Source organism: Oryza glaberrima, chromosome 7, assembly GCF_000147395.1.
Source record: "Oryza glaberrima chromosome 7, OglaRS2, whole genome shotgun sequence".
Lineage (NCBI taxonomy): Eukaryota > Viridiplantae > Streptophyta > Magnoliopsida > Poales > Poaceae > Oryza > Oryza glaberrima.
Window position 1 is genome coordinate 25,370,596 of NC_068332.1, and position 255,147 is coordinate 25,625,742.

The 255,147-nt window shown below is 43.8% G+C and overlaps 31 protein-coding genes and 1 long non-coding RNA gene across 39 annotated transcripts; 19 read left to right on the top strand and 13 right to left on the bottom strand.

The window, feature by feature from the left end:
• The first annotated feature begins 7,225 nt into the window (after positions 1–7,225).
• Positions 7,226–17,784, top strand: LOC127779413 (uncharacterized). The gene is made up of 28 exons (XM_052306178.1): positions 7,226–7,538; positions 7,621–7,780; positions 7,873–8,000; positions 8,571–8,687; positions 8,789–8,920; positions 9,045–9,222; positions 9,577–9,748; positions 10,512–10,633; positions 10,786–10,877; positions 11,391–11,433; positions 11,656–11,716; positions 12,426–12,574; positions 12,717–12,787; positions 12,863–13,033; positions 13,115–13,183; positions 13,486–13,587; positions 13,667–13,756; positions 14,119–14,197; positions 14,297–14,396; positions 14,497–14,572; positions 14,774–14,953; positions 15,489–15,611; positions 15,693–15,776; positions 16,127–16,311; positions 16,398–16,536; positions 16,644–16,703; positions 16,986–17,090; positions 17,392–17,784. Exons 1-28 carry the CDS (start codon positions 7,383–7,385, stop codon positions 17,503–17,505), a joined length of 3,258 nt encoding a protein of 1,085 aa, XP_052162138.1. The 5' UTR covers positions 7,226–7,382; the 3' UTR covers positions 17,506–17,784.
• Positions 17,785–18,488: 704 nt separating this feature from the next.
• LOC127780433 (protein LURP-one-related 3-like) lies at positions 18,489–20,188 on the bottom strand. The gene is made up of 2 exons (XM_052307337.1): positions 19,779–20,188; positions 18,489–19,124 (listed from the first exon to the last, which is right to left on the bottom strand). Exons 1-2 carry the CDS (start codon positions 20,106–20,108, stop codon positions 18,678–18,680), a joined length of 777 nt encoding a protein of 258 aa, XP_052163297.1. The 5' UTR covers positions 20,109–20,188; the 3' UTR covers positions 18,489–18,677.
• Positions 20,189–22,387: 2,199 nt separating this feature from the next.
• LOC127780679 (UDP-glucosyltransferase 29-like) lies at positions 22,388–24,044 on the bottom strand. Its single transcript, XM_052307621.1, has one exon. It carries the CDS (start codon positions 24,027–24,029, stop codon positions 22,605–22,607), a length of 1,425 nt encoding a protein of 474 aa, XP_052163581.1. The 5' UTR covers positions 24,030–24,044; the 3' UTR covers positions 22,388–22,604.
• Positions 24,045–28,504: 4,460 nt separating this feature from the next.
• On the top strand, positions 28,505–30,817 carry LOC127779925 (uncharacterized). Its single transcript, XM_052306859.1, has 7 exons — positions 28,505–29,013; positions 29,165–29,242; positions 29,340–29,482; positions 29,910–29,980; positions 30,072–30,167; positions 30,360–30,452; positions 30,542–30,817. Exons 1-7 carry the CDS (start codon positions 28,591–28,593, stop codon positions 30,622–30,624), a joined length of 987 nt encoding a protein of 328 aa, XP_052162819.1. The 5' UTR covers positions 28,505–28,590; the 3' UTR covers positions 30,625–30,817.
• A 503-nt stretch (positions 30,818–31,320) lies between these two features.
• Positions 31,321–33,838, bottom strand: LOC127779926 (uncharacterized). The gene is made up of 9 exons (XM_052306860.1): positions 33,771–33,838; positions 33,461–33,580; positions 33,294–33,361; positions 32,877–32,982; positions 32,700–32,768; positions 32,553–32,610; positions 32,048–32,283; positions 31,715–31,766; positions 31,321–31,627 (listed from the first exon to the last, which is right to left on the bottom strand). The coding sequence occupies exons 1-9, from the start codon at positions 33,771–33,773 to the stop codon at positions 31,560–31,562; spliced, it is 780 nt and encodes a 259-aa protein (XP_052162820.1). The 5' UTR covers positions 33,774–33,838; the 3' UTR covers positions 31,321–31,559.
• A 1,507-nt stretch (positions 33,839–35,345) lies between these two features.
• LOC127779739 (probable E3 ubiquitin-protein ligase BAH1-like 1) lies at positions 35,346–39,342 on the bottom strand. 2 transcript variants are annotated; one of them, XM_052306631.1, is made up of 7 exons: positions 39,041–39,342; positions 38,521–38,760; positions 37,086–37,330; positions 36,424–36,675; positions 36,068–36,205; positions 35,901–35,959; positions 35,346–35,736 (listed from the first exon to the last, which is right to left on the bottom strand). In XM_052306631.1, exons 2-7 carry the CDS (start codon positions 38,684–38,686, stop codon positions 35,631–35,633), a joined length of 966 nt encoding a protein of 321 aa, XP_052162591.1. In that variant the 5' UTR covers positions 38,687–38,760; positions 39,041–39,342; the 3' UTR covers positions 35,346–35,630. The 2 variants fall into 2 exon arrangements, with proteins under 2 accessions (XP_052162591.1, XP_052162590.1); XM_052306630.1 differs by having other exon boundaries at positions 38,521–39,341.
• A 423-nt stretch (positions 39,343–39,765) lies between these two features.
• Positions 39,766–44,981, bottom strand: LOC127779740 (uncharacterized). Its single transcript, XR_008018730.1, has 3 exons — positions 44,643–44,981; positions 43,525–43,622; positions 39,766–43,065 (listed from the first exon to the last, which is right to left on the bottom strand). It is a non-coding gene; the product is annotated as an uncharacterized LOC127779740 (long non-coding RNA).
• Positions 44,982–46,108: 1,127 nt separating this feature from the next.
• Positions 46,109–47,324, top strand: LOC127779132 (universal stress protein PHOS34-like). Its single transcript, XM_052305831.1, has 3 exons — positions 46,109–46,646; positions 46,716–46,810; positions 46,924–47,324. The coding sequence occupies exons 1-3, from the start codon at positions 46,448–46,450 to the stop codon at positions 47,146–47,148; spliced, it is 519 nt and encodes a 172-aa protein (XP_052161791.1). The 5' UTR covers positions 46,109–46,447; the 3' UTR covers positions 47,149–47,324.
• Positions 47,325–47,535: 211 nt separating this feature from the next.
• Positions 47,536–51,966, bottom strand: LOC127779131 (serine/arginine-rich-splicing factor SR34-like). 4 transcript variants are annotated; one of them, XR_008018624.1, is made up of 15 exons: positions 51,762–51,966; positions 51,348–51,442; positions 51,039–51,104; positions 50,771–50,911; positions 50,603–50,702; positions 50,461–50,507; positions 50,293–50,350; positions 49,725–49,774; positions 49,479–49,535; positions 49,304–49,395; positions 49,124–49,228; positions 48,606–48,696; positions 48,342–48,521; positions 48,113–48,146; positions 47,990–48,046 (listed from the first exon to the last, which is right to left on the bottom strand). XR_008018624.1 is itself a non-coding variant. In XM_052305829.1 (14 exons), the coding sequence occupies exons 1-13, from the start codon at positions 51,949–51,951 to the stop codon at positions 47,978–47,980; spliced, it is 1,038 nt and encodes a 345-aa protein (XP_052161789.1). In that variant the 5' UTR covers positions 51,952–51,966; the 3' UTR covers positions 47,536–47,869; positions 47,941–47,977. The 4 variants fall into 4 exon arrangements, 3 of the variants coding, with proteins under 3 accessions (XP_052161789.1, XP_052161788.1, XP_052161790.1); XM_052305829.1 differs by lacking the exons at positions 48,342–48,521; positions 48,606–48,696 and adding an exon at positions 47,536–47,869 and having other exon boundaries at positions 47,941–48,046; positions 50,771–50,845; XM_052305828.1 differs by lacking the exons at positions 48,342–48,521; positions 48,606–48,696 and adding an exon at positions 47,536–47,869 and having other exon boundaries at positions 47,941–48,046.
• Positions 51,967–52,388: 422 nt separating this feature from the next.
• Positions 52,389–52,976, bottom strand: LOC127779133 (uncharacterized). The gene has a single exon (XM_052305832.1). It carries the CDS (start codon positions 52,887–52,889, stop codon positions 52,536–52,538), a length of 354 nt encoding a protein of 117 aa, XP_052161792.1. The 5' UTR covers positions 52,890–52,976; the 3' UTR covers positions 52,389–52,535.
• Positions 52,977–54,105: 1,129 nt separating this feature from the next.
• LOC127778379 (F-box/kelch-repeat protein SKIP6-like) lies at positions 54,106–57,401 on the top strand. Of its 2 annotated transcripts, none has more exons than XM_052304967.1 (3): positions 54,106–55,394; positions 55,532–55,618; positions 56,939–57,401. In XM_052304967.1, the coding sequence occupies exon 1, from the start codon at positions 54,200–54,202 to the stop codon at positions 55,337–55,339; it is 1,140 nt and encodes a 379-aa protein (XP_052160927.1). In that variant the 5' UTR covers positions 54,106–54,199; the 3' UTR covers positions 55,340–55,394; positions 55,532–55,618; positions 56,939–57,401. The 2 variants fall into 2 exon arrangements, with proteins under 2 accessions (XP_052160927.1, XP_052160928.1); XM_052304968.1 differs by having other exon boundaries at positions 56,944–57,401.
• LOC127778380 (uncharacterized) lies at positions 57,402–58,348 on the bottom strand. Its single transcript, XM_052304969.1, has one exon. It carries the CDS (start codon positions 58,248–58,250, stop codon positions 57,807–57,809), a length of 444 nt encoding a protein of 147 aa, XP_052160929.1. The 5' UTR covers positions 58,251–58,348; the 3' UTR covers positions 57,402–57,806.
• A 3,452-nt stretch (positions 58,349–61,800) lies between these two features.
• Positions 61,801–62,909, top strand: LOC127778804 (uncharacterized). 2 transcript variants are annotated; one of them, XM_052305430.1, is made up of 4 exons: positions 61,801–61,951; positions 62,042–62,172; positions 62,285–62,375; positions 62,508–62,909. In XM_052305430.1, the coding sequence occupies exons 2-4, from the start codon at positions 62,103–62,105 to the stop codon at positions 62,650–62,652; spliced, it is 306 nt and encodes a 101-aa protein (XP_052161390.1). In that variant the 5' UTR covers positions 61,801–61,951; positions 62,042–62,102; the 3' UTR covers positions 62,653–62,909. The 2 variants fall into 2 exon arrangements, with proteins under 2 accessions (XP_052161390.1, XP_052161389.1); XM_052305429.1 differs by lacking the exon at positions 61,801–61,951 and having other exon boundaries at positions 62,003–62,172.
• Positions 62,910–71,522: 8,613 nt separating this feature from the next.
• LOC127780371 (UDP-glucuronic acid decarboxylase 2-like) lies at positions 71,523–74,865 on the top strand. Its single transcript, XM_052307271.1, has 5 exons — positions 71,523–72,380; positions 72,485–72,564; positions 72,835–72,918; positions 73,574–73,648; positions 74,097–74,865. The coding sequence occupies exons 1-5, from the start codon at positions 71,594–71,596 to the stop codon at positions 74,406–74,408; spliced, it is 1,338 nt and encodes a 445-aa protein (XP_052163231.1). The 5' UTR covers positions 71,523–71,593; the 3' UTR covers positions 74,409–74,865.
• A 2,846-nt stretch (positions 74,866–77,711) lies between these two features.
• Positions 77,712–79,191, top strand: LOC127779868 (60S ribosomal protein L22-2-like). The gene is made up of 2 exons (XM_052306791.1): positions 77,712–78,044; positions 78,803–79,191. The coding sequence occupies exons 1-2, from the start codon at positions 77,797–77,799 to the stop codon at positions 78,945–78,947; spliced, it is 393 nt and encodes a 130-aa protein (XP_052162751.1). The 5' UTR covers positions 77,712–77,796; the 3' UTR covers positions 78,948–79,191.
• Positions 79,192–79,414: 223 nt separating this feature from the next.
• LOC127779867 (pentatricopeptide repeat-containing protein At3g18020-like) lies at positions 79,415–82,336 on the bottom strand. The gene has a single exon (XM_052306790.1). The coding sequence runs from the start codon at positions 82,239–82,241 to the stop codon at positions 80,028–80,030; it is 2,214 nt and encodes a 737-aa protein (XP_052162750.1). The 5' UTR covers positions 82,242–82,336; the 3' UTR covers positions 79,415–80,027.
• Positions 82,337–97,378: 15,042 nt separating this feature from the next.
• On the top strand, positions 97,379–98,227 carry LOC127778650 (phylloplanin-like). Its single transcript, XM_052305268.1, has 2 exons — positions 97,379–97,590; positions 97,682–98,227. The coding sequence occupies exons 1-2, from the start codon at positions 97,440–97,442 to the stop codon at positions 97,951–97,953; spliced, it is 423 nt and encodes a 140-aa protein (XP_052161228.1). The 5' UTR covers positions 97,379–97,439; the 3' UTR covers positions 97,954–98,227.
• Positions 98,228–99,704: 1,477 nt separating this feature from the next.
• On the top strand, positions 99,705–100,779 carry LOC127778649 (phylloplanin-like). The gene is made up of 2 exons (XM_052305267.1): positions 99,705–99,939; positions 100,370–100,779. Exons 1-2 carry the CDS (start codon positions 99,768–99,770, stop codon positions 100,633–100,635), a joined length of 438 nt encoding a protein of 145 aa, XP_052161227.1. The 5' UTR covers positions 99,705–99,767; the 3' UTR covers positions 100,636–100,779.
• A 136-nt stretch (positions 100,780–100,915) lies between these two features.
• On the top strand, positions 100,916–102,250 carry LOC127778647 (uncharacterized). Its single transcript, XM_052305266.1, has 2 exons — positions 100,916–101,408; positions 101,498–102,250. Exons 1-2 carry the CDS (start codon positions 101,285–101,287, stop codon positions 101,998–102,000), a joined length of 627 nt encoding a protein of 208 aa, XP_052161226.1. The 5' UTR covers positions 100,916–101,284; the 3' UTR covers positions 102,001–102,250.
• A 729-nt stretch (positions 102,251–102,979) lies between these two features.
• Positions 102,980–105,540, top strand: LOC127780917 (60S ribosomal protein L18-3-like). Of its 2 annotated transcripts, none has more exons than XM_052307907.1 (5): positions 102,980–103,079; positions 103,159–103,248; positions 103,347–103,499; positions 103,577–103,759; positions 105,157–105,540. In XM_052307907.1, exons 1-5 carry the CDS (start codon positions 103,077–103,079, stop codon positions 105,313–105,315), a joined length of 588 nt encoding a protein of 195 aa, XP_052163867.1. In that variant the 5' UTR covers positions 102,980–103,076; the 3' UTR covers positions 105,316–105,540. The 2 variants fall into 2 exon arrangements, with proteins under 2 accessions (XP_052163867.1, XP_052163868.1); XM_052307908.1 differs by having other exon boundaries at positions 103,009–103,079; positions 103,347–103,475.
• Positions 105,541–106,091: 551 nt separating this feature from the next.
• On the bottom strand, positions 106,092–107,234 carry LOC127780916 (ethylene-responsive transcription factor RAP2-3-like). The gene is made up of 2 exons (XM_052307905.1): positions 106,954–107,234; positions 106,092–106,859 (listed from the first exon to the last, which is right to left on the bottom strand). Exons 1-2 carry the CDS (start codon positions 107,120–107,122, stop codon positions 106,378–106,380), a joined length of 651 nt encoding a protein of 216 aa, XP_052163865.1. The 5' UTR covers positions 107,123–107,234; the 3' UTR covers positions 106,092–106,377.
• A 7,235-nt stretch (positions 107,235–114,469) lies between these two features.
• LOC127778981 (probable acyl-CoA dehydrogenase IBR3) lies at positions 114,470–120,894 on the top strand. The gene is made up of 16 exons (XM_052305627.1): positions 114,470–114,862; positions 115,372–115,512; positions 115,985–116,116; positions 116,642–116,830; positions 116,960–117,037; positions 117,724–117,843; positions 117,991–118,089; positions 118,158–118,275; positions 118,471–118,739; positions 118,887–119,081; positions 119,196–119,338; positions 119,555–119,639; positions 119,729–119,938; positions 120,018–120,170; positions 120,321–120,425; positions 120,503–120,894. The coding sequence occupies exons 1-16, from the start codon at positions 114,596–114,598 to the stop codon at positions 120,692–120,694; spliced, it is 2,496 nt and encodes an 831-aa protein (XP_052161587.1). The 5' UTR covers positions 114,470–114,595; the 3' UTR covers positions 120,695–120,894.
• Positions 120,895–120,979: 85 nt separating this feature from the next.
• Positions 120,980–124,869, bottom strand: LOC127778982 (pectinesterase-like). The gene is made up of 2 exons (XM_052305628.1): positions 123,733–124,869; positions 120,980–121,885 (listed from the first exon to the last, which is right to left on the bottom strand). Exons 1-2 carry the CDS (start codon positions 124,775–124,777, stop codon positions 121,191–121,193), a joined length of 1,740 nt encoding a protein of 579 aa, XP_052161588.1. The 5' UTR covers positions 124,778–124,869; the 3' UTR covers positions 120,980–121,190.
• Positions 124,870–128,002: 3,133 nt separating this feature from the next.
• Positions 128,003–128,929, top strand: LOC127778282 (uncharacterized). Its single transcript, XM_052304862.1, has one exon. The coding sequence runs from the start codon at positions 128,045–128,047 to the stop codon at positions 128,792–128,794; it is 750 nt and encodes a 249-aa protein (XP_052160822.1). The 5' UTR covers positions 128,003–128,044; the 3' UTR covers positions 128,795–128,929.
• A 74,341-nt stretch (positions 128,930–203,270) lies between these two features.
• On the bottom strand, positions 203,271–203,705 carry LOC127780347 (RING-H2 finger protein ATL32-like). The gene has a single exon (XM_052307244.1). The coding sequence runs from the start codon at positions 203,703–203,705 to the stop codon at positions 203,271–203,273; it is 435 nt and encodes a 144-aa protein (XP_052163204.1).
• Positions 203,706–209,231: 5,526 nt separating this feature from the next.
• On the top strand, positions 209,232–211,232 carry LOC127778617 (uncharacterized). The gene is made up of 4 exons (XM_052305236.1): positions 209,232–209,440; positions 209,932–210,060; positions 210,180–210,350; positions 210,631–211,232. The coding sequence occupies exons 1-4, from the start codon at positions 209,360–209,362 to the stop codon at positions 210,721–210,723; spliced, it is 474 nt and encodes a 157-aa protein (XP_052161196.1). The 5' UTR covers positions 209,232–209,359; the 3' UTR covers positions 210,724–211,232.
• An 8,583-nt stretch (positions 211,233–219,815) lies between these two features.
• LOC127780348 (uncharacterized) lies at positions 219,816–225,354 on the top strand. The gene is made up of 8 exons (XM_052307245.1): positions 219,816–220,081; positions 220,379–220,570; positions 220,649–221,204; positions 222,600–222,665; positions 223,362–223,762; positions 224,141–224,332; positions 224,435–224,600; positions 224,685–225,354. The coding sequence occupies exons 1-8, from the start codon at positions 219,875–219,877 to the stop codon at positions 225,074–225,076; spliced, it is 2,172 nt and encodes a 723-aa protein (XP_052163205.1). The 5' UTR covers positions 219,816–219,874; the 3' UTR covers positions 225,077–225,354.
• Positions 225,355–227,721: 2,367 nt separating this feature from the next.
• On the top strand, positions 227,722–229,315 carry LOC127779220 (peroxidase 22.3). Its single transcript, XM_052305961.1, has 4 exons — positions 227,722–227,998; positions 228,095–228,271; positions 228,358–228,523; positions 228,638–229,315. Exons 1-4 carry the CDS (start codon positions 227,783–227,785, stop codon positions 229,030–229,032), a joined length of 954 nt encoding a protein of 317 aa, XP_052161921.1. The 5' UTR covers positions 227,722–227,782; the 3' UTR covers positions 229,033–229,315.
• A 3,567-nt stretch (positions 229,316–232,882) lies between these two features.
• LOC127779217 (peroxidase 2) lies at positions 232,883–234,502 on the top strand. The gene is made up of 4 exons (XM_052305957.1): positions 232,883–233,172; positions 233,288–233,464; positions 233,572–233,737; positions 233,825–234,502. Exons 1-4 carry the CDS (start codon positions 232,963–232,965, stop codon positions 234,214–234,216), a joined length of 945 nt encoding a protein of 314 aa, XP_052161917.1. The 5' UTR covers positions 232,883–232,962; the 3' UTR covers positions 234,217–234,502.
• A 4,003-nt stretch (positions 234,503–238,505) lies between these two features.
• LOC127779218 (peroxidase 2-like) lies at positions 238,506–240,408 on the top strand. The gene is made up of 4 exons (XM_052305958.1): positions 238,506–238,906; positions 239,061–239,234; positions 239,336–239,504; positions 239,624–240,408. The coding sequence occupies exons 1-4, from the start codon at positions 238,700–238,702 to the stop codon at positions 240,016–240,018; spliced, it is 945 nt and encodes a 314-aa protein (XP_052161918.1). The 5' UTR covers positions 238,506–238,699; the 3' UTR covers positions 240,019–240,408.
• A 2,530-nt stretch (positions 240,409–242,938) lies between these two features.
• Positions 242,939–244,909, top strand: LOC127779219 (peroxidase 22.3-like). Its single transcript, XM_052305960.1, has 4 exons — positions 242,939–243,206; positions 243,417–243,593; positions 243,702–243,867; positions 244,219–244,909. Exons 1-4 carry the CDS (start codon positions 243,003–243,005, stop codon positions 244,605–244,607), a joined length of 936 nt encoding a protein of 311 aa, XP_052161920.1. The 5' UTR covers positions 242,939–243,002; the 3' UTR covers positions 244,608–244,909.
• A 282-nt stretch (positions 244,910–245,191) lies between these two features.
• LOC127779770 (cationic peroxidase 1-like) lies at positions 245,192–247,189 on the bottom strand. The gene is made up of 3 exons (XM_052306668.1): positions 246,924–247,189; positions 246,628–246,822; positions 245,192–245,942 (listed from the first exon to the last, which is right to left on the bottom strand). The coding sequence occupies exons 1-3, from the start codon at positions 247,128–247,130 to the stop codon at positions 245,379–245,381; spliced, it is 966 nt and encodes a 321-aa protein (XP_052162628.1). The 5' UTR covers positions 247,131–247,189; the 3' UTR covers positions 245,192–245,378.
• Positions 247,190–255,147: the final 7,958 nt, after the last annotated feature.

Below are 255,147 nucleotides of genomic sequence, written 5' to 3' on the forward strand. Positions count from 1 at the left end.
ACAGCTCCCGCCGCCGCAACCCCACCGAGCGCCGCGCCGGCGCCTCAGCAACCCCGCCTCGTGCCGCCTCCGCAGCCCTCATTGAGCATCCACCGCCATCGCCACCGCAGGTCGCGCCGAGCGCCGCCGCCGCCGCCGCCGTCCCGCCGCGTGTCGCCGCCGCCGAAGCCCTCACCGCGCGCCGCCGCCGCAGCCCCCTCCATGCGCCGCCTCCGCCGAACCCTAGCCGCGCCGTTGAGATCTGAGAAGACCTGGGATGAGTGGACGGCACCGGGTGAAAATTTTGGGGATATGATTGATTTTGTACTCTGGGGCATTTTAGTCAGTTTAGAATATAAAATGATTTATTTTCTGTTACGTAAATAAACTTTAACGGTGTAGTGAAAACAGGGTCAGACGGCAGTTCCGATTTTAAAAAGCAGGGTTAAATGGGCAAAGTTAAAAAATTAGGGTCAAATTAGTAGTTAGACTTCAGAATAGAGCCAAATGAGCAATTGTCCTTTTTTTTTTGGGATAAATTTCAGATTGGAAAAAGTACGAATTACCCCCCGAACTATTATGGTAGTACGATTTACCCTCCTAAACTACAATACCAGACATTTGACACCCCAAACACTTAAAACCGGCTAAATTTCCCGCCCTAAGTCGATTCCAAGCGTTTTCAGCTTACGTGGCACACGTGCCACGTGGCGATACAGTGAACAAAAACAAATATAAACAGGTGGGGCCCAGCTGTCAGCACCTTTTTTTCCTCTCCTCTCCCCCCTCTCTCGGTGAACAACTAAACACTGCGAGAGGCGGGCGGGCGAGGAGCCGACGCTGACGGGCGGCCGGCGGCGGGTGAGGAGCTGAGGCTGGAGGTTAACGGGCACGGAGGCGGCGGCGGGCGGCCGCGGAGGCGGCTGCGGACGAGGAGCAGACACCGACGGGCGGCCGACGGCGGGGATGGCTGCGGACAGCGGGCGGGCGAGGAATCGACGCCGACGGGCGGCCGGTGGCGGAGATAGCTGCGGACGGCGGGATAGGAGCCGAGGCTGGAGGCGGGCGGGCGCGGAGGCGGCTGCGGGCAGCGGGCGAGGAGCCGAGGCCGACGGCGGGCTGAGCAGGCTGCGCCGATCCTTCATCCCGCGAGCTGAGCAGGGGGGCGCCGCCGTCGTCTGTCCAGCTGCTTCCGCCGCATCCCGGTGAGCACCCATCCGCCACGCACCCATCTCCACGCAGGCCGGTGGAGGAGTTCGTTGCCGCCGTGGACCTCGCCGGCGAGTGGCGCGGCGAGAGATTCTTGCAGGTGATGTTCACCAACGGGTGCTCCCTGGTGGTCTGCTGGAGATGATGAGGACGGCGAAGGTGATCAGCGGCGGCGGATACGCACACAACGACCCGGTGTTCGGCCGCCACGGCGCGCTGTACATGGTGCCGTACGTCCGCCGCGACATGCTCATCACCGAGAACCACCTGCCTCTCCTCCTCCAGAAGCTCGTCGCCGTCGAGACCGGCAAAGAAGCCCAAAGAAATGGTAATGGACACCATTGATATTGATCGATCTCTCTTCCACCATTGCTAGCTATAAGCTCACCATTAACGGATTACTTGAAAAAGGGTGACATCGAGTATGAAGTGAACAAAATGGTGCTGAGGTTCATCTCGCCTCGTGCAAGATGCCGCCGGCGAAGGAACACCGGGCGCTCCACCCGCTCGACTTGTTCCGCAAGAGTTTGCTCAGTGGCCAGCACCATAGACCACGCGGTGACCGGGGCAGAGGCGGCGGCGGCGCCGCCAGGAGAGATGACCGCCGCCACGACGACGACGAGGAGGAGGCCAACGGCGGCATCATCCGGTCGGCGGCGGAGCTCTACGAGGCGGGCATCCGGTTCAGGCGTCCTCATCATCTGGTCGGCGGTGGAGCTCTACGAGGCGAGAGAAGAGAGAGGAGAGGGAGGAAGATGGGAAGATGAGTATGACATGTGGGACCCATATTTTTTTAATAAATAAGGTGCTGACTGGATTGCCACGCGTATGCTATATAGGACAAAACCGCGTTGGATAGGGTCGAGGGGGGTAATTCGTCCGGTATTGAAAATTCAGGGTGAATAATATCTGGTTTCAAGTTTAGGGAAAATAATTCGGCCAACCATGACATTTAAGGAGCATAATTCGTACTTTTTTCTTTCAGATTCGATGACAAAATAACATACCTATATGAACTTATTCCTCCATTGTATGTAGGCCAGCTTCCAATCCGCCAATTGCAGGCTTGCAAGGTGCAGCGGTTCCTCGACGTTGTTATTGAGCTTCTTGGTTAGCTGGTGATCATGAGGACCAGCGTGGTTGGGACTTGGGGGCGGGGGGAGGCGGTGATGACAGACTGCATGCGAAGAGCGGAATACTACTCTGTCAAAAAAAATAAATTTGTCCAGCCTTTTAGGTTCGTAGGTATGATTAGTTTTTTTTAAGGATGGAGGGGTAGACAAGAGGGATAGGTAAAAGAGTTTGCACGAATTTCAATGCAATTATTGCCGCTAAAATGGTGGCTTGTTATTTTTTCAGTAACCAATAATTATACAGTGTCCTTAGTATTTTGAAAACGGGGGAGCTAGCTACTACTAGCTGGACGATCTGTCCTTAGAAGAACCAAATTATACTTCAGGAAGCGTAGCTTAGCTCTCACAAGCGATACAACTACAAGCGATAAGGGGCTGGACCTCATCGCGCACACTCGCGTGGCGTACGTCGGTCCCCGCTGACGAAACGTGCAGATTGACAAGCCTTTCGACGCCACGCCGCGCAGCGAGTAAATAAATACAGTACTCCCCACCAACCTGCTACTCCACTCTCCTCTCTCTTGACAGCAGTACAGGGATCGATGGAACAACGCCGAACACGTGCGATCTACAGGTGGTGGTGTAGCTAGCTAGCTGGGCTGGTCAAGTCGGCTGGCGTACACCGTCCGCCCCAAATACTGCTACTCCAACGCAACGCTCCGTGATGGGAGACGGCGCGATTTCCCAACACCGAAAAAGCGTTAAAATAGCTGGGTGTTCGGTGGTGGGCTATGTTTGCACACACAACCATGACGCATGTTGCGCTCCACTGTTCCTGTTTCCGCCGCACCTTTCCAATCAGATGATCATGACGCCTCGGCCGACGACCTCTCATCTCCGTGCGTACTGTACTCGCCTAGCTAGGTACGTACTGCTCCCCCGTCCTATAATATAAGGATTTAATTTTTTTACTTGTAATGTTTAACCACTCATCTTATTTAAAATTTTATGAAATTATTAATTATTTTATTTGTGACTTACTTTATTATCTACAGTACTTTAAGCACAAATTTTCGTTTTTATATTTGTAAAAAAATTTGAATAAGATGAGTGGTCAAACGTTACAAGCAAAAACTGAAAATCCCTTATACTGTGGGACTGATGGAGTAGTACTTTAACATACATGCTGTGTTTAGTTCACACTAAAGTTAGAAGTATGAAAAAAAAACTTTAAAACTAAACAGGGCCACAGTAGGTTATGTTTTTATTCATCCTAGTTTCACAGTAGTGTTTTCACTTTAGATTGTGTTCGAGAGTTAAACAAAAACAAGAAAACAACATCATTTTTCACACACACTTTTCAAACTGCTAAACGGTATATCATTTTTTTAAAAAAAAAACTTTCAATAGAAAAATTGTTTTGTGTATCTTTTTAAGAATTCATTTTTTAGGTTTAAAATAATTATTAGTTACACACTAATAACTTATTCCCTCCATACTCGTAAAGGAAGTCGTTTTGGACATCGACATAGTCTCCAAAACACAACTTTGACTTCTTGTTTCTATAAAAATATCTTTTTGAAAAGTTATATATGTATACTTTTATAAAAGTATTTTTCAAGACAAATCTATTCATATAATTTTCACATTTTCAAACTCAACAACTTGAGAGTTATTCATGATTTATATTCCCAAGGTTTGACTTAAACAACTTTCTTTATGAGTACGGAGGGGTACCTCGTTTTGTGTATCTTTTTTATTTCTCTTCTTAAACATGGCCTATCAAGTAGTAAGCTGTGTTTGAAAGTTACACTTTAAACTTGTGGCCCACTGAACAGGTAGGCTAGGGTTAAAAAAAACCAAAGCATGGAAAACCTTCTCTTTTATCTCACAGTCACAGCGGTGTGCATGAGCTCGAGCATGTGGATTGCATGAGCAAAGGGGCTTGGAGTCAAGGTCGAGATTATGGCAAGGTCAAGGTCGAGGTCAAGTCACGGGAAGAGGACGACGATAATGCCAACAGAAGACGAAGCTAGCAGAGAACGAGCCCATGGCTGATCCCACCGGTGCGATGGGGGCGATATAGTGTAGGCAGAGGTCAAGCTCGGGTTCCACCTACTCAGGCTCCGCTGACGTTGACCCTGTGCTCAGGATCCGCCGCCATCTACCCCCTAGATGCACCATCCTAGCTCGAGGTCGAGGTCAACCTCCCCTATTGCTAATTCTGGGTTGCTCAAGCTCTACCTCGTTCTCACCAAGCTCAAGATCCGCCCTAGCGCTTACTCTACTTCGCTCGAGGTCGCTTTTGCATACGCTGTTGGTGGAGACCAAATAGAGATAAAGATGAAAGATAGGCACTGACAGGTGGGCTACTGGTTCAAAGTGCAACCTTTTGGAAACAAATTATAGTTGAAAGTGAAAACATTGGATTAAGTTATCTAGTCTGAAACCATGGTAAAAAATACATAACCCAATATGCAATTTACTCATAAAAAATGTTTATATTTTAATAAATAACTTGGTCAAAAAATACTACGGTAGCAGCAGCCTATCCATAGTTTGAAATGGAAGTTCAGATAACTCGTAGGATCACGTACATTGTCACATGTAACAATTTACTTCTAAACTTAAAGCGCTATCCTAATGCAATGAAAGGTATGGTTTATTATAGGAGTCGAAATCCAACCAACACACTTTTCCGGCCCCTCAAGACGATATACATCATGCGCAATTAAAACCCTTTGGGGAGCAATTTTTTCAGCGTTTTTCGGAACTTTTTCTCTTCTTGGAAAATGCAATGTGAGGTTTGCTTTTTGCAAAAAGCTCCACGTTTATATTTATAATCTCAGATAGATCATCCAACGGACCGACACCTTGTGTTTTTCTCTCACAACAACAGTGGCGTATGATGAAATTTTATATAGGTGATCCAACACATAACTTTTTAAATACTCTAAATATAATCAAGTTAATTAGAAGTATAAATTGATTAAATGTGCATCATAATATATTAATAAAGGAGCTTCTTTTCTTTTTTTTAAGCTTATTTTCACATATGTATATATATATATATGTATTGGGCTAGGATTATTTTGGGTGGTCTTGGGACCACTCCTGGATTCACCTATGAAAAAAAAACTCTCATTCTTGTAAGGAATACAATAGAAGAAGAGAAAATTCCGCTCTACTGTCATGAAATACTTGAAGTGCTGCAGACATGCCAACATGGTGCATCAGCACAAGGTTTTTTCAACACATACGTTTCACGTGATTAATTTCAGCTGCAAGCTGGATTAAATATAGTAGATGTTTCTACCTTTTTTTTAAAAAAGAAGCTACACCAATATAATTTGTATTGTTTAAACTTTTCATAACAAAAATGAAACGTTCAACTAGGGAAAACCAACTTATCTAAGACTATATATATGGCACAAAATAATTTAAGTGTTAAGTAGTATTTGCCAATGTGACGTGCTAGGTGTATAGCTACAGGTTATCAAGAATCTCTTATACGTTTCTTCCTTTCCAACCAGAAAGAAGGCAGATCAACACCATGATATCTTAAAAAATGTCAAAGTTTTAACGTTTCATCACAAATTGAAACTTTAAACCAAGGGAATATTTACTTATAAGACGTGATTCTAGAGTATTGCGAATTTATATTCACGCAAAGTGTAAAGCTACATGTTGTAGGAAAACCCGTAGCCGTTTCTTCCTTTATAGCGAAAAAAGAAGGCGAATATTAACGCCATGATATCTTAATAAATGCCTTGTTTTAGCAATTCATCATAAATTGAAACAGTAAAATAGGTGAACAAAGATGATATACATGACATTTAATACTTCCAAAGTATTGTGGGTCGACAAACGTGATACATCCACAAGGTGCAGTTGTCCTTCGTAGGAAATCCAGTATACGTTTATTGCTTTCCTCCGAAAAAGTGGTACCAATATCTCAACATATATAAAATGTTTTTCTTTGTAGCAGTATATATATACGGCACGTTACTTATTGCATATGAGCTAAGGGATACACTGACGCAAGGTGTTGAATACATGTGAATACGTCCAGAAGCTATCTACCTACCATTTTTAAAATTGAAAATATCACTAAACCGTATCCGTAGCAACATCGCTAGCCACCGAAAACCAAAATAACTCAGCACCGAGTATAGCCACAACGTCACGTTGGTTGAATCGGGGTTAACTCCATAGAGAGCAAGTTTATAATTACGCTTCAGAATAACAATTCTAACTATGCACTTGGACGAATATTAGCCCAGATACATATAGCTAAAAATTGTTATTTTGTAACAGGGGTTAAAAAAACACTTTCTTCACGTTTTAAAGTTTAATATAAGGTGGACCTTCTGAAAAACAAAATGATATTGTCGGCAAAAATTGGCAACTACCCTTGGTAGCATCCGCCGTACTTGGTAAGTCGAGGTCAGGATCGATAAATCGTGAGAAAATCCCATGACGAGGGATATCCATCTTGGCGGGCATTTGTCCAAACGAGACAAACACAGTCTATCAACGAAAAAGATTGGGAAAAAGGAAAAAGAAACGACAGTACAAATTGAACGGCCCGAAAGCAACATCAAACCCAGAACCCATAAGCGTGTGTTTTATCCTAATCCGAATCCTAATCTCGCCCAATTATTAACGCCTCCCTTTGTACACCGCACCTAAACCCCACCACCCGACCGGTCGGACCGGTCAAGCCGGTAGCCGCACGCATCACCCAACGCCGCCGCAACAACAGGTCAACGTCCCCCCGCCTGTGTGTCTCAACGCACCGCACCGCACCGCACCGCACCGCACCACAACCAAGTCGGCAAAATGTCTGCGGCTTTAAAATAAACCGGTTTTTTTTCTCGTCGGGCCGCTTGCCGGTTCGGCGCGGGTCGGGGGCCTATATATAAGCGCGGGCCTCCCTCCTCCCCCGCACCACCTACCTCGCGTTCCTTAAACGGAAAAGAGGGGAGAACCCCAAGCCTCTTCTTCTCTCCGTGGTATCGTCTCGGCTCGGCGCGCGAAATTACGGTTCGGTCCCTCGCGGCGGCCGCCTTCCTTCCTCCTCTTCCCTTTGCGTGCGCGCGTCGCCGATCCGGGGGAGCGATGGTGGATACGCGGCGGAGCGCCGCGGCGAAGCGGCGGGCGTCGTCGGAGGAGGCGGCATCGCCGGCGACGGATGGGGCTGCGGCGGGGGCGGGGGCGGGGGCGGGGGCGGCGGGGAGTTCCACGCCTCGGAGGCGGTCGGGGAAGCGGGCGAAGGTCCGTTGCATGTGTTCACGCGGGGTGGAATTTGAGGGGTTTTATCTGATTTTTTTTGTGTTGGTTTTGGTGTGTACGGTAGGCGGAGGCGACGGTGGGGACTCCCGCGGCGAAGGCGGGGGGAGCAGACGCGACGGCGGCGGCGGCGATAGATGTGATCGATAGCTCGGTGGAAAACCTGCACGGTGTGGCGAGGCCCACGGGCGCCGTACCGGCGTCGTCAACGGTGTCCAACTCTGGAGGTTGGGTTTTCCGGCTTTTGGGGTGTATTAGGATTGATTTAGTTCAGGGGAGATATGTTTCTGATTGATTTGGGCTTGTTTCGATTCTTCAGTGAAGAAGAAAAGGACAAAGTATATAAATGTTCCATCAGCGGAAGAACTCTCACTCTGGAAGGCAAGGCAGGCGGTGGCGAACGGGCGTGCTGAGGCTTGGGGAAGACTGATTTCTCAATCTTCCGAGGTTCGGTGATCAACTTCCAATCGGTTGAAACAATATGTTCTGAAATTTCCTATTGTGTTCACTAAGATCATTCCATTGATAGACAATGAGGTGCTACAATAATAGCAGATTTCAGGAAACAGAGTAATTTTTTGTTTCGAAGGTTTTTTTATAGAACCTGGATTTGTGTTGTGGTCTTTAAGGACTAAGGACTAAATCACGCATTCTGCAGAAAAAAGAAGTACAAACCCCTCAATTCCGAGTGGCATAACTTCTGTCCTTAGTTCTTAGTGGTATACATTTTGTATATTTTATCTGATCTTGGACCAAGACGAAACAAAAGTTAACAAGTTTACATAGGTTGGGGTGAAAATATACAAGAGCATTTGGGAATTGGGATTAGGTTGTGTATGTTCAGCATTCCTTTATTTCAAAGGTTTGAATGGATGCTGATGGAGGGTTATTGGCAAAGGGTGCCTGCCTCTTGAGAAGTTGAGAGAACACCAGCCTCATTTACTTCTATAGTGTTAATTTGCACCATGGAGTCCTTTTGTCTTTGCTCATGATTGTGTTCATCTTTGTCCTTTCCAGTCTCCTTCAGTACCTATTTATACTACTCATTTTACGGTTGGCCATGGTGGAAATTATGATTTGAGGCTGACAGAGTCATTTCCTGGATCACTTATTTGCAAATTGAAGCATGTTAAGGTATAGTTGCACATTCTTTTTTCTAAATTTTGACTTACGTGTTTTCATCTTGCCTTTTTTTTTTTGAGTTTCTTACTCAATTTTTGACCTGTTTGTACCAGAGGGGTGCTGCTCTTGAGATTTACGTATCTAAAGCTGTCCATGTAAATGGGAAGGTATTAGATAAGACTGCTAAGGTCACATTGGTTGGAGGCGATGAAGTTATTTTTAGTTCACTTGGGAGACATGCTTATGTATCCTTTCATCACCAACTACCCTTGCATAAGTGTTGCTTGTACTGGCATCTGTTCCACTAATGTAATTGATTGTTCAGAAAAGTATTAATGTTGTATATGAAGCTCCTTAACATGTTCGCAGATATTTCAGCAACTTCCAGAGGAAAGATCAAGCACATCAACATTTTCGGCCACATGTGCTTTTCAGCAAGGGCAATATCCAGTTACCAAAGGTACATTGGATGTATCATCTAAAGGAGCCAAGCTATCAGTAATGCCCTTTAACTTTGGAAATGGCCGCCCTCCGTTGGTTCCTCATGGTGAGGCTATTTTATAACAGTTTTTGTTCCCCCTCTTAACCCTGTAAACTTTTTGAGGGCTCATAGTATATGTATTCCATCCATTTATTTGTAAGGCATATCTGGACCAGGCACATGGATGTAGGGATTATAAAATCAGAAAAATTGCAGATGGGAACATAATGTTCCTATGTTGATGCTTTGCACATAAGTTCTTAGTCCGTGGCATGATTTTAGTAATAAATGCATATAGAGGGAAGATGAATGAGTTCAATAGTCTGATTACAAGAATTGCATGCACATGTACTTTGAAATGAGCTTGGACTTTTGACAAAAACTACATGCCTCATATTATTTTGTTTTCAACTTCAATAGATACAGAGATAGTCAGCAGTTTATGTAAAACAATGGAGGAACAGAGCCAGCTTGCTTCTGAAGAAAATTTACAGGTTGCTCAACATCAACTGTTGAAAGAGGATCTGAAGAAGGTGGTCGTTAATGCAAGTGATATATCAGATTCATTTGATAGTTTTCCATATTATCTGAGGTATGCGCTAGCTGCTTAACCTACAAAGTTGCAGTAATTTGGTCTGCAAATGAATGCCAATTTGGAACTTAATTTAGAGAAGCTAATGTAAGATAAATGAATGTTGCTCTTTTGATGACACAAAAGGTGCATTTAGTCCCTATAAATCTTGATCCACCAATGTTTTGCTTTTATTATGCAAAGCCTCGGTAAGGTATAGGATAATCTCCTAAGTTCAATATTGTTGGCATTGTGCATTATATTGCCCTTTATTTTTATCTTGTATATGCCACTTTTATCACTGAAAATTCTGAGTGATCTCTATGCGGATAATTTGCCCTAGTTTGTTTAATTGTGTAACATCATAAGGTGTAGCAGGACACCAGATATGGTTGACTTCATTCCATTAGTCTTATCTGGTTATGTCTTCACTATAGCTCTCAATGACATCAAGTACTAGGATAGTGTTATCCATGTATGTTTCTGTTGTTTATTTACTTCACAGTGATGACATTCTCTATCTTGACATTGAATTATATGTGTATTCTTTTGCTATGGACACCGGTTGCACCTCTCTTTTCTGGATTCATTTTTGAGCCAGTAAGTAGACAGGTGATGGCAAGAAGAATGGGTTAACTGGTCATAATGCAATAGCACTGAGTAGTTCTAAGTTCTAATAAGACCTTATAACTGAAGTACTAATCTGCCTGTTTCTTAGTTAATGTTGAGTGCTTAGTCTCATGTGGTTAAGAACTATCTTTTAATGGGACCTAACCTTTTGCAGTGAGAATACCAAAAATGCTCTCCTGTCTTCAGCGTATGTAAACTTATGTTGCAAGGAATCCATCAAATGGACAAAACATATATCTTCTCTTTGCCAACGGGTATTATTGTCTGGTCCAGCTGGTAAGCTTATTGCTGAATGTAAATTAACTGCTCAATTAGTAATTTTTAAGAGAGTCCATTTTTCACTCTAAAAGAAAATTGTTGCTGGCATTTACTAATTTTTTAAAATGCTATGCATGGATTGTTGACTAAAATAATTGGCATTTTTAAAGGATCTGAGATATACCAAGAATCATTAGTGAAGGCTCTTACCAAACACTTTGGTGCTAAGCTGCTCATTATAGATCCTTCGTTGCTGGCGAGTGTAAGCTTCTTAACCATAACCATGGTCTCTTTCTCTAGAGAAAGTGTGTGTACTGTTTAATGTGCACTGATGTTATTCAAATGAGCCATCACAGTTTTCTGACAAGAACACACACCCAAGTCATACTGATGTATTTCCTCTTACATTCTGCTGTAGTATTTTGTGCTACACTGCTTAATTTTTATTCGAATCTTGATTCTTCAGATAATGTCCACAACTTCATAGCAAAATTATCAACCTTGCTACTACCGTATGCAAATACATCCAGAAGTTCTAGCTTTTGCTAATATCGCAATAACTGAATTTCCTTATGGCCTGTCTTTTTAAATGTTGATCTTTTAGATAACTTTTTAAATGTTGATTTGTAAATTGGATTTTGCATATATAATTTTTCTAGTATAATTCTGTGCCTGCTTAAATACTTATAGACAAAATGTTTGCCTAAGCATGTAGGGACATACACTATTGCTTGAATTAATATGGTTCTTGGATATATTTCATTTTTCTTTTCAGGGACAGTCTTCAAAGTCGAAGGAATCTGAGTCGTACAAAAAGGGTAAGACTATGCATGTACTATTAGTTATATGCACAGACTCACTGAGTAGTGACTGCTTTGGTCGCTATGTATGCCTAGTTTAAGTAGAAAATCATTGAATTGAGTATGGTGACCTTAAATTTGTCCGTGCAGTAAAGTTTGCAGGAGATTGTAGTTCCTTTTTTCAGAATATTTATGATGATAATAAAACCACAACGTCAATGCTTCTGATGGTTTTTTCAGGAGATAGGGTGAGATACATTGGTTCAGTACAATCAACAGGGATTATCCTTGAGGGACAAAGGTGAGGCATATTAAGATAGATTATTGGCTTTCTAATGTTCTCTGTTGAAATCGGTGCCTCATTATGGGAAGCAGTTTCCATTTCTGTGTTCACCTAAAGTACATTTTGTCGTGTGACATTACCAAAAGAGTGAGGAGTTTAGATAGACAAGTTACTACTGTAGTGCTAATCTGGAAACATTTTTAAAGGGTGCTACAATAAATGGTTCCCAGTAGGTTATGTCTTGCATAAACATAAGCTTTCTGAAGTATTCAAGCGACGTCACTGTTATTTCAGTTCTTGTGGCAATTTTGTGTTCCAAACGTACCCAGAAAAGCAGATCTTACGTAGTAATCATGACAATAATCTCTAGCTCCATTTTTTTTGTGAACATTGCATGTGATATTATAATGAACTTACTGTATATTCTTAGGTTATATAGTTGGTATTGATATGCCGCAGGCTCTTTTTTTTTAACAAACGACCCTGATTGGTTTTAGTTTCGGATCATCAGTCCGGCATGTGATCAATGATGGTGTGTGAAGGGTTGAACTACGTGTTTTTTTCCCTGAATTATCTGTTATCTCCCTTTGTTTACAAATGCCATCTTAATGTTACCATTTGCATCTTTTACTTGCAATCACCTTGGGGCCTTTTTTCCTGTAAACAATCTTTTGGTGTCATCATCTGCATCCGCTGATCGGTTTATGCCAAATGATACGATCTGCAGAGCTCCAGATTATGGCTCACAAGGTGAAGTTAGGCTTCCTTTTGAGGAAAATGAATCCTCGAAAGTTGGAGTCAGATTTGATATAAAGATTCCTGGTGGCATTGATCTTGGAGGCAATTGCGAGGTTGACCGTGGTTTCTTTTGTCCAGGTGAGCCTGTTTGCTCTGTGCTCCTATGCCTTAAATAATTTATACCTATATCATACATAGATTCTGTAATTTGGCATTTATTACTATATTTGATATAATGTAAATTTGAAATTCACTTGTTTATGTTTCCTTGTATCTCCAGTTGATTCTCTTTGCCTCGATGGCCCAGGATGGGAAGATAGAGCTAAACATCCATTTGATGTAATATACGAGGTGTGTGCAGTCCTTTTTGGCTATGTTTGTTGGTGTTCCAATTCTTCTCTTTTTACTTACTGGTTCTTTCTACAGTTTGCTTCCGAAGAAAGTCAGCATGGTCCTCTGATACTATTTTTGAAGGATGTTGAGAAAATGTGTGGAAACAGTTACTCCTATCATGGCTTAAAGAATAAGATTGAAAGTTTCCCAGCTGGTGTTTTTATTGTTGGGTCCCAGATCCATACTGACAGTCGGAAAGACAAGGTACTGCTGCTTGTAAGAATCATTATAACTAGTATCATTTTACTTGTTTCCATCTAGCTAACAATTTTTTTTTTCATACAGTCAAACAGTGGCTCTCCTTTCCTTTCAAAATTCCCATACAGCCAAGCAATACTCGACCTCACCTTCCAGGTGTGTTTTTCTAGTTTTACTGAAGTATCTTGCAATTGATGTTTGTGTACATTAAGCCAAATCCTGTTCTTCTACAGTTGTGCTCATATTCTTGTGAATTTCTTTGGTTACCCCATGGTTAACTTAGGATATAATAGTTATAACAGTATGCAGAAGATGTCTGATGTTCCTTATTGCAATGGTCACTAGTTACTAGTAACACAGCATTCTCAACTTCCTTTTCATTGTTGAAGTACAGGTTATTTCTTATCTGAATTATTGTGATTGAACTCCACTTGTTACAATCTGATGAATTAATGCAGGATAGCTTTGGTCGGGTGAATGATAAAAACAAAGAGGCTCTGAAAATAGCGAAGCATCTGACTAAACTCTTCCCAAATAAAGTGACAATACAAACACCGCAGGTGTGTCATTTGTGTTATTATAGGGCGACATTTACTTTCAGGCACTGCCTCTTTCAAGTTTTAACTCTGAGAAATACAGGATGAATTGGAACTCTCACAGTGGAAACAGCTATTAGACCGTGATGTTGAAATTCTGAAGGCAAAAGCTAACACGTCAAAGATCCAGTCGGTAAGTATCGATGGTGTAGACAACTTTGTACATATATATGTATATTTAATTAGCTGTCTGTTTAGTTATTGTTATTCTGTTATGTTTATGGCCTTACGGGTCCAGGTGTGTTTAATACTGAAATTATATTTGATCCGTAAAGGCTTTTCAAAAGTGCTACCATGTATGTACCCTTCAATTTCCAGATAATTGTTTGGTTACAAGCCCCCTTGGTTTAAGAATCATGCATGTTGCATATCTATGACAGGAGATTCACTTGATAACTGAAAAAGTGAAAATAATTTCACACCTGCCAACTCCTTATGCTGTTTCTTACTTAATATTTCTGATTCCATTGTATGTATTTCTGCAACTGGATGTAGTTCTTAACCCGCAATGGTCTGGAATGTGCTGACATAGAGACATCAGCATGTGTTAAAGATCGAATCCTTACAAATGAATGTGAGTACAGTCCTACATTTGTAATCCTGCATAATTTTGTTCTGTGGCATAATTGATCTGCTCTTCTTATTTTCTTATTTTGCTCTGTTTTGTTTTCAGGCGTCGATAAAGTCGTTGGTTATGCTTTGAGTCATCAATTTAAACATAGCACAATCCCAACTCGTGAAAATGATGGATTACTTGCCCTTTCTGGTGAAAGGTATGCTCTCTAACCCTGTAATATTTTACATTGTTGTGTAAGAAAGATTAACTTCTGGTCTATCTCATGTCTGCTTTACTGAAAATTTCTATATTTGCAGCCTTAAGCATGGAGTTGAGCTGTTGGATAGCATGCAAAGTGACCCTAAAAAGAAGAGCACAAAAAAATCACTTAAGGTAACTTCTATTCTTTAACCGTTTAGATTGCCAAATATATGTTATGACTAGACTGGCAACTGGCAGCCTGGCCCAACTTCTTGTTTGTATCCTGACTGTTCTAGAGTTTTGCAAGCAAACAGTAATGACATGATTTTTGGGCTTTGGGGCTATTCATGTTAACTGTGCTTACAGCTTACATACACCCACTGTTATTTTTAGGATGTAACGACAGAGAATGAATTCGAAAAACGGCTTCTTGGTGATGTGATCCCTCCAGATGAGATAGGTGTTACCTTTGAGGACATTGGAGCACTAGAAAATGTCAAGGAAACTTTGAAGGAACTAGTGATGCTTCCGTTGCAAAGGCCCGAATTGTTCTCCAAAGGACAACTTATGAAGGTAGCTCAAGCTTCATAACTTTTATTTAGTACCCTTCAGTTCCTCTGCACTCTGTGTGATCTTTCTTCAGTCTTCCGTATCACTTGTAGAAATTTGATGTTCTGATTTTTCTGTTTACCCCTTTCAAGTAAATATCTCCTGCTTCGCTTATATATCCATGCGGGCTTGCTGAGTGGGTACTTAATGTAGAGCAGTGGCCTTCTGTCCAGCTATGCTTTGACCATTAACTCTATTGCCTTGTGATTCTATTGTTTGCCCATTAACTCTACTGTTCTGTGCTTTTGAGATTCAACTATTTTTTCCATTAGCACTAATTTTTATTCCAGCTTTCATGTTGGGAGTATTTTGTATCGTGTAGCCTAGTAGGCTCCCCACGCATCAATTATTGATTCATGTGCCCCCTAACCCTTCAAAAAAAACCCTGCAAACTAAATGTAGCATGCTAATTATCATGGTCTGTTTTTTTTATTTGGTCTCTTGTTTCTTTTTTCCACTTGTTTCACAAACATAGTTCTGATCACCATTTATTCACCAGCCATGTAAGGGAATATTGCTTTTTGGCCCACCTGGTACGGGGAAGACCATGCTTGCTAAAGCTGTTGCAACAGAGGCTGGCGCCAATTTTATCAACATATCAATGTCTAGTATTGCTTCAAAGGTACTCCCTTTATAGAGCTATGCAGAGTTCCAGATTGTTCACATCTTGAATACTCCTTTTGCTGATATCTGATTCTGACAGTGGTTTGGCGAGGGTGAGAAATATGTCAAAGCTGTGTTTTCACTTGCAAGCAAAATTGCTCCTAGTGTCATTTTTGTGGATGAGGTCAGTCAACAAAATTCTTATGGTCATTTTTTTTGGAATGAATTTTCGTTTGGCCCACCTTTTATATTACCAATGTTTCAGTTTGGACCACCATATACCTAATCTTCTCACTTTGGACTGGTAATTTTACATTTGTTGCACTTTTGACCACCCCAACTCTCTTCTCTAACCAAATTGCAACAAAGGCAAAGTTACCTAGTCCAAAGTGAAAAGATTGGTTAAAGGGTTGTCCAAACTCCAAAGTGAAAGCTGTGAATCACTCTTTTTTATATTGCCTATGATTCAGCAGGCTAGCATGATTTTGGTTTATCCTGTTGAGTTTCTTACTTTCTATCCATTCGTTTTTGTAGGTTGATGGCATGCTGGGTAGACGGGAGAACCCAGGGGAACATGAAGCTATGCGCAAGATGAAAAATGAGTTTATGGTAAATTGGGATGGTCTGAGAACAAAAGATAAAGAACGCGTATTAGTACTTGCTGCCACCAATAGACCATTTGATCTTGATGAAGCTGTTGTTAGGAGGCTCCCCAGGAGGTAACTTTTTTTACATCGCTGTGGTATTCCTTTTATTTTTACAATGAAATGCTAATGGTTGCTTGCCTGATCACATATCAATTTAGGTTGATGGTGAATTTGCCAGATGCATCCAATAGAAAAAAGATTCTTAGCGTAATACTGGCCAAAGAAGATTTGGCTGATGATGTAGATCTGGAAGCTCTGGCTAACTTGACCGATGGTTATTCAGGCAGTGATATGAAGGTATTTTTGCTTTATGTGAAGACTCTTTATTCTTATTTGATTTCATTTTGTTGAAATAAAACAATGATTTTATTTTCCTTTTGTTCATGATGGCAACTACTTTTCAGAATCTGTGTGTAACTGCTGCACATTGCCCCATAAGGGAGATCCTTGAAAGAGAGAAGAAGGTTAGTTTGATTTGTCGAGATTGTGCCTTCTCAATTTCTACCAAGTTATTGAAGAAAAAAAAAATCTACTGAGTGAATGTTTCTGGTCTATTTCATCCTAGTGAAAATATAGTCAATACTGTGGAACTGCTCTTTTATCCACTGAAAAACTGTGTATAATATCATTGCATGCCCTGCCTACAGAACATCATCGATATATTAATATGATGAACAATTAGTTGTCGGTTGTTATTGTTACTGTTATACGATGAACTCAGTTCACCATTTTTTGTCTACCTGCAGGAGAGAGCATCAGCAGAAGCAGAAAATAAACCATTACCTCCCCCTCGTTCTAGCAGTGATGTTCGTTCCCTAAGAATGAACGATTTCAAACATGCACATGAGCAGGTAATGTTACTGCCACTTCTTTCCTTTTTCAGGAAAAGAAAATGAGGAAAAGGGAAAAACAAAAAGAGACTCAGGCTACTACAAGATCTGATGTCTCAAAACTCGCAATTTCTAATAAACGTATCGATGGTTTTCATTTCCATCTCAAACATTACGTATAATTGCTGCCTACAGCCCTAGTGGTGTGTCAGGAGAAAAGAAAGAACTCATATGTTCATGTCTACATGGTCATCAGATGTTTTGTAGAGTCTAAATTACTTATATAAAAATATGATGCTAACATAAACTACTTTATGTATAGGTATGTGCAAGTATAACATCTGATTCGAGAAATATGACTGAGCTTATTCAGTGGAACGATCTATATGGAGAAGGCGGGTCCAGGAAGAAGACTTCTCTAAGCTACTTCATGTAGCCTATCGCTAGCCTATGTACATACAACATAAGCATTAGCGTAAAGCGGTCCGGGAGATAGACAAGAAATAGCTCTTCTGTTGTTGTTCATGTATAGGTGATACCCAGTCAAATTAGTCGTTGATCTCTCTATTCATGTCAACTGTAAGTTCGTTAGGCCGAAGTGTAGCGTAGAAAAACCGGTTTGGAACTTGAACTATCAAGCCTGTAAGCCTGACCATCAGATCGGTTGATTTATGTCGACAGCCAGTGCAATTCATTTAATCAATTGATGCTCGTATCTCTGCAGTTCAATTGGTATATACCGTTTATCCATGTTTCTTTTTCTTCATTCCGTGGTACTTGGTTTTCATGGCAGCGTGCAAAATAGTGCATTTGCTTTGTTCAATGAATTAATGCTTCAGTGCTGCAGGTTCAATGGGCCTCCAACTCTATCCGTCCTATATAAAATCAACCTACTTAATGTAACACATCATATTTATTATACAAGAACGTGTCACATCCAGACATTCAATTCTAGATCCAGACATTCAATTATAGATTTGTTTTTTTATTGAAGGGATCAACTCCTAAATGAGAAAATCGGCTGTAACCTGCCAATCTTAAGCGATAAAATAGTGCACGAACTATCTTGTCCGAAGATCAACTCCTAAATGAGAAAATCGTAACCGGCCAATCTTAAGCGATAAAATAGTGCCCGAACTATCTTGTCCGAATTCTTGGCCGATTACTAAAGAAACTTCTGTGCCCGAATATTACTAGAAAAATTTGAATGCAGATCGGTGATGTGCTGTTAGACCGTAAGCCTTCCACAAAAGAAAGAAAATAGGTGATCGATCAAAGAGCGGTGTTCCGACTAAGAAATTACTCAGAGATCAGTCTTCACTTGCTAACAACTTGTCTTGGTTCTATGTCAGTTTGGTTGGGTTGGTTCCCGACTCCCTCAGCCCTCAAACGATCTCCTAAAGAAAGCACCAGCTCAAAAATCCCAAAACTAAACCTGTATTATTAATTTCACCAAAATTTCCTCAACCGAAGTACACATACATGTACACCAGAACAAAAGAGGAAGAAATCCTATCACGCGCGTCTCTCTATGCTTCAATTTTCATTTGCTTCGATCTTCACCGCAGCAATTCATCAAGCTCGATCGATCACATCGCATTCACAATTTCACATGGTGTGGTTCATGAGGCCGTAGACGAGCACCATCCCCATGATGAGCGCGTGGTCGACGTTGGGCTCCACCGTCAGCGTCAGCACGTCGTCTCCCAGCGCCACGCCGCCCGCCGTCGTCTTCCCCTTCACCTCCGCCACCACGGCGCCGGTGGCGCCGTCGACGATCCTGCACCACGCCTGCTGCTTCCCTCCGCCGCCGCCGCCGCCGCCGCTGCAGTCGTCCATCTTGTACCGCATGGCGCGCCCGCCGTCGTCGCCGCCGCCGCCGCCGCTCCGGAACTCGCACGTCGACGACGGCCGGCGCCTCCGCTGGAACAGGATGCTGCTGCACGGCCGCGTCACCGTGAACCACGCCCCTCCTGCTCCTGCACCGGCGGCAGCGTCTCGTTGCCTCTCGCCGCTGCTCCATTTGTACCCTTCCCACTTGCCGAATGCAAGCTTCTGCATGCAATCACAATGTTAACGACACACATGCCCGATCAACAAAACACGAGAAATAGTTGTGGATAGAGTGCAGATTTGTATCCTTTTGTTAGGGTTGGGTTTTGGGTGATCCTAACTATTGTCCCTTTGTTAGCGGCGGTCGGTCAGTGCGCTTTCTCCTAGTAGGATTGTGTGTTGGAGTTGCCAGTGCTTGGGTGGGGTTATTTTTTTCTTCGTTTTCCTGGTTACGACCTTCCAATGTTGTAATCTTGTTTTTTTTTTCTACTCTATCAATATAAACTTCGCACTGTCTTGCGTGAATCATTAAAAAAAGATACTCGGAAGACCATGTGGTTAAACACCTATCAGATCGCAGTAGGGCCGATCAGACATGTACTGTGGTCTGACCGGCCTTTGTTAAAAGGCTCTGAATTTGATAATTTTGAGCTAAATCAAAACTAATGTCAAATTTGATCGTCAAATGTCCAAGTACTTTTTTGTTTTTGATAAAGCGGCATAGATATGATAAGAATTTCGAGATCTTAAGGTTTGATAACATTTAAACAAATTAGGTACATGGAAATCATATGCATATGTAGATTGTAAGATCGAAGAAAAAAAAACATATCAAAAACTGTGTGCTAGCCGTGATGATCATGTGCATATAAATACCTTCTTGAGTATGTTCAGGACGATCTTGCCGCGGAGGTCCATGAGGTAGACATTGTCGCTGCAGCTGGAGCCGTAGTTGTCGACGCGGTAGACGATGCCGCCGGTGGAGTCGTAGACGGTGCAGCCGCGGCCGTTGAGCACCAGCGACTTCATCCACAGCGTGAACACCTTCCTCTGCTCGCTCGTCGTCGACGGCGGCGGCGGCGACGGCGGTGGCGGAGGAAAAGAGGAGTAGACCCTTGCCATGAATTTAATTACCTCTGCCGAATTGTATGTTTGGAAGATGATGATTTGAGGAGGAAGACGATGGTTAGTTTGGTGATATAGCATCTAGGGCTTGGTTTGTGGCTAGTAATATACAGGGGGAAAAGTGAAGAAAGTGCAAGCGTGAGGTATATTGATGCTGACATACTGTTTTATTTGAACCTTTTTGGAGGAGGGCAAGTCATGATGATGTTCTTTTATATGGATACAAACAATCAGCTGTTTTAACATATTTATGAATTATGACAAACAGCTGGAGAAGGCTTTTTTTTTTTTGAACAACTCACCGGAGGGAAGAGATTCCTCAACTGAATTTCATTCAAAAGTGCAATAGTAGAAAGTACATATGAGAGATTACAATTTTACATAGGCAAAGTCGTTTCAATTTCAGGTTAATTTGTATGCTCTAGGCAAAGTCACGTTCGTTCACAGGACGTAATGTAATCTTAACAACCATGTTTGTTGAAAATATTTTACCTTCTCTTAATCCTAATAAAATTGGTCAGGGCACTTCTTCGCCACCGAGCCGGCAAAGAAGAGATGAGATCAATAAAGATAATGCAAAACCCACTAGCTTACATTCTTTGTTCTTGAAAGCCCTAACGTGGCACTATACATTCATTTGGTGCATACAAGATTAATTTGAGTAAGAAAATGTAAGAACTCATAACTTAATTCCTTCTTGCATGTAACCGTCTGAAATTCTGAATCTATCTTTCGCCACTAGGTTCTGCAACATTTCAATGATTCAGTTGCAGAGTTGGTCAAGGAAGAGAATTATTAATAAATTCCACACTGATAAACAACTCGTGTCCAAAATGTCATGTGATATGTCTTGATCGTATCTTTTATTGGCCAGAGTACTAAATACAGTCGTCAGTCGCATTTAACAATGCACAATAATTATGTGCACGAAACGAACAGCTTAATTAATCAAGTTGATCTCTACATGTACGCCGGCCTCTAGCTAGAGCACCATGTATCAATGAGAGTGCCCGGCGGCATAAAAAAGAACTGCATTTGCCGCAATTCCGTTGAGACAAAACAGTGTTCTTGATCGCTCGTCTAAACTGTAGCAGTCCACGTAGAGTTCCATGAGTTGGTAAAGTTCAATCCATCTGTCCAAAATGGATATCATGTAGCAAGCACTGAAACCAACAGGCCAACCATTCTAGAATACTAATAATAATTGAGCTCAAGCTTGTGATCAATTCCCAATTAAAGAATCAGCTGTGCTCATCTCACACCTCTGCTTGTTTAACCAGTTAATAACCTGAACTGAAAGCAAGGCCCGGCGAATTTTTTTTTAAAAAAAGGCCCGGTGAACTGAAAGCAAGGACAGTGACAGGTAGGTCGCCGAGCCTGAAAAGCGTGCATAAATGTATACGCACATTCCAATTAACGCCCCTTCAGATGACCAAAGCAGCAGGATAAGTTCATAGAGGTGGTGCCCTTTTTGGTTTTGGAACTGAAGATGATGACAGTAACAGCAACTTAACTGCACTATTAATCAAGGGAATTAAATAACAAGGTGCCTCGTCAGCTGTAGCAGGCAAGATGCAGCATTCGTGCCCCATCGTCAACAAAGAAAAAAGTGCACACAAGCTTCCAAATTAGAACTGAATAGTTTTTCCATTCAGCTGATCAATGCATGCTTATGGCTGCTGATGGATGGGTGTACTGTACTTAGGAGTAGTTTATAGCCGTACATGATGGTAATCCTGTGAGTTTTCTGCCGAGGTCATCACATCACTTGATGTGAGCTTTCCTCCCAAGTTTCAGATAAGCATAAGAAAATTTCTATTGTTATGGCCTAGTACTCTATTTCCATATGCATCAATTTGAAATTTTTTAATGAAACGTTGCGGCGAAACATGCAGTCGCATGACCTGTTCTTGGTCGAGTTTGTTGTTCTTAAACAAGGTGAATGTTGCAGGGACGATTCAACGCATCTGACACTGTTATCTGTCAGCTGAGCACCTGTCTATTGACAGCAGAAATCAACGAGTGATTGAGTAAAGTTTGGCTTGTCAAAATTGGGATGGCTGTTTAGTTGTTTCCTCAGATCCTTCCTAGGTGGCAAGCTCGTGGATGCCTGCCTCAAGCATATCACGAGGCGGCTCGAGTTAATCTGTTCTTGAACTGATCAACCAAAGGCATGTGCACTGACTGCTCCAATTTATCCATTGCTCTGCTCACCGATGAACCAACAGATCGATGAATTCAAAACCTGGAAGGAAATGAACTGGATTTGTTCTAGCATTTCCTCTAATATATTAACCGGTAGCCATCAGAATTCCATCTTTTTATATACATGAACACTACATTTATTATAACTAGCAGATAGAGAATGACTTGAAACAACATCATATGCAACAAATTCAGAACAACGGGAGATCGATTGTTTAGATGCACAAATTGCAGAACGGATCGTCAGGCTGGATTAAATGGGCTGAAACCGAGGTCTACGAAGAGACCGGTTTCACGGCCCACCCAACCATCCTGTGGCCCATCCCACAGCGCGGCCCACTATGCTGAATCTGGCCCGCAACACGCCCCGATCTAGTGTCCTAGTTGGGCTGCACGGCCTGTGCCTTTGCCGCAGAGGCGGGCCATCCTGTGGAGCAGCGCGCCGATCTGCTCGTCGCACTCCGCGTCGCGCCGCGCCACCACCTCGCGCAGCTCCGTCGCGCGGCGGCGCAGCGCCTCGCCGCCGCGCATCACGGCGCGGACCGCGCGCGCCACCTCCTCGGCCTCGAACTCGCCGAACCGCTCCTGCCGCACGCGCGCCGCGACGCCCAGCTCCGCCGCGAGGTTGGCGCCCACCGGCTGGTCGATGTGCAGCGGCAGCGCCACCATCGGCACCCCCGCCGACATCGACTCCATCACCGAGCTCCACCCGCAGTGCGTCAGGAACGCGCCGCACGAGCGGTGCGACAGGACGCGCCGCTGCGGCGCCCACCCTTCCACCACCAGCCCGCGCGCCGGCGCGAACCCGGGCGGCATCGCGCGCGCCGCCGCCGCGCCATGGTCGTCCTCGTCGCCGTCAGGGCTCTGCTGCGGGAACCGCACCACCCACACGAAGGCGGCGCCACTCAGCTCCAGCCCGCGCGCCATCTCGGCCAGCTGCTTCTCCGTCATGAAGTACTCGCTGCCGAAGGAGACGAGCACCACGGAGCCCGGCTCCTGCCCGTCGAGCCACCGCATGACGCCGTCGGCCTCGGAGCCGGCGCTGACGTCGCCGGAGTCCACGAGCAACGGGCCGCACGGGATGATCTCCTTGCCTACGAGCTTGGACAGGTAGTCCATGTACTTGCTCTCGATCTCCACGCACGTCTTGACGGCGACGAACTCCGACGAGCGCGCGAAGCTCAGCGGCAGGCGCTCGCCCTCGGGGAGCAGGGCGGTGCCATCGTCTCGGCAGGTGAGCATGGTGTACCTGGCGTCCTCCTCCGCGCCGCCGAGGCTAATGGCCTCGAAGGGGAATGCGCCGCGACCGCCGCCGCCGCCGCCGCCGTCGAGGAAGTGTAAAAAGAACGCCGTGGCGGCGGCGCTGCAGGTGCTGAAGTGGACGGCGGGGACGCCGCGCGCCGCGGCCTCGAGCGGCGCCCACGGCTGGATGAAGTCGTAGAGCACGACGTCCGGGGACAGCTCGTCGAGGAGCGCGCCGAACGCCGGCGCGGCGAGGTCGCAGGCGCGCTTGAGGGCCGGCATGAGCCGCGGCGGGAGGTGCTTGGTGGTGTGCAGCGCCGGGGGCAGGCCGGGGAGCTCTGGGAGGTGGAGCTCGACGAGGCTGATCCGGTCGGTCCGGCGGTGCGCGACGGCGGCGAGGTTGACGGGCGTGGAGACGAGGTGGACGACGACGTCGATCTGGGAGGAGGAGGTGGTGGTGAGGCGGGTGGCCAGCTCGAGGTAAGGGTTGATGTGGCCATGCGCGAGCCACGGGAACATGAGCACGCGAAGGCGCTCGCGCTCCGCCTGCGCCATGACGACGACGTCGAACGTTCGATCGTTGGAAATCTTTGCACGTTCGCGGTGCACACGGATCGTTGCAGCGACGGTGTTGCGTGGTGCAGCATTTGTACGGGAGGCGCGCGTGGATAGCTGCGTAACGTGGCCTCTTGCGGCCGTGGCCACGTACGGAGTCGTGACGTACGGCCGCCGAGTGAGAGGGAGAAGCACGCGTATGAGTTTTCTTGCTCAATGTGATGCCTCTCCATTGTTTGTTTACTCCTACCATGTTGGTGCTAGAAGATCTGGACCTCTTTAATGGCTTTTCCATGGTAGAAATCATTCAGGTTTTGATAGAAGCTTTGAGAAAGAGTGATGAGTGATGACAGATTGACAGCCGCAACAAAAAGGAGCGTCGTTTGTAGGAGCTGGGGGATCTAGATGGCGCACGGGTGCACGACGCAGGAATATCTTTGTTTTCATTTTTGCTTCTTCTTTTTTGGGCTGCGTCAAACGGTGGCATAAATGTGGCACGTCTCTGTCTAACTGCTTCCTAATACTTGCTAGTGCTACAAGTACGTGCTTTTCTTGTACCTTCACTACTCTCAGTTAGATGGGTCAAATCATGACCCAATAGTACCCAGTAAGCCCAAGTACGTCAATTCATCAGAGAAGGGAGGAAAAAGTACACCGAAGATCCCTCAACTTGTCATCCAGTTACAAAATCACCTCCAACCACAAAACTAGATACCGAGTTTCCCTCAACTTACAAAACCGTTCACTTTAGGTCCTTTGGTGGTTTGACCCTGGTTTTGTCCGATATGGCGGTTAAGTGAGCATGGCCGTATCAGCCTCCTCTCTCTTTCCCCTCTTCTCTCCCTTCCTCATCTCTCTCTCACTTCTTTGCGAGCCCGGCAGTGCGAGGCGGGAGAGAGGGCATCGGCGACCAGCGATGGGCGACGTAGCGGGGGGAGGAGCGGCGCACAGGCGGCGGGGGAGGGGCGGCGCGCGGGTTCCCTCTCGGCCACTGCCCGCCGCCCGCGCGCCTGTTAACAACCAAATTTGGTAACATCTGTGTCAGGAAAGAAGATTGGATAAAAGCGAAGTCGGAGGCAGAGACCGAGTTCGGAAACAGAGCAGGAATCGGCTGGAGTCCAGATCGGCTACGATTAGGATCGGCTGGGTCTGAGTTGGGCTAGATAAGCCGGTACAGCCGATTCCGACAATACGATCTGTGTACGACGTCGGGTTCAAGTTAATTTACTTCAAGATGGTTGCCACGCACGGATAGAGTCCTGGGAAGGCAATAATATCTATTAATTAGGATATTTTCCTTATAGATAAATGTGGGCAAAAGTCTGCCGCAAAGACTTGTGGTATCTTAGAGTTTGTTAGAGATAATAGTCGTATGGGCATATCTTGTAATTCTCGGGTATAAATAGACCCCGAGCCCTATGTAATTAAACACACACACGTTCAATACAATTTCAGCGCATCGCCACCCTTTTGCTTTAGTTTTGTTTCGACGAGTTCTTGCTTTCGGGTTGAGCTGCATCGGTTTCGATCTTCAACAAGAGGTAAAACTTGTTATGATGACTTATATTCTCGGGATTAGTGCTTCCATCTTTACGACACTCTAATCTTGTTTATGTAATTTATCGAGTTATCATATATCTTACATAACCTCTAGCAATATCGCTATCTAATCTACTATCGGCTAACATATGTTAGCAGAGGGCAACCGATTAGGTTAGATTTTGACGTTGATCTAGATTATATAAGATATCTACCACCCTATGAAACTTCTAGCGGCTTGATTGTCTAGATATCGTTCTTCTTTTCATACTTAATACTGTATCAGTTGAGTTTGATATATTAAGTCGTGTTTAGAATATCGATCTCTAGCCTGCCTTCTAGTTACCGATTAGAGTAACATCGGAGTTTCAGCCGATCTTATCAGATTTAACTATATTTGTTCTATATGCTTCATTGACATGTTAAATCTGCCCTTTATATCAAGATATTGCTGTATCTAAGTATATTAGGCCTTTGTTTGATATATTATACCTGCTTTAATATCCTAATATAGAGTAGTATCGGAGTATTAGCCGATGCATGCTAGATCTATCTGATTGGCTATGCTATAAACATATATAGTCTTGTTAATTGATATATATTTCGATCTAAGTGATTTATACTGTCTCGGCATGGCGACCGATCTATCCCAATCACTTGATTTAAGTATATATCAATATAAGGAGTATATATCATTAATATCTACAGCCGATCGAGTAGATTTAGTTCTTTCTTATTTATTCATGACTACCGATCGATACACAGATGACATCAGCTCAAAGATAAATGATACGTCATCGGCACCTAGCCGATCGGCTATCATTTATAGATTTAACCACGGTTTCTTTGCTTCTATTTCTTGTTGATTATAGGATCAAATCAACTGGCACGCTAACATACCCGAAGGCGAGCTTTGGACCTGCACTGGAGTTAAGCAGATCTCCCAGGCCACGTGTTTTCAGTCAACAGCGCCGCTCCTCCCCCGCCGCCCGCGGGCTGCTCCTCCCCTCGCCGCCTGCGCCCACTACCCGCGGTGCTCCGCTGCCTCCCCTTCTCCTGCTTCGCCCGTCACCGGCCGCTGAAGTCCTCCTCCGGGTCTGCGGCCTCTGCAACCACTGCCTCCCCTTTTCCCGTATTGTCGCCGCCTCCGCGGTGTCGCCAGGACCAGGCGCCGCCGTTGGCAGGAGCTGGAGGGGCGGGAGGCATGGCGCGGGGACGGGGGAGGATGGCAGGAGCGGCGGCTCATTGGAGCCGACGGCCACCGCCGCCCAACTCCTCTCCGTCGGTCGTCGCTCCTCTCTCCCAGCCACCGCTCCTATCTGTTGGCCGCCACCGCTCTCTCCCGGCCACCGTTCCTCTGCCCACTCGTTTTCGCTAGCGAGGGCCTATCGTCAGCTGTGCATCTCCCCAATCATCGGTCGCCAAGAAGAGAGAGGAAGTGATGCGGCCGCGTCATGCTCTGGGGCGGCGCCTGTGGGTCTAAGCCGACGGCCGCCACCGTTGACGCCCAGCTCCTCTCTTCGCAAGCGAGCACCGCCACCGCCGAGAGCAGTCGCGCGTCTCTGGTTTTCCCTGCCCGTCGCCGCCATCGCTCTCGCTCCACTACCAGTCACCAAAGAAGAAAGGTAGAAAGAGAAGGGTAGTGGCTCACTTGTGGGTCCACGCGGGTCCCATGCTGACTCAGCCGCCACATCAGATAAAATCGGGATCAAAACCACCGAAGGATCTAAAGTGAACGGTTTTATAAGTTGAGGGACGCCCGATATCTGGTTTTATGGTTGGGGGACGATTTTGAATCTCGATGACAAGCTGAGGGACCTACTGTGTACTTTTTCCTATAAGGGAAACTGGGGAGGCCCACTCCCCCATCATTTGACGGAGGAACGGGCCATGTTTGGGTTACTGGCCCGCTACGCCGGCGAAAGTCATCTCCTCGATCCGTCCGACGGACGACCAGACCAACGGCTAAAGTGACAGTATTCCAGCGCAGATTTCGCTCAGATATCCAGTGCAAAATATGCTCTTGGATCGGCGCAAAATCTGTTCGGGGAATGGAGTTTGATACTGCTTTGGTTTGTTGTGTGCAGAAGCAGAACACGAAGCTGATCTTGAGTAACGTGGAAGCAAAGATCGTGATGGTACCATTAAGAATTTAGAACAGCATTTTTACTCTTGTTTGCAGCCGGCAGATCTCGTAGCAGATCAGCTTTGTTTCGTCGTAGACGCATAAACAAATGACACGTGCTGCGCAAGCACACCAATTCACCAAAACAAAAAGGGTGAGGTCGAGGACGACGGTGAACCTCGTGGGGTCGTGGATCATGCATAGTAAAAAAAAAATGGGATCGAGCAGGCGGTTGAACCGAAAATAACCGGAACCAGTGACCTTGGTGGCTCGGTTCAACAAAACGACCGCAACTGCAGCAGAACCCGTAAAAAACCGGTGATTCAGGCGGTTTTTGCGAGAACCGGTGAACCGGTAGCGGTTTTTAAGAATCGGACCGATTTTAAATTTGTCCTAACAGTATGACATTACGAATTTACTACGTTACCACACTATTTTTGTTTTTTTATGTTGTGACCATATAATAATAGATATACTAGTTTACTTATGCATATTTTACCAGTTTGTGATGATTCTATATTTAAAATAATGCAAATCAAATATAATATTAATAAATAAAAAACCGGCGAACAGGTGAACCGACGACCAGAGCAGATCGACCTCCGGTCCGGTTTTTTTACTATGGGATCATGCGGACTGCAAATCCACGCAGATTCAATATTAAATCCTGATCCAAATTCAATATTAATCCTGATCCAATACTAATGAGAGAGAAGCAAGTAGCAACATGACAAACAAACAAACTCATCTCATCACACTATATTTTTTTTACAAGTCTGCAATCTTACAATAAGAGCAGAGAGCAAGTAGTGTAGTGTAGAATTGGGCCAAAGTTCGCTTATCTGAAACTGAAAGAAAGCTACGAAGACTTGCAGGTTGCAAACTAAGCAAAGGAGGATGTTTCAGTCATTTTCCGTGTCTCCCATCCTCTCGCTGAAGCTGGCCTTCGCCGTCGCCCTCGCCGTCTCCTTCTCCGTCTCCTGCTGCGCCGCGCCTCCCTCGCCGCGGGCCGTAGCCGCCGACCTCCTCGCCGTGCTCGCCGGCCCGGGCGCCGCGGCGCGCGTGCCGCCGGCCGCGGAGTCGGCGCGCCTGCGCGCCTGCCTCCGGTTCCTCTCCCCGGTCCTCCCCCTCCCCGCCGCCGCAGCGATCTCCGAGGGGAGGGCCGCCAGGAAGGTTCTTGTGGAGCGCGGCGGCGCGGACGAGGCGGATGGGATGGTGATGTGGCCGCCGGCGCCGGTCATGGAGCTCGCGCGCCTCGCCGTCGACTCCGGCGGCGACCCCGGTGCCATCCACCGCGCGCTCGACCCCACCATGCTCCCGGTGAGCTCTCGTTTATCTCGTTCTTCGTAGCTCGTAGCTATATCTATCTCCGAGAAATTGTAAAAATTCTAACTCTGCATAGTTCTGGATGTGTTACGTACAATCCTGAAATTAATTTCCATAACAAAATCTACCGGGGGAATTTCGTTAGGTGCCTGATGTTCAGAGGGCGAAGAGGAACAAATGCCAACTCACAAGAACACCATATGGGAGGCGTTTCGCTAACAAGGTCCAGATTTTTGCCCTAGCTGTTTGCCTGCACTTGAAATTCTTTTTACTTACAAAGGTTGGGCATTGTTCAAGTGACATGTTTGTGTTATCAACAGGACATCAATTCATACCTGGCGTTTTTGTTCGAATTGATTGCGGCACGAGGACCATCAGTGGGGTTAAATGTATCACTTAGTCGATACGATTTCTTCCACGGACACCTCTTCCTTGCTTCTGGGACAGGAAGACTTGGAATTCTGTAAGTGTCATCAGTTACTCTATACAATTTGTGCTCAACACTTTCTAACGATGGCCACTCCGATTTCTTAAGTATCAAGTGAGAAGTTGTATGAAAATGCACGGTTCTGTATGTATGGTAACATTACTAATTTACTATTCACTATCTGTTATATTGACTAGGTACTCCAATCTGAACATACAACCTAGAATTGAATCATATGCAAATTTAAGTTGGATATTAGATTTTTCTTTGGAAAAATTGAGAATTGAATCTAAAACTATCGTGAGTATGCAGGAACAAGCATTTGGTCACAGATATGTGGAATTTTTTTTTTTAGTGCCAACACATAATCTTTAATACAGTACATATGTGCCAGAAACTTGTATAGTATCTTCATCAAATATGTAAATGCAAATGATTAAGGTGTGAGCTATTCTTGAGACAGATTCCATGCTAAAGAATATCCAGCATTTGATAAGGAATTGTTCCCTTACAGTTTGGGATTTTGTCAGGCAGGTATGATTTTAGTCAGATGCATGGGAAGTCTTAATCTGACTTTTTTTTCACCGATTGGATTTTATTAAATTGTTTATTTTCTCTATGACAGGATCTAATGTAGTGTACGATGATTCTATGAATTTACGCAACATCCTTTGGTTAGCACCATTGCCATCTAATGAAACAAAAGCTTGGCTATCACCAGGTATGCTGCCCCTGAGTATTTAACACTGTTCACATTTCTCCATTGTCTCCAAGATTGTTTAGGTTCTGAATTAGGGGCTCATACGCAGTTCATCTCACTTCAACTCCTATTTCTATTTCTCTCGAACAAACAAAAAACAAACTTTTCCTACATATGAACTGACATTCTGCTGGTAACTTTTACATGAAACAGGTGTTTTAGTTGTCCTGGATGCACATCCTGATGGGATTATCTATCAGGATATGATACGTAATTATGTTCGGGATGTACGGACAATATATGAAGGTTTGATTTTATAATTTATCAATCTACTTGGGTGGGTTCACTATGGAGATAGATGGATAACCTAGTTGGTTTTCTGAACACCTCTGCAGATGATTTTGGAGAGGTTGCCGTTGATGTCAACTATCTGAATGTTGCCAACTCTGCTCCTGCGAATAGAGTTTTCATTTGCTGAAATTTAACCAGACAATTAGCTATCTTCCCCGGGTGTGATTTTATCATTGTGGGAAGTAGACACCATGTATCATTCTTCAAGTCATATAGCCAGGAAAGCAATGGTTTGCTTAGCAAATTTGCCTCTTGACGGCATTTGCATCCTCTGTGATGTTTAGGTGTTTATTTGATTTTCTGGAGGATGCTTATTATGAGAGAGAACGAAGCAACTTATATGGGCCGCACGCAGGCCGCAATCCCGTCCAGACCTTCACGCGGGCCAGAATCCCGTTCCGGACAACCTGTTTTGGGCCGTACGGAGGCCGGAATCCCAGTTCATGCCTCGTCGGCTAAACCTGTTTCTGGTTTTGTAGTTTCCGTACCGAGCAGAAGTAACGTGTGTTTGGTTATATACAATAGAAAATATCAAACTTATCCAAGTTAGAAACAACTAGCCACATCTTAACAGGTCTAAAGGAATCGGTTTGCATTTTGCAGGTTAAAGGCAGAATGACGTACCATTAAGGGTGGCATAATGGTTAAAGGTAAAATGGAAGAAAAATGAATGAGTAATGGTTGATAGATAATATGGGATAATCGTTAGATGTAATATAAACACTCTAGAAGTGTTTATATTTCAAATGCTAGATATTTTTGGAACGGGGGAAGTACTAGCAGATACACTGTTAGTACATACATGCAAAAGTCTAGAAGCAAATGAGACCAGACTTGTAGCTCTCATAACAGGTTGTAAAATGTAACTAGTAAAGATCTTTTCTGCACCACGACATACAATGTAAAATGTATTCCAGATATGTTAAAGGCATAGAACAGATGAGCCTTGTGCCCACAGTTTAAAACACGCTACTCTGAATGATCGGTCAAAAAGACCCACTGAACGGGTACATCTGGGGTGAGAGTCGCAACGAGAAGAATGAAGTGTATAGCATTGCGTCCTTACACGAGTAAGACAGCATTGATACAGCCATCATTCTCTGGGTTGTTTGTAACTTGTGCATATTTACCTGCACGACAAGAACGCTGTTTTATGGAACAAGTTCCAGGGAGAAGTTAAAAAGCAAAATAAGCAGAACATTCAACAGATGCCTTACCCCAAACAACTTTTCCAGCAGGGGTTACCAGACCAAGTTCACTAACGTTCACCTGAAAAGATAAAGTCTGTAAGCACCAACAGGTAAAAGCACGATGTCTAAATGAACATGACAAGCATCCAACAATGTTAAAGTGGTTCCAGCAATCTGCTGCCACTAAGAAGTTCACCATATCCCATATATGCCACATCAGTAAAATAATCAAGAGCACAAAAGGAATTTATCTCATAAAAGCTAAAGTTTTCATTATCAATAATTCACTATCAGCTGTAATACTAACGACTTAAATGAGATTACTTTTGTTTTCATATACAGGCAGAATTCTTGACATACCTCAATGATAGTTCCCCTTGTCAAAACACCAAGAGTAGAGTACATTTGACCATTTGGGTTTTTCTTCACAGAAATTATGTCAAGGTTGAAAGTACATTTCAGCTCAGGGTGAGTAACATGGGCCTTTGTGAAACGAAGGCCAGTTGGCCTAATAAACCGTTCATACTTTGGTGGTTTCCTTGTAAACCCAGGTCCAACAAAGGTGGCCTTAGTGACCATTCTCTTCCACTGTTTGGCTGCATAAGCGTCATTCGTTAGCAGAAATCAGATGCCTAATAACACATGGTAGTTTCTCAGATCACTACTAGATGACATGTAAAACTGCTTTGGCAGAAATCAGATGCCTAATAACACATGGTAGTTTCTCAAATCACTACTAGATGACATGTAAAACTGCTTTGGCACCTAGCTACGAGGAAGTACAAATACATGAATGCACCGAGCATAAAAGCCAAATGTCAACTAATATTACAGATTTACACTATTGGCACCTAGGTTCACTTACTTTTTCTCTTGCCAGTTCGTAAAACTTTGAACATTTCTTCTTCAGCCACAGGTCTGACCTGAAAGGAAGAAAATTGTGACAGTGCTTAGTCAAGGTAGGAAAACCATTGATTGCCAGGTACTAGAAACAGTTTGTGTTGAAAATCACCTTTGGCAAAGGAACCTCCCATTTGCCAGCCTTTTCCATCCTCTTTTGCTTAATTGTGTTGCTGAGAACCTATGTTTCACAGCATATGAATGATCAAAACAGTGAAAAGTTGACTTGTGTATCACATCTAGATTATAGAAAGATAGCATTTTAGCAACCCAAAATATGAGTACTTACCTTGGCACGTTGTGTCTGATCACGGTCCAGCAGATATGGAGGAAGAGCACCCTCTTGAACATCCTCAACCTTCTGCCGAGAAGTTGACTCGTCGTGCATTTTCAGGCTGCAAGTGTACATCCGTGAATGAACTTTACAGAAATGCAACCAAACAAGCAAATTTTACACTTGCGAATTATAATGCTCACATCTCACAATCAAAATATCGCTATGCGAAACAAAGCAGTAAATAAACATCAAATCATATCATCTATTCAAAATGCATCAATCTAGTATAAACTATAAATAATGGCAGCAAGCATTCCTGAGCTCACATCCCCTACCAATACAACAAGAAATCAACACTCAACAGAAATATCAGTATATCAAATGGAGCATCAAACATGCAATCTGACAGAACATTCGACAAGTACTTACGTCTTCTTCATCTGTGCCTTCTCGGCATACCGCTTCTTGGCGAACCTCTTACCCTTAGCACCAAGCAACTGCCACAGAACAAACGCGCGCGCATCAGCAACAGAAACGCACCAAAAAAAAATGAACAGAAGAGGGGGGGGGGGGGGGGAATATAAACAGTCTCTCACCTGCCGGGCATCCCTGGATCGCTTGTGCACCTCGCGCGCCGCCCGCTTGCGCTTGCGCTCCTCGTAGTCCAGGCGCCGGCCATGGCGCTTCTGGTGAAGCTCTATGTGATCTCCCTGCGGCTGCAGCCAACTCGTCCAGGGGGGAAAACCATCAGAAAACTCAAAAAAATTAAAAAAAAAAAAGCGAGAACGACGAGGAAACGGAAAGACTCGCGGGTGCTGAGATGATCAGCGGTGAATCCCGGGAGGAACTGGGCACGCAGTGAGGTCAGATTGGAGGCGGCGGCGGGGAGAAGGCGAGGGGACTTACCATGGCGGCGGCGAAACCCTAGCGGGAGCTCGAGTTTTGGGTGGGGGAGGAGGAAAGGAGGAAAAAAGAGGCCTCGCTTCGGGATTTATAAGCTCTCTTGGGCCTCCTGAGTGTTAGGCCATGAGAGCTATATGGGCCTCACCAATGATGTCTTGGGCTTTGCAGGTAGTACCGCTATGTGAGGTGGGCTAAGTTCACATTGTCTCCCTTAGCTAGTGTGCGAATTTGATTCATAATTTCATATCCTTCAACCACAATACCTGATATGTTTAACTCCCCAAGTATTAAAACCGGTGCAATTTAACTCTCTCGATGGTTTTAGAAAGCTATTTGCTGACGTGGCGGTGTTAACCTGGTCTTTGTTCCACGTGATGTTGATGTGACGCTTATGTGGCATTAGAATTAAAAAAAATATGTGGAACCCATTTTCACGCAAAAAATATTGTGGGGTTCATGGGTTAACCCTTTTACACAAAACGATGATGAAAGTGTATAAAGTGTAAATGGAGTGATGCGTGTTAGCGAGTCCGCCATTGAATGGATTGGTTGCACGGTTCCAGAGGGGGGCTGCTACAGATCTGTTTGGGAGAGCTTCTAACTGCTGCAGTTTCTCTCGGAATCAGAATCTCCTTAAACATTCTAGCCTTTGGTCCAGATTCTAAGAATCTGTAGTTGTATAATTCAGAAAATGAACTAGAAAATAAATGCTAAAAGTTGAGCGTTTGCAGATTCTCGTAAGTTGACTATCAACCAGTTACTTCTTATAATCTTAAACTCTCCCAAACAAATGCTTCCCCGAACAGACCTACAATACTTTGCACTCTAAATTCAATCTCGAATGGAGAGCCTTAACATGGTAACATGAAACTAGATCTTTCTTGGTCATTTTTTTTTTATTTTTGCTGGGAGCCTGGGACTATTGGTTTATACATTTAAAAATGGAGTTAACATGTACCTAGTACATTTGGTTTGATGTTATCTAAATCAATACTTAGGAGGCCAACAACAAAGGAGATCACATATTAAGAGCTGATTGAAGAACTGCCCTTTATTGCTTAAACATTCTTTGGCTTTTTGCCCAAGATTCAAGGGCCCATTTAAGTTAGATTGTTCTTTGGATTATTTTACGGATTATCACTTAACTATAGGGATACATTAAATATATTAAGCCCCACATACAACAAGCGGTCTGAACATTACAGTAAAAGAAAGACTCCATAAAACATCAGTTGATACCAAAATTTAAATTTTCAAACTTAATTTTAAAGTTTTAAAATTTTTTATTGAAGTTTATTTTTCAACAGTAATATTTAAGTAGCTAAGAACGTTTATATAAAAATTTTACCTATAAATTATTATTATTTTGTTAATACGCCGAATGACATTATCCACATTTAGCTATACGATGGGTTTTATTATTCCTGGAGAGTTTTAGAAGCCACATTGTTCAGCGCCACAGGAAATGAAATAATATACGTGCATCGACTTAATCACTGCAGAAAATGATCTAGATTTAACACAACATGAAGGCCACGCACACGTTGAAGGGGATGACAGCAACAGGGACCCAAAACATTAACCACAAAGTCAAACCCCCAGATTGAACTGATCAAATACAAATGAATTTACAGTTATGCACTTGAACAATGACTACAAATCTACCCTATTTACATCTAAGTGCACAGCAATGAACAACCCCTGCTGTTTTTGCATTTAGGATGACAAATCCAACTTCTTACACAAAGAGGAGCAACAGAGCAGGATATAAGTGACAACAAATGGCAAATTCCATTTTGTCAAGAAACTATACATCACATATGAAGCCCCTCTAAAGAAAAAAAAAATCCACCAACTTTAGAATCACATGCCCAAGAATGCTCTGCACTGTGACTCCCAGTGTTCCTTAGCCAGACGAACACGTTCAACCCGCTCCATCTGTATTCTCTTCTCCCAGTACTCTGGACAACTGTCAATAGATGATCCATATTAAATTTCAACTTGGTAACAATCCTTGTCCTTTTGCGATAAACGAAATATGGTGATAATCTATGTTCATGACATAAAAAAAAGTGTACATTTGTACGGCCGTGCAGATGACTGATGATATGATCCTGAGCAGTTCAGACTTACCTATAGCTTAGTAGCATGTTCAGCTCATCCAAGTGTACAGCATTAGGAAAGACTCCTGCCTGAAATGAGAAATCAGGTCAGTTGATGGGACATGCACAAGCATATGGTCATCAAATTTGAAGGAATGTTATCTAAAACAAAGATCGAATTGAAGGAATTGTTTATACCTGTCGGCACAGTGGGCACTTTGATTTGCGCTCGGCAGACTTCAGCCCATCAACGATCGTAACGGATGCAGCAGAACAGCTGCACAAGTAGCAATATATGTGACCACAGGAAAGAGCAACTGGATCAAACACGGTATCCTGCAAAAGCAAGTGAATTTCAGAAATTTACAATGCAATAAGGAAGTGCTATGAATTTCGCAGTAACAAGGAACAAAGTTGATACTTGAGCACAGTATAACAAGGAGAATATAACCTAAGTACGAATTCATACTTCATAACATAAAAAATTTAGTGTATTAATGATATCCTTGTTAGGTAAATTAAGATCTTGGTGCAGTCGACAAGTGCAAACTCACCAAGCAAATCGAACATGTCAAGCTAATGTCGACGCGCATAGAGTCAAAGAGGTTGCATGAAATTGTTGGTTTGTCATCATCGAATACGAGAGAACAATCCCCAAAGAGCTCCATAGCACCGTTGTTCTTCTTGCTTCTTCTCAAGTTCATGTAGAAAGCCATCAGCTCACAGAGCCATGGGGATTGAAGTATTTCAATATGCAGACTCTGGGCTTGAGCTTTGAATTCCTGCCCTTGCTTCGAGTAATGTATCTGGAAAAGAGAGGCTTTTAGTTAATAGTCTTACATAATTATTAATATAACCATTTAGGACCGTCTTAAATCCAAAGACAAGAAAAATGATAGATACGTTAATTCTAACAAAAATAATCACTAGAAAGATTAAATATATATATATCCTCGAAGATACCATATGAGTATATGACCCATTGACACCTATATAGACTAGCATTTTGGGCTTCACCAAACTCACATGCTTATAACTAAAAGTGTGTGAAATTTTTGTGTTCCTCTCTCAAATAATGGAATACTTATATAGTTATCTTCCCCCTTCGTTCGGTTTCCAAAAAAAATATTCCCCCTTTGTCCTTAGTAAGCTTTAAATGTTTCTAATGCCTTTAAGAGATAAAGAGAGGTGCAAAGATTAAAGTTTAAGGCCATGCCTTGTCATATTTCTTTAAAATTTTCCTCATGGCCACGGCATTTATAATTGCATAAGTAACCAAGTCTTTGCCTTGCTGTATCAATGCCCCATGGCTCTTGTGACCCTTGCTGGTGAACCACATTGTATATTTCTTGAAACCTGATGCCAGGTGCAACTCGAGAAGCTTCTTGGCCTTTTCATTGAAGCAGCCAACAACGGCTGACATCTCATTGAGAAGAGATGGGAAAAAACTCCCATCACATACTGCATGTTGATAGGAATTTGTCAGATAACCAACCATGAAAGGTAAGGTAGACAAAAATAACCATCATGGCGACTCTAATATTCTTTTCTAGGCAAACCGCAGTAGTTACAATATCAATATGAAAGAACCAGGAATAATCGACTCTTTTAGGACTCTGAAATATTTATATCAAAACCATCCCAAATTATAGTAGACAAGTCGACACTAACTAAAATAATCGAAAGTTATTCGAAAGGACAGATGAATAAGCCCCTGCTAATGAATACAAAATTAAGAGTGGACTTTGTGATGGTTGACATCCCCTTTTCCATGGTTACTACGGCCTATAGTATCTTGGCACTTGAAAAATTACGTGGTTGTCATTGACAAACAATTACCACCTTGACAATGACTTGCACTATTATAATGGGGCAGTCAATGGGCTATCTCTAGTAGTGTTCAATTTGAAGTTATGTTATAAATCTGCCGTCCACACGACAGTAGTATATGCAGATTTTCCAAATACCCGACCGATCAACTTAATTTGTTGGTATTGATGTTTGAAAGCAAACAAAACATTATCGCCATTTTAAAATCCAATCTTAACCATACAAGGGGCGACAGAGAAAATGCTTCGAAAGAATTGTGCTAAGAAGTCAAATTGTTGCTTTCTCTGCAGTAAAGCTTCTCTTCCATGCGAAGCTGTAATTGTTTGACACTATAAATAAAAGAAGTACAGCGAGAACAAGGTAGGATACATATATCTAAAGGATAAATAAGAGAAAATAGGTTGGCATTCCCAGGAAGAGTTCAACTTGCCGAATACCAAAACCGCTGTGTACAGCCTACAGGTTCCTCTGTTCCCGCAGAATTATCAACTAGTTCTTCTCACTTCTCAGCACGATGAAACTAAAAAAACTGAAAAAAAAACTATTGCCACTTGCAAGTTGCAACAAGTCCTAAATTCTAATCCTTTTCTAGGTATGCCATTCTGCCAAGGGTTTGTCCTTTTTTAACCAAAAGAAAAAAAAAGTACCAAAATGCATGAGCCCGCCCATTAATCCTCGTTTTCATTGAAAACAAGAAACCAACAGGTTTCTTTTGAAAAAACAGCATTATTTTCAGTGTAAGAGAATCAAGAATAGTACTACTCCTACGCATCACAGAGACCATATAGGAGGAAATTGAAAGGTATAGTAGCTTTATTCACCAGAGCAATGGCCGGGGCAGCGGCCGGCGGAGGAGCCGTCGTTCTCGTGGGATTGGAGGTCAGAGCGGCATTTCTTGAGCAATTTCTTGAGCCGCTTCAGCCCCACGCCCGGGAGCTCCTCATCCATCCCCTTCATGTACTTCTCGTACTTCTTGGCAAACTTCATGAATCCAAATTTAAGGCAAACTTCTTGGCAAATTTTTGGAGCGCTTGAATGGATAACTTGTACGCCTATGGCGTCTGCAAATTGATGGATTCAAAAGCTTGGGGTATATATATGTTTGTGCGATGTGAGTATGCCTGAATGACTTGAGAAACGATTTACAGGGTGAGCTGGAAACGAACAAAACGAATCCAAATTTGTATAGCTCGCGGACGAATTGGGGGGGCACGGTTCAGAGAAGGAATGCACATGCAACAAGAGACGGCAATCGGAACAATGGCTAAAGAAGGAAATGGAGGAAAACTGATGAAATTAAACCACCAAGAGAAGGCAAAGAAAAAGGGCAGCGAAGCTCACGGAGATGAAGAGGCGGCCAGAAATTCAGTTGAGCTCAGGCGTCTCACGAGAGACAGTAATAAGAACAAAGAAAGAAATTAAGCTTTTAGGATTTTTTTTCCGAGCAGGGTGAAACGAAGGCACCGGCTGCGACGGCATCGCGCCGAATATATACAAGCGAGGAGAGGAGAGGAGAGGGGAAAGGGTGGAGCCATGGTGGATGTCCATGTGGCGCGCTCGCGTCGTGAGGCGGCCGCAACGGCGGGGTCCGCGTGAGAGCGCGAGATGATGATGATGTTCCGTGCGGTGCGGGGCGAGCGTTTCGTTGCGTTTTTCTCTCGTTTTCCCCCGGTTTTGTGGCGCGGGGAGCGTGCGTGCGCGTGTGCGCGGACGCCGTCGGAGCGGACAATTTTTGTGGAAACAGAATTTGATCGGCGGAATTCAGCTAAGCTCCCACGCAAACCTTTGAATTTTGCAGGTTGCAGCCCTTTTTTTTCGCGAACGCGCAAAAACAATTGTACGTCGATATATTAGAAGAAAAGAGTTACAGTTACACAACCGCACTCAGCCAGACTGGCTTTTGCAGCCCTTTTTTCCTTCCGGAAAACTTGTCAAATTGTTTGATTTATATTATTGTCACGTGTTATCTACTTAATTATGAGAATATATTAAAATTTTTAAAGTTCTAGCTAAAATAAGTGGTTAGCAATACAGTAGAGAAAAATTTAGAATAATTGTTTCCTGTCGTGTATAAAATCAAAAAGGGTTTATTGATAAAAACTTGTTCCAAATAAGGTCGTATACGTTTTGTGATTTCATAGGTATGGTCAAGAATAGTGTGGCCTAGGAGAAGACGAGAGGGACCAATTGACGCATGAAGAAATGGAATTCTCACTTTGCAGTTATGCATCTATATCAAACGTGGGCGAATTTGGATAGAGCGACGGCGACGTAAACGAAAAAGAGGCGTGCAGTTAACTAAATTTTAGTTGAATCCTGTGGCTGCCCGTGCTGCTGTGCCTGATAGAAAGGCGCGTAATCGGATAACTGTCGAGGAAAGGGTTGCGTTTCGCTACCTGTTTAGTTTAGCCTAGCTTCCAGGTCTCAATCCTCTGCGTCCGTCAGATATTCTGCGTAACGGTCTACGCCTAAGAGGTAAAATTAGATAACAGTTATTTTGGTCAATTGGACAATTGCATGCAAGTAAAGTTTTCCTTTCTTTTCTACCAAATTTGATACACACACAAATGCAAATGTACATATATCATAGGAGGCAAATGTACATATATCATAGGAGGTAGACTACAGAACGATATACTGTTAGAATGAAATAACTGACATCATCATGGTACAGTTAGACATGATACCTACTAGTATCAGATCTGGTACGTGGGTATCATGCTGAGGTCCGTATGGTATAGTAGGTACCGGATTCCAATACCAAACATAATACCCCCATATCAGATCTATTACCTAGGTATTATGTTGACATTAGTTATTTCGTTCAAACAGTATATCGTTTTATAGTATTTATGATATCATATTTGGACGGGTATATCTCAATATTAACGAAATAACCATATGTCCGAGAGATTGGACGACGTATCTTGAAATTGATAAAATCATCATACGAGCCTTGCTAGTTGGCATATCTCAAAATTGACGAAGTCAACATATGGTTCATTAGCACACATGTCTCATTGGTCGTCATATCTTAGAAGATCGACAAAATCTACATACGTCTTGCTATCGACGGATATGCCATACATCAATAAAATATTTGTAAATATGAGAACCCATGGAAGCACAGAATTTAAACTCTGGTGCAACTTAACTTCGCGCACTGACGTTTTCTACTGCTAATTAGAATCTCAGTTGTAAAGTTTAATACGAGCAGCACCTAACCTGAAATCAAACCTCTTTTTCTTAGTGATCATAATTGCTCACTTTTGACAATGCTACCACTTTCCAAACAACAAAGACAGACCAACAACCTTCGTGGTAAAAGATGAATCAGTGAAAGTAAGCATGCCTAGAGTAGCTGCTATGCATATTGAGTCGTCTGCTTAATTAAACAATTCTCCACTAAATTGTTCCAAAAGCAAAGCAGATCTCAATCTCATCGATTTTTTCCAGTACCGGATACAATCACGAAGGACAAATTTATGTGGCACCTTTTCATCCTCATCTTGGGTCGTCTCAATTCTCAATAGACTTTTCCACGAGAAAAGGATGTCATGATATGTAATTAAAACATGGAACGATAATACTACTGTACCTACCATATGAATATTGTTATTCAAACGACGTGAATTCGGTTTGCATACTTGCAATCACTCCGTTGTCGAACAGGCTAACGAATCCTTGTGCTAATTGCATAAGTAGTTTTCAATTTGGCATAATCTACATGGTCAAATGTGGATGAACATGCAGTTTGAAACTGGATCGACTTCATGACCTGGTAGTAGTATACATACCGTGTCCTTATCGGCAACGTACTCTTACCCGGCACCGATTTCTCGTGCTCGATCACATGAACACACCATGACAACATCCAGTTTCTACCAACAATACCTTAATAGGCTAGTAGCATATATTTATCAGCCTAAACAACTATGTTTATTGTTAGAGAATGCTTCTTCCAGTGTAGCTTCCAGTGTAGCAAACAGTGGTTGGTTTCTTAATGCGCAAATCAAACCATAAAATCGATGTCACCTTGCCCATAAAACTGGCAGCTGCTGTTTGCTTGATGTAAAGCAGCGGCTGCTAAGCTGGTGGCATATATATTCTCCACGACCATTTGCCTGCCACTTGCTTTTATCTGTGAATCAGTGAATCCAAGCAGGGTAAGGCCATGCAAAGAAATTATGAAAGCTTAGCGTAGCGAAGAACCTTACTCTTGCAGTATTGTTCTGACCACTGCATCAATTGTATTTTGTCATTTGGTCATTTTTAAATGATTCAGGGATGAAAATATCAAAATTACTTTGTATCTACGTAAAGTAGGTAGTAATAATCTATTACGCAATATGATATATTTTGCGATATATATGTCTATTTGGAGAAGCTTCAGTTGTAACGTCTTAAAATTTCTAGCTCTCTAAATAGTCCAAATTGTCACGCAGATTCTGGTAATAGTTATATAATCCTTAAAACTGGCTTCCCTAGATTCACACTAGCTCCTCTGGAAAACACTGCCTCCCCCAAATAACACCATAATCTAGTTTGCTAATTGAAAAGGATATAGAGAAGAACGTTCTGGAGCCGTACGGTTTCTGAATCTGTACTATTTTGGCCCGGCCATGGCCCATGGATTCATGGGTTATTTATCCCTCAAAATGGATTCTTGTTTTGGATTCCTGATACACTTCGATCCTCTGCCGCACACAACACGCAGATTTGATTGAGGTCAACGAGTAAAGAGGTTGAGACAACAGACCTTGTCTAGCGATACTGCATTAGTTAGTGGTTGCTTAGCGGTGCCTCTGTTTAGTGGCATGCCATCTTTGATGGTGATATTGAGTAAAGTTTTTTGAGATTTCAGACGCTCCAAAACTACAAATAGCTAGCTGGAATATTGGGCCTCATCGGTTACCCATATTCCCTAATAAGCCCGGCTTATTAAGGAATAATAAATAATTTATAGGTAAATTTTTTATATATTTGTTCGTACCGACTTAAAAGCCAACGCTAAAAAGAAATAATGCTAAAAATATCTTAAAATGAACTCCAAAATCAAATCAAGTTCAGAAATTCAAATTTTAGCTTTTGATTTAGCTTATTAGGTGAACCGATGTGGCTCTTGGTTAGCTAGCTCTGTATTCAGATAGACGTTTACCTTTTTCTGTCGTGGTAGATCAGATGCAATCAGGGATGAATTGATGGACATTTGGACAAAAGTAGCATGGAGATGGATACTAGTTCTTGGACGGAAGAATCAGATTCTCTTCCCTTTTGCAGTGGAGGCTATGGCCTACTTCTTACCTGTCCAACTCCGATCCAATCCAATCCAGGCAAGAACGTTGCTAAACACCGGCTGCTGCGTCCTGGATTAGAGAGCAAAAGGAAGGGAAAATGTATAAGAAAAAAAGGGGGCTGATGAGAATCAAAGCTTCCATCTGAACTGAACTGAAGGGTGAGAGGTTGAGGAAAGAAGAAGAAGAAGCTCAATTTCGGCCCATTAACATCGGCCCAAATTGTTAGAAGATGTGGGCTGCAAGCATATATTGATACATGCATTATAATTATACTCAGAATTCAACAGAACACACTTAACAATATTTTCTTGAAAGACTTAACAGTAATTCTACAATCTAGATACGGTGATTAAATGTTTGAAACATAACTCAGGATGACAGAGAACAACACGCTAATAGATTATAGTCCCTACACTTAACAATATTTTCGTGAAAAGAAGCATATATGTGTCCTTTGTGTTACAAAATTCTGAATACGTTTTCCAACTAGAAAAAATGATTAAAAATCACAGAAATGCAGTGCAGTACCTAGTATAGCATCCTACACTATAGCCTTGCTCCCTCATGATATTGGACAGGAATGCAGCAGTTGAACATTTCCCCTTGGTCCCAGCAATATGAATAGCCTACAATCACATTCATTCAGTTTTGTCCAAATATTAATCACATTTTCTCCATTCAAAGTAAAATCATGACTCATATGCAAGATGGCAGCTGCCTAATACTTGAAAGAAACAAATGTCAATGTGCCATGCACCAGAAAAATCATATATGTTTCCTTCCTTATGATTTTAATAGGCAGTTTCAAGGCAAGTTGTGAGCCTCTGGTGTTAAGGAGAGGGTGAGGTCTCAGTCACTGGGAGTGTGGAGTTCACAAAGGTGGCCGAGGAGGTGCCGAGGTGATGCATGCGGCCAAGGTCGAAGCCATTGTCAGAGTTGGTCCCGGTGCTGTGTGGCACTCCAGAGCAATCCATGTACTCAGAGAAATCCCTGAGATGGACATCCTCGAAGTTCTATTGATAAAGCAGGAAGACCAGCGGAGTGAGATAGCGAAGCGGAGGAGCATACAATGAGGTCGTACTGCCGTCGCACTGGCAACGGCAGAATTTGACGGAGGGAGTGGAGATACCACCATGTCGCTGGAGAGTAGTGGCGGAGCTTGGAATTTTTCGTTGGGTGTGCCTACTTCACACACCAAACTTTTATAACAACACAAACCACATATATATACATGTACAGATTTCCCCTTTTGTTAAATGTGTAATGCAAATATGCGACAATATCTCACAGCATTGCTAATCGACTAAAATCACGAGAAAAAAAGTACAATACAGATAGTTCCAATGTAAACGATCTTACATAAATAGAAGATTACAGTGCTGCTACTTTGCGTGTTCTCTTAGCCTTGAAAGTTTGTAGTACTGTCTTCCTCACTACTATGGAGAAATAAAAATCTAGCTTAACAAATGTGACTAAACAATCATTCAATAATTTGCCACACATGCTGTTTCACAAATTGTTATTCACAGATCACAGGATAGATTCTCTATTTGGATTAACTACATCACTGATCGCGACAATTTCAATCACAAAGTTAAAACCATACTGAGGAAAAAAAAACAGTACAAAATGAGCTAAAGAATTACCTGTCGTCGGCGAATGGCTAAATGCCTAAAATCAGTCCCGGTCAGTCACTCAGCCGGTGGTAGCGGCGGGCGGTGGCCGGCCGGCGGGGGGCCTCCGGCCCGAGAGGATGAGGATGGGGCGGGGCGACTGAGCGACTCGAGATGCGAGGGCGGCCATATGCGGCGGACTTGGCGGAGGCGGAGGAAGATGGCCGCGGCAACGGCAGAGGCTGCCATGGAGGATTTCCAAGCCACGAAGGCGTCGGCGGACGGCGGAGGCTGCTCGGCGTGGAAGCGGCGGCGCTGGGCTGCTCTCTACGGCGGCGTCTGAATTGATCCTCTCCGTCTGATCTGTATGTGTGCAGGGGTAAATCCGTCCACTCAATTGGGGATGGAAAATAAAACTAGAAAAAAAAAGAGAATGGCGTTAAATAAACAATTCTTATTCTCCGTGCAAAATGCTAAAAATCATTTAAATTGATTGGCAACTCTTTGGAGGCTTTGCAAATTGGATGTCACATACTCCATCCATGTGAATCGAACGATACTTTATCCGTTCCAAAATATAGCCATCTTTAAATCTAATAGAGATTAAGGTTGAAAATAGATATTGTCGTTCGGTTAAATTATTTATTAAATTTTGAATTATTTATGATCTCTTTTCAAGCTTTTGATTGATTGAAAATGGTTTGGACTTTTGTACATTAGAATTTGTTTCCTAAAAAAAATTGTGATACGAAATTTAAATTATAAAATTATGTTTTGGAATGGAGTTGTAAGGGATACCTTGCGGTACACTTTCTGCTCCTTAATTTTATCCCTTCTCTAATTTTCTGGTTTTCTCATCTAAGATCCACGCCAAAAGCCAATAACGGATGTAATGGAGCTGGAAAGAAAACGCCTCTTTCTGAGTCAGCTGCCAGCATTTTTTTTCTGAAAATGAGCGATATATATAACCGAAACAACCATCTTGTTTGGAACGTCATCTTTTTCCGAGATCTTAGAACACGGAATCAAAACAACCATGATATTTTCTCAAAAAGAAAATAAAACAATCATGCTATCTACTCAGGAAATTCCTGGATTGCAGCCACAAAACCAGCGGTATCTCTCCAAGTAGGGTGTGTTTAGTTCGCTAAAATTAGAAGTTTAGTTGAAATTGAAACGATGTGACGCAAAAGTTAAAAGTTCATGTGTAGGAAAGTTTTGATATAATAAAAAAGTTGAAAGTTCCTAAAGAACGAAATGCCCAGCTCCAGATGCCTGTCGCAACACTTCTCTCGTGACTAGCAGAAAGCAGCGATTCACGAGTCCAGGTTGAGTGAGTGAGGGAGTCCACTAGTACTCCACGGCACATGACACTCGCAGGTCGCAGCTAGTACATGCCAATATGCCATGCTATGTCCCTCTCGGCCTTATCCTGTCATCCACGGCGCCACGCCCACGCGCAGCTTATCTGAGAACGAAATGCGAGCGAGCGAAACCAACAAACAAACCCGCTCCAACTAAACCCGAAACCAAGGGCCGCGTCCGCGCGAGCCGAGCACCTGGGGACGCGCCGTCTCGTCACGACTCACGAGTGTGTCGCGCTCGGCCGCCACACCAGCCGCAAACCCCCACCCGCGGTTTCGCCCTCCCGCCTGCAGGCTAGATGCAGCAGCTTGCAGCCTCCCTCCTCGTGCTCCTCTCACGCTCGCAACGCCCATAAATACCCAGGTGCTCGCAGCCCACGGATCATCATCAAACGAGACAAGAGTCACAGTTCGAGTCAGAGCTATCTAACCAATCCATCCATCGAGCAATTGTTGATCCGTCTGTGAATTGTGATGGCGGCGGCGGAGGGGGAGCAGGGGAAGACGGTGGTGGTGGTCGGGGTGGACGACAGCGAGCACAGCAACTACGCGCTGGAGTGGACGATGCAGCACCTGGCGAGCGGCATGGCAGGCGGCGGCGGCGGCGCCGAGCTCGTCATCGTCCACGCCAAGCCCTCGCCGTCCTCCGTCGTCGGTTTCGGCGCCGGCCCCGGTACATCACCCGCCTCCTTGAATTGATCTCGATGAAATTTATTCTGAGCTGACTCGTTGATGGCGTCAGGGTCTGGAGAGGTGGTGAGATACGTGGAGGCCGACCTGCGCAAGACGGCGGAGGATGTCGTCGAGAAGGCGCGCCGCCTCTGCATCGCCAACGCGGTAATCGATCGATCAAACTCTCTCACTCTCGCAGATTCTGCAGATTTCCGCACAGGGTTTCTGTGGCTAAACGGGCACCTGATTATTGGCATTATTGATGCATTTGGTTGCAGATGCACGCGTTGATCGAGGTGATCGAAGGGGAGCCCAGGTACGTGCTGTGCAACGCGGTGGAGAAGCACAGCGCGGGGTTGCTCGTCGTCGGCAGCCATGGCTACGGCGCAATCAAGAGGGCCTTCCTGGGGAGCGTCAGCGACTACTGCGCCCACCACGCGCACTGCTCCGTCATGATCGTCAAGCAACCCAAGGCCAAGCGCTCTCGTGCCGAGACCGCGTGAAAAACACCAAATTTCGGGTGTGAGCTGAGCCGAGCAATGTGTGTGTGGTTCGCTTGGGTAGCAGCAGCTTCTTGCGTTCTGTACATGGGATGATTTGTATGTGTTAGTTTCATAGGTTTTATCAGTTTATGTATCGAAATGTTTGTGCGTCAGCCTATGCTTGCAGCCTTGTTATATCTTACAGAGGAAGACGTTCGTGTTTTTCGCTGATAATACACATTTTGGTAGCTGCCAGAGTATTACGCAGCCATGACCTCCCAACCTACTAGGCGCAGAGAAGAGTGTTTCTCCCAATCCTTCTGAGCTAAAAGAAGTAAAAATATCAAACAAAAGCCTCCGATCTTTTGTAACTGACGACAAAATTATCACGTGAGTGGCATGATCCAGTGGATATAAATGTATTTATATCCTGCAACTTGAGCTAGGAAGTGCATTAAGCAAACAAACGACGGAATGACTCTGTTCAACTTTCTTACCAGTACCACAATAATATACCTAAGTCAAGTACCAGTGTCAAAATGAACAAAAGACAAATCCCAAGTTCAAATCTATAAATAGGCGTACAGTATCATCCAGTAATCTGAAAGAGCACTGAACGTATGAAATAGTACTTTGGAAGCGATTCAGAAGTAGTCGAGGGCGACAGATATCAAAACGTTTCAGGACCATGATTCCTCGACACTCCGTCCCCAGAAGCACATCAGCATCATTCGGACTTGGCCTGAAAATGCGAACGGGATTAGTTTAGATTTCCATAAAAGCAAGCATGTAATGGTATAAAGAGCTATATACATCAGGAGATCGGGAACGTGATGGGCTCCTGCTTGGGCTACGTTTCTTGGGGGGGGCTCCTGCTTGGGCTGCGTTTCTTGGGGCTTGCTGCATCACCATTGGCAGGCTAACCAGAAATAGGTCAGGTCAGTCACAAAAACAAATCACACAAAGTACGTTAGCAAAAACTTACAGAGGTATTTGGAGACTCAGATCTTGCTGGTGATCTGCAAAAAGTTCCAGAAATAACACGATTCAATATCCAGATTCCAGAATGCAGCTTTAACAGTTTGCTTCCAAAAAGCCTTCACGCCTCCCAATCATTGGAATGGCCAGATGCAAGCAAAAAGAGCTCATAGAAATTAGAAGAGAACAAATTCCTTAAGTTCAAAACATTCAGAGTGTTTAGTGTCAAATGTTACGTGACATATTCGCTAGAACATTCCTCCAAAGTGATCCCAGCGAGAGAGCAAGCGAGAAACTCATTCCTCATTTACTCAATCCAAGCAAACATAGTCATTGCGCCACCATAATCCATAGCATCAATCCTTAATGCTCTAGCTCCAGTGTCCCAAAGCAATTCTTAGGCCCAGGCTCTGATTCTGATGTAATAAGTCACAGTACATCAGGTCAACAAATATGGATGATTTTTAGCTACCAGAGCAGCACCCAGTTTATTACCATACCTCAGACAACCAATAGAACTGTTGCATATAGAAGAAATCCCAACCTCGATTTCCCATTATGCAATCCCTAGATCTCCGCACAAATCCTCATCTAATGAACAAATCATTGAGGCTTTCAAATATGGGATACTATCCAGTTGAGTTAGGTACGAAATATGTCACACCAGATAAACTTTGTAACAAATATACCAACAGTTTCCCACATAAAGTTACACTAGGACAATCAGTAAGGTTGATTAAATTTGATTCATAAAGCCAAAGAGGTGTAACAGTTGGTTGAGAATATGGGATAGCAAATGAGAATTGGGATGACCCATCTTTAACACAGAAAGATTGCAGAACTAATAAATTGTTCAGACAGTTCAAGGCCAACTAATCAAAAAATATTTGATGGCAAAAATACCACCATAAAATCTATATACATGTTATCTTTCGGGTAGCAGGCAATATTTTCTATATATACTTCACAACATGAAGACCAAGGAATTCAATGTCCAAGAGTGATTCATCAATGTTACCTTGATGGAGAGCGCCCCTTTGACTCTGATCTTGAACGGGAAGAAGCTGATCTCGATCGAGATCTAGATGCTGAACGGCGTGATGACTTTCCCTTGGGAGACTTGCTGCGGGGAATATTAAACTCTGGTCAGTGGCCAATGGTATTATTGAGGTACATTAGAATGTAATCACCACCAGACCTTGGACTCCTGCTTCTGCTGTAGCTGCGACCTCGACTTCGGCTTCGGCTTCGTGAGTATGAACGGCTGCGCTTTCCATCATACTCCTTCACCTAAATATTAGTGAGTTGTATTATTGGTTACTTTTGGGACAAGTTGATCCAAAAAAGTAAAGTAGAAATAAACATGTGTGTACCCTTATATAGGCCTTTGAGAAGGCATTCTTAAATTCAGAATCATCAAGTTTCCTGATCTGCAAGAGATAAGCAGTAAAAAAAAATAAACACAAAGGAAGGAATATGATGCAGACTACAGTACTGAAACTGAAAGACAGTGCTCCAAAATCACATATCTAACAAGATTATACAAGTGTAGTGAAATATGAAATGTAGCTACAAGGCACCATAAGACACCAAAAATAGAGAAGAAAGAGAATACTTACAGCATACTTCATGTCATCATAGTTTGTGTAGTCTACAATTCCTATAGTACCTGTAGCAAACAAAAGTGTGTATCAACTATGGTCACAGCAATAATAGCATTCACTATTTTTTTTTTGCTTAATCAAATTGCTGAAAACTGATAATAATGGTGTCCAGCTGAATAGATTATAGTATCTACTACCTATAAACTAAATGCCTAAAATATAGTATTATCTTTGGTTGACTCTGCATTTTCTTGCTGGGGTATAACATGGAATGAATGTTGCAAAATTAGACGCACAAACTAGAGGACCAAATGTCATTTTTTAAGACAATGGAAATGGTAGGACCAATTGTCAATACTTAGGCATTCATCAACTTATGAGTAACTCATCACACGACATCAATTCGTTTCAAGAATTGCAATCTGACGTAATAAAAAAGTTCATTTATATCTTAAAAATCAACTGGTTTGACAGGGTGGTATATCCAATTGGTCATCCAATCCATAGAGAACTTATGAAGAGCTATGGCAAACACCATTATTACAGTAAGCAAAGAACTACTGTAGGGACCAAACAGACTTACCACCACCCTCACGGTACACTTCAGAGTAACAAACATCACCAGCATTTCGCATATGGTCCTGACACAACATTCATAGGCAAGGTTTAGCTTCAAAGAGAATGAGGGAAATCATGAAAGACAAAAGCAAAGCAGCAGAAAAGTGGATAGAACAAATTGTCTTTAGCAGACCTTTAGGTCTTGCCATGATGCTGAAGAAGGTAGTCCAGTAACCAGAACTGTCAAGATGTACACAAATGATTTCAGATTAGTATATATAAACAGAAAATCGAGCATTTATAAATGGATCTGAAATCAGCATTCAGTATCATACCGCGATACTCTGTATGCCTAGATACACCCCCGCGACGTCCCCCTCCACCAGAATTGTTAAAGGAGGAAGAGTTACCTCTCCCACCATGTGCAAGTTCCACCTGTGCATATCGGAGCATCAGATATGTGAACACAGAAGAGCAAATTACCAACATCTCATAGCACCTACCCTCAAACGGTTCCCATCAAAATTATAGCCATCCCGTCCACGGATTGCATCTTCAGCATCACGGGGATCTTCGAACTTCATGGCAAGGCAACAAATATAGACAGTAAGGATATTCAATAAAATCCAAAAGTAGACAAGTAGCTGCTAGAAGCATACAGTTATCAATTAACATAAGGAGGTCATATTACTTGTTATAACCATCAAGAAATCCAATAGTTCCAATAAATACATTCAAACTTAAAGAACCTAACAGTGCTGCGCAACTTACCTCAACAAAAGCAAAACCAGGCGGCCTTGGGGGGATCTTCAAGTCAATATCAACAATGCGTCCATACTGCAGGAAAAAAAACTGCAGTGTTAGACCCTTACACAAATTAGTGCAAAATCCAAAACTAATGAGGCGAGTGGAAGACAGAAGTCCAATTATTTAATGTGAATGTTACAACCGCAAATGCCAACACGGCAACACCTAGATGTTAGAAGAGTGTCAACAAGGTACTAACTAGTTGACAATTCAAGGCACAAAATCGTTTCCTTCCTGGGGAGCTTAATCGAAGAGATTAACAAAACTACCAACCTTGTAGAACAGATCCTCTACCTCCCTCTCCCTGATGTCGCCCGGGAGGTTCCCGACATAAATTGTCCTGCTCCAGCGCCTACTCATCCTTCCTTCTGCAATCCACATCATCAAATAGAGCAATTATACTATTAGAACTCACACTTTTACAGAACTGATGCATTCAACCAAAACAGGTAACACCAAATTGAAACTTCACACTAAAATTCCCCGCACAAAAAGTTCACTGTTTCAGGTTTTAAGTGCGGAAAAGGAAGGCGGTTAGGCGGGCATGGGGGGTTGAACTGAACCCCAAACTGGACCACAAATTTTAGGGCAAAGAGATAAGGTTCCAGATCTAGAAGAGAAGCTAAAGGTCGAGGCGAAGAGAGAAGGTGCGGGATGAGAGAGAGGGTGTTCGTACAGGTTGCTCACCGGCGAGGACACGGCGGAAGTAGCAGGACGCCGGCGCCGCTGCTCGCGTGGCGGAGATCGGCGGCTGCTCGGCGCAGGCGGCGGGCGAACTCGCGAGGCGAGGCGACGAGACGAGACGAGGGGTTTGGTCGTGTCTGACGTCGTATACTCGTGTGGTGTATTCATATGGCCTAAGTTGGTTGGGCCGCATGTTATCGTGTGGGCTTTCGTGGGCCCAGAATCCCAGAATCATATGCTTTCTGAAACAAATTTACTATTACTCCTATGCTTTGTGAGAGAATTTTTACATGCTCGGATAATTTTCTCTAGCTGTTGAAACTGTAGATATTGCTACTGCTAATTGCTGAAAGTTCAGCTGCAGCAACAGAAGATCTCATTATGTCAGTAATGATCACAGATGAAATTGTCGGAATGTAACGAAATTTTGCGTTACGTTCACTTAGAATTTTTCCGAGCTGCTGTCCTGAGATTGAATTTCAGTGGCTTTTTTATCTAGTGTAGTTCATATTTACAGCAGTTAAAAAAAAATACAGAAGCACTGATCAGTAGCTTCGGGAGCAAACAATATTTGGAAACTAGTAGCCTTTTGCGCAGGTATAGTGTCAAGAACAATATACAGCAATAGAATTATGGAAGCAATTAACCATCAACAACTCCATATCTCCATATCGTAAATCAGTTTACAGAATCTCCAAAACAACACTGCAAAGAGACGATGATCTCGATACAAGACAGCGATCGAGGCGTGTCTGTGAATGAAGGAGAAGGAGAAGATCAGGTCCGCTTGACGGGGTCGAAGTTGGAGACGGCGACGACGGCGCCGACGATGGCGACGAGCACGACCCCGCCGGACACGATGCTGAGGAGGAAGTTCTTGAGCGACGGCGTCAGGCTGCCCTGCGCGGCCTCCGCGACGTCGGGGAGGACCATCGCCGCCGCCATGGCCGCGGCCGTCAGCCCGGCCGTCGCCCTCTCCTTCATCGACGCCGACGCCCTCACGGCCATCCTCGCCGCCGCCGCCGGCCTCGCCCTCGGCACGGGCTGGAACGAGGCGCACAGGGGCTTCTTGAGCCCGGCCACGGACAGTGGCCGCGCCGCGACGGCGGACAGCGACGCGGTTGTGGCCATGGAGGATGAAGAAGAAGAACTCGCGGTGCTTTCTTGGCGCGAGAGCGAGACGAGGTGCAAGTGTGTGGGGGATTTTGGTTGGCGTTGGCGCGACGAGAAGGTTAAAAGTAGGATGGGTGGTGGAGGGTGGCCGCGCCCGGCGCGCCACGTCGGCGGCGGCGTCCGACGTGGGTAGCTGTGGTCGCGCCATTGCGGGATAAGGCTTATCTCGAGAGGAGCCCTGTGGTGGTTGCGGTTTGAGGTTTAGATTTTTGGTGCAGACCTCACCTGATCTCCGAGGTCCCCTCTCGGTTATTTCAGACAACTAATACTGAGGTATCTTGTGGTGATTTAAATTTGATGTATACGCACGGTGCACGGTTAACAACAGAAGCAAATGACAAAGAGCTTGAGCAATATTTTGAGAGGAGCTGAAGATGAAGATCCATCATCAGCATCCATGCATGTGAATCCATAGTTTTTAAAGTGCTAAAACATGCGAGAAATTCCATTATATGTTGTTGCTAAGTAGTGTGTATATGTTGTTTGCATAGCAACAGTGTGCCACTGGCAAACTGAATGAAACACATAATATGGGAAACTCTTTTAATCCCTTGAGCGAATATCTCATTATTTGTGGCATGTCATTGAAACAGTTATTTTTTATACTAAAAAGTAATAGATTAATATACGATATATCACAAACGTGCAAGTTTAAATTCAGCTTACACAAGTTGTGATAAAAAAATGACTCTGAGCAAACATAGTTAGGATTAAATTTGTTATTTTTGTTATAACTTGTGAAGATCGAAAATTCAAACTATTATTCAATCTGCACATTTTATGCAGATAAAGCACGCTGAAATTTTAAACTCAGTAATGAATAACTGCGGATCTAAAGTTAGAAATTTTAGGTAACTGCGATATTATAATTTTCAGGCAAATGAAAATTAGTAGTAAACTTAAAAGGCACATGTTTTAATTCGGCTATTGCACATACAGGCCCATGGTTATGACTAGCAGCCTAATCGAATGGCAATATTAGCAAAAACAAAAATTATAATTAAAAATTTTATATTTACGTTATTAGCAACTTAAATGACACTATTGTAAGAAAAATTATGATGAAAAAACTTTAAAACGACTTTAAAATTAAGTTAAAAAAATCTAAATTTTAACTGACACCATTGTTATATGCTGATTGGGCCAAAAGATCGGCCCAGCCCACCCTTCCTCTCCTTTCCGACGCGGTGGCCCCACCCCCACCGTACGACATACCGTCTCCCACCGGCCAACCTCTCGTCGGCGCCGACGACCTGCGAGTGCGAGCCATGTCCACCTCCGCACCCACCTCGTCGCCTGAGCCGCCGGAGTTCATCCGCGGGAGCCTCATCCCGGCTCTCCCCGACGACCTGGCCATCCACTGCGTCGCCCTGCTGCCGCGCGCCGCGCACCCCTCCCTCGCGCTCGTCTCCCGCGCCTTCCACACCTTGCTGTGCCGCGACCCGGGTCCCCTCCTGGCCGCGCGCCGCCGCCTCCGCCTCTCCGACCCCCACGTCATCCTCTCCCTCCGCCCGCCGGCCTCCGCCTCGCCTCTCTTCTTCCTCCTCCTCCCGCATCCCGGATGGCCACCGCTGCCTCTCCCGTCCCCTCCCGTCCCCGTCTCCTCCTCCTCCTCGGTCGCCGTCGACGGCAACCGGGTGTTCCTCTTCGGCGGGTCCGTCTCCGGAGTGCCGTCCCCGTCGGTGCAGATCTTGGACCCCCGCACCAGATCCTGGTCAGTCGGCCCGCGCCTCTCCTCTCCGCGGGAGTTCGCCGCCGCCGTTGCCCACTCCGGCGTACTATTCGTCGCCGGCGGTTGTGTTCCTTCCTCCCCCTTCTGGGCTGAGTCCCTGAACCTCTCCTCCCCGGATGCAAAGTGGTCTCCGGTCCCCAGCCCGCCCCACTTCCGGGAGAAGTGGATGCACGGCTCCGCCTCGCTCGCCGGGAAGGTCCTCGCGGTGGCCGATCGCGGCGGCTTGGCCTACGACCCGGCTGCGCCGCCTACTGAGGCATGGGCGCCGGTTTCTCCGATCCTTGACATGGGGTGGAAGGGCCGTGCAGCTGTGGTCGGTGGAATCCTCTACTCCTACGATTACTTGGGGCAGGTCAAGGGCTATGATCCGGACACCGATTGCTGGAGCAAGGTGGAAGGGTTGGAGCAGGAGCTGCCCAAGTTCTTGTGTGGTGCCACTCTCGCCAATGTCGGTGAACTGCTCTACTTGGTTTGGGAAGGGAAGTGGAAAGGGAAAGGGAAAGCGAAAGGAAAGGGCGAAGCAAGGAGCATGGTGGTGATTGATTGGGCTGCCATTGCGGTGACGAAAGCCGAAGAGGGCCGGCTAACGGGGAAGGTGTTGTCAAGGGACACCATTGTATTCAAGGACATGCCAAAGGGGTCAGCAATCACACATTGCATCGCATTGGAGCTGTGACGATGGTTGCTCCAGTAGCCCAGTCATAAATCAAATGGCATCCATGTTTTAAATGGTAAAATATGAGTTTGTTTATCTGCTATGGATGCCTTTTTATGAACTCGTTAACAATTTAGCTTGCTTTGGCCTGGCTCGATAGATTGAACAACTATCAACTGCCAGTACTCATTTGGCCTAAACTGTGATTTGCAGTTCTCTGCTGATTTGAGGATGGAAAAACTCAGTATTGTGGTAGGCTGGTAGCACCTCCTGCTGAGAAATGAGGATGCTTCACTACTGGTAATCATAGTTTACACACTTTGATCTGTTAACACAGTAGAGGGATATTGAATTGCTTAGTAGTAAGTTAGCGTGCCCAATTCAAGCATCCTTTTGCAGTGTGTTCGATCTTGCATTATTTATTAGTCTACGTGGGTATTTTAGCTTGCTGTTTATGTAAATAAATTTGTCATATCCAGAGTTTAGAATGGTGCCACTTTATTTGAATAATAGGTTGATGGTATTGCATAGGTATGAATAGAATTTGGTTCGGTTCATTCCATGGGGCTTCTCTGTTTCAATTGGAAGTGCCCTTGCTGATAAGCTCATTATGTGTTATTGTTGAGTGTTGTCAATCACAATGTTGAGCAATCATACTTCATAAGCGACGAAAAGGAATGCTATGTCTGGCTATATCATCTTGCCTCATTGGTCATATGTTGACACTGCTTATCACTGGTTAGCGATGATAAATATATCATGTTTGTAGGACCACTATTTCCTCATAGATATGTTCCCTTGTGTAAAACTTAAGGAAACTTGAACAGTTGAACTTACCTAAATAAAGAAATTGTTATTTGCATTAACTTACCATTGTCCCTCAATATATGATCTTTTTGTTTAAGAAAGAATACTGTAAGAATGATAGTTTTTACTGTTGAAAACTGTTTTACAATTTATCTGTTGCAACTGTTTTACAATACAACCTTGTTTTTCATATTAAATAATTAAGTGGTGTACTACCTTGTTTTTTTATCTATACTATCTATAAATTTACAACCCACTACATTCTAAAACTTAACATGCAAAGATGCCACATCATCATCCATTGGCAATCGTTACATCTTAAAACTCATACAAACATGTTATATCATCTATACATTATCATATTTTAAAGCTTTAAAATACAAGCATGTTAAATCATCAACCCATATAATTTACATAATATTTCAGCATATATATGTCCATCATTTTCTACAATATCCTATATACATGTATTTCTATCTTCTCGCATTAAACCACATCAACTCAATTGTTTCTAGCATTTAGATGATTAATCTATAGTCCAAATTATTTCTCTCATTTTCTTCTCTCATAAAGCCACGTTACCTTACTTTTACTTTTGGATTATCAATCTATATACTATTTAAATTATCATAAACCACATCAACTTAATGGTTATAGTATTTTCCAATGAACGATCAAAAATACAAATTATATAACCTTACGTCGTGTAGCTATATTACATGTTATTTCTACTATTATCATACTAAATTCTCGCAACAACATGCGGGGTTTCATCTGGTATTAAATAATTAAGGTGTCAATTGTTACTTGCAGGGCAGCAGAGCACTGATAAATCTGGCTGGATGACAAGTTAAAGATAATTCAGAAAATTGTGTTTCAATTCCTTATCGTCTGGATGCTGGAAGAAGGCATTTGGAATTCTACCCAGCAAAAATCATGCATTTGGATCTCTCTGAGACATTGAACATATTTGATGAAGCAGAAGTTTTGCCTTAAACACTATTTATTCTGCATTGCCGGTCAGTTGTAATTGTAAGATAACCAATGTAGCTTGTAGCCCTCTTGTATAGTTGTATGGCCTATTGCTGAGCTTGCTGTGCCCGTGTGTGGCAGCATTAGTTGTGTTTAAACATATCGAATTACTTTGCTAGCTTGGGCCAGTAGTGCAAATTGTTAAAACCAGTTTGGCCCAAGAGAAACAGCACCTACAGTTGTCTCATTCTGTGCAGAGTTTCTATCCATGGATGTACCCCTAAATAAACTATGAAATTAATTCATGCATTCTCTTCTAGGACCAAGACAAGTAAAATCATAGTAGTACTTTTTTATGATATTTTCTAGTTATTGTGTACGGAAAACTTGTGTGTAAGATATGTTACTCTCTTATCGTATTTATCCTTATGTTATATATATTCTCTTTCATACTCAAGTACAGTAAGCTTTTTCTCTGCAAGAGAAGGGAAGTTATATAGGCCCGAAAGTCCGAAGCTCAATTTTGGTCGAGAAATAGTCAGCTGAAGCAACAGGGGCACTATAATTCTATAAACATATCCTTTGATTTTGATACAGCATAGGACATAAGGAAATTAATTTACATTTTCTTTTAAAACTGATTTCACGAAGACTAAGTCGAAGCTTCAGGTCGCCGAGGCGGCCGATGCAACACTTCTCACTGCTACAGCTACTCGCCGTCGCCCTCGCCGCCGGCGCCGGCGCCGCCGCGGAGCAGCCACGACGGCCGGTAGTAAACCATCATCAGTACGAGGAACAGCACGACCACGACCCCCACCGGCGAACCCCCGACGCGGTGGACGGCGTCGGGCGCGCCGGCGCCGAAGGCGAGGACGTTGGCGAGCACGGCGGCGCTGCGGTCGTCGGAGAGGATGCGGATGACGAAGACGAGGCTGACGGGAAGCAGCAGGAGCCCCACGGGGCTGAGCATGTCGGTCAAGGCCGCGGTGATCGCCTCCCCGGCGCCCTCGCCGAGCACCCGCGGCCCCGCGACCGCCAGCGCCAGCACCACCGCCATCAGCAGCAGCGCGTGCGGCGGCCCGCCGCCACCGCCGTGCCGGCCGCCGCCGTGGTAGTACGGCCCGTAATAATCCTCCGCCCCGGCCGGCACCATCGATCGCCGGCTTAGCTGAGCCCTTGTTGAAGCGACGGTCAACTAGCTTAGCACGCGCGAGGCATCACGCGACGATTTTCATAGCTGCGCGCGCGTCTCCGCGGGTTTAGACTTTTTCGACGTGACGTCGCGACGGAGACGGCTGCCGCGCTTCGCCCGTTGGGACGTCGCGCTTGGTGTTTAGATCAGTTGGTAAAGTTTGTGCATATTACATTTGATATTACATATGGTGCATGGGGTGTTCGGCACTAATAAAAAAACTAATTACAGATTTCGTCAATTAATCCATCATTAGCAAATGTTTATTGTAACACCACATTATCAAATCATGGAGCAATTAGACTTAAATGATTCGTCTTGCAAATATTAGTCGTAATCTGTGCAATTAGCTTTTTAGCCTATATTTAATACTTCATACAAGTGTTTAAATATTCGATATGACAGGGTGAAAATTTTTTAGGTTACTTCGTACAGGTGTTCAAACATTCAATGTGACAGAGTGAAAATTTTTAGACAGGTCTAAACAGGGCCTTACCTGAATTCGAAAGCTGCATTGCAATAAACTACAGTTGCTGACAAGGCAAACCTCTCTTCCCTCGAATTATAAACGAAGAAAGGGACAATGTGTTCGTATGTATTGCTACTCTACTACTACATTTTACATTGGATGACTACTGTTAGGAGTGGGTACACATTGGAGAATATATATCTTGACAATGCGAGATTGTCTTTCGATTGAGTTGTTTGCCAACTCAATTAATATAGCACGGTGGCACTTCGGAATAATCCCACACACCCGTACTGGAAACCGTTTGGTTGCTGTTTGGTCGACACTGATCGTCTCTCCCTCGCTTGTTCTGGTCATGAAATGACCTGGCCATCGCCGGCTTCACCATGTTGGAGACCGGCGGCCTTGTGGCGAAGGAGATGGCCACCTGGAAGGCTTCACGGGAGGCTGTCCGGAGCAGCTCGAAAACCATTCTGCTCGCCGCCGGCATTTCTTCCCAAGTATGGCTCTTGAGACAAGCAAGCAATGATCGTTGAAGGCAGGGTGTAGTGCATCTATCTCAAAGCAAGGTGAACCCGGCTTTATAAAGGGGAGGATTTTGGACACTTGGACCCAGATCGAGAGCCTAAAACTGGGGTGACATTTGTTCGATCGAGCTGGTGTTGTGCAAGCTAGGCTAGCTGCTCTTCTTTTCTGAAGCCTCTCTAATTCTGGGCGTTGTGGCACAGTGGCAAAACACAAAGCCGTGTGCAGATTTCGGAGCGCCAGGTACACATGTTTACCTCCTTTTTAACGCGAGTTTAAGGGAAATGTGCAAATTGCAAAATTGCAATAGCACGTGATGCTTCCGCGAGGGAGACAAGCACCCAGCATCTCAACACAAGGACGAAGTGAGCCAAAAACACCTGACACACAGGTGACAGCTGACAAAATGACGAACACTCCAAATTTTTGTTTCTTCTCGGGCCGGGACGTACGTGAGCAATGGTGGAATGGGCTAGTAGCTTTGGGCAGGCTACAACGTGACCGTGTAATGAGATGGAAAAAGTCTATTTTTCCTCCCTCATCTCTTGCCTTGGTTAGAAGTATCCCTCAACCATAAAACCGAGTATAACGTCTCCCCAACTTCAAAAACCACGTTGGTCCGTGAGTGCGGCTTCTAGAAAAAGTTCCGGTAGCCGTGTCTGAACCAGAGCTCATGCTACCCGGAGGAGCTCTACTTTCCGACATTGCTCGACATGGCCAACCCCGCTAACGAGGAGTATAGAGGCACAACGGTTGTCCCCTCCTCGATCGTCTTCCCTAGCGGCCATCTTCTCGGTTCCAAAAGCCAGACATGGAGGAACGACCATCGCAATGACGTGGGCCTAAATCCCAATCCACTCATTTTGTCACGCTCCATTCGTTGTTGTTCTCACTCGCAGCGGCAGACCACCACCACCATTTCACGATATACAATGAGATGCTCATCGGCGATGCGGGGAGCGGCGTCGGTAGCGTAGGGTCTTGTCAGAGTAGGATATTTGTGTGTCGTTTGCTACCGCTGCCACTTGATTCATGTAGGAGAGAGATGGAGAGAGGAGAGGGAGGGAGACATGGGTAATAAGGAGAAAAGGATGTACCTGACATGTGGGGGCCCCACATATGTTTGTCAATTACTATGACATTTAGGGGTCATAGGTTGACTCGGTGGGTTTGACTAAGGTTAACCTTTCATGTCAACAAAAACCACCCTCTAAACTACTGAAGGATTAGATTTACACTGGTTTTTTAAATTGGGAGAGGTGTAAAACGATCAAAAGCAAGAGGGAGAGGGTAGCAAAATAGATTTATTCCTAATGAGATGGAGAGCTTATTGGGCCAGTATAAGAGCCCGCCCGTTTGGACGTCTAACGAATTGACCTTTGGCCCATGCTAGACCTACGGAACATTTTATCTGTTGCTTTCTACGAGTATGACTTTATTACTACTTAAAAAATGATTCATCTAGTTTCAAAAAAAAAATGATTCATAGCCAAAATTCTTTAAATGTATTTGGGATTGAGGTAGTAGTTCATTGTTAAAGGATGGATCGCTAATGCGTTAGTACAGCTCAAATATTGGAAAAATACGATAGTTTAACTGTTCAAGGAAAAAAAGAAAAATCTGAAACTGAAAAATCAAATTGAAATGAAGAAAAGTAAACAGGATTAAAGGGGAAATTGCATAGGAAAACCTAAAGGAATGTGTCGGTTCAGCGCTTACTTTGTTCTGTACAAGCGTACGAACTTCCATCGCGATATACTTGAGCGACGCGAGTCACCGAAACCGCCATGTAGGTTCATCGCTTCGCAGCCGCAGTTTTGACCGGGAGGATTCCATCCTGCAACGTACCTGGTCCATTTGGCATTAACCAGTCCTGCAGTCCTGCTTTCCTCTACTTTAATCACGTTGCTCTAAGCGAAACAGTGCTAGAGTGCGTGGTATCCGGTCGAAAGAGAATCGCTGTTTGGGTTACATACTTATGTCATGGCTACCATCACTCATTGATCTCCTGTGCACATCGAAACTGTAGCCACAATTGTGTCAAATCCTTTGCTGTCTTCTCTATTTCGTGACGGAGGTAAGAATAGTGGGCCATAAATTTATAGGCAGTTATAGCATAGACTTTAAGATATATTTATTAAATTTGTCTAGGTTTAAACCTAGGATTAGGTTTTTTTAGCACGGAAGAAGTATGTGTGTATGATAAGTAGGATAAAGTGGTAATTGTATAGTATATATTTATGGATAGCTATTGTATAAATTGACTATATATGATTTGGACTTCCTCTAACTATTTTGTTTGAACAGTAACCACACGATTAAACTACAACCTTGTTTTTTTTTTTACTACATACTTTCCAAAGAAGAGAGAGGCAGTATACGAGGCGTTGTCGGAAATCGCGGCCACGGGAGAAGCCACAGGCCGGCTCCTCCACAGGGCACCTTAACATTCCCAGCGACCCAGCTCCGCGCTCACGAGGATATCCACCCCAAAAAACGCCCAAAACCGCGAGCCGCGTGTGCGCTCGAAACCATCTCCGCCACCGCCACCGCCACCGCGACAGAGGCACGGGTCGCCACGTACGTTCGCAGCTCGCGCTGCCGGATTCCTGCCGCGTCATCGTGCAGCGGCTGCCACCTGAGCAGTGCCACCACCACGGCCGTTTCCGTACGCCTCTACCTCTCACCGCGCCCGCTATAAGAGAAGTGCCCAAACACCTTTCCCCTTCTTCATCGATTGCTTCTTCCTCGTTCACAGCAGGCACAAACAGATCGGGCACCGGAGAGGTTGGGAGGAGAGCTTGGGTTGGCCTGACGAAATGGCGGAGGAGAAGAGCACGATGCAGTCGATGAGGGAGTGGGTCGTCGACCACAAGCTCCGGGCCGTCGGTGCGTTGCCTCTGCCGCGCTTGAGCTATCTTGCCTCTCATCGCTTTCTCATACATGTTTGATGGGAGATTGATGTGAGATCTGACGATTCTTTCTTCGATTGTGCTTACAGGGACGCTGTGGCTGACTGGGGTGGCGAGCTCGATCGCGTACAACTGGTCGAGGCCCGGCATGAAGACCAGCGTCAAGATCATCCACGCCAGGTTCGTTCCTGTCCCCGAACATGCAAGCTAGCCGCTGTAAATTCGCGTGTTGTTGATTTCGTACCAAGAGCGCGCTCCAATTGGTGGATTGGTATCCTTATTTAATTTGTTTGTTCCTTTTGCCTTGATTAGGTTGCATGCTCAGGCCCTCACACTGGCTGCATTGGCTGGCTCTGCACTGGTGGAGTACTACGACCATCGGTCAGGTTCAGGATCAAGAGTTCATCAGTATGCGAAGCAGTTCATCACACCTGAGAGCAACCCACAAAAAGAATAGAGGACGTTGTGTACTTAATCAACGCCAGATGTATCGATATGATTTCCTACGCACAAATTCTGTGGCGTCTGAATCTCCTACGTACTGTCTGTTTTCCCTTCTCTGCCTGCTTTCTGTATAAGCTAAGCTGCTGAACTAACATTCAGGGTTTCAGACGCTGCGATATCGATGATGAATGATAATGAACTGGCATCAGCTGTGTAATGTAATACATTTGTTGTTTCTTGTCAAGACGAATCAAATGTTCTGATTTTCTAGATGTGTGTAACTATTGAGGCTTTTTTTTAAATCACTATTGAGGCATTTTGTCCTTTCCTCCGGCGCTGATGTTGGCGAGAATCGGCGGGCCGCTATCAACGGCTGTGATCCAAACTGTCGTTGCGGGCCTACTAACGTTTATATCAGGCCCAAGATTATGAGAATCCAGCTAAGCTAGGTTTCTCATCTTGTAGCTTCTAGTATAATTTTTGATTAGTTTTCCTTAAAATCTGAATAAAAATATGTATTGTCGGAACTTCTGGCGATTGCACAGAATCCCTCAAATAGACCTCCAGGGGTTGTTTGGGGGAGCTTTTAGCAGTTGCATCTTCTCACATAATCTCTAACTTTCTAGACTGTTCAAACTTCCTAAACTGTTTAGATTGTCACCCAAATTTTATCCTAAGAATCTATAGTTGTAGAATTCAGAAAAATAAACTAGAACTTAAAAGCTGAAAATTTCAGTGTTATCAGAAGTTGGCTACAAAGAATCTCATAATCTTAAGCTTCCCGACCAGAATCTTAATTTCGATGGTGCATTAGAGATTTGGCCCAATAGGAACAGAAAAATTATGGCGATCCAAATAGGCCCATCAATATATGGATTTCGGCTGTTCATACGGCCCAGTTAGGCCCACGAAAAGGCCTTCCATGGCCAATAGCCACGGCCTGGCGAGGGGCGAAGGTCCCGGCGATTAATTTAGCGGTCAACGTGGGGAACAACGCCTACCAGCCGGGAAGCAGCGCCAGCCGCCAGGATCAACTTCTCGCAACGGATCGGAGTCATCCTCGCCGCCGGAAAGCCGACGGGAAAGGTTCAACGATGACCTGATCACCTAACCGGCGTAGACTTCACAGGTAACTCTAGTAGGATCACATTTCTAGTGTAGACAGTATATACAGTATATATATACGTCTTCCCAAATCAAGATAACATTATTGTGATGCGTGAAAACGTAACTGACAAAACATCGTACCATGCCATTGGTTGGAACTTCTTGGTTCGATTTGATCACCATGTTGAATTACTAATACTCTTTTGATTTTATGAATGGTCTCATCACTCGTACTCCCTCCGTCCCAAAAAAAAAAAAAGACAAACCCTGAGTTTCCGTGTCCAACTTTGACTGTCCGTCTTATATGAAATTATTTTATAATTCGTATTTTCATTGTTGTTAGATGATAAAACATGATTAATATTTTATGTGTGACTTGTCTTTTTATTTTTTTTTCATAATTTTTTCAAATAAGACAGACGGTTAAACGTTGGACACGGAAACCAATGTTTGTCTTTTTTTGAGACGGAGAGAGTAAGGAGCTGTGATCACACGCTGACCTCGTACGTCTTTGTTGTTGCCATTAATTGCACATGTCAACTACTACATCCGTCTCAAAATAAGAGCAGCCGTGGATATCCGTGTTCAGTTTGACCGTTTGTCTTATTTAAAAAAAATGTGAAAAAAATAAAAAAAAATTAGTCACATAAAAGTGCTATTCATGTTTTATCATCTAATAGCAATAAAAATACTAATCATAAAAAAATTTAAATAAAACGAACGGTCAAACGTTAAACATGAATAGCGTAAAACTGCACTTATTTTAGGACAGAGGGAGTAACTAGAGTAGTATTCACCAAGATAAGCGGAGGAATGTAATGTGGGACACTTTGTTCTACCATGCTCATTTCTTTTATCTCAAGTGGCCTTTCTTCTGGGATCTGAAAAAGAAATGGTTCAGCAATTGTCAGTTTCATGGGGAATATAATCAGAGATGCAGTTTGGCATCAGTGGCAACAAGCAAACAACTCTACTTGCCCTAGCTAGCTTCTTCGTGTTAACACCTAAATTTAACATGTAGAATGAAAATAGAGAAATATGGCTGCATTTTGAAAGGACCCGGTTCTCTGCGTGAGGCCGGTCTGACCGCCGTTATAAGACCGATCTGATCGGTGGCATGTGATCAGTTAGACCGATTGAGTCTGACTTTGAGTCCTCTGATTTTACTAGGTCTTGTTTTTTTCTTTTACTTGGGCTGAGGTTTTTCGAGTTCTACCCGAGTAAGACGTGGAGAGGATATTGTAGGAGGCAAGACCAACTCCTTTATAAAGTTCATGGCATGTTCAATTGAGCACACAATCTACTTCAATTTGCTTTTTTCTAGTTTCTAGCCTAGTTTGTTCATCTTTGTCAATTTGCACTGTAAATATCTGTCTTCGCTATGAGAGTGTGAATTCTCTTTAGATTTATCTTGAAAACCTTCCGTTTTGCCCATGAAATAAGTGCTTATCTCTATTTTATTTAAATTGGCTCTTCTAGTCGGTTTTGATTTACAAAACCCATCTTGACTTGGATTGGTCTATATCAAGGTGGTTAGCGACCCCAAATCACTGTAAAGCATGAGGTGTTCGATCATGATTGGTAGCGTGACCAAATAAGTTGCCAACATCTCCATTACACAAAGAAGCTTCTTCTGAAACCAATAAAGATTGCATGAATTGGTATACCTTACCCGGTGACGGTGTGCCGGTGAGGAGGTGATTTTGACGAACACCTCCCCATGGCCATGGCAGTCAGCTCTTTCGTACCGTTACGTTAGGTTCCTTTCCTTGTTTGCAATATAATACTGCAAAGTAACATAGTGCTAGCACGTAGGAGGCATTAACTCAAAGCACATGCCGCTAATAATATGGTAATGTAGCCATGGAGGTGATGGGTGAAACATCAGTGTTGCTTCCTACACCAGGTGCTCAATTTCTGGTGAATGGGATCATCTACTCCTCTTTGGTGGATCTGATGGCTTTGGTTAGTTATAGTTAGTGTGGTTTCTAACCATTCATGATTCATTCCTGAAGAAAAAAAAAAGGGAAAGGAAATGTTCTCAATTGGGTGATTCTTTTATTTATTTGTAGTATCCTTTTTAGCATTGTCTAATTGGATAAACTTATCTAGTTACATGGCCTGTCGGTGCCGTGTGGTTATGTGGTTCAGATACCTGGTTTCATGGATCTTGAGTATGCTACAAGGAAAAAGGAAATGGCCAATAAGTTCCGAGTTATGTTGCTGATAAAATGCTTGAATTGGATGGATTGCAATATGCTACTAGACAATCTGCACCTAACCGAGGCAGCATTCAGAAACCGGTCCATGATAAGAAAATGCACAGGTGAAGGCAAGATAATGTCAAAGAAACCGACACAAGCTCAAAAAACAGAAGTTTGAGTTGCGAACGAATTATTCGGAAATGGGCATGGCTCAATGATCAAAGACCTAGGGAAGATAAAACTGTAATTCAGACAGAGATATCCATTTGTTTTCCTTGGTTACCAGAAGAAGATTTCTTTACTGAAACCATGTTGGACGTTTGACCTCTCCATCAAAGGTTTTTGGAGATCTCGGAGTGATCGAATCTCCTCGAGTAGTGTTCTCAGCATTCAAAGGATCAAAGAAGTATTAATACTAGTTTCAGACTGTTATTACCATTTTAATATATTTTTTGGAAGATTACCAGTTTAATATAGTGTGCTCAGAATTTTGTCAAGGAAGAGCACATGAAAATACAGGGCAGGTCGTGATGCTGTTGTGACTTGTGAGACATCATAATATGAAACCTATTAAGTTGCTGATGAATCCTGAGGAGGGAAATAATTGAGGGACATGGCCTTAGGCCCTGTTTCTTTCAGCTGAGAATTATTATAATCTAAATTATTAAGTCAGATTACTATAAGCTAGATTATTATAATATGTAGTACAATAAGCGGTTAGTTGTTTCTTTTCTAGATTATTAGAGCCTAGATTATTGGGTTTGTAAGTCTAAAGAGGGAGTGGGGTGGCATGGTGGATAATTTTTCATCTAATAATCTGGAAAAAAACTCACCGAAATGAGCTTATCAGATTATAATAAGCTGGGCTCCAGATTATAATAAGCTACTTCAATAAGTTGTCTGTTTCTTTCAAGTTACTCCCAATAATCTGGATTATAATAATCCCAAGCTAAAATAAAAAGGGCCTTAGATCAAGTTGCCATCTCTGTTTACCACCAACTCATAACGACCTAACACCCTTGTCTCTTTCTCAACTTGCGATTTGCCTTTCTTGACGATGCGAATCATGAAGCAGAAGGCCACATAATATGCTACTAAACATCAGAAGAAGAAAGGGTAGAGGAAACGGGAAATAATGTGCCGTGTCATGTGCAGAAAACGACCAAATGCCTTTCACTCGTTCTGCTTAGTAGCAGAAAGAAAAGTGCCTTTCACTCGTTGCTAGTATCACTGTTTTTTTTAATGATCAGAAGTATCACTGGTGAGTGAGTAAACTCAGGTCGAATCATATATGTGTCGGTAGAGCATTGTGGATACAGAATTACTAGTACACACGACTGTTGGTTCCAGAATCATCGGGTAGATAATCATCTCTGCAGTATGAACAACAGAGGTGCTAGTCAAATTTCATTGACAAAGGCTGTGTTTAGTTTACCCCTAACTACCCCAAACTTCCAACTTTCCATCACATCACATCACATCTAAAACTTTCTTACACATAAACTTTTAACTTTTTTTTCTAAACTCCTAACTTTTTCCAAACTTTTAACTTTTTTCAGTAACTAAACACACCCAAATTTGCTAAAGAAAAGCTGGGAGTGATATGTGTCACGAGTGTGATAATATTCCATGTCAATGATGCCACTTCATCCATTAATTTCCTCATTACTACCAAGTGAGATGTTAGCAGCCCATGTTTATTTCCTGAACTCACTTAAGAACTGTAAGCAACTTATGCTGAATATGGTCCAAGATGCCAGACGGCCAGCTACCGAACATTGCCAAACTAAGAGCATAAGGAAAGACATGTCATAAAGGATCCAAAAGACAATAGGAGTTGAGAACACACAAAGGCATAAGTCTATAAGAGCATATGCAATTTATACTTTTATTGATATCTGAACTTCCTGAAAGAAGGTATCTGAACCTCTCTAGTCCAGATCTGGACTCTGGAGTAGTTCTACACAGAAACACCCTACCGATCCCTTTACACCCTGGGTTCATCAAAAAAAGAAGTCTACACCCTGGCTGGACTTCAAAACCGTATTGTGCATGTTGGTGACACCAAACACCAACCTTAATCCTTGTGAAAATCTGAACACACTTTGTGAATGAACAGTATCTGCCAGTAGCTATTCTGTAATAGTGTTTATTCCGTAATCCCTCCATACTCATAAAGGAAATCGTTTAGGACAATGTTTAAGTCAAACCTTGAGAATATAAATCATTAATAATTCTCAAATTGTTGAGTTTGAAAATGTAAAAATTATATGAATAGATTTGTCTTGAAAAATACTTTCATAAAAGTATACATATACCATTTTTCAATAAATATTTTTATAGAAAAAAGAAGTTAAAGTTGTGTTTTGGAGACCATATCGCTGTCTAAAACGACTTTCTTTATGAGTAGGGAGGGAGTATCTATGTACTACTGCATTTCTGAAGCTGACGTTAATGTGGTTGCACGGTAATTAGTTCAGGCATAAGCCGGAATCTTGTAGGAAAACTAAGTCTCTTTCTGTACCAACATTGTCACCCTCGTTTTCAGGCGATGGGTCTCGTTTTGTTTGATTTCTTTAACAAGTTTTCTTGTGAGCTCTGACTGGGTGAGATTAATTGCTCTTTGCCGCCCCCACTGGTTTGGCGTACTAATCGATCGACGAAGTCTCCGTCGTCTCAACCTAATTTCTGGTGCCTAATTTGCCATGACAAAAAGGAGTGGACATTGACATTTGGAAGAAAGGGCCCGAAAGAGACCCAACAAATTAATTAGGACTAGTTTTCTTCTAAGCTCGTCTTTGATGTTGTTACGCATTGTGCTACATTTTTCTCCGTGTAAGCAACATCGGACGGAGTTAGAGCAAAATAAAGATAGTGCTACTTGCTTAACTTACTCTACTTTAAATCGAGTTTAAACTGATACGTGTGTCTAAGTTTGTATTGAGCAGGGTACATATATAGTGAAAATAGATAATGTATAACTTAAAAAAATTTGTCGACCGGATTCCTAGGCACCCCCTAATAAACACTAGCTCCGCTCCTAATTTACATGCGTGTTAGTAGTAAATGTTTGGGGAGCTCAGCTTCATCTATACGTGCGAGTTTCACAAGCTCTTCTTGACTTTCCAAAAGGTGAATTCTTGCTGTCAGCGAACGCGCGAACGCAAATTCTTGCTGCCAGTTCAACCTTTTTTCTGCGTAGCCATCTCAATTTCCTATAGGAAAGGCAACATGATCCCTGATCACAGCATCATGTGTCAATAAAGCTGCTGATTGTGAGATCAAGATGATGTGGCCCTGAATAAAAAAGAAGAGCGAAGAAAAGTGTGAATGCAGTTAGAGCAGGTACAATAGCAGGCTATAAGCCAGTTATAAATATATTTTAAAGAGATAAAGAAAGAGAGAGAAAAGCAGCGGGCTACAGATCTGTAGCCAGCTGCAGCACGGGCTCCAAGATGTAATGTGTGTATGACAGATGAGACCAAATATTAATAGTATAGTAAACAACTATTACATAAATTGGTTATTATATTAGCTATAAATGATTTGGAGCTAGTAGTGGGCTGCACTATTGACCTTGCTCTTAGTACTACTACTTGTAATGCATGAAACTTTCAGTCAGATAAATTCAGTACCTGACTCTGTTGGAGCGTCCCTCTCGCCTTTCAACTGTGTACTTCCCTCCACAACAATAATTAATCCACTTAAGAGTAGTGTTTAACCTGCAACAGCATCCGCTTTGCATCGGTCCGTAATTGAACTTTTGCACTTTTGCATGCGCAAATCCGTAATTCCGTTTGCACGCGCTCGTCGTCGAATTACTCAACGTACGCGGCGGCGCACGTACGGATCGACAGATTATTTGCTTCCGCCGCGACGACGCACGAGCACCGATCTACCGTGATCTATCCAACCGATTCCCATCTCGGCTAGCTAGCTAGCTGCTGCAACAACCGGGCGTTGCATTGCATTCTGCCGTGTTCGTCATGGTCAATTTGTCACCGCGCGATCAGCCGAGCGTCAGTCCAATCCACCGGCTACGACTAGCTACTTAGATAGCCAGCCAGCCAGCCGAAAGAGACCTACATGACACGAGAAAGAAGAGCAGGCGTGCATGGCCACTTTGTAGTTGTACACTTGTACTACTAGCTAAGATATAGTAATAGCTATAGCTTCGAGATGATATGTTGTTGAGATCGAAGCTAATCAAAGCCTTGAGCCCTTCACCAGTTTGGACCGTGACGCGTACCCCCTCATGCATGCAACCTTCCCCGTATGCAACTGTAAGCATCTGAGCACGTTGGATGATTATTCAGAGATCCCACCTCTGCACTGCACCGACTTATCTGCACCGGTAAAATCAAACACCTTGTACTAGCTCTTACTAATTGACTGCAGGTGCTGCGACTCTGTCCATAGCTGTTAACATAAAATACAGTTAGTTCTAAATAAAAGGATAAAATACAGTTAGATGTAGGGTAGCTTCTTTGTGAAGAGCCAATTAGTGGACCTCACTTCTTTTCAAAAATTTGTGGACCTCACGAGGAGTACAGGTGCAACAGTTCAGTATTGCCAAAAACTCGCAGATCGTATACAGATACAGAATTCTGAAACAGACAAAGATGTTTCCTTCCTCTCTGCCGTTGTAATCAGTTCAGTCGCTGCCACGAAGGAGTGTAGGAGTGGTCCATTCTAGCTAGTATTCCCCCACATTTCAACGTCCCAATGTCTCCATTTACCCAGTAGCGACTGGATTACATTTCCATGGAATTTAAAGCTACAAAACGGACAGAGTACGGATTGTATTATATCCTCAATGATCGTGTAATCAGCAGACTAATGACTAATCTACCAAGTTGTTGCTCATATGGCATTCTTTTCTTATTGGATATTGACAGCAGATGAATTGGCAGCTTGACAATTGTGCGGTTCCAAGCGCATTGGCTTGAATGGTGCAAGGTAGCGTCTGCAAAATGGTGAAAATTAAGCGGGTTATACGAAAGATGATAAACTGAAGATTGAAGATTATCTGTCTGAAACTTCAAATGGACACCAATAACATCACATGCAAAGATAACAAAACCAAAATGCTAAAAGCATAAGTCGCTAAAAATTAGTGATGCGTTGTTGGGCACCACGACTGTGTCACTCCCGGCAATTCCAGCGATACACGCACGCTCGGTACGCAGATACTCCCTCAGTCCAAAGAAACAAATCTAGGATGAGATATGATACATTCTAGCATAATAAATTTAAATAAATATATGTTTAAATTTATAGTATTAGAATATATTACATCAGTATTAGATTGGTTGTTATGCAACGGAAGGAGTATTACGCATTGGCAGACAGAATCAATAAAAAAAGGCGCAAGCAGGGTGGCAATGCGAGGCAAATCTGGCCACATCGAGGGGCGAGGTGTGCCGCGAAACGGAGCCAATCACGGCGCCACGTGGCGGCCCCTCGGCGGCGCGCCGATCCGATCGAACGGCCCACGGCGCCGTCGCCCAAGCCTCAAGCCCTCAACTGATCAACTCCCGCGAGACCTCCTCAAATACGCACACGCACGCGCTCTCTCTTCTCCCTCCGCATCCGCGACTCCGACGACGACGAGTCACGAGAGGGGAGGCTCGTTCTTGATCCATGGCGGGCTCCTCCTCCGAGCTGATCTACCGCCGCGGCCACGACGCGCAGCCGGCCGCGGGTGACGTTGACGGCTGCGGCGTGATGGCCGCCGCCGGGTACTCATCATCGGCCAAGCCGCCGCACAAGCCACCACTCGGCCCGCTGCGGTATCTGCTCGCCGAGCAGCGGCTGGTGTTCGCGCTCGTCGGCATGGCCATCGCGTCGCTGGTCTTCCTCCTGGCGGCTCCGTCGTCGGGGAACGGAGGTCGCCACGAGGTGATGGACGGCGGCGCGGCGCGGCTGGCGGCGGCGGGGCTGGCGGTGCGGCAGTACTCCGGCGTGGCGGCGGCGGCGGCGGGGGCGCGCGTGCCGCTGGGGCTGAAGAAGAAGGGGCTCCGCGTGGTGGTGACGGGGGGAGCCGGGTTCGTGGGGAGCCACCTGGTGGACCGGCTGCTGGCGCGCGGCGACAGCGTGATGGTGGTGGACAACCTGTTCACGGGGAGGAAGGAGAACGTGCTGCACCACGCCGGCAACCCGAACTTCGAGATGATCCGGCACGACGTCGTGGAGCCGATCCTCCTGGAGGTGGACCAGATCTACCACCTGGCGTGCCCGGCGTCCCCCGTGCACTACAAGCACAACCCCGTCAAGACCATCAAGACCAACGTCGTCGGCACCCTCAACATGCTCGGCCTCGCCAAGCGCGTCGGCGCCCGCTTCCTCCTCACCAGCACCAGCGAGGTCTACGGCGACCCGCTCCAGCACCCCCAGGTCGAGACCTACTGGGGCAACGTCAACCCCATCGGTACGTATACGTACCTTCTCGCCATTGATGCCCATGGCCGTACTACATTTGGTTTCGTTGCTTCGACTGAACGAATGATCCATCATCCATGGATGTGTGTGCAGGGGTGAGAAGCTGCTACGACGAGGGGAAGAGGACGGCGGAGACACTGACCATGGACTACCACCGTGGCGCCAACCTCGAGGTTAATTGGTTGTGCTCATCTCAGCTCCTTTAATCATTTCTTCATCACTCATCCACCTCTTCAACTTTACTGGAAACCAAAGTAAAACACAATTAGTAGTTAATAGTACTACCAGTAGTATTATAATTAATGTCTAGCTAAGTCTCTAGTAGTCATGACCAGAAAGCTAATTAACTTAACTTAAACTAATCCAATTAGAGAAAGTGATCAGTTACTGAATACGGATTAGTTAATTGCTTTATGTTAATTATTTGGCGTGCATGCATGCAGGTGAGGATTGCTCGGATCTTCAACACCTACGGCCCCCGTATGTGCATCGACGATGGCCGGGTCGTCAGCAACTTTGTCGCCCAGGTAAAGGAAACTGCGTGCTCATGGACGCACGCACTGTTCAACACGTTTCCTCTCTACCCGCTTTACTCGCCATTTTGTCAGGCTTCTACAGTATAATACTCCACTATTCAAGCCTTCGGCCTTCCTAGATCTAGATCCACGCGAGACATACAATTAATTTGTCCCAAATTAGACCAGTCCTGAAACTGATTCTTGTGAGCTGAGATATTAGTTTTTACCATACCTGATACTCCCAAGTCCCAAGTACCTTGGAAAGATGGTCAGTTCTGGGGTTTGGTAGGGGACAGAGAGGATCAAGAGTGGCCCAAGTGGTGGCTTGTTAATCCATCCCAAGTCAGCCAAGACCTTGGGACTTGCACGCAGATGTGTGAGTGGCTGCACGACAATGGTGCATTGGCAGAAACTAGAGCGAAATTAGCAAGTGGAGATCACGTTCTAATTAACTCTTCTTTAGCTTCAGAACCTGACACGAACACACACCCCACTCACTTGCCGCAATCGCAAAACTACAGCTGCAACCTTTGACACGCGTGTATGGGTGATCAACTAGGTGTTGACACGAATTAGCCATCATAATAACTGAACAATTACTCAATGGATGTGAAGTGTGAAGTTTATATCTGGTGACACTGATTTGTTGGTAATGGTTGTGCAGGCACTGAGGAAGGAGCCCTTGACGGTGTACGGCGACGGTAAGCAGACGAGGAGCTTCCAGTACGTCTCCGATCTGGTAAGCAGTCCCTTTCAGATGCACCACCACAAGTCAATATATTACTTCTTCAAACTACTTTCAATGAAGCACATGTTTGCACATATGGTTAGCTCAATAATTCGTCCTAGATTTCAACACAATCGGCTGCTAATTAGTCGCGACAGTAAAAGATGTACTATACTACTACTACTAGCTATCTATGCAATCATGCATCATCTATGTTGGTAATTAAGCAGCCAGCAACTGCAACAGTGCATCCTGTCGCGCAAGCAGGAGAAGTACATATATTGCCGTCGTCCGTGCTCACAACGGCACGCAACCGGCACGAACGACTTTCTTCTCGTAGCTAGTGATTGCTACAGATGAATTTGTTACAGAAGAATCATTTGGGTTCCTGCGAGATCGATCGAATTGACGAACTGATCATCAAACGATGAATGATCCGTGAACTGATCTGTGTGTGCAGGTGGAGGGGTTGATGAAGCTGATGGAAGGGGAGCACGTAGGGCCATTCAACCTGGGAAACCCAGGGGAGTTCACAATGCTGGAGCTTGCCAAGGTGGTGCAGGACACCATCGACCCAAACGCGCGGATCGAGTTCAGGCCGAACACCGCCGACGACCCGCACAAGCGGAAGCCGGACATCAGCCGCGCCAAGGAGCTCCTCGGCTGGGAGCCCAAGATCCCCCTCCACAAGGGCCTCCCGCTCATGGTCCAGGACTTCCGCGACCGCATCTTCGGCGACCACAAGCCCCACTCCGTCGCCGGCGACAACTGAATCTGAATCTGAACTCGATCGATCTTATCTCACCGGCATTTTCTGTAGAAGTTGATCAAGATATACACAGTACTACCAGCATAGAAGAAGCAGGAGCAGCAGCTAGCAGTACTGGTGAGTGGTGACTGATAGATCCATGAATGGCTGCATTGCAAGAATGGGGATGGGATCGCGTCAGAATCGAACCAATACGCAAGCTCATGTTTGTAGGAGTTGAATATTTTATCTATGCTGCGGAATTAAGCAAGCATGATACAAGATATATGTAGGTCGTCGCTGGAGTGGTAGCTGGGATGCAGCACGAGATCGCCCTGTTCTTTCTTAGTTTTGCGTTTTTACATGTCCGATGTTTTACTCTCTTTTTGGGGGAATGCATGATAGCTGTAAGTTATTCGTTCTGTTGTTTTACGTGCTTTCGTTATGTGGAACTTGTCAATCAAGGAGAATGCATGTGTTACTTCGTTCTGTGTTTGCGATGATGATGATTAACTCAGCAGTAATACATTGTCATATGTGAAAGGCTGGCCGAATTATGTTACTGTTCTCCAAAATTGCACTAAAGTAAATAAGTGTCATGGACCTTGATTTGTTGTCGTGCTCAAATATCACCAAGTTTCAGAATCGATATCGGGGAGATGTGACCTGCACGTCACTCTTGCTCTGAAACCGATGGCTCAACATCCCCGCCACTCTCATGGACAGACTCAAACGGTTGCAGCTATGATCACCCACCTATATATCTAGCGATACACTGTAATAGATTCATAACTAAAATTTGTCACGTTCTGAGATGGAGGGAGTACTGAACATTACTCCTTTTATGGCCCCTTTAAATCGCAGGAATGAGAAAACATTACTCCTTTTAGGGCCCCTTTGAATCGCAAAGTAGAAAAAACGGAGGAATAGGAAAAACACAGGATTCTGACAGGAATTGAAGTGTAAAACAGAGGATTGCAAAACACAGGAAAAACATATGAATGGCCGTTTGATTGGAGCGCAGGAAAAACACAGAAATTGGATGAGAGAGATAGACTCAAAGGAAATTTTCCAAGAGGTTGGAGCTATTGCTAAATTTCCTCCAAAATCCACATGCAATGTGCCATTCCATAGGAATTTCATAGGATTTGAAAAGCTTCAATCCTTTGAATCAAAGGGCCAAATAGAAAAATTTCCTATAGGATTTGAATCCTATGAAATTCCTACATAAATCCTTTGATTCAAAGGGGCCCTAAGAATAGGAAAAACACAGGATTTTGATAGGAATGTAAATGTAAAATAGAGGATTGCAAAACACATAAAAAATACAGGAATGGTCGTTTGATTGGACCGCAGGAAAAACGCAGGAATTAGAGGAGAGATAAAGACTCAGGCCTCCTTTGATTCAAAGGAAATTCATAGAAATTTTAGAGGATTTCATTCCTATAGGAATTTTTCCTACGAAGCCCTTTGAATCAAAGGAATGAACCCAATGGAATCTTATGAAATTCCTATGGAATGCCTCTTCCCTTTGGAGGAATTTTAATTAGGGCCCCTTTGAATCACATGAATGAAAAAATGGAGGATTAGGAAAAACATAGGATTTTGACAGGAATGTAAGTATAAAACAGAGGATTGCAAAACACAGGAAAAACATAGGAATGACCGTTTGATTGGACTACAGGAAAAACACAGGAATTTGAGGAGAGATAAAGACTCAAAGGATTTCTTCCATGAGGTTCTACCTCTTGTTAAAATTCCTCCAAAACTTGTATGGGAAGAGGCATTCCATAGGAATTTCCTAGGATTTCCTAGGATTCATTCCTTTGATTCAAATAGCTTTGTGGGAAAAATTCCTATAGGAATGAAATCCTCTAAAATTCCTATGAATTTCCTTTGAATCAAAGGGGGCCTAACAAGGAAAGTTTCCAAGAGGTTTTACCTCATGTTAGAATTCCTCTAAGGGCCCCTTTGAATCGAAGGGTAGAAAAAAGGGAGGAATAGGAAAAACACAGGATTCTGACAGGAATTGAAGTGTAAAACAGAGGATTGCGAAACACGGGAAAAACACAGGAATGGTCGTTTGATTGGAGCGCAAGAAAAACGCAGGAATCGGATGAGAGAGATAGGCTCAAAGGAAATTTTCCAAGAGGTAGGAGCTCTTACTAAATTTCCTCCAAAATCCACATGCAATGTGCCATTCCATAGGAATTTCATAGGATTTGAAAAGCTTCAATCCTTTGAATCAAAGGGCCAAATAGGAAAATTTCCTATAGGATTTGAATCCTATGAAATTCCTACATAAATCCTTTGATACAAAGGGGCCCTAAAACTTGCATGGCATTAGGCAATCCATAGGAATTTCATAGGATTTCATAAAATCCATTCTTTTGATAGAAAGGGCTATATAGGAAAAATTCCTATAGGAATGAAATCCTCTAAGGGCCCCTTTGAATCACAGGGTAGAAAAAACGGAGGAATAGGAAAAACACAAGATTCTGACAGGAATTGAAGTGTAAAATGTTGCCATTCCATAGGAATTTCATAGTATTTGGAAAGCTTCAATCCTTTGAATCAAAGGGCTAAATAGGAAAAATTCCTATAGGATTTGAATCCTATGAAATTCCTATATAAATGCTTTGATTCAAATGGGCCCTAAAATTCCTATGAATTTCTTTTAAATCAAAGGAGCCTTGTTTTATTTATTGCTAATGCAAACCAGAGAGTAGGAGTAGATGATAGTATGACACTGAACAGAGCTATGCTCTTTTTGACTGAAGAAGGAACATACTCTGCGATTATGATTATGTTATACGGTTATACCATTGGTTGCAATGAACTTTGCCTTTTTTTTTTAGGGGAAAACTTTGCCTTTTTTGCATCGAGCCAGTAGCAGTATGTAGGCTGAGTTGTACCCAGCAATTAAAACGAGCTATATAATTATAAAAAAAGTTTAAAATGAGCTTGCAGCAAGATAACGCTGTTACTTGTGTTATGCAATACTTGTAGAAAGATTGTAATAATGTTACTTAATAAATAAAACTCTCTTTTCCTGATGAAAAAAAAGGAGAGCTACTAGAAACAAATCGTCCGTCATTTTATCCGAGAATGGTCTAAAACCCAACACAATTGATATGATTCAGCTATTCTAGTTGGGCCAAAACACTGAAAGATAGTATACTATAGTTGGGCCAATCTATAAGCCCACTTTGCCTTTATGAACCAAGCCCAATGTAGATCAGGCCCAACAGTTAAGCCCGCGAACTCGAGGCACGAGAATGGCAGCCCACTAGGCCTATATATAGCGCGCGGGCACCCACTCCCCTCGCCCCGGTAAACCCTAGCCGCCTCTGCGCCGCCACACACCCCCAACCAAGCTTCCACCAGCGCGAAGCGGCGGCGAGAGGGCGAGATGGCGCGCGGCGTGGCGGTGGCGGCGAAGGGCGGCGCGGGCGGCAAGAAGAAGGGCTCCGTCTCGTTCGTGATCGACTGCTCCAAGCCCGTGGAGGACAAGATCATGGAGATCGCGTCGCTGGAGAAGTTCCTGCAGGAGCGCATCAAGGTCGCCGGCGGCAAGGCCGGGAACCTCGGCGACTCCGTCACCGTCACGCGCGACAAGACCAAGGTCACCGTCACCTCCGACGGGGCCTTCTCCAAGAGGTATAGCACACGCTTCAAGTCCCCCCGTGCTCTACGGCCTCGTGATGTTCTATTTGTAGATCTGGTCATTTCAGTTTCTGTGTATTCATGTTAGTGTAAAGATTATTTCTTGTTGGTATATTATTACAGCTTTATCTGTAGATGCTATTGACTTCGGTCCATTTTTACTGTTGTAAATTGTACTACGTTTTCAGATATGGAGCTTTTATAATTTATAATGCGTTTAGTTAATCTGTTACAGCGTTTCTACTACCTGCAAGCTCGTTAACAATAACTAGTTAACTAGTTAGGTAGAGAATTATAATGATTTCTTGTTTACAAAATTTTCCCTTCATTGCACATTAGTGAACTAGTTAGTTAGAGTATTGCTAACTATACCGTGTCATAATTTTACCTCGTTTACTGCTGGATGGATCAACTGCAGTTATTTGAATCGTTTCAGTTCCCAAGTGAGTAATTTTGTGATAGTATTGCTAGGTGGTTGAAAATCTTCAAGTGTGACAGTGGAATGTACAGTCTAGCATGGTTTCCATGTGTTATGATCAGTATTTAGAAATTTGGGCCTGTTAGCCTCTACAATTTGAACATAAATTGCATGTACCGTTTTGTCAAATTCCATATCTGAATTCTTGTGAACATTTTATTGGACATCCAATTATATCTAGATTCTGATTGATCATCCAAAAAGAACTTCTTGTCTGTGACCTTTGTTGTATTTCAGTTTAATCTGATCAGTTTATTTTCCCCATTTTTTTCAGGTATCTGAAGTACTTGACCAAGAAGTACTTGAAGAAGCACAATGTGCGGGACTGGCTACGTGTTATTGCGGCTAACAAGGACCGCAATGTCTATGAGCTCAGATACTTCAACATTGCTGAGAACGAGGGCGAGGAGGAAGACTAGAGTGTATTCCACATATATCTTAGTTTTGGAGTTGTTGAATTTTGATACTTCATCTTAGTACCTCTAGTTATTCAATCCATGTTATGTTATGCTGTGGTCAACTTGGATGGTTAATTTGAAGAATCCTTATATTTGGTCGCCTCAACTTCAAGAGTGCCTACTGCTAATGATGACTTGTGAACCTAGAAAAGCAGTATGGTGACTTCTTATCGTGTTTTACATGAATCGGTCGGTTTGTTTATTACTGCTGCTTCGCAATACCTGTGTGGAACTTGTATAATCTCCAGCTGCGTCAGGATTCTGTTGTGGAGTTGATGCTTGGTGTCTGGTAGTTTGAAAGTCCTTCGTGAACTTGTTTGGATGAAGTCAAAATTGGCACAGTTGTAGGTTTTACGAGAAAGGTGAAGAATAGATTCTGCAAGTATACTTGAATCACCTTCGTTCTATCAAGGTTCTGCTTGCTAGCTTATGCTCTTTTCCTTGCAGTTGCCACACTCCAAAATTACTTCATCAGGTTTTTGTTGGCTGGTTGGCAGATCCCTCGTTCCTGGGACCTGGGCAGTACTTTTCCATTATTGACATGCCTGATGCCTGCAAGATGCCGAGTCACTGCTAGCATAATCTGAACTAAATTTGCTACCATAATCTGAACCAAGCAGTTTGGTGAGTCACTGCTATTGCTGCTATTTGCAAAAGTTGATGGTAGACAAGGCGATCATTTGCAAAAGTTGGAAACTAGACCAGAGAGTCAGCTATTTGCTAAAGTTGAAGGTAGACAAAGCGATCATTTGCACAAGTTGGAAACTAGACCAGAGAGTCAGCAGAGAAGTGAGAGAAGACTTCGACATTTCCTAGAATTCTCTGAAATGGCTAAAAAATTATTCATATCATTCAGAGTTTCACAAGCTTTGACAGCAAAATCTGATATATATTTCAGTAGCTACATTTGCTCTAAGAAGTCATAAATAATTTACAGAACAAGTACCAATACAATATTACTATGAAGCATTTCAGTTCTCATTTAATGCTGTTTTGCTAACTAATCTCGCGAGCGAAAAATAAGCAAATCACTAGCAATTTCTATAACAGTCCAAACACCTTTCTGGCCACTCTAGACAGCGGCTCTCTTTTCAAAGGTTGCTTATCTGGCTTCATAAGGCCTTCTTCCCTAGTCATACCCCTGTTGCCCATTGTGGTACCAGCGCCTGAATTATTCATTGGACATGCTTCTTCTTTGGCAGGTTCAATAATATTTGGTGGATCCTCACTAGCACATGGTGAGTAGTCAACCTCTTCTTCCTCACATTTGCTGCTATCGTCACGCACCACCGTCCCAAATTTGGATGTTTTAGATGGCAATGACGGCGTATGCTTCTCATCTCTATTTGAAATGAGGGTATCTACTGTGTCATCCGCAGAACTTGGATCCCCATCAGTAGCGGACATCTGGAGCTCCCCATCCTGTTTTTCATCGCTGTAGAGGTGCAATCTGTCAATAATCCTCCAAGTAACAGCATCCGGTGATATGCCATTCCTTCTCATCTCCTTAACTAACTGATAAACCAGCTTCTTCAATCCCTGCTTGCAGGCAGCATCGACGAGAATGTTGTAGCACAGGACACCAGGTGCAACCCCAGAGTCCACCAATTCATATAAGAAATCACATGCCTGTTCTAGTTTCCCTAGTTTACAGAGGCCTCTGAAGATCGCGCTGTACACATAATCATCATGCATTCCAGATGGCCAGATAACATTGTCCCAAAATGACTTTGCCTTCTCTAGTTCTCCAGCATCGCAGAACCCTTTGATCATTACCGTGTGAGTCACGGAGTCAGGAATGACGTTACTGGACTTCATTTCCTCAAGGGCCTCCATTGCTCTGTCAAGTAGCCCAAGGCTGAGCAGTCCCTTGAGGACACAATTGTAAGTGACAACATTAGGCAAGCACTGGTGCTTGGGCATCAGAGTGGACAGTACATGCAGGGCTTCTGCAAACTCACCTACACCCAGGTATCCGGATATGAGGGTGGTGAAGGTCACAACGTCTGGAGCACAGAATTTCCCATTCAGCATGTCATCTACAATCCTCCTGGCTTCCTGGGCCCTTCCAACTTTGCAGAAACCATGGATGACAGTGTTCATGGTGATCACATCGGGCTTGCATCCTTCCTGCAGCATGGACACTAGCACATCAAGCTGCTCACTTGGGTTGTCCACAACACGGAGTGCTGCAAGAAACATATTGTATATCCTAGTCCTGGTGTCATCATCAGGAGTAACCTTCAGCATCAGTTCCATGACATCCTTGGCCTTTGCGAGCTCATTCTCCCGGCAGAGCTCATCAACTAGTACCTTGTATGTCACCTCCCTTGGGTGATACCTGAAACGCACGCCTTCCATCACTAGCTGGTACGCCCTCAAGCGCCCCCCAGGCTTCTGGCTGGTGCACAACGCATGAACAATGCAATTGTAGGAGACGGTGCTTGGATACATGCCCCTCTTCCCCATGATGTACACTATCCTGGATGCACCATGGTGCTGCCCAGACCGGCAAAGGGAGTCAATCATCTGAGAGTAGGCAAACACGTCGGCAACACCGCACCGTTGCTGTGGCATCTCCTCGGCAATTCGGAAGACAATGTGGAAGAACCCCTCGATGCAGAGGCATTGCACGAGGTTGGCGAACGCGGCATTCTTCAGTTCCTGGTCTTCTCCGTTGCTGCGCTCCATGCTAGACCAGAGATGGTTGTCGACAAGGGCCATAGCCCCGTCGACGTCGCGGCTGCGGAGCAAGGCCTTGACGAGGTAAGTGCGCGCGAGTGAGCTGGGAGCCACCCCGCGGCGTGGCATTTCGTCGAGCAGCTTCCGGACGGCGCGCGGGTCGGGGATGCGGGCGTAGCCGTCGAGGAGCGCGGCGTAGGTGGCCGCGTCCGGGGCGGCGCGCATGCGGAGGAGGAGGCGGTGGGCGAGGAGGACGAGGAGGAGCGGGGCCGAGGAGCCGCAGAGGAGGGCTAGGAGGCGGTTGTAGTTGGGGAGGGAGGGGACGAGCGCGGCGGGCGGCGCGGCCTGGAGGAGGCGGAGCGTGAGCAGCGGCTTGCGGGCGCGGAGGAGGCGGCGGAGCAGGCCATCGGCGGCGCGCCCGTCGAGGTGGCGGGACGGCACGGCGGCGGAGGAGGAGGAGAGGAAGAGGAGGGAGACGCGGTGGTGCGCCTCGGCGGCGCGGCCCGTGGCGCAGAGCTCGTCCACCAGGCTGCCCAGGTCCGGCCGCTCGCCCTGTGCCGCCGCCGCCGCCATCGCCGAGCCGGGCCGAACCAGTTGAGCACGCTCGATTCAACGTTTTCATAAGCCGATTTACGAGAGCAGAAGGTTTTCAACCTGCAACCTGACTGAACGAACTGAAGTGAACCTTGATGAGTTCACCTCTCTGGTTGAACGCCAAACCCCGATCCGATGATTTGATAATTTTAGTTAGAATTTAAAAAATTACTGTTTCAAATTTAAATTTTCAAAAAGATATTTAAGATTTCACTCGAAATCTTCTTTCGTTCCACGTCCAAATCTCGAAAATTTCGTGATTTTCGATCGGTTTTCGTGGAACGTTAGACCCTCTCTAGCTGGCGAGTGGCTACGCTTTCCACGAGGCTCGCGCTCGGCCTGGTAAGATCGACCACGGGAAGCGGCCCTGTTAGACACAGTAGTGGTAGACTAGTGTGGGCCGTGGACGCGTCCACACAAACCGCTGTACCACGGGAACGGAGAGCCCATTACTCCTCAGCCCATCGCAGACTAGTTTGGTGGCAAGACGCAGCCTCGGGCGGCCTGGTAACGTCACGTACGTGTGATCGATCATGACTGAGAGACCGGAAGCCCGAGTTGGAGCGTGCACTTGGCAGTTGGCACAGGCTTCTGCAGTGGGGTAGCACGGATACGGCGGGTCCACCGGGAGCTTCCGCTGCATATCTATGCATGCGACCGGGTGACGTCTACTGACAGCGGGCTTGCGTTGCGTGGCGTCCGTCCGCGCGCATAGTACGACCTCTACTAGGCCATCGTCGCAAGCAAGCAACGAGGAGCTAGCTACGATCACGGGACGGCCGTCGTCTCTCTCGCTCTCACATCCCAACTCCCAGCTCGATCGATGGCTTTTGCAAAAGCCGACGCAATGGCGTTCTCGCTACCCATGGCTGCACACTAGACCGACAGACTCGACGCAGACGTACGTCCACCAGTCAGGTCTGCATGCCCTTCATGCATGTCAGGTTCGGTTGACGCATGCACTTCAATTCCACTCACGCACGGCGCCTGCACACCCCCACCGTCGCTTCACCCAATCACGCCCTTTGCTTCCATGTCATATTGTCATGGCTCCACTTGTGTGAGGCCTCTTAAAAATTTTGACGTGTCATATGTACAATATACGACACATTTTAAAGTATTAAACATAAACTAATAATAAAATAAATTATAGATTTTGCCTGTAAATTGTGAGACGAATTTATTAAATCTAATTAATCCTTTATTACTAAATATTTACTGTAGCACCATTTTATCAAATCAAGTAGCAATTAGACTTAAAAGATTCGTCTAACAAATTACACGTAATCTGTATAATTAGAATTTTTTTCTATATTTAATACTCTATGTATGTGTTCAAACATTCGATGTAACAGATGGAAAGTTTTTTTTTGTTTAGAAACTAAACAGGCCTGAAACTGAAACCTGCACGACTGCATGTACCTGCCTGCACCCAGCTGGTAGCCCAGTACACCGATCGCGTTTACAGAATTCAGAGCATGGCGCGATCTCTGATCTGCAGAAGCTGAGCTGGAGTACGTACCATGCATCCATGGCTGGTCTGGCTGCATGTACGCATGCATGCATGTGACATCGCGTAGGCGTAGGAGATCACAACAAGGAGCTGGACAACAGCTAGTGATCTCTGCAGGTAAAATTGCAACGGCGACTGTAAATTGTGTCAGATCGCGCGCCCGCGAATCCCTCGCGCTCGATCGGACCCCCGGGAGACACGCATATGGAGATCGGCGAGATCGATTCGATCGTGCCTTTGCGTGTCACCTTGCTCTTGCTTTTCTTCTGCTCCATGGCTTCATTTCATTTCGTTTAGTTGTTCGGGAACGTCGACGTCCTACTCCTAGCGTTAAACTTTAGTCCATACCATATTAGATTTTTGACACTAATTTAAAGTATTATATATAGACTAATTATAAAACTAATTATATAAATGAGAGCTAATTTACGAGACAAAACTAATGGCATGTTTACTGTAGCATCACTTACGCTAGTTATGGATTAAATATGCTCAACATGTTCGTCTCGCGAATTAGTCCAGAGTTATGGAATGAATTTTATCATTAATCTATATTAAATATTTCTAATTAATTTCCCAACATCCGATGTGACAGGAACTAAAATTAGTCCATGTGATCCAAACACCACCTAACTCGCTTTGTGTTATGAAAAAAAATCTATAACCGAATGTGACATATATATCCTACTACTATGGATCAGGATATACGTATATTCAGATTGGTAATACTAGATGGGCTTTTTTAGACGAAGAGAATATATTTTTACTCCTGATAAGAGGAAAAGCACTGGTGAAGAAGGAGTTTTTACTCCCGGTTCGTAACCCCCATATAGTCCCGGTTTTCCAACCGGGACTACGAATCCGGGACTAAAGATCGATAGCGATCTTTAGTCCCGGGTGAAAAACCCGGGAGTAAAAATCCATTTTTAATCCCGGTTGGTGTTACCAACCGGGACTAAAGAGGCTAGATCCGGTTGCTACTTTATTCTATTCTTTTCTTCATTGTTTTTAATATATTGATTCACTCTATCCCATCCCAAAATCCCAAATCAATCATCCCCGAATAGTCTCCAAATTCTAAAATCAATATCTCTAAATACATCACAAAATCTTAAAAAAATTACATCACAACTTCTACAAAATTAATCACAAATACATCACATATTCACATCACACACAAATCAAATACATCACACACAAATCATCTCATATCCGAATCACAGATTCTCAAAAAAAAAAGAAAAAAAAGAAAGAAGACGAACGGCCCGCCGCCTCACCGGCAGCCGGCCGCCGCCGCGCCAGCCGGCAGCCGCCAGCGTGCCGCCTCGCCCGGCCCTCTGCGCGCCGCACCGCCGCGCCGGCCGGCCGGCCCTCTGCGCGCCGCGCCGCCGCGCGGGCCGGCCCTCCGCGCCCCGCTGTTGCAGAGGGAGGTGGGGAGGAGGGAGAGGAGGAGAGGAAGGGAAGAGGGAGAGGAAGAGATAAGGATAACTCTGTGAGGAGATGAGTTAAAAAAGGAGAGGAGGAGATTGTATTGATCCGATCCGTGTGTGCAGCCACCCCGCTTATGTTGACTTTTCACCAACCGGGACTAAAGCTTATATCGATCTTTTTTTCCGGTTAGTGTTACCAACCGGGACTAAGGATAAAAAAAATCCTCAGAGCTTTTAAACCGGGACTAAAGATATTTTTAATCCCGGTTTTTAATACAATCGGGGCTATTGTGAAATTTGGTGGACCGACCAAAGATGGTTTCTCCACCGGTGAAGGTACCCTTGCATTGCATGCATGGACGTACTGCCTCCTCCTTGATGCTTTGCCACACCAAAACGCTACTCCTACTACTCGTCTGGTTTGCATGCCGTAGCCCGTAGGCTAAAGGACATTTTAGGTTCGTGCTGTATCAAATCAAAACATCTATATATCGATGGACGGTCACGGAGGCGAGATGTACATATCATCTTGTATGAGTTGCAAGAACAGACACTGGAGTGCACGCATAGGAAGGTCTTGTTTTTCTTGAGTTGGAATAAATTTTAAGACTTGTTTCATTTGATGCCAATCTTTTGCTGCTCTATCAAAATTTTAGTAACTTCAATAATAGCAAATGCATGTTTAATTTGATAATACCAAATTCTACCTATAATAGTTTAAATTTAATACTACAAATTTTGATATTACCAAAACTTATTAAGATTTTAGCACTATCAATATTTTGATAGAGCAGAAATTGGTTTCGAACCAAAGAAGCCTAGAATTACTTAGGGATGTTTTTCGTTGTTATTGTTGCTGGCATTTCTTTTCTTGTTTTTCCTGCTAAAAATAGTTTTCTTACCATAAAATTATTTATCATTTTTTCGATCACGTATTATCGACTTAATTATAAGCCGCAGCCATCAAAATGCCTTCCAAATAGACATCGATCACTTAAGTAGAAGTGTTTTTTCTTCACTTTGATTAATCGGTCACCTAACTATAATAAATTTCAGCCATCTATTCATTGTACAACTTTTTTGGAATCTCATTTTTATGTACTCCCTCCATCCCATAATATATAAGACGTGCGCGCATTTCAAGATTCAACCTTTAAAACATTTGACCAACACTTAGTATAATATGAAATGAATTTTATTTGCTAAAAATTATATCATTAGATTGAGATTTAAATTTACTTTCATATGGTTATAATTTTGTTGCTACAAACCTTATAGTATATGAGAAATATAAGCTAAAGATTAGTTTTAGAGATTGTGCCAACTTTGTCCACGTCTTATATTATAGGATAGAAGGAGTAGATTTTAAATTTGCAAAACCAATCCAAAACACTACATTTATGATTACACAACAGACATAAACGTGCACACACCACTACAAGCAACACTACACTCACCCCCGCGAATGTGCCTCCTATACACACGCTTAAAAAAGATGAAACCAGCAGCACATCCCTTATTTCAGCAAATTCCTATTGAAAGCCCATTTATATTGAGTTTTGTTTGATGTGCTGTGAATTCACTAAAATTTGTCTAAGATTTGAATCATTCTCACCAAAGTTTCTCCGGAGATTTTTTTTTCCTTATCAAAATGATAAAATGACCATTGTTCATCATCCGTTTATCATCTCAAGTTTAAGTGAAATGGTGCATGGTGCCAATATATGCCAGATTAGGTTCTGGCATTGTGGTGCTTAGGGGTGGTATTCTCGAGTTCTCAAGAATGGATGCATCGCTGTCTTGTTGATGTCGCCTTGGCTGTGGAAGAGGATCGAACTTCGGAGCTACTCCCTCCATTTTAGGTTATAAAATGTTTTGACTTTGGTAAAAATCAAACGGCTTGGAAAAATAGTAATATTTTCGACCCAGGATATTTTTATTATAAAAATATATTTAATTACTAATTTAATAAAACTAATTCGGTAATATAAATATTAGGAGTAAGCTAGAGAGAGTGGGTGGGCGTCTTGCTGGAGGGGTGAAGAGGCTAGTGTTGCTTTAGTGACATGTAAAAAAAATGCCTTTGCCCAATAAACTTGTTTGGTAACTATAGTGACATAACGAAATCCATTGAGGATAAAATTATAAGAGCTAATGGATCTTGCACCATTTCATTGAAACAAGTGGCCTTTACAGGTTCTTATTTTTGTTTTTACGATTACACGAAACACACACATCACCGCACACGCTTAAAGAGATGACCAGGACGAATTCCATACCTAACTAAAAATTTCTACTGAAAAGAGCACATGCATAATATTTATGCGCACCAGGGTTTGAACCCTGCAGGTGAGTAAACCACCGCATCACCGATGCTTACCTTTGTGGTGCAAGTTACAACGTGCTTAAAAGAAAAGTTTTTTTTTTTCTGTGACTCACTCAATGTGGATTAGGTACTCGGTGCCATTGTAAGCAGTTTCTTCTATCAATGAAATGATGCAAAACCCTTTTGCGTGTTCTTGAAATTTTTGTCTTCCTCACGCAACTTCAGACAATATATACGTTTGAAACAACAAATTGACATATGCTGAAATTATATGTGATCGGTAATTGGATGATTACAAATGTTACAAGGCCAATTCTTGGCTTTGGAGAATTTGCAATGTTTGGTTCTCCCATGAGCGCGCCTCCATGCATTGTTGGATCCGCATCTCTTTCCACCAGCAACAGTGCACCAATGCAACCGTTGAAATAAGAATGAATTACGTCAGAAAAAGGTGCGAGTATTAATAATATCACAGAGGATCGGTATGCGTGGTACGCAAAACAAAGTCAGGCCAAATGCATCATTGCAAAAATGAAAAGTAATTACAACAACAAATCCCACTAGGCCACACACGAGTCCGCCAGATAATGACCGTCACTGAGTACTTGACTACTTGTGCCTGACGTGTAGCCATCTGTAAATCAATTGGCTATCTAAAATTCTAACCTCAATTCTGCTGTAACAATAATAATCTATGGTGTGAAGTGCACCACACTGAAACTCGATCAGTAACCAATTAATGGCAGCCGGCTTGGCCTTGCATGCGCGCATGGATAATTGCTTTGTGTTAATTACGCGACGCGCGTTCTTGTGTGCGTCACATGCCATGCTCTCTGAAAATCTTATCACATTTGGAGTAGGCTAGCTAACTGCAGGAATAAATTCACGAGTTTGACATAATCAGGGGCCATGGCAGCATGTAGTTTCAATTCTCGGCCCGGCCCTTCTTCTGTCTCTTGCTTGACATCATCTAACACAGACAGCAACGTAAACAGAAGGAAACGGCAAGAACGAAAAGGACACTTCTAAAATACGCAGACATTATTACTTAAAAAATTAAGCTAGCTTTCAGGAGAAAAATTCAGTCATTTCTATGAACTGACGGAAACTCGAGGAAGGAGCAAATAGCAAAAATTCCCCTTGCAAATCATATCTCGCGAAAACACGAAGAATGCAAATGCATTCTCTCCTGATGCAACTGATCAAGGTACATACCAGACTATACCTGCGTATACTCTAATTACCTTGTTGATGTCTGACTGCTCGATGTATGGCAAAGTGAGAAAAAGACCGGGATGGAGAAGGAGACCACGTGCAGTGCGAGTTCTATCTAAACTTCCAACCCACACAAGGCTGGAGCTAGAGGAGGAGGAAGAAGATGATGATGAACATATGCATGCACGTGCCCTGCTTCTCCAACGCGGTCCTTCTCACTGCTAGCTAGCTCCTGCATGACGACGTCGACAGTAGATCACAAATGCTTCCCTCTTCTCTTCTGATATCGAGTTTCCACATGTACACTCACCCTGCTGAGAAATGGCAGAGAGGATGAAGAGGAATCCTCCCCTTTTATACCCCACTATCCCCATAGAATTGAAAGAGAGAGACAGAGATGGTGCAGTGGAGTGTTGGAGTGGATGATCATCTCGTAGCTAGCTAGCCATAGGAGTACACTAGGCTGCTAGGGATCGAGACATGGAAGAGGAGGAGAGGTGCCGGATCGAGGGTCGTCGTCCTCGTTGGGAAGAAAGGAAATGGAAGCAGCTGGGGCCGGCGAGTGTCAAGCTTTATCTCCGCTGCTGCATCCTTGTCGGGCCACTAATGCGTAAGCGAGAGGCGACTTCTCTCAAATCTCCTGCTGCCGATGTAGTATCATACAGTATAGAATAGATTGGCTTTATGGCTAGCCCGCCTTGCATACGTAGACAGAGCATTCACAAGTCACAGAGTTTGCTAGGTCGATCGCTCTGTTGCCGGGGTCAGTTGCCATGCCAAATTGCCAGTGGAAACGGCCCCCGTAATACAGTAATCAATGTGTCACAGTTGACGCCCGTTGTCTGTTGCATTGTCGGTTTGCATGTCGCCACCAGCAAATTCGATGTGGAATTTGCAAACCTAGTCTTGTGGCAAAGTACTGTACGCAAAGCCCCACTGTATCATTCTTGCTAATTCGCTAGGAACTGTATATTATCGTCGTATTATCTATGCTGAACATCCAATGGCCAAATGAAGTTAAGCATGATGAATAAATTAATAACTTTCGCTGTTTTGGTACAGTTCGGGAGTACCTAGCCTGCTGTCCACACAGGGGTCACCGTCATATTGGCCGGCAATAGGCGTTTGCCTGCATGCATCATGCGTGCATCTGCATTTGGCACACTTCTACCTTACTATAGTACAGGTAGTTGCTTTAGTTACTCTGATATATGTCCGTTCATTAGGGACAGTCAACTACTACTAAGGTGCCTAACACATGGCACATATATATCATGAATGGTACAACAAGTACGACAACTGCATCGATTCTTCTTCCACTGTTTCGTTTATGCGTTCTGTGGGGCGCGTAAGCAAACTGCAGTCTGCAGGCAATTTGCACATTGAATATGGTCGACCTATGCTTTGAACATCTCTGAATTACATACATCCAGTTGGTGAGCAGTTCTATTACCTCTACGAAATTTCAGAAACCACTTTGAGAATTTTCCGATCTAATGATTTTTTTTTTCAGAACATGGTACGACATACTCCCTCACATCCAGGATTAGGTTCGTTTTTTTGGAAGGAGGGGTATCTCGGTAATACAGAATTTTGGAACTAACCTTCAAATTGGAATGCATAGCCCAGTACAAAGAAAATCTTGCATGACTTCACTGGCCGTCGAGTGATTAGCCAGGCCCGCGCGCGCGGGCGCTGAAATCCTCGTAGATTTCACGAGATACACACGCAAAGATGGACTTGGATCGAATGGGTTGCGTATCCCTCCACGCAAAAGCTCTCGCGATCTCGCGCTCGCGCACGGACGGAGAGATGACGGAGAGGGAGAGATCGATGGCTCGCGTGGGCGGACGACGTGCGGATTGACCGGTGGATTGGACGGACAGCGAGAGTGGGAGACGACGACGCGCGCGCGCGAAACGGCCGGGAGGCAACCGCGACGCAAAGCAAATTCCACACACACCGCGGCGGGGCGCGTACCGATGGATCGCGACGCGGACACGACACGGACAGCCGGGGAGGCGTAGGCCGCTTATGGCATCCACAATGTTTATCTATAAGCTCTCTACAAGAGATCTATGTCGGTATATTTTTCTACTTGGAAGGTATTAAATGGAGAGAGAGAGCAAAGCTATCTACTAAATTAGGGCAAGTACAAAGGTAGAGACCGATATGGTCTCTACGTTAATTAGAGGCTATCACGTTACAATAGTTAAGATAATACGGTCTCTAATCATTAATGTACCAAAATACTTTCTTATTAGTCATCTTTCCTTTATTAGACTCAATGCAATAAATAATTTCCTAATAAATGCTAAGAGTCGGCTCTATGTTGTTGTCATGCGTAGCAACCATCTTTCTTTTTTCTTCTTTCTCTCTCTTTCACATCACCAAATATGCTTGCATGACAATAAAGAGAGACTGCTAATAAAGACCATTGTACATGCCCTTAGACATAGTCTATAGAGAAAAACGAGGCAATGTATGAGAGAGCTATAGATACCAATGTAGACATAATATTAAGTTGGTTTATTGTTAATCGAGTCAGATATACATGTTTTACAGAGAGTACTTTACTTTACCATTACGGATCCTCTTAGACAGATTCGTAGATATGGGCCATATCGCTGCGGCGTTGGAGTGCAAGGACTGCCAATTTTGATTTGATCTGATCTGATTTGATCACCTGGAAATTTATGGCCAATTTTCCGAGGCGGGAGGGGGGGGGGGGGGGGGGTAACCAACAAACCGCCATCAAATTAATTTATTGTGTTTTGTGGACAAATTACGGTGCTTTGGCATTGATACCGACATGTAAGGGGGTGTTTAGACGGGGCTAAAACTTTCTGCTGCATGTTATATCGGATGTTTGGACGCTAATTTGGAGTGTTAGACTGATAAAAAAATTAATTTCATAAATGAGAGCTAATCTGCGAAACGAATTTTTTAAGCCTAATTAATCTATAATTATGAAAAGTTTACTGTAGCATTAAATTATCAAATCATGACGTAATTAGACTCAAAAGATTTGTCTCGTGAATTAGTCTAAGGTTATGGAATGAGTTTTGTAATTAGTGTATGTTTAATGCTCTAAATTAGTTTTTTTGGAACCTGATGGTGTGCAAACAGGTTTTCGTCTAGAACGGGTTGAAGGGAGTACATATGCATCATCGCCATCAATTTTTAGTCTCATCTTTTCTCTTAAGCTCATGTTTAATTATCAACCGAAATTTAAATTTTTAACACTAAAATTAGAGTTGATTTTGGGTTTTTTTTTCAATTGTAGTTTATTTTCAGCCTTTTTTTAGAATACATATAAAATTTTTATTCATAAATTATTTTTCATTTGCAAATATGACGTTTGGCTTATTCCTCAAATAAGCAAAACGATGGGGCTGAAATCACTGATGTCTCAATCGGTTTTTTATACTAATAGAATAGTACTCCCTCCGTCTTACTCACGTATGTCCTCATTTTTACTTGATTATTGCATCGTAGTTTGCGAAAAAATTTAAAATAATTACGTTGAGAATAGATAAAGTGAAGAATAATTGTATTGAGATTCGATAAAATATGGGTATTCTAATCCTTTTGTTTTGTATCAGTATGTGTGGGATGCGCAAAAAACAAACATATTTTGGGACAGAGGAAGAAATATACTATCGACGTATTTTAGGCTGAGTTCTAAACTACAACTTCAAATGACAACTTTGAGGTTTTCTGTTAACACATTTTCTGAATCGCTAAACGGTGTGTTTTATAAAAAAATCGATATGAAGGATTTTTAAAATTAAATAAATATATATTTTAAATTTGTAATAGTTAATATTTGATTAGAGATGTGCTGATAAGTCGTCCCATTTTACGTGTTGTTTATATGCTTCACGAATTACAAGCGTCAATGGGGAGTCTATGGGAGATGCATATGAAATAAAAGAGTGTAATAGGGTAGCTCATGAACTTCAGTTTGTGAAACTATTGGCTCATTGTGCGGTTTAGCGTGACCATGCTTGCTTGGTCCTGTGTTTTGTAATCTTGGCAGCAAGATTGTAACTTAATCAATAAAGCTCACCATTCCTTTGTTTGTTTTTTTGTAAAAAAATGGAGGTTTGAACAGGGCCTTAATGTATTTTTAGAAAAATATTTTTTTAAAAGATGAAAAAACTTTGGCTCATTTTACACCTGTACACGTTTGTGGCATATGCCCTCGTTTAAATACAGACACGTCTATGAGACGGAAAAAGGACTTGTGTTTGGGCCGACCAAATACTCCCTTCGGTCCACAGAAGTCCACAACAAATTGTGCCGTGTTAGGCCGTCGGGTCCTTTTCGAAGGGAGGAAGGCCCAAACAAACAGAAAAGCTGAAGCAGATGAAAGTAACGCAGGCTATACCCAATGGTTCGGAGTTTTAAACCCCGAACCCCACGTTGGTGGCAGACTGGCACGGGCAGGAACGTCACCGATCCGATCCGACCACTGCCACCGCAGCATAGTCCATCCGTGAATTGAAGTGGGGCATCCACCTCCTTCTCCTCTCTCTGCTGGTGCCTGGTGGTGTGAATTCCACTCTCTGCTGCCACCAACGTCATTGTCATCGCCGGCTGCCGCCATAGCCGTAGCCGTTCCCATGCCCTGCGTTGGCACAAGGCGCTGCAATTGGGTGGCATCCGTCGTCGCGATGATGGCTAGGTAGGAGTATTATGCAAGCATCAAGGTGCCGGTGCGCCCACGGCGGTCGTGAACATCCTTCTTGTTTGGTTATTACTGATGGAATTCAGCATAGGAGAGGAGATAGAGAGAGAACATTTTTCCGACAGTCCGACCGGTTCATATGCTTTTCAAACTGATCTATAACTCCAAAGGGAGCATGCTATCAAGATGAATGATAAAATCTCGTATTGGTGGTACCTGATCTTTGATGTAATGAATTGCAGAAGTTCAGTAAAACACTTGGTCCTTTGATCTGGTAGAGTAGTAGTTCAGATAATTTAAGTAGTAGTAGTAGTAGACCAACTCTGGAGTTCCCAGCTGACTGGCCTGTTGGTAGTCACAACAAATGCATGATGAGAAATATTTGTTCTAGTTTTATTCTCTTGTTCTGGAATCACGCTGCATTTTATTCCATCGTTATGTACTAGTATAGCTGATTCGGCCATCACTATTCTTCAGGTTAGTTTTCAATTCCAGGGGCTCTTTCAATCCAACTAAATTTCCCAACTTCTTGTCACTAGCATTCTTGTTTGCACGTATACATGCCATTATTATTTTTGGAGCTTCTGGATATGGACTGGCTTGATGTCTTCCAATACATAACGCAAAGCAAAAGATTGGCAATGCTAGAAACTTTCAACACAGTTGTTTCCTTTGCTTTCTTCACTTCTTCAGAGTTTATGAATGAATTTCCTGTGTTTTCTAAATTACCTGCTTTTTTTTTTTTTATGTTTGGATGTGCCTGAATCCTGATGTGTTGTGTTATATATGCTGGAATCTTCATTTTCTGCCCATAATGGTGATTTTTTCTTCATATGTTTTTCTGAAGCACTGATGTGCCTAAGGATGGTATTTCCACCCAGGGGAGCAGAGCAACAGGTCTAACGCACGACATAAACTGAACCAAGCCCATCTCGGCGGCAGTAGAGCAGCTCGATCGGTCACGGTATGCAATAGTGTAATAGATTTGGATATATCCAATTGCTTTGGACCCCTCTAAGCAGCCGGGTGCCAATGGGATCATACTATCACGGTTACACGGTGGACAAATGCACAGACTGGTCTGTCCTGAACTTTGGACTCTAGAGAGAAAAAAACAATAGCTGCTGGCAACATTTCAGACTTTCAGAGTGCAAAACAAAGCTCGGCGTATTCAGGAATCCAAAGCTGATTGGATTATCAGGCTCCCATCGGATGGCCTAATCAGCCAAAGAAAAAGCCAAAATTTGAATTTTCAAACTTAATTTTGAGATATTTTTAACGTAGTTTCTTTTACAACATTGGCTTTTAAGTCACCAAGAACACATTTATAAAAGTTTCATCTACAAATTCATTTTTATTTCCTAATAAGCCGTTTTGTCTTATTAGGAAATAAGCCAAACAATGGGGACCTCAGTATCTCAGATTGTCACACTACTAATATGTGGTGCCTGTGGTGATGACCATGATGCATTATGTACCCGTAAGAGCAGATATAATAGCAGTCTATAAGCCAGCTATAAACACGTTTCGAGAAGATAAAAAAGAGAGAAAAGCAGTAGGCTACAGATATGTAGCTAGCTGCAGCACGGACTTCAAAATGCATGTGCGTATGATAGGTGAGACCAATTATATATTTATAGGTAACTATTATATGAATCTATTATATTATTAAGACAGCTCGAAAAGAAGGCACCACGTTCGCTGTGGAGGCTAGAAATTCCCACATTAATCGAAGAAAAAGAAAAAAAAAGAAAAGAAGAGTCCAAATATAAGTACAATTTAAAAATAGCTGAAATTCGGAATTTAAAATAAGCAATATTGAAAAAAGTTTCCATATAAGAACCCAATACGAGATTAATCAAAATTTCAAATAAAAATAAAATAAAATCCAGAATTAGAAAAGGAAAGGAGAGTTCAAGTAGAAATACAACTTAAAAATAGCTGAAATTCGGAATTAAAATTAAGGAATATTGAAAGAAGTTTCCATATAAGAACCCAATACGAGATTAATCAAAATTCGAAATAAAAATAAAATAAAATCTAAAATTAGAAAAGGAAAGGAGAGTCCACGTAGGAATACAATTTAAAAATAGCTGAAATTCGGAATTAAAAATAAGAAATATTAAAAAGAAGAGTCCATGTAAGAACCCAATACGAGATTAATTAAAATTCGAATTAAAATAAAAATAAATCCAAAATTAGCAAAATAAAATAAAAGAAGATTTCATGTAGGAATACAATTTAAAATTAGATGAAATTCGAAATTAAAAATAAACAATATTGGAAGAATAATCCATATAAGAACCCAATACGAGATTAATTAAAATTTCGAATAAAAAATAAATTCTGAAATTAGAAAAAAAATAAGATTTCAATTAGGAATACAATTTATAAATAACTAAAATTTGTGATAAAAATAATGACTATTGAAAGAAAATACCATCTAAAACACATGACGAGATAAATTAAGTAACATGTTTACAAAGGAGTAGAGTGGTGGCGGTTGATACGACATATAAAAATTGTTAATAAAACACCAAATATAATCCTAATGACGATTAAAGGGAGGGACGTCAGGCAGGCCGTGAAGCAAACAAGTAAGGCGGTTGCCGGGACTTTTAGAAAGTAAAAAAAAAACAAACCACATTGATAATCATATTCGATTTTTAAATTCTCAATGACAATAAAAAGGAGAAGCAGCAGGCGGGATGTACAGGAGTATAGTTGCAGAGCCGCCGATGGTTGACGGGACTTCTAGAAAATAAAAAATGAATTCCAACTATAGTTATGTTCGATTTTTAGAATCACAATGACAATAAATAGTAGGTGGCGGACGGGCTGTAGAGGGGCATAGTGGCATCGTTTGATGAGATTTTTAAAAATTATAAAAAAAAAATGAAACTACAAGTCAAATTTTTAAATGTTCGAAACTTCTAAAAAGTAAAAAAAAAACCAATGATTCGATTTTAAAATCTCAATGCCAATAAAGATAAGAGACACTAGATGGGCCGTAGAGGAGTATAATAGCAACGTTTGACGGGACATCTAGAAATTATAAACATGAAACCCAACGTGACAATAAACTCTAAAAACTATAAAATCCAATTCTTAAAGGTTCCGAGAAGAATGAATAGAAATAGTGGTAGATTGAGCAAGCAAATAAAGAAGAAGATGACATAAGGGATAACAACTGATATGACTTTTAAAAGCTATATAATTAGAAACACGAGGATGATAAGGTTTGGTCTTTTAAAGTCTTAAGACAATGAGATAGCTATTGAATAAATTTTAAGTAAAATCATACTAAAAAATATATGATTTTGTTTGGATGCTAGCCGCGCAATTGCCACCCAGCTAGTTATCTATTAAATGAACAATAGATAATTTATAGCCAGTAGTTAGCTATACTGTTAAATAGATGATTTATAGCCAGTAGTTAGCTATACTGTTAAACTTGCTCTAACTATACATTATGTAATGGGACAGCCAGCCGGTCACGGGCCAAGTAGTAGTATCTCGCAAAGTGACAGACTGCCAGTGGAGAGGGCACTTTGGAAGTTTGGGTCTCTCATCTTTGACCGGCATTGACTTGGAACAAACTGCTTAAAACGTCCATTATTTAAAGCTCAATCAGCTCGCTCTGAACATGTCAGGTATGTTAACCAATCGTTTTCTTATCAGGCACTAAGCTGCAAAGCATGCTACCTAGATTAGCTTAATTAGGTAGTCGCACTGGCACTGCTAGTTGGTGGGTTATAAACAACTGCCGACGTGGCACACGGCGTCATTATTCGCATCAGTCAAACGTAGTAACTAACCACATTCAGAATCAAGGGCAAAGTCAAGTTAAGCTTGGGTAAAAACTACTAGTAGTACTAGTAAAAACGGAGACAGCAGTTAACCACTTTCTGAGCCTATAAATAGGTCGCGATTAAAGAAGCAGAAAGCCAACTGGCTTGCAAAGCTCAGACGCACAGATCTCACAAAGCTTCTCCGACAAATGGCGTCACGGGTCGTCGTCCTCCTCGTGGTCGCGGCGGCGTGCGTGCTCGGCGCCGCAGACGCGAAGCTCGGCAGGCTGGTCGTCACCGGCGTCGTGCCCTGCAACACCGGCAGCCTCATCGATATCGCCACCTCCCCCGCCTTCCCAAGTACGTACGCACTCACTCGACCACTCGTCACAGCAAGCAGAGTACACAGGTAGTGGTAGTAATCGATCTGAATCTACTGTTATACATGCAGACGCGGACGTGGAGCTGAGGTGCGCGGGGAAGCTGGTGGCGGGGGCGACGACGAACAGCAACGGGTCGTTCGCGATGGAGGCGGACCTGACGAGCGGGCTGGCGATGCTCATCGGCGGGTGCAAGCTGGTGGTGGACACGCCGCTGATCAAGTGCGACGCCAACCTGCCGGCGGCGGGGAGCCTCGTCTCCTACCTGCAGGGCCCGCTCACCAGGCTGCTCGGCGGCATCTTCCGCCTCTTCCCCGCCGGCTTCTCCTTCCACGCCCACTAATATACAACATCTCATTATGCAAATCTCGATTTGGTCCTATCTTGTCTATGGAAACTGGATGTACCGTAATTTCTACTAGTAGAATACTAGTAGTACGTAGTACTGATCTCATCTGTATCGCCTGTACGCTGAAGCTCATTGGCCTGCTTAGAGCAGGAGTTGCGAATGTTTTCTGGTCAGATGAATGCTGTATGGGTCTAAAATTACTGTTACCTTGTTCTGAACCTAAGTTAATGTCAATGATCGACTGAATATACATGTTAGTCTCCTTCAATTTGGGCACGGTGTCTGTCGTTCTAGGATAAACCAACCTCGTATGGAATATGACACATCCTGATTTTGTGTTTAGTCGCTCTCGAATGTGTCATATTTGATACAATGGTGGTTTATTTTTGGACGGACGAAGTAAGGAGAAAAATGGCGCATCACATACTTTTGTTTGATATATGACGTTGGACAAGCATATTGCATGTTTACTTCTAGACTTGTATAAAATGTGGACGTCAAGGAGAGACCTGGTGCCAAAAATTTCAAGAAAAAACAAATTCCAACTAGGTGGAATAGCGAGTGCATTTAGTGAAAATGGATCATGATGACGGGATTGCTGACGGTTCCAGTGGAAACCTAGCCTAGTGTTTAACTGGCTGATAATGATTACACCTTCAGACTTGGTAACCCTCTTGGGGGCATTGTTGAGATACTCCTCCTCCCTCTCTTAGCAAGGATATCTGGGTAAAAACCTTATCCAGTTTTTTTACCGGCAATAGCATTGTCTTCCAGCGTCGTAATCTTAATGGAGTCATTATTTTCAGAGTTCACTCTGTGGTGCTGCTATAGGCCCGACGGTGACTGGACTCACTTAGCAGCGACCGGTTCGGTGCTCGGCTCCTCTCTCAGTAGCTTGTGTGTGTCAGTTGGCACGTGGTTTTAAGGTGGGTATTTTGGTGCACTTTTTTCCTTGAAAGTTGGCTGTCAATGGAAAACTCTCTCGTAACCTTTGTGTTTTTTTTCTATCTTACTAACCTTCGGACATATAACCTCCTTCGGTCTTAAGAAAACGTTCCTGTGCAGAACGTTCAGCTTGGTTGGTCGAGAGCTGCCAAATGTTTTACCATTGCCTGGGTTCGATCATTGGTAAAAATTAATTCTGAATTGAGATATTTTGCTTCTCTTGGTTCTCTCTTATGAAAACGGAAAACCCAACCTTCGAAATAAACATTCCTTAGTGGGGTAAACAACAGACATAAGGACCCTTTTTGCCTGATTCTTTAGAATTCTTTTCGCATCATGCGGTGTATGGATACCTCAGTGGTTCTTCTTTTGAGGCCAAAGTGGTGAGAAAAAAAAGGCCAACAAAGTGAAATCTCACTGTCAAGTGTTCAGTGTGCCATACCTCAGTGGAGAACTGCTTTTCATCATTTCGCCGCACACTACTTGTTTGCTAAAATCTCCAGCGACGGCCTCTAGAATTTGGTCGTTAGGGTGAACAGAGATCAAGTCTCTTAAAAGAAAAATAAAACAAATGGATGCATAACATACATGATTTCAATTTCACAGTGGCTAACTACTCAACATGCACTTGGTTCATTCGCCGTCAGAAGCACAGGATAAAGAACAATATATCAACGAACTTTAATTCCTAGTGGATAATCGACCTAATTAAGGCGATAAGAATAACCACACTTAACTATGAATCAAATCGTACCTTGGCCTTGTAACATCATATAAAACAATCGGTCACGCACAACAAACGCAAGAACCGAGAACTCGGACTGATCAAACACATCAGAGTATTAGCAGATAAATTTTGGTGTATGGCATCAAAGGTCCTTCTGGTAGTGATCGGCGTCGCGGTGGTCAGCGTGGTTGCATCGGCGGCGCCGCCGGCGCAGCCACCGCGCATACAAGCGGACGTCGTCGTGATGGGCTACGTGCCGTGCAACAACGGCACCTCCATGAAATCGGGCTCTGCTCCCGGGTTCCCAAGTAAGGCCTGCTTTAGTTTCCAAATTTATTTCTCATGAACATCACATCGAATCTTTGACACATGTATGGAGCATTAAATATAGATAAAAATAAAAACTAATTGTATAGTTTGCATGGAAATTGTGAGATAAATTTTTAAGTCTAATTAGTCTGATCAACCATAAGTGCTGCAATAACCCACGTGTGTTAATGATGGCTTAATTAGTCTTAAAAGATTCGTCTCGTGGTTTCCAGGCAAATTATAAAATTTGTTTTTTCATTCGTGTCCGAAAATCCCTTCTGACATCCGATGAATCATTCAATGTGACACCTAAAAATTTTCAATTCGCGAACTAAACACACCCTAAGCTAGCTGCTCCGCGCCGCCGCGCTCTCAATTTTTCAATCTAACTACTAATGCTCTGCATGCACCGTGCGTGATGTGTGGCAGACGCGGTGGTGCAGCTGCAGTGCGCGGGGGACGCCGTGGCGGCGGTGGCGGCGGGGAGCGCGACGACGGACGGCAAGGGGTGGTTCCGCATGGCGATGAACACGACGGCGGCGCTGTCGAGCGTGGCCAGCGGCTGCTCGCTGGTGGTGACCACGCCGCTGGCGACGTGCGACGCGGCGCTCCCGGCGACGGGGACGCTCCAGTCCGGCCTCCGGCTCCTCGTCAGCATGGTCTTCTTCCCGCGTGGCTTCTCCTACGTCGTTTGATCTGTTCGTCTGGGTCCCATGGTCAATTGCTCTACGTGCAGTTAGTATCTACGCCTGAGAAATTATTAAACTCTTCTTCTCGTTTTTTATGTTACTCGAATGGTTATAAAAAGAATTGAAAAAAAACCAACATTTTTAGAACAATGGCCGCCTGGGTCACTCCTCGCTCGATTTTTTTAGAACAATCGTCGCTCGTGATTTGCGGCAACAATGTGAAGTGAACAGACGATGCCCCACTCCCAATTTTGCCCTCCCACCGTCAAAAGGTATCTGGTACCTGCTCCAGGAAGATGCGGTACTAGCAAGTACCAACCTTATCCAGCCGTTAGATCTTGTGTGATGGACGGTGAGGATTTGGTACCACCTCTTTTCAAGGACTGTAAAAACCTCTAGTGTTAATGGCCGGTGAGAAAAAAAAAATCTAATGGAGCACATGCATGCTAGGACATAGTATACGGACGCTACACCGCTATCCAAATAGAAATTCACTCCAGACAGAGCTGGTTGAAATTTGCATGCGTACGTGCTCAATCCATACACACAAATTGTGCAAGAAATTTACCGGCTCCTCTAGTCTAGCCTGCCTATATATTGGCACCAGATAAAATTACTCATACACAAGAAGAACAGCTCTAAAAATTTTGTAACTATGGCAGTGATGAAAAGCCAGCTTGTCCTGGCCACTCTGTTCCTAGCGGGCCTTGTAGCGCGAGGCGCGGAGGCGAGTATAGCCGGCGTCGTCTACTGCTCACTGCAATGCCTCACATTGCCCAGTAAGCAAACTAATCGATGCTAGCTATTGTGTGTGTAAGTAGTTTTCAATCAGTCAGTCACCCATGCTGCACTGCACGTACGCATGCAGATCTTCTGCCGAAGGCTACCGTGCGTCTGCAGATCAATAGCTACGAAATCCCGACTGCTGGCAACCAAGGCTTCATCAGGAGGAACAGCAAGGGCCAATTCGTGGTGTTGCTGAACGTGACATCGAGCGAGATGATGGGTTCTCTGATGAGCGGCAGCGGTAGAGTGGCGGTGATCGCTCCTCCTCCGGCGGCGAGAGGCGGCGCGTCTCTCCCCGCCGCCGCCGCCGCCGGCGGGACGACCTTGGTGGCGCCGGTTGTCCCTCACGGCGCAAGAATACTCGGTGCCACCGCTGCAGACAATACACTGCGTCAAATTCTCGACCAGCTGCAATCTTCGAGTGATCTGCTTCCAGGACTTGCGCAAGGACTAGATTACCTACTCAATAACGCCACAATGGAGGTTCTCCGTGAGCTAGCCGACGACATAGTCCCAACTGGAGTATCCTACGGCGGCGACACCGTTGATGCTTATGTTGCTTTTGACGTCGGGCCCTTCTCCTAACAATTGATGAGGTCTAACGCGTACCACACTGCCTAGTGTGTCATGGCCAGCTAGTAATGAAATAATCCATGCGCGTGCTTTGTGATAAATCAAATAAAGCTTGTATATCTCTGTTTATGTAACATCCATGGCCAAAAGTTCCCCCGGATCGCACTCCTCTAACGTAACGTAAGAGGGACGTAGGTCACTGACATGTGGACCCAACCTCTGTGCATCCTATACGTTAGAGAAGACTAGTCCAGTTCCCCCATAGGCCATACTCTTCCAAATAACAAAATTTCGGGTCGTTAGGAAATATTAGCCTACCCCCCTGTTTTTCTCTAAAAAAAAATTGGCATCCTCTTCATCTTCATTCTCACTCTCACTCTCCACAAGTTGAGAATAGTTCTCGTTCCCAATTTTTCGTAACTTGAGCGAGTGCCGCACGGGAGAAGGGTGGAGCGGGATGGTGGCACCAAATGGTGAGAATGTACGATCGCAACGCCATATCATGCTACCTGATCAGGCACGGGTTGAGGGAGTCTATCTTGGCGTGATGGGAATTTTTTTCATATTTACATTTTTATTTTTTAATATCTACAGAAATATTATACCGGCGAAAATATTTACAAAAGTAAACCCTACCGTCCAACACTAAAAAATACATTTTTGGCCGGTGAAAATAACATTTACTCCCTTGCAGCCCTTACAGAGGGCGGCAAGGGACCTCAGTGCAAAATGCGCACACCTTGCCGCCCTCCACTTGGGTGGCAGGGGACATTTTTGTAAATATTTTAGATGGTATAATATTTCTGTAAATATTAAAAAAATAAAAATTTAAAAATGAAAAAAATTCGGCGTGATGGCGTCTGACCTATTAGTATCAGCCCATATATTTTGCACAAATCCAGCCCAACTTCTACGGGCCGCACGTACGTGGCAATCTCGTTCCGGACCAAAATCTATTGAAGATTTGGGCCGTGGCTACCCGAACCCAGCCGGCCTGCCTACCCCATACTTAACTCACACGCGCACGTTCGCCTCCAAAACCCTAACACCCTCGCCGCCGCCGCCGCCGCCGCCGCCGCCGGAAAACCATGGTAATCTCGTCGTCGTTCTCGTCCACGTTGTCCTGGCAGCTTCGACCTTACTGACGCCGTACCGATCTGTCGCCCGCAGGGTATCGACCTCGTCGCCGGCGGCCGGAACAAGAAGACCAAGCGCACGGCGCCCAGGTCCGAGGATGTCTACCTCAAGCTCATCGTCAAGGTCAGCTCCTCCTCGATCTCTCGGTGCTGTGAGATCCTTCGCGGTCGATGATGCCCAGGGATTCTGATTTGGTGCGTTTTGGTTCTTGCTCCTCCCAGCTCTACCGCTTCCTGGTGCGGAGGACCAAGAGCCACTTCAACGCCGTGATCCTGAAGCGGCTCTTCATGAGCAAGACCAACCGCCCGCCGCTCTCGATGCGCCGTCTCGTCAGGTTCATGGAGGGGAAGGTACCTGATCGCCATGCCATTTCGGTAAGAATAGTTCAGAGAGAGAGAGAGTTGGATTTGGGGACTCATTGGGGTCTCTGCGTGTGGCGTGTCGAGTGTAGGGGGACCAGATCGCCGTGATCGTGGGCACCGTCACAGATGACAAGAGGATCTATGAGGTGCCGGCGATGAAGGTGGCTGCTCTCAGGTTTACCGAGACCGCGAGAGCACGGATCATCAATGCCGGTGGCGAGTGCCTCACGTTCGACCAGCTCGCTCTCCGCGCCCCGCTTGGCCAGAACACGGTATAATTCTCCAGCTTTAATTCAGCTGCTGCTTGCTGGTGATACAGTTTGCGGTATTTCATCACTTGTATGAATTAGTACAGTCGCTTTTGCGTGGTAAATACTTAAGATTGAGACATAATTATGTCTGACGACTCTGATCCATGCATCTTATTGTTGCCAACGACCAAGTTAACCTTTCATACTTAGTGCTGTATTTCAATCAAGACGTGTGCAGATATGCTAGGCTAATCCGATAACATTTTATTGATGAATGGGTTTTGCAATTATTGACGACAACAGATGCACTATTTACCCTCTTCTTGGTATCTTTATAAAGGCCAAGGAGATAAAACAGGTGCATAGATCTAAAATGGTTGGCTTACCAGCCCACTGCATTCGATTAAGGCTGCCCTGGTGTCAAATGGTCCAAAATTAGCTTGCTTGGGGATTACTTAACCATTCTATTGGTATTATAGAGTATATGCTTATTTAACACGTAGTAGTTGGTTTTGAAAACTTGAACGATTCATTTTCTCTTGTTTCGACCAACTTTTAGATTTAGTAAGATTTCCTACACACTGGAAAAAGGTGTAATACACATCAATATATCATACAATAGTGGATAGAGTGTATTAGCTGCCTCTGCCATATCCTATATATCTATATAGTTCATCCCCGCTGAATGTAGTTAATGCTATTTCTCTCTTCTCTCATTAAGCTACATCACCGCCCTTAGATGATTGATATTTGGTCCAAATTATCTCTCTTCTTTTCTTTTATAAAGTCGCAGCACCTTAGTTTTTCCTTTGGATGATCAATCTATATTATCCTCCTTTTCCTTCTCTCGTTGAGACACATCACCTTAGTTTTGTTTTTAAATGATTAATTTATATATAATTTAAATTGGTATAAACCATATCATCTTAATTGTTAAATGTTTGTAGATTTTTTTCAATAGTCGGTCAAAGATGAAAATTATATAAAGTAGTATAAAGTTATACCGTCCAATTACCTTACATATTACTTGTACTATTATCATAAAAAACTTTCGCAGCAACACGTGGATTTTATCTAGTTGCTATATAAGTCAGGAACTCTCGGTTGCCATTTTGAGATATTTTGGTCTAATTTATGGTATCCTTTATTTTATTATGCTGATCTATCATTATTTTTATATATAAACTGGGTTGTAACTCATGTTACTTGTGGGGCTAGCTCTGTTTGGTACCGTTTACTTACCAAATGGGTCTACTAGTTGTTAAGCCACAACATTAAGAAACCTGACATCACTGGGTCATTACTACCAGAATTGTCACCTACCATTATAAATAGTTTGTATTTCCATTGCTAAAAGTTCTTGCATTAAGTCTGGATGTTATATAACTGTTCTGTGTAATTTTGATATTTCTTGATAGGTCCTCCTGAGGGGTCCCAAGAACGCTAGGGAAGCTGTTAAGCACTTTGGCCCTGCTCCAGGAGTTCCCCACAGCAACACTAAGCCATATGTTCGCTCAAAGGGAAGGAAATTTGAGAAGGCAAGAGGAAGAAGGAACAGCAAGGGCTTCAAGGTTTAAGTTGTGGCAGCTTTGGCACCATTACACCAAACTGCTCATATCAGTTAGACATCACTGTTTTGGATGCCAGACTTGCACTGTTGTTTTGGATGCTAGACTTGCACTGTTTTAGATGTCAAAATATTGTGTTACTGACTTCACAGGAACAATTAAATTGTTTACCTCCTTTGCACTTCAAGATATTTGTTTGGCGTCTCGCATTATGAATATAATCTCCTTTATTTATGAGGCTGGGCAACTGCGTTCTGAAGATCAACTTGAGTTACAGAAAATTAGCCCTTGCCCTGACCATGGCTGCTTTAATCCATCGATGATGCTCAAATTGTGATGCTGTACCTCGTTATTGATAGTTTGTATGTCTATATGAAGTTGCTGAAAACAACAGCTTGTTTGTCTACTGGAAGTTGCGGAAAAATCTGGATTTTTCTGAGTCATTAAATCCGCCGTCAAAACATGGCTTCAAACTGTTGTAAACAAATGGCTTAGAAACTTGTTCATGCAAAACCATGCATTCCATGAGTCAGGTAGAAATTTCAGATGTGAGACCTGGGACCAGCTGGATGACTTAATATTCCAGCGTCAGTGTGAAATTGCACTTTTTCTTCATCGGCATGCAGATGTGGAACTAGAAAAAGGGTACTGGTGAGACTACTGATCAATTGTCTAACTTGAACTAGCTCTGTCATGTAACCAAGAACCACTATTTAGAGCTTTGAAAGAATGTTGATTTAGCCTGATTCTCTGTTAATTGCATCCAATATAATGTGAGCAATGTGTGGGCAGTATAGCACATGTTTCGGTTTCGTAGTGGTACTGCAAGAAGTGTGAAATACAAATTGCATTTTATTCCTTGGAGCATTCATCTTTACACGAAGAACTCAAAAGTCGGTCACTTGAGAGTTCAATCCGATAAATCACTCCTATAACATGAAAACCTAATGAAACATTTTAAAACGCATAACAACAAAATAAACTGAATTGAACTTTTTTTTTGTTTCTGCTGTGAAGAAATAATTAAAAACACATGAGCTAGCATCGATCTGAATGATCATCAGATCGATCTCACATCGGCACGGCCGTGTGGATGTTATCAAAGCTCCAGAGCTCCAGCCCCGCGTCCTGCTGCGGCTGCGGCGGCAGGTGGTGGTGCACGTACGCCACCGTGGGCGCCTCCTCCGCCGGCACGGCCGGCACGCCGTCGGCGACGACGTAGGGCTGGTGGAAGAAGCCCGCCATGACGGCGTCGTAGTCCATGAACTCCCTGCACGGGATGGCGGCGCCGCCGTGGCTGTGGCCGTCGGCGGCCGGGTCGTCGAGTGGCGGGTCCTCGTTGGGGAAGTTGACCTTGGCCTTGGCCCCGCGGATGCGGCGGGCGGCGCGGTCGTAGGCGCGGGCCGCCGCCTCGGCGGTGGCGAAGGTGCCGAGCCAGACGCGCGCGCCCTTCGCCGGGTCGCGGATCTCCGCCGCCCACTTCCCCCACGGCCGCCGCCTGATGCCACGGTACAGCGTCTTCCGCTCCCGCTTCTTGGTCGGCTCCTCTGCCGCTACAGACACGCATACACGTATCAGCTCAGCGTACGAGTTAATCGATCGCACGTAGCAATAGCATGCATGGTAGCTAGTTATTACTGCTACTACCTTGGTCGGGGGTGAAGGTGCAGGGGGCGGTGAGGGGGTCGAAGTCGGCGGCTTCCTGCGACGCCGACGGCCAGAAGTCGGAGGCGCAGAGGGCACGCTTGCTGCCGGTGGCCGCGCGGTGGGCTTCCCGCTGCGGGATGAAGTCGGAAATGATCGCGCCGCCACACATCTTTGCTGCTGCTGCGCGCTTGCGGTGCTCTAAGCTGACGAGTCGGTGGAAGGGCGCGTGTGCGTGCGGGAGAGTTGGGGCGTTTTGCTTGCAAAGCGAGCGAGCGCGTGGGCTTGGTTGAGGAGGGGGGGAGCGGAGCCGTGGGCCGCGGCTGGTTTATATAGAAGAGCGTGGCGGCGCGGGGGGAGCGGACGTGTGTAAAAGGAGAGGGGAGATTGATGGTGTGAGAGTTTATGGAGTGTGACTCGGTAGCTTCCTCGGACGACGGCCGATCGAATCGGTGGATTTTGCGTTGGTTCCGTGGTCGACGCGATGAAATCCGGTGCGGTCGCTATCGTCTCGGTATTCGCTCATCGCGCCGCGTGGGTGACTGGGTGACTGACCGACTCTCGATCGCTCGGTGCCGCCGCTGCTTTCTTTCTGGCTGCTGATGACCCATACCATACGTGCGTGCCCGTTTTACGGCTAGTGAAGATGGTGACGGCGGCTGCTGCTCCAGTATACCATGCCATATTACCATTGCCCTGCGGCGTGCTATTGTATTGTACGACGAACCACCTGATCAACCGGCTAGTTGCACTGCTGTGCTGGATAGAATGAGCTGACTGAAACTTTTGGTGTGCGTTAGAATTACATTTAGGCTTTATTTAGATCTAAAAAATTTTGGTAAAAAACATCACATCAAATATTTGGACACATGTATAGAGCATTAAATGTGGAAAAAAAAACCATATTACACAGTTTACATGTAAATTGCGAGACAAATCTTTTTTAGCCTAATTACACCATGATTTGACAATGTGATGCTACAGTAAACATTTGCTAATGACGAATTAATTAGGCTTAATAAAATCGTCTCATAGTTTATAGGCGGAATTTATAATTTGTTTTGTTATTAGTTTATGTTTAATACGTGTCCATATACTTAAAACTTTTTAAAAATAACTAAACACACCCTTAATCCAAATGGACATGCTTGACGTACGATCAGCGTTGGTAAAGGTGTAACTTTTATTTTGTTTATTTAGTATAGGTGGTGAAAATGAAATAAAGCCAGAGGATACGCGCGGACCATGGTTTTGGACACGGGCGGCTGCCGGCTGCCTCTGTTTTCTGGAAGCAACTTGCGAAGCTGCATGATAGAGATCAGAGTATCTGCCCATGTTAGTACTGTGGTGGAGTAGTATGTGCTCAGATATGCTACAGTGTCCAGGGAGTGGCCTGCATCTGCATGAGCTATGTTTGTGAAAGAAGAATAGCACAATGTTTTGATAGATTTCCCTTTCACCTTAAAGGTGCAGCGCTATTAACTCTTCACGACCACACACTTAAGGTCTGTATATATACTTTACTAGTAGTATTTTTTTTATAAGGCAGCCCATGGAAATTACTCCATATTACTACCTCCACCTCAGTACAATCTTTACTTACACGTGAGAGATAGAGCCAAAATAAATTATGGTAGGTACTAGGTTATAGTTGAAAAGGACGCTTGCTGAAACGAAAGATAAGGCTACATTCACCTTTAATAAGGCTTTAAAATGGCCAAGTCTAGACAACTTGCAGGTTGAGGTAGTAGCTTCATTGAACTGCACAGGACCTGAGGACCAAACCATGGTCTTCTATAGACTGTTTGGCTTGGCTGTGTATATCCCGGTCATTGTCATCCCCATCCACTTTTTGCCCTAACGTTAGCAATTATCAGAACTTAGTGGAGGAGTACTATAATAACCTAACTTCTTCCCAATTTGACAGAAACAATATATTTACTCGGGAACAAACATGATATTGACAACAAACGGAGTAGTTATATATAGCACATCGGCCGCAGTAACATAAGATTAATGAGCTAAATTCAGTACTATGTACTATAGCTATCAACTGAGAGTTAGCAAGCATGCTCAGCTACGTACGGGTCACTGAATAAAATGGAACTGAATAATCCAAAATACGAAAGAATACCGGGAGTCCATCTGATATCACTGCCAAAACCGAAGTGGTCAGCTCACGAAAGAAACACGAACGCCCACCGAAATGCAACGTTCAACTCATTGAACCTTTTTTGGCCCATAGGATGGCTTCATTCAGCCGTGGGTTTCATGCAAGTGTCTACCCTCTACTGCATGGTATATGTAAGGTGATCGGTATGGGCCCTGCAAAATGTATTTAATATCAGGTTAGAGATATAATAATTAGTGACGGAGTCAGAAAATTTCCATGCCGGCTTAGGGCTGAGCTAATGGGATCTTAAATATTTTCATAAATTACATATTATTTTTTAAGATTATAATGGGTATTATGGAGCTAGGCATGGGGCTCAAGCCCTAGCTGCCCCATGTCTGATTCCGCCCTTGATAATAATTTCATCACATTTTCTGACATTTATTCTCGTAGATAATGCAAAATTCAGAAATTTTTTTCCTACAGGCAAAGTTTAGCTCGAATAAAAACACTACTTAAACACCCATATATTCCCACCATCCTGTATCAGCATCTACTACAAAATTCATTCAGAATCTAATTACGTTTGATTTCCTTGTAAGCAAACCACAATGCCACGCGTCCAGCAGTCCTCGCTGATTGCATGAAACTCTCCACTTGCAAAGGCACCCCTACAAGTACAATATTCATCATTACTTAGTAGGGGTATTAGATGGCCGTCTGATTTGCAAATTCTGTGGACTCTGTGCGACTTTTGACTTCGTTTGACGATAAGGCTGTCATGGCATAGTAAAATGCTAGTTCCAACAAATGTCTTTCGAGAAATATGCTCTTTTTCAGTAAACAAACACTATTTCTTATTATAATCTTAAGAAGTTAAGATGACCTTGAAGTAAAATACTGTGTCAAACGAACGGCGGACTCCCATAGAAAAAGAACAGTGTTTTCATAATTAGCTATCGCCAACACCAGCATGAGCCAAAAGGGAGGGAAGATATCAGACGCAAGGAAAGAATCAATACTATCTCTGCCTCCTTGTGAAAGTGTCACCTTTCAGACCAACGTAAGTAAATTACAGCAAAGCCTCCAGAGAGATCAGCAACTCCAATTATATCTCCAAGATGATAAAAAACCGCTCTCCTTGTGGTTGACACACGCCCAGTTCCTACCCGATTCAGCCCAAAGGAATGCATAACTGAAAACGATGGCAGTATGGTATGGTTGAAAATTGCTGATAAAAACACAAATATGACTATTTGACAGGAAAAGGACGACCCTGACAGAAGGTAAGCAGCTGTAATCATCCCATCAGCCCATGGCAGCAATTTATAACATGTGAAAATCTGGGGCTTAAAAAACAGAGAAAATGGATTTCATATATAGGGAATAGTACGGAAAGCACACCAGCTTGGTCAATTTCGCAGGCAGATTTGAATCAAATGGGCCAAAATCCACCTACAGTCAATATATTGCTTCCAGCTATACATATAGTATTTGTGTTCAACGAACTGGTACCAACCAACATTTCACCAACTACAGTATCTGTAGACCATAAAATTCCAGAAATGCAGGCTGGGTAAGCGCCACCGCAGGTCAGACTTGTAGTTGATTACCCGAAACCATTGCAGTATGCACAAAAACGTGTGCATATGTGAAATAGCCATTTTTACTCAACGGTCGCCACCATTGCCGTCTAGAGAGATACTCACGGCAACTGGAGCTCACCTCTTATCCTTTTAACGAACTGACACTACTAGTTTTAGTTTCATTTTGAGTTTTAGTTTCATTTTGAATATAGCAGGAATAAAAGAAGTTGTATAAGTGTGAAGAACAGTACAAAGAAAAATAAAGTTCAGTAAAGCTAAAGAATAAGCTCTGAGAGATGTTTTTGCTCCTGCTAGGCTTAGGTTTCGGCATCCTCTTTAATTTTTGCCAATAAGTTTAGCCTCTCTGATTGTTTTCCTACCAAATTTCCTTGTCTTTAGTAGGATTAATAGGGTGCGGACTCCTTTTTCCAGTAGCTCCTTACTAGTGGCCAGTACCGTTCACCAGTCACCACTCATGGACTGTCGTAGTTGTGCTACATATTATTGATTTGTTCTCCTGGAATAAGGTCCATGTTGATAGTATATCTCATATTCTCTTCGTGTATCCGCATTTCATTTGGAGGTGGAAAGATGTCTTTGGGGTGTGCTGGCATAGTGAGCAAAAGATATTTGTTGGGACAAAATCCAACTAGTGTATTCAATGTGAATTCTGCCCTCAATCGTGAGCAGTGTTTATATATTTATACCGGGATATACAAGAGGAAATTACATTTTTGCCCCTATCCTATAGGCTAATCTAGAGTGGCTGGCTGGTGGGCCAGCCCTCGGGCTCTTAGTAAAATCACCCGAGACAAGGATGGCTGCGCCTATTAGGGAATCGGCGGCGCCCCCGAGGATACTAGCCACTGCCTGGGTAAAGCCGCGCTTCCCGGGTAGTGGCCTGTGCAGGCCCGTCCCTGTCGAGACGCCAGAGGTGGTTGGCGGATACGTAGTGCGTATTTATTGCTCCCCATCACGCCTTTGGGGGTCCACCGTGGCTTCTAGCTTAAGGCCTTCTCGGTCCTTCGTAATCCTAACCAACTCCGGAGATCCGTTAGCAGCCGGAGGTCAATTGGCCCCCAGAGGCCCGATGTCGTTGGAGGCTTGTTGGGCTCCGGCGATTCGGTGGCCTCCAGAGACTCCATGGGGCTCCGGCGATCAAGTGGCCTCCAGGGGGGCTCCACGGGGCTTCGGCAGTCGGGTGATCTCCGGAGGCTCCGCGGGCCTCCGACGGTCTGATAGCCTCCAGAGTTATAACGGCCTCTCGAGGCTCGATTGACTTGGGGCTCTTGAACGCTTAGTCGTTTTCTAGGGTGGGTAGCTCCGGGATGGAGGCTGCCTGACGGAGACTAGCTCCGTAATTCCGGAGCCACTCCCCAACAATATTGTTTAGCCAACCACGATTGCTAGTATGTCAAATAACCACACTCTGTTGTACACAATTAGCCAAGAGAGGATCTTGTATTTCTTCGACGTCCATGGCTTCCATATGATCATCTCATAGTTCGTGTTAACGGAGCCAAAAAAAAAAAACTATAATCTGTAAGCGAATCCTACCGTGTACTATATGTGCATGCCTTGTGTATTGTTACATAGGATAACCAATTGATCTTGGAGCTAGACAGTTATACCCTTGTTAGGTGAGAGGTTGAGGTCTTGTATCCACATTTTCATGTTCAATGTCTTACTTTAAAGTTCTATTTTTTTTTCTAGAGATTGCACAAACTCTTGGTGCAATATCCTTTGGCCGTCTATACCATGCATTCAGGTCGAGTTCCAAAAATCGACAGTGGAACTGGAGCTCACCTCTAACAATGGTAGGCTGTCATGAAAGCTTGCCATCATTGAAGCTTTCTTTTGTTTTCATTTTTTGCATAATACTATCTCACATTCTCATTAGTTAACCAGATTATCTGGTTCCAGCATTTTGTCCCCCTGTTGCTACTTGTGGTACCTTAGAAGAATATAGATAATCTGCTTGGGCCATGAACTACCGGACTATACTCAGGAAATGGGCCGGCCACCTACTACAAGCCACTGATCTCCCCTTTTACTTGTTCTACGTAGCCACATGACATCCTTCTTCTGTAGCCATCTAGTAGCCACAATTCAGGCTTAGAACAAGTGATCGTATCAAGTATATACGAAATTGACCTGTAGCATGTATTCGATGTTTTTCTCCAACTGAATGCAGTGTCATTGCTCAGCACGACATAGAACAAATTCATGTCCTGCTTGTGTTCTGCAATCAACCAACAAGTTAAATTTTAAAAGTATAATTATAGTATTAAACTGTTAAATGTTAGTGTTGCCACTGTGTACCTGGACAGGTAATTAAACTGCATGCGCTTTGAATTTGTCAGTTCGTTTTATTGATCCGAAGTAAACCATATATTAAAACAAAACAGATGTCTGAATTTGTTAGACATGGAACAAAGCTGCAGGTATAGTGAGTGATGCGATTGCTAACCTCCTTCAGAGTTCAGACGTATCTGAAATTCTGAATTTACCTTGTAAGTTACGATGTTTCACTAGCAGCTCCATCTCGAAATGTTCTAGTAACTCTGAATTAACAAAGGGCGCTAATTGACACTGGAAACTCCACTATGATCGCAGAAATCCAAATCTAGAATGGGCAAAAGTGGTACGGTACAAGCATTGCCGGCCTCGACGACCTCGGTTAGTACGATCAGCAGTCTTGATCAACGGCTAAGATTCTCCCTCGTAGATCTGACGACAAAACGGTGATCATTTTTCAAACAAGTCCCTTGTTTGGATCGCTACGAACCTACGACTACGGTTCAGACCGATACGGAATTTTGCAGACAGTTCCAAAGTTTTTTTTTTCAAACTTTCAAATTTTCCATCACATCAAAACTTTTCTACATACACAAACTTCCCACTTTTCCGTCACATCGTTCCAATTTCAACCAAACTTCCAATTTTAACGTCAACCAAATCTAAATTGTCTGTTCAGGCTGTAGCTAAAATCAACCTTACCAAAATTTGACTATTTAACAATATTATCAAGTTTTGGTAGAACTTTTTATGTATTTACTAGAATTTGGTAAAAAATTAAATAGATGCACATATTTGACAACTTTAATATGAACAACCCAAATTAGATTGAGGAATCAGAATATTATAATAGAGTAAGTATAAAGTCCAATAGTAAAAAAAAAAAAGCTCTTTATAATGCAGTGGTAAGAGGTGTGTGGTTTTAACTCTTAAGTCTCGTGTTCAATCCATCTCGAAAAAAATCTAATAGTAAACAACGATGAAATTTATATATGTCAGTCTTAAACTAATCTAAACATATTCATTTTAAAAATATATTTGTAGTGATGTCTCTCTTCAAATCACGAAAAGATCTAGTATACTAGTAAATAACGATGAAGTTTATATATGTGAACTAATCTAAACTTTGGATTCCGAGGCCTCCTTATTTAGATTTAGGTTTGTAGGCTTGCACTTTCAAGCAGCTTATTGGTTTATATGATTTATAAGCTGGTGGATTTAATATTCTAAATTTAGTGGTGGAGTCATACGTCTAGCTCACATAAACAAAAAATACTTCTCCAACCTAGTTTTTGGCTTAATAGTATTAGAGTGGCTTATAGCTTTAAAAAAGCCAACTTATTTATTTAGGTTTAGATTTTTTAACTTGTAAGTTGGTTTATAAGTCTAAATAAAAAAGGCCTGAGTGTGGCGCTGTATTATGTGGAGTCGTATCCCTGCCAATTTTATTTGCCAAACAAAACATATCCGGCACGGCAGCGCCTGATCCAAACTTGCTAGGGTCGCTGTCAGGCGTGACAAACTGAGCAGTACTCCCCTTCCTTGATTCTGGACAAGATATCCGCGACGACCAGTAGTGGCATCGGCGCATCGCCTCCTCCCCTTCCTTCTCTTCTCTCTCCTAGTCGTCGCCGGCGGGGAGCGAGCGATGCTGACCTCGGGGCTGCTGCGGCCGGTCGACGATGCGCACGCGATCGACGAGGCGGCGCTGCTGCGCTACGCGGCGGAGCACGTCGCCGGGTTCCCCTCCCCGGCGCGGGGGCTGGCCCTGACGCAGTTCGGCCACGGCCAGTCCAACCCCACCTACTGCATCGAGGCCTCCGCCCCCGGCGGGGTCACCGCGCGCTACGTGCTGCGGAAGAAGCCGCCCGGCGCCATCCTCCAGTCCGCCCACGCCGTCGAGCGCGAGTTCCAGGTCGGGGTTTCGTTTCTCTGTCCCCCTCTTCTCGCTTCGATTTGCAGCGTCCCGTGATCGATTTAGCTCCACTTTGTTCGATGGTATGATGGGTACTGGTGATCGATTGAAAGCTCCAGTTTCTCCGATAGTATGATGGATGCCGATCTGATATGATTGGTAGGTAAGGGCGGGCTTGTTTGCTCGAGTCAAAGTGCGAAAGCACTAACGAAAGTGGAATCAGCATTTCCTGGTGAAAAGGCTCAAAAAGTCAGGAGTCATGCGTCCAGATTTCTGGGTTCCATTTGATGATAGTGATGCAAATTACTCTGGAATTATCATGTCGAACTTATTTCACTGATTGAACTACGTAAATCCAGCTGATTAGTGAAAAGTGTACATGTAAGGTGCATATGCTACTGGCTAGGTAGTTTTTTTTTTTTTCCTGTTTAGTACTAAGAGAAATACGAAACTGATGAGTGAATGAGCGCTATGAGCTAATTCCTTGAGTTGTGTTTGAATTGGAGCAGGTCCTCAAAGCTTTGGGCACTTACACTGATGTTCCTGTCCCTAAGGTGTTCTGTCTTTGCACTGATGCAAGTGTAATTGGAACTCCTTTCTATATAATGGAGCATCTAGAAGGACTAATATACCCAGACAACAAGTTGACGGTACGCTTCTTGTGAGCATTCTTTGTCTTGCATATTCTTCAGACTGTTGGTATATACATTACTTACTGGGTGATGATTTAGTATGAAATCTGTACATTTTTACCTATCAGGTAGGCGTATTTCTAGGTCATGAGGTTCCATGTAGCAAATACCGGGCATTTATTCTTCTATGTGCGTAAGGAACACACCAAATGAAACCTAGTATTGGAGTTGATTAAGAAGTTGCTACCTTGCCGTTGGACAGCATCTATGCGACCCTGATTAAACACTAAAATTATAGAAGGCAATAACATAGCAATTTTTCAAATCTTTCCTCCTTACACCATTACAGTTGATGTAGCAGCTGATATGAGAAATCTCACCATCCAATGACGGGTTTATATATGCTCCTTGAAATGTATTCCTTGAACTGATAATGATTGTCTTCATGATGATTTAGTAAAAAGAATTTCTGTGCCCTTTGTTTATGCAGGGAGTAACTCCAACTAAAAGAAAGACTATATATCTTGCAGCTGCTGAAACTTTGGCTGCTATACACAAAGTTGACGTGACTGCAATTGGACTGCAGAAGTATGGGAGAAGAGATAACTATTGCAAAAGACAAGTAGGTGATACCATGTTTCATGGTATTTACCTTATATTTGATTACGCTTATCTCAATCTCTCTGATTCTGATTGCTTTGTAAAAACAAAACAAAACTCCATTCATTTCTGTTGTCATTGAGTTGCATAATACAGTTTTTTGGGCATCGGTACAGTTAACAGCTGAGCTGAATGTAACTCTAGAATCTTCTCTCCCCATTTTTTTTGTTTATTTTAACTGGGGTCAGGCCATAGCTCCTAGGCCAAGGAAAGGAATTGGATACTCCTAGGTGGTGTATCAGTAGTATACTAATATTCTTAATCTACAAGTGAAATATGCATATAGACATGTAGTTTCTCGTGAGTTTTGAGTATCACTTGCTTATGTGAGTACAGCAATGGATTGCCTGTTCCCAGCTGTTACAACCTATGATTTGATCACTTTAAGTTCAAGAGGAGAGTTTTAGTTGTCATGTTGTGATTTGTGAATGATGATTGCTGTGATAATCCATTTGCATCTGAAGATAGTTAACCTATTCTGGTTTAGGTAGAAAGATGGGGGAGGCAATATCTCTCTTCCACTGGTGAAGGGAAGCCTGCTCGTTACCAGAAGATGCTTGATCTAGCTCATTGGTTGAAAGAACATATACCAAAAGAAGATTCATCGGCAGGATTTGGAACAGGTCTTGTTCATGGTGATTACCGTGTTGATAATCTTGTTTTTCATCCAACAGAGGTTTGCATCTTTTTTGGCATCATAAGTATTTATGCATTGCATCAAAAACAAGTATTTATGCAATCTTCTAATGCATCACGGGCATATTACTAGTTGTTTAAGTTCTTCAACATACCACTTCTCATGCAGGACCGAGTTATTGGTGTACTTGATTGGGAACTATCTACTTTGGGTAATCAAATGTGTGATGTTGCATACAGCTCTTTGGTATGAAGCACTTTATATTTTTAAAATATTGTTATGCATCCTTTTTATGTTGTGTTTTTGTGCTGTTATTAGACAGTCTTAACTCTTGAAAGAAACATTAAGGAATGATATGTCTTAACTGAATTTAGTTATATAGTATATATAAATGAGGAGTATACATAGTAATTTCTTTTAGTCACTCTAATACTTTGATAGCATTTGTATTTAATTCCAGAGATCTTGACATTTTTTCTGGCCATAGTTGGTAACAACCAGAGAAATATGTGCATACATACCCCAATTAGAAACAAAGCTGGCATGCATATTAATTTTTCAATTGATTTAGTGTAATATTTCTTGCATGATAGACTTACATTTGATATGGAATCAGCTTGCAGCATGTCAATATGTTTACAAAGCAACTATATCTGCTAGCACTGAGTACATATCTTTGGAATTTTGGATTTGCTATTATCTCAACATGCTATATTTGCTACTCCACTATCAATGTCCCTACTTTCTAACCACACCTTGTACCAATAACTAATCAATTATGTCTGATAGCACTTAAATTGATTCGTAGTACTAGGATGTGTCCCATCCATCCAAAATCCCTTATATTTTGGGACGGACGGAGTATGTTTTACTATGTGTTCAATGGTATTATTAATCACTTTGATCTTGATTATTATGATTTGTACGTGCAGCCGTATATTATTGATGCAACAACTAGTACAGGTTATTCTTATGGTGGATTTGAATATACTGGCATTCCAGATGGCATTCCCCCACTGGAAGAGTACCTCGCTGCATACTGCTCTATCTCTGTAAGAATCACGTCTCCTACATCTTGGTCTACAAGTTATTCTTATGGTTGAGTTGAACAACATCTTGATACTGGCTGAATATATACACCAAACTTATTGCTTCTTTATTCCTCATTAATCATTATATTCTTTAAAATTGTTTCTCAGGCAAGACCCTGGCCGGCTGCAAGTTGGAAGTTTTATGTTGCCTTTTCGCTTTTTCGAGGGGCATCTATATATGCAGGAGTATATCACAGATGGACTATGGTACTTATCTGTAACCCTTGAAATCTAATTCTGCTTATATATTCTAATTTATTTGAGCTGTCACACAGGGTAATGCTTCAGGTGGTGAGCGTGCTAGATTTTCTGGCAAGATTGCTAATGCTATGGTTGACCGTGCCTGGGATATCATAAATAGAGAAAATGTCCTGAGAGAACAGCCTGCTAGGGGTAATTATATTTTATAATCTCTCCACAGTCCATACCATATGGTTGGCGAGTGCAAATGCTGCTTATTTTTTTCTTAAATTTCTATGGTTATTTTGTAATAATAGTGTTGGCAAAGACATGAAAAATGTGGTTATATTTCTTTATTCTTTCCATGTCTAATAAAAAAAAAATTAACTTCTTTACTTTTAATATCAGGTATGCATGTCTCAAATGGCCCATCGCAAGAATTCCAAAGAAAGCATGAAGGATCAATTTCGACAAAAGATCAAGGAAAATTTGTTCCTAGTGAAAAGGTTATGCAGCTTCGAAACAAATTGATGAAGTTTATGGAAGATTACATATACCCGATGGAGAGTGAGTTCTATAAACGCGCACATTCGACCTCAAGGTGGACAATTCATCCAGAAGAAGAAAAACTAAAAGCCTTAGCAAAGAGAGAGGGACTATGGAACTTGTTTATTCCGGTAACTTTCCCTTTTTTTATATTAAAACCTTAAGGCCCTTCATTTTTTTCCTGATACATTGATTCATCACACATATTTGTCGTGTTAGTACTGTAGACTGCATTTATTTTGGATTTTCTTCTTCTAATCAAAATGTTTGATCTGCAGCTAGACAGTGCTGCTAGAGCAAGAGAGCTTCTGTTTGAGGACATGTCTCATGGTTCTCCTGGAAGTTCTGAGGAGCTTTTGCTAGGTGCAGGTCTCACAAATCTTGAATATGGATATCTATGTGAGATTATGGGCCGTTCAATTTGGGCTCCACAAATATTTAACTGTGGTCCACCTGATACAGGCAACATGGAGGTAAGATACAAATTATCATATTTTTTTATAAGAAAGACTTTAAAATACATTCAAGTATCTTGTTAATAGAGCATATGTTGAGGAGCAACACTCCATATTTCCACCTTGTTATAGGTCCTGTTGAGATATGGGACTAAGGAGCAACAAAAGCAGTGGCTTGTTCCTTTGTTGGAAGGGAAAATTCGTTCTGGATTTGCAATGACAGAACCACAAGTTGCATCTTCAGATGCAACAAACATCGAGTGTTCAATATCAAGGTGAGAAAAAAGGGAAATATTTGCATGCATTTTGTTGCCAGTCCTTGAGGCTGTTGTTCTTTAATTACAAGTTATTATCTACTTTAAGGGCTAACAGACCTAATTCAGTGTTTATTCGGGAAACTAACGATACTGTACTTCTTACCACTATCTTGGACATTGTTTAGTTTAAGCTGTTTACGTTGTGCTTACTCGCAAGTTATTTGCTCTTGACAGGCAAGGAGATTTCTATGTGATAAATGGAACGAAATGGTGGACCAGTGGGGCTATGGATCCAAGGTGCCAAATTCTTGTATTAATGGTAATTGCAACATTTATCAATGAATGCATGCTGTCAATAGTTCAATTTTTTTATTTTAATATTAAAGCTGTTTGTTTCTCTATATACAGGGGAAGACAGATTTTTCTGCACCTAAACATAAACAGCAATCGATGATTTTAGTTGATGTCAAAACACCTGGAGTGCAGATAAGGAGACCGTTGTTAGTATTTGGTTTCGATGATGCACCTCATGGGCATGCAGAGATTACTTTTGAGAATGTGCGCGTTCCAGCCACAAATATTCTCCTTGGGGAAGGCCGGGGTTTTGAGATTGCTCAGGTAAGCCGTATTCTGCATCTTGTACCAATTATGCTACTGTAATATGTGCTCTCCACATCATATTTAAGATGCTTTGCAGGGAAGACTAGGCCCTGGAAGATTACATCATTGCATGAGACTAATAGGGGCAGCAGAACGTGGCATGAATTTGATGGTCGAGAGGGCCTTAAGTAGGACCACTTTTGGAAAAAAGATTGCGCAACATGGTTCCTTTTTAGCAGATCTGGCGAAGGTATGACCTGTTTATCTGCTTAACCATGGTCTTTTATGAAGTTCCATCATTTTTTCTATTGCTCAGTTCAGGAGTGTCCTAAAATATTTTTAGTGCATTTTCCTGTTGTGTTCTGTTATTTGCATTCCTTGACATGTACGTGGAATCCAGTGCCGGGTAGAACTGGAGCAGGCTAGACTTCTGGTGCTTGAAGCAGCTGATCAACTTGACCGACATGGGAACAAGAAAGCTCGTGGTATCCTTGCAATGGCCAAGGTAAGTCAAGGATCAGCACCTTCTTTCTAATCGTTTCTAGCAAGAACAGAAGTTCAGTGAAATATGGCCTCATGTAGGTGGCAGCTCCAAATATGGCCCTGAAAGTGCTTGACATGGCAATGCAAGTTCATGGTGGTGCTGGTCTCTCATCAGACACAGTTCTATCACATCTATGGGCAACTGCTAGGACACTGAGGATCGCCGACGGCCCTGATGAAGTTCATCTTGGGACAATCGCTAAGCTGGAGCTGCAAAGAGCAAGGATGTAGTCTCGCGTCATCAGGATGCCGCCCAGATTTCATGAATAATAAATACTAGGGGAGAGGGAAATCGTTGTGTAACATGTCCCCGTTTTTATTGAACGAAATTGGAAATGACACTACGATAGTTGTCACTTGTATAGAATGGTTGATATGTGGCGTGAAATTTGTGGATGTTGTACTGCGGGTATTACTTCAACTGTTAGCTATTGCACTGTCATCTGTCCATAATTCGACACCAACAAACAACCGTACCTTGTTGTACAGCAGAGACGAATAAGAGCTCAGAAGCAATGAACCTATCCCCTTCCAATGATTAGCCTTCGGCCATTGTAGGCTTCAACCCTCGTAACAAAACACTTGGTGGTGATGGCCTGGTGGTAGCTTCAGGTTTACTACAAATTATCTTAAACCTGTGATGAGCTACTCTTATTCCAAAAAGGACCAAAACCAGTATAAGACCCAAAAATCCCCATCTCCAGAGACTGTCCAGAAGCCACCACTTTCAGCTCAACCCCAAGATGTAGGGGAACGAGCTGGAGTTGAGCCAGAGGTCACCCTGCACGAAGTTGAGCACGGTGAAGTTGGCCGCGTCGGTGGCGTTGGTGAGCACGTGGTACCCCGGCCACGACACCCTCGCCGACGTGTCGGCGCCGTCGCCGCGGTTCATGTACTCGGCGTAGTAGAGCGTGTCGAGCGCGAAGCTGCCGTTCCACTCGAGCCACCCCCTGGGGTGTATCAGGCTGTCGATCTTGGACTGCAGGAACACCGTGCGCGAGTAGGTCTTCCACGGGCGGCCGAGGTAGGAGGAGAAGTTGGCCTGGACGGGGACGAGGTCGGCGGCGGCGGCGACCTTGCAGCCCTGGATGGCGATGCCGGTGTTCTGGTTGGGGTCCTCCCGGCCCTGCGCCGTGAACACGTTCTTCTGGTTGGGGTCCGGGCGGCGCGCGTAGAGGTTGCAGTTCTGGAGCACGACGGCGGCGTCGCCGAAGATGAAGTCCACCGTGCCGTAGATGTCGCAGTCGCGGTAGAACTGGCGAAGCGAGTGCGCGTACAGCGTGTCCTGGTAGCCCGCGAAGCTGCACCGGTAGAACGCCGACAGGTCGGCGTTCACCCGCAGCGCCACCGCCTGGTGCTTGCTCGGCCCCGCCGCGTTCTCCACCGTTATGTCCCGCGCCAGAAACCCCGTGCCCACCACGGCTGCAACAACCACACCACAATTTTTTTCACACTGTCAGTTTATTACACACGACGCTCCACAGCTCACGTGAGCACGCATGATCGATGCAACGTTGATATCGCGATGTGGTACTACATGTCCTATGGCCTAGCAACAGCAGCCGAGAGACGACACAGACAACTGCATTCATAGTGCGGACGTTCGTACGTGGGCGATCCGGCGATGATGAGTAGTAGTACTACTATTGCTACTACGTGCAAACATTGGCCATGGCACCGACGAAACGCATTAACCTCCACCGACACACGACAGTGGCGTGTCAACCACATCCCGTCTCGCTGAGCCGGAGTTAAGGCCACGATGCTCTCCCGCTGCGGGGAGCGTCGCCTCAGCCGCTACTGCAGTAATGCAGTTACGAGCCATATCGATCTGTTCTTAAAAAAAGAGCCATATCGATCGGTGTCAAAAAAAATTTGTTAAGCTCCCATGGTTTGTACCGTGCGCGTGTTCATGTCGAGCAACCAGCAGGCAAAGCCACGCGAATTGGTACGGCGTCTAGTGTCACTTTGCTGTTGGTACTTAGCTAATGTGGCATCTTGGTCATAACCAATAAGCCTCAAAGATCAGATTCACCTCCAACGAACACGATCATGGCTGGTCAATTTCTACTCCATTGCCACTGGATTGTGAGTGCTATAACTGATTGTTGGTATGAATGTGTGATATGCCTGTGCATGTATGCCTTCGCTCTTAATTTCTTCTAGAGAAGCAGCTTGGAGGATGGGGCAAACCCGGCATCCCCACAGGGGACCAGCTAGTGCTGATCGACACCAGTTCACATCCAACCAACGAAAAAGGGAAAAATGATGTAAAAAAGAAGAAGAAAAGAAGAGATCCGAGAAAGTTTTTAGTATTCCATGGTGTTATAATTGGCTACCCTTTTGTACAAGTGGTTGAATGCGCTCAGATCAGAGAGTTGCTCAGGCCAACAAGCCAATGTTGTTTCTTGTTTGCAGCCTTTTAGGCAGAGCACGCATATGCATCTCGATTTTGCAAATTGCAGTGCTCGATCGCCAGCCACGCGTTTAATGGCTAATTCCCCCCTCACCTAACCATTCCCGTGCTGCATAACTCCAAATGCCAAGAGCCCAAGAGCAAGAAGAAACTGTGCCTGTACGTACTCCTAGCACTGTACTGTAGGGTAAATAGTATGTCATCTTGCATTGAAAACCACCTCCTGGCCCGGTGTGTTTGGTACCAGGTGATGGGTGATAAATTGGTTTTGTACTGACCAATCCGTAATCAAATCCTCTATCTACAATGAGACTTGATTCAAACTTGCTAGTATTCTTCGCAAAGTCTCGCTGAAGTGTCTTACGTTTGTGATTTACTGATTCCTAGAGCTCAACCTTAATTCTGCGTGCTTACAACAAGCAAAACCATGCGTACTTGACAGCGATACACGTGACCGATGTAGTCTACGTAGTACTTACGTACGTACACTCGCTCACGAGCTGGGTCATGTACTACAAACTAGGTACAACAACTGATTGGTTTGTCGGCAACTCGACATCCCCCGATCGAACCAACCGACGCGCGCGGCTGCTGGAAAAAACGGACCAGAGGCGTGCGTGGGATACCTGCGATTTGGGCGGCGTCACCCACACAAACGACAGCGCCTCGTGCCAAACAGGATGAGATTATATTGGCCCCTCTCATCCATGGGCAACTCGCAGTAATTTAACTACACGTTGGAACACGTACGATGATCTAGAGCGCGCCACGGATCGAGTTCACTTCTCACCGGTATGCATGCAAAAAAAGGTTTGGAAAATTGGTTCACGAATTGAGCAAAAGGATTGGATACCGAGCGTGGCGGAGCGGAAGGTGGTGGAGTTGTCGACGACGTTGCGGCTGGCCTTGATGACGGTCTTCCACGTGCCGTCGCCGACGAACATGATGTTGGTCTTCTCGCTCCCGACCTCCACGTTCTCGAAGTACCCGCCGGCCTTGATGTATATCACGTACCGCGTCTCGCTGTTGTTCGGCGCCGCCGCCACCGCCTCGCTCACCGTCGTGAACTTCCCGCTCCCGTCCTTCGCCACCACCACGTCCGCCGCCACCTGCTGCTGCAGCCGCCTCCGGTCCGACGCCGACACCCACGACGGGAACCCGCGTCGCACGCGGCCGTACCCTTCCAATGGCTCCTCCTCCGCCCCGCGCCGCCGCTGGGTCGGGAGGCGCCGCACCATGGCGAGCGAGTTGGAGACCAGGTGGGCGACGTGGTAGATGCGGCCCTGGATGAACGGCCGGACGCGCCCGTCCTCCGAGGCGGACGGCCCGGCGAACCCGTCGAGGCAGGTGTACTGGTTCGTCATCGCCGCCGACAGCACGGTCTGCACGCCGGCGGCGGACTCCTCGGCGGTGCTGTTCCCGGCGGAGAGCTCCGCGGCCGCCGTGCCCAGCAGGTCCAGCGTGTGCCCGAACAGCTCGAGGCAGTCGGACAGCGCGAGGCGGTCGCGCGTGCGCAGCTGCCGCGGCCGCTGGAGGTAGGACGTGCAGTTGGACGACGACGCGCGCACCGCCGACGCGGCGCGCCCCACGACCTCGGAGATCACGTCCCGGAGCGGCTTCCGCGCGAGGTTCGGGATGGTGGACAGCGTCGACACGCAGACGTCCCGGTGGAGCGTCCCGGCGCAATGCCGGTCCACGGCGGCCGCGTGCTCGGCATCGGCATTCCTCTCGCCGCCGTCTGCTGCAAGAAGCACGCGAGCGCGGTGGCCGTCGTCGTCAGCGACGGCGAATGCCTTGTGCGCGGTGGAGAGCAAGCTGAGCAGCAGCAGCAGCAGCAGAAGGGAGAGGAAGGTGGTGGCGAGGAGAAGCGGCCGGTGCTTGGTTCTTGGAGGTGGCATTGGCGTTTCTGCGGTGGATTGGACGGGATGGCCGTAGCAAACGTGACAAGGACTGACAGTGTGCTAGTGTGAGTGAGCCCTGCAGCGAGCTGAGCCTAACTTTTTATACTATGCAGCGTTTTGGTTGCTGATGCTACTGCTATCTGCTAGGAATCTATGGTTTTCATGTCCTGTACATTGACTCGCCAGTCATGATCCATTTCGTTATTAAGCTTAGTTAGTTATGCTTCCTGCTTGTGCTAAATGAACACTTTTCTCTCCGTTAGTTAACGAGGGAGGAAATAGTACTGAAACTTTATTGGCTACTATGACTTATGAACAACTTGTTATGACTAGCTGCAATAGGTACCATGGACATCGAAAATTGTCTGGTCCTCAGCTGGCTCTGGTCCAGTCAGTTAGATAATCCTCTACAGAAGCAGACCACGCACCCAATCAAGCTAATAACTAATCTAGTAGCTGGCTAACTAACTTCCTCAAAGAAAAATGATCAAAAGGTACATCTTAGCGTCATGACGCACTAGCGTTAGTGTACTTACACGTACGAAATGTGAATTAGGAGCAACTGACATTGTTAATTCATACTTTGTCATTCATTTGCGGTCTAGTGTTCTCAATTTATGTTTTTGTGGGCGAGTATAAACAATATACTACTATGTTCTTTCCAGGTGGTACTAAATGAAATCCTTTTTTTAGAACCATTTTTCCTTTTTTTTTCTTAACCTGCTACAACGAGAAGAACTCTTCTTCTAGAGCACTAAGGATGAACTTCATACAGCTCGTAGGAGTTGTTAGTTGCAACGGCTACGGACTACCAAATGAGATCATTAATGGACAGGAATATGCTGCAGGATGCAAATGGGCAGCAACGGTTGGTGCAATAGTATGATTATACTACGAAGATAAACGTACTGTTTCACAAGTACAAGAACTGAATTGTGCTGCCAGAGCCGGACCTCCCGTGCTTCACGAGTGCATTTACGTGCCAAGAACATGCCTGAGACGACGCGCCTTGGGTTGTATCTTTTGTTTTATTTTACTTGCAAACTCGTGTTGATGTTGGATTCGTCTTTGACTTGGAGGAGCACGTACAGATGTTCTTGGCACAAAGGTCAAATCAACCATGTGATGTGAAGCAACCTGTGTGCATATATACAATCTCTTCAATCCCGGCTTGTTCTGATGAGCATGCCAAGATTAAACCGACCTGTGAGTCTGTGGCAAACAATTCTTTTTGGACCGGGCATGTTCTTAGCATTGTCATATGTAAGCTAGTATAGGCCAGCAGAGAATTATTCAGACTGGAGTAGACAGTCACATTCACCCCACTGAAGTAATCCGGGACAAACACATGCGTATACCGTCCACGAGAAGAGACGAAATGAACATGCAAACATCCGCAGAAAGATTGCAAGATTCTCTCTATCTATGTAGAGATAGGACTAGTGGAGTATTAATACGACTTTCTTCTTCATATTTCCCTAAGTAGACGCGTGATACTGCTAATTACTATTTCCTCCATTTTACAATGTAAGTTATTCTGTATTTTCCACATTCATATTGATGTTAATGAATCTAAACATATATATCTATCTAGATTCATTAATATCAATATAAATGTGAGAAATACTAAATGACTTACATTGTGAAGCAGAGGAAGTAATACTAAAATACTCCAGCACTACTAGTATCAAATGTAGTGCCATGCATTTGATAGTAGGGCACTAGTACTATTACTGCCATACACCAAACGGAAGAAACAGTGGGAAGAAACAGAGCAAGCTAGACAGAATGGAGAAGAAAGGCGAGCGACAGTAGTGGCGTTCGTCCTGGCTCCCAACACAACACAACAACGGGCGACGAGCGGCGGAGTGCTCACATGCTAATGTATGTGCGATTCTGCGCACGGCACAGCCGCATGCCCCCATTTGGCCCCCCATTCCTATGCGTGGCAGCAAGTCGCCCGCGGCTTTTCTCGCCGTTTTCAATTCGGTCCCACCGGCAGCTGCGCACACACCGACGCATCGCATCCCATTCGCTCGGTCAGATACAAAAAGAGGCAGAAAACTGATCAGTTGCTATCGTTTTTACTCGTCCGATGTGGTACCCTTGTTGCTCAGTCGTGTTCCCAACGGCATACAAAAAATGTACTTGCAAATAGCAGAGGACGAAAGGCCAAAAAGCCAAAAAGCAACGACGCTTCGGACATGAGCTGGTAGGCGGCTAGCTTTGCCGCATGGATGGATGGATCTCACGCGGCTGTATCACAATCTCGGCTCGGTGGAGACGTGACGGGTGGGCGGCGCGCGCGCAGTGGCGAACCACGGCAACGTGCGTGCATGTGCTGCGTCTGGTGTGACGGTGAGAGAGATCGCGGCATGTTGCGAGTTTGGCGATGCTTTGATTGCATCACACCGTCGTCGTAAGCCCAACGGGCCATGGTGCGTCGTCGTTGGCTCGAGACTTTTTTGCACGCCGCTGATCAATCAGCCGCTCGTGTTAGCACGGGCCCCCATAGCCCATAGCTTAGTACGGCCACGAGGAGTGATAGCGTTTGAGCTATGATTGATGCATGAGTTGCAAGGATGCAACAATAATGCTATCTTCTCCCTCCGTTTTATATTATAAAATATTTTAATTATTTAATCATATATTTGTAAATTTAATTAAATTTATAGAAAAAAATATTACACTTATACACAATCAAAAATTCAAAATATATTTAATGCCACATTTAAAGAGACTGATTTATTATTATAATTGTTGTAATTTTTTAATAAAATTGATCAAAAATTTAAAAGGTAATAATAAGAAAACTAAAACGACTGATATGACGGAAAGAGTACAAGACAAATCAATTTCCCTGTCCTAACGCCCAAATGTAATAGTAGTACTCCTAAGTAGCCTCTGAGCGGGCCGAATTATCCGGAAGGCCGAAATCTTAGCGGGCTGATTTCACCTGGCAGGCTGGCCCCGGCCCCAACCGCCGCCAAAAGTCCAAAACTCTCGCTGCTCTTCAGTCTTCCCGCACTTTCCAGAGAGGAAAAGGGTCGCTCCGTGCTCGACTCGTGTCTTCCACCTCATTCTCGATGCTCTCGATCCCTCCACGCGTCCACCTCTCCCTCCCCCACCTCCTCTCCTTCTCCGGCGAACTCTCTCCGCTCGCACGCCGTTCCATATATAAGACCACCCTCCGACGAGAGCGAACACGGCATCGTCGAGCCATCGAAAATCCTCAGCAGCTAGCACGATCGACCAGCCACCAGCATGGCCACCGCGCGAGCAGTACGCCTCATTGCCTCAAGACCACCATCTACCAATCTCCGCAGCCTCGTCGTCGTACCAGGGCGACGCCGCCTCCTGTCTACCTCGACGGAAGCGGGTGGCGCAGGCGATCCATCCGTGCATTCCGGCGACCCGCCGAGTGACGACTACCCCGACCGTCCTCCCAAGTTCTCCGGCGCCGAGGAGGCCACCGGAGGCGGCGACCCGTCGACGGCGGCGGCAACGCCGTCGGAATCCACCAAGGAGCGCGTCCCGCCGTTCGCTATGTCTGGCAAGCTTGGGTCCCAAGAGCTCGCCGACCCGGCGGGAGGCTCGTCGTTCACGCAGAAGCGGCGGCGGTCGTCGTCGTCCCGGCCAGCTGACTCGCGCGAGGAGGCGACGCCAGGGGGCGAGGAGGCGGCGGGGCGGAAAGTGAGGGAGGAGGACAGGGAGTACTACCGGACGCACAAGCCGTCGCCTCTCGCGGAGCTGGAGCTCGCGGACACGAGGAAGCCGATCACGCGTGCCACGGACGGCGGCGGTGCCGCGGACAGGTTGTCGGACGTACCCGGGAAGGTGGTGGAGGACACGGCGGACGATTCGCTGGCGCGCGCCGAGGCCATGTTCCGCGAGGCCGCGTCGCGGGGTAACCCCGAGTGGCCGCACTCGCGCGCGCTCGCGGAGATGCTGGCGCGGCGCCGCGGCGAAGGAGACGCTGCGGGGAGCAGGAGCAGTGCGCCTTGGGGAAGCTAGTCAGGCGTCAGCTGATCCGCGGGAATGTAGACGTGCAGTAGTAGCATGGGGGGGTATGCAAGAAAAAATGTTACTCCTGCTGCGTCTACTGATCCTATGCCAAGAACTAAAGGGTGCACTCGATCTTATGTTAAAATTGCAGATGTTCCTTTTCTCAATTTGATATGTTGCTGTGTTCATATGCGCCGTCGTATCATCGTTTTTGTTTTTTGATGTTCGTCTCGTGGCACGCATATTGTACAGCAGGTTTCTGGAACCGTGTTGGCTTATTTTCACGTTTATAGGTTACCAACTGACTATATATCTAAAGTAGTGAAAATAGCTAAGTTTTTCACCACCAAAATGCGCCACGTCATCCAAAAAAAATATAGTCATCAGATACAACGATTGATAGAAAACGCACCATTGGATCTTTCCATCAGCAGATTAGATAAGAACCATTCGATCTCTCCCAGATAAACTATTAAAACGATCCTTCAAGAATCTTCCGTTAACTTCTACTCAAAAGAAACTTCCTACTCCTTTTTCATTCCCCCCTTCCTTCCCCCTTGCGCTTTCCTCCTCCCAGTCCCAGCGCCTCGCCGCTGAGTCCAGCGCCACCGCGCCCACTCGTGCCCCTCCATATCCACATCGCCGCCACAAGCCCCACCGCCTCGGCTCCTCCCCGTCCCCCTCCGGCGAAGTTCCTCCTCCTCCTCCTAGTCCTCGCCACCTCCTAGTCCATGCCATCCACCCCCAGCCCCTGCTGTCGCCTCCTCATCTCTGCCCCCAGCGTCTCCTCTTCCATGCCCAGTCGCCGCCGCCGCCGCCGCCTTACTCTCCTTCCCTCCTCTCTCCTCATTCTCCACCGACCTATTACCACGGAAGGATAGCAACATTGGGAGGGGGATGACAGATCCAATATGGAGGAAACCGCCGCTGATTGGGAGCTCGATGAGGAGGCCATACTGCTATACAAGATGAGTGGATAACTGTTGTTGTTCCGCTGATTGGGAGCTTGATGAGGAGGCCATGCTGCTATGCAGGATGAGTGTAGTCAAGAGGTAAGGAAGTAGGCAGGCAACTGCTAAAATATTATGCGGAAATAAATTTCAGTCCACACTATCAATCTAGAAAGATAGTCCTTTCCTGTTGAAATCCTATTTGATTAATATTATCAATCTGCCGCATGCAAAAGTTACCGAGAACAACAGGCAATTTAGGAGCTTTAGCCTTCATTTTTTCTTCTTAATATGTACATGTGTTGCTCGCAGATTTGACATAGCAAAGTTTAAAATTATTTTCCCATCTGTCAATATGTGAAATCGCCAACTATGCATGGATATCAGGTACCTATAGCTCCTGATTTGAGATTGAATCACACTGTCCATACATGCTGTGAATTGGAATTGCTACCATTTGTTAAGTACTCCCTCCTTCCCTAAATGGTGTCGAGCCGTTGACTTTTTTAAACACGTTTGACAGTTTGTCTTATTTAAAAAATTTAAGCAATTATTAATTCTTTTCCTACCATTTGATTCATTGTTAAATATAATTTTATGTATACATATAGTTTTACATATTTCACAAAAGTTTTTGAATAAGACGAATGGTCAAACATGTTAAAAAAAGTCAACGGCGTCAAATATTTAGGGAAGGAGGGAGTATTTACATAAGTTGCTTCTATTCTCAAAGATACACATCTGTTGAATGCAAAAAATATTTTTCTATAGTAATTTAGCATTTGCCTAAAGATTCTTTAGTTTTTGTGCATTGTTTGCCATTCATTTTGTGTAAAATGACTTGCATGGCCTATTAACAGAGATTACGAGTCAAGGGCGATTTGTTTTATTGCAAATGAAAATAGTTTGCAGCATTGACGATGTCCAGGTATTGGCGATAGTGTTCTTACTGGCTTGCAACAATACTTATAGTTTGTTCATTATAGTTCTTAGAGCATTATCGAAAATTGCAATAAATAAAACTAGATAGGTACAAAGTGCAGCCTGAAAGTCATGATCTTAAGATTTTTGTAGGTAAGTCATCATCTGTTAATTTCCCCTTCAGGGGAAGTTAAGGTGCTTGGGATACTTCAATTGGGATGGGAGTCACATACAGTAGTACCTAAAAAATGATTGCCATATACAGGGGCGGAGCTAGGTGTATCAAGGGGGTGTCTAGGAACCCGGTTTAGAAATTTTCAGCTATAGTTTATCAATTTTCACCATATATACACCTCCTTGATTCAAACTTAGGCATCCGTATCAAGCTAAACTCAATCCAAAATAGACTAAAATATGTGAGTGGAACCCCCTCAATTTCGTTCTAGCTCCACCCCTGGCCATATAAGCATAACTGTTGTTCTGTTATTCAATTCAACTAGCAGAACTGCAACATCTGAAGGAGCTCAACTTAGAGTTAATTGCATCCATGTCCTGAGTTGAACTTTTCCTATTTTCTAACTACTAGGAAACTAGCAGATTTTCCCTTTAAACAGTAATAACTCATATAAGTTTTGCATCTCTGGCATGGTCCATAATAACAGAATTTTTCATATGCAGGCCCATATTTGGAGATTATTCCTGACAGATATCGCAAGCATTCATTTACATTCGACACCAAAAAGAATGTAATGACTGCATATGAATAAAGAATAATATGTTTGGCTGCTTGCTGGTTGATAGTCTCAAACAAAATGCTTCGGCCATGTGGCATTGATCAAGCCTACGAAATACTAGCTTTAATGTGAATTACGATATGAACACCGAATTTAGGTTTAATGTTTTGTTGATATAATTGTCGAATAACACCATTATGTTTCATAAGAAACTAATGATTTAAGTGGATTTAGAACTTAATTTATTGTATATCAAGTCCTACTATATTTCAAACTCTACAAATTAAGTTACAATGTGCAGTACGAGAAGCGATCGCAGGTGTCGCACAAAAGATATTTCTCACAGTCGCGCAACGCGCAACATATATGGCTAGTATACTTGGTTTTTAATCTAGCTATCACATGTAACTAAGGACATTTTCTGCATTCGATCACGTAGTACCTAAAAAAAATAATTCACACAATGTTGTTAATTACTATTTTTGTGACTTGTCTTTAACTTTTAATTCAGACGGTCCTATCACTCGATTAATTCAGACGTCGGTCGGTCGATATTTTTTCTCCTTTTTCTTTCTCGACTCTTAAAATTAATTAGTTGTACGTGGGCCACTGGGCCTGCTGATAGAGATCAGATATGTAAATTATTATTACTCCTACTATTTTCTACTATTTTCGCTTATGTTGCAACTTGCCATTAGATTTTTTTTTATTTGAAGTTATCAGGCTTAAAAAGGAATTGTAGGGCATCTTGTTGGTTGATCTCTGGCACCGAGTCAGTGAGAAGTGACGTGGGCATAGACGTTGTTATAAACCAAACACGTCTATTAGCGGGTCACCGGTTCACTGTCCTTCTCGTAGCAGTAGAGACGTGTCTCTTCTCGTAGCAGTAGAGGTGTGAGATGCACAACACCCGTATCTTTTTTTCCCCTCAAAAACATTACAACATTATAGGTGTAGATATTGCCAAGCAGATTTTTGTGGTGCACATTTTTGTTAAAGTCTAGCTCGTCTAATGCCTAAGTTTGACCCCAATTATTTATACTAAACTCTAGAAATGGGTTACTCATAGTTAAACAACATGTTTTAAGTACGATCCACGAGCGAATCGTCAAACCACATTTGTTAGTGTCCCCTGGACATAGGCATCGAGAGATAATCAATACCTCTAACAATGGTAATATTTATTCTAAAACCATTATGTTCAGACATATCTAAAAAATAATGAAATATATCGGTGCAATCATCATTGGCACAACCACCTCAACATATACAACACGAACCTTTGCATGGCTTGCACACCTCTATACTCGAAAAACGCCTTTGCATGGCTTGCACACCTCCATATTTGAAAAACATTAGTGTGTGACTAGCACGATCATCAACTTGTGGGCGTGAACCAATACAACCAGGAGTAGCCACCTACTACGAGAGTGTGATAAAACACGATAGTGCATAGGCAACATCTGTCCGAAAAACAGTTAAGCCAAACAGCATGTGTGGTTGTAACTCCTCAAATCATACACTAATTGTGCTTCTAAACTAAAGTATCAACAAGAAGATAAGCTTTAGAATAGAACATGAACTTTTATTATTCATGAAATATTCATCTAATGCAAAGTTCTAAACTAAGCAAAAGATAAACGGCTTTGTAGCACTATAGCTAACCAATGTCTTTCTAGGACTTGCTCTAAACTAGCCATGTAACTCTCATTGTCAAAACAACTTATTAGTCAAACACTACCAACCATTGAACATCAATCAATGGTGGTCATTTAGCACTACATCCACTCGGATTGAAACCAGGTCAACACCCTAGTCAAGCTGTTGGTGCTATAGTGAAGTGAGAATCATGCATATTCATAACATCTACCCTTGGGCTTATTTCGTTAGATTTGCCTCCATTTTTTCGATGTCCTCGCAAGACATCAGGTTTCAAATAATATTAAGAATATATGTGCACACCAGATACAACATATGGACGGTGTCATTCTACCATATGAAAAAAGACTTTATATCTTTAACCAAACCGGGTGAAAATATCTCAAATTATTGAACCTCACAACTCCACGTTGCCAGAAAATTGAGGTATAATCATTTATCTCCAAATCAGTAAAACATGCTCTCAACCATGTGGAAAGCAAAATATCGCCCGCAGTTCGACCATAATCTGATTAAGATGTTAAGCCACTAAAAGAACAGACATAATTAATCCTATATCGGGCTCGTTAATATCATGGGCAAGCGTGGAGGGGAGATCGCTGGACCTGGTCGCTCGCATGGATCAGATTGTTCTGATATGTAGCTACCCTTTTTGCCGCCGCCGGAGAATCCCTCGCCAGCCGCGGTGGTATTGAAGGAAGATTTCACCTCTAATGTGAAAAAACGGAAGGCCTACCTGATCCTCTACACGATTGTGTCATCAATCTGCAGGTTTATATTCTACGCGATTCTCATGTTAGGAATTTCTCATGTCAGTCACGTTCTAGTTTTATTAAAAAAAATTGATATGACAATGTCGCTAGGGGAAAAACTTATTTTGTTCTGATGAATAATGGTTTGGCAGTTGATTTGATCCGTAATGAGTCGTCCTTGCTCCTCGTTTCAAGGGCTTATGGAAGAATCATCGTCTGACGACATTCACTCAATTGATTTTGCAAAAGAAATCAAGAAATTTTATGATTTCTTTTACTCAACTGATTTCTTCTACTCAACATTCTTTATGCCGACATGTAACAGACAAGTATTTAAGCACCATTGCTTAACATTTTAACCAAGTACTACCAAATTAAACAACTTTTGCTCAGAGGGAAATGAGGACTTTCAACTTGGTGAGGCAGAGATTTGGACTGAGGAAGTGGTACCTGGATGTAGAAGAGGAGGCACCCTGGAATGGGAAGACGGTGGCCGGCGCTGCCCTCAATGGAGGACGGGCGACACCCTAGATGGAGGGCTGCCGCACAACGAACGACGGGACGAGGGGCCGTGGCGCACTAGATGAAGGGCCGCCGCCTACCGGTACGAGGGCCTCCGGTGCACCAGATGGAGGGAAGGAGGCGCAGGAGACTACGGATGAAACAACGTCGATGAAGGATTTGAGGCGACGGCGATTGGTGACCCTGTGGAACCCTAGGCGACAAAGGCGAAGAGAAGACAGCGGCGTGCGCGAGCTAGCGCAAGAAAGAAAACTACGTGGGAGAAGGGGAAAAAAGTGGGTGGAAGAAAAAAATGACGCTGATAGAAAGAAATTGGCGCATACAGGTAAAAAAGTGGCATGATGTGTGCAATTGGGAGGGCGTACATGTTCCCAATTTTTGGTGGGATTGGCGCTGGTTTTAGTTGTGAGTAAATTTTGGGACCTTATTTGGGAATATGTTGGAGGCATGAATTGATGAAAATCCCAAAATTTATTTTTTAGGAACCCTGCTTAGGCCTCTTTTGGAGATGCTCTTAGTGGATCAATCTGATTCATTAGCCACGGGAGGAAGGCTTGGCTACCGGCATCGGCTCACAGCGACGGTCAGTGGCGTCTGCTTTGTCTAGACGGCGAGATCCAAGAAGGGTCTACGAGGCAACAAGAAGAGCGAGATCCCATAAGGTAACCTCCTCACACCCGCCCCATCGACACAGTGGCAAAATATGACGGTCGTACCTCCTCCTATCTGCTGAACCTGGAGAACGCGCTGAGGCAGAGGTGAGCTCGAGGCGGGCGGAGGCTCGTGAGCTCACCGGCTCCCCTATATGTAGTGGATTCCCAGCATCGGTGTCAAATCCTCCATCATGCCAACTCAATCTGTGATGCTACCACCGTGGGAGGGAGAGGTAGCGAGGCGCCGAGCTGGCCGGCTATGCTGGTGTCGATCTGGTGTTGCTATGATGCGTGGCGATGCCCCTCTCCTTTAGCTTCGCGAGGATGCCGAGGAGAAGGGAAGAGTGAAGTGGTCGACGCCGACGGGACGACCGCCTCCAGATCCGGTGGTCCCGTGCCTTCTGACGTAGGATCGCATGGCCACAATCATCGCAAAGTTGTGGTCGTCGACGCTGTCCCACTCCAACTCATCGAGGTCCCTGGGAAGGAGGGGGAGTACGAGGCCTAGGCACGCGCGCTACAGGACCTCGCGCGGCTGTGCTCGAGGGTGCTCGTCGGTCGCCTGATCTGGTGCAGGGGAGGGGCATGGATGTCGGATCTGGCAATAAGGGCCCCGCCGGCCATCCCTCGGTGACACCACCCAGAATGATCCTCCTTCGAGATACGACAAGCCCTATCTTGAAACGACATATCTCCTCCCCCATTGCTCAAATAGCATGGTGAGTCCGAAGGAGGAGGGCCAGGTGTGGAGGGGGAGGAGAAGAGGGTGAGGGGTGTAGACGGCGGCGATGGTGTGTGTTCGTGGGGGGCGATGCCCCTGCGAGCGCCGGGTGGGGATGGCTTGGAAGGTTTCGCGGGGTGAGGATGGCTGTTTTGCACAAAACACCCTATATATTTCATGTTTACAACTCCACCTTTAGAACTAGAATTTTGTCTTCTTTGCATTGTATTTTGTAGGAGAGCGGTGGTATTTATGAAAAAAACATAGTGAGATATTAACCGTTGGCGAATTGCTTCACTATTTTGTAGAGTGGTAAGTGCTTTTCTGCAAAATGTGTAATGGTACATGTGGCCTGCATGCACGAGCGAACTGGACATAGCCTGTGAGAAATACCGGACACCAGGATACTCCCCCGTGTTCCCTTCTCCCCTTCCTCCTCCCTTTCTTTCCTATTACAGTACACCACAAATTTTTTTTAAAAAAATAAAAAGTTAGAAAAATTTATGTATAAAAAAATTGAATTCAATTTTGAATCGGGTATGTAAACTTTTGACTTATAAATTTTAGGTCTATAAACTTTAGATTGCTCGCCCAATAGCATTTCCGCCAGTATACGCTTGCACAAGCTCCAACAGAGAAATTACCGGGAGTACCACGTATTTTAGGTCTCCCATGTCCATGCGAGGAGTCAAAGCTATCCAGAAAATACGTGTCACAACACGAGGTAGCCAAAAAAATTCAATAAAAAAGAGAAATCTTGTGCGGGTACACTGGTTTTACTACCCTATATTCCTGTAAAAGCCTCGGGCGAAGTTAGAAGGAAGTAGAGAGACTCTATGTTATAACCATTTTATTAATGGTGGTCAAGTTTTACATGTCAGGGAAAGAGGAAAAGGAAAGGGCAGTGGGGGGGGGGGGGGGGGGGGGGTGGTAGGGAACAGAAGAAGAAAACGAAAAGAGAAACAAAGAGGAGGAGAAACAAAAATCGTTGCCGTTGCAGAAACTACTCTAGACAACTGATCCAACTTCGAATTGCACTTCTGTTGTTTGGTTTAACCCGGTTCTCCCAAAGCTTCAGTGTATCGGCGATCTAATACAACAGGGTGGCCTCAGTGAGGAGTTTTTCCTGAAACGTTCTCAGGTTTCGCGCCTTCCATAAGCCATGTGTGCATGCCGCGAAACAAACTGGCCAGCCCGGCTGAGAATGGGGCGGCGAAGATGTCATGACTTGTTCGACAAATTGCAGCAAGTTGGCACTCTGTCGGGCTTGATTCAGGAGGTTCAGTTTCCTCCAGATTCCATCTGCCAACTTGCAACGAAGAATGATGTGGCATGATGTTTCAATAGCCGGGCAGACGCCGCAATGAGGGTTGGAATCCCACATCTTGGTGACCCTGTTGTCGTTGGTGTTGAGTCTTCCCCCAAAGGCAAGCCACAAGAAAACTTTGCAAGTGTTTGGTATTGCTTTGTTACAAACGAAGCTTGCAGGGGGCCAAAGCATACCACGGTAGGTGATGAGATTGTAGCAGGCCGATATTGTTATACCGCTAGAGCTGAGCAGGGTGTTTCTAGTATCTGACAGGTCTTGTTGTAGTTGTAGATTAGTGAAAAATATAATTGTGAAGAAGCAAACATTATGAATAGGTATTACACACGTCAAATCATAATTTTTGTGTAAAAAATATTGGCCTTTGTGTATTAAACACCCACCATGTCCATATAGGACCGCCCCTGATACACTACGCAGGGGAATAATTAGCCGTGCGCGGCAGTGATGGGCCGATGGGGTGGATCACTTAGTTGAGTTTTTGGCTTACCATTTAATTGTTTAAATGTTATGAAAACCATGAAATGCACGGAAAAAATCTCAAAATATCTGCACAAAGATTGAACATTTCTGACAAAGCTCCAAACACTCGATTATTAACTAGAGAAATTCAGATGGAAGCTATAATTTTTCTGGAATAAAAAGCTCATTATTACCCAGCTTTACTTGAATGCATAACATAGTATCTTACATGCCAGCAAAGGGCGCAAATAACAGGTAACAGCACAGCACAGAACAACCTTAGACAAACTAACAGAGCGGCACAGCCTGCTACCAGCATACCACACCACACACGACCTTTCTACTCACACAAGCGAAAGCAGAGCCTTCATCGTCATGTAAGAGCCACCTGGCGCAGCAGATGATGGAATATAGGACTTAAGAGTGATCGTAAATTTGGACGTTACATTTTAGTGTGAAAAGGGAACAGCAGTAATACTACAGGACGTGTAGTAGTAGAACAGACTGGAATCAAGTACTAGTACGATTTCCTATGAAAGCGGCCAGAAGGAGCACCAAAATGTAAAAGACAAGGGAAGTACCAGCCCAAAGGCCCTTGTCATCCTGTGTTCGTTCATGCTGGCTTCTGGCGATGATCACAATCAAGCCGACGAGAATGAAGCAGACACCGAAATCACCAAGGAAGAAGGCACTTGCCGGCCGGCCCCCGGCGAAGAACACAATAACCATGCCGTAGGCCGTGCTGACTAGTCCGGCAAAGAAGAACGGCGCCCATGGTCTCGCCCGTTCAATCACCTTCAAGAGTACATCTTGCAATTGCATACCGGGTTCAATTCAGTGTAGTTATTCATAATCATATGGTATATATGATGTGCAGGACGAATGATTATGCATGTACACACCTTGCAAACTGGCTTCATCTTGCAAACTGGCTTCATCAGATATTTGAAGAACCACCTCTTTACGAAGCGTATACAGAATTCAGTGTGGTTATTCATAATCATATGGTATATATGATGTGCAAGACGAATGATTATGCATGTACACACCTTGCAATCTGGCTTCACCTTGCAAACTGGCTTCATCAGATCTTCGAGGAACCAGCTCTTTACGAAGCGTATACAGAATTCAGTGTGGTTATTCATAATCATATGGTATATATGATATGCAAGACGAATGATTATGCATGTACACACCTCGCAAACTGGCTTTATTAGATCTTAGAAGAACCAACTCTTTACGAAACGTATACAGAATTGTCACTATCTCGACCAAGTGCAATATTGCTGCCAAAAATATTTGTGCGCCGTAGACCATCTTTGCTTTGATCAAACCCAACGCCGAAAGTGCCGCAAGAACATTGAACACAAGAATATAGTCCCGACACCAACGAGGTACGAAAGCTCCCATGATGACCACAATCCCAATAACGATCACCGTGAACATGATGTCCAGCGTATACAGAAGAGAACTGGCGCCCATTTTGGGATTCTAACTCGGGAATTCGGGAGGAAAGCAAGCAAGTATAGTTTGGTTGAATTGAATGCGATTCAATTTTCGATGCCTCCTCTCTCTCTAGATCTCTCTCTCTACAGGGTACTTATAGTCATAGATCGTAGTATACCCTTCGACCACTCACACCGTCACACGCCACTCTGATCCAAACACCCGGTGATTGGGCTACAGTTCACGTTTGGGCAGCCCACCCGCAGCATCTGGCCCAACACGTACCAGCGAGAGAGTAGCAGTAACAGCAGTGTGATGGTAATACTTTCCTAGAGGGTTCGTGCGAGGGAACAGGGAAGATGCATTAAGAACAATGTTGCTCTTAATTTTGTTTCGTTGACTGCACTGCACGAAAGTGTCAATCTGCAGTTGATAAACTATAGGAAACTAGCTGGGTGGCCCGCAGAATTGCGCGGCTAGCACCCATATAAAATTATTTATTTTTTAATATGATTTTATTTAAAATTTGTTAAATAGTTATCTCGTTGTCTTAAGATTTAAAAGACCAAGCCTTATCATTCTCGTGTTTCTAGTTTTATATAGTTTTTAAAAGTCACAGCAGTTGATACCCCTTACTTCTGTCATATTATTCTTGATTAGCTTGCTTGATCTATCACTGTTTCTATTCATTCTCCATGGAACCTTTAAAAATTAGAGTTTATTGTCCAATTGGGCTGTTTATTGTCCTGTTGGGCTTCTTTTTTATAATTTATAGAAGTCCCGTCAAACACTGCCATTATACTCCTCTACGAACGTCCACTGCATCTTCTCTATATTTTAAAAATCGAACATAATTATCGTTTAGGTTCATTTTTCTACTTTCTAGAAGTTTCGCCAAAACACCATCAACTTTTATCACTGTACTCCTCTACGGCTCGCCCACTACCGTCCTTTTTTATTGTCATTAAGATTTTAAAATCAAACATGATTATCGTTGTGGTTTTTTTATATACTTTTTAGAAGCCCAAACCTTTAAAAATTAGACCTTATAGTTTTTAGAGTTTATTGTCTCGTTAAGTTTCATGTTTTTATAATTTTTAGAAATCTCGTCAAACGCTGCCACTATACTCCTCTATAACCCGTTCACCGCATACTCTTTATTGTCATTGGGATTGTAAAAATCGAACATAACTAACGTTGGAATTTATTTTTTTACTTTCTAGAAGACCCACCAATCATCGGTGGCTCTGTCATTGTATTCCTATACAACCCGCCCACTACCTCTTATTTTTATTTGAATTGAGATTTTAAAAATCAAATATGATTATCATTGGGGTTTATTTTTTACTTTCTAGAAGTTCCCGCCAACCACCTTAACCGATTGCTTCATAACATGCCCGTCATCTTTCCTTTTAATCGTCATTAGGATTCTATTTGGTGTTTTATTTATAGTTTTTAGATGTCTCATCAACCGCCACCACTCTGCTCCTTTATAGGCCCGTTACTTAATTAATCTCGTCATGTGTTTTAGATTATTTTTTCTTTCAATAGTCTTAATTTTTTATAGTTATTTATAAATTGTATTCCTAGTTGAAATCTTTTTTTCTTTTTCTAATTTCAGAATTTATTTTATTTTTGTATAGTATTCTTTTGATGTTTTTATTTTTTATATTCAATTTCAGTTATTTCAAAATTGTATTCCTACTTTAACTCTCTTTTTAATTTGCCTAATTTCGGATTTTATGTTATTTTTATTCCGAATTTTAATTAATCTACTATTGGGTTCTTATATGTACTCTTATTTCAATATTGCTTATATTTAATTCCAAATTTCAGTTAATTTTAAATTTTATTTCTACTTGAAGTCTTCTTTTATTTTCCTTTTTTCTATTTTCAATTTTTTATTTTTTTATTCTGAGTTTTAATTAATCCCGTATTGGATTCTTGTATGGACTCTTTCAATATTTCTTTTTTCAAATTTTGAATTTCAGTTATTTTTAAATTGTATTTCTACCTGGACTCTTCTCATTTTTCCTAATTTCGTTTTTTATAATATAAATAAATATGCTCAAATTTATATAAAAATCAGTTAAATATATCAAACCAACGTGATTTCTCTTGATAAATGTCTTTATTTGCGTGACATATACCTGTACTACATTTTTTTTATATAGAATGTCTATTTATATATTAATTAAACTTAAAAAAATCTTATAGTATCCCGATCCTACGATATGATATTACTTTGAGCAAAACGATCCTGACAACCTTTCTACGCCATCATATATTTTTTATTAATAAATATAACAATATTTTATACATATCCATGATCTATTTATACCGCTGTACATTTTAATTAGGTACAGTGTATCTGCAAATGATCTTCGTCATTGAATGATTTTTTTCGACATTGTTTGAGTCATTTTTTTTCTTTTTCATGCATGGTACATTCGATTTTTAGCTGAGGAACGCATGAGTTGTCTTGGTCTTTGCCTTCACCTACATGCGCATACTGTTTTGAATTGGATGTATCCATCTTCAAGTTCTACTCTAATCGTGCTTTAAGTCCGTACTGTTTAATGATGTCCGTATCCATCCCTAACTCCTCAGCCTACTCTAACTCCTCATATATTATTATTAGCGGTATTTCTCTGTACGATTCCGATCCAACATACCTCCATTAAATCTTAGCCATTAAAATCTAGACTTATCACAATTCAATGGTTAATTTTCTTTTCTTTTTCTCCGATTAATGTGGGAATTTCTAGCCCTACGGTGAACGTGTTGCCTTCTTTTCGAGCTGTCGTAATAATATAATAATAGATAGATTAATCTACCGTGTTCTTAGCGCGCAGACCACTACAAAATATTGAACCAGCACATTTAAAGCATAGGTCTAAGGCTCGACCCAGGGTAAGGGTGGGGCAGGGGTTCGGGGATTTTCTTGACCTGCGCGCAAAGGTCTTCTTCTATGCATGCATGATGTCTGTGGGTTGTCTTACCCCCTGCAGAAGATGGAGAGGATGGACGACAGCCTCCACTGTCGCCTCGCACAACGTGTTGATGGTGGGAAAGAAGCGGATCCCACAACTAGCGCAGTATCCCCAAGTAGCCGAACTAACGATCCCTACCCGCAGAGCTGCCACCAGCATGGACAACGCGGCCGCGGTAGTGGGCTTCGACGGATCTGACGGAGGGGAAGGCCCCGCCTGCCACTGCCGCTTCCCCTCCCGCCATTACGCACATCACTGTTGTCGCCTCCCGTCCCGCAGGATCTGGCGGAGGTGAGGGCGCTAGCCGCCGTTGCCTCCGCCTCCCTCCTGTCGCCGCACGTCGCCACCGCTGCCTCCCTCCTGCCTCCTCACGTCGTTGCTGCTGCCTCCCCTCCCGCCGGATCTGGCGGAGGGGAGGGAGCCGCCCGCCACTGCCGCTTTGCCTCCTGCCGCTCTCACCGCCTCCCTCCTGCTGTCGCCTACCGCTGTCGCCGCCTCCCTCCCACCGTCTGGTGCCAGCGACAGAGAGAGCCAAAAGAGAGAGAGAGGGAACGAGAGAGAGAGGGGGGGGGGGAGAGGGTGAGGTGGAGGAGAGGATAAAGGACGTAACAAAAAAGATGAAAAGGAGGAAAGGATATGATTTAGAAGGTGCAGTGTGGTTCGGCTCAGCACGATTTAGGGGTGTCAATTTTTTTAAAAACCAATACCTGTAATATATTATAGGTGTCTTTTTTAATTATCTGACATCTATGTCGTTTTTTCTTTAGAACCGGCACCTATAGTTATTTAGAGGTGTCGGTTTTTTTTTGTGTTTTCAGCTCGGGGAGGTGGGAAAATGTCTATAGGTGCCGGTTTTAGGACTTTCGGCACCTATAGTGCCAACCTCTATGTGCCTTTTTTTAGTAGTGACGCCGGTGGCTGTTCTTTGGAGTCAAATTCGAATGAGGTGTTTACTACTCCCTTTATCCTAATATAAGTATACCTAGTACAAAATATGACATATCCTGTCTGTCCAGATTTATATATAATGCTAGGATATGTACACATGCTATACTAGATAAATTTATATGAGACAAAGGAAGTAATTGTAGGTACTGCTGGTGCCGTGAAAAATAAGGTTAAAATCAAGGCACCGGGACCATGTATGCACTACTGGAGAACTGATTTTTGTCGTGGTATCTAAAAACACAAATATCTCGGCTTGATTAAGAACTGGTACTAAAAATGTTTTAGTACCGGTTCTAAAAGTCCAAGTCCCTAGAAACATATTTAGTTTTGGTTGGTGTTACCAACCGGTACTAAAAATACATCTTTAGTATCGGTTGGTAAAAGAACATCCAACACTAGTCTTGATTGGTGTTATCAACCGGTACTAAAAATATATTTTTAGTAAACCCATATTAAAAATGTCTCTAGGGTTAGTTAAAAAAGAAAGTATCTCTATCTAAGTCAGATGTATGGAGTTTGTTGGATGGTTACACGTTTGAGGGTTGAGATGAGAGATATTGAGTTCAAATCTCATATCTCACATATTTTTTGACTTCATATGCATCTTTAGTATCGGTTCCTTCAACTGGTATTGAAGATCAAGAACTTTAGTCTTGGTTTTCTTATCTTGGTTGCTACAATCAGTACTAAAGGAGATTTTTAACCGGTACTAAAGTTCACTTCTCTACTAATTATGTCATCATCAGCATTACAATATATGCAATTGAAACTGGAAACATCTATTGAGGAAGTGCAATTTCACCATTCAACATTTGGCACATCGAGGTAGCATATTTTACATATAAAATTTTGATACCTCGAGGTACTAAGTATCTTAAGGTATTAAATTTTACATTATAAAATACCTCGAGTTACGAAAAATTTATGGTACCCTACCAAATGTTTGATGATAATATTACTTATCGAGGAAAAACCTCGTGCTATCGACTAGAGCAGAAGTGGTGAATTGGCTTCTAAGTTCTAAGACAAGTTGATCAAGATTCAAGATGCACAAATATCATATGTAGTCAGCACAGCGACAGAATTGGATATTGATGGACACAAAGTTGTGGACGTACTATTGAAATTAGGTGTATATATTTCCCGAGTCATCGAACCATATATAGTTAAATTAATTAAGGTTCATGATAGTAAAAACTATGCAACTAGTTTCCTACGACTTGTACAGTTAAATTAAGGGTTAAATTTAATTAAGGTTCAAATAACATTGATTTTTACTGTTTACAGTCAATATATAAGATTCTATATAGATAAACAACATAAGAACGGCATGATTAATAGATTCATTTTGAACAATACTTTTGGAGTATATAATCATTTCCATTTAAGATAGTTTTTTATATATATTTTTGAAATTAAGAGTATAGTCATCGAACCACATATAGTTAAATTAATTAAGGTTCATGACAGTAAAAACTATGCAACTAGTTTCCTACGACTTGTATAGTTAAATTAATTAAGGTTCAAATAACATTGACTTTTACTTTTTACAGTCAATATATATATAAGATTCTATATAGATAAACGACATAAGATCGGCACTAATAGATTCATTTTGAAGAATACTTTTGGAGTATATAATCATTTCCATTTATGATAGTATTTTTTAATATATTTTGGTCGTCAAAGTATTGGAGACCACGATGATATCTGAATAGACTTATACTCCCTCGTCCTAAAATATAGCCATCTTTAGCGTTTAAAACTTATCCTAAAATATAGTTATCTTTTTGCCTCTTAATCAATCATAACCATGGAAAATTTATCCAATGAAAATCATATGTTAAGTGAAAGCCCGTGAACTATTATCACCAAATTTTATGTCCAAACACAGCTTCATTCATTTGAGAGGGACAAATTTCAGGTGAATACTATTCAGGTTTTCACTTAGTTGATCATTTTTATCGATATTTGTACTCATAATCATTTCACATTTAATTTCTTCACCTGCTTCGTCTTCTCACTCAATTACAATCATCTATCATTTTTATTTTATCTTTCTCCTTAAGTGGATATTTCGAAGCTGATTTTGGTGGTTGTAGAATTGATAGGAAAAGTACTAGTGGAACATGTCATTTTCTTGGTACATCATTGATTGCATGGTTGTCACGCCCAGAAATTTAGCCCAAATTTCCAGACTATTTTGTGTATTAAATCCCTGTCCAGGACCGGCCAGGGTACACAAAACGACAAGTAATATACAGTTCCAAACGTAAATAAAGCGTAAAATACTTACAGAAGAGGCACTTAGTCCTCACACCGAAACAAAAGCAGCAGCAGCGGAAAAAGGCGATCCTAGCGGGGCTTCAGCTCCACTCCACAGGCAAAACTCAACTGGGGTCTGAGCCTTGGTCCTCTAACTCCATCTTCAGCTCAGAAGCACTACACTTCTGAAAAGGGGGAATAATAGCAAGACTGAGTACAACCACCGTACTCAGCAAGCCACACCAACAATGCAGACGTGCAAAGGGATACAAGGACGGTTTGTGGCTATTTGCATAAAGGCGGTTGTAAAACATTTTATTGAGAAAACGGTAAAATGGTGGAGTAATTAAAGTAACATTAAATCTCCACTGATCAACGCTACACCACGTTGAACAGGCCCAACCAACCCACCTGAACTACAGTGCATTGGGTCGATTTATTAAGTGTGAGACTAATCACGGTGAATCTGGTCGACCGCCCATAACCGCGGGCACGGCTATTCGAATAGTTTTACTCTGATCAGAGGTGTACAACTGTACCCACAAGACACAGCCCCACGACACGTTTCCGTGCGCCGACATGCCACCACGACATACCGGAAAGAGGCCGTGACAGGACCCTTCGCATAACCCCCTCTAGCCAAGCACACCACACCTCAGGTTTCACCCCCGTCCCCAGCGGGCAACGGGCAGACCCCTCTCGTGCCTAGGTGAATCCGGAAGCGACAAAGGCCGTCGCAGGGCCCGCCCCGCTCCATCACGCCCACCCTTGCCTGGATGCGTCGACCAGAGGAAAGCTACACTACAAGCCCAGCCGTTGCCCACGCTGGCTTGTGGTAAGTACGATAAGTTCTTCTAGGGCATCCCGCGAACCGGTCCTTAACTGCCATGGGTGCGACCAGCAAAACCATGCACCCACAGCCCACCATTCAGTCGCATTTTAGTTGAATAATTATGACCATGAAGCATGGCCAGATGTCTCGAGCACGCAGCTCATTCTGATACTAAAAGGTCTAATACTGTAATTATCCCATCAACTGAGCTAGTGGTAATTAAGCATGGCTAAGCATATAGTTCTAGCTAGGTCACATAAGTAACATGAGCTAGTCGATTTATTACCCCCGGTTGACAAAGGACAGATATCAAGCAAACATGGCACAAGCGAGCAAATAGGTAATACCCGGCTCCCATGTAATTAGCAAAACATGCATATTTATTTGCAAACGATAAAACATTTATAAATTGGGTTCAACATGCTCAAGGGGAATGTGTGACTTGCCTTGCTTCTTCGAAACAATCTTCCAAACTCTTTTCCTCGCGACCGCGGACTTCCGAAACGACGGATTCTACACGCTGGCACGCAAAACGAGGAAAAACTCTAATAAAAACCAAGGGAACAGTACATAAAAAGTAAACAAACATGTAGAGCTCAATTTTAGATGAATTTTGCAAGTTGAATGGCTCAATTCGGAGTTCGAATGAATTAGATATGAATTTTACAAGTTTTGGGCCATTTAAATGAATTTCTACAATTAAACTCGATTTATTGCGCAATACCTCGCAGACGTCAGCCAGGGGGAAAGGCGCGGACCGCGTCCACAAAGGGGCGGGCCCCACACGTCAGCGGCACAAGGGGGTACCGGCCCACCATGGACCGAGTCCACAGCGGCGACCGGCCACGCAGGCACGCCCCCCCCGACGGCCGAGATCAGCCAAAGCCGATCGGACGGCTGGGGACGGCCAGGCGGCGCGGCCTAGCCATCGCGCACACAAGACCGGCGGCGGCGGCGGCGACCGGGACCAAAGCAGCGGCGGCACACGGGCCGGGCGGCCACCGGCGGCGGCGGCGCGACGCGCGCAAGCACGGGAGGCGGCCGGCGAAGGGAAGAAAGAGGGGAGGCGGTTCTCACCGAGAGGCGCGGCGACGGAGGGAGCGGCCGGCGGAGGGAGGCGGCGGCGCTCCTCGGGTCAACAACTCGGAAGGGGATCCCGGTGGTGGAAGGTGTTGGCCGAGCGGCGGCCGGGGAAGAGCGTGACGCGGCGAGGGAGGCAATGCGGCCGGCTCGATGCGGCGGCAGCTGGGGTGATGGCGAACGGCGACCGGACACGGAAAAAGATGGCCGGTAGGGTGGCGCGGGGAGGTGGTTCTGGTGGTGGAGGGGAAAAAGGGATGGGTGGCCGGGCTTGCCCTCGCGGTGGTGGATCTAACAGAGGCGGTGGCGCGGCTTGAGGTGGTTGGGGATGGCGGCTAGAGGCGGCCGGAGGCGGTAGGCGGTGGTAAAGCTCGGGTCGACGGTGGAAAGGTGGTTGCGGTGATGAAATGGGGAAACGGAGCGGAGGCCGGGGTAGAGCTTGGCACGGCGTTGCCGACGACGCAAACGGCGAGGTGCGGCGACGACTAACGCGGCAGCAGCGGCCGGCTGAAGGCGGCGGCAGCGGAGAGAGAGGTGGTGCACGAGGCGGCGGTGTTCCAGAGACGGAGAGGGGAAATGGAGTAGAGGCCGGGCTGCGGCACGGCGCCGCAAAGCCGACAGTGGTGGTAGATTGGCGCGGTGGTGGGTGGAGCGGCGGAATCGGCCGGCCGGAGCTCGCTGGAAAGCGGTGGTGCACGGGAGCGGCGTGGGGAGGGCGGTAGGGAGGCGCGGGGAGCTCGGGAAAAATGGGGAAATGGAAGAGGGGAGGCCGAGGATGCTTTTTATGGGCTCGGGAAGGCGGGATCGAGGCCGGACGTGGCGGAATCGGCCGGCGAAGTGGGACGCCGACGTGGGGTGGTGGAGGGGTTAACCGGCGCTGATTTTCGCGGGGAGAGTGGGGGGGGGGAACGAGGAGGACGTTGGCGGCGAGGTCCCACGGACGAGCGCGCGTGCGCGGGGTGGAGGAGGTGGGCGGAAACGGCGGCGTCGTGGGGCGAAACCGGCGGCCATGGCGGCAGTTGGGGCGACAGGAGGTTGGGGAAGAAGATGACAGGTGGGGCCTCGGGTCCCACCTGTCGGGGAGAGAGAGAGAGGGGAAAACGGGCGAGGGAGGTAAAGCAGACTTGAGGGAGAGAGAGAGCCGAGTGGGCCGAGGGAGGAGGCCGGCCCGAGAGGGAGAGAAAAGGGGCGCGCGGGCCGCGGGAGAGAATGAAGACTTGGGCCGAAAATGGCCCAAAGAAAGGAAGGGGGATTTTATTTGTTTTCTTTTTATTTTAATTGATGCAATGATCTTTGTGCTATTAAAACTATTTCTCGAGCTCCGAAAATTCACGGAAAATTCCGGAGAGTACATTAGGGCACAAAGAATATTACAAAATATTCCCGGCCAATGATTTTTAAAGGAAATTTTAATTTCCTCCATAATTTCACTTGATTAAATTGATTTAACTTTTATTTAATTTCTAGAAAATGCATTATTTAATGATTTTTAATCCCGAACGAAAATCGGGGCGTTACAATGGTCTTCTAGGAAACAATCTAGTGTTGCTCAATCAACTGCTGAATCTGAATATGTTGGTGCTGCTAGTTGTTGTTCACAGATTCTTTGGCTTTTATCTACTTTGAAACATTATGGTCTTACTTTTGAGAAAGTACCTCTCTTTTGTGACAATACAGGTGCTATTAACATTGCTAAGAATCCTGTTCAATACTTACGCACAAAGCACATTGATATTCGTTTTCACTTTTTGAGGGATCATGTTGAGAAGGGAGATGTTGAATTGCAGTTTTTGGACACAAAGTTGCAACTTGCTGATATTTTCACTAAACCTTTGGATTCTAATCGTTTTGCTTTTCTTCGTGGTGAATTAGGCATAATTCATCCTTTTGGCATGGTTTGAGGGGGAGTTTGTTCCTCATGGTTTTATCAAGCAAAAATATGACAATGAGAAAAATTGATAAAAAAGAGCTTTGTTTATACATATGGTATTTTCGTGTGCATGCTAGCAATACTATGAAGGTTTATTTGTCTCTAGCATAGCTTGTATGTATTCTAGTCTTTTTATGATATTTAGATTTTACTTTTAAGGGAGATGATGCATGACACTTAAATTATACTTGAATTAAGCAAATATGCAATGTTGATGCTAGCATATGGTTTGATTTATAAATGCTATATATATATATATATATATATATATATATATATATATATGCTTTATTGAATTGTTATTCCTCAAATATCTTTAGTTGCTCATTCTGAAAAGAGAATAAAAAATATGAAAAAAAATAAATACTGAATTCTTAGAAACAGTCTTGACGACAAGGACGTATTCGATGTGAGCAAAATAATGGGTGCCGAATCCCTAGAAACAGTCTTGACGATAGAGACGTACCCGGAATAAAAGAGAAAAATATGAGCAAAAAGGCTCAAGAAAAGAAAAAGTTAAAAAAATTCTCTTGATTGTTTTGTGCTAAAGGTTATTTGAGAAAGAGTGATAAATGCAATAGGTATATGTGTTTAGTGTTTATTCTTCAAGCTATGTGCTTGTAAAGATGTTGTATTATAAATCGTATGAAATCATGAATTTTGATTGTTGATTCAAGCTTAATTGTAAAATCTTTGGTTCATGGTTATACTTTAATGCATGCTTTTTATATTATAGATGGGTTCATCTTTTTATTGCAACACATGACATGATATGCTATATGTATGCTAAGCTCTTGAACATTAATAAACATAATTCCTATGCTTGATGAAATCATTGTCAAAAGGGGGAGAAGAGATGAGTTTTGGAAGAGCAAGGTGAATTTATGGAGAAGCAAATGAGTTGAGAAGAGCATGTTGTTTTTGGTTCAATTGGGAATTTCTTTCTTTTCAAAAGTGAGAGAAGTTTTCTTTTGGATTTTTGAGCACGATGTGTACGTTTGTACGAAGTGTGCTTTTTACCACTTTTGTTTTTATTTTTCCAAACACCAAAACATTTTTTTGATGGGTTTGCCAATGTGTTCATCAAGGGGGAGATTGTAAAATCAAAGGTGTTTTTGATTGTTATTTTGTGATGAACAATTGGCATCGGAGATTATTGGTTTTGTTATTTAGAATTTATTCACGAAGTGGTTTTGGAGATGATCGGATTTCACATGTGAATATACAGGTGCTGTTATTTTATGTGGACCGGTCAGACCGGGCATGTGCTGCCGGTCAGACCGGCGTGTATCACGCGGTCAGACCGGCGCAGCCCACGGTCTGACCGACCGAGTCTGTGTCTGTTTCGGTTTCAGGTTGTTTATTTGGATGTTCGTGATTGTTTCATGATTATGGCTTCTAGATGGATACTATACGCATGTAATACTATTGTTTGCTACTAATGAGTCAAGTTGGAGATAGCTTGGTCTCGGAATATGGTTTCTTTGTTTGTTCCATGTGTAGGTGACTCGATGTCTCGGGAGAGTATTTGCGGTGATGGACCGGGAGTCGGCTTGGGGATAAGACGACGTCTGTGGTGGTTAGAGATCATGCGGGATACTAAGGCTAGAGTTGATGCACGTGCTTGGTGAAGATTCCATATGGCATACGATGGAGTTATTGTGTGCGTATGGGATGCGGGGTCGAATTTGGAAGGAGTCCAAATATGGTACGATTGGTTATGTAAAGTTTGTTTCTTGTACTAGAGGGTTTCCTAAGGTGTTTAGGACTCCTAGTATGAGTTTGGTTCGTGGCTTTAGGCTGCCTACCTCGGGTATAAATAGAGGGGGAGCGTGAGGCTTCCCGGTATCGCTTTTGAGAGCAATTGAGTTGAGTTTTGAGTTAGGGTTTCGAGTTTAGTCGAAATTTTTGTAAGGAGTGCTGTTGGTGCACTTTGTAAACACATAGAGAATCAATAAAGTCGTCATCTACTTTAAGAGTTCTTCAATTTGTGTTTCACCAGGTTTCGGCGGTCTAACCGACGACTCACCGATGGTTAGACCGACTTCCGTCGAATTCAAGGGTAACTTTTATTTCCGCTAAAAGTTTTCGGTTTTTGGGTATACCAACAATTCACCCCCCTCTGGTTGGCTTAGTTGGTGTGTTTCGATCCTACATTCACCTCAGTGCTGGCGTCGTCCATCTCATCTAAAGAGCTAAGGTAACTCTCTATCTCCGTTGACGGAACTGATCCAAGTTTCTGAAGAAGCAAACCGACTTCCCTCGGGCCCGACTGGTTCTCTCCTGAGTCTGAGTCAGACCGAGTCCTGGGAGTACGGCGCGGAGTGGATCCAAACACAGCAGCGAGATCTGGCGAAAGTTGCATCCTGATCTTGGGGTACGCCGACTTCATGCCGACAGAGTCTTGAATCTCCGAAAAAACTCCTTGGCAATCAGAGATCGCCTTGGAGTAGGACTCGGCCGCGTTCGGTAGGCCGAACGGGACAGAGCCAGAAGAGCTCCCCGATTGGTTGGGATCCAAGTCGGAGAGAGAAAGCTTGCCGAAGTCATCGGCGATGAACTCGAAACTCCCGAAGATGTACACCTGCTCGGGTGGGAAGGCGAAGTCGTCGAAGCCTAATGAAGATCCCATCGCGCTAGTCGGCGGAAAACTCGACGCCACCCCTACCTGGCGCGCCAACTGTCGAAACTAGATTTCGGCTATATGAATTGGGGGTTGCGTATGAGCTCGAAAATGCGATGGGTGACAGACACAAAGCTTTAGATAGGTTCGGGCCCTCTCTCTTAAGAGGTAATACCCTACGTCCTATTTCAGGGATTGTATCCGCTGGGTGTATTGATGTGGGAAAAAATGTGTTATGCCACTCGGGGGCTCCCTGCTTGCCTTATATAGGTGGGGGGACAGGGTTACAAGGAAAATACCTCACCGCATATGGCTCGGTATAGTATTGCTATTATTACAATCGTATAGGACTCGGATTCCTAAGTTATTATCTTAATACATAAGGATTTACATAACTCGGGCCATTATCCGTATATTGTCTATACATGAATTACCCTACTCTCAGTCGGACAAACCGTTCCGTATAGATATATGATATCCATAATATCCACAAGAAGCAACATTACCAATTTTAGCTACTTATAAGATGTTCAAAATAGGCTATATACTAGCTTACTACAATAAGGATTTTGTTGGCATAGTATCTGTGCGCACCGTCATGATTAAATATGGGACGTAACTACACAGCTAGTGGTAGCTGGTTTGTCTAAACCAGCTACCACTCCATCTATAAGAGGTACCATTCACCTATACTTCAAATACAATTTTCTCTTAAACTACTCATCCAATCTACGATCCGATTGCACCGTTGTGTTCGTAACAATTAAATCTTTACAACAAGATCTCACATGATTATATTTTGATGAAAAATCACAAATTACTTTTATGATATGTCTAAATTACTTTTAGATTTCACTAAGTTACTTCTTAGATATATAAAAGTAAATTCAGTAAAATCTAAAAGTAATTTACATATATTATAGAAGTAACTTAGAACAAAACGAACGAAGGTAACTTTAGCATGTCATTTGAAGTAAATCCGTTGTAGAGATAAAAACATGACTTTATCTAGAAATTAAATTAATCAGCACAAATTATGGAATTAACTAAAAAAATAATAAAAGTAATCACCTCAGAGCATTATGAATGTATAGGAAGTATTTTAATCAAATCTAAAAGTAACATATATATATATATATATATGTGATAATTTGTTCAATGAAAAAACGCATTAATTAAAGTTACTTTCTTTTTGTTATAAGTTACTTCTATAATATATGTAAATTATTCTATAATATATGTAAATTACTTTTAGGCTTTACTGAATTTACTTTTATATGTCTAAGAAGTAATTTAGTGAAATCTAAAATTAATTTAGACGTATCATAAAAGTAATTTGTGATTTTTTATGAAAATATAATCATGTGAGATCTTGTTGTAAAGATTTAATTATTACGAACACAATGGTGTAATCGGATTGTAAATTGGATGAGTAATTTAAGAGAAAATTTTATTTGAAGCATAGATGATAGGAATATTTCTCATATTTGCTCAATGGATTAATAGCAACCAAAATTCCTAAAGTAATAGCACGTGGGTGTCTCTGGTTAAGACTAGTTGGAGAGGCCTCTCCAATTAGATTTACCGTTAAATATGGCTTTGCCCTACCATTTTCACTTAAAATGGAAAATTCCATTTATTAGTTGTTTAAATGTTATGAAAACCATTTAATGCACGTAAAAATCTCAGAATATCTGCACAAGCAGGATTGAACTTTTTCTCTCACTTTTTTTTTGACAAAGCTCCAAATATTCGAGTATATAATAGCTACAGTAAGGTGGAAGATATTGAGAATATTTTTTAGAGATCAGGCAAATTTTACTACCCAGCTTTTGCAAGAAAGCCAAAAGAAACCAAGTCTTTTACTGAAGGGATACGCGTACGCTACAATAGCATAAACTAAAACTTTTCTACCGCGTAAACCAGGAACCATGCAAGAATGGGATCGTAGATCGTTACCACTCTGATGCGTTGTGCACTGGAAATAGGTGCTAAGAAGCCTAAGTAATGTCGACGATATAGCGTGTCGATGTAGAGAAAGTAGTCGATCGCAGCGGCCCGATTGCAGCGGCCCGACCTTCTCCTCCTCGTGCGTTCGTCTCGCCGTGCTTCTATGCTGATCAGCACCGCAAGCCAGCAGCACCTCTATCGGTATCCACACGTACAGGGATGGAACGCGACGCATGGACGTGCTAGCATTCGCGTGCGGCTAGGGTTTAGCTCAGGAGGTTGAGTAACGGTTAGGCTTTGGCTCGCGTGTCTATAATCCGCCGGTCACATCCCCTCAAAAATATATAGGATCCATGACCGGGCCTCCAAGGCCTATAGGAGTCTTATTCGGATCCCTATCCGAGTTGAGCACATTTGGATCTTCATCTAGTCCCTCTTATTTTGGCCCGTTAACCGTACAACTCTGTAGGTTCATGTACACTCAGCTGCAACCCGAAAACTCTTTTTGGTCCACGTGTCAACAGCGGCCCCTAGCAGAACTTATTGACCCACCGGACATACATAAAGATCATATTGGCTGAACCTCTAGTGCATACTTATATGAACCTTTTTGCCTCACGATATCAATTAATCTTAAAACAAGATATGTGTCATTCTCTAATAGATCAATCATTCACTCGATCCTGTAATAGATTATTTAACCTATGATTGAGTCCTCAATCACTTTTGGCATGGCCACGTACTTTCATAATCTATAACATCGAGGGAGGCCAGAGATATCTCTTCATAAGAGGGACAAATCTCATCTTGATTATTCATATCCCATTATATGTTTCATAGCATATGCCCAAGATTATTTTTATAATTACCCAGTTACAGAGTAGTGTTTATCAATGCCTAAGTAAGCTACTACACATGTTGGGAACCATGATAATCTTAGGCGTAAGGATTCTATACCAACACTAAATGAGACTACTGATGACGCATCACATATAGGTCTTGCAGTGTCTCATGTGGGTCTATCCGACAACATGTTCCCCAATATGTGTCTACAATATTAATTTGGTATCTCCGTATCATGATCTATGAGATATGTTCATCAATCAATACATGTGCTGATCATTTAACAATATTTGTTCCACATATGATATTTGATCAGAGATCCTTTAGAAATAGCAACATACAACATAAAGTGTCTCATGAATAAATCACATATTCATTAGCCAATAATAAGTTATCTATTTTAATAAACAACGTATAATAAATGTGTAAACGTGGTATGCGATACAATCATCTCTATGATTGCCTCTATGGCATATCACCAACATTTTACATTTACATAGTCTTTTTTAAAGACAACAAACTAAAAAACTTAAACATACTGAGGATATATGAATTATTCTGATTTGGAATCGTAAATTTGGACGTTACATACATTTAATGCGGAAAGGGATCAACAGCTAGCACGCAGGGATATACTACACGAGGTACGTATAGTGGAATTTTCATCACTAGTTACTGCCAACCGCCTGCGATATAGGTGGTCGCCAGGAGCACCAAAGTGTAAACGATGAGGGGATTGTCAATACCAAAATGGCCCTTGGGGTGTGCATGCCGGTAGCCGACGCTGACCACTGACAAGCCAATGGCAATGAAGAAGACACACAAGTCACCAGGGAAGAAGACAGACATCAACGTCGGGCCACCGCCGAAGAACATACCCATGCCAAAGCCCGTGATGCACAGTCCGATCAGGAAGAGATGCATCACCTCCGAATCCTACAATTTATTTTTTGAAACCTCCGAATCCTTCGATCGCTGATCTATTCCAGACCATATATCTACAGTGTTCAATTCAGTGTGGTAATTAATTCATAATCATATAGACATGGGATTAGCATATATATACATTTATATCGATCACACGCACCTCGCAAGATGCGTATAAGCAGCAGTATCATAAGAAGCGCCACAGATGATGAAATCTCGTACACATGTATTTCCATCAGAGAAAACATTTGGTCGCGTCCCTTGCGCTGGCCCCAGAAGTACAACCTCTTTACAGCGATCAAACCCCACGCCCAAAATGCCGCAAGAACACTAAGCACATGAGTATACATAGAGTTCGGGACTGGGAAAGCTCCAATCATGACCAGAAGCCCAACAGTGACCACCGTGAACATGATGACTAGCGTCTCCAGAACTTGACCATCGGCGTCTTCCATTCTAGGCTCTCTGTTACGTGCCTAAACTAGTCTGGGGATTCGAACTGGGAAGGACGGGTAGAAGCGAGAAAATTCAGAGGAAGGAGAAGGAAACAATATGTATTCAGAGGGAAGTAGTTTGGTTCAATACTATCTCCATGTCGCCTCCTCTCTGCCTCTCGGGTACTTATAGATCTGTTGTGCTTCGGTTGACGTTTGGGTCACGCCACGTGTAGCATAAAATGCTCGTTTGTTTAAACACTAAATAGTTATGAAAAACATTTGAAAAATTGACAATGTACAGACAGCATGTCACAAAATATTAAATGTTAACTCAACTCACACGTCAAAATATAAATTGAGACAAATCTAATTCATAAACAGTACTGCTAGCTGCTATTCGCACCCATCAAATTTATGTTTTCTTTAAATAAATGTGTAGGTTGATTGAATTTAATTTTTGGTGAAGTTTTGGGTGTTATTATACTTTACATTTTCTAATATCTTTTCAAGAATCTTTTTAACCATTTGTATTAAAATTAGACAAAAAAATGAGGGGATATCCACTTAAGGAATTAAAATACGTTTATGGGAAGATGCATTAATTACATAGTAATACTAGGGATAAAGGGTTGTCCAGATGATGTGACCCCTTCTAGTTTGAGTTTTTTTAGATGGAGGGAGTAATGGATAGTACGTACTTTATGATATATAATGTTCATACCAATATTTGATAGCCAGTAATTTATAATCTCTCTAGTTCAAAAATATATAACATTTAAGACAAGATTCAATCAAACTTATAAGATTCTTCAGCAATTTTATATTAGAAGAAATTTATAAAATCTAATAAATAAATAAATTTAAGATATTAATATATTATGGTAGTACTTTGTCAACTATTAGCATCAAGCTGTTAACCTGTTTAATCAGGTGCATGCATGATATATGTGCATGTTGATCGCGCCTCGCGGGCTATTGGTGAATTAAAAAAAAGGAAGATATATGCATACGCATGTTCGTCTGATCGTAGGTTCGCATGCAAAACGGACCTAGGATTTGTTTAACTCAATTAATTAATCAAGTTAGATTTCCTAGTAAAAGGAAGATGCCTCAATGCATGTTCGTCCGATCGTAGGTTCGCATGCAAAACGAACCAGCAGGTAGGTTTTGTTTAACTTAATCAACTAATAATATTTCTATAAAAGGAAGATGCCAGCATGCATGTTCGCCAGATCGCACGCACAGGTTTCGCATGCATAGCGAACTAAATTTGTTTAACTCGCTACCACGAATAGTATTTTTTTTTTCCGTACCGAGGTTTTGCCCATCTGCACGCAGTTACCTGCGAAAATAAATATTTTCGCGTGCGGACGGTCCAACCGCACAGGATAATCGGATTTCCGCGTACGACCGGGTTATGTTGTCCGTATGAAAAAACAAAATTACGACAAAATATAATAAATTGAGATAGTGGGACTATCAATCTGGTTTCACCAAAATGTTTATTCAAAGCAAAACCGCGTATGTGTAATCTACAAGGATTTTAACACAGATATAGAAGGATGATATATTATTAACTGTCAAGGGTGCAAGCAGGTGTGCACAATGTCATGTGATGTGCAAGATATGGTATTATAACTTCCCACCATAAATCCCAATGTCATGTGATGTGTGGAGGTTCAGCAGAATTTTACCACGAGTGAGAAACAGAATGGACTGATTCCTTATGAGCAATAAGAAAAAACAGAGTTAATTTCCAATGGAAGCTTAGCGTACTACTTTTACATTTTTTAGGCTGAAAAAGTTTCTTTGCCGTCGTACATGAAAAAGACACTGCTATAAATCGATGATTGGCATGCCATTTATAACAAGGTAAAGTCAACTTCATTTTTTTTACTTTGAACCCTAGCTCCAACTAAGTCCATTTTCGGCCCTCAATTGTGAAACCACTTCACAACTACATTTCTTATATAGTTGGGTCCAATAATTTCTCGTCGTGGTTGAGTTTTTGATCCCATGATAGGGATAGGCCCATGGCCATCTTGGTGCTGATATATACGTAATGCCTAGTGTTGAATTGTGTTTATAGTAACTACAATATGACATGTAGCAAACATACAAAATTGGATCCCCAAAGGAAAATGGGGGAGCGACTGATTTGCATGCAAGCAAAACAACTTTGTCCCAAGTCCTCAACTATCTGTCCGCCCACAGAAAAAATTCCATTGGACGGAAGCTTAGAACTTTAGAAGCTAAGCTCCCAAGGATCTGTTTTAGATTCTCACTATCTAATATACTCCATCCGTTTCTAAATATTTGACGCCGTTGACTTTTTTAAATATGTTTGACCGTTCATCTTATTCAAAAATTTAAGTAATTATTAATTCTTTTCCTATCATTTGATTCATTGTTAAATATACTTATATGTATACATATAGTTTTACATATTTCATAAAAGTTTTTGAATAAGACGAATGGTTAAAGATGTGCTAAAAAGTCAACGGTGTCAAATATTTAGAAACGGAGGGAGTATCATGCATCCTAAATTTTAAACATATATGCAATAACTTAACAACCAGTAAGGTTCTTTGAGGTGTAATTTGTTTCAAGATTTGATATTAATGCTCATATTTATGGCTATTATCCTTTTAGCGGTAGGTAACGTACCAGTAGACATCTTGTTTATCTTTACAGGAATGAGTGTCGTACGTGTATACGAGCTCTTGCGTCTATACTATGTTTTGAAAAGAAAAGGGAATCAAACTGAAAATTAAACAATCCTTTGTAGAGGTGCTTTCTTTTGCTGACATGGAGTCCCCAAGAGTGAACTTCAATTCCTTTGATTTCAAATCAAATTAAAATTTGGATCCATCTAAATCTCTCTTTTCTCTCTCTTAAAATCCAAATAAAATATTGAGGATCGTTGTTCAATTAGGCTGCTTTCCTCCTCCATCTAACAACAACCAGGGTTTACGTTACCGCGCGGTAACCGTACGATAACCGTGGTTATTGAGCTTATTACCGTGGGGGTACGTACGGTAATTGGAAAACCACGATAACCTCTTTAAATTCTAATAAATTTAAAAAATAATTTGAAATTGTGATAAAATTTTATACGGCTTCATACGATTTGCCACAATTACTGCGTGGTAACCGTGCTTATCGTTAAGGCGTGGTAACCCTGGTCCTGGCGGTTTGGAAACCCTGACAACAATAGAACCGAACTCACCCCGTCTCTTCTCTCTCCTTTTCCCACTTGACTCCAGTCTAGCCTAACATCCACCCTCCTTTCCTCTCCTCATTTCCCTCGTGGGCTGCGGCCATGGCCGGACGGCCCAAACCGTGCCTCGACAAGAACGGGTTGCACGTGAATATCTCGTGCCTCAGCTCACCTTCACAGCCGAGCCCCACGCGACGACCAACTCGTCCTCGCATGTAAACGTTGAGCCATCGCCATCTCTCTGCCTCGCCCTTTGCTTCTTGTTGATGATTATGGCCTATCGTTACGCTTATTCGCGGGATAAGCCAAACGTTATATTTATAAATAAAAAGTAATTTGTAAATAAAATTTTTATGTATGTGTTATTAGTTATGTAAAACCAAAGACCGGAAAATAAATTTTGATGAGAAAACCCCTAAAATTAGCTCCAAGTTTAAGACTTAAAAATTTAAATTTTAGCTAATAAAAATAAACATAAGGAAAAAAAATGAGGCCCTTGATAACAGTACTGAATGGCCAGATGATTAGATCACGGATCCTATAACGCAATGGCAGGTGACATTTTTTTCACTGATATGTATATTCATCTTAGTATAGACCCACATGTCATTACATGTACACAATATAAGTCATTCTAGCATTTTCCACATTCATATTGATGTTAATGAATCTAGGCATATATATCTATCTAGATTCATTAACAACAATATAAATGTAGAAAATGCTAGAATGACTTACATTATGAAACGGAGGAAGTATACAATAAAATCGTGGTTACAGTGTAACTAACTATAATAATTTATATATCATTGTAATATTTATATAGCAATAGTTAATTTTCCATGTAGTGTGTGACGTATATCAAAGGAACTCCTTTTGCTTGGTTGAGATGTGTAACATCCTGAAAATTACTGACATTAAAAATCACTAAAATTTCGAACTTTTTAAAACTTTTTGCATCATGCTGGAAGTTATGGTTGTTATTGCTTGCCAAACCATAAATCGACGCAATGGAAAAAAATCAATCTAAAGATTTACACCCGAGCAATAGTTACGATTTACAACGATACGATATTTATTATCAATCCCATAAATATTTATGCACATGAAAGCCAGGCCAAATAAAGTACAAGTCAATTATTAAACCCTGTGGTATAAATCACAAATCAAATATTAAATAATCAAACCATGTTGATAGCCTGATTTCATATTTAACAAAAGGAAACAACATAGTTGAATATAATTCACTTGAATCCAATCTCACATGAAATATAAGTACACATGAAATGATGATCACATCAATGGCCCCATCTATAATAGAGTATCTCACTAGAATATATAATTAATATTTGAAACACCTTATCAAGCTCCTCATAGCATGAAAATCACTCACATAAAATAATGGTCATATAAATAAATTAGGCTTTATACATAAATAAGAATATGTGAGTGTTTAATTAAACAATTAGATTAATATTGTACTAAGTCTCAATTTATATTTATAGAATGAGTAGACCCACGTAAAATGCATTGTTATACAAATAAGTTCATTCAATGTGCTATTGTAATAATAATGGCCACATTAGGATATTTTAAATTAATTTTAGAACCCTCAAAGCCTCCAAAATTATCTAGGTTAATTTTAGATTTAAACCTCATTTAAATAATACAATAGGAAAATATATAAAATATGGGTAATATTAAAATTTGGTCAAATTTCATCTAAAATAAAACATATATTGGGTAAAACTCTAATTGTGTGAAATCTAGAAATTATGGGACAAGTTTTAATAGGAAATAGGCCTCAAAAGTGGATAATTAGGAAAAAGTCACTGTTCATTATGGCCTAGGTGTTTGATGTGGTTCCCTAGCCCTTCCCCCCCTCCACTGCCGCGCTCCCCCTCGCGCCCCGTGCCCCTGCACGCGCCGCGCCGCTGCCGCCCACTGCTGCGCGCCGCCTCGCGCCCCGCGCCGCCGTCGCCGTCGCCGTCGCCTCGCTCCGCCGCTGCCGCCGCGCGCCGTCGCGCCGCCTCGCGCCCCGCGCCGCTGTCGCCGCCGCGCGCCGTCGCGCCGCCTCGAGCCCCGCGCGCCGTCACCGTCGCCGTCACGTCGCCATCATCACCGCGCCGCGCGCCGTCGTCATCGCCGTCGCATCGTCATGATCGCCTGTCACCGTCGGCTGCGCCGCGCCGAGCCCCGTGCCACTCCCGTCGCCGCCGTCGCGTCGCCCGTCGCGTCGCCATCGCCATGCCCCGCGAGCCGTCACCGTCGGCCTCGCGCCCCGAGCCGCCGCACGCCCGTCCTCTCGCTGCCTCGCGCCTGCGCCCCGCCGCGCGGCCGTCCCGTCGCCGTCGCCCTGAGCCGCTGCCGCGCCCCGAGCCCCGTGCCGCTACCACGCCTTCGCGTCACCGCCGTCGCCATCAGCGCCTCGAGCCCCGCACGCGCCGCGCACTGTCGCCGTTGCGCCGCGCCGTCCCGCCGCCGCGCGTCGCCGTCGCCCCGAGCCCCACGCCGCCGCACCGTCCCGTCGTCGTTTAAAGCCGGCCACCCCTCGCCGCACCTATATAAGCCCCTCCCCGGCTGCCCCTTGCTCCCCACACTACCCCCACCACCTCCCCTCCCTTTTCCCTCTCTTTCCCATCCCCGGCGTTGCCGCCTCGTTGGAAGCCGCCGCCGCCGCCGCCGCTGAGCCGACGCGCCCCGCCGCCGCGATGTGCCTCGTCGCCGCGCCGTGCTCCGCCGTCGACCTCGCCGCCACGTCTCCGTCGACCCCGCCGCCGAACCGGTGAGCCTCCCCCTCCCCCACCGCTTGCCGTCGCGCCGTGCCGCCCGCCGGTTCTAGCCGAGGCCGTGAGAGAGAGAGGAGAAAACAGAGAAGAGAGAGAGAAAAGAGAATGGAGGAGAGAGGTTTAGAGTGGGCCCCACCTGTCATTAATTCCATCCAATTTCCCTTAGAAAAATAATTCTGTAGAAAAGAAAATCAAGACCTTGACCCCACCTGTCAGTCACTATAGCTTGTGGATAAGGTTGTATTATAAATAAATGAATTAGGAACAGTACCATTTCGCAATTATTAGAATTAATTCAAATTTGAATCTTTACACTAGCATAACTTATTCATTTCAGCTCCGATTTGAGTGAAACTTGAACCTAAATTCATCTAAATTCATAAGCTTTCCAATGATATATAATTCACTATTTGATAAAATATATTTATAAATATTAAATAATTAATATCAAGATGATGCATAATAGTCAACTTAAAAATATGCTAATAAATAAAATTAGTATTGTACAGTAGAGTGGATGTAATAATATTTGTCTCTAACATGTCTTGCCACTGTAACAACCACACAAACTAATTTTATGTGATGTCTCAAATGAATGGATGTATAGGAAAATACTAGTACTTATTTAATATTCGATGGCTATATAATTAAATCCATGGCTTATAGGTTATTTAAATCAAGTGTAGCCTTATGATTATGTAACTAAAATATAAACACACATAGATGAATCTTTAACCTGTTTAGGAGAATAATAACAGAGCTAGATGTGGAGGAATCACTAAGTAAATTAATCGATGCAATACCATATAGAATAGCATATATATGCCTAAATTGATTACCACTTATTAGTAACCCAATAGAACTAGTGCTTAAACTTGTCGCATCACATATACAATATCACTCATAGAAACTAGCTAATGTATAATTAAACTACAATATATTCAGGAATCACTTGGAGCATTGGGTAGTACACTTTCTAAATAAGCTCATGTACAGTAGGCGACCAAAACCTTATACGTTGTTGCACACATATATTGTACATCCCATTATAGTTATACAATTAATTTATCTTTTTCATATATTAAACTGGGGAGTATATAACAAACATGAATAGTAGATAAGTACTAATTATAAATCTTGACCTCATATGTTCATAGTTCAATTGTAACTCCGGATTGTTCATTAAGAGATAATCTGTAACTATAATATTATAAACTTCCCGAATTTAACATATAGAGCATGGATAATTATTAGCCCTTTTATAATTTATAATGGCAAGTAAAATATGTTCATAATTAAAGTAAAGCTTCCATCAATAAAATAATAATACAAATAATTCACTGTAATTGTTTGATTGATCCTAAATCCATCTAACAACAGAACCTCTAGTATATAACCGTCCTATTTAGATAGATGCATACATAGCCATAATCCTTCCATAGCCATTTGATAGACTAAATCATCGATTAGCCAAATATATATGTATCCCATAAATGCTATGTTGGTTAACTCCTAAATAGGCCACGATGACAATAGAAAGATTAAGAAACTTTAGCCTTAGCATGATTGGGATCCATTAGCAAACACGAATAGTACATTTTGTTGCGCATATTTGATTGTTGTTTGAATATTGGTTTTTCTCGCGTATTATAGACCTTGTGTATCGGTTAGTCGTGAGGCAACGTCTGCAACTTCCAGGAGGTGAAGGTTGATCAAGATTATATCAATAATAAGGATTATCCTGAGCAAGGCAAGTCATCACTATCCCTTGAACATGTTGATCCCAATTGCGAAATTGCTTTGTTTACAAATAAAATTGCATGCAATGATGAACATCCCACTTGTGATTATGCCATGCCTTGATTATTGTTTACCCTTAAATCTTTGTAACCATGTTTACGTATAAGTCCCTAGTCAACTATGACAATCGCTTAGAAATGCTATTCTAGAATTATGCATACTCATATTTATCAAATGCTATATGCTTGGGCAATTACCTTTGGGAAGGTAATTGAGATGCGGCATGTGGAGACATGAGCGCCACATTGCCATGATGTTGATGACATGATTTGTGAAAGGAGAAATAAAATTAAACAACTGTTTTCGACTGGGGCGGACGGAGGATTTGGGTGGTATCTGGAAAAGGTTAGTACCGTCCCCGGTCAATTAAGGACCGAGCCATGAAGTTAAGCATGAAACGACCCCCGTACAACCGCACTTCTCGTATAGGTATAGACCTAGCGGATTAGATAGCCGAGCGGAGGCAGTATCCCTGCATAGATGGTTCACCTCTGAGTGAGGCAGGTGCGCTACGGTGGGACAGCCGTTGAGGTAGGGCCGAGAGGCGTGCCCTACATCGGTGTCGCCATTGGTAGGACTGCCATGAGTGTGTGTGAGAGAGAACTTAACTTGAACCATAATTTAATATGTGTGTGAAACTTCTCTTTCCCGGGAGCGCCAGAACTCCTCTCACTGCTAGAAACAGGTACGCCTAGAGTGCATGAGGATTTAAGTTCATGGAGCGGGTACTGCCAATGCGAGGTTATCGAAAAGCTTTGCCGTGACGCGTCTCATGTGTTGGGACGAGGCTCATGTGTTGGGCAGTCGCGGAGTGCAGGTAAAGTGTACATCCACTGCAGTGTGAGTAAACCAAATCTATTCGAATAGCCGTGCTCGCGGTTATTGAGCACCGGGACGTGTATTATACTTGGCTAGACTCTAAATTCTTAACTTGTGTGGGATGGGTTATTGCATGATGATTTTTATGCTGATGGAGCCACTTCCTGAGAGGGGGGAAGGTGGACGTCCTCAGAAAACCATGACGACTCAATGGCGGGAAGCTATCCTTGGGATCACAATGGATGGTGGACAGAACCGTCGTTGTTTAATGTGAATACTGGTACTAAAATTTGATCAGTCTATGCTAGGTCTTAGGCTTGTGAAAAGAATTACAAAACTTGCTTTGCGCAGAAGAACCATAGCCATCCTTTGAATACCCCTATCATGTGCATTGTTGCTGTGGTGGCTTGCTGAGTACGGTTGGTACTCACCCTTGCTATTTATATATCTTTTAGGAGAGTGTTGAAGAGAAGCCCTTGTCGGTATGCTTGCGTATCCAACAAGATGATCGGAGTGCGGTCTTGTTCTAGGTCTCGTGCCCCAGTCAACTGCCTGTGGCATGTTAACCGGGCTCTTATTATTTTGTCTTCCGCTGTTGTTCTCTGATAGTTGTTGGTCTACCTGGCCCTAATGTAAGTATTTAACTCTTTTAGCCTGAATTCATTCATGATATGTTGTGATCCAACTATGTATGTGTGTACCAACTACTGATCCAGAGATTGGTACGGATAAACACAGAAGATTTCCGATTTCCAAAATCGGGGGTCTACAAGATGGCTCGATCAACCAAGCGGAAAGAGATCCTATAATATTAGGTGATTTCCCACGCTTTGCTGCGAGAATTACTAATTTTTTTAATATATATTTTTCGATAATTGAGCTAGGAGTAAAAAGAAAAAAAATAATGAAAAGTGATTGGTTTATCAGTACTTATCTTAAAACAAACAAATGATACACGTGATTCAATTGGAACATATTAATAAGTATATATTAAATATTATAAAAATGATTGATAGATTTGTTAAAATATTATGAAAATTATGTGAGTGGTGATGATTAGATAGATACTTGCATGTTAATTTGTAGAATTAAATAAATTATAGATGATGCTGTATGCTTACACGAGGATACATATGTACTACTTCCGTTTCAGGTTATAAGACTTTCTAGTATTTCCCACGTTTATACAGATGTTAATGAATCTAGGCACGCATATATGTCTAGATTTATTAACATATATATGAATGTGGGCAATGCTAGAAAGTCTTGTAATATGAAACAGAGGAAGTAATTATTGCTAGTGAGTGATGATGCGGTATGGTTGCATGTTGAGTTTTAGAAGTTAGTAGGTATCAACTTTATAGTAAGATAGATATTATATCTTAGACTGTGTTCAGCACCTGTGATCCTCTGATATATCAAGACGTACATCTTAGACTGTGTTCAGCTGCTGCGATTAGGAGCTACTTTCTTACGCATGTAAAACGGAACTGATTAGCGTATAATTAATTAAGTATTAAAAACAAATTAATATACTTTTTTAAACATTCTTTTAGAAAATTTTTTTATAAAAAAGTACCGGTGAGTAGTTTAGAAATAACCGGATGCCAACAAGCAAACATAATTTAAGGATTTTTGGAACAAAGCGGTCCGTAGGGGGACTGCTAATGCGCGGGTGATCGCTGGGATCCGCACCCCCCTCCCCTATACGTCCCTCCTCCTCCCCTTCTTCTATTCCCCACTACAGTACACCACAAAATTGTTTTTAAAAAACAAAAGTTAGAAAAATTTATGTAAAGAAATATTATATATAAAAAATTTGAATTCAAATTCAAATTTGAATCGGGTATGTAAACTTTTGACTTATAAACTTTATATCTATAAACTTTAGGTGTATAAACTTTGGATGTATAGAAATACTATATATAGAAAATATTTGAATTCAAATTCAAATTTAAATCAGATATAATTCAAATTCAAATTTAAAACAGGTATATAAACTTTTGACTTATAAACTTTAGGTCTATAAATTTTAGGTCTATAAACTTTAGATGTATAGAAATACTATATATAAAAAATATTTGAATTTAAATTCAAATTTGAATCGGATATATAAACTTTTGACTTATGAACTTTTGGTCTCTAAACTTTATGTGTAAACTTGAGGTGTATAAACTTTATGTGCATAAATTTACTAATATAGAAAAGTAATGCGGTGCCAAAAAAGGAAACCAGGTGAAGGGTGGGGGGAACTGATCGCTACCAGTTGGCCCTGGCGATCGATAGCGAATCAGCCTTTCCAGGTCCGTAGCATCCATTCCTGCAGAAAAGGGGGGGAAATAGTAAAATACATTACAAGTGCATAAAATTGTGTACGGGTGTTACTTAAACCTAAAAATACATCTTTAGACTCCCCTTAAACTAGATAAAATCACAATGTTTGTGTAAAAAATATTGGGTGTATTAGATACCCATTGTTTTTTGAAAAACAGGGCAAAAGCTTTGCCTTTGTGTATTAGAGACCCATATGCGATCCATGTTTTAGGTCCGCCCCTGATACACTACAAAGAGGGAGTGAGTAGCCGTGTGCGGTAGTGATGGGGTGGTTCACTTAATTGAGTTTTTGGCTTACCATTTAAATTCATTAGTTGTTTAAACGTTATGGAAACCATGAAATGCATGGAAAAAAATCTCAAAATATATGAAAGGATTGAACTTTTTTGAGAAAGCTCCAAACAATCTATTATTAATTACTCCCTCCGTTCCATAAAAAATAGATAGCTGCTATATACCGGTATCCCGTTCAAAAACGGGTTGCTATATACTCAGTCCTGATACCTAACCGGTATCATGCGTTTCTACCACATATCAGATGATACTTGCGAGGCATCAGATGATATCTATCAGGTATCATGCGATTCTTACCTCGTGGTGGGTGATGCTTGCGATGTATCAGGTCCTAATACCTAGCCAGAATCGGGTGATACCTACCAGGTATCATGTGATTCTACCACGTATCGGGCGATACTTGTGAGGTATCAGATGATACCTATCAGGTATCATGCGATTTTTACAACATAGAAGATGATACCTATAAGGTATCATGTGATTCTTACCACGTAGAAGATGATTCTACCACACTCCACAGTCAACCATGACCAAGTCAACAAGCTCTTTTGCACCCCATCTTGTCTCTTTGCCCCCCCCCCCCGAAGCAGCAGATGGATAGGATGAAGGCCTACACTCGCAGCGGGATCGACGGCCGGCAGGCAGCGGTGCTAGAGGTCCAAGCGGCAATCCGGCGACCACGTCGTCGGCTGATTGTGACATCCCGGCCCAGAGCTTGATAGGATTAATAGAATACTCATATCAATAAGTTGCAACTTATTTTCCGGAAGCCGATCTCTAAAGAACTCTGAGGTTAGGTGTGCTTGGTCTAGAGCAATTTAGGGATGGGTGACCGATCGGGAAATTCTTCCCGAGTGCGTACGAGTGAGGACAAAGTGTGTAGAAAAGACTTGTGTTGGTCTGTGAGGGTAGTCTATGACCTATAAAAGCTGCCAGATGTAAGTGGGCCTGGTCTGGGAGAGGCGGGACGTTACAAAGTGTATAAAAGCTGTCAAATGTAAGGTCTGTGAGGGTAGTCTATGACCTATAAAAGCTGCCAGATGTAAGTGGGCCCGGTCTGGGAGAGGCGGGACGTTACAAAGTGTATAAAAGCTGTCAAATGTAAGTGGGCCTGGCCTGGGAGAGGCGGGACGTTACAAAGTGGTATCAGAGCCGACTCTCGCGGTTTCACGGGCACGTGTGTCGCAGTTGCGCAGGCATGGTGCGCATGGCTGGTGATGGCACATGCGCTGCCACTAGACACACGGGATTAATAGAATATACTCATATCAATAAGTTGCAAAGTGTGCAGAAAAGACTTGTGTTGGTCTGTGAGGGCAGTCTATGATCTATAAAAAGCTGCCAGATGGAAGTGGGTCCGGCCTTGGAGAGGCGGGACGTTACACGACGGAGTTGGGGCACCGGCGGAAGGCACACCGGCGGAGGTGGCGCACCGGCCAGCCACGCGGATGGAGCCAGAGGTGGGTGTTATATAGCATTTCTGTAAAAAATACTGGATGTGACACATCCTAATATTACAAATCTAAGCATACCTCTGTCTAGATTCGTTGTACCAGAATGTGTCACATCCAACACTAGATTCGTTTTTATGGGATGGAGGGAGTAGTTCCGTATCTAGAATTTTTATATAGGTGGTCCAACATATATGATTTTTAAAATACTCTAAATATAATAAAGCTAGATGTATAAATTGATCAAACATGTATCATAATATATTGGAAAAAGTATGAATTACCCCCTCGAACTATCGCGGTCAATCGAATTACCCTCCTAAACCCGAAAACCAGACATCCTTCACCCTAAACTTTCAATACCAGACGAATTACCCCCCTCGACTCAATCCAAGGCGGTTTTGTCCTATGTGGCGTACGCGTGGCACTCCAGTCAGCATTTTCATTTTTTTAATGGTGGGGCCTACCTATCATATATACTCTTTCCCCTCCATCCCCCTTTTCTCTCGCGTGAGCGGAGGCGGCTGCGGGCGCGGCTGGGCGAGCGGATGCGGAGGAGGCCCGGAGTGATGGTGGCGTCGCCGCGAACGGCGGCCTGCATGTACGCGCGGACGATGGTCACCAGGTGCGGGCACGACACCGCTTGGTAGTCGAAGGCGAGCTTGCCGCCGCCGCCGATGGTGCCATTCAAAGTGAGTTTCTCATCGGAGAGCGCCGCCGCTGGCTGGGACATTATCACGGCGAAGCTGGAGGCCACCAGCAGGATGCTAGTTAGAGCCGCACCGGCGGCACCGTTCTTCTCCTCGCCATTGTAATGGCTAGCTAGGCTCAGTTTCCCTTGCACTTGAAAGAAACAAGCTTAAGTTGGGTGACGTGGCGGAGCTGGAGCGCGTGCTGCAGGTGGTTGAGACGAAGTCCGCGAGGGCGCGCGTGGAGCTGGAGCTCGACCGCACAAGGAAGTGAACGAGAACGACGCCGCCAATACCGCTATCGCCGCCTCGCGCCCCACCATGCCTCGTGCCTCCCCCGTCGACTCCTCGCGCCAATCTGCTCCACCACCTTCGGTCTCCGAGCATCGGATTTCTTCATCTCCATCGGATGAGTGCGCCATCCCTCTTCATCTACGCCGCTGGCCGCGAGACTGCCTCCATCGACTCCTCCGTCTCGGTCTTCCATGTTGTTGCGCCGTTGGCACCTGCCGTCCTCCGGCCGCCTATGTCCCCCCGGATCCCGTCTCCGGCGCCATCCTCCACACCCCAAGTTTCTCCCGCCGCCAGCTAGTCTCTTCGTCCACCCTCTCCGTCTCGGCTCATCTCCACTGTCGCTGGGATCCTGTCACGCCCCCAAACTAGTCCCGAGAGGAACTAGCCCGTGACGCTCCAAATTAACCTGTTAATCGATACCAGTCCTAGGAAACAGTGCTGGTATCACAGGAAGACAAAATATCACAGCAACAGAGGTGTCTTTATTATAGAGTAGGAGTACAGTCATGTTGGGCTGCGGACAGATCCCGAGCTTACAACTGCATTACAAAAGGGAAGCGGAAGCCAAGACTTGGACCACACATCACAGGCGCGACTTGGGAACTAGGCCGAAACCCTAAAACTCATCGTAGCCGGCTTGCTCCTAGAAGAACTCCTCGTCAGCGGGATCTGCTTCATCTTCTTCAGCAACTGAGGGGGGGGGGGATTATTTATATAGGGCAAGAGTGAGTACGGGGGTACTCAACAAGCCATGGGAAATAAGTGTTTAATGCAGGCTTCAAGGAAAGGCTGTTGTTTTTGCAATTGATTTTATTTGAACTCTTTTCTGAAACAACTAAGTGAGTGCTTCTCAAATGACACAGATGAGACTGTGCGTCTCGTCCGGTCGGAGTATGTGCAATGTATCAGTCTTTTGAATTGAACAAGATTGGCACCCGGCCAACAGCTTTCAAACGACCACCCGGGCCTGGCTGATCTCATCAGCCGCAGATTTTCCCAAACATCAAACCCATTCCACAACAGCAAATTTCACAAGGCAGTGGTTAAAGAAAACTACGCTAGGAATCGCCTCACATCCGCCCATGACCGTGGGCACGGCTGTTCGAACAGTTTAATAACCTCTGCAGAGGGGGTACACTTTACCCACACGATATTATTAACCCGGATCATCCAGCCTGTGCAGAACGGCCACGACTAGAGACCTTAAGGCTTTCATGACAAGGCATTTCGAAAGCTGACACAGGTTCACCATATGCCAACGAGAGGGGTCCCAGACCAACACCAGATTAGGTCCCAGACCATACTGTGCCAGGAAACCCGGGGGTTCTCCCCGACACCACCCCATTGAATCCACATGTCTCTTGGCATCATGGCTCCCCCGTTTAGCTAGTTACTCAGCCAGGGGTGTCCCATTCCACCCATGTGGTCGTACTTGTCTTATGTTCGGATGAAATTCCAAGGAAACAGTCCTTAAGTGCAAGAGCGGGAAACCGTACACCCGGTACGTTCCCCGGTCCGCGATTTTGGAAATTCATTTAGTTCGCAAGCACTGACCCAGGTGTCGGGTTTTCCAAGTCTTTTGTAAAACCCAAGTTTTACCCAAGATGTTTCTCAGATTTTAAGTTTGAAGGCGACCGTCGATACTCGTACAGAGTGCACGATTACCGAGGCGCAACTAGGTGGTTACAAGGGAACATGTTATAACAATTAATAATGGAAGGGTCAAATGCAACAAATTAGGTAGGTCTGCCAAACTGCCTTGCAAACGGGACAAGCAGATTAAGTGCGACCCTATCAATGCATAATATTTTTCAAGCAACATAATTAAGTTCAAATATAGGCTCAAGATGTTCAAAGGTGGCTTGCCTTGCTCGAGATCTTGAGCTTGATCCTCGAAATCCTCGCACTGCGGGTCTTCGGGCTCCGAAACTACACGCGAAACGGGACAACTCAACAAACGGCGAAAATAAAGCCCTATTATTGACCTCTAAGCGTGCCTTTAGATAGATCTCGAGATTTGAGGAATTTTGGAAGTTGAACGGAGTCCAACGGACTTACGGTTGGGAGATATTGAATTTCTAAGATTATTGGATTTTTGGTCTAAAGGAAAAGGATTTATTTAAACCCTTTTTGAAAAAGAAAAGAAAAGAAAAGAAGGAGGGAAGGAAATTAGACTTCCCTGGGGCGGCTAGGGCGCGGCCCGAGAGAAAGGGGCGGCTCGGCCGAGCTTAATGGACCGGCCGGCCCAAGAGGGCGGCCCAAGGCGCGCGCGTGGGCGAGGAGGGGAGAGAGAGAGCCGATGGGCCGGGTCCATCCTGCGTGGTCCCGGGTGGGACCTGCTTGTCAGCGACTCGGCTCACCGTGAGCAAGGCGCACGCGGGGCGTGTAGGGTTTGGGGAGGGAGGCGCGGCACATGCGCGCGGTTCGCGGAGGACGCGGTGCGGCGGGCCCACGCGCAGCCTCACGGCTCACGGTGAACTGCGCGCGCGAGGAGGAGGGGCGGAGGGAAGCGGCTGGCCGGGTCAGCCGATCCGGTCGCGGCCGAGGTGGCGCCGACGTGGCGCCTACGTGGCTGCCACGCGGACTGGCGGGAGGTAGACGACGACGCCGGCCGGAACGGACGGCGGACGACAGCGGTGAGCGGCGGAGCGAACCATGGCGATACGGGCGAAGGCGAGCACACCGGGATGTTGCACAGGACGATGGGAGACGAGCCAACGGCTCGGATTCGTCGGGGGATGCTCGACGGCGGCGGATTGCGGCGGCGGCAACCAGCGGCGAGGGAAGGGGGAAACGGCGACGAGGTCACGAAGGGCCGATTCCCGGCGGTGAGAGCATCTACGCGGCTACGGGGATCCGTTGCTTGCGTCGGATTAGGAGGAATCGCATCGAGGGAGGCCGGCGACGAGAGGCGCTTCTGAGCTCGGGTGGCGACGACGGCGAGCACACGGCGAGCGACGGCAGCAGTCAGGGCGGCGCCGGCTAGCTACGGGGAGGCTACGCATGCTACTACCGAAAACTAAGGGGGGGAGATGGAACGAGGAGGGAGAACGGAGGGCGACACTACCGCGACGAGGTGGGGCGCTGTGACGAGAGGCCGACGGTACGGAAGTGATCTCTCCGGCCTCGGGCCGGGGAAGAGGAAGAAGAGGGGCGCGCCCGGAGTCCCCTTCCGCGTCCTTGCTCGTGCCGGCTCCTCTAGCACACGCGACGGCGGCGGTCGGCAAGAGGGACGGCAATGGTGCGGGCGAAAACGGGGAAGATTTGGGAGGGGAAAAGGAAGGGAGGGCGCCTGGGTTTATAGGACGGCCATGTCGGTTTTGGAAACCGACCTTGGGGCGGTCAAGGAGATGAGGCGGGTGGCGCGAGCGGTCAAGCGGCGCAGAGGTGGGGGAGGATGACGCCGGCGGGGAGAGAAAAGGGAAAAAGAAGGAGGGGAAAGGGGGCTTGCCTCCTTGCCACTTCGGGAAAAGGAGGAGGGAGAGAAGGCGACGCGGCAGATGGGGCAGAGGGCTCTGCCTCCGTCCCTTGGAGGCACGCGCGCGGAGTGGCGGGGCCGAGTCGATGACGACGGCGATGACAGCGGACCGATTTTGGAGTGGAGCGGCGACTCGGCGGCAGACGCGGGACAGGCGCGGCAGGCACGGCAGAGGCTGACGGCGGCGGCGACCAGGCGGTCGGCCACCACGGCGCGCGCGCGCACGGGAAGCAACGGGCGGCGTCGGCGGGAGGCGGCAGCGAGGGCGGGGGCGCTCGGCTCGGCGCGGCTCACACGCACGCGTGCGCAGCGCGCGGGCAGAGCGGGGGAGAGGGAGGGAGAGAGAGAGGGACAGAGAGAGAGAGAGAGAGAGAGGGAGAGAGCCGGGGAGGGAGGGGGAGATGGGCCGAGAGGGATTCGGCCCTTCGAACCCGAGGGAGGCAAAATAGACTTTTGCGGAGGGATTTGACTTGGGAAGGATTAGGATTCAGGATTGAACTTGACGATAGATTGGGGATTTGAGATCTGAGATGGCACGGACACTAGACAACAAGCAAGGAGACAGATTTCGCAATTAGGGTTTTTAAGAGATAGTTTTCCCGCTAGGCGCCACGACGGAACGGGCGCTATAGATCCGGAGGCCGCCGGCTCACCCGACCTCCGCGCGCCGTGCTCGCCGGTCGCCGGCCAAGCACGCTGCACAGGGGACACATCCCTTGACGCCACTACCTACCGCCAGGAACAAGCCATCTTCGTCGATGACCCTGCGTTGCTCCGCCGGTCGCCGGCCAAGCACGCTGCACAGGGGACACATCCCTTGATGCCACTACCGTCGGGAACAAGCCATCTTCGTCGCACGACCTTGCGTTGCTCCGCTGGCCTCATCGCCATCGGTCCTGTCACCGTCGCCGACCGGAGACGCACGTTGGGCACCCACTGCTAGCCTGTGCTCTTCCCTCCGCCTGCGGAGCCGCTTGCCCGAGCGCGTACGCTGGAGAGAGAGAGTGCGACTGGGGAGAGAGAGAGGATGACAAGTGGGCTAGGGGAGGTATTATTAATTTTATTCGCTGACTGGATTACCACGTTGGCGCCACGTGTGCAAACCTAAGTCAAAACCACTGAAAACAGTGTTGAGGGGGGTAATTTGTCCGGTATTAAAAGTTTAGGGTGAGCAATATCTGGTTTTCGGGTTCAGAGGGTAATTCAGTCGTCCGCGATAGTTTATGGGGGTAATTCGTACTTTAACAAAGGTACTTTTCTTTGTTTTTCAATTTTTTTTCACATATGTATGTATGTGTATATATATATATATATATATATATATATATATATATATATATATATATATATATATATATATATTGTGTTAGGATTTTTTTTTCCCGGGACCACTCCTAGATCCCCCGATGTTATTAACTAGATAAATTCAGATGGAAGATATTTTTTTTTCTGGAATAAAAGGCTCATCATTACCCAGATTTACTTGAAAGCGTAACATAGTATCTTGCAATCTTGCATGCCAACAAAGGGCGCAAATCACAGGTAACAACACAGAACAACCTTAGACAAACTAGAGAGCGACACAGCCTGCAACCAGCGTACCACCACACACGACCTTCTACTCACACAACAAAAGCGAAAGCAGAGCCACATGGCGCAGCAGAGTGATCGTAATTTTGGACGTTACATTTATTGTGAAAAGGAAACGACAGTATACCACACGACGTATAGTCCCCCATATCTAGCTAGTCACCACGTTCCTCTCACTTCACGTTAGAAGATCCCAATCCATATAATAGACTGGAATCAATCACTAAAGATTCCCTATAATAGAGGTGGCCACCAGGAGCACCAAAATGTAAATGAGGATGTAACTAACAGCCGTAAGGCCATGCTCGTCACCCTGTGCTCGTGCATGCTTGCTTCCGGCGATGATCACAATCAAGCCGATGATAAAGTAGGCACCGAAAACACCAAGGGAGCACCCGGAGAAGCACACACCCATGCCTGCCGTAGCCCGTGATGGCTAGTCCGGCCAAGAAGAACGGCGCCGATGGTCTTGCCAGTTCAATCACCATGCGGAGTCCGTCTTGCATTTGCATACAGGGTTTAATTCGGTGTGGTTATTTATAATCATATACTCCCTCCGTCTCTAAATATTTAAGACCGTTAACTTTTTTAAACATATTTAACCGTTCGTCCTATTCAAAAACTTTCGTGAAATATATAAAACTATATGTATACAGTATACATAAAAGCATAGTAAAGGAATTAATAGTTACTTAAATTTTTTAATAAGACGAACGGTCAAACATGTTTTAAAAAATTAATGGTGTTAAATATTTAGAGACGGAGGGAGTAATATATATGATGTGCAAGACGAATGATCATGCATGTACATACCTTGCAAATCGACTCCAGCAGGTCTTGCAAGAACCAGAAGGATAGCCGAAAGTGTTGCAATCTCTATCAAGTGAATTAACATTTCTTGTTTGTAGGCTATCTTTCCCGCGATGAAACCTAACGCCCAAATTGCCACAACAACAGGCAACAACTTAATATCCCGATGCGGCAGGACTACGAAATTTGCCGTGATGACCACAAGACCAAAACCGATCACTGTGAACATGATGTCCAGCTCATCCAGAAGAGAACTGGCACCCATTTTGGGATTCCAATCGGGAGGAAGGCAAGCAAGTAGTTTGGTTGAATGCGATTTAATTTGCATGTCTCCTCTCTCTCTCTCTCTCCGGGTTACTTATAGATCATACACCTTTCGAGCTTCGACCACTCACTCACACCCGGTGATTAGGCTACAGTTCACGTTTGGGCCGCACACCCGCTAGCAGCATCTGGCCCAACATGTGTACAACCCGGGTCAGTGAGAGTAGCAGCAGGATGTGACTGTAACACTTTCCTCTGCCCCTTCCTCTTATGTTCGTGCGAGGGAGCAGGGAAGATCCATTGTATAGGCGAGGATACAAGAGAACAACACTGCTCTTTTGTTTGGTTGACTGCTTGTACTGCACGGCAGTGTCAATCTGCAGTCGATAACGATAACGGTATAGGGAATTAATCTATCGTGTTCTTAGCTAGCGCTGACCACAACAAAACATTGAACTAGCAAGCACATCTCGCTCGTACACTCGAGAACGCGTCTCCAACAAATACTAAAATTGAGAGACGAAAGCTAGCGGTCCATTTTTATACTTCGGGTGTGTTTAGTTTACGCTAAAATTGAAAGTTTGGTTGAAATTGGAACGATGTGACGGAAAAGTTAAAAGTTTATATGTATAGGAAAATTTTGATGTGATGGAAAAGTTAGAAGTTTGAAGAAAAATTTTGGAACTGAACTCGGCCTTCATTGAAAACAAAACCGCATATGTGTAATCTAGAAGGATTTTGACACGGATATATATAGAAGGATGATATATTATTGACGGTCAAGGGGGTGCAATAGTAGTTGGGCACAATGTCGAGTGATGTGTGAGATACGGTATTATAACTTCCCACCATAAATCCTAATGCAGAACAGTGTGTGGAGGTTCAGCAGAATTTTACTTTAGTGAGAAATAGAATGGACTGATTCCTTATGAGCAATAAATAAAACAGAGAGTTAATTTCATATTGAAACGTACCTTTACATTTCTTAGGCTAAAAGAAAACTAATCCGTGTACGTATGCAGACGTAGATGGAAAATATACTTTAGATGACCGGCATGCCATTTATAACATGGTAAAGTCAACTTCATTTTTTTTACTTTGAACCGTTCAACCAATTAATTCCACTTTCAGCCCTTACATATGAAACCGCTTGACAACTACACTTCCATTTTCAGTCAATGATTTCTCCTTGTGATTGAGCTTTTATTTGATCCCATGATAGGCAAGGCCTATGGCCATCTTGATGCTTATATATATATACACTACCTAGTGTTGAATTGTGCTTATGCTAACTACGTAGCATGTCACACGGACGATGACACGTGAAAATATGTTAAAATTGTTGATGTTTCTCTTCTTAATTTGATGTTGCTGGGTGCATATGCGCTTTCGTATCATCCAATTTTTTTTAATAGCACCACTGCTTTTTATGGTTTCAGAAATCAATCTAAATATCTTTATTAGTTTGCTGGTAGTAGAAATTAATAACTGTAATTTCTATTAGTTGTAAAAATCAATCTGAACCGTTAGTCTCGTATCTATCTATACTACCACCTTACTACCATCTTAGTAAATCTAAACCGTTAATCTCAGATCTATCTGTTAAATGGTAGTAGAAATATAGAGCGGTATTATTGTCTAATAAAGGAGGTGTGAATGGGTATAATCTTCATTGAACGGGGCATAGGCCGTGTTTAGTTTCACAACCAAATATTTTTTTAAGTATACGAGCATGTAGATTAATAGTATTCCACCTGTAAAATGTGAGACAAATTTATTAAGCCTAATTAATCCATTATTAGCAAATATTTACTGTAGCACCACATTGTCAAATTATGGTGTAATTAGGCTCAAAAGATTCGTCTCGCAATTTACATGCAAATTGTGTAATTGCTTTTTTCATCCACATTTAATGCTTCATACATGTGTCCAAACATTTAATGTGACATAATTTTTGAAAGTTTGAAGGGAACTGAACACGGCCAAATCTTCATTTAACGGTGACAAACTTTTTCTATTAGAATATGAGCAATGCCAACGGAATAGACGACCATAGGTCAGTCTAAAGAGAGATGCCAGCGGAATGGAGAAAATTAGAAATCAATATGTACTTTGCTTGCTATTAATAAGTAGAAATCAATTTGAACCGTTGAACTTCGATCTATTTGTACTACCACTCATTTAGCGATAGTAGAAATGTAGAAAGTATTATTATCTTAAAAAAGGTGTAAAAGTGTATAATCTTTATTTAGCAGTGACTAACATTTGGCTTACCATTTATATTCATTAGTTGTTTAAATGTTATGAAAACCATGAAGTGCACGGAAAAAAAATCTCAAAATATCTGCACAAGGATTGAACTTTTTTGGCAAAGCTTCAAACATTCGATTATTAACTACATAAATTCAGACAGAAGATATATTTTTTTCTGGAATAAAAGGCTCATTATTAACCAGCTTTACTTGAAAGCATAACATAGTATCTTACATAGTACCAGCAAAGAGCGCAAATCACAGGTAACAGCACAGAACAACCTTAGACAAACTAGAGAGCGGCACAGCCTGCAACCAGCATACATACCAGTGTACCACCACACACGACCTTCTACTCACACAAGCGAAAGCAGAGGAGCCTTCATCGTCAGGTAAGAGCCCACCTGGCGCAGCAGGTGATGGTAAATTAGGACGGTCACATTTTGGTGTGAAAAGGGAACAGCAGTATACTACACCTACACGACTTTGTCGCAGTAGTACAGACGGGGATCAATCTTCCCTGTGATAGCGGTGGCCACCAGGAGCACCAAAATGTAAACGAGGACGGAAACACCAACCCCACGGCCTTCGTTGTCACTCTGTGCTCCTGCACGCTTGAGGCCAGTGATGATCACAATCAAACCGATGATAATGTAGTAGACACCGAAATCACCAAGGAGGAAGGCACTTGGCGAGCCCCCGGCGAAGAACACAGCCATGCCGTAGCCCGTGATGGCTAGTCCGACCAAGAAGAACGGCGCCGATGGTCTTGCCCCTTCAATCACCATCCAGAGTACATCGTGCAATTGCATACAGGGTTAAATTCAGTATGGTTATTCATAATCATATAGTATATATATATGATGTGCAAAACGAATGATCTTGCATGTACGCACCTTGCAAACTGGCTCGGTCACGTCTCTCTTTCTTCTTCTTCTCTATGTCATCAAGAAAGAGCAGTATCCCAAGCACCGTCAGAGTTAATACAATCTCGATCAAGTGTATTGCTGTCGGAGAAAACATTTTTTCGGGGAGGCCCGTGCGCTGGTAACAGAAGTTCAGCATTTTCAGTGCGATCAAACCCAACGCCCAAAATGCCACAAGAACATTGAACACATGAATATTCCGTTTCCGCGGGACTACGGAAGTTCCTTTGATGACCACAAGGCCAATAGTGACCACCGTGAACACGATGTCCAGCGCATCCAGAAGAGAACCGGCGCTCATTTTGGGATTCCAATTGGGAGGAAGGCAAGGAAGTAGTTTGGTCGAATGTAATTTCCATGCCTCCTCTCTCTCGGGGTACTTATAGATCGTACGAGGGAGAAAAACGGAGCGGATATAGTTTCCGTCCGCTTCGAAGAAAAACAAATACATACACCATTCAGAGCATATAGGTCGGATACGGAGATATATTCTTTTTTTATGGCTACGACATTCGATCTACCTTTTTGGATTTCAATAGTAGCCCATCTCTTAACACTAGTCCACACTATTAATATTATTTAAACTTTCATTTTTTTTATAAATTATACTATATTTTTATATAAAACAAGCTAATTATATATGATATTTGTTTCTATTAGAAGCTAAGGCGGTTTCTGTGTTCTGAGAAAATAATTGTTTCCTTATTCGTGTCAGATCATATTCGATCTTGTTCATATTTGTTTCCGTATACGGGTCATTCGTATTCGTTTTTTATCCGAAAAAAATATATGAAACGAGTATTATCCGTTTATATCGGTTCCGTTTTCAATCCATACATCGTACACCCTTCGACCACTCTGATCCGCCACTCTGAGTTTGTGCCGCACAATGTCATACTACGGTTCGCGTTTGTGCCGCACACCCGCTGCATTGTCCCTGATTCCTCTTGGGTTCGTGCGAGGGAACAGGGAAGATGCATTGTATAGGACAGGATACGAGAGAACAACATTGCTCTTTTGTTTTGTTGACTGCACTGCACGCCTGTACGTGTTAATCTGCAGTCGATAACTATAGGGAATTAATTTATAACATGTTCTTAGCGCAGGCCGTAACTAAACAATGAGCCAGCAGACCACGCTCACACGTCCGAGAACAATCTTTAATACACACTTACATTGAGATACTGGGACTGTCAATCTGGTTTCACCAAAAATTTTATTCAAAACAAAACCGCTTGTGTGTAATCTACAAGGATTTTGACACGGATATAGAAGGATGATATATTATTAACTGTCAAGGGTGCAAGCAGTTGTGCACAGTGTCATGTGATGTGTGAGATACAGTATTTTAACTTCCCACCATAAATCCCAATGTCATGTGGTGTGTGGAGGTTCACAAGAATTTTACCACGAGTGAGAAACAGAATGGACTGATTCCTTATGAGCAATAAGAAAAAAGAGAGCTAATTTCCCATGGAGGCTTAGCGTACTACTTTTACAATTTTTTAGGCTGAAAAAATTTCTTTGCCGTCGTATATGAAAAAGATACTGCTATAAATCGATGATTGGCATGTCATTTATAACAAGGTAAAGTCAACTTCATTTTTTTTACTTTGAACCCTAGCTCCAATCTATACTTTCTATATAGTTGACTCCTAAAGCTTAACATACAAGTGTGCCACATCATCATCTACTAGCAATTATTATCGAGAGTATTATAGATCTCATGCAAACATGATATATAATTTGTAATTTAGTTGTATTTTTAGAATTTAGCACGCAAGCAATGTCAAATCACCATCTTCACATTATTTAAACAAATATATGTCTATTATTTTTATAATGTATAACATACATTCATCCATATATCCCCAGCAAAGCGTGGGTATCGCCACATCATCATCCATTAGCAATTATTATCTAGAGTATTTTAAATCTCATGCAAACATGATATATCATTTGTAATTTAGTTGTATTTTTAGAACTTAGCACGCAAGCAATGTCAAATCACCATCTTCACGTTATTTAAACATATATGTCTATCATTTTTATATAATGTATAACATACATTCATCCACATATCCCGTACTAAAGCGTGGGGTATCAACTAGTTAATTCTATTTTCGGCCCTTAATTGTGAAACCACTTTACAACTACATTTCTTATATACTTGGGCCCAATAATTTCTCGTCGTGGTTGAATTTTTGATCGCATGATAGGGATAGGCCCATGGCCATCTTGGTGCTTATATATACTGCGTTGTGTTGAATTGTGTTTATAGTAACTACAATGATATGTAGCAAACATACAAAATTGGTTCCCCAAAGGAAAATGGGGGAGCGACTGATTAGCATGCAAGCAAAACTCAACCATCTAATATATCACGCTTCCTAAAATTTACATTTGATCTCAACATACATGCTATAATTTAATTAACAACCGGTAAGGTTTTGTGAGGTGAAATTTATCCATCCAGATTCGAGTTATAGTTCGTACTTACCCGGTGATTAGGCTATTATACAGTTCACGTTTAGGCCGCACACCCGGCTAGCAGCATCTGGCCCAACACGTGTACAATCCGGGTCAGTGAGAGTAGCAGCAGGATGTGATTGTAACACTTTCCTCTTATGTTCGTGCGAGGGAGCAGGGAAGATGATTGAGATTCGGTGACATTCCCCCGTGACATTCTCGGTGACATTGAGTCACTGACATGTGGGTGCATGTCAGTGACTCAATGTCACCGAGAATGTCACGGGGGAATGTCACTAAATCTACGTCCGATCCATCGTATAGGCGAGGATACAAGAGAACAACACTGCTCTTTTGTTTGGTTGACTGCACCTACTGCACGGCAGTGTCAATCTGCAGTCGATAACGCTATAGGGAATTAATCTATCGTACGTGTTCTTAGCGCTGACCGCAACAAAACATTGAACCAGCAAGCACATCAAGCTCATACACTCGAGAACGCGTCTCCGATAAATACTAAAATTGAGAGACGAAAGCTAGCGGTTTGTTTTTACTTCATTGAAAACAGATTTTGACTCGCATATGTGTAATCTACAAGGATTTTGACTCGGATATAGAAGGATGATATATTGTAACGGTCAAGGGGGTGCAAGTAGTTGGGCACAATGTCAAGTGATGTGTGATAAATCCTAATGCAGAACAGTGTGTGGAGGTTCAGCAGAATTTTACTTCTAGTGCGAAATAGAATGGACTGATTCCTTATGAGCAATAAAAAGAGAGAGAGAGAGAGAGAGAGAGTTAATTTCATATTGAACCGTTCTAACGTACCTTTACATTTCTTAGGCTAATTAAAAGAAAACTAATCCGTGTATGCAGACGTAGATGGAAAATATACGGCTATAAATCGATGTCCGGCAATATGCCATTTATAACATGGTAAAATCAACTTCGTTTTTTTTTACTTTGAACCGTTCAACCAATTAATTTCATTTTCAGCTCTTACATATGAAACAGCTTGACAAGTACACTTCCATTTTCAGTCAATTAATGATTTCTCCTTTAGATTGAGCTTTTATTTGATCCCATGATAGGCAAGGCCTATGGTCGTCTTGGTACTTATCTATACTTATCTAGTGTTGAATTGTGCTTATGCTAACTACGTAGCATGTCACACTCACGATGACATGTGGCATCGCCACTAATCCTATATTGACTGATAAGTAAGACCCACACTTATACATCCGAATGTCCGATCAGCACTCAGTCGCTCACATCCGTGATCCCTCGCTGGCCGAGTCAGATTCAAAATGAGGTGTTTACTAATTGTTGGTACTGTTGGTACCGTGAAAAATCAGGTCAAAATCAAGGCACCGCAACCATGCATGTCGTCATCAGCGTTACACAACAGCATGCCATAGAAACTGAAAACAACTTTCGAGGAACCCTCGTGCTATCCACTAGAGCAGAAGTGGTGCAGTGGCTTCTAATTTTCTAAGTTCTAAGACAAGTTGATCAAGATTCCAGAAGCACAAATGTCATATATATGCAGTCAGCACAGAGACAGATTTGGATATTCACATGCCTCATGGACACAAAGTTGTGGACGGAGGATTTTGAAATTAGGTGTACGTACCAATGGTATCATATATGGTTAAATTAATTAAGGTTCATGATAGTAAAATTAAAGTTCGACTGTATACATCTTAGTTATTCAGAGGTCGAAAGTGTTCTCAGGATAATTATATATATCACCTTGATGTAATTGACTGAATTCAATAAAAGCTTCTATTATCAAAAAAAAAAGAGTAAAATTCAACTGCAATTAGTTTCATATGACTTGCATTGATGTCGTTCGTAATAAAAATATTCCTCTGGTCACAAATCTAAATTTATCTAAGGTTTTACCAAGTCAAATATTTTTATATGTGTGTTTTTGCGATTTAAAAACAAATGCTGTAAAATATTTCTTATGCTTATAAAAGCCTGAAAGGTAAATGATGGGGACACAAAAATAGACTACTTACCACTCCCTCCATTTCAAGTTATAAGATGTTTTGATTTTGGTCAAAATCAAACTGCTTTAAGTTTGACCACGTTTATGGAAAAAAAATAGTAATATTTTCGATCCAAGACAAATTTATTACAAAAATATATTTAATTATTAATTTAATAAAACTAATTTGATAATGTAAATATTACTATACTTGTCTATAAACTTAATCAAACTTAAACCAGTTTGACTTTGACAAAAGTCAAAACATTTTATAACCTGAAACGGAGGGAGTAGGATTTTTGTTGGCATGGTGCCTCAGAGTACACCCCCATGATTGAATATGCCTTTGCCCTACCTATAAGTATAGAAAATGCTGAGGTATATTGTTCGCATGCAATTTCTTCATGAAATTCATGGTAAGCAAACAATATACCTCCACATCTTCTATACTTATTGGGTATTTTGAGAGAGTAAATCGTATTATAATATTTATGGAAAATTAGTTAATTATTGATCAGACAGATTGTATATAATATCACAACGGTGCATCGTATGAATGTGTTAAATATTATTTTAGTTTTTACTTTCCTATTCGTTCATGTAAACGCGTACTCCCTCCATACTCATAAAGGAAGCCGTTTAGGACAATGTTTAAGTCAAACCTTAGGAATATAAATCATGAATAAAGCTCAAGTTGTTGAGTGTGAAAATATAAAAATTATATGAATAGATTTATCTTGAAAAATACTTTCATAAATATATACATATAAAAAAGAAGTCAAAGTTGTATTTTGGAGACCGTGTCGCTGTTATAAACGACTTCCTTTACGAGTATGGAGGGAGTATGCCACATAGGAAAACTAATTCATCGTAAACAGATAAAAACCAATTTGCAAAACGGCCGTACGAGGGTATATGAATGTTGGACCTTTTCATTTAAAGTTGAAAAGTCCACTTATTAGTTGTTTAAATAAATGTGTTATGAAAACTATGCAATGCACATAAAAATAATTTCAGAATATGTGCACAAGCAGGATTGAACCTTTTTTTTTTTTTGGACAAAGCTGCAAATATTCAAGTAGTATATATCAGCTACAGAAATTCAGATGGAAGATATTGAGGATATATGCATTATTCTGACTCGGAATCGTAAATTTGGACGTTAAATATTTACTGTGAAAAGGGATACTACACGCCGTTACAAACTGAAAATTCATATCGCTTCACCCAATCGGCTGTGATATAGGTAGGTGGCCGTCAGGAGCACCAAAATGTAAACGACGAGGGGACGACCAGCCATATGGCCCTGGCCCGCTTTGTATGGAAGCCGGTAGCCGCCGATGACCACTGACAAGCCGATGGCAACGAAGAATACACCCAAATCACCAGGGAAGAAGACAGACATCACCGGTCGGCCACCGGCGAAGATCAAACCCATGCCGTTGCCCGTGATGCTCAGTCCGACCAGGAAGAGCTTCACCGAATCCACCGAGCGCGAGAGAGCTTCCAAATCACTAGGTCTCGTATGAAACAGCATTAGCAGAAGCAGCATCACAGATGATGAAATCTCGTACGCATGTATTTCCATCAGAGAGAACATTTGGTCGCGGCCGTTGCTGCGCAGGCCCCAGAAGTGCAACCTCTTTACAGCGATGAAACCCCACGCCCAAAATGCCGCAAGAACACTAAGCTTAAGAGGAGAGATAAAGCGCCGGACTGTGAAAGTTCCGACGATGATGAACACAAAACCAACAGTGACCACCGTGAACGTGATGAGCAGCGCCTCCAGAACTGGAGCATCAGCGTCCATTCTTGCTAGACTCTCTGTTGGCTGTTGCGTGCCTAAAGAGTACGTGATTTGGGGATTCGGATTGGCGATATGGACGGGAAGAAGAGAAAATTGGGAGCAAGGGAGAAGGAAACAATACAATTTTCTGACGCCTCGATCTTCTCTGCTCTCGGGGTACTTATAGTCTTATATGTAGATTGGTTGGGCTTCGGTTGCCATTTGGGTCGCACACGTGCATCATAAAATACTCATTTGTTTAAACACCAAATAGTTTTAAAACATATTTAAAAATTTGATAATATTGGTACAACATACATATAGCACTTTAAACTTAACTCCCACGTCAAGAAATTAATAAAAAGAAACAAATCTAACGCATAAATAGTACCGCTACTATTCACATCTAAATTTATGTTATTTTTAATGTGTAGGCTGATTTTGAATTTAATTTTTAGTGGAGTGATAGGTGTTACTATACTTTACATTGTTAATATTTCTTTTAGAAATTTCAGTAACCATTTGTATTAAATTTATGAGAATTTTATATGAGGGGACATTCCTTAAGGAACTATTTTCTTAAGAATACATTACTTGGACATACATAATTGTAAAGGATACTTTAGGAAAACTGTTCATACCGATATTTGAAATCCAATAATATATACTCTGTCTAGTTAAAAATATAAATATTTGATGTTTAAGATAAGATTTAATAAACTTATAAGATTCTGATCAGCAAATTTTACATTAAAATAATTATATAGAATACTGAAATAAATTTAAGATATTCTGGCAGTACTTTGTCAACTATTAGCACCAAGCTGTTAACCTGTTTAATCAGGTGCATGCTTGATATATGTGCACGTTGCCCGGGCTATTGGTCAATTAGAAAAAGGAAGAATGGAAGATGGCTCATGGCTGTATGCATTTTCTTCACTTGTCAGATCGTAGGTTCGAATTAATGCAAAACGGACCTAGGATTTGTTTAACTTAACCAAGTTATATTAGGTGGTGTTTGGTTGGAGGGAGTAAAGTGGGGCTAAACTTTAGTCTCTTTCACAAAAACATAAGTCCTTATGGTAGGGACTTATGTTTTTTTAGAGAAGTTTAGCCCCTTTCTCCCAAACACCCCCTTAGATTCCTAGTAAAAGGAAGATGCCTCGAGGCATGTGCGTCAGATCGTATGGTCTGATGAAAAAAAGTACCAGGTAGAATTTGTTTAACTTAATCAAGTAAGATTTCTATAAAAGGAAGATGCTTGCATGCATGTTCACCGGATCCCATAGGTTTCGCACGTATAACGAAACAAATTATCTATATTTATATCTATATCTATATACCTAACTAAAAAATATATAAGGATTCCGGAACTATTGTCGTCCGTCATCGTCATCATTCGTAATTTGTTCAAAGCGAAACGGAAAGAACCGAAAACTCTAGGGTTCGTTTATTTAGGATAGGGCTCGATTCCGAGCTCTATATGATACGATTTTGATCCAATTCTCGGGAAAACGAAAAGAGGAAGGGATAAGAATTGAAACCCCTTAATCAATTTTGGATTATCTCCAAAGATGCGGCCGGATTTCATGGAAGGAGGCGGCTTCAATCGGCTTCGGGCAGCTGCGGGAGTCCGGCCGGAAGTAGGTGACCGACCCTGTAGCGTTGGACTCACAGGACAGTGAGAGAAGGAGCCGTGGAGGACTATTAGACTTGCTGTTTCTTGATGGGCCTGATGCGCGCTTGCGGGCTGGAGGTGGAGGGGAGGAGAAGGGAGGAAAGTGGGCTGGTTCGGCTGCGGGCCGAGGAAAGAAATGGACTGAAAATAGCCCAGAGAGAAATGAGGGTTTTTATTTAGATTTTTATTTAAATACTAGCAAAAGTGCCCATGCGTTGCACCGGGTGATTACGGAGTGTGTATATTGACCAAAAGTGTTGTTTGGTTTAGCAAAAGTGCCCGTGTGTTGCAACGGGAAGCGTACAGATCAGAAAAATATGCAATTAATTAAAATACAAATTCGCTGAAATATTTGGTATTTTTAAGTAGGTATGTGTACAATTAAATAAATTTACAAGTAAAGCAAGAGTGAGAAATAAAATGACATGGTTAAATCTAATTTTTTTTTAAAATTCTCCATGATTAATTACGCTCTTTGAAATTTCATTGGAATTTTCAGAGCTTAATTGCTAATTTTAATAATACAAACATCATTTAACACTTATTTAATTAAAAAAGAAAGAAACTACTTCCTTTTAGGTTTGCTTCGAATTAAACATACTCAATAACTATAATTGTTATAATGCTTAGAAAAAATGAAGTATCAAAAATGAACTTCTTCTATTTTTCTTTGGCCCGAGGGATCTAAAATAGACTTACCGGTCGGCCCACGGCCTTATCAAAACCCTAACCCTAACCCTAACCCTAACCCTCCCCACCCCCTCCCCCTCCCCCCAGCCGCTCGGCCGCCTCCCCCGCTCCCAACGCCGCCTCTCCCCCTCCCCCTCTCCCCACTGGCGCCGCTTCCCCTCCCCTCCCTCCGGCGGCGCCGCTCCCTCTCCCCATCTCTTGCCTCTCCCCTTCCCCCCAGCCGGCCGCCTCTCCCACCACCGGCGCCGCTTCCCTTCCCGCTTCCCTTCCCTTCTCCCTCCCTTCTCGCCGGCACGGCACGGCAACGGCGAGCTGCGGCGGCGGCGACGGAGGGCTGCGGCGGCGGCTTCCCCCACGCTAGCGGCGGCGGCAGCGCCGCCCTTCCCCCAAGCTAGCGGCGGCGGCGCCCTTCCCCACGCTAGCGGCGGTGGCGGCGGTGGCTCTCCTTCCTGTCTCGCCGGCACGGCGCAGCGACGGCAGGATGCGGCGGAGACGGCGGCGACGGCCGTCCCTCCCCCTCTCCCTCTCCCTCTCCCCATCGGCATCGACGGCGACGACGGCGTCGGCTTCGTCCGAGGGTGGATCCGTCGGCGGTGGTGGCCACCGCGAGCGGTTCCGGCAGCGGCACTCCCTCCGTCGCCTCTCTTCTCCTCCGGCGGCGGTGGGTTTTTTTTATTTTTGGCAATTTTTTCTATCGCTATTCCTAACCGAATAGGATGTGTATGGACGAAAAACGGACGAAAATTAGATGTGACAACCGGAAAAATACAAATATTTATATTAGTTATAGAAATGCTGAAATGATGTTTGTATAGCTAAACTTAGCAATTGACCTCTGAAAATTCCGAAAAACAATTATACAGTGTAATTAATCATGGAGAATTAAAAAAAGTTAAATCCAGACATATTTTATTTAGGGCCTATTCAGAACACAGGAAAAGGAAAAACACAGGATAGGAAAAACGTAGGAATATGAAAGGAAATCACGTTGAAAACATAGGATTGAAAAACGCAGGAATATAAAAGTTGAGAGCATTCGGTTTACAGGAAAGGAAATAAAAAGTAATCGAGGAGTAATCTGTATACTGTATTTATTATCTACCGCTATCTTGCTTATCCCGTCTGTCTTGCTTATTATCTAGTGGTTGTTTTATTGCTTGATTGGCTTGATTCTGTCAAAGGGAATGAAACAAGAGATTGGAGTGGATGGAATTTTCCTCCATTTTTCCTGTGGAATCAGCAGCAAAGGATTTTTTCCTACAGTTTTCCCATAACCACTTTTTACGATCCGAACGATAGGATAGGAAAAAATCCCATGTGAACAGTATTCCTATGAAATTCCCTGGAAAAGCCTCCAATCCGAATGAGCCCTTAGAAAATTTTATTTCCCACATTTGCTTCATTGGTAAATTAATTGAACTTTAGTATAAATTATAGAAATAATTTATTAAACAATTTATAAATCCTTGAAATGAAAATCAGGGTGTGACAGTTCATCCCATTCTTGATTTGGATTAGAACAATACATATGTATGTCCATGTCCCCCACAAGAATCGTGCATCATTCAAATTTCTGTTGTCATTGCTCATCAAAATAGAGATCAATGAGATCAATTCAATGAAAATGACTCGATGAAAACACGTTCCTGAGATATATGTGTAATTGCTATTTTATTTGTAGTGGGGATGAAATAAAAAGAAGATGGTGAAATTTGTATTTTAATTAATTACATACTATAAATCTTTCTCGACTTTTCTCGTATTTTCTTCCCGTTGCAACGCACGGTCACATTTCTAGTAAGAGTTAATTATAGATTGTGCCACATATTTTTATCTATGTTTCATTTTGAACAACCTACCAACAATCTTTTTTCCTTTTAGATGCTAGCTGCCCCCACTAGTGTTGTCACCCCTATGCAGTATTAACTCATTGGTTTCATCTTTCCAACACATCAACAAGTGCTCTCCGCTGTGCCGGCGCCTGCCATATCTCCTTCTCCATTCTAATAGCAGGTATAATAGCAAACTCTAAACCAACTATAAACACAACTATTCTGACATGTGGCATCGCCACTAATCTTACGCTGGCTGATAAGGCCCACATATATCCATCCCAATGTCCCATCAGCACACTCTCACCTTTTTTTTTTTTACGGGGGAGGTGTTTACTAATAGTTGGTACTGTTGGCACCGTGAAAAATCAGGTCAAAATCAAGGCACCGGGACCATGCATGCAAGTCATCATCAGCATTACAACATATGCCATTGAAATGAAAACAACTAGTATATATATCGAGAGGAAACCTCGTGCTATCGACTAGAGCAGAAGTGGTGCAGTGGCTTCTAAGTTCTAAGACAAAAGTTGATCAAGATTCAAGAAGCACAAATATCATATGTAGTCAGCACAGCGACAGAATTGGATATTGATGAACACAAAGTTGTGGACGTACGATTTTGAAATTAGGTGTATAGAGTCATCGAACCATATATAGCTAAATTAATTAAGGTTGATAATGATAGTAAAAATTAAGAGAGAATCTATTCTATACCACTGAGTTTGTTCGAGTTCAACGATTTGCCATCGATATTGTCTCTTTCTATATATAATATACCAGTAACTTTATTAATTATTCTATAATACGTCATTGGGCTGGGTTTTTTTTTCCAAAAATACTCTTATGGACATACAAGATTAACAATTGATTTATCTCATTAGAAATTTCAAAAAAATATGAAAAATTTTATATGGCCTCCTTACACAACATGAAAATTTATATAGAAGTTTCAAGTTTTTTACATTCCTATTTTTTCTGAAAAATATAACTTATATGTTATATGCTATATAAAATACTTTTTATTGTTATTTTTAACATAAATCATCTTTCATATACTACATAAGATATTTTTGTGCTATTATCTCTTGTATATATATGAGCAAATTCTCTCACATATACCACATAAAAGTATTTTTTCTAAAAACTAAATATACCAGAAAAAACTTGAAATTTGTATACACTTCCATGTTGTGTATGGAAGCCACATAAAAAGTTTCATATTTTTTTGAAATTTCTAATGAGATAAATTAATTGTTAATCTTGTATGTCTCTAAGGGTACTTTGGGGATGAAAATACGGCTCAACCTAATAGTGTATTGGAGAACAATTGATAAAGTCATCGGTATATTATAGAAAGAGACGATGTTGATGATGAATCATTGGACTCGAACAAACTCAGTGGTATAGAATATATTCTCTCAAATATTAAATATTAAAGTGCAACTAGTTTCCTATGACTTGTATTGATGTCATTCGTGATAACAAGATTCCTCCGGTTCAAATAACATTGATTTTTACCTTTTAATTACTATCAAGTATATAAGATTCTATATAGATAAACAACATAAGATCTGCGTTAAAAGATTCGTTTTGAACAATACTTTTGGACTATATAATCATTTCCATTTAAGATAGTATTGTTTTATAAATATTGGTAGTCAAAGTGTCATATTGGAGACTGCACATCGATATGTAAATAGACTTATACTTCCTCTGTGCCAAAATATAACTACCTTTAGCACTTAAAATTTGTTCTAAAATATAGATATCTTTCCACCCACAACCATGGAAAATATCCAGTACCATCAACTAAATGAAAAACGCATGAACTACACTACAACCAAATTTCAAATCCAAACCTAATTTCATTTGGGAGGGAGAAAAGGGCAAGTTCATGTGAATACTATTCAGGATTTCACCTAGTTTGATGGTTTTTATTGGATATTTCCTCTCACAACTATCTCACATTTAATTATTTCTCCACCTGCTTCCTCATCCCACCCAATTACAATCATCATCATGTTATTTTATCTTTCACTTTAATACCCGTGCTAAACTCTAAAAGTCCTTATATTTTGCAATGGAGGGAGTATACATACTTCCAATGGGAGGAAGTATATCTACCGCAAGGTATAGTAAAAGGAATCCTATGTTTAATATCGAGTGAAGGTTTTGACATTGTCATCACTAACTTGTAAAAAAGTTGGGGCGAAGCTACGAGGAAATCGGTGGTGGTGCTGACAATTATTATAATTGTGAAAAAGCAACATTACAAATTTGAGCCACTTATAAGAGAGGTTCAAAATAGGCTACTTAAGGATTTTTTGGCATGGTGGCTGTGCACACCACCATGATTGAATGTGGCTTTGCCCTACCTATAACAAAGTCACTTGCTCAAGTATATTGATCTCGCATGCCATTTTTTCATAAAATTCATGGTAAGTAAAAAATATACCTAAGTCCATATCTTCTATATATCCCAATTAGGTATTTTGGAAGAGCTCTCACGTTAATTATAGGCTAGACAATTTTTTTTAGATAATGGATTTGAAAAAACCAAGCCTCTACATCCCGCGGGATATACATATCTAATAGGCCAGACAAATTATATATAGTATAACAATATTGAATCCTACTAATTTGTTAAATACTATTTAGTCTTTATTTTCATATCCAGTCACTTGTAAAACGCGTATGCTACATGGTAAATAATTCATTCATCATATATGCGAACAGATAAAAACTATTTTCCAAAATTGCCTTAAGAGGCTACATGAATGGTATTGTAAAATTCAGATTAGGGGGTATATGGACCTTTCTCATTTAGAGTGGAGAAGTCCATTTATTAGCTGTTTAACCATGAAGTGCACGTATAAATTTAAAATTTCAGAATATATATCTACACAAGCAGGATTATTGAACTTTTTTATTTTACAAAGTTCCAAACATTCGAGTAGATATTAGCTACAGAAATTCAGGTGGAAGATATTGAGGATGCGTATTATTCTGACATGGAATCGTAAATTTGGACGTTACATATATATCTACTACGAAAAGGGAACAGCTAGCACACAGTGATACGTACATACTGGAATTCGTCACTATTTCAAATCGCCTGCGACATAGGTGGCCGCCAGGATCACCAAAATGTAAACGATGAGGGGGCCGGGAAGACCAGCAGCGTTATGGCCCTGGGCCGCGGCCGCGGGTTGTGGACGCCGGCACCGGTGGCCGTAGTAGAGCACTACCATGCCGAAGGCAATCAAGTAGACGCCCAAGTCACCACGGAAGAAGAGATACATCTCCTGCGGGCCACCGGTGAAGAACAAACCCATGCCGTAGCCCGTGATGCACAGTCCGGCCAGGAAGAGCTTCACCGAAACCACCGATCGCGAGAGAGCTTCCAAATCATTAGGTCTCATGTTAAACAGCATTAGCAGAAGCAGCATCGCAAATGATGAAATCTCGTACACATGTATTTGTAATATCAGAAAGAACATTTGGTCGCGGCCGTTGCGCTGGCCCCAGAAGTAGAACCTCTTTACAGCGATCAAACCCCACGCCCAAAATGCCGCAAGAACACTAAGGTTAAGCGGAGAGATAAAGCGCCGGACTGCGAAAGTTCCGATGATAAACACAAACCCAACAATGGCCACCGTGAACGTGATGAGCAGCGCCTCCAGAACTGGAGCATCAGCGTCCATTCTTGCTAGGCTCTCTGTTGCGTGCCTAAAGTACGTAGTTTGGGGATTTGGATTGGGATAGACGGGAAGAAGAGAGAAAATTGGGAGCAAGGGAGAAGGAAATCCTTGACACCTCGATCTTCTCTGCTCTCGGGGTACTTATAGATCGGTTGGGCTTTGGTTACCATTTAGGTCGCACACGTGCAGCATAAAATGCTCATTTGCTCAAACACCAAATAGTTATAAATAATGTTTAAAAATTTGATAATATTGGTACAATATAAATATAGCACTTTAAACTCAACTCTCACATGTCAAGAAATAAAAAGAAACAAATTTAAGGCATAAACATACCACATCTAAATTTACGTTTTATTTTATGTAACACAACCGAAAACTACACAAGCCTGGAATGCCGCTAAACAACCATACAAAATGTCAAAACAAACAAATTTTGGCAACAACTACCTTAAACAAGAAAACATCGCGGAACTATCAACATATAGACTAAAGTTACGATACAACAATTAATTGATCGACATGTATAGAAAACCTAAGTAAAGAAGATAATCCATGAACAACAACTCTAGTATTTAATTAACTCACTATGACATGAACTATATTGATTTTATCACTATATCAGAACATTTATTAACTCAGTGAGATGATGACGTGCAACATTGCAACTACTCCCATCCATTCACCTAAACATGTCACAACAAGTACCTGAAAAGACTGTAAGGGGGTGAGAATAAATCTCAGCAAGCAAACTATTTTAATAAGTTATTTAAACCACAGGTTAAATGTAATTAGTTAAATATGAGACTAAGATATGATATAAAGACAAGGGAACATCCAAGTACAAAAACCTCATAATTAACATCATGAATGAAAGCATTCACATTCTCTCAAGTTATATAGAGATGGATATTCCTCAAGACGACTTTGATCGTATAACTTCCATAGCGATATGCAATATGTGCATATGCAATGCAATGCAATGCAATGATATGTATTCCTGCCTTCACACCCAATAAGGTGTGAAGCTACATCGTATTAGGACAAAATACGATGTTGTACTGGTATGATCACAACCATAGGCTAGCGACTTAACTCCAAATGAAATGCAAAAGTGTTGCAATGCAGGATGAATTTCAGAGTAATAATATTATAACCTCATACCTTTATATGAGCCTAGTATAAAGTAACTCTTGCCAAAAGCATAAACCATATATATAAATAGAGTAATAGCAATAACAATGATTAAGGTAAGTAAGCTCTTAATTTATCACATATTGTTATCCTGCTTACTGATATAGAATTTCAAAGTGATGGTGGAAAATAACATGTTAAAACTGTAGCAAACAACCGCTACGTTTACTTGCCTTCATCGATTATGAGATGAACTTTAGTTGCATTCCGAAGTGGCATCACTTGAATAAACACCGACTCAGCCTCAAACAACACATATATAATCATTCAAGAATCATACACTCGCTTCCTACGCTAGCAACCCACCCCAAACAACATAAAGCAAATCATCGATAATCTTCCTATAAAAGCAACATAGATTAACAATTCGATACATCACATAAAATAGCAAAAGATATCATTTCTAACATCTACAGAACAAAAATGAAAACTTTCATTTGGATAACAAAATTGAATTATTCCATTTAGCTAGCCTAAAACATGGCACAAAATAGAAAATTGCATCTGCCCAGAAAACTGTACAACAATCATTCAAAAGGACACTGACAACAAACTACAAGTTAAAAAGCTAACAATTTTTATTTATAGGAGGTAGATCACAACATATGCTACAACTTTTGTAAATACAAGAATCTCTGATTCCAGCATTAAAGACATTTGCCACCAAACTTAACAGTGAAATGAAGGAAAATATAATGGTGGGAGCATGAAAGGGATCAAATAGAAATTTCAGGAGTATAGAATGGATCGGAAAAAATTCAGAGGTATAAAAGATAGATTGAGCAAGTTTTCAAGGGTATATAGGGAATTTACTCTTTTAACTATGTTTCATTTCAAACAACCTACCAACAATCTTTTTTTTCCTTTTAGATTCACCTACTAGCCACCCCCACCGCCACCAGTGTTATCGCCCTATGCAATGTTATCACCCTATGCAGTACTAACTCCTTGTTTTCATCTTTCTAACACACCAACAAGTGCTCACAGTTGTCCCGGCGCTCACCACATCTCTTTCTCCATTCTAAGAGCAGGAAAAAAAATAGCAAACTATAAACACATATCGAGGAGATAAAAGAGGAGAGAAGAGCAGCGGACTATAGATTTGTAGTCAGTTATAGCACGGACTCCAAGACGTAAGGTATGTATGAAAGTGTAGTATATATTTATAGGTAATAACTATTGTATAAATTGGCTATTAAATTTATTATATATGATTTGAAGTTAGTAGTTGGCTATAGTATTAAACTTCACCATCTACCTTGGTGTCGCGGTTCTTGTCTCAACGTTGTGGCCAATATGAAGAGTCCATCACCTAATCACCTATTCGCATTCTCAATCTAGCTTCCCGTTACCGCAGCACGACATGCTTCTCATGTCTACATCATGATTTGAGAATGCAAATAGGAAAAAAATGATTGAAAACGATATTATTTTTATATTAATTTTATGAAAACAGTTCATATTTATAAATTTAGTAACTATCTAGCGACGATTCAATATGACACTGACATAAATTAGAAAACTAAATTTTATATATACATAAGAAGATTAAAAATATTATTATTATTTATATAAACGATATCAATTCAGTCAAAAATTTCCGTAACATTTTCACCTTTAAATCAAAGTGCTTGCCACTGCCGGGACAACGCCAATTGGTCAATTGGTTTGCGCCAAGCCAACGAATTGCTCACGTGTGCTGTGCAGTTGCTGCTCGAAGTATATGCCCCGTACTCCGTTCCGGCAAGCACTTTCTCTCCGCAAGCTACGGTTAATCAACAGAAACAAGGCGAGAAATCTAGTCCAAGTAGCAATATGGATAAAAAAACGTAGTCCAAGTGAGTAGTAGCATTCTTCTTTGGTTTGTGCAGCAGAAAAGATTAACTCAAACTGGCACTACCAGGAGAACGGTTTTTCCGTGCGGTTGAATCTGATTTTCACGTGTGGGTGGGAGGCCTGCACGCACCCAAGGATCTGCGAAAATCGCGATTTTTGTGGGCGCACCCGCACGTGAAAATTGGATTTTCACGTGCGGGTGCTTATGCCGTCCGCACGGGAAAATTAAAATCGAAAAAAAATAAATTTTCAAAAAAAATGAATCCGGCGGCGGCACCGCCGCTCCCGACTGACGTCTCCTCCTCATCGTCGTCGGCGGCGGCCGAGGACGCCGCTCCCGCTCCCGCTCCCGCCCTCATCGTCGGCGGTGGCGGCCCCCGCGCCCCCCGCCACCGGCATCCGCGCTCCCCTCCAGCCGCACCGCCGCCGATGCCCCTCCCCTCCACTAGATCTGGGGAGAGGGGAGGGGAGGGGAGGGGAGGGGAGCCAGATCCAGCGGGAGGGAGGGCGGCCAGCCACCGGATCCGCGGTCCCGTCGGCCTCCGTGCTCCCCTCCGACCGCACCGCCACCGACGCCACTCACCTCCGCTGGATCTGGGGAGGGAAGGAAGGGGAGGGGAGAGGAGCGAGATCCCGCGGGGGAGAGGGCAGTCGGCCGCCGGATCCGTGCGGGGATGGCCGCCGTCGCCACCGCCGTCGCAGCCTACGCCGTCGTGACTCGGGGAGGAGAGGGGAGGAGAGGACGGGGAAAATGAGGAGAGGAGAGGATAGAGGAGAGGAGAAATGGAGGAGAGGAGGGAAGAAAAAGAGATAGAGAGGAGAAAGAAGAAATAAAGAGGGAAAATTTAAAGTGGGTAGGAAGGAAAGAGAGGGTGGGTATTTTTACGTGTGGCTCTCTTAATATGTCCGCACGTGTGGTCCATTTAAGAGGACCGCACGGAAAAATTGATTTTTTTTCATGGTCCTCTTAGATGGACCACACGTGAATGTGAGCCCTATTTTTCCCAGTTATAGTCCGTCTGCAATCTAAATGAGTCCCTATCCAGGAAAATCGTTTGTGTAGTAGTGTGGTTGTCACTGATGATATAATCTATCTACCGGAATTTCAAGTTTTAGATTTAACATAGATGTCTGCATTTAATTAATAGCTTAATTATATTTTATGTTAAATGACATAAGTCTCTTGATGGTGTTCACAGGGATATATATATAGGGTGTGCGCACCTGTGTTTATTCTTGTGTTGCAACTATAGGGAATTAAAGATGTTCTTAGCACAGACCATAACAAAAGAAGGAACACTATATACGACAATATTCCAATTAATAATGATCTCAGATTTTGACACAGATCTAGAAGGATGATATATTATTAACAGTCAAGGGTCAACGGTGAAAGCCGTTGGGCACCATGTGATGTACCGATGTGTGAGTTACGGACTTAACGGTATTATAATGTCCCACCATAAATCCTAATGCAGAACCGTGTGCTGAGGATCAACAAAAAAAAAATTGTCTCGAGTAAAGAAACGAATGGACGGTCAGAAATTTTCTTTGCAGGCGTGTATGCAGAAGTAGATGAAAAGAACTAGGCTATAAATCGATGATTGGCATCGCCTTGAAAAGGACTTGTAATTACAAGGTGAAGTCAACTTTTGTTACCTTGAATGCCCCAGTTCCATTTTGTAAAGAGATAATTTAAGAAATATCATTCCAAGAAATACCATCGTACAAACGATTTTATTTCAAAAATACCATCGCCGTTAGGGTTCCGTCTATTTTGCGCTGTTAAATACTATTCATCCTATAAAACTTAACGGCACAAAATGGACGGTACCCTAACAGCGATGCTATTTTTGGGACAAAATCATTTGTACAATGGCATTTCTTGGAACTCACACTTGTCGATAGCATTTTTGGGATTTAGACGCTTGTCAATAACATTTCTTGGATTATCTCTTTTGTAAATGTGAAACCATGCATCTACTTTACCACCACACTTCTTGTACATTTGGATCCCATGATTTCTATTCTTGCTTAAACTTTTGATATATCCCATCATGATAGGCGTAGGCCGGGACAATGACCATCTTAATTATATGGGAAAATGTGTAGCACAAACTACTTATACAGTGCAAACTTAGAAACTACTGTAGAATAAGAAAATGGATGTATGATATTTGTTCACATTACCCTGAGTAAAAAAAATCTCCTGAATTTAATCTTACCGATTTAATCCTAGGTAAAATTTACTCACATTGACCTGGACAAATCTCACACATCTATTTTTTTATCCTACGATGGTTTTGCACCAGATATGTGATTTGCACTGCATATTTTCTATCTTATACTTATACTAGAAAAAATACCCGTGCGTTGCAACGGGTGAATGCTATTTAATCTTATTAATGTTATAAGGTTTACCTAGGATGAAATTCACTGTGGGAATTCACTTAGATATATTTTTTTAGAAAATTATGAGCTGCAATTAGGAGACCGACTTTCATATCATGTTAGCATGCAAATTTTTTTATAGAAATTTCTTATTGACTTCTTTTGTATTTCTAAAAGCAAATGAACTTAAAATCCGACTTAAACAAGGATATGTATTTCCAAAAGCGAATGAATTTAAAAACTGACTCAAATAAAGATGACGTACCAAAATACCGACAAAAACATCTTCAATTTCTATAATAGTAGAGATATACAACCTATTACCTAGTGATGAATTGTGTTTATAGAAACCACATGCACTCTCCATCCTAAATATAGTACGGAGTAACTTATAAAATTTATCATAGAATATAGTAACGTTTTCGCATACTTTCTCATCTAAAGCAATCAGTACTGATTAGCACTAAAGTATGCGAAGAGCAATTTTAAGATAAAAGAAAATGTTAAAAATAATTTTGGTAATAACAACTAGCTTAAACCTAAGCTGACAAAAAGAGTATAACACTGCATAGGGTGATAACACTTGCGGCGGTGGGGGTGGCTAGTAGGTGTCTAAAAGGAAAAAAAGATTGTTGGTAGGTTGTTTGAAATGAAATATAGGTAAAAGAGTAAATTCCCTGTATACCCTTTGAAAACTTGCTCAATACCTTCTAGACGACAGGATCGCCATAGTCACCGGGATGACAACGTCCAAGATTGACGGGATTAGGGTGGCAACGGACAAGGTTAATGACATCACGACATCACATGGCGACGACAAAACTTGAGATCACCAGACTTCTAGAGGGCCCGAGGACGAGGCCGTAGGTCCAAGAGCTGAACCCCTGGCTACGATAATCCCTCATCGACTTCGTCGTCGTGAGGAGGCAGTTTTCGTAGGTCACGAGAACACCGTCAATCCATTACTCTGGATTCTCTTCAGGTGGTCGAGGTACGACTACAACTAGTCTTTGACCAGAAACGTAGCGATCCCCGCACCACGACTTCTAATGGTCGAGGTACGACTACGGCTGGTCTTTGACCAGCAACGTGGCAATCCTCGCACCACGACTTCTAATGGTCGAGGTACGACTACAACTTGTCTTCAACCAGCAGCATAGCGGTCCTCGTACCACGATTTCAAAAGGTCGAGAGATATCTACTCCTGGTTGTCAACCAGTCGGATGTAGCGATTACTCGCACCTCAAACTCCAGTGGTCGAGTTACGACTACAACTGGTCTTCAACCAGCGTTGCAGCGATTCTCCTACTACCTCTGCTATTTGTTGAGTACAACTAGACACCTGGTCTTCACCTAGTGTGGTGGTTGTTGTCTCATCACCTTATATACAACAAACTTCTGTAAGTGTTTACATGTGCAATATTTGTTCGTTTATCTCCTTTTCTTATATCGCCTCGTCTTGAAGTCGGTTCTATTGTCCCTTTATGCTATTCTGGCAAGCCTCCGAGAAACCTAAGGGAATTTCAGTTAGGGACGCCCAGAGCAGATAAGATCTTGTTGGATTATAAGAGCCGAACAAACCATGTAAAACCTGGTCATGTAAGAGTGCTCAATGGAGGCATATTAACCAAGCCGTGTAATCGGAAATTGACTTTTCCAACTTCACAACTAGGAGCTAGAATTTGTCAGCTTCAGCATGGTATGTTATAAGATTTAAGCTGCCTTTGAGGAAATTGGCTTTTCCATAAAAACAGCTGGGGGCTAGGAAGGGTATCAAACTCCGTTTGCTGAGGGCAACTCTAGCGAGCGTACTCTTTTATTGTTACACGCAGATTCAAATTATTTTTCAATTTTTCTATACATATTATAGCATGTTACCCTTGAGCGTTTGCTCGAGGGCTATTTTTATCTCACAATATGTTCTGAGTATTTGATTTCGGGAAAATCATATATCGGAACAATCAAGTCAGATTTCAGGTCTTTGTCGCATGCTTTACACCTTCTCGATTATTCGAGAACGATTGGTGGAGTTCGACAAGGAATACGGAATGAAGCCATGGTGTACCCGCCAAGACGAAATTCTTGACTTCAATCCAAATTCTCAATTACGGCAAGACGGAAGACTTAGTCGCATGCTCCGTACCTTCTTGGTCAACATCGGAGATTAACCTAGACAAACCCAATATAGTGCCTTTGAAGGCCGATAAGAGGAATCTAGCGCTATCTCTGATTTCACCGAGACCGGTCAAGTGAGCACGACAACAGTTGTTCCAAGGTCTTCGGTCGAGAACATCAACTCGTTCATTTGCATTGGAGTCGGGGGGCTACTGTCAGGGTTATGGATACCACATACCTAAATAGTAGTTGATTAAGCATGGCGGGGCCCACCATATACCAAGTATTATACAGAATCATATCTCGTATATATATAGAAGGAGTTCCGGATAAGGAAGGACAAATAGAGTTCTATATAGAAACAACAAGGATTACCCGGATTGTATCCATATTAGTCTCTCTAGTTCTACTTGGACAAGAGGACACCTATGAGTATAAATAGACCCCGGCCCCTAGGAGGAGGGGGGACAAGCCACAAGACATACAGATCAAGACAAGCCAACACACGCTGCCAGATATCGATGTCAAAGATAAGCCTAGACATACCCCATCCGGTGCTTACGGAGGCCAGCAAGAGGAATCTAGCACTATCTATGATCTCGACAAATTCGTACTCGAGGAGGAAGACTACCCTATCTTCGACTATGAGTTGGTTTTCTATGCCGCTAAGTTGACGACAGGTAGATAGATTATCCCAAAGATTGTACTTGTGTGATTCAGATGAATAAGAGCAACACCGATTTCAGCCAACAGGAGTAGGGCTATTAACTGTCAGATAAGGGGCCCGAACTTGTATAAAAATCCATGTCTCTATCTCTTTTACCTCAATCTCGCATATAACCTGTTACCGACAATCCCCATATGATTCAAATACCGTAGTCGAGACCTCAAACGTCGACAGTTTTCACGCTAAAAGGAAACACAAGATTTATCCGCAAAAAATAAAGAGAATCTACAACTTGAAATAATGCAAAAAATAATAACTCTGACTTGAAAAATAATAACCGAAAGAACATCGCCCACCATCTTCATTCCAACAAATCAATAAACCAACACCATCTAATAGTAAGTCAGTAGCTGCACAGGCTAATAGACGCGCTGATTTTCAGTAGTTGGGTTGGTTTTGGTGCGGAATGATAGCAGGAAACCTAATACGCGCGTACGCGCCGGAAACCTAGCTGGCGCACACGCCACGTGTCTTCAGCAACGGTCGTATGTGCGCGTGAGGGAGAGACGTAACTAACTCATTAAAGAGTTAAAAATAATGACGGTAATTAAGGAAATTTTTTTTTCTTTTTTCGAGAGAATTTTTTTACTAATAGATTGGAAATTTTTAAGTTACATTTGAAAACTTTTAACTTACGATTTAAATTTTGAAGTCAAATTTTGGAAACTTTTAACTCCGATTTGAAAACTTTCAACTCCGACTTGAAAACTTTTCAACTCCGATTTGAAAAATTTTAACTCAGATTTGAAAACTTTTAACCCAGATTTGAAAACTTTCAACTCGAGGTTTGAAAACTTTCATCTCAGATTGAAAACTTTCAACTCGAGATTTGAAAACTTTCAACTCGAGATTTGAAAACTTTCATCTCAGATTTAAAAACTTTCAAATCGAGATTTGAAAACTTTCAACTCAAAACATTTTTTTAAAAATAAGTGTGCTAAAGATTAAAAAAAGTAATAAAAAAAGGAAAAAAAGTGAAAAAGATCACAAAAGAAAAACGAAAAAAAATCACGAAAAAAAGAAAAAGAGAGGCAGATCGGCTGGGAGCAGCTGGCACGCGCGCCAACTAGCAACCCCCAGCCAGAGAGCCATAAATTGCCCTTGGGCTGCAATATGTGTATTGTTCCACCGGAAGATTAGGCCCAAAGGCTAGAGGCCGGTAGTGTTTGGAAATTGGGCCCTTCTCAGCATTTTTTAGCCTACCAAGCTAATACTTCTAATTACTCTCACAAAAATGAAGATTTAAAAAGAAAAATGCATGAAAGAATTGATCATTTGAATAGATAACATAAAAAAAACGTAGGGAACCAATAGAGAGATATACTCATACAAAATTTCTAAAAGGTTAAAACCCTTTTAACTTTCCTCTAAAATCTATATATACCAAGTCATTCCAAAGGTACTTTATAGGATTTGGAAATCTCCAAACCTTTATTTTGAAGGGCAAATATAAAACTTTTTAATGAGATTTGAATCACATATAATTTCTTTACAAATCATTTGTTTAAAATGGTGCCTAAAAGGACAAATACAAAGTTGTCCACAGTACACTACACACGGGACAGAAACAATATACATTTGAATGTTCTAAATAACCTAAAGGCCTTGTTTAGTTCCAAAAACTTTTTACAAAAAATTACATCGAATCTTTGAACACATATATGAAGCATTAAATATAGAAAAAAAAGTAATTGTATAGTTTGCATGTAAATCGCGAGATGGATCTTTTGAGTCTAATTAGTCCATGATTAGCCATAAGTGCTACAGTAACCCACATGGCTTAATTAGGCTAAAAAAATTCGTCTCACGGTTTCTAGGGGAGTTATGAAATTAGTTTTTTCATTTGTGTCTGAAAATCCCTTTCGATATCCGGTCAAACGTCCGATATAACAATCAAAAAATTTTATTTCACAAATTAAACAGGCCCTAACCATATATCATATCTTGAGAAGCTAGAACGGCACATACAAACACATCAATCTAGCTTGAACAGATTGGAACTGCCACGTGTGGAGAGCATCTCTTACAGGAAGAGACAAATGCCTGAGCTGGCAGGAACCACAAAATACGGCATGCAACGCTGGCCTATTTCGCGGCCACTGCGGCCCGGCAGAGCGGGCACGTCGTGTTGACCCGGAGCCACGTCACGATGCACTCCTCGTGGAACCCGTGGCCGCACACCGGCAGGAGCCGCCCCGTCTCCCGCTCCCTCAACTCCGAGAGGCACACCGCGCACTCCGGCGCGCGCGGCGCATTCCCCGTCGCGTCAGGCGCCGCCGGTACGTGCACGAACACCGGGAGCAGCGACGACGACATCGACACGGCGCGGACAAGGACACAGCGCGCCGCGGCCGACGGAGAGGAGGAAGAGGCCGCGGCTTCCTTGTTGTAGAGCCAGATGAAGCGGCCTGTGAGGTAGAGGTGGAGGACGACGACGCTGGCCGCCGTCAGGCACGACCCGCTGGTGTAGGACAGCCTCAAGCCGTGCGCCGCCGGAGCAGGAGCAATAATGCCGTCCATGCATGCGCAGCCTTGATCGAGCGAGCTTGCAGTGCACAGCAGGTCAAGAGGAGCAAGACGGCGTCGAGCAGAGCAAATCTACTAGTACTACTACTACTATCTGAGACCGAGTAGACAGGAGAACTGGAGAAGGGATATCCGATCGAGCTGGAGGGAAATCCGATCTGGGTTTTTTTCTAATGGCGGCCTGGCGGGGCTGGCCATGTGTTACACGTTTGCTTTCCAAGCTCGCGCGCGTTACTACTGGACTACTTGCTGGCGGCTTGATTAGGTCTTGTTCCTAAAAAAAAAAAAAATACCCACAAACGTCAGATCGAATATTTGACATATGCATGAAGCATTAAATATAGATTAAAAAAAACTAATTGCACAATTTACATGAAAATCGCAAGACGAAGTCTAATTAGTCTATTATTAGCTATAAGTGCTACAGTAATCCATATGTGTTAATAATATATTAACTAGGCTTAATAAATTTATATCGTGGTTTGTAGACGAGTTATGAAATTAGTTTTTTCATTCGTGTTCAAAAACTTCTTCCAATATCCGGTGAAACGTTCGATGTGACATTAAAAAGTTTTCTTTTCGCGAACTATAAACACACCCCAAACGTATTGAGCAGAGCTACCCCAATGGTTGGTCCGAGCATGCGGGCTGCATATGCTATGGAGAGAAACGTTTCTTGGTCGTCTGCATGGCTTGACCGTCGGTATTGAGTATTGACGCGATCATCTCATCACCAGTACACCACGTGGAATTGGACGCCACCTACCTGGAAATGGGACGGGACGAAAAACGGTGTCATATATTGGGCCAACACGTTAGTGACAGCCGCTACCCACAAAATTGATCTTTGGGCCACAATCTGCGCAATAGTATGTGGAATCTTGGGCTAGCTAGGTTGTTATCTCTAAGATAAGGCCTATAGGCCGAAGGGATTTGTAATCCGGGTTTTTTCTCCTTTTTTTCCAGTTATTTTTTGCCTGCCTCTGGTACTAGTATGCTAGTCGTACTTTGTACTAGTCCAGTTTGTACCCTTGCAGCTGTAGACTGTAGTACAACGTGAGTGAGCGAAGCATGTAGGGTAGACGTATACTCGACGCGACAGAGAGAGCTTCGTATTGCGCCAAATCGCATGTGAATGTACCTACTCGAGCAGAGAGTTTCAGAGAGCTAGCTAGCTTAGCTGTAGGCTGTAGCTGAGCCGCTCAGGCCTCAGCTCGATCGATCGATCACGGCCGTCGCTCACGTGACCTTTGGAGCTACTGGTTAATTTGTTGTTGCAGTGGCACGCCGCCTCGGCGCCTCTGTTGCATCCTACAGAGTACAGGCCGAGAATCCTAGGCAGTATGAGCAGTTCTATCTGTTCATCGCAAATGCAGTTTTCTTTCCCTGTTCATCGCGATCGATCGATGCAGTTGTTGTTTCGCTAGCTAGCTAGCTGAATTCTTGTGTGATTCATCGCGATCGATTGATGCACGTGAAGGAGAGAACAGAATGGTCGATGATCTTTCATGTTCAAGGACAGGCTTGTGAATTACGCATGCATTGCTTTGTATTGTACCGCGTATGATCGACAACATTGGTCAGGTTGGGATTTTGTCGCTGAACAGAATTTCGGGCCGGCACAGCGGGACGGCACGAATAATTACGAGCACGTACGTATCTTGTCTGAATCCTGCAACTTGACTCGTCTCGTCGCTACCTCTCGTCTGTATACATACCATGATCGATGATGGTACTTTGGAACAGACTTGGCGCAACCACAAAAATGCTATCGTTAAACCCCTTAATCATGACAATTTAGCATTGATCTCAATGATGATAAGCATGGATCCGTTGCCCTTCTCTACTAAATTCTGAAACCCATGCCAGCATGCGTGAGCGATGAGTCACAAGCTACTGCCGACTGAATCACTTCAACAGACTGACCTAAATCTGCAATTATTTGTTTTCAGCTTTTGCGATATATGAGTATAACTCCTACTTGCCAATTGAGATTTATCCATGGTCAACAGATATAAGACGGCAGTCTTTGTTTCTTCTTTTTTTTATTTTTCTAGCTAGTCCACGCATCCGAGAAGACAAGTCCCCACCAAACTAGCTAATTGTAACAGTAACTAATTCAGTCCAAAGATGCAAGTTATATAGAATCAGACAAGGACATCGTTTTCTCAGGAGAAAACTTTCTTCAGGGAATCATTTAAAAAAACAGGGGAGGATAGTGACAAGTGCAAATCTCATGCACACGAGACAAAATGTCAGATCTTACGTCGATACGGGGCCTAATGCGAGTACTTCTGCTAGTCTCGGGCATATAGAAACAAGGTTAGAACAGTTCGCGTTCACGAGATGTTTGTCAAAATTCCATGCAGCCAAATGCATCCACAGCACTATGTCACCCCACCAGCTGGCCAACGAATGCTGCTGCGTATTTCGCATGTATGTATGTTGGTGCCATCTCAGCGTCAGTCTCTCTCTCTCTACCTACTGATGTGTTCAGATCACATGATCGAGAGCTACTACGACTCTTATCCTGTCTACGTACGCTCCCCTCCCCAATAAAACAGGGGAATGTGGGTGCACGGCGAATATTTCGAGACAGATCGAATGCAACAAACATGTGTGCTCATGTCGAATACGCCCCCAGGGCCCTGCACAGTGCATACTCATCAGTCTGATCTGTTCACCAACATTGCTCCTCCTCCTACTCCTACGCAGCTTTAGAGAGTGGATTTTAAACTCTCGATCGAGGAAACGTCCACTCGGTGTTTGCATATGTTATTTAAATAGTTATTAAAAAAATTTGAGAAGATGTATTAACATGTGATATATCAATTTATAAATATGCAAGTTAAAATTTAATTTCTACATATAAAAAAACAAATTTAACTATGAATATACATTAACTAGCTTTATTTTAATTTATTTTTTTCTGTTGTGAGATGTAGAAGTTAAATTTGAACCTACATGTTTGTGGAGTGATATATCACATATTGATACATCCTCTAATTTTTTTTATAACTATTTGGGTGACATGTAAATAACGAGGACATATCCCCTCGAGAGCTTAGAATAGCTTCCTCACAACCTTCGCTATACGCCTCTATTTTTCTTTTGGGACGAAATGATGAGCTACCAATTTCATGAAATAGATAAGAAGTAAACTTGACAAGTGTGAAAGAAAAAAATAAGGCTCAAGGCCTTCGGTCCGAGCAATTAAAAAAAAAGATAACTACCGAGATATCTCGCGCTGCCAAGGACCACAATTTAGCCTCCTATTTGATTTTTAGCCAAAATGCTCGCCTATACGCCTCTATACAGCAATGCATGCGTGTTGTACGTGTAGTGAACACCGGAAAGTAGTTTTGAATTAGTACATGATGAGAGGCAGGCAGCTAGCTAGTGTACGGTGTCCTCTGCGAGAGACATAGATCACGAGAGTACGTACTAGCTCCATGTAAATTGGTACCGCTTCATGCATTGCAATCTGAAGTCTGGTTGGATACTTGGATGGTCGCCAGCTGCGTACTGCATATGCATGCATCCACATGCATGTGGGCGGCCTCAGGCCTGCAGCATCGATCACGGCCGCGAGGCATACGCGCTCTGCGCTTGTGCAGTGACAAGACGCGCGGCGTCGGACGTACGTACGGCGGTCACGCGCCGCATGCATATATGCGAGTTAATGCGATCGATCGATCGGTCTAGGTCTCGACAATTTGCAGCCGGCCGGTAGTTGTGGTTCATCCCAACGTTAGCCTGCAGCGATCGAGAGCGTGACCGTTCAGGCCAACACATGCACTTTACACTTGCCATTGGCCAGGACGTACGCAAGCCGTGTCTGCTTGTTTACACAAGACACGACATGTCTACACGACTTATTGCCAGGTGTACGTACATCGCTAGCTATGCGTCTGTAAATGCGCGTGCAGCCACACACCCCGTGACGGACGACACACAAGAGATGTATCTGTCCATCAAATCGTACGTACGCGACGAGCGAGAGCCCCACCAGCTGCCTGCCAGCACACATCAACCTGGACTTTCTGATGAATCAGCAGAGTAACGTAGCGCGCAGTTTGTTCCCAGTCCAGCTAGATTGTGCGTGTCGTGTTCACGATGGACCGTGGACCACCGCAGTTTTCATACCCCCTCCGCAAGTCCGGAAATTTTCTACTAAAACTATAAACGGATCGATCGATCGATCGAACTGGAGTATAACTTATTGGCCTCCTCGAACAACAGCCTAGCCTAGCAATGTTGCTGTGTGGTCCATGATGCTAATTAAACCGATCGATCGAGACACGACGTGCGTGTCCCTGTCGTCCTAAAATTAAAAGGAATAAAAATGAGCACGTCCCTGTCGATCGAACTAATTAATACGAGCATTAGCGCGTGATCGATCGATATGCACGAGCGCGCGTGCGCATGCAGGGCGGGCGCGCGCGGACGATATTTTCCGGATATACGCATGGAATTCCGTGGAGGAGCACATGCATACGAGAGCGAGGGAGCGGACGCGGACATCTCGTCGTCGTGTGTCGCCGTGCAGGCCGCGTACGCAACGACGTGTCGTCGTATAATTCAATATATGCGCGTACGCCTCGCCTCGCCTCCCTCTCTCCCAGGTCCCAGCTGCGTGTTCTAGCCTAGCCGATCGAGCTGTGTGCGCGCATATGCGTCGTCACGAGCCACACGGCCGCATGCAGCAGCAGCAGCAGCGAACTGCACATCCGCGCGCTCGGCTCGTCGTACGCGCGCTGGAATGAACTTCGCCACGCAACCCGTGGCATGCAACCCTCCAACGCACGCACAGCTAGCTAAGCTCTAGAGTACTCCTAGCTAGCAACCGCGCGCATTTTCTGACCTGTCCACTTCAATTCTCAGGCTCCATCTGCTTTTATTCATCGGTTTCATTAATTGTTTATGTTACATACTGGAGTAGTAAGGATAGATAGACACATCTAGCTCTATCGTTTTGTTTACTTTCGTGTTTATTAGGTCTGTCCACATTGCTTTGTACGTGTTTAATTTGTTGACTAATGCATGTTTCTCTCATCGATCTTCATCTTATCGGTTCATTGTATACGCAAAACCCAAATATTTCAGTTCAGAACCGCACGTTTGTCAACCATGCAGATACCATTAGACAATTTAGAGCATCGATCGGTCGCCAACATGCATGGGCAAGCAGCAGATGAAAACTGAGTGCATATGCAGGGAAAAACTCTGAAAGACTCTCTCTGCAGTACGTTAGTAAACGAGGCAAACTCCAATTTAACTAGCTAGCTCTTGCTGCTCCAACAATCCTGGCCTCCTGAAACTAAAACGTCTCTCACGTTGCTAGCTAGCATAATTGACTTGCTACTATATATATGAACAGTTCGCATGTGCAGAATCTTTTCTTCGTCCTCTTGTTTTCCCTTTCATTCATTTCATTTCCTAGCTAGTTAAAGACACCGTAACATCACGTGGGTGGCGACCGCGCCGGAGACCACTATAAAGACGTAGACAAAGAGCCTCTCATCAGTACTCATCACCTTCCTTTGAAGCAGCAGGTCGTAGCTAGCTAGACACCCGCGCTCGCTCGTCTCCATTGAAGCGAGAAATTAAGAAGAAAGACACAGACACACTTGAGTAGAATTTTAGAGATGATGTCGAGAGAACGCAAGAAGGCAGCTGCTCTACACGAGAAGCTGCAGATCCTGCGCTCCATCACTCACTCCCACGCGGTAACTGATCGATCAGTGATCCTTCTTCAATTCGCCTTAATTTCATTAGTTACCTGGCCTGCTGCTTATGCATGCTTGCTTCCTATGCTTCTTTTGCTCCATATATACGCCTCTCCATCCATTCTGCTACCAGTCTACCACACCACTCAATTTGCAGTATTGCAGTAGCAATATTATATTCGCATGTAGGTCGATTCGATTGGTCTTCAGTATATTCTGTCCTTTTGCCATCACTGATTCACTACAGTATATTCTGCTTTTGCCACGTAAGCTAGGTTTTGAATACTATAATAGTAGTAGATCTTGATGATTGATGAATGAACAAACAACTCACAATTCTGTTTGCCGAGAGGGCACGTGCTGCATGAGATGTAGTTCTACTTTTAGCTCTAGAGATATCATGTACTTGAGCAGATGGAAATTAATTTGAGCGAAAATCACACAGTATCTGACAAGGCTTTTCCCTCCACTTTGTGACCATAACATGACAGCTCAGCAACACCTCCATAATCACGGACGCGTCAGAGTACATCAAGGAGCTAAAGCAGAAGGTTGTCAGGCTCAACAAGGAGATCGCATGCGCAGAAGCTGCAGCACTCAGACAGAACTCCATCCCCACGGTAGCTAGCTAGTCACATATACATGCATATGCACTGCATATATATGTACTCCATATAGGAGTATATATATAAATTTGATCAATATATATGTGTGTGTGATTGGATTTGGATCAATGCAGGTGACGGTGGAAACCCTAGGGCACGGGTTCCTCATCAACGTGTTCTCTGACAAGAGCTGCCCCGGGTTGCTTGTTTCTATCCTGGAAGCCTTCGATGAGCTGGGCCTCAATGTACTCGAAGCAACGGCATCTTGCGACGATACCTTCCGTCTTGAGGCTGTAGGAGGAGAGGTACATAACAAGAACTCAATCATTGATGTGTCGTCCCTTAATTGGCCAAGTATTTGTACGCTCTTGCTACTGGCTAGCTAGTCTGAATGCAGCTGTCGTCGTTGTGTCCATAGAATTCCCCAATTATTCGCGTCACGACGATCAGCAAGAAATGTTTATACAAGTGGGCGATCGATATTAATTCTGGTCTCTGTCGTCAAGTATAGTAGCTGAGATTATTCGTCATGATGGTTTGGTTTTTGCATGCACGATGATGACGATGCTGGAATCTGATCTGCAGAACCAGGTGGATGAGCATGTCATCAAGCAAACGGTGCTCCAGGCCATCAGCAACAGCAACTGCTCGGAGAGCAGCGGTGACCAGGAGGGGTAGAGCAATGGTGATCTTCCATTTGCATTGGATGGCATTTTGATCAGGACAATCATATCGCGCTTATGGACTGCAGCTAGCTGAATTTCATTTCCCTATCTAGCTTCTTGCTCGATCAGTTGCAAATTTTCCGTGACTCTTCTCTTGATTGACATCTACCCGAGATGATGAGCTGCAAATATCTATGTCAGATGAAACCCTAGCATCCCCTTGTACTACCAGATAATGATATTATATATGTGTACGTCCGTAGTCCATAATCCATATATGGAGATTGGCAAGGTGTAAGATATGCTAGCTAGCTGTACGTTCATTGTACTACTGATATGATGACCATAGTAAGCTCATATATGTTTGCCCTTTCCCTGCCTGCGTAGATGGTGAAACCAATGAGAGTACTTATCTCACATTATAAGAAGAGATAAGAAGTTGGGAATAATTGAAAATTCAACTGTTAAGTGCAGAAAAATGTGAAAACATGTCACCATGATTAACTTCCTTTACCTCTCATTATATGATTTCTCTGAACCTTGCCACTACTAAGAAAACACTAACTCGATCTATGGTCGAGGCCGTACTAAAAAACTGCGTACTACTTCCGTTTATAAATATAGATAACATTATTAACTTTTAGCATAACGTTTAGCATTCGTCTTATTAAAATTTAGTGTAATTATGCAAGAATATAAGTTATGTTTACAATTTTCTTTAATGATAAAATAATTCAAAACAAAATAAATGATACTTATATAAAATATTTTGAATAAGACGAATGGTTAAACTTCATACCAAAAATCTACGGTATCATCTATTAAAAAAGAAATAAAGTAGTTGATGCGGGACAGCTGATCTCGAGAATACTAGTTGGAGTATAGTAGTATTATAGTTGATATTGAGCATACTAGTATATATTATTATAATGAAAGAGTTAACACAACCTTAGCATGCCTTAATTAGCAAATGTTATTCCCACATATACCAATTGGTGGTGTAAAGGATAGTCAGGAATCCAATGAGCTGGCAGGTGTACCAAGAAACAAAACCAAAGAATTCTTGCATGCATGGCTCCAATAACCATGGAAATGAGCCAATGAGAGGCGAGGACAAGGAACTGGACTGGAGGACAACTGGCCATTCACGTTATTCTGGCTTATCTTTTGGGACAAATCAAGAGGGGTAGCAGTTAGCATATGCAACAAGAACACCAATTGCAAACCAGGAAGAAGCGAACAAGCCATGCGTGCCATTTCTTTAGGGAGCACGAGCTGGAGGGCTCTACTATGCTCTCGTGATACAAACTCTTGTGAACAAGACAGCATGCAGCATCTCTTGGAGCTTTTTAGGCCCGGAGCGCGTATGAAGTGATCAAACAGCGCCGAGAATGTCTCGAATGGCGAGCTCGCCAAGCAGAGAATATCACGTCCATCCATGTGGCGAGACGGCTATACGTACTGCCAGCTCCATCTGCTTATCCTCTCAACGCATGCATGCTCTTGTGCTCATGCCTGCCCTTGCTGCTACATACTGTATATATGCGCCATGGACACATCCATGCATGTCACGAGTGGTCGATGAACCTGGCAAGTAGCTATCTACTTCCTCCGTTTTAGGTTACAAGACGTTTTGATTTTGGTCAAAATTAAACTATTTCAAATTTAATTAAGTTTTTGACAAATATAATAATATTTATAATACTAAATTAGTTTCATCAAATCAATAATTGAATATATTTTCAAATAAATTTGTGTTAGGTTAAAAATGTTACTATTTTTTTTCTACAAACTTGGTCAAACTTAAAGTGGTTTAACTTTAATTAAAGTTAAAATATCTTATAACTTGAAACTAAGGGAGCGGTAGCTACAGCCGTTTCTTCCTCCATGCTGCATGCAGATTAATTTCTTCTGAATTCTGAAACGAGCTTAGTCTGGATTATACCATCTTGATTACAGCATTGCACTGGATCAGGCTTGTCACATCCAAAATTCGATCACCTCCTCGAAGCAGTAGTCACCTTGCCTATATGCATCACGAGAGGGCCGGGATCTGCAATCTGCTAGCTGCTGATGTCTGAAAGCTCAAGGCTGCATACAGCGCCTTCGCCGCTGGATTGATCAGAGAGAGAATCCGCTTGAGTCCAGGGGCTCAGATCAGCGTCTTTTCGAGCTCAGCCGGGTTAAGTTGTGGCAGAATATGCATGGCAGTGCTCCGGCGTGAGGTGTTGCCCGTGAGGCGACCAGCATGGTACTAATCCACGGATTTCTGGCTATATATGCCGCTACATATCAACTGCAGGATTAGATTGCTATTGTCCCATCCAATGCAATGCAAGAACGGAGAGAATCACACGTAGAGTGAGTGACTCACGCATTCGATTAGTAATGGACAGAACATCAACGGTGGCTAAATCTAGCAATGGCGTGCAGTGAAGTTGTGCTGACAACAAATAGTATCACACTTGTGTTATCTAGATACTATTAAAATTATCATGATCTTGACGGGTTCCATGATGCCGAAAGAAAAAAAAACAGCACTTACACTCACTGTTTTAACTATGTATACCTCCGTCCTAGAAAGATAACTTCTAACTATGTATCTATGCCAGCTTCGAGATACATATCAGTGGGGGAATCAGGTATTTACAAAGTACAACCAATGCAATTTGTTAAATCTTCAAACTTTTCATTAATTTTTAAAAGGATTTACAAGGGATTAAAGGGACGAGCCTAGCGCTCAAGCCATAATTATGTTAGGCTTGTCTTCATCACTGTTAATAGTTGATTTTTTTTCTAGTACAGACAGTAATTTTTTTTTTCGCGAATGCCCAGACAGTAAATTCACTTTCAAGGAATTGAATCAGAATTAAATCAAGATAAATTTTCGGTTACTACAGTATCATAAAGCAGATGTTCTTAGGGAATTACCTTGGAGCAACCTCCCTGCTAGTGTCAAATCTTCCAGTCAGAATTCAGAAACTGCAGCAAATAGGGGTTGGTAGAATTCAGAATTCAGAAACCGAAAGATCAGTCACAAAATCTCAGATCAGTGGACGAGTTCTCAAAAAAAGATCAGTGGATCCAGCATTGCACTGAAAACTTGCTCCCATCGATTAAACGCTCTCGCGTCGCCCTCCCCCGGGCGACTCGGGAGGCGACGCCGCCGCCGTCCTCCTCCTCCTCACGTCTCCTCCCCCCGCCTCGCCACCGCCTGAGCGGGCACCGGCAAAGCCGTGCGCCCACAAGCTAGGATGGCGGCGGTGGGGCCTCGTCTCGCCTCCACGCGCTCGGCGGTGGTGCCTAGATCCGCGCCGGGCCCGGCCGGATCTAGGGGAGGGGCGGCTGGCGGCGGGGGCTGAAGGTGACGGCGGCGGCGTCTGGTGTTGGACGCGTCGACGCTCATGCTAACGGTGTCGACGGCGAGGTCCTCTAGATCTGCGGGTGCCGGTGGTTGCAGCGCGGCCGGTGGCAGCGGCGGCGGCGGATGCCGACGGCAGCTGGCGACAGCGGCGGTGGGGACTGCGGTGGCGGGCGGCAGCTGGCGACAGCGACAACGGCTATGGCGGTTCGGGCGCGTCGGCGCTCGTCCTGGCGGTGTCGGCGGCGAGGTCCTCCAGATCTGGGGGTGCCGGTGGTTGCGATGCGGCTGGTGGCAGCGGCGACAGCGGCTGGCGACAGCGGTGGCGGTGATTGCGGTGGCAGACGGCGGCTATGGCGACAACGCTGATGGCGGCGGTCGGCGATGCGACGCCCGTGGACGGCGCGGCGGCTGTGGCAGCCACGGCTCTAGCGGTGGCTGGCGGATGCGGCAATGACTGCGGCGTTGGCATCGACCGGCAATTTGCAGTTGGTGGGCAGTGGCATCGTCGGCTGCCGTTGGCGGAGGAGGACATGACGGCGGCGTCAGGGCGGGTGCTGGCTGCGTGGTGGCGGAGGGTGACGGCGCAACGGCGGTCTGCGGAGGCGGTGGCTGGTGTCGGTGGCAGCGACGACGGCGGCCGTGATTGTGGAGGCGGTGGTGATGTCGGCGGCAGGGATGGAGTTGGGGATGAGGTGAGGATGGCGACAGTGAGGTGGCTAGGTGTTCGGCAACAGCGGCTGTGGTGGTGGTGACCGTGTCTGCGGTCATCAGAGGTGTGACGGCCTCGGACGGCTAGCCGAGGGCGTGGGAGATGGCGACATTTGACCGGCGTGGCATCGTTTGGTGAAGGGGTCGGAGACCGGCTTGACGCAGAGAGGCGCAGCCGATGGGAGCGGAGGCCGGCTCGGCGCGAGAGGCGCGAGCGGCGGAGAGGGAGGCCGGCTTGGCGCGAGAGGCGCGGCCGATGGAGGGAGGCCGGATTGGCGCGAGAGGCGCGGCCGATGGAGGAGGCCGGCTTGGCGCGAGAGGCGCGGCCGGCAGTGGAGGAGGTGACCTAGGCGTGAGGAGGAGCTGTCGGTGGATGTGGCGCGTCTTCGGCGCACGAAGGCTGGCTGACGGGGGACGCCGGTTCAGGGGTCTAACATGTCGGCAGAGCTTGTGTGGTGGTGGAGTATCGGTGCGTTAGTCGTGGATTCGCTTGTGGTGAGCGGCGGGTCGTGCTGTCTCACCCCTCAAGGGTGTTTGCCGGGTGAAAGCCTAGTCTTGGCTCCTTTGAGTCCCGACGGACGGCGGCGGCGGTTTTTCCGTCGCTTCTCTTCTTGAAGACGTCGTTCTGGCATCCCCTAGTGGGCGATCTCGTCTGTGTCCCTTTGTTGGTCTAGTGGCGGTCGGTCACGCTTAGCGGCGGTCGATCCGGTGCTAGACTTCTCCTGGGTTTGTGTGTTGGCGATGTCGGTGTGTGGGTGGTGTTTTTTTTTCCTTTTTCCTGGTTACGACCCTCCAGTTTATAATCTTGTAATTTTTTTCCTGCTCTATCAATAGAACTTCGCACCGTCTCGTGCGAGTCGTTTAAAAAAGAGTAAATTACACCCACAGTACAACAACTTGACAGGTGGGTGCAATATAGTGCAAGAACTTGAGAATTGATCAACCGAGTGCAATAACTTAACAAATGGGTGCGTTCTAGTACAATTTACATCCAATTACCACAACATATATTGAATTTTTTTGTTTTCTTCACCTTCTAAAATATCAACTGAAATATAATAATTTCTACATCCAGTTTAATTGACTTATAGTTATTATTTATTAGGATAAAAATATAAATATACTTATACAAATCTGCACTAGTTATTGTCAAAATAAGTACTTAAAAATTAAAATTATATAAAAATATGCTCCAAATAATTAAGTTGTCGCATAAATTTTTAATTTATTGTATCAAAATCGTACCTACCTTATAAGTTGTCGTATTTATACGATCACTTATAAAGTTCTTATACTAAATTGCACCTACCTTTCAAATTGTTGCACTAGAACACTCATTTCTCAAGTTACTGCACCAAATTGCACCCACCTGCCAAGTTGATGTAGCGTGGATGCAATTTACTCTTTAAAAAAAAAAATATCAGTGGACGACTGACGTCCCGCACGCAGACTCCCCGCGAGCTGCAGAGCGGCACGCCGCCGCCGGCGAGCCAGGAGAATCAGACGATGGAAAAACCAAAACGTGTTCTTGGGCTTGGTACTGGACTAGGGCTAGGGCTTCCATCAAGTTGAGCATTGCTATATCTGGGCTGACTTTTTATTAGGAGGCCCATCTATTTGCTCCTCAGGATTATGGGCTTTTTCAAAAGTCAAAACTGCGCCGTACTGTATGGGCCGTAGATCTGCAAGAGAAGTAAGGATGGGCTTTAGTTGGGCCAAGATAGACTGGGCCGTACTTCCTTCTGGGCTCTACTCTTCTTTTTACTCCCTCACACTGCACGCCTCCTAGCTTCCTCGCCGCCATGGCCGCCGCCGGAGAAGCCCGGAACCTCGCCGTCGTGAGCAACGTTCTTCCAGGCCTCGATATAAACCAACTTTGAGGTATCATTCATTCCTTGCTTATCAATTCAGTCCAAATATTTGAAGTACTGATTGCCATTGTAAATCATCTGATCTATCATTCAATTCCAATTTCACTATGCCGCCGCCGGCCCGCCATGAACAGAGGCACAGAGCAGCCGAAGCTTCCTCACAGAAACTCCCAAGAAAGGTAGGCAAGCGCGCCTAGCATCAGGCCAGAGACCGAGCTCAACGACCCAATCGATTGATTTGATAAAACAAGCGCGAGGACAAGATGCCTCGCTCGAACTAGCTAGCAGGTGGATCCAAAGAGCTCCCTTGGCATCACTAGTTGAACGACATGGCGGCATGCTCCCTTGAAACCGACGTGCCCCCAACCGATGCCGTGATCTGCAGGCAAGGCAAGACGGCGATCGAGCAATTAGCAGTCCTTGTTGAAACCACGGGCCACCAATTCAGTAGCTAGCAAATAGCATTAGCAAGCTGCGAGATCAGTTGCATTCAAGAGATCTGTGCATCGAGATCCTACTACAGATGGAATCGTAGAAAGATGAAGTACGTATTTGTGGTGGTATACAGACAATCGACTGGGGCTTCAGAGAGTGACCTGAAAGACTTTAAGCTTGGAGACTGAAGAGTTGGGGAAGAATGAAGTGCACAGAGCTTGCATTTTGGAGTGTTTCAGTTGTTTAATCCGAGCTATTAAAGAACCGAGGAGTTCGTGGATTGGCGCTTAAAGAGTGCAAAGATTGCCGACTGGTATCGATTCCCTGGAGTTAGGGTTATCCTTACCAGCCTAGAGATAAGAGATAGTTACATGTATGCTAGTTAATCTGCCAAGTTGCCCAAGAAAATCCATTCTATTCTGGAGTATGTGATTGAGCTCTTTGTTGCTGCATGCAGCAATGTCACTGTCGGAGTAGCTACTCGGCCGAGAGGATCAATCCATGTACGATTCTTCTTTGACAGTTTTTGACCTTTTGCGTCATCGTAATTCGGCCTTTTGTCCGGCTTTTGTCTGCTCGTATGAAATTTTCAGAACCGAATGAACGTCGTGGCGTTTCTGAAGGCGATTGAGAATGACAGGTTGCATGTTTGGTGCGAAACAGACGTTTTCGTTGAACGGATTGGCTATTTTGAACTGCTTGCCATTGCAAACAGACAATTTCTTTTTTTGAAACAGTTGCAAACGGACAATTGGCAAATATAATCGGGCCAGCTGTGATGATAGGAGGCATCTTTGCTTTGCTTTTCAACTAAAAGTCAGTGGGCATTGATTTGCAGCAACTTAATTAGGAACTTTTTGAGTGCTTACATTGGTCACTAACCCTACATTGACTACCTTTGACAGTTAAAAGATAGCATATGACAGAGCAGCAATAATAATTTTATATTGTACATACTACTGAAGTTCAGTACTAAATTCAACTTGATCGATGGAACCCATCGATTTGTAAATAAATCTTGACTATCAACCCAAGGGTTGAAACTTGATACATCCCTGCAGATTATTTTTTTCACGAACATGCAAAAAAATTACACGTCAATCAATCAGAAGAAAGCAGTAACAAGTTACACAACGCAGCGAGGAGAATTAGAGGGTGATACAGAAACCGGCTTTTACATCTCTGCAGATTAGTCGCCTTGTGATTTACTATGTTAGGAGATCTTCCACTTGTACGTCACTATCACTCGAATTGTTTCTTGATGATATTTGCTACAGAAATTTGAACTTCAGACAGATTTTGCATGGCTGTCATTAGTACCCCCTACACATGTTTGGTCAGTTGGCAAACTGAATTTTTCTTTGCTCCTGCTTACTTATTGACTTAAGTGTTTGTTAGTGTTACCGAAAATAGATTTTTTTTTAAAAAAAAGAAACTGACTTTATATATTAACAACTTAAAAATAACAGTACTGTATTACTGTTCTGCCTAATTCTTGTGACTGATGCCAGAGGTAATTGAACAAAAGTTGACCCAATCTGACGTGGATGCATGAATGTGCAGAAGTTCAGCTTGGTGCCAGCTTATTTGAGGCCCAAATCTAGCCAGGAACTGCGGAAAATTCTATCACCAAGAATCAAATATAGCCATGTGCGTAGCCATCTCCCTTGACCATTAGAGAAGAAATTCAGTTCATCTGCACCATCTTTCATATTATTTTAAGACAGTTTGATCTGCAGACAAGCATTACCAGTGTTATAAGGATTGAGATCCTCTGACTTAAATCACGTGACTTTGAGTCATTGATATGTGAGCCCTCTTTGCCATGGACCCACATGTCAATGACTATAAAATCACCTGACTTAAGGCAGAGGATCTCAACCCGTGTTATAAGGGAAGTAATTTCATCCTTAAGAAGATATATCGTTCCTTTTTGCATGCTATCTAAATAATCATGAAAAAATATGAAAAGTTTTTTTACAAGATAGAGCATTTTTAATATATCATTTCACACAAATGGAAGTTTAAATTTGGCATATACAAGTTATAACAAATATGTAATAGTATGCATATTTAGCATCATTTTTGTTTTTTTTCACAACATATGTAAGTTAAATTTAAACTTGTATATTTGTGAAGTGATACATCACATATTGAATATGTTTTTCATGGCTATATAAAAGACATACGTAAACGAGAGGGATGAAAATCCATCTCCATGCTATTAGTGATGGTGAGGTGATTTGCAACTTGCAAGATTGTTGCCCTTCGCATAAACTGGGTAGGTCTGCAGGCTTTAGCGACATCTACTGATGAACACTTTGAAACAAAAGGAACTGCCAACTGCCATTATCAAGGAAAGCAAACATCTTCTTTACATTCTCCATGTCCACTTAATAAAGCCAAACCCAAGCAAGCATGCATGCTCTGTTCTATATTCAGGCTTATCAGACAGGAGTACATGACCAACCAATATTCTCAACCTTTTAGCGATGATCGTGATTTCTCTCCCATAACCATATCGTACCAGCTAGCAGGGTTGCCGTCGTGTGGCTTCCATGTCCATGCATTGTGATAGTAACCATACTAAAACCATGAACAAAACGCATCATAAGTACATCACATCTCTAAAAAATATGCAGCATATGGCTGACATGCTACCAACAGACTGTCACGGGCGCAAAAATGACAACACATTTAGCTCTCACATATAAATGCACATATGCAACACATGCAATTCAGGCCATTGCATACACACACAGAGTTGTTTGCATTGTAGATTGACAATGGCCTCTTGTCTGTCAGTCCTGTTGCTCTTGTGTCTAGCACTTGCAGGTTCAATCTCCGGGCAACAACTGTCGGCTACATTCTATTCGAGGTCGTGCCCGAGAGCTCTGGCCATCATCAGGGCCGGCGTGAGAGCTGCGGTGGCGCAGGAGCCTCGCATGGGGGCGTCACTGCTCAGGCTTCACTTCCATGACTGCTTTGTCCAAGCAAGTCGTGCATTTCCACACTACTTGACTTACATTTTTATATCCATCAGTCAATTACATTGTGGTCGCAGCCTTTGCAGTTTCAGTTCTTTACACTCTTTCAGTCTCTCTTCCAGTTTAATGTGCTGCGTCAGAACAGAATGGACTCGTAGCACTGTGTTGACGTTGGATTAGAGAGACTATGGCCACCGAATTTGCTCTCAAGTCATACTAGTTCCTGCTACTACTCTGAATTAACCTGACAAATTAATTCAACGTGCTAATTGTGTGTTGTGCATCGTGGGTGACATGGATCAGGGGTGCGACGCGTCCGTACTGCTGAACGACACGGCCAACTTCACCGGCGAGCAGGGGGCGAACCCCAACGTCGGATCCATCAGAGGATTCAACGTCGTCGACAACATCAAGGCGCAGGTCGAGGCCGCGTGCAAGCAGACCGTCTCCTGCGCCGACATCCTCGCCGTCGCCGCCCGCGACTCCGTCGTCGCCGTAAGATCATGCCCATCCTTGAGCGCGCAGCTATACGTACTATACGGCGAGCGGCGAACTGAACTTGTGTGTGTGCAGTTGGGTGGGCCGTCATGGAGGGTTCTTCTCGGGAGGCGTGACTCGACGACGGCGAGCTTGGCGCTGGCGAACAGCGACCTGCCACCTCCGTCCTTCGACGTCGCCAACCTCACCGCCGCGTTCGCCGCCAAGGGGCTGAGCCAAGCCGACATGGTGGCGCTCTCCGGCGCGCACACGATCGGGCAGGCGCAGTGCCAGAACTTCCGCGACAGGCTCTATAACGAGACCAACATCGACGCCGCGTTCGCGGCGGCGCTCAAGGCCAGCTGCCCGCGGCCGACGGGCAGCGGCGACGGCAACCTGGCGCCGCTGGACACGACGACGCCCACCGCGTTCGACAACGCCTACTACACCAACCTGCTGTCGAACAAGGGGCTCCTGCACTCCGACCAGGTGCTCTTCAACGGCGGCGCCGTCGACGGCCAGGTCCGGTCGTACGCGTCCGGGCCGTCGAGGTTCAGAAGGGACTTCGCGGCGGCCATGGTGAAGATGGGGAACATCGCCCCGTTGACGGGAACGCAGGGACAAATCAGGCTCGTCTGCTCCAAGGTGAATTAATTAGCGGTGATCATCAACGAAAATTCTGAGTGCATGAGGGGACAATAATAAGGCTATATATGCCACTGAAATCGATATTTGTGCTTTGCACTGATCAGTGATCATGTTCACGCTTTCTTGGATCAAATTGTGTCCGAGAAAGTGGCGTGTTTGCAAGAATTTGATCGTGTACACTGAATTCTGAAGAGCCCTCATGCAAATGCCCGCGAGATTAACTTCCTTGCCTAAATATGTCCTTGTGCTCGGTTACTTCTTTGCAAAACGCTGCATGGTTGGAATATTTCACTGAGCTCCCCATATATTGTACATATTGCTTAAAACGTTATTATAAAAAAAGAAGTGCTAAAAATTTGGCGACAGTTTTTTTATAAATATTATCAATTTCCTAGCCTTTGGATTACCTCCAAGATTCGTGCAGCGGGGATAGGAGAGAAAAAAATTGGCTCTTAACAAAACTAATCGATTTTCTAGCCTTTGGGTTACCTCCAAGATTCGTGCAACAGTAGAGAAAAAATGGAAGTGCGCAGGAGGACGTTGGGAATCGACCAACTCTGTAACACTTTATGAATATGCAAGTTTAAATTCAACATATATATAAATAAGAGAAAATAATAAATTTAAATTCAAACATATATACTTGTGGAGTGATATGTCATCTGTATAAAAAATATATTTTTTATGATCTTTTTGGTGACATGAAAATAAATGCACCGGTCACACGTTTGCAGACTATCTGATCGTCCCACAAAAGGTGCAACAAACATAATATTGTCAAGCTGGATTGATTTTTCTTCTATATGAAGTTATAAACCACAAATACGTACGTACACATGCTGTGTATCTCTGAAAAATACGCAGTGTGTACCTGAAGCACGCCGCAGATTATTGGTCAAACAGCCACAATTGTTGATCTCTGCGCTATGCTTATTCACACTCACAGGAGTGTACGTTAATTTGCTTCGTGGATTTATACAGAAATTTTGAAGGAACCATCCAAACATTTTGCGCCGACCGATCGAAACATTTTTTGAACTCTTATTGCACTGTTTGCCGTAGCTAGCTTTCAAACGAACAACTTGGAATAAAAATGAAATGTACACATGCAGTATGCACTGTCGTCCATCCCTCTCCGCGCTCATTGTGTGCAGCGTACCAAGTCGTCCACTTGTGTTCATGTCGCCATCGTCATTCAAATTTTGAAATCGATTTTTAACTACTACTACTACATCATTCAGTATAATTCAATTTCAAACCTGCAAACACACTTTATGCACAGCGCCTGTCATTAATTATATCTGCAGTTATTAAGCTCCCCAGGCATGTGTATGTCCTAGCTCGCCTAGTTGACTCGAAATAACTTCGACTTAGAGTGACTTAATCCTTATCCTTCCAGATGATGCAAAGAACCAGTTGAAGATTTGCATGATCTTCTTTGATGCTCCCATCTGCAAAAATCACAGTCGATGTCCAAAATCAATCAATTAAAACCCATAGTTATTGTTGACTGGAACACGTACAGCTGTAAAAAAATATATTAGAGAATTAATTAGATCGAATGCTCCAAACTGGAAATCTAGCAGCATGGGCATTTGCCAATTTCAAATTTTCAATTTGCATTCCGTGTCATGTAATTGCCTGATGTGAGTTTTGCCTAGATTTGAGGCTGATATCTAGCAAGGAACCTCGGAAAATTGCAATCTAGTACTCCCAACGTTCCAGAATATAATAAGTTTTAGAGTTGGATACGATTATTAAGAAAGTAGGTAGAAGTGAATAGTGGAGGGTTTTGATTGGTTGGGAAGAGAATATTGGTGGATAAGTTGTTATATTTTAGAACAAATCCTGAGAACTAAAAGTTGTTATATTTTGGGACGGAGGGAATATCAATTATATGAGCCATGCTCATAACAGAAACAAAACACTATACATATTACATATTGACATGCACATTTGCTTCACGGTCAAGACTTGAGGCACACACGAAAGGCAGCCGACATATCGAATACTGCAAAATACTATAGCTTATATATATATGCTAATCCGTCTATCGTGCATTACAGACAAATTATCTGTCATGCAAGTTGAAGAAGCAATCATAGATATATCGTATATATTTTTCAGATGTTCATTTGACTCCATGCACAACACTCCACAGAATGCAGAATTCTACGATTCTATATCTGCTACCAAAATAGCACGAAATGGCCATGTGGCCAAAAACGACATTACGATATGGAGGGCTATATATATCTGCATGCGACGCAGGCATTGCATTGCATCGCATCGCATTGCATCTGCAAGAGTAGTAGTAGTTGTGCTCTGGTAGTCTACTGCTGCTTGATCGATCGATCGATCGCCATGGCTTCTTCTCTGTCAGTGGCCGTGCTCCTGTGCCTCGCCGCCGCCGCGGCGGCGCAGCTGTCGCCGACGTTCTACGACACGTCGTGCCCCAGGGCGCTGGCCACCATCAAGAGCGCCGTGACGGCCGCCGTGAACAACGAGGCTCGCATGGGGGCGTCACTGCTCAGGCTGCACTTCCATGACTGCTTTGTCCAAGCAAGTCCCTGATCTCATCGATCTCATGGCTAACTTTAGCTGCAGTAATTAATAAATCTATGTTCAGTTTTCGTTTTGCGTCTGATTGCACTGTGTTCAGAATTAGCTAAGTTATGTGACACTGTCAATTCAGTTGGACTGACAGAATTACTAACGTCAAAAGGCTAGCTTTGGACTCGTCACTGACACTGATACGAGATTCCATTTCCAAGCTTAGCTTTGACCATCTCTAGTTTGACTCAAGTAAAAAGAGAGAGTAGGAGTTGATAACAATTGACTATTAGTACTCGTAACAATTATTATTATTATTATTATTATTATTATTATTTTATTTTGCAACTAGGACTGACAAAGTAGTAGTAACTGTCAATTTATCAGGGGTGCGATGCGTCCGTACTGCTGGCGGACACGGCCACGTTCACCGGCGAGCAGAATGCTCTTCCTAACAAGAATTCTCTCAGAGGCTTCAACGTCATCGACAGCATCAAGACGCAGCTCGAGGGCATCTGCAGCCAGACCGTCTCCTGCGCCGACATCCTCGCCGTCGCCGCCCGCGACTCCGTCGTCGCAGTAAGCTAGATCATCATCCTCGCCGCCGCACCGGCCGCTTGTGCGACATGAAACTCACGACGATTAATTAAGGAATTAATTAATTTCTTCTTGTGGTTGCAGCTGGGAGGGCCGTCATGGACGGTTGGTCTCGGGAGGAGGGACTCAACCACGGCGAGCATGGACAGCGCTAACAACGACCTGCCTCCTCCTTTCTTCGACCTCGAGAACCTCATCAAGGCGTTCGGCGACAAGGGTTTCAGTGTCACCGACATGGTTGCTCTCTCAGGTAAACTGATCAATCGATCGGTTTCTGAATTTTCTGAAGTCATAGCTCACTCTACATCGCGATATGACATGATGGATGATGCAGGTGCGCACACGATCGGGCAGGCGCAGTGCACCAACTTCAGGGGAAGGATCTACAACGAGACCAACATCGACGCCGGCTACGCGGCGTCGCTCAGGGCCAACTGCCCGCCGACGGCCGGCACCGGCGACAGCAACCTGGCGGCGCTGGACACGACGACGCCCTACTCCTTCGACAACGCCTACTACAGCAACCTGCTGTCTAACAAGGGGCTCCTGCACTCCGACCAGGTGCTCTTCAACGGCAACAGCACGGACAACACGGTCAGGAACTTCGCCTCCAACAGGGCGGCGTTCAGCAGCGCCTTCTCGTCGGCCATGGTGAAGATGGCCAACCTCGGACCACTCACCGGGAGCCAGGGACAGATCAGGCTTAGCTGCTCCAAAGTGAACTAATAATTAAGTAAAGAATCAAACTGGATACAAAAGCAAACACAAATTTGGGAGTAAGGCTGGGCCATATATGTCACAGTAGTAGTATTTTACTAGTCTGAAATGTTTGCTAAGAGTGTTTTCTCTGATCAGCACAAAGTGTTTGAAACAGATCAGGAAGCCCATGTTATGTACCGATCAGTATGGTTTTGAAGTTATCAAGGAATGCATGAATGATAATCTCTAACTGTCCCTTGCTTCAATATGTTTGGCTGCTAGGGGCATTTTAGTTTGATGCCCTCGATCTAAATGACATTCGGATGGCCCTTTCTTCGGCCATCCTGGCCAAAAAATAATTAAAAAAAAGGTTTAACGCCTATCAAAATACTAATAGTCACAAATGAAGACACATGATAGAAATAGCACAATTTTCAATGTACAAGGTGTATACATATTACACTGCACCATCCTAGGAAAATATACAGTGAAAACCACGTATTTGATGAAAACTATCGTATAAAAGTCTTTAAGAAAATCACACATCTAGATAAGATGATATTAAAGAACCATATAAAATTGCACGACCAAATTCAACTTCGTTCATGAGATATAAAATTATCAAATGTCTATGAAAAAACATTATTCCCTTTTTTTTTGTCTTGTTCTTCACTACTTTTCATTCATACAACTCATAAATAAAGTCGAGTTTGGTCTTGCAATATTGTACAAAACCTCCGTTTTTTAATAGATAACGCCGATGGCTTTTTATCACACGTTTGAGCATTAGCCTTTATTTTTAAAAAAATATGTTATTATAATTTATTTTGTTGTGAGTTGTTTTATCACTCAAATTACTTTAAGCATGATTTATATATTATACATTTGCATAAAATTTTTGAATAATACGAATGGTCAAATATGTGTTCAAAAGTTAACGGCGTCATCTATTAAAAAGGAGGAGTATAATTCTCAAATATCATCTTATCTATATGTGTCAATTTTTTTTAGATTTTCTTGATAATTTTTATGATGTTACTTACATAGTTTTTACCGTTGTGATTTTCACCGTATATTTATCCATAAACCAGAGCCGTTGTGCCTAAGCATATAGGTCAAACTAGAGATGATCCAGAATAAAGCCTAGACAGTTGAGGCAACAACTGGTGGTCATTTTCCTTGGACTGGGAGAGCAAAATGGTTGCATAACGGTCAGAGCAAGATAGAATTGTATTTGGACAAATGCGGACCTTTTGTACGTAATCAGTCATGATCATGATGGACCTACATGTTGATGTCCAGCTAGCTACACGAAAATGACGTGCCATTATATAGCTGCTGTTATATATTACTCTATTAATTACTCCATAATTAATCATACTCGCCTACTAGCATGGCTCTTTCCGATCCAGAGCTTATTTAATTTGTCTGTTCTAGTTCATCCATGATATAATATGTAGTATACTATAAGTAACCAAAATGTATCACCAAACATACCTAGATTAGCAATTTAGGTATCAAGGAAAATTTAGCACGTCTCTGTACCTTCAGTCTTCGGTACCATAAGATACCAAATTTACACTAAAATTTAATATTTTTTGGTATCTATTAGGGACGAAAATTTCTCATCTTGAATATTAAAAAATTTGGTACCTCTCAAAAACTATAAAATTTCTTGTCTTCAATATCACCATATTTAGCGATTAATCAACTTTTTTTAATCATCCGCATATTACACTCGACGATGATTTTTTTAAAAAAAAATATTGTGGGACTTTGTTTATGTTTTGTTGCAATTTTTTATGTTCTACTTATCCAATATAAACCTTGTCACTATTTGCGTATAACTGCAAGTGTTGGAAGTTATATTTTAAGTTAATGTCAAGTTATGGCTTTCAATTGAAAAACAACACTAAGATATTCTGATTTTGTTGTTGTATACATTTAAATCTCAAAAGAAGGCCATAATATTGTAAGATGTGCACATATATATTCATGAACGCCAAATTTCCGTATAATTCTGACTAACAATTTTTTCTCTAACTAATAATTAAACGGTACTCTCCGTACGACAATCATATTTCGTCTTTCACAGTACTGATTGTATGTGTTATATAGTGCTATGTGTGCGTGTGCGTCTTCTGATGAGCCTAGAAAGGCAACTTGCCAAGGGGATTGAGCCATAATTTGCGGGATGCATGTACAATGTATTCCAGCTTATCATGCCATGGCGCACCAGGAAGAAAAATCTGCCCTCCGACGCATGCCGCCTGTTTATCTTGACCAACAACAGCACAATGGGCTAATTAATCAGCAACCATTCCGAATCATACATATATCATATTCATGCTGCAAATATTGTATACGTCCGGAGAGAGATGTATCGAACAGGCCCTACACTGAATGAGTGATATACAGAGTTGGTGTTGGATGTAGCAATTTAAGTCTGACGCTATCACAACTGCCGGATGGGGGCATGTATGCAGATGACGAAACTTCTATTGTTCAGGTTGAACGTCTTGTACGTACGCTTGTATGCCAATGTGGACAAGTTGGACTTGGTGGTCACAAAGTTTGGATGTTTATATCCCTACAAGAGTGGCATGCACGTGGCAGCGTACAAAATCTCTGGCTATAAATATGCATTCAATGCAGCAATCTCTTGCAGCCACAACGGCCAAGCAGAAAGTGCAATTAGCCTGCAGGCAGCTAATCAGTAGTAGCTTGCTAGCCATGGCTTCTGCAACTAATTCTTCACTTAGCTTAATGCTGCTGGTGGCTGCAGCTATGGCGTCAGTGGCATCGGCGCAGCTCTCGGCGACGTTCTATGACACGTCGTGCCCCAATGCGTTGTCCACCATCAAGAGCGTCATAACAGCCGCCGTGAACAGCGAGGCTCGCATGGGGGCGTCGCTGCTCAGGCTGCACTTCCACGACTGCTTCGTCCAAGCAAGTTTCACACAACCAATTGTACTAATTTTCATGAAATTATAGTATATTTTGGACGAGAAAATAACAGAGAACATATATCTAAAATCACTGCAGGGGTGCGACGCGTCAGTTCTGCTGTCCGGGCAGGAGCAGAATGCTGGCCCGAACGTGGGGTCGCTGAGGGGATTCAGCGTCATCGACAACGCCAAGGCGCGGGTGGAGGCCATCTGCAACCAGACCGTCTCCTGCGCCGACATCCTCGCCGTCGCCGCCCGTGACTCCGTCGTCGCGGTAAGAATGTCACAGCCCTTCGATCGCCCGTGACTTTCTTTCTGTTGTTCTTTCACTGATAGAGCTAGCTCCCTCTTGGTTTGCAGCTGGGAGGGCCATCATGGACGGTTCTGTTGGGGAGAAGGGACTCCACCACTGCAAGCGAGGCCTTGGCAAATACCGACCTCCCTGCCCCTTCCTCTAGCCTCGCAGAACTTATCGGCAATTTCTCCAGAAAGGGACTCGACGCAACCGACATGGTTGCTCTCTCAGGTAATCCGATATGGAGTATTATATACGAGTATATATATAGATAGATTAGGATACCATGTATATATGTGTTGCAGATTTTCTGATAAGATGAGAGCGCGATTAATTATTTCGCAGGAGCACACACGATCGGGCAGGCGCAGTGCCAGAACTTCAGGGACAGGATCTACAACGAGACCAACATCGATTCCGCCTTCGCGACGCAACGCCAGGCCAACTGCCCACGGCCGACGGGCAGCGGCGACAGCAACCTGGCGCCGCTGGACACGACGACGCCCAACGCCTTCGACAACGCCTACTACAGCAACCTGCTGTCGAACAAGGGGCTCCTGCACTCCGACCAGGTGCTCTTCAACGGCGGCAGCGCGGACAACACGGTCAGGAACTTCGCGTCCAACGCGGCGGCGTTCAGCAGCGCCTTCACGACGGCCATGGTGAAGATGGGGAACATCTCGCCGCTGACCGGGACGCAGGGGCAGATCAGGCTCAGCTGCTCCAAGGTGAACTCCTAATTAAGGAGTAGTATGACGGGATGCGTTCGTTGCTGGAAGCAAATCGTGTCGACGACGACATAAACGGGCCACACCACATATACCCATATATGTAGTATAACCACAAGTATAGGTACGGTGGTGTTGTACTAGTACACGTAAAGTATATGGCAGCCAGCTCGCTCTAGCAATCCATCAAGTGTATGGAGCAGAGCAGCCATGGCATTAGCACCTAGTATACCAAAATAAAAGCTCCTCATGCGAAGGCATGCATGGAGGATCAATGAACTGTTACCTTCACACACATGTCCGTTCACAACTTCTCCAGACTTTTACGGTACATCAAGCTCCGTTTTTTCAAGTAAACAACACTAGATTATGTTTTTTCATTAGATAGAGAAAAAATAAATACAACCCGCCCCTAGGAGCGAAAAAAAGAAGAAGAAAAAGCCCGTCTTTACAAATTATATACTGATAGGTAATAACTCTCTAAGTCATTTTGTTCCTGCCATAGTCCAAGTCTTCTTCCTTTATTTTTACTAGGAGGGTTATTGTCGTGGTCTCCTTGTTAGAAATTTTGTTGGTTCCTCTCCTTCCGTATCTCCTAGACGACAAGGAGAATTAGGGAGCGCAATCCCCGCTTTGGCATAAATGTCGTGTTTGGCACACACATTGATAGGGGTGGCTAACAAGCCGACTCGGCTCGACTCGTAAAAACTCATTAAGTTAATGAGCTAGCTTGGCTCGACTCGTTAACATAACAAGTTAAAAATGGAACTCGACTCGACTCATTAAAAAGTCCGAGTTGACTCATTAAACGTGTTACACCGAAAAACATGGTTTGAAATTCATATGCAGTATAATTTGTGATTCTATGACAAAAATTATGATTGGCGTGCTATGTATCATGACTCATAAGATTGTACTACAATGTATAATTATGAGTATACGACTTTTACACCTGTAAAATATGAACAATTAACTTCTATCTTAGTGTATCATGAGCTCAACGAGCTAATCGAGTAACTCACAAGCTAGCTCGAGTTGGCTCGTTAAGTAAACGAGTAAAAGTTCAAACTCATTAACTGCTCGAGTTAAGTTGAGCCGAGCCGAGTTTTACACAAGTTGAGCTAGCTCATGAGTTTCGATTTTTTTTTTCACCCCTGCACATCGAGCTCTGTTTCGCTATTGATGTTGGTTGACACGGTGAACTTTGACTCTTTGAGTATCAAACGGTGTACTCCTACCGTCTTACGTGCCATTGCCATCCCGCGCGGCCGCACCGTCCCAAACTCCCACCGACGCAAGCGCCGCCCTTCCGCTTGGGCCGTTTTACGCCCGAATGGTCCGAGACCTACCTATTGGGCCTTTGGACCGTGTGACGTCACATTTCGCTCGCTTTGTCTGTCAGACCAGGGATGGTGGCCCGTGGGCGCTGAGCAGGCCGGCCTTTCATTTAGTTCGTGTCACCTGTAGGCGGCTAGGCCGGAGGGAAACTAACGTACACTTTTGTTGTTATTTATAACTTTATCGACTATAAATTTTGATAAGCAACAAATCAAACATGCCATTATCAATTAGGCAAAATTCAGTCATTTACCTTAACAAAATTTAGTAATGGAAAAATTAGGAAAAACTAAAGTTATATTCCCTCCTCCTCAAAAAGAATACAATTTTAGATTTTAAATTTATTCCAACATATAACGTACTCTATAGTATTACTTTTTCGTCCAACCACCACTCATTCAACCATATATTACTAACCTAGCTACTCCACCATTCCCAACTGTCCCTCATTTGATGAGTGGTCGAGTATTTTTCCTATACTATACTAGTTTGTCTTTTAAATATTACAATTGTATTTTTCTTTTTTAGAATTGAGTAGGTAGTAAATTTGTAAACAAAGTGAACAGGCCACCAACCTACTAGGTGGACCATTACACGATAATATTATTTGTGCTATTGTGTTTATTTTAATCTAATTTGCAAATCAAGAGAGTATTTTATTTCATTCAAAAAGGAATAATTTGTCAAACGACACTCAGCAACTGTATAATATTCGCCGTGAAAATGGGTTAACCATAATTTTTTTTCAAAGGAACTAGGATAATTTAATTATTTTACTATCCGCATTTTATGGCTTAAGAAACAAGCGTAACATACGGCACATGCAACAACCACCATTCTAGCTAGAGCTAGAATTGTCGGCCCAACTTGTGATAGCTAATTACGTTCGAATGGAAAATCATATCACCAACATGCATGGTTTAATCATGGCAACGCTGATGCGAAAGCTCTCGCAGATCGATTTTTTTTTTCCCTGGAGATTGATCGAAAATGATGGCACAACGGTATGTAATGCTATAACAGCATATATTGTCTTGTAACACACCGTTTGCACTTAAATTAGACAATTAGTCCGAATGTACATAGGAAGATGAATTGCGATAGACCATTCTAGCTCGTCACGAGCTGAATAGTTCTCGCACTATTATACCCGAGATCAATTAGCAGAGTATTAATAAGGTAAAGTTATTTTCATAAACTCTGTACGACGATAGTGCATACATACCAATCTTTAACAAAGGGACAAATTATCGACGGCATTTGTATGTTCTTGTGCTATTCTATGGCACGGGTGCTCTTTTTTTTTGGCTTAAGCAACGCGTGATTAATGGTTAACAGATTAAGGTCAAGCAAAATGGACCGAACTGACCCTACATTGCATGAATAAAGCAGAGTTGATGATGTTGGCCGTAGAAACTTATGTTGGACACACATGTACGTACGTACTTTTAGTCTAGTAGCACTAATCAATCATCTTGAGCTACTTTTGAGTGTGCACACGCTGATACACATTTTAGACAGCTTAAGGGAATATTAATTAGTGCTACGTTTTCAAAATTACGATTTCTAAAAAAATATTTACTACATCAGCACTGCTTAATTAGATTTTATTTCTAAAATATTTTTAACTCTAAAGTATATAATATTTACTTTATGCATATAAATAATTATACTTAATCTGTCAAATCATCCGATTAGAACGTATTGGATAGTTATTCTTTTAGGGAAAATTGGACCCATGCCATTATAATTTTGCAAACGATTCTAAACTATTGAGATGTCCTTGTTTCTTCATATCATATACTCACTCCGTTCCAAAATATAAGCATTTTTAGTATAGTGTCAAGTCATATATTTATAACTATTATTATTATTAGCAAAAATATAAAAAAGATCAATTATTTAAAATTGATGTTATTAGATTTATCATTAAACAAACTATCATAATATGCAACTCGTTTTATTTAAAAATATCTTACTTTTATAGATATCGTTGGTCAAAGTAGCAACTCCAAGACCATATCAAATTCCAAAAGTGCTTATATATAATTTAATGTCACTTTAAAAAATACAGATTCAAATTCAATATATTCAAGTTGAACAAATTAAACTCTAGCTAGCTAGTATGCACACGTTCACTCTCATATTTGTTTTTGTGTTGTAATTTATAGAAGTTAAAATTCAACTTGCAATTTGTTAGTAAAATCATAACTATTTAGATGACTGGAACCATATCCTTGCGTTGTAATGTGGCAGGTTCATATAAGTAAACTAATTACTATTAGAAAATTAGAGATAGGATGAAAAAATGACGAGTTCGCTTTTAAGGTAGTAGAGATATGTACAAAGCAATAGGATATTCCTGTTGAGATTAAAATCCATTCCCCTGCCCAGTTCCCCTCGTATGATTAATGTACCTGCATGTTTCGTCTCATCTCCGCACCAATCGATGGCGTCAAGCCTGTAGCTAAGCTAGCTATATAAGATGCAGCGTGGCACCAGCCTCTCTTGCAAGCCACGGCCAGCGAAAAAGCTTAAAAAAAAGTGCAGTTATTTAGGTAGGATTAAGCATACGCGCACGGCGCATCATATCGCTCACTCTGCATGGCTTCGGCTTCTTCTGTCAGCTTAATGCTGCTCGTCGCTGCAGCTATGGCCTCAGCCGCCTCGGCGCAGCTCTCGGCGACGTTCTACGACACGTCGTGCCCAAACGCATTGTCCACCATCAAGAGCGCAGTGACGGCCGCCGTGAACAGCGAGCCCCGAATGGGAGCCTCGCTGGTCAGGCTGCACTTCCACGACTGCTTCGTCCAAGCAAGTTTTGATCACCTAATCTAATCAGCTGTACAAGTAGTTCTCCTTAGACTGTACTTTGAGACAAGGAAATTAATAACAGAGGATGTATCTATGGACTTCACTGATGATGCAGGGCTGTGACGCGTCTGTTCTGCTGTCCGGCCAGGAGCAGAATGCAGGCCCGAACGCTGGGTCACTTCGGGGATTCAACGTCGTCGACAACATCAAGACGCAGGTCGAGGCCATCTGCAGCCAGACCGTCTCCTGCGCCGACATCCTCGCCGTCGCCGCCCGTGACTCCGTCGTCGCGGTAAGATCACGGATGAGATTACTACATGATGCATATATTTCTTGTAGACTGTAGTAGTACGTACTCCTAATCGCTCTTGGTTTGGTTTGGAATCCTTATATTTGCAGCTCGGAGGGCCGTCGTGGACGGTTCTATTGGGAAGAAGGGACTCCACCACTGCGAACGAAAGCCAAGCAAATACCGACCTCCCTGCCCCTTCCTCTAGCCTCGCTGAACTTATCGGCAATTTCTCCAGAAAGGGACTCGACGTAACCGACATGGTTGCTCTCTCAGGTACATATATATGTACACAGATTATATCAGTGATTGATTCTCTTACAAATTTTCTGATAAGAATCATAATACGATGAGAACTTGCAGGCGCACACACGATCGGGCAGGCGCAGTGCCAGAACTTCAGGGACAGGCTCTACAACGAGACAAACATCGACTCCAGCTTCGCGACGGCGCTCAAGGCCAACTGCCCACGGCCGACGGGCAGCGGCGACAGCAACCTGGCGCCGCTGGACACGACGACGCCCAACGCCTTCGACAGCGCCTACTACACCAACCTGCTGTCCAACAAGGGCCTCCTGCACTCCGACCAGGTGCTCTTCAACGGCGGCAGCACGGACAACACGGTCAGGAACTTCTCCTCCAACACGGCGGCGTTCAACAGCGCCTTCACGGCGGCCATGGTGAAGATGGGGAACATCTCGCCCTTGACTGGAACCCAGGGGCAGATCAGGCTCAACTGCTCCAAGGTTAACTAGCCGGTGATGACGAGTACGTGATGGTCTCAGGGAATAAAGCTAGGCCCCGACATTGCTGCCAATAGCGTGCAGCTAGCTGTGGCCATCTCATCACTTTCATGGTTCAATGGTTTCATCAGCAAGTGCACGGAACAGACTAGAGAGTGTAGGTGTATGCATGTGTGATGTCATGTAACGAGTTGCCATGCAAAGGCATGAGGATTACGGACCTCTGTTTCGTCGTAATCCTAGCAGCTACAGATTTCAACTGTCGTGTTAACCAAGAGAAGTGCTAGTTTCGAATGTATTGGCCCCTCTCTGCTCTTCTCTGCTCTGGCGATCTGGCCTCTGCGATGGTTTCTTCTGGGGAATAAGTTCATCTAAGGTCCCTTAACTTGTCAATGAATACGATTTTCGTCCTTCAACCGTAAAACCAGATGCAATTGGTCCCTCAACTATCAAAACCGGTGCATATTAGGTCCCTCGGTGGTTTCGATGGTGGTTTTGGCTGACGTGGCGCCTACGTGGCTAATTTTGACTCGGTCTTGATCTGACGTGGCACTGATGTGGCGCTTACGTGGCAATTCGATCCGGAAAATAATAAACCCCGTGGGACCCACATGTCAGTTTCACACACAATAATAATAATAATGGTGGGACCCACGCGGATCCCACATGTCAGTCTAATTAACCCCTCCTCTTCTGCTTCCTCTCTCTCCTCCTCCCCTCTCTTCGTCTCTCTCTTGCGCTGGGTCATTCTGATTCTCCTCTTCCCCATCTTCTCTGTCTTCATCTCTCTCCCCTCTCCTCTCTCTCTTCTCTCCGGTTCACGGGCGGCGAGGAGAGGACGGTGTCCGGCTGGGAGAAGGGGTGCGGCGCGGCGGCTGGTGGGAGGGAAACTAGCGGAGAGAAGGGAACCAGCCTGGTGGCGGAGGCAGCGCCGCCGCGGCCGTGGCTGCGGACGACGTCGACGTCGACCTCGGCATCCTCGGCGGCGGGATGAAGGTGTCCCGCCGACCGGCCGACACACGCGTGCATCCTCGGAGGCGGCTGTCCACGTGGGAGGGTAAGGGGGCCACCTCGCCGGCGGGAGAGGGGAGAGGCGGCCGGCTGCGAAGACGACCCCAGTGATGATGACGACCGTGCGGCGCGCGGCGGAGGCCGATCCCGTGAGCAAGAAGCTCTTCGTCCACGGCCTCGGCTGGGGCACCAGAGCCGACGACCTCCGCTCCGCATTTATGTGCCTAATCATACAAAGGTAGAAGCAATAGCGACTAGTACTAGCTGACTGGAGTATATTTTGCTTCGTCATCATCTTTTGCTTGTGTTATGATGGGGTTGATGAATGAATGAATGATCATTGTTTTGGGCAAGAAAACACCGTTCCGGCCGGAATGACGAGGAACCCATATCGATCCGCTCGCCGCGGCCCATGGAAACCCAACAGGAGATGGCGGCGCTACCTTCCGCCGCCAGCGACTACTAATGGTGGGTGATGCTCGAGCACATTGACGAACTCGAGGTCGACGACGAGGACTCCAACTACAACTCCTGCTCCGCCGCTGCCGACGACACCGCCAATCCCGTGAGTCCATGACGACCTCGCTCACCTCCGACGGCCACGTCGTAAGAGTCTACTTCCGCCTCGAAGCGCCCCCGGCGACGTCACACCTATGCCTCTGGCGGTCACTCTTCTCCATTTCCGCCGCCGTCGTCGTCGCCGGCCGCATCCCCTAGTGCAAGAGAGAGATGAAGAGAGGAGAGAAGGAGAGAGAGGAAGCAGAAGAGGAGGGGTGAGTTAGACTGACATGTGGGGCAGCGTGGGTTCCACCATTATTATTAATTTTTTTGTGTGTGAAACTGACATGTGGGTCCCATGGGGTTTATTATTTTCCCGGGTCAAATTGCCACGTAAGCGCCACGTCATACCACGTCAGATCGAGACCGAGTCAAAATTAGCCACGCAGGCGCCACGTCAGCCAAAACCGCCATCGAAACCGCCGAGGGACCTAATATGCACCGGTTTTGATAGTTAAGGGACCCATTGTATCTGGTTTTGCGGTTGAAGGACGAAAATCGGATTCGTTGATAAGTTAAGGGACCTTAGATGAACTTAAGAAGTCCGCCTGGAGAGCTGAAATGGGCTGCACCTTTTAGTGTCCCCGTGATGTGGCCCAACTACGCCTAGTTAATGGGCTACTGGGCTGGAAAGTGGATTGTAGTCCGCTTGTGTACGCCGGAATAAGTTCACTTTGCGTCCCGCATCTTGATGGCAAGTTTGAAAATTCGTTGCTGAACCGCAATATCAAGTATAGCCTGTCCCCGAACTCGTAAAACCGTGTTAACTTTCGTTCTAATATAGTATGGCTCCTGATTTCGTCCGATGTGGCGCTTTGACTCTAGTCAGTTGTGCTGAGTTAGCGTGGGACCCTTGCTAGCCCGTGTGTTAGTAACTAACTCTTTCCTCCTCTCTCCCGCTCTCTCCTCTCTTCCCAATCCCCAACCAGGAGGCAGGTCGCAGGCAGCGTGGATAAGGTTGGCAGCCGGCGTCCAGCGGGTGTGTGGGGAGAAGGGCGGCCAAGCCCGATGCGATGCAAGGAGCCACGTCCAATTTGAGAATGTAATTCGAACTCAATGTTAAGAGGAGAGATCCCCGGCTGTGTTCGGGAGGAGGGGTTGGGAACCCCTCCTCTCCGGCAGGTATAACGAAACAATCATTAGTGTATAACTAATTAAGTATTAATTTAAAAAATTTAAAAAATAAATTAATATGATTTTTTTAAAAAAACCTTCCTGTAGAAAACTTTTGAAAAGAACGTATCGTTTAGTAGTTTGAAAAGCGTGCATATGGAAAAAAGAGGAAAATGAGTTGAAAAAAAAAGGGAATAAGTGGACTTATTCCTGTGTACGCCTTAAATCGCCATGTGCATGTGTATAGCAGGGTTGTACGGCGTCCAAAAAAACACGCACACGGATAGTTTTGTTCGGTTTGGCATAACAATTTATAGCATGTTGACTGTTGACCTCATCCTGTCAGTCGCTTGGTTCATCATTTCAACTGCTTGTGCATCACCCAAATAATTCGACTGGCTAAGGTTTATCAGAAAATGTGTGTTAGTCTATTTTTTCTGGTAGAAGATTTACTTCGGAAATAGTTGTGGTCCAAATACTGTCCAAACTCTTTTCCAAACGAGTGAGAAGAGAAATGGTGACCAAATGGAAGATGATCACGTACACCAAAAAATAGTAATCTTATAGATATATCATCAACTAGTAGTGCACAAGCTCCCACGTTAATTAAAAATTTTGATCAATTTATTGTCTACCTGCCCAATTAATTAATGTTTGAATCCTAATACATGCATGGAAGATAAAATTAGAACCAGATAATAAAAGCAATGATGTACTCACTCCTTCCCATGTTTATCCATCATATAATGGAATTTAAAATTTCTCAAATCGATCATCATATAACCGCATGGACACAGATTTTATCAAAATAAAATTAATACAGCATGAGAGAATGTGTACATGCTAAGATGTAATTGACATGGTGTTTTAATCGATACATACATTGTAGGAGAATGTGTGCATGGTGTTTTGATTAATGTGATTTAAATTATACTTGGTCCTAGTGCATAAACATATATGATGATCAATTTGGAAATGAGGAAGTATTTAGTTTGTGTGTTTATATGAGCGTTTGCACGACTGTACTATGTTTTTAAAAAATACTGTTACCTTTCTACTCCCTACATTCTCCCATGATGTATTAATTGTATTCTGATAAAATCCGTGTCCATGCAGTTATATGATGATCAACTTGAGAAATTTTGGATTCCATTATATGATGATTAAATTGGGAAGGAGAGATTATTAGCTTTTTCAAATAAATATAGGGGGGGGGGTGGTTCAGCAATTAAAATGGGGCTAACCTACCTGTAAACTCTAAACAGAAATCTGTGCCTAAAGTGAAAACCACTTATGTCGGACAGGTATAGAAACTAAAAGATAATTAAAATTGTCAACATCGGTTTATCCAGCCAAGAGGAACTAGAATGCAAAATTACTTTACAGCAATGCAGCTCTGGCGAAACGTTGACAGATTTGGCCCTCTCCCACACGAATGCTGCATATGTTGGCTTGTAGCAGCCATCGTTTCTAGCAAATCAAGTCTGGTGTTATCAGACTTGGACACATGCGTACTAGTAATATTAGGGAGTCCCTACAGAGAAGTAGAGAACGACCAAGATTTTGCACTTTTGCTGGCATATGTGAAGACATAACTCCCGAACGACCAAGATTTTGCACTTTTGTTGGCTGTTTATCTCCAATGTATCTACTATCTAGCAATATGCAGGCTCATTTTGCTGGGAGAAAATCGCGAGCTATAAATATGCATGCAATGCAGCGTTTTCTCTTGCAAGAGCTGCTTAGACAGGAGTAGTTGCTACGAGTACTTGCTAGGAAGAAACTGCAGTGTGCTCTGTTCCAAAGAGTAGTGATGGCTTCTGCCTCTTCTCTTGGCCTATTACTGATGCTCGCGGCGCTGGTCTCCACGGCCACCGCGCATTTGTCGCCGACGTTCTACGACACGTCGTGCCCCCGAGCCATGTCCATCATCAAGAGCACCGTGACGGTCGCCGTGAACAACGAGCCACGCATGGGCGCGTCTCTGCTCAGGCTGCACTTCCACGACTGCTTCGTCCAAGCACGTTTCCATCTCACAAACCACCCTGTTTTTTTTTTTCACTTTGATTTAAGGCCGAAAAGTAGCTAACAGGTTTGCCTGTCTGTCAGACTACGTGAGTTAGCAGCGTTGCAAGAAAATAATCGTGGCTTAATTTTTGTCTGAATCAACACAGGGCTGTGACGCCTCAATTTTGCTGGCCGGAAACGAGAGGAATGCAGCCCCAAACTTTTCTGTCAGAGGCTACGACGTCATCGACAGCATCAAGACGCAGATCGAGGCCGTGTGCAAGCAGACCGTCTCCTGCGCCGACATCCTCACCGTCGCCGCGCGCGACTCTGTCGTCGCGGTAACCATGCATGCATATATCAACGGCACAAGATATCGAGCTCGCGATTACGAATTCTGTGATGCTGAATTGCTTAATTTGGTTTTTAATTTGGCATGCAGCTTGGAGGTCCGTCATGGAGTGTTCCGCTAGGGAGAAGGGACTCCACCGGAGCGGCTACCGCGGCCCAGGTGGTGAGCAGCCTTGCTCCTTCTACAGATAGCCTCGCACAGCTCATCAGCGCGTACGCGAGCAAGGGACTTAGCGCCACTGACTTGGTTGCTCTCTCAGGTGCAGAAAAATATATAACTCCTCGATCGATCTCCTAATCAACCATGGCAGTGCAGTAAACAACAGCTTGTGCTGAAATTTGAAAACGATATATGTTTTTGTTAATTTCAATTATGCAGGTGCGCACACGATTGGTATGGCGCGGTGCAGGGGCTTCAGGACGAGGCTATACAACGAGACCAACATCGACGCCGCCTTCGCGGCGGCGCTCAAGGCCAACTGCCCGGCGACGCCGGGCAGCGGCGACGGCAACCTGGCGCCGCTGGACACGACGACGCCCAACGCGTTCGACAACGCCTACTACCGCAACCTGCTGTCGAACAAGGGGCTCCTGCACTCCGACCAGGAGCTGTTCAGCAACGGCAGCACGGACAACACGGTCAGGAGCTTCGCGTCCAGCGCGGCGGCGTTCGGCGCCGCCTTCGCGACGGCCATGGTGAAGATGGGGAACATCTCGCCGCTGACCGGGACGCAGGGACAGATCAGGCTCATCTGCTCCGCCGTCAACTCGTGATCTGATCGACCGTTTTGTATATATCCAGACGCTGGGCACTCGACAACATGATTAATTACCAGTGCACGAATGCATCAAGGAAAGAATTCCAGTTGCAATTAATTACAGGTGAAACATACTACTCCGTTCTAAAAAGAATCCAATCCTAACAATGAATCTTGACACATGTTAGTTATTAGGATTGGATTTTTTTTTGGAACGGAGGGGGTACGCTCGTATTAGCATACGCAATTATAGTCCTTTAAAATCGTAGAGCATTCAGTGAAGATGTCACCGAAAATATCACGGGGAATGTTACTGAATCTGTGTCCGTTTATTAGCAGGTTTGCATGCTTCTTGATCTGTACCGACTTCTCTCTCCAATACAAAATCCACTCCTGTTACAAGTTATTTTTTCCCTCTCTTTTTTTTTTTTGAGAGAGAGGACTCCCGCTCTTGCAATCTTGCTAGACCTGTTCGTCCTCCATCTTGCAGTAACAAGATTTTTGTTTTCTGGATTGCCGTCGGCCGGTGACCACACGCGCGCCGCCGGCGCGAGTTAAGATATCTTCACCGCCTCGGCGATATTTTGCTCCACGTTGCAAAGGCCCGTGAAGGTCACGATTTGGCCCATCTATGCCGGTGAGCGTGCTACGTGGTGGATGGGCCGTGGGCAGGCTTATTTTCGCGGCGCAAAGGCCTACTCTTTACTTGGAAGGCTGCCACTACTTCGGCTCATTAAAATTCACCAGCGGCAGAAAATGAAATGCTTTTTTTTGGCGGGTAGAAAATGAAATGATTTGTTTTTACAGGAAAAAAAATGAATTGAAAACTAAAAAAAAAGCTGTCAACGTCGTTTTAAACATTCTGAAGGTGAAAGGAAAGCAAAATGACTGCACAACGGTCAGAAAAGGAGAGAATTATCTTGGACAAATGCTGACCAATCGATTCATCTAGGGTTGTGTTTCGTCTGTTAGTACGGAGTTCCACACCGAGTGCACATCCGGTGGATTATGTTGGACCTGCACTTGTCATGAAATATATTGGGTGAATGTTTCTCGTATACGTCCTTTTTTCATTTTCTTCGCGAACCCTTTATGTTTTTTCTTCTTCTAAATCATCGTTCATATGCTGCTGGACGCGATATTGTAAATACATGTGTTTGTATTTCCAGTATTTGATTTCAGTTTAAGAATCATAATGAGTGCTTAAATTTTGACTAATTGTTTCTGCCATTCTTCTCGAGGACAGTCCATATATTTGAAGTAATCTAGATTCTGAACGGTGAAGTTTTACCTGTATATTGAAAATTCTCCAAAAAAAAAATTGACAACATTCACAACATATATATGAACTACTCTAAAAAAAATCAAGTAAAGACTCAACTCACACATTGAGAAATGAAATTAAAAAACAAATCCAGCATTAATTGGTACTATTCACATATGAATTTGTCTTTTTATTTCTCAATGCGTAGATCAAATTTGAATATAATTTTTGGTAGAATGGTATATGCTGTTTATACTCTACATTACTAATTTTTTAAATAATTTTACAACTATTTATATTAAATATAAAAGAAAAGGTTATACGCGTTGATATTCTCTCGGGGGATTAGAATCCCTCTTCCGTGAAAGTAACTTACAACTTCAGATTCTTCTGAATCTTTGCTGATCAACTAGTATAATGTACGGGTGTACAGATTCTGATTAATCACAAACAGATACTGAGAGCAGAAGAAATATCAATATATTGTCATTACAACTTAATTCAGTACTGGCCTTGATTGGCTGCGATTGCTGCTACAGACGCTGTGGCTGAGGTAGTTGAACCGTTGCAAGCTACAGCCATTTTGAACTGCCGCAATAACGGCTGTTATGGTAGCAATCACATCCGAACATGCCCACGTATGTGATAGATCGAAATGGCAATGGAGTTCGGCCCCAGCTTAACTGAAATGAACTCTGCTTGATTGCATGGCAGACAAACTCATCATCATGGATGCGAGAGCTGAACATTCAACTGTTACATGGTTTAAGGCGAGGCGTGGTGTCCTAACTGTTAGGACATTCTCTTGGATCAGTGTCACAACAATTACTGTTCTGGTGCTACCTACAGTAGTAGTGTACTGTACTGTTATTTGTTTCCTACGAGTATATACTGGTAGCCCAAAGACTGTTTAGTGAAATGGATCACCAGGGATGGTTTCTGTTCTACTCCCTCCGTTTTTTAATAGATGACGCCGTTATCTTTTTCTCACACGTTTGATCATTCGTCTTATTCAAAAATTTTATGCAAATGTATAAGATATAAATCACACTTAAAGTACTATGAGTGATAAAACAACTCATAACAAAATAAATTATAATTACGTAAATTTTTTGAATAAGACGAATGGTAAAACGTGTGAGAAAAAGTCAACGGCGTCATCTATTAAAAAACGGAGGTAGTATTCCACACTTTTCCACTCACTTGCTCATAGCAAGTTCACGAACACAGCTGTAACTAAAGTGACAAAGCCATGTTACGCCATTGTTTCACAGACTTTTCCTGCAAGCGATGCCTGACAATTCCAAGGATATACTATAATTTTGCCCCGTGAAAGAGGGAAGCAGGGGTTAGTGTTGGCGGTTGCAATTTAAGTTGGGCGCTGTCACCCGATCATGTCTCTCTTGGGTGCATCCAAGCCAAATTACCTCACCACACAACGTGAGCACGTCGAATAGCAACACACGTTGGTCAATACTGTTCATACCCACGATCAAAATGGCTGCACAACGACAGTGGATTGTGAGGACTAACCCTGGACTGGTAAGGCATCAAATCTGAATGTTTTGTCTCTGCTGGAGAAGTGCAGAGATATGCAGGTAACCAAGTGGGCTAAATCTCCAGCTATAAATATGCATGGGATGCAGCACTCTCCTCGCAAGCCACAGCCAAGTGCAGATAACTCATTGCTAGGCAGAGATAAACGTATATATCTTTGGTTAATTGTTAGCTTAGCGATGGCCTCTGCAATTTGCATTTCCTTGCTTGTGGTCGTGGCTCTGGCCTCTGCGGCGTCGGCGCAGCTGTCGGCGACGTTCTACGACACGTCGTGCCCCAGAGCCATGTCCATCATCAAGAGCGCCGTGACGGCCGCCGTGAACAGCGAGCCCCGCATGGGCGCGTCGCTGCTCAGGCTGCACTTCCATGACTGTTTTGTCCAAGCAAGTTCCACACATAATCAACGCCTTGTTCCATTTTGACTTAAACGTTACTGCAGTACTATATCTCTAGTCAAGCAACTTGAGTGATATTTGAATTGAACTAGAAAAGTTAAATATATATTGTACATGTGTGCATGCAGTTAGATGACATGTTCAGACAAGCAAGACAAATAATAACCATATATTCTTCCTGTTTGACTAACTGCACAGGGTTGTGACGCGTCTGTTCTGTTGTCGGGAAACGAGCAGGATGCTGCTCCAAACAAGGATTCTCTCAGAGGCTTCGGGGTCATCGACAACATCAAGACGCAGATAGAGGCCGTGTGCAATCAGACCGTCTCATGCGCCGACATCCTTACCGTCGCCGCCCGTGACTCTGTCGTCGCAGTAAGAGATCGATACACTCTTTACTTGTGCTTTTCGTTGCATGCTTGACATTAGCCTTCGGCTTGGGATTAATCAATACACTAACCAACAATAATCATGAACACGCAGCTGGGAGGGCCATCGTGGAGTGTCCCGCTGGGGAGAAGGGACTCTACAGGTGCAAGCGCGGCGCTCGCACTCAGCGACCTCCCTCCTTTTACCGCTAGCCTCCAAGAACTCGTAGACGCATTCGCCAAGAAGGGCCTTAGCGTAACCGACATGGTTGCTCTCTCAGGTATATGATCCACCATATATGCGCACAAACCATGAAACCATGGTGCTCCATATATGTGCTCAAGCAAGCTTATACTCCCTCTATTTCAAAATATTTAAGACCGTTAACTTTTCAGTACGTGTTTGACCATTCGTCTTATTCAAAAAATTTAAGTAATTATTTATTTTTTTCATATCATTTGATTCATTGTTAAATATATTTTCATGTACACATATAGTTTTACATATTTCACAATTTTTTTAATAAGACGAACGGTCAAACATATGCTAAAAAGTTAACGTTGTCAAATATTTTGAAACGGAGGGAGGGAGTATATATTAATTCCAAAACTCTTATACTCCTATATTGCAGGCGCACACACAATCGGGCAGGCGCAGTGCTCAACCTTCAGGGGCAGGATCTACAACGAGACCAACATCGACTCGGCCTTCGCGACGCAACGCCAGGCCAACTGCCCACGGACATCCGGCGACATGAACCTGGCGCCGCTGGACACGACGACGGCGAACGCGTTCGACAACGCCTACTACACCAACCTGCTGTCGAACAAGGGCCTCCTTCACTCCGACCAGGTGCTCTTCAACAACGGCAGCACGGACAACACGGTGAGGAACTTCGCGTCCAACGCGGCGGCGTTCAGCAGCGCCTTCGCGACGGCCATGGTGAACATGGGGAACATCGCGCCCAAGACGGGAACAAACGGCCAGATCAGGCTCAGCTGCTCCAAGGTGAACTCGTAAGCGAGTACCCTGCAGACACTGCAGTAAGTAGTAACAACGTTTGTAGCAGTATATGCAGTTATGCACGTATAAGACGATGGAGTGCGTGAAAAAATAAGGACCCCCACAACCACTACGACTGAATGAATAGCAATGTGTACGTGGAGATGTGGTACATGCAGATTTGCCTTGCTCTGTTTCTTGTTCCATCTGTATGTGCATGGAATACAGAGGACAGAGGGGCATATGCATGGCGTATATGTATCGAAATTTCTGGTGCAAAGGCACGGAGGATTATACTATACTCATCTTCTAAATATTATTCCTACAAGCCAAATTTCTGCTACTAGTATTCCACACGAGAGACCGAGAGACCCATCAGAAGGGATCAGAATGCGTGTGGCTGGGCTGCTGGGTCATCTCCACATGAGACATTTTTTATTGGGCCGTGAACTTTCTCGTTCGTAACATGTCGGTGCTTCTATGAAAAAGCCCAGTATAACTGGGTCACGTCCCATTAAGGAAGTTGCTCATTCACACTAGTACTCCTGTGTCCACCGTCAGATCCGACTTTCAAAAATAAAAGGGAAAGGTCTGAACAGATATTAAATTTTTGGTTGAAATGGAACATAATTTTCAAAACAATTCAAATACAAGAGCAGGCCATCACAAAATCAGAAGTACATGCAAGCACACCCTCCAAGAAATCAGCAGCTACCACAGGTGCCATGCAAATTCGTGGCGATGACTCGTGTCGTGTGTCGCTTGACCACACCAGGATCGATCGATCACTCACTGGTTAACAACCCGGCAGTTCTCCCTGATCTCGCCGTCGTCGCCGGTGAGCGGGCTGATGTTGCCCATCTTCACCATGGCGGCGCCGAAGTCCTCCCAGAACTTGTCCGGGTTCTCGCCGTAGTACTTGACCAGCTCGTCGCTGTCGCCGCCGCCGCCGCCCTGGTACAGCTGCTGGTCCGTGTGCAGCAGCGCGCGGCCCTGCGTGAGGCCCTGGTAGTAGTCGGTGTCCACGGTGGTCGGCGTGTCGTCCAGCGAGGCGAGCGCCTCGTCGTCGCCGACGATGGGGCACTGCTCCTCGAGCGCCGCGGCGTAGGCCGGGTCCAGCGTGTCGGTCTCGTTGTAGAGGCGGCTGCGGAAGAAGAGGCAGCGGGAGTAGCCCAGCGTGTGGCCGCCGGAGAGCACGACGAGGTCCTGCAGCGACAAGCCGTGGGACTCGAAGTTGTCGACGAGGTCCGGGAGGTCCATGAACGGGTTCGGGATGTCGTCGTTCGCGTCGTCGATGCTCGCCGTCGTCGCGTCGCGCCGCCCCAGGAGCACCTCGTACGAGCTTCCCCCGAGCTGCAAACAAAATGAATCGTACGTGTCACGTTGCATTGACATCAGGGTCTGTTTAGTTCCCTAAACTCCCAAACAAAATTTTTCGCGCTGTCACATTGAATATTTGACATATATATATAGTATTAAATGTAAAAAAAATCAATTACACAGTTTGCCAGAAAATTGTGAGATGAATCTTTTAAGTCTAATCGCGTCATGATTTGACAATGTTGTGCTATAGTAAATATTTGCTAATGACGGATTAATTAGGATTAATAAATTCGTCTCGTAGTTTCCTGACATAATCTACAATACGTAAAAGTGGTTGTGCCTTATATTTTACGATGGATGGAGTATTAGACTACGTTTAATACTTCAAATATATATCTATATATCCGATGTGATATGTATGGGCAAATTTTTTTTGCCAACTAAATAGGCCCTCATTTTGGCCTCACCAAGTCAACAGGATCAGGATGTGCCGCAGTTTTTCAGATAAGTGAATCACGACTCATTCTCTTGTGAAAATGATGTCATGAAAGCCGGTTATTGGGATTAGGTTGAAGAAAGATTTTCAAAAGGAGCATGGTTTGTCTTATGGTCGATGACGTTGCCCTGTTCGATAGATAGCTTTCTACTACTAGTAGTACCTTTCAATCGACAGTATGTGTAACGTGGATAAGTTTTACACTTGTACTGAACTTACCGCGACGATTGAATCACGAGCAGCAACTGCCAAGATATCAGCGCAGGAGACAACATTCCCCAAGCAGGCCGTGTTCACCGCCACCTTGATGGCATCGATCACGTCGAACCCTCTCAATGACATGTTGTTCGGCTTCGCCAGCTTCTCCCCGATCATGTCGTCGGTGTCGTCCAGCAGAACGGAGCCATCACAACCCTGCATCACGTTCGTTCATCACCAAAACATCTCATCTGCTTGTAAAATCTGCAGCAATTAACCACTAAGTTGAAGCGTGAATGATTTAGTAGCTAGCTCACATTGACGAAGCAGTCATGGAAGTGCATCCGGACCAAGGACGCGCCCATCCTCGGCTCCTTCAAGATGGCGGCGCCGACGACGAGCTTGATGGTCGTCAGCGCCTGCGGGCACGTCTCGCTGTAGAAGTCCGGGGTGAGCTCGCCGGAGCCGGAGGCCGACGCAAAAGCCGCGGCCATGACGGCGAACACAACAAGAAATGGCGCCATTTTTGGCAAGCTGCTACTACTGCTTCCAGTACCAGCGATTAGCTAGTGAGATGGTCGAATGTGCTGGTTTGGAGTGTGATGCTGATGAGACTGTGTGCTTATATAATGGGCTAAATATGTGCGATTGACCCGTCACTATTAGCCAGGTTAACAGCCGGTGCTTTTTTTCGGTGTATGATAGAGATCTAATGCAAATCAAGGCTTTCAGAATGCGTCAATGCGAGGCTTGTCAAAGAAGAGATCAGTTTCTTCTCCATCTTATCAATTACCAAATTGTGACAGGCATGTAAAGTGCTACTGGTTTCTTGCGAGTACTGCCGACCTCTTTACAGGATTTTTCTTTGTTTATTTTCTGAAACATAATACAGGCTTTTTCTTAACAAAATGTTACTTATTACACGGATATTTGCCTGATGAACCTTTTTGGTACCGAATTGAATATGAGCCATCGTCCATAAGTAAAATAATGAGGAACTACTTTTGTTAAGCAAGTTTGTTAGCATAGTTTTCTTGCAGAAACCAGCAAAATCGACTGATCATATCCTCCTTTATAATGAGCCAGTTTAACACGATAAGAAACCATCCGAACGCTATAATCTATGCTCCAGCACTGCGTATAAAATGCTTTATGGAACAGCTGTTTTTGGGTTGTTTTGCAGGTTAATAAACTGCCACTGCTTTAGAACAGAGGCATGTATCAAGGCGATGCTTGACCTAATCGATGGATCACAATCACACGGTTTGGTCAATCACTTGCCGAAAATATTTAAACGCATGCTTTGGAATAAGTTCACTTTGGGTCCCTCAATTTGTCACCCGTCTGATTTTCATCAATTGATTGCAAAACCGGGTACGACTGGTCCCCCAACTTACGAAACCGTTTAAATAAGGTCCCTGGGCAGTATTTGACCCCCTGTTTTGGCTGAGGTGGCGCCTACGTGGCTAATTTGACTCGGTCTTCATCTGACGTGGCAATGACGTGGCGCTTACGTGGCAATTCGATAAAAAAAATAATAAAACCTATAGGACCCACATGTCAGTTTCACACACACACACACTAATAGAAAAATGGTGGGGCCCACGTGGACGCCACCTGTCATTCTCACTACCCCTTCTCTCTATCCCCTCCCTCTTCTCTCTCCAGCCGGAGCGGCGGGGGTGGCAACGGCAGAGCGGCAGGGAGGAGTGGCGGCGGCCGGAGTGGGGTGGGGAAGGAGCGGCGGCCGCCGAAGTAGGGTGGGCAAGGAGCAGTGGCGGTCGGAGTGGGACGGGCAGGAGCGGGCAGGGCACCTAGCGGCGACGGCCCCCGCACCCGCGACCTCCCTCGTGGCGCGTCGATCCATGGTTCCCCCGCCGCTGCGTCGCGAAGTGTAGCGCCCGTTCCGTCGTGGCGCCTAGTGGGAAAACTATCTCTTAAAAATCCTAAATGCAAAAATTGTTTCCTTGTTTGTTGTCCAGTGTCCGTGCCATTCCAGATCTCAAATCCCCAATCCATCGTCGAATCCAAACCCTAATCTCAATCTGTCCCAAATCAAATCCTCTCGAAAAGTCTGTTTTGCCTCCCTCGAGTTCGTGGGCCGATCTCTTCTCCCCGGCCCATTCCCTCTCAGCCCATCTCTCCTCTCCCCTCCATCCTTGCCCGCACGTGCGAGGCACGTGCGCCGCTCGGGTGCTGAGCGAGAGAGAGAGAGCTCGCTCTCTCTTTCTTTCCTCCCTCTCACTCTTTGCTCTCGCTCCCTCTCGTTGCCTCTCCCGCCGACGCCGCCCAAATCGCTGCGCCGTTGCTTCCCGCGCGCGCGCGCGCCGTGGTGGCCGACCGGCCAGTCGCCGCCGCCGTCAACATCTGCCGCGCCTGAGCCCGCGTCTGCCGCCCTGTAGCCACGCCCTTCTAAACCGCCTCGTCGTCATCGCCGTTGTCATCGACCCGGCCCCGCTACTCCGCGCGCATGCTTCCAAGGAATAGAGGCAGAGCTCCTCCTCCATCTACCTCATCACCCTCTCTCCCTCTTTCTTTTCCCAAAGAGGCAAGGGGCAAGCCCCCTTTCTTCCTTCCTTTTTTCCCTTTTCTCTTCCACCGCCGGCGTCATGCCCTCTATCACCGTTTTGGCCGCGACCGCCAAGCGCCAGCTCGCTCCTTGACCGCCCTAGGTCGGTTTCCAAACCGACATTGCCCTCCTATTAAACCAAGGCGCCCTGCCTTCCTTTCCCTCTCCCATTCGCCCTCGCTCCACCGCGCCATTGCCGTCCCCTCTGTCTCTCTATCGCCGACCGCTGCCGTCGCGTGTGCCGGAGGAGCCGGTGCGCGCTAGGACGCGGAAGGGGACTCCGGGCGCTCGTCTTCTTCCTCTTCCCCGGCCCGAGGCCGGAGAGATCACTCCCGTGCCGTCGGCCTCTCGTCACAGCGCCCCGCCTCGTCTCGGTAGGGCATCCCTCCGTTCTCCCTCCTCGCTCCATCTCTTCCCCTTAGCTTTGAGTAGCAGCTCGAGTAGTACCCCAGTAGCTAGTTGGCGCCGCCCCAAGCCGCGCCACCGCTCGCAATAGGCTCGCCGCCGTCACCGCCCGCGCTTTGGTAGTAGCCGCCCGCCGCCGGCCTTCCTTGGCGAAGTTCCGTCCAATCCGACGCTAGAAACGGATTCCCGGAGTCGCGTAGATGCTCTAGCTCGCTCGAATCGAACTCCCGTCACGCCGTCGCCGTTACCCTCTTTCCTCGCCGCCGGTTGCCGCCGCCGCAATCCGCCGCCGTCGGGCTCCTTCCGGCGAATCCAATCCATTGGCTCATCTCCCCTCGTCCCGTGCAACCTCCCGGTGTGCTCGCTTTCACCTGTATCACTGTGGTTCGCCCCGCCGCTCGCCGCCGTCGTCCGCCGTCCGTTCCACCCAGCGTCGTCGTCTTCCTCCCGCCGGCTCGCGTGGCTGCCACAAAGGCGCTACGTCGGCACCAGCTCGGCCACGGGCCAGGTCGGTTTGACCTCGGTCAGCCGCTCCTCCGGTCCATTCTCCCGTACGCGCGTGGTCCACGGAGAGCCAGCCGGCTGCGCATGGGCCCGCCGTCTCCCAGTCCACCCGGTGCACCATCTGTGAGCCGCGTCCGCAAACCCTAGCTCCCCCGTGCCGCGTAAACCCTCTCTCCCGTGCACCGAGTCACTGACTCGTGGGCCCGTCCCAGCGCATGATGGATCCGGCTCACCCGGATCTCCCTCTCTCTCTCTCCACGCCTCCCTCTGTTGGGCCGCCTTTTGATGCCGCGCCGGCCCAATTGGTTGACCGAGCCGCGCCAACTCCTCTCGGGTCGCGCTCAAGCCGCCCGCAAAGTCTACATCTCCTCCCTATCTCATTTCTAATCCAAAAAGGAGGTTAATAAATTCTTTTCTTTTAGTCCAGTAAATCCTTTAGTCTTAGAAACTCCATATCTTCTCAAACGTACATCCGTTTGACTCTGTTCAACTTCCAAAATTCCTCAAATATCGAGATCTATCTAATAGCACGCTTAGAGGTCAATAATAGGGCTTTATTTTCGCCGTTTGTTGAGTTGTCCCGTTTCACGTGTAGTTTCGGAGCCCGAAGACCCGCAGTGCGAGGATTTCGAGGATCAAGCTCAAGATCTCGAGCAAGGCAAGTCACCTTTGATCATCTTGCACCTATAATTTAAATCTAAGTATTTCTCTTCCGCAAATATTGCATGATTAGGTTTAACACAAGTAATTCGGCCGCGTCTTGCGAGAAAGCCTACCGGCCCCAATCCTAATTGCTGCAATTACCCTCCTTAAATTATTGAACAATTAAAACTCCCTTGTCGACTGTTGTGCTTCGATGCACGGGCCTTCGGGCACGTGCATGGGAACACCTCCCCTCAAACTTAAAATATCCAACGATGGGTAAAACTTGGGGTTTTACAAAAGACTTGGAAAACTCAACGCCTGGGTCGGTGCTTGCGAACCAAATGAATTTCCAAAAATCGCAGACCGGGGGACGTGCCGGGAGCACGGTTTCCCGCTCTTGCACTTAAGGACCGATTTCCTTTGGAATTTCATCCGTACATATAACAAGTACGACCACATGGGTGGAATGGGACACCTCTGGCTGAGTAATTAGCTAATCAGGGGAGCCTTGATGCCGGGAGACAAGTGGATTCGCTAGGGTGGTGTCGGGGAGGACCCCTGGGCTTCCTGGCACAGTATGGTCTGGGACCTAACCTGTTGTTGGTCTGGGACCCCTCTCGTCGGCATATGGTAAACCTGTGTCGGCTTTGGAAATGCCTTGTCATGAAAGCTTGGAGGTCTCCCGACGTGGCTGATCCCCACGGGCTGGGTGATCCGGGTTAGTAATGTCGTGTGGGTAAAGTGTACCCCATCTGCAGAGGTTATTAAACTGTTCGAACAGCCGTGCCCATGGTCATTGGGCGGATGTAAGGTGATTCCTTAGCGTAGTTTTTTTTACTACTGCCTTGAGAAATTGCTGTTGTGGACTTGGGTTCGATGTTTAGAACATCTGTGGCTGACGGGGTCAGCTAGGCCCGGGTGGCCGTTTTAAAGTTGTGGCCAAGTGCCAATCTCGAATCTATCAAAGACTGATATATTGCACATACTCCGACCGGACGAGATGCACTGTCTCATCCGTGTCGTTTGAGAAGCACTCACTTAGTTGTTTTTAAAAAAAGGAGTTTAACTAAAAATCAATTGTAAAAAACAACAGCCTTTCCTTTGAAGCCTTCATTAAATACATAATTCCCATGACTTGCCCTGTACTCACCCTTGCTCTATATAAATAATCCCTCCCAGTTGCTGAAGAAGATGAGATGGATCCCGCTGACAAGGAGTTCTTCCAGGAACAAGTCGGCTATGATGAGTTTTAGGGTTTCGATCTAGTTCCCAAGTCGCGCCTGTGATAAATGGTCCAAGTCTTGGCTTCCGCTTTCCTCTTTTGTAATGCAGTTGTGAGCTCGGGGTCTGTCCGCAGCCCAACATGACTGTAATCCTACTCTATAATAAAGAGACCTCTGTTGCTGTGATATTCTGTCTTCCTGTGATACCAGCACTGTTTCCTGGGACTAGTATCGGTTAACAGGTTAATTTGGAGCGTCATGGGCTGGTTCCATTCGGAGCTAGTTCGGAGCGTGACACGAAGCCAGAGCACGGCGGAGACGTAGGCGGCGGGGAGGCGGTGCTCGGGCGTGAGGCGGTAGTCGAGGGAGACGACGATGGCTGGCACGGCCGCGGCCATGGCCTCACAGAGGCGTGGTAGAAGACGTTGCCGGTGGAAAAGAGGACGAAGCTGCCGCCGTGGAAGTAGACAATGACGGGGAGCTTTGACGCCGGCGGCGGTGGCGGGACGAGGTTGGGGAGGTGTCTAGCGGCACGTCGTGGGAGAGGACCAGGCCGGTGGCAGACGGCGGCGCGTCGGGGACGAAGGGGCGCGTGATGGTGCCGCCCGGGTGAAAGAAGGGGAAGGGGAAACTCCTCGCTCCGGCGGGCGGCCGCTGACGAGCTTGGTGGCGGTGGAGAAGAGAGGGGCGACGGCGAGGTTTTATTCTCCTCTCTCCCCTCCCTCTTTCTCTAGATCCGCGCACCGCTCCGCTGCTGCCGGCGGCGTTGAAGAGCGTGAGGAGGCGACGGTGGTGGAGGCTGGTTGTGGCGGAGGGCGTGCGCCGCTCCCTCTCCCGCCGGCGCCGCCGCGTGCCGCTCCCTCTCCATCGCGCGTGAGAGAGGAGGGGAGAGAGATGAAGAAAGGGGAAAGAGGAGGAAGAAGGGGGAGGAGTGAGGATGACATGTGGGGCCCACGTAGGTCCCACTTTTTTTATTAATTTATGTGTGAAACTGACATGTGGGTTCCACAGGGTTTATTATTTTTCTTAGAAAAATTGCCACGTAAGCGCCACGTCTGTGCCACGTCAAATGAAAACCGAGTCAAATTAGTCATGTAGACGTCACGTCAGCCAAAACCGCTATCAAAACCGCCGAGGGACCTCGTTTGCCCATTTTCATAAGTTGGGGGACGGGTTGTACCCGGTTTTACGGTTTAGGGACGAAAATCAGACTGGACAACAAATAGAGGGACCTAAAGTGAACTTATCCCTTTCTCCTTTATGTTAATTTCGGACCATCAGGCCCTTGTATCGATACTTTGTGGGCCTTTTATGGCCTGTCAGCAGGCTCTTTTACGGCCGTATATCCCGTTCCGTTGTAGGGCCGAAAGCGGAACATTCCGGCCCATTTACTGCAAATCTCATAATCTAAAGCTGGCTCTTTTGCTAGCTTTTGATTGGTCCACTTGGCGCCTCTTACCTTGGAGAAAAATTATAAATTTATACTAGAGAACAAACACCTGACAATCATATGTGAGAAAAAATCTAGAGAAAAATATCACATATAGATTCGGCTTCCAGATCTTCCCTTTCCAACCACACGAACTTCTACTCCTTTGATTTCTATAAATATACCACGCCTACTCGGTACTACTCCTATAACTCAACAATATATAATAAACCTAAAATTATTAAGAAAAAACAAATCTAAAACAACGAATTTACATTCATTTTCCTTCTTTAAATATCCTACGTCTCCTCGGTACTATTCATATAACTCTAGATATACGGTAAACCCAACATTATTATGCAAAAAAAAAAATCCAAAACAAAGAAAAAAAAAGAAAACCTTGTTTTCTTATATCACAGAATAGGATCATTAATACCTACTCAGCTAAAAAATGATTGTGTTTTTTTATTACACAGGATATGTTAAAAAAAACTCTAAATATAATAAATGATTGATCTTTCAAAAATTTAAATCCACAAGTAAATATATTTGAACCAATTAATTCTGATGAATCTTAAAATTTATTTTACTTATTTGAATTCATCAAAATTTATGTATAAAATGACACATTAAATTTAGTACAACTTTAGCCTATAAATTATGAATAGCAGGAATCATTTGAAAAACACATTTTTCTTGCTTCCAAGCAATAGAAAAATCAAATAAAGCCGCATATGATCTTGCTGAATATAAGTAAATTCAATTTTAGGACTGAAGGCAACACTACTTTACAATTTCAGAGATCAAGTAGTTTACAATTTTAGAGATTAAGCAGTTCATAATTATGCAGCAACCCAAATTTAGACTCTCAATGCCGTGCTTTCACATGCGTGTCCCTATCTCGATTCATTGCATGGTCATGTTGTATTTGAAGTCGCGGTATGAGTGCAACCATGAAATTTATGTCTCTGGTGAGACGAGTATTGCGGCAATAGTGCACCACAGACCAATCGTCAATCGTGCTAAAAATACAAACATATTTACCACAATAAATAAGATAAAAATAATATAAAAAAGTTGAATTAGATTTGCATCTTACCTGCAACGATATACCCTCATGTACTCATGTACAGGCATAAGTTGAGTCGTAGAGATAACTCCATAGTCACACATTGGGAATGTTGTTATTGACCTAATATCAAAATAGCAATTTGTATAAAAAAACTTATTTTCTATTCAAAACTTCATTCAGTGGCCATTATTTAAAAATATTTTTCTTTTTAGGATAGATTACATAAAAATCGATAAATTCATAGTTTGCAAGGAATCGCCTAGGCGACAACTAGTACATAATCCCATGGATGCATTTCACGACTAAAGTATTCTGTGGGCCATATACGGCCCAATTATAAGGAAGTTAGGCCTTACGGTCTAATAAATCGACGCGTGCATGATGAACTTTCATGAAAACGCTTCGTGTAAGACATTCGACCGTGTTCGGCCGCACCATCCTTTACCCATCTCTTATGGGATCATCTGTACATTTGTCGACAAATTTTCTCCTAAAAATTTCGCATCCAATTATAGTACAATCGTGATGTAATTATATTGTAACTTGTATATAACTCTTAACAATCTCTTTGTAACATGCTATTTTGGTGAAACGGAGATCGTGGGAACGAATCCTCTCACATGTGTGCGTGTAGTGACTTTTTTCCTTCTTCACTTGCACATGAAACAAATCTAATGGTTTAAAATTGTTGGAA

Bases quoted from the DNA above. Each gene is read 5' to 3' on its own strand.
- LOC127779413 (XM_052306178.1), top strand. From the start codon at position 7,383: ATGGTGGATACGCGGCGGAGCGCCGCGGCGAAGCGGCGGGCGTCGTCG. The intron at 10,634-10,785 runs GTAAGCTTATTG...GCATTTTTAAAG, and splicing joins ATTATTGTCTGGTCCAGCTG to GATCTGAGATATACCAAGAA. The intron at 11,434-11,655 runs GTAAGACTATGC...TGGTTTTTTCAG, and splicing joins ATCTGAGTCGTACAAAAAGG to GAGATAGGGTGAGATACATT.
- LOC127780433 (XM_052307337.1), bottom strand. From the start codon at position 20,108: ATGCTATATCACCAAACTAACCATCGTCTTCCTCCTCAAATCATCATC. The intron at 19,125-19,778 runs GTATTTATATGC...GATTGCATGCAG, and splicing joins TCCTGAACATACTCAAGAAG to AAGCTTGCATTCGGCAAGTG.
- LOC127780679 (XM_052307621.1), bottom strand. From the start codon at position 24,029: ATGGCGCAGGCGGAGCGCGAGCGCCTTCGCGTGCTCATGTTCCCGTGG.
- LOC127779925 (XM_052306859.1), top strand. From the start codon at position 28,591: ATGTTTCAGTCATTTTCCGTGTCTCCCATCCTCTCGCTGAAGCTGGCC. The intron at 29,243-29,339 runs GTCCAGATTTTT...TGTTATCAACAG, and splicing joins GGAGGCGTTTCGCTAACAAG to GACATCAATTCATACCTGGC. The intron at 29,981-30,071 runs GTATGATTTTAG...TCTCTATGACAG, and splicing joins TTTGGGATTTTGTCAGGCAG to GATCTAATGTAGTGTACGAT.
- LOC127779926 (XM_052306860.1), bottom strand. The intron at 32,769-32,876 runs GTAAGTACTCAT...TGTGAAACATAG, and splicing joins ATCAGACACAACGTGCCAAG to GTTCTCAGCAACACAATTAA. The intron at 31,628-31,714 runs GTAAGGCATCTG...CTTGTCGTGCAG, and splicing joins TGCTGGAAAAGTTGTTTGGG to GTAAATATGCACAAGTTACA.
- LOC127779739 (XM_052306631.1), bottom strand. From the start codon at position 38,686: ATGAAGTTTGCCAAGAAGTACGAGAAGTACATGAAGGGGATGGATGAG. The intron at 36,676-37,085 runs GCATGGCCTTAA...TCTCTTTTCCAG, and splicing joins TTTTAAAGAAATATGACAAG to ATACATTACTCGAAGCAAGG. The intron at 36,206-36,423 runs GTGAGTTTGCAC...TTGCTTTTGCAG, and splicing joins TGACATGTTCGATTTGCTTG to GATACCGTGTTTGATCCAGT.
- LOC127779132 (XM_052305831.1), top strand. From the start codon at position 46,448: ATGGCGGCGGCGGAGGGGGAGCAGGGGAAGACGGTGGTGGTGGTCGGG. The intron at 46,647-46,715 runs GTACATCACCCG...TGATGGCGTCAG, and splicing joins CGGTTTCGGCGCCGGCCCCG to GGTCTGGAGAGGTGGTGAGA. The intron at 46,811-46,923 runs GTAATCGATCGA...ATTTGGTTGCAG, and splicing joins GCCTCTGCATCGCCAACGCG to ATGCACGCGTTGATCGAGGT.
- LOC127779131 (XM_052305828.1), bottom strand. From the start codon at position 51,951: ATGCGGCCCAACCAACTTAGGCCATATGAATACACCACACGAGTATAC. The intron at 50,351-50,460 runs GTCTGCTAAAGA...ATGTTGTGTCAG, and splicing joins CATCATGGCAAGACCTAAAG to GACCATATGCGAAATGCTGG. The intron at 49,536-49,724 runs GTAAGTATTCTC...TATCTCTTGCAG, and splicing joins ATGATGACATGAAGTATGCT to ATCAGGAAACTTGATGATTC.
- LOC127779133 (XM_052305832.1), bottom strand. From the start codon at position 52,889: ATGGCCACAACCGCGTCGCTGTCCGCCGTCGCGGCGCGGCCACTGTCC.
- LOC127778379 (XM_052304967.1), top strand. From the start codon at position 54,200: ATGTCCACCTCCGCACCCACCTCGTCGCCTGAGCCGCCGGAGTTCATC.
- LOC127778380 (XM_052304969.1), bottom strand. From the start codon at position 58,250: ATGGTGCCGGCCGGGGCGGAGGATTATTACGGGCCGTACTACCACGGC.
- LOC127778804 (XM_052305430.1), top strand. From the start codon at position 62,103: ATGGCGGAGGAGAAGAGCACGATGCAGTCGATGAGGGAGTGGGTCGTC. The intron at 62,173-62,284 runs GTGCGTTGCCTC...TTGTGCTTACAG, and splicing joins CCACAAGCTCCGGGCCGTCG to GGACGCTGTGGCTGACTGGG. The intron at 62,376-62,507 runs GTTCGTTCCTGT...TGCCTTGATTAG, and splicing joins GTCAAGATCATCCACGCCAG to GTTGCATGCTCAGGCCCTCA.
- LOC127780371 (XM_052307271.1), top strand. From the start codon at position 71,594: ATGGCGGGCTCCTCCTCCGAGCTGATCTACCGCCGCGGCCACGACGCG. The intron at 72,565-72,834 runs GTTAATTGGTTG...GCATGCATGCAG, and splicing joins ACCGTGGCGCCAACCTCGAG to GTGAGGATTGCTCGGATCTT. The intron at 72,919-73,573 runs GTAAAGGAAACT...ATGGTTGTGCAG, and splicing joins TCAGCAACTTTGTCGCCCAG to GCACTGAGGAAGGAGCCCTT.
- LOC127779868 (XM_052306791.1), top strand. From the start codon at position 77,797: ATGGCGCGCGGCGTGGCGGTGGCGGCGAAGGGCGGCGCGGGCGGCAAG. The intron at 78,045-78,802 runs GTATAGCACACG...CATTTTTTTCAG, and splicing joins GACGGGGCCTTCTCCAAGAG to GTATCTGAAGTACTTGACCA.
- LOC127779867 (XM_052306790.1), bottom strand. From the start codon at position 82,241: ATGGCGGCGGCGGCGGCACAGGGCGAGCGGCCGGACCTGGGCAGCCTG.
- LOC127778650 (XM_052305268.1), top strand. From the start codon at position 97,440: ATGGCGTCACGGGTCGTCGTCCTCCTCGTGGTCGCGGCGGCGTGCGTG. The intron at 97,591-97,681 runs GTACGTACGCAC...TTATACATGCAG, and splicing joins CACCTCCCCCGCCTTCCCAA to ACGCGGACGTGGAGCTGAGG.
- LOC127778649 (XM_052305267.1), top strand. From the start codon at position 99,768: ATGGCATCAAAGGTCCTTCTGGTAGTGATCGGCGTCGCGGTGGTCAGC. The intron at 99,940-100,369 runs GTAAGGCCTGCT...GATGTGTGGCAG, and splicing joins CTCTGCTCCCGGGTTCCCAA to ACGCGGTGGTGCAGCTGCAG.
- LOC127778647 (XM_052305266.1), top strand. From the start codon at position 101,285: ATGGCAGTGATGAAAAGCCAGCTTGTCCTGGCCACTCTGTTCCTAGCG. The intron at 101,409-101,497 runs GTAAGCAAACTA...GTACGCATGCAG, and splicing joins GCAATGCCTCACATTGCCCA to ATCTTCTGCCGAAGGCTACC.
- LOC127780917 (XM_052307907.1), top strand. The intron at 103,249-103,346 runs GTCAGCTCCTCC...TGCTCCTCCCAG, and splicing joins ACCTCAAGCTCATCGTCAAG to CTCTACCGCTTCCTGGTGCG. The intron at 103,760-105,156 runs GTATAATTCTCC...ATTTCTTGATAG, and splicing joins CCCCGCTTGGCCAGAACACG to GTCCTCCTGAGGGGTCCCAA.
- LOC127780916 (XM_052307905.1), bottom strand. From the start codon at position 107,122: ATGTGTGGCGGCGCGATCATTTCCGACTTCATCCCGCAGCGGGAAGCC. The intron at 106,860-106,953 runs GTAGTAGCAGTA...GCGTGTCTGTAG, and splicing joins CACCTTCACCCCCGACCAAG to CGGCAGAGGAGCCGACCAAG.
- LOC127778981 (XM_052305627.1), top strand. From the start codon at position 114,596: ATGCTGACCTCGGGGCTGCTGCGGCCGGTCGACGATGCGCACGCGATC. The intron at 116,831-116,959 runs GTTTGCATCTTT...CTTCTCATGCAG, and splicing joins TTGTTTTTCATCCAACAGAG to GACCGAGTTATTGGTGTACT. The intron at 119,939-120,017 runs GTAAGCCGTATT...GATGCTTTGCAG, and splicing joins GGGGTTTTGAGATTGCTCAG to GGAAGACTAGGCCCTGGAAG.
- LOC127778982 (XM_052305628.1), bottom strand. From the start codon at position 124,777: ATGCCACCTCCAAGAACCAAGCACCGGCCGCTTCTCCTCGCCACCACC. The intron at 121,886-123,732 runs GTATCCAATCCT...TGGTTGTTGCAG, and splicing joins CTTCCGCTCCGCCACGCTCG to CCGTGGTGGGCACGGGGTTT.
- LOC127778282 (XM_052304862.1), top strand. From the start codon at position 128,045: ATGGCCACCGCGCGAGCAGTACGCCTCATTGCCTCAAGACCACCATCT.
- LOC127780347 (XM_052307244.1), bottom strand. From the start codon at position 203,705: ATGGACGGCATTATTGCTCCTGCTCCGGCGGCGCACGGCTTGAGGCTG.
- LOC127778617 (XM_052305236.1), top strand. From the start codon at position 209,360: ATGATGTCGAGAGAACGCAAGAAGGCAGCTGCTCTACACGAGAAGCTG. The intron at 210,061-210,179 runs GTAGCTAGCTAG...GGATCAATGCAG, and splicing joins GACAGAACTCCATCCCCACG to GTGACGGTGGAAACCCTAGG. The intron at 210,351-210,630 runs GTACATAACAAG...TCTGATCTGCAG, and splicing joins TTGAGGCTGTAGGAGGAGAG to AACCAGGTGGATGAGCATGT.
- LOC127780348 (XM_052307245.1), top strand. From the start codon at position 219,875: ATGGCCTCTTGTCTGTCAGTCCTGTTGCTCTTGTGTCTAGCACTTGCA. The intron at 221,205-222,599 runs AATTAGCGGTGA...TTATCCTTCCAG, and splicing joins CGTCTGCTCCAAGGTGAATT to ATGATGCAAAGAACCAGTTG. The intron at 224,601-224,684 runs GTAAACTGATCA...TGGATGATGCAG, and splicing joins CGACATGGTTGCTCTCTCAG to GTGCGCACACGATCGGGCAG.
- LOC127779220 (XM_052305961.1), top strand. From the start codon at position 227,783: ATGGCTTCTGCAACTAATTCTTCACTTAGCTTAATGCTGCTGGTGGCT. The intron at 227,999-228,094 runs GCAAGTTTCACA...AAATCACTGCAG, and splicing joins TCCACGACTGCTTCGTCCAA to GGGTGCGACGCGTCAGTTCT. The intron at 228,272-228,357 runs GTAAGAATGTCA...CTTGGTTTGCAG, and splicing joins CCCGTGACTCCGTCGTCGCG to CTGGGAGGGCCATCATGGAC.
- LOC127779217 (XM_052305957.1), top strand. From the start codon at position 232,963: ATGGCTTCGGCTTCTTCTGTCAGCTTAATGCTGCTCGTCGCTGCAGCT. The intron at 233,173-233,287 runs GCAAGTTTTGAT...CTGATGATGCAG, and splicing joins TCCACGACTGCTTCGTCCAA to GGCTGTGACGCGTCTGTTCT. The intron at 233,465-233,571 runs GTAAGATCACGG...TTATATTTGCAG, and splicing joins CCCGTGACTCCGTCGTCGCG to CTCGGAGGGCCGTCGTGGAC.
- LOC127779218 (XM_052305958.1), top strand. From the start codon at position 238,700: ATGGCTTCTGCCTCTTCTCTTGGCCTATTACTGATGCTCGCGGCGCTG. The intron at 239,235-239,335 runs GTAACCATGCAT...TTTGGCATGCAG, and splicing joins CGCGCGACTCTGTCGTCGCG to CTTGGAGGTCCGTCATGGAG. The intron at 239,505-239,623 runs GTGCAGAAAAAT...TCAATTATGCAG, and splicing joins TGACTTGGTTGCTCTCTCAG to GTGCGCACACGATTGGTATG.
- LOC127779219 (XM_052305960.1), top strand. From the start codon at position 243,003: ATGGCCTCTGCAATTTGCATTTCCTTGCTTGTGGTCGTGGCTCTGGCC. The intron at 243,594-243,701 runs GTAAGAGATCGA...ATGAACACGCAG, and splicing joins CCCGTGACTCTGTCGTCGCA to CTGGGAGGGCCATCGTGGAG. The intron at 243,868-244,218 runs GTATATGATCCA...CCTATATTGCAG, and splicing joins CGACATGGTTGCTCTCTCAG to GCGCACACACAATCGGGCAG.
- LOC127779770 (XM_052306668.1), bottom strand. From the start codon at position 247,130: ATGGCGCCATTTCTTGTTGTGTTCGCCGTCATGGCCGCGGCTTTTGCG. The intron at 246,823-246,923 runs GTGAGCTAGCTA...AACGTGATGCAG, and splicing joins TCCATGACTGCTTCGTCAAT to GGTTGTGATGGCTCCGTTCT. The intron at 245,943-246,627 runs GTAAGTTCAGTA...TTTTGTTTGCAG, and splicing joins CTCGTGATTCAATCGTCGCG to CTCGGGGGAAGCTCGTACGA.